General features: G+C 38.4%; 11 protein-coding genes across 18 annotated transcripts in view; 6 read left to right on the top strand and 5 right to left on the bottom strand.

Annotated features, from left to right (window-relative positions):
* The first annotated feature begins 55,709 nt into the window (after nt 1–55,709).
* rag2 (recombination activating gene 2) lies at nt 55,710–57,314 on the top strand. The gene has a single exon (XM_030137023.1). The coding sequence runs from the start codon at nt 55,710–55,712 to the stop codon at nt 57,312–57,314; it is 1,605 nt and encodes a 534-aa protein (XP_029992883.1).
* Nucleotides 57,315–59,758: 2,444 nt separating this feature from the next.
* rag1 (recombination activating 1) lies at nt 59,759–66,392 on the bottom strand. The gene is made up of 4 exons (XM_030136819.1): nt 66,305–66,392; nt 65,036–65,392; nt 63,799–64,925; nt 59,759–62,959 (listed from the first exon to the last, which is right to left on the bottom strand). The coding sequence occupies exons 1-4, from the start codon at nt 66,361–66,363 to the stop codon at nt 61,215–61,217; spliced, it is 3,288 nt and encodes a 1,095-aa protein (XP_029992679.1). The 5' UTR covers nt 66,364–66,392; the 3' UTR covers nt 59,759–61,214.
* Nucleotides 66,393–82,479: 16,087 nt separating this feature from the next.
* accs (1-aminocyclopropane-1-carboxylate synthase homolog (Arabidopsis)(non-functional)) lies at nt 82,480–98,269 on the bottom strand. 5 transcript variants are annotated; one of them, XM_030137097.1, is made up of 19 exons: nt 98,033–98,269; nt 97,158–97,816; nt 93,804–94,567; nt 93,653–93,712; nt 93,455–93,525; nt 93,243–93,312; nt 92,433–92,499; nt 91,872–91,969; nt 91,581–91,658; nt 91,310–91,410; nt 90,071–90,160; nt 89,918–89,963; nt 89,625–89,766; nt 89,181–89,323; nt 88,859–89,012; nt 86,423–88,136; nt 86,088–86,294; nt 84,584–84,775; nt 82,480–82,831 (listed from the first exon to the last, which is right to left on the bottom strand). In XM_030137097.1, the coding sequence occupies exons 2-16, from the start codon at nt 97,795–97,797 to the stop codon at nt 87,718–87,720; spliced, it is 2,943 nt and encodes a 980-aa protein (XP_029992957.1). In that variant the 5' UTR covers nt 97,798–97,816; nt 98,033–98,269; the 3' UTR covers nt 82,480–82,831; nt 84,584–84,775; nt 86,088–86,294; nt 86,423–87,717. The 5 variants fall into 5 exon arrangements, with proteins under 5 accessions (XP_029992957.1, XP_029992955.1, XP_029992954.1 ...); XM_030137095.1 differs by having other exon boundaries at nt 97,979–98,269; XM_030137094.1 differs by having other exon boundaries at nt 97,948–98,269.
* A 636-nt stretch (nt 98,270–98,905) lies between these two features.
* Nucleotides 98,906–184,227, top strand: furinb (furin (paired basic amino acid cleaving enzyme) b). 2 transcript variants are annotated; one of them, XM_030135885.1, is made up of 16 exons: nt 98,906–99,366; nt 105,569–105,848; nt 138,475–138,573; nt 149,008–149,103; nt 150,945–151,073; nt 151,203–151,279; nt 165,234–165,322; nt 167,875–168,047; nt 172,704–172,916; nt 174,458–174,558; nt 176,167–176,270; nt 178,916–179,033; nt 179,258–179,437; nt 179,672–179,799; nt 181,156–181,284; nt 182,366–184,227. In XM_030135885.1, the coding sequence occupies exons 2-16, from the start codon at nt 105,672–105,674 to the stop codon at nt 183,070–183,072; spliced, it is 2,520 nt and encodes an 839-aa protein (XP_029991745.1). In that variant the 5' UTR covers nt 98,906–99,366; nt 105,569–105,671; the 3' UTR covers nt 183,073–184,227. The 2 variants fall into 2 exon arrangements, with proteins under 2 accessions (XP_029991745.1, XP_029991746.1); XM_030135886.1 differs by lacking the exon at nt 98,906–99,366 and adding an exon at nt 99,451–99,686.
* A 2,516-nt stretch (nt 184,228–186,743) lies between these two features.
* On the bottom strand, nt 186,744–205,702 carry man2a2 (mannosidase, alpha, class 2A, member 2). Of its 2 annotated transcripts, XM_030135883.1 has the most exons (24): nt 205,595–205,702; nt 203,529–204,460; nt 202,766–203,023; nt 202,474–202,618; nt 201,197–201,368; nt 200,854–200,981; nt 200,374–200,547; nt 198,755–198,941; nt 197,893–198,070; nt 197,357–197,559; nt 195,937–196,119; nt 195,659–195,773; nt 195,473–195,543; nt 195,192–195,357; nt 194,190–194,426; nt 193,830–193,952; nt 193,420–193,534; nt 192,956–193,089; nt 192,697–192,838; nt 192,227–192,360; nt 191,883–191,960; nt 191,297–191,491; nt 191,082–191,195; nt 186,744–189,295 (listed from the first exon to the last, which is right to left on the bottom strand). In XM_030135883.1, exons 2-24 carry the CDS (start codon nt 203,658–203,660, stop codon nt 189,143–189,145), a joined length of 3,537 nt encoding a protein of 1,178 aa, XP_029991743.1. In that variant the 5' UTR covers nt 203,661–204,460; nt 205,595–205,702; the 3' UTR covers nt 186,744–189,142. The 2 variants fall into 2 exon arrangements, with proteins under 2 accessions (XP_029991743.1, XP_029991744.1); XM_030135884.1 differs by lacking the exon at nt 191,883–191,960.
* A 3,814-nt stretch (nt 205,703–209,516) lies between these two features.
* Nucleotides 209,517–220,570, top strand: unc45a (unc-45 myosin chaperone A). The gene is made up of 19 exons (XM_030137320.1): nt 209,517–209,666; nt 212,035–212,227; nt 212,646–212,821; nt 212,903–212,992; nt 213,095–213,262; nt 213,385–213,553; nt 213,680–213,850; nt 214,703–214,874; nt 214,997–215,297; nt 215,390–215,484; nt 215,621–215,762; nt 216,372–216,512; nt 218,202–218,329; nt 218,403–218,469; nt 218,570–218,683; nt 218,772–218,887; nt 219,316–219,433; nt 219,513–219,668; nt 219,757–220,570. The coding sequence occupies exons 1-19, from the start codon at nt 209,649–209,651 to the stop codon at nt 220,042–220,044; spliced, it is 2,823 nt and encodes a 940-aa protein (XP_029993180.1). The 5' UTR covers nt 209,517–209,648; the 3' UTR covers nt 220,045–220,570.
* A 1,333-nt stretch (nt 220,571–221,903) lies between these two features.
* On the top strand, nt 221,904–226,301 carry rccd1 (RCC1 domain containing 1). 2 transcript variants are annotated; one of them, XM_030137531.1, is made up of 8 exons: nt 221,904–222,150; nt 222,235–222,426; nt 223,967–224,132; nt 224,221–224,342; nt 224,427–224,531; nt 225,605–225,775; nt 225,874–225,903; nt 226,003–226,301. In XM_030137531.1, the coding sequence occupies exons 1-8, from the start codon at nt 221,931–221,933 to the stop codon at nt 226,158–226,160; spliced, it is 1,164 nt and encodes a 387-aa protein (XP_029993391.1). In that variant the 5' UTR covers nt 221,904–221,930; the 3' UTR covers nt 226,161–226,301. The 2 variants fall into 2 exon arrangements, with proteins under 2 accessions (XP_029993391.1, XP_029993392.1); XM_030137532.1 differs by having other exon boundaries at nt 225,608–225,775.
* A 6-nt stretch (nt 226,302–226,307) lies between these two features.
* cib1 (calcium and integrin binding 1 (calmyrin)) lies at nt 226,308–228,517 on the bottom strand. The gene is made up of 7 exons (XM_030137533.1): nt 228,353–228,517; nt 228,033–228,067; nt 227,301–227,400; nt 227,005–227,158; nt 226,794–226,912; nt 226,625–226,713; nt 226,308–226,536 (listed from the first exon to the last, which is right to left on the bottom strand). The coding sequence occupies exons 1-7, from the start codon at nt 228,401–228,403 to the stop codon at nt 226,515–226,517; spliced, it is 570 nt and encodes a 189-aa protein (XP_029993393.1). The 5' UTR covers nt 228,404–228,517; the 3' UTR covers nt 226,308–226,514.
* A 690-nt stretch (nt 228,518–229,207) lies between these two features.
* LOC115421030 (titin-like) lies at nt 229,208–237,894 on the bottom strand. The gene is made up of 4 exons (XM_030136684.1): nt 237,781–237,894; nt 237,264–237,357; nt 230,484–236,708; nt 229,208–230,392 (listed from the first exon to the last, which is right to left on the bottom strand). The coding sequence occupies exons 1-4, from the start codon at nt 237,799–237,801 to the stop codon at nt 230,358–230,360; spliced, it is 6,375 nt and encodes a 2,124-aa protein (XP_029992544.1). The 5' UTR covers nt 237,802–237,894; the 3' UTR covers nt 229,208–230,357.
* A 453-nt stretch (nt 237,895–238,347) lies between these two features.
* gdpgp1 (GDP-D-glucose phosphorylase 1) lies at nt 238,348–241,515 on the top strand. The gene is made up of 2 exons (XM_030135576.1): nt 238,348–238,480; nt 239,366–241,515. The coding sequence occupies exon 2, from the start codon at nt 239,373–239,375 to the stop codon at nt 240,468–240,470; it is 1,098 nt and encodes a 365-aa protein (XP_029991436.1). The 5' UTR covers nt 238,348–238,480; nt 239,366–239,372; the 3' UTR covers nt 240,471–241,515.
* A 4,257-nt stretch (nt 241,516–245,772) lies between these two features.
* Nucleotides 245,773–250,489, top strand: part of rhcgb (Rh family, C glycoprotein b) — an 11,727-nt gene continuing 7,010 nt past the window's right edge. The window contains 3 exon segments of the mRNA XM_030137541.1: nt 245,773–246,240; nt 249,483–249,518; nt 249,521–249,674. Of these exon segments, the coding sequence (XP_029993401.1) occupies nt 246,018–246,240; nt 249,483–249,518; nt 249,521–249,674 (413 nt within the window). The 5' untranslated portion in view covers nt 245,773–246,017.

Consider the following 250,489-nt stretch of genomic DNA (forward strand, 5'->3'; position numbering starts at 1 on the left):
TGAATAAAAATTTTGGTTTAAAAAAAATATATATATATATATTAATTACAGTCTAATAACTGTGGTGGAAAACTAACAAGGTCAAGGTTTATTTATATAGCACACTTAAAAACAAACACTACTGTCCCAATTACTGTATAATAGTGAAACAGACTAGGAGTAAAATACAATAAATAGAATGAAACAATACTGGCACATAGTTCATGCATTAAAAACAAGCAATTGATTAACACTCAAACATGTTTGTGCAGATCAGGTTTATCAAAAACAGCAAAGTTACAGTATTGGTCTGAATGTCAGTGTATGGGATGGTGCATAAGCGTCCACTGTGTTGGCTGATATGGAACTAAAACAACAAAACCCATGAATATACAAGAGAACAGCTGGAGAAGAACTGTCCACTGGAGTGACCACTATGCATGAAAGGGTTAATAAACTAAATTGATTATGTACCCAGAGGAATTTCTCCACTACATAGGTTCCTCTGAGTCCTCTGGTTTCCCCATGCTATTAAAACCAGATACATACAGATTCATTCTCCTGTCAGTGCCTCTGACTGCTGATGAAGATCTGGAGTTGGTCCCCTCATGCCTTAACTGTTAATGCTAATTGCTAATGCTATGTGTGTTAGGATGAGTAATGCACAGACTGAATTTCCCTACAGGGATAATAAAGCAAGTTAACCTCTAACCTTAACCTTAACCTTTTTTATATATTCAGATGCACTGTAAGGGAATATACAATACTGCGCTGCGGTTTAAAAAAATGGAAGTTAGAGATGTTTATGTGGTACTGAGGTGTATGATTCACATCAGGACTAGAGGCAGAATACACAAACACATGTCACATAATCTGATTACGCAACACCACATTTTTTTTCTGTAAATAGAATTGTCAAAGTTTGTTGGAATAGTGTACACCATCAATTAATTTGTGACACCTATAGAAAACTCCAGAGTTACACAACGCTGACACAATTGTACCTCCCACACCCGCACAACAATCAGTTAATTATACAGATGTCACTTCTTACCCACTTGCATGTTTTGAATGTTTTCTGTCATCACATATAATATAATTGGTGACAATATGCTCAGGAAATTATAGACCAAATTTGAGAGTGACTTGAAAAACACAACAAGAAGACTGGGTTGCATTTGCAACACCTGTAGGAGGTCTGACCAGGCCTCACAAGCACACAACTGATCTGTCTATAAGAAATGTTATCACAGGTTGAAATGTTCACTGTGTCAGATTTTGGAGGATTTAACCCTTTATTGGGCAAGTGACTGTTTTTGGTAATTTCCACACACATTACAAGACAGTGACAGCTTCAGTAACAGTGAGGACAGTGAGTCAACAATGTCAGGTTCAGTGTGGTCTGCAGGGTCGGTAAGGTCCACCTCTGTATGAACAGTGAGTGTACCTGCTTTGTTCGGTACCATGAAGTAATGGTACTAATGTAAGGAATGATGTTCAAAGGGAGAATGTGGATGTGGACAGGGGTCTGGAACAGTACTTATGCTGTTATAATGTTCTATAGTGATGTTCTAAGGTTCTAAAATACATATTCCTTTCACATTACATATGTTTTTCTTGTATCTTTTATATATACTTTTTGGATTTATATATTTTTTGCCACTTATTGGTAAGGAACCAAATATGGTAACTTCATTGACATTGATTTTCTAAATGACAATAAAAAATTTTGAAAATTTCACAAAACAAATACATTCTTGTTTTGTCCTCCAGTAACATACTAAGGTTGAAATTTTGAATTTCAGAGTATTTCTATGAGGGCCCTATAAAGGGTTAAAGACACTTGTAGCAAACACTCATTTAATCGTATAACATCAAACGTATCATATTTGATACATGAGTTTTGAAGCCCTCTACATGATCAGTGTGATTTTTTTTTTCTTGAAAAACCTGGTGTATACAATTAGATACATACAATACATGGATAATCCACCAGGGGGGAGGAATTCGTTCACCAGAGGCCTTTCCAGTGACACTACAAGATTGTCATTAATGAGGAAGGAGGAAGAAATTTCACAAAATTAACATTGTCATGGACAGTCTATACTGTCCATAATCCTGTGTAATATAAGTATGTGTGTGCAAAGTGTCTGAATTGTGGATTTTATACAATGTTTTATTAACTCACAGATTTTATTGGATGTTTTATTTATTGCTTTTCTTCCTTTTATTTATTCTTTTATTATTTTTCCCTTTTGCACTGAAGAGGGTAAGCTCTACCCAGTTTCATTGTATAGCCATTGTACATTGTACACATTATAATCTATTCTATTCTAAAATGAATACACTATGGTTGAAATTTTGCATTTCAGTGTATTTCTATGAGTGCCCTATAAAGGGTTAAGAGGATCTAACTTAAAGGAGTTTTATATATATATATATATATATATATATAGATAGATAGATAGATAGATAGATAGATAGATAGATAGATAGATAGATAGATAGATAGATAGATAGATAGATAGATAGATAATTTTATTTATTTATTTTAATGGAATTATGCATTTTAAAACATTTCCCTGTGGTCTACATAAACTGTAAATGTTATGTTTGGGTCTGAATTCTTCATTAATTCAACACCACAGGTCCATCTTCAACCCTATTTCTGAGTAATGACACCAGAAAGGTTGTTTTGAGCGCTGGCCCTTTAAATGCAAATGAACCACTTCAGGCTCCACCCCCTTCAGGTTGTTGGCTGTGCTGCTCTGTCCCGTTCAATCAACTACTGAACATTTTAGGTAATCAGCTCGAAGTTTGGACATATTTTCAGTTTTTACTACAACTGCTGCTGCTGACAAACAATTATGTCGTACTCGGAGAAATGTTCGTCGGAAGTCTTGACCTTATATGTGCAAATGTCATGACGTAACTAATTATAGTCGTAACAAATCCAGCAGGAATTGAAACGGCTTGTAGAAATCCACTCAATTTTGAATGAATATAAAAATAGTTTTGCAGCACCTGGAGGGTTCAAATTCAAACTTTTGGAACTTGTAGGGTCCAAATACACAAATAAATGTACCAAAGACAAACAAAAGTGGGTTTTGCAAAATATGACCCCTTTAAAGAAAAGCACAAAATATGCATAAATTTGTTCTCAACAGTGCACAACCACCTGAAAACATCCTAGACTTTAATTCACTGAGCTGTTTGCGGAAGGGTCACACTCCAGATTATCTACATTTTTTTATCTGTAACATCTGTAACACATTTCCTCCTATTCTTCTTTTTTTTGTATATGGCATAACAGCATCCAAAATGTGGTTTTTGTAGTCTATCCTTAGAACATTGTTATTTCACCATGGCTGACCTACATAGCATAAATACAGACCCATTCTCCATGGTGTCGCAAGTCTGTCTGAATTCTTCCTGAATTCTTTGACCTTGTGAAATTTTCCATTGAGGTCAAAGAAAATCAATTATGAAAACAAGATGATGTAGAAGTAGAGGTCTATTTTTTGTTTAGATTTCAATCAATCAATTTTATTACAAAATTATCACAAACAGTAATTAAATCAACAATTCATTAACAAAATATATATTGTAATAGGACACCCCAGAAGCTGTCCTCAGCTTATTAATGGAGGCCATTAAACAAGTAATAAAAGACATAATTTACATTATCATCTTAACCCTTCCATGCATACTGGTCACTAGAGAGGACATCTATTCTACAGCTGTTCTCTTGTATATTCATGGGTTTTGTTGTTTTAGTTCCATATCAGCCAACACAGTGGACGCTTATGCATTATCCCATACACTGTAATTCATACCATTACTGTAATTTTGCTGTTCTTGATAAACCTGATCTGTAGTAACATATCTGAGTGTAAATCGATTGTTAATTGTTATTAGACTGTAATTAAGTTTTTTTTCTTTTAACAAAAAGGGTGTTGGGTGTTTTTTTTTTGTTGTTTTTTTTTTATATATTAGTAATAACTAGTATTATAGTATGTTAAAATGTGAGAAAACATCAGATTAGCAATATTATTTTTTTATTTCATAGTTTTCATGCAGTATGTCAATAAATGCATGTTTATTGGCTTCAAAAATTAAACACATCATATCCAGCTGTACATTTTTGGGTTAGGTTCATAAAAAAAACAATCGCATTGTTTTTTTTCATGCCTAAAGAGGAATAAAATCACTGAGGAAAAAAAAAATCTTGCTTAAGGTTCTCATAATTCATGCATGAAAGGGTTAAAGACATCAAATGTTCAAGATAACTTAAAATATTTGCCTATCTGTCTAACAATGATTAATTTGCTTTTCTTAAGTCTTATTGTTATATATACTTAAGTGGAAATTAAAAGATTACACAGTCCTTGATGCATTGTTACAGTTGTGTGTATTGTAATTGTAGAATGGATAAATACAATCCAGCATGTTTATTTAAATAATATTAGTATTCTGGAGGAGCAGTATATATTAACTTTAAGGTAAAAGTCGACTGAATTAGATTTATAGTCACTTAACTTAAACAGAAGTAAGCATCCTCGATTCGAAGGGAAAAGAAAGCAACAAACAAATAAAGATTTCAGCTAACGTCTGGGATGGAAATTCACACACAAGTAGCTGGAGCAGCCAAACCTTCGGCGCTATTTTGCAATGGACGACAGGTGTATGTGACTCTCAGAAAACGGTCAGACAAGGGCAGAAAAGTCTATTTTTTTCTTTCAAGTGCTGTGCTCTGTCCTCCTTGTCTGTCTGCAGCCAGAGGAAGAAACTGGCGAGTGCACACAGGAGGGCTGTAATGTGGTTTCAGTGTCTGGGCCCCTGTGGTATAGTACCCTCTGGTGGAAAACCTCTCAGACTCTGTTGGCACATCACCACTCCAATTATCAACAGCAGGAATGCCCTTTCATTTCTATTACAACCTTCTTTCGTCGTCCCTTTTTTCTTCTTGTTTGCCTCTACTTGTGGGTTTTTTTTCCCCCCACCTCTATCGCCCTCAACACTTTTCTTCTAATCTTGTGTCTCAACAATCATACCTTTTCTTTCCACTTACCCTGCGTTGTACTGCGCCCGAATGACTCAGACTCTCGCCAAAGAATTACTTACTTTACTCAGGGCCCAGACTGGATTTGGCCAGAAAATGTCTTTCTAAATGGAAGCATATTGCAGTCTGAAGATGATCTGATGATTCAACTGATCTGACTCAGACTTTCACTAAACCTCTACAATCCACAAGAGAACTATACTATCACATTTAAGTTGGGTCCTTTAATCAGCAGACCAGTCATATTGATTTCCTTCTTACTTTCACATCGCAAGTCTCTTCCTTTTCTATTCCCCTGCTTTTTTATCGATTATTCTTGTCTTCTTCCTCCTTTCATTCCAGTTACTATTTATCTGATTCGACAACCACCTTCAAGTTATTCCCAGTTTCTCCCCTTCACTTGTCATCTTTGCTACAATATGCCATCTGATTCATTTCATACAACACTTTAAAATTCAAGGTATTGTTGTAGCGATTCAACAAATGACATTATTACAAAGAAAATTACTAACAGTCGATATAGAAAGGAATCATCTTCAGTCATCAGTTGTACATTTATTTAGTAATATAAGATGCAGAACACCAAGGACACATCATTTGTGTTGACGATTTCATACATCAGTGAGTAAGGTATTGCACTGACACGCCGAATGTGACACTTTTTTCTAATGGCAGACAGATAGGAAGGTAATGCACTGTTTGCTAGCTTACAAATCAAGCATCTTGCTCACATTTTCTGCTTCACCGAATCAGATAAAATGATCAGCAGCCATATTTGTAGAAAAAAGGCCTATGAGCAGATCCTAGTCAGTACTTTGAGGGATCCTGCCTTGATGAACTACCTTTCCCTGAGTAATATCTAAATGCCTTTGACATTTGTTTTTCTACCTGCAATTTCAAGGTGCAATTATCAGAAGAGAGCTAAGTTACTGGGGTGGAATGCATGATCCCCTGTGATATACATACACTTTGATTTTATCAAAACTACAGGTCGGATGTTGCTGAGCTTTTAAAACTTCTAAAAAGAAATGTGATGTTAATCTAATAAGGTGTGGTTCCGCATCATAAGAACATTTAATTACTCTACTGGTTTACTTTGTCATCTGGAATCGGAGTTCAGCATAGTGGAAGGAGGTTTATTAGTGTTTTTCAGCCTTGGGGTTGGGACTCCATAAGGGGTCGCCTGGAATTCAAATGGGGTCGCCTGAAATTTCTAGTAATTGATTAAAACAAAAAAACTAACAAAAAAAACTTACTAATAAAAAATATATGGTGAGTTGAGAGAGAGAATCACAATATGTAAAAGATATGACAAACTCTGAAGCTGAAACTGAAGCACTGTGGTACTGTTTATCTTTCAAATGTTCATTGGGGTTGGTTTAACCCTCCGGTATCCGGGTGCACCCATTAGGCACACTTTGCACTTCGTGTTAAAAACTTCATATCATTTTTCACAATTTAAATAAGGTTAGAATTCAAAAGTTGTTCATTTTTGCATGATCTTTTAAATTCTGGCCACCAACTAAAATTTGCACATTATAAACAAAAGAAATTACAAGACTAGCACCTGTCTCCCAAGTGTGCCTAAAACGCACTATTTCTTCTATTTGATATGTATGATGATGACCTTGATTCACAAAAATAAAATCAAATTAGAGCAGAAAAATGAATCAGTATATAATATTTAATAGTTTTATTTACAGGTGTGCATTTTATGCACACTTGGTGACAGATGCTAGTATTTTTGAACATTTGACCTAGTGCCAAAAATAATAATGCAAATTAACCAATGTTGGAGTTAATCATTGACATATGCCAGGATGAAAAAATCAAATAATATGTGATCCACTTTTTATGTAGTATATTGAAAAAAAAATACAAATTTTGTGTTTTTTGCATCCAAAAAATGGTTTGTTTACATTACAAATATGGAATTTAAAGGGTTAAAAAATGCGACAATTATTGAGTATTTGGTATTTTTATTTACGGCTGAAGTTGATGAAATAGAAAAAAGTGTAAAAGAATTAAAAACAAACTGTACGAAAAAATTTTTTTGACATTATTCCACAAGTGTGCCAAAAAGGCACACTTGGTGCTTAGTAAGGGCCTTGCTGGATGGGATACTGGAGGGTTAAGACAGTGGTTCTCAATGTTTTTCTGTCCAGCCCCCCTTTGGAGGATGAAAAATCTCCAGGCCCCCCTCAACCCCAACAACATTGTAACAGTGGTGCAATTATAACTTTTATTGAAAGAAACATTAATATTGTAACAATACTTTTTGCTTTTCCTTGAATAATTTGTTGTGCAAATTAAAAATAACTCAGATTTTTGCTTGACTAATGCAAATAAATTTAACCAGACTGCCCCGAGACAATATTTTTCCAAATAAATATAGGAAATGTGCAATTATCTTACAACGATGAAATAAAGTTACTTTTTTTTTTTAGAACAACAATCACATTTTGGTAACAAAGACGAATATTTTAACAATATCAGTGGCTGAAATGAGCCTGTTTCCATTGCACATCTCAAACTGTGCAAAAACACAAACATGTCACATTTTTCTTTTCCCGTCCAATCCTTGTCCATTCTCCAAACCTAAACTCTTTGTTTAGTCTAGTGTCAGATCACCATGGCAATAGATTTGTTTGTTGTACATCCCTAAAATGAGTCCAGGGTGCTCCTACGCCAAAACATTAGTTTGCTAATGTTTGTCTGCTACATGTTCTAACCTGAAATTAAAAAAAAAAAAAACACCCAGGAGTGATCCCATGACTCCCCTGGCAAGCCTTCGCGCCCCCCCTAGGGGTCCCACCCCACAGTTTGAGAAACAATGGGCTAAGATACTGCAGCTCTTTCATAATTCATAGTTTGAGTTGTTTTTTCAGTATTAATTGTCAGCCTTGTAAATCACAGCTGGACTGACTGTACATATCCTGACCAAGGAAAATAAAATTCTCACTTTGTACAGTAATCTACACCTGTCTTTTCTGCCTCTGTCCATAATAATATACATTATATAGACTAAATGTCATCTAACATTGACGTTTATTTGCAACATAATATATCAAACTATTACATGATCAAAAACAAATTAATTTTAGCAAAAAAAGTCTCCGTTTTGAATTTTGTGATGTTAAAATAGGGTCACAAGCCAAAAAAGATTGGGAACCATTGGCTTATTATGTCTGGCCTCAGTGTTGCCTCAGTCTTGGTCTTGACCCCTCACAATCTTAGCCTTTTCTTGTCTTTGACATACTCTCGTCGCAGTCATGACTTTGTCTTGGTTTAGATGGTTGCAATTCCAACACTATCAAACATAAAAAATGAACAAAAAACAACCAAACACTTAGTTCTTTGGCCTCAAAATAATTGTATTCACTTTGTTATAGTTAAACAAACACAATTCATCCTTTTAGTACCAAATGCCAGCATGCTGAGAGCAGGGACTGATAAAATAATGAACCCCTTATAGCTGCAAAAGTAAAAGACATGATTCATCATTTTGGTGATCCCACTATATTTCTTTTCACTTGTCCGCTGGGGAGAATTTGTCCTCCCATTATAATTAGCATCAAGGCTCCCTCTGTCTAGAAGCCAGCTAGCAAGGGCACTCAGGGATGGTTGTATCAATATGTCTTCTCTGCACTTTTAATACAGAAGTGCAGACTGATTGACAAGTCATTTCAACAGGGCTTGATTCCCAGATTCCCACACGTTCACACAGTGTAGTCTCTTATGGTGGTAACTGTCACAAAGCAGCTGCTTCAACTTAACCTGAACAGACTTTCAAGGACTAATGAAAACTTGCAAAACTGAGGGCAAATCATGCACTCAAGTAAATGTGCATAAGTAATATTACATTTACTTTTTACAGTGGTTAGAGAGAGGTCAAGTGGTTTAAAATAGTTGTGAATGGATGTCACAGTAGAATGTTTCATCATTAGCTTGAAATATTCATGTAATGTTGTAAAAGTGCAAAATGTTAAAAATGTTTACACAACATGGGTTTTTTTTCTTACTAAAACCTAACACGTAATACACATATGACTTCCATAAATTGTGGTCAGTGTATTTTGGCAGCGCATTCTTTTCAGCCTTGCAGGGTTAGTTGACATGTTGCTAATTTGCTTTGCTAAATATATTTGCAGAGAGTAGAGTTCCATCTTGCATGAGTATCACTGGCAGTATTTTATCACAGAAATGCCTAGACTTTATAGATAAGAAGTTGGGGGATTGAGCAACACTACTAGAGTGTTGTTACGGCATACAATGAAGAGAATCAGAGCCCATAGGTTTACGTGAGAAAGCCTTTAATCAAGCCTTCGAGGACAGAAGTTACAAAGGAAAATGCCACGCCAAGATCTGACAATTTATGTCTCAATGAGAAGTATTCTTATGGTTTACACCATGCGCGCATATGGTAAAGATTATAGTATTGGTGGCACAGAACAGCTTTGAGAACACCCCTCTTTATATATTATTTAAGAAACACTCAAACATTCTGTTCCAAAGTATGCTGCAGTAGTGTGGTTTGTTGAATACTGTGGGTTTACAGACACAATATCAGTTAGAGAATGTTAGAAAACCCCAAGCTTAAGACAAAAGTGGTATTCATAGCAACCAAAGGGTCAGGAAACACAGAACGGAGGGTGAAATACAAAGTATTTGAATCACGGGTCACAAATACATCAAAAGGTACGTGGGAAGGTTACAAGGGTGGACAAAGGGTGTTGGGACCCACAAGTCAGTACCAATCTTGATCAAAAGGCAGGGTTCATCAAGAAAGATTTGGATCAGGTGGAAGTGACTTGATCACAAGGGCAGAGGGTCCGAAGACCTATATCAGGAGAAGCGAGCAGGGGGTCATTGTCAAAGATCTGTATCAGGAGGGAGTGATTCGATCAGAGTTGTCTTGTGGGTCATTCTGTCTCAATATCCATCTTGTCAACAGTGTTTACACAAGTGATGTGTATGGTAGCTTCTTATATCCAACTGTGTTACCATGGCAATGCTGCGGGACACTTGCAGCAAGACACACGTGCTATATGTCTGTGTTACCAGAAGAATATCAGTGAAAAGCCAATTTTTAGAAAACACAGCACAATCCAAACAACAAGCACTTAAATGGGCAAATATTGTCAAAAGGCATACAGTTTCATAAAACAACAGACCGATGGTACAAACTTTGCTCTGCAGAGCTAACACTAAGTGATCCGACAGTACAAGGATTATTTATCTGCTGCTAAAACTCATTGAATGATTCAAACAAGTGCAAAAATAATGGTTGTATGAAGCAACCAAGATATCTGGGGGCCCTAGGCAAGAAGGTAAAGTGAGGCCCCTAATATGCAAAGATGTGGTGGTCAAATCACCAAAGAAGAAAAATAAAATCCAGATGCGATTTCCTGTTTTCTGGTGCATTTAATGAGTCATGAATTACTCTGTATTACGCAACACAGAGTATCAACTAGAGTATAGTAAAGGACACAGTGTCTTCAATTAACCATTGTTGATGGGAATGACACAAATTGTCACTATCACTTAGCGCTGACAGAAATTTAAGCAAAGCACCTAAAAAAGAAAAAAAAATAAAGGCATTTGGTGAGTAGGCTTACTTTTGTCCTTATTCTAGAAGTATATGATTAAAGTGCGAAGGATTTGATAGTAACTTTGCAGAAAAGAACTTCACTTCCCATAATGCACCAAAATGTAATGTCAGACCTCATCGGCAAAACTACCTGAGCACATGGTGCAAAGTGTTGTGATGTGTTGATAGGCAAGTGTGTAAATATAGATAATAACAGAGTTTAAAATGTAGGATTGTGATTACATGGTTCACAGACATGGTTCACAGACACCGCCATTCATTTTTTTGATGTTGTATTTGAATATTCTGAATATTTGACGATTTTGAAAAGTGTTGTAATTTCCTCATTATTCTAATTGTTCCTGAACGTCTCATGTATTGTTTACGTGTGCCTCCTTGGAAGTGAACAGAACTCAGTTCCGCAGTGAGGGCACAGAGCTGATGTGAGGGACTCGAACAAATGTTGGCTTGAAAATACAGACTTCTGCTGCAGTCCTACTCTAGTCCTCTTCTGTGCCTAAACCAGCTGACACACAAGGAACAGACGTATGGATGAGACGGACAAACGCAATGGAAAAGCGTCATTTTTCTCCTAATGGGATGGACAGATCACCAACGGAAATTGCTAGTTAACCGAAAATGTCCATTGAACTGGATGGATTATTTGTCCAAACTGGATGGGATTCATGGGAGCAGAGGATTTAGTTTGGAGTAAAGTTGTGTGGGTGACCGCAGCAGGAGCAGACCACCGTCCAGAGTAAGTGAAAACACTTCAGTAGGCTTAGCTTTGGCTTTTCATGACTAAATACTTTTAATGCTGTCGTACTTCGGTCCTCCACATCCTAATTATTTAGCTCCACAGAAGTTTTGGAACGCTGTACAACAGTAGAAAAGGGCGATGGAGCAGTTGTGTTTCTTCTCCTTAAATTCTTCCAACAGAACACAGTTGTATTGTGTGTATATGATTAGTTCTTGAACTGAATCCTCTCCCTCTCATGCTAACATCTATCTGTGTGTTTGGTCACTGATGTGAGGGCTTTTGTTCGCACACTTTCAAACATATCACACAGTTGTAGCCTATTTGGAGAAAACAGTGGTTTACTTAATACTTACCGCTGTGTCGTTGGCGTTTTTTCTCTTCTTCTTTCTTTTTTTGTCTTTTTCAAACCCTGAAGGGTAGGTGCGCTTCATCATTGCTGTTCTTTTAAAATGGCTGCCACCGTGCTCAGTGTGGACAGACCGTTTGTTCCACTGACAGCAAGTGGGGGGTGTGATGGGGGGTGCGTGAGGGCGGAGGTCACTTCTACATGACCCTCATAGCGTTTGTCATTGCATAGGGGGAATCCCTCTAGTTTAGGGGGCCCCAGTCACAAAACAGGAGAGGGTTAGCGCTGCCTCACTGTGGTGGTGTGTTTACAATGGATGGTTTTGAATAAGTTGTACAGATAAATGACCATGCAGCCATCGGGGGCCCTCTTCAGTGAGGGGGCCCTAGGCAGCTGCCTACCTTGCCTACCTCATCCCGACGGCTCTGGAAGCGACGATGACAAATTTTGTCCAACTTGCTGTTTTCTGGTAATAACTTGGATTTATGAGAATCAGAATCATCTTTATTATTTATAAGTACATAAGGAATTCTTTGCTGATCGAATGAATGAATGAATATTTTATTTAATTGTCACACACTTATGTGCTCAGCCCATATAAGCTTATAAGACACTACTGACTTCAAAACAGGAAGATGACCAACATATAACGCAAATACTCATCCCATTAACAATTACATCAAAAAAGGTCATTTTAGTTCGGGATACAGAGTTCTTTGTCTGAGTTTCTATGCTTTCCCCAAAAATCTTGCCAAAGTAAATATTTCATTTTCCAGACTAATACCATTTAATTGCGTTGAATATCACGCCAGTTGTTATGGCATTTGGTGTGCTATATGTACGCATTTTCATCCTTTTGCATGTTATTCAACGCCATTAACCCGAACCCTAAACCTAACACTAACCGCTAATCATGCTAACCCTAACACTAAACTGAACCCTAACTGCTAACCCTAAATCGAAGCCTAACTGCTAATCACGCTAATTGCTAACCCTAAACCTAACCGCTAATCATGCTAACCCTAACACTAAACCGAACCCTAATTGCTAACCCTAAATCGAAGCCTAACTGCTAATCGCGCTAATTGCTAACCCTAAACCTAACCCCAACCGCTAATCATGCTAACCCTAACACTAGACCAAACCCTAATTGCTAACCCTAAATCGAAGCCTAGCTGCTAATCGCGCTAATTGCTAACCCTAAACCTAACCCCAACCGCTAATCATGCTAACCCTAACACTAAACCGAACCCTAACTGCTAACCCTAAATCGAAGCCTGACTGCTAATCGCACTAATTGTTAACCCTAAACCTAACCCTAACTGCTAATTGTACTAACCGCTAATCTCATGTTATTTTCTGCGCCACACAATTCATTATATCACGTTGCATTTTCAAATAATCAACTCAACATATCCCATCTGGCATCCAAAACAAATCGGGTTTTTTACATTGAATTTTCTCATACCAAACAGTTCTGATATCATGATATAAAGGACAATAAAACAGTAAATTATCAACACAAAATATAAGAAAAAATATAAGAAAAGTAAAATTAAAAAGAAAATAATAAACTCTGTATAAATAAAGACATTTATATACAGTCATAGTGCAATTTTTTTGTTCAATTGTGGATCTCAAGTGTTAACTGTTCATTAGAGTGACTGCTTTGCTACTGGCTAATCCATTGTTTTGTGTTGTGAAATGATTCCAACTGGAAACAAATGGCCCACGGCTTAACAGGTTAAGTCCAAGAAGGATTTATGACAAGTCCACAGATGTGCTGGAGACGAATCTAAAAACGGAGAGTGCTCAGTGTCCATAATGAGTACAGGGGTCATTTAGAGTGTCATTCCACAGTCACCATTAATGATAGCACAGAGTGTCCAGGACTGATCGGCTGTATGTCCTTTTTGCACATTACAGACATGTTCAGTATGTGTGTTTTTGTATTTGTCTATGTTACTTTAAAATGTTATGGGCAGCACTGAGTTTTACAACAATTAATCTTCCATACATCAGCCTTTGCGAAAAGTGTGTTACTGATGTTGCAGAAGTGAAATTTAGTACAAAATTCTGAAATAGCTGCCGACTCCTTTTTTACTGCCATTTTTATAATGAAGGGATCAGATAATCACTCACAAAGGTTGAAGGGAAAATGTTAGAAGTGAGTGAAATTGAACACTTTGCCCTTTAAGTGACGAATGAGCTAAAATCACCGCCGAAAAAGTAGTTCACGTTGCAGCAAAAACCAGTCACTTTACACGTTTCCATGTAGTTCATGTCCACTTTGAAGCTGCGGTGGGAGTCGACATGCAGATGAGACGGTGGCCCTCTTCGCTCCACTCTGTTTTTGTCCAAGCTGCTATAATGTACCTGTTCCTATAATGAAAACAAATAGCACAAAAAAAAAAAAAAGCCAGTGCAGTTGAGTAATAAGAAAGCATGGATATAAATGATGGATTGGTGTTGTTCCATAAAAGTAACACAAGTGGAGCAGCTCTTTCTTTTCCTGTGAAGGTTACAGAACAACAAGATTAAAGAAGTGTCAGTCTGTAGCCTTAAATGGCTGGCAATGAATGCATATCTGCAAAGAAAATAAGAGGCCAACCGGGAGCGGAAAATGGGAGGGTGTGCGAAAGGATAGTGGAAGAGGAGTAACAATGGAGTGAAAAGCGAGACAGATATTGGGGGAGTTTGGTGAGACATTTAGGGGCAGACGACAGTGTGATGATGGGTGAAGAGCCAAATGATGGATGAGATGGAGAGAGAGAGAGAGAAACAGAAAGAGAAGGGGAGGACAGGGAGAGCAATTGTGCTGTTCTTGACACCTCCACAGAAAACACCTTGGCAAGCTGTCAATCAGACAGGCTCGCTTGATTGATTTTCTCCTCTTTTCAATCAGTATTTCACTTTGTGTCCCTCTCTTCCTTCAGAATGTGCCCTGATGCCAACTCCCTCCTTTTTCTTTTCTTTTTTTTTTTTTTTTTTGTGCTGTCCCTCCACTGTCCTTTATGCTTCATGCCAAGACCAAATGATAAGTCTAATGTCTGTATAGCTCTAAAGCAGCAGACCAAATTAGGTTAGAAATTTAACATACTGTCTTGTTAATATCACCTCTGCACAATAAATCAGTGTACATTTGAACTCCAGACACTTTTTATATAGGTTATGTGCAGGTGGGTGGGGGGACTAAGTAATAAGATATTGTAAGTACAGCAGAAAAACTCCAGCACGAAGATCTCCAGAGCATTGAGTGATAACTATATTTAGAGATAAGACAAATGACTTTGGAGTGGTAGACAGCCTAAATCTAAACACAGTATAAAGTTGAAAAATAAGAAACCACATTACCTGTACTGCAAGACAGTTCAGCCAAGGGTTTCAGTAATTACATTAGAATTACTAATCTGAAATATGTCTTTGTGACTTTGACGTTTTGCCAGCTTGTCTACATTCTCGATGGATGTTTGACAAAAGGTTGATGTGACTTTCTTCTCTCTGTATTCAAGACAAAGATGTTAATACAAGCGTGATGCAGGGGAGCCAATTAGCCACCACTGCAAAAGGAGAGAAGGAGAAAGTGTATGATGTGATCTTAGTTGGACCAGGTGAGTCTCGTCTACACCTCTGACAGTAACGCTCACCTATTTATTTGTTTGAAGAATGTGTGAAACAGTGTAAAAACAGGACTCCTACACTATCAGTAGCTTGAAGTTAGGGATGCATCGATAACGATACCAGTATCGGGTATCGGGTCCAATACTCAGCGTGTGTACTTGCACACGTAAAATGCCGCGTTTGCACTACGTAGAACCAGCTCAACTCGGCTCAGCTCGGCTCGACTTGACTTGGTATTCCTGGAGACTGTTTCCATTACAGGATACTACTGACTTTACAGTACCTGGTTGTCATAGCGATGCAGTGCGTTATTTCCATGTCGTCTGCTCAGAAAGTTGCTGATAAACTCGCTCGTTGCATTGTCTCATCTAAATTTTTACGTCGGCCACCAAAGACTGAATCTCCTCGACCGACCATGGGCTGTTACCATGTGGATTAATGTACCGCTATATTAACTGTCAACTTCTGCATCTGTTTTTTGTAAAACAGCAGGTCACAGAGAAAACTGTCTGACCAATCAGTGGTCTGCAGTGTTATATGTCACGGTTTAGTATCGCTTGGAACCTCGGCGGAGGTGATACCAAAAAACTAGTACCGGGTACCAGATTCCAGGTCCTTTTTCATAATGGAAACGCAAAAAGGCTGAGCCGAGTCGAGTCGAGTCGAGTCGAGTCGAGCCGGTACCACGCAGTGGAAATGCAGCAAAAGTACTCCAATATAACCACACTGATACCACTTATGGCAGCGTGACATTTTGAATGCAGCAGGTACGCAGCGGAGGAGTAATATCAGCAGTGTGGCGATTCTTCAAAAAAAGAGACGGTGACAAAAGTAAAGACTGCCAATAGCATTAAAGACACAGACGGATACGGATGCTACATTCTGCATACATTCCATCAGTTTTCCAGGTGCTTGCGGATGCATACCCAGACAGAGAATACCACCAGGAACCATAGAGATAGTGGATCTTTTCAAAAAGAACTACTGACATATTTATGACAACTACCCTCATCAATATCAATGTCAACATTAGTATCCACATTAGTGTTACCTCTGTCATCTCCATGTTTATTTTTACTGACTTTCTTCTTGTCAAAAAACCTTACTTTTCTTCATGGTATTTGTCCAGTATGGTTAATTAATAGTGGCGCCCTCTGGTGGATTGATTGAGAATCGTTCATTCCAACGCATTAAATGTCAGCACTTCGTTACAGTCAGACTAATGACAACGACAATAAAGCACATGTTTAAAAGTAACTAAGAACTGTAATGGTATTATTATGTACTCATATCTGTACTCGGTATCGGCAAGTACTCAAATATAAGTACTAGTACTTGTACTCGATCTGGAAAAAAGTGGTATAGGTGCATCCCTACTTAAAGTATCTGGCTTGTGAGGATGACTAATTATCTGTGTGTTTGCCCACACTAATATAATAGCTAATATATTAAAAATAAATATGTTTTTGTCACTCAGAGGCTGGTAATCAAGGAAAAACTGATTCACAGGTATTCAAGATCTGCCAATTACAGTCTATTGTGTGTGCAGTTATCATTATTATTACAGAGAAGAGAGGAAGATAATAGGAGCAACTGGCCTCAAAAGCAAAAATATCTTTGATCGCAGAATTTACAAAACACACAGCTGATTGTAATTATCACAGCAGATTGAGCACACCTGCTCGGACTCCACAAATATACGTAAAAAGAATAAACTTATAAATCAGAGAAGCAAAACAATGAGCAGTGCAACCTTTGCATTGCCAGCTAAAAGGTTAACAAGCAACGAATAAAGCCTGAGGCAAACCTACTACATCCATTTGGGAGGAAACAAAATTGTGCCATGTGGGTTAGCCATATAAACAAATGCTATACTGTACTGTCTATGTAAATAAGCTTTGTCTGCCAATCTGTCTCTTATATTCAAGCTGTTCTAATCTTGTTTCACAGCAGTATTTCTGAAACAGGGAATTGTCTAAAGAATAGCAGCCTTTTGTCTTTAAATGTGTTATCATATCATTTGAATATATGCAGATGATGGTTTTTATTGGAACAGTGGGACTATACGCCCCTGCCAGCCACCACTTTACACTTGTGCAGCTGATTCACATGGTGGGCAAAATTCCTGTGGTAAAAAGTGAACGTGGACAGTGGGGGTGTGTCTGAGAGACAGAGCCCATTGATTTCCATGTGGATGGATGAATAGATCAAATGCTTTTGCTTTTTCCCCTCAATTCCCCCTGCATCTGTGAAGGCCAAGGCCAATCAAATAGCCACCAATTGTTTTGGCTTTTCAGTGAAATAGTGGGCCAAGTGGGAGCAGGTTTTATATTAATCAGAGAGACAAATGGGAGAGGGCATGTGGGAGGCGTCTTGGGAGAGAAATTCTGCAGTTATAAAGAGAGCGGAAGGAAAAGCCAGCAAAAATAAGGAACAAAGAGGAGGAGTAAATATTAAATAACTGCACAGCACATGACAGGCACAGGTTTTAATGTAAAGGACTACCTCCCACATAAAAACCTGCTTGCACTGCTTGTATTGAAGAGTGATGAATAGAGAAAACCGGGAAGATACATGCATGTGTGGATTTAAAAAAAGAAAGAAATAGCAACAGAGGGAAGGTGAGACTAGAGAAAGCGGGAAAATGACTTGAAGACAAGGAACGTGCAATTTTCCCGTTCCTCTCCTCCAGCCAGGCAACATAATAAGGTGATAAAATCCGATAGCTCTGCTTGTTGCTTTAGTGATGACATCTATCCATCATTCCCCGTGCATTTTCGCAGCTTACCAATGTGTCAGTCACTCTATCCTTCTCACTTCCCACCAGTTCCAGGAGGCCTAAAAATGAAATCAATTATCTTACCAGTCCTTTTTTTCCCCTCTGAGTTCTTGACCCTGTTGCTTTTTAGCATTTACCATGAATATGAAATTCATGATGTAGATTACATTCCTGATTACAGAACTGCCGTCTTCCTTTTGCGATGTGAATAGTAGGTAGATGTAATCGGGGCCATGTGGCAAAGGGGTCCTTATTTAGTTTGTGAGTGAAGATAGCAACAGGGAAATGAAAAACCCTGTCTCATTTCCTGTCTGCTACAGCCGCTATGAGGTTTCAAAGCACAAAATGTTCCTCTGGTGATACATATCGCTCAACCCTTAGACTACAACCGTAAACTAAACACAAAATTGCTTTTTTCACTTTCTCTGTAGACCACCATGAAGGCCTGTGCTGACGGGGGGGGGGGTGTTATGTTTGCGAGGGTGCAATTATGCAAGGAGCCATGTATAATACAATTTCCTTTTGTTTTCAGCACACTGGCCAAGCCTGGAAGTCTGTTTCACCAGCAGCGTCACACAGATAGTCATGACTCCAGTCCTAATTAGTCCAGAGGAAATATAGTATCATTTATTGCATTTTATATCCTGTCTGCAGCAGATTCAGGCTTCATAAATATTATAAGTTTGAGATACCCAGACGCCAGACGGTTATTAAAAATGAAAGGAATGGTTGACCTCTAAACACACCATACATTTCTTCCTGTTGTGCATTGCACTGAACCCGCATGGTGCCTCTTAAGGAACAGAGGGATGAGTGGACCTGGAGGAGCCTCAGAGTCATGTCAAAGATCCCCTGCTTCTCATTTTCCCCCGACTGAAACAAGTGTTGATTGTCCCGAGCCTGCAGAGAACCACCGGGGAGAGGCCAGAGATTAAGGTTTACAAGTCAAACCGTGCTCATGTTACAAACATACAACACTGTCACATTAGACCGACTCCCCTGGTGGAAATAGACAGTGCTGAATTGCTGAATCTTAAGACATCTGTGCTGTTCTGAACTGCAGCCAGCTACTGGATGTTTCATGTTATTAGGCAGCCACACATTCCTTTTTTTTTTTTCCAGCAGTGACAGTATAGATGAATCACTTTTCTTTGACAGATACTGTAAAGAGGGGCGGAAGAAACATGCAAATGCAGAAAACCAGTATCATACATGTGGAGAGTGCATCAAAAAAAATGCACAGATGCACTTAGACCCTCAGTGTTTTTCATTTTACAGATGGATACTGTGTATTTAAAGCTATTTAGAAGCATATAACGATATGATCAGCCAGTCTTGTTTGTTTTGTGTGTGTGTGTGTGTTGATTTGATTATGTTTTGTTTGATTGCTGTTGTTGTTCACTTTATTTATTGTGTATTCATTTTGTGTTGCCTTCAAGGATATATGTGAGTGTGTGTGTGTGTATATATATATATATATATATATATATATATATATATATATATATATATATATATATATATATATATATATATATATATATACAGGGTGCGATTTGTTTGCTGCTCAATGAATTTCCTCCTTGGGGGGGTAGGGCGTTTCATTTTTGGGACTTCTTTTCCGATCAAGCTCTTAATTTGACCAGTTAATCTCTTATATACTAGTAACTCCCCCAAAAAATTTTGGCCCAATCCGTAAAGTTTTAGACCCCCCCCCCCCCCCACTGCCATCTTTAGGGTGCCCATGAGCCTAGTGCAGTCAATGGAAAATCCTGCATTTGTGGGTTGGTTCTGCCATATTTGCTCATGAAAATGTCCTATTAGAGGTTTTGGGGGATGCTACTGTCGTTTATGAAGGGCTCAAATCATGTACAGGTCAAGTTCACATGATTTTAGACAAGGTCAAGGTCATTTGACACAGAAAAATGGGTCAAATCCCAGGTTTTTGCTGATTTCTTTGTTGCCTAGTCTTATTTCACAGATGTGCACTCAGGGCTGATTTCACTGGAGAACATCTGATCCTAGATTACCCATCTGGTACCTTCCCTTTTCTTCAGTTCAGCAGGTACCAGATTTCTTTTTCCAGACAATGGTGGGCGGCTGTGGCTCAGTTGGTAGAGCGGGTCATCCAATGACCATAGGGAAAATTTTTTGGGAGTTACTAATATATAAGAGATTAACTGGTCAAATTAAGAGCTTGATCGGAAAAGAAGTCCCAAAAATGAGACGCCCTACTGGGGGGGCAAACAACCAATAGAAATAACAGGCAGGTTGTGACAGTTTTCATACACCTATATCCTACATTGCTGGAGCTAACGTTCACCTGAACCAAACTGTCAGCAGTCTCAGAATTCACGAACGTCCCTATGCACTGGGGAACCGTAAACGGGGGTAAACGTGACAAACTCATGGGGCCAAGCATTTGTGGGGGGCCCATAGAGCAGTGAAGGGGTCCAGTGGATACAGGTTAGAAGTTGTGAAAGTTTTGTGTATGATAGAGGAATAGAACCCGGGAGTTGGATGTTGAAAGTATGTAAAGTTTTACTTGTGTTTCACGCCAGGGTTAATTACATTAGTTATGGACCGCACCCCCATATATATAATATTATATAATATTATATAATATATATATATTATAATAATATAATATAATATAATAATAATATATATTGTATAACATAATACTTTTAGGTCCCCGACCAAAACAAAAAACACCCCCCCTCTCTGTTTACATATATACATATACATATACATATATATATATATATATATATATATATATATATATATATATATATACACACACACACATATATATGTATATGTGTGTGTGTGTATATATATATATATATATATACATGTATACACACATATGTATGCATGTATATACAATATATAATTTATTTCTTTTTCACTTTTCTGTATGTCAGTATAGGTGTGTATGTATGTAGGTATGTGTATGTGAAGATAAGTGAGGTTAACTGATCCAAGGGACTTGATTTTTCATATATTATGTTGATATCAGTGGCGGCTGCTTGTATTTCAGACAGGGGAAGCTCATTGTTGGCTTACATCAAAAAAATGGTCAAGTTATTTAAACATACATTTGTCCCTCCGTTCCTTTTTCAGAAAATGGTCAGTGACCTTATCGTACCAACCAAACAAGAAAATGTTGAAATTCCGTTAAATTGAAACAAGGAAGTACAATGAGTGGGTTTTATTTACAGTGCAAGAAATAAACAAGTAATTTCGTAGTGGTTTCTCTCTCCATTTCACAGCAGAATGTATGACGGTATTAAACTGAACTGTGTCAGTGAAGGAGTAGATCTCAAAATTGCTGTCAATCAAATGGAATTCAGCTTTGGACCGATCCTCCAATCAGCACATGGAAGCCCAGCTTCCAGCCCAGCTGAGCTCTGCCCACAGCTCCATTCACCCCAAGAGACGCCGAGCGTCGGGGGGCAGGACAACATCGTGGCATTTATCCAATTACCGTCCAGTTTTGAGGCAATGAAAAAGACTGTTCCACTCAGTCCCATTGAAGTGCATGGATGCTGAGCGTCTACGGACAAATGCACTGAGCAGAGATCAAATGAGAAAACAGAGACACGGGAATGGAGGAGAAGTGAACAACATGGAGTCTGTTGATTTTTGATAAAGCTGATTCTGAACAAACTTGTCTGTGAGACAGGCCCGGACTGGGTAATCGGGACGACCGGGACAATTCCCGGTGGGCCGGTATAATATTTAGGCCATGAGGGCCGGAGTTCACTTTAAATATTTATATAAATATATATACTTTTTTTTTTTTTTTTTGGGCGGGGGGTCAATCATAGCACTGGGTTGATCACGTAAACTGCAACCGCTGTTCCTGGGCCCCACCCCCTCTACTAGCAAGCAGACCCAGATGCACCGTGACGTGCCGTAATCTGTCCTTGCATACGGTTAGTAGCTCTGTACTGTAGCTGTGGAGCATATACGATCTGTGCTCTGTAGGCTGTGGATGGTCAGCTGTGTTTGCTGTTTGAAACATGGATAATAGAAAGAGCAAGGGTGGCGCAGAGAAGGCAAGAATTAAAAAGAGGAAAGCTCTGGAAGCAAACGCAGCCAGATGTGACAAAATCAACAACTTTTTCACAAAAACGACTTCCCGGTTGGAAACAACTAATGAGGACGATGAACCGGGTAAACCACCTTTCAAGTTAGTTAATTATCGAGTCAGTGAATTGTGTGGCATTGTGGCGTGTAACATAATGTTATGCAATTTAAATAATAGTATGATGCGACGCCACAGAACTGGAAAACGTTGTCTTGTAGCTCCTCAGAGTCAGAAAGCAGATCCAGCAGCTGACACCAGCCATGAGCCCACAAGTCCAGAGTGGGCAGGTAGGGCTGCTCAGAGGGAAGATGATTAGAATAAAAAGCCTCCAATGAAGAGTATGGTGTAGGCCTGTTCAGTATGACAGGTGCTCTGAGATGCTCCAGGATTCAGCACTACATGAATGAAACTGACACCAAGGCTTTGAAAATAGAAGATTTGTGTTGAGAATTATGACCATTTTTAAAATGTGATTTAGTGTCAGAAGCAGAGCCAGGAGCCAGTAGTGATGAGGGGATTGTTCCTGTCAGGATGGAAGGAAAAGGTGAGCTGTTGAAACAGACTGTGTGAACAAGCATTAGTTCCAGTAAAACCACTTTCTATACCCAAACCATAGTCCTGACCTATTTTATTTTTTATTATTAAAAGTGAGACAGTAAATACACAAAGCACAGACTGAAAGACAATAGCATAAAGTAATATCAAATAAGCCTGCATATTTTGCCAATGTAAATATCTTAATTGGTTCAGTAAGTCCAAATGTCTGTAGATATTATTTTTTATTGTGATACAGGTGCAGGTGAGTCTAGGGAAACTGGAGGGAGGGTGAAAGGGAGAGCAGAGTCTGCTGATGACAGAGGAGCAGCTCAGCAGCACAACCCTGAACCACTAGGCACAAATGAGACAGATGAACAGGAGTCTGTTGTTAGCTTTGATTACTTTGCTCACCCTCAGTCACAGGATATACAGACAGTTTTTTCTTATCACCCTCATCAAACCCCTAATATCACTATACTAAATGTTTTCAATAGCAAAGATGGAACAAACCACAAGTAAGTTGTGATGGAAATCTTGTGTTGCAGAGGATACGAAAATGATAGAGTTATTAGAAATTGCAGCAAGCTTTATTTTTTGTATTATTTTTTTTATTTAATATTTTTATATATTCTTTTATTTCATTTCAAACATTTTAAAGGTTTGAAAAATGTTAACACTTATAAGAACAAAAATATAGATTCTTTTATTGTTGTGTTGTGAGGAATAATAATGTTGGAGATGTCGATGTGCACTCGCTGTTGAAATAAATCCACATTGTGAAGCAACCTTTACTTGCGCTGAATTGGAAATATTTTAGAAAAAACACTGAATTACAAGGCTTTGCAGAACAGTGTGTAGACCTAACATGTAAGGTTATAATTCCATGATTTTAATAATAATTGGTCGTGACCTAAAGTGGGCCGGTCTGAGGTATGAAACTCCAAGGCTGAAAATGAGTCTCAGTCCGGCCCTGCTGTGAGATGAACGTGTTCTAACACATTTGGAGTCAATGAAATGTCAACACAACCGAACATATTTAACCATTTAATTTTCGTAATTTTAGGGGAAGCCGCGCTTCCCTTGCAGTCTATGAAAAATTGCCACTGGTTGATAGGAAGCTAAACAATAGACTGTTGTGTGGAAAAAGGGGTGGGATTAAATAAATTATACTTCCTCCCACTCCTTTTCAAATATGCAAATGAAGTCATTCTTTGTTTTCATATATATGTATAGGTTTTTTGTTTTTGTTTGTTTGTTTTCTTATAATCTGTTTCATTTATAGGACTATGATTATTTTCTTTTGTTACATATTCGAAATAAACTAAACTAAAAGATTGGGCAGCAATTCCATTCAGCTACAGTTGTTTTGATGGCTATTAGTATTAGAAACATGTGGTTAATGCGGAGTCTATTGCTCACGCAGGGTATCATCGGCTTCTATAGTTTACAGTTTTAAGAGGCTGTGAGGGATGCAGTTTGAGAGCAGCAGAAGTTGTGTCGTGAGCTTAATTCAATTCTGTGATGGGCGATGTCTTCTTTATTACCTGAGTGAATTACCTGCTCTCACCCTTTTCCTCCAACATTCAATCTAGTCTTCTATATAGGTGTTATCTCACAGTGGCACAATAGCACAGGGGATAGTTACTGGATATTGTGTGGATGTAACCGTATGAACAGATACTCCAAGCAGATGTGAATGGCATCCAAATTAATGCGGCAGTATTCTCATTTTCCTTGTTTATTTGTGGTTTTAACAGTGTGATTCTCTCTGAATATTTACAGGTGATAGCATGCAGAACTTGGATGGAATTCCAAAATATTTTTGTATATTCCATTACCACCCCACACAATGACTCTATCAACAGTAGGTAGGCTGTGAGAATGTGTTAAGGACTTTGGACCTTAGACCTGGATTATGAGAGCTTTGTGCAAACACACGAACATGCATTGTGACGATTGTAAACACAAGCAAATACACAGTAAGCTTCTTTAAAATGGATGTATCGCACCAATTCAGATCTGAAATAAACCCTTGCTTAAACCGTGAATTAATCCACGTAAACCTTAATTTAATGCACATTATTTTATATAACGACAGCTACAATTTCAACCTGTGAAACTTGTAATAGTTTATATTTGTAATATTCTTATTAAAGATACATGTGATCTGCGGACAACACTGTTCAGCATCATTCTCCATCTGCTTTCCAGTGACTCATCAGGTACATTTATATTCCATTCACTTGCTTTATTATCCTACCTAATTTTTCTCTATATCCAAAAACTGCTGGTTTTTAGAACAGTTTTTTTTTCCAACAAATATTTGGCTAAAGGTGTGCTGAATACTACCAAGCACAGACAGAATTATTCCCATCCATCCAAATTATGCACTATCCAACTCATTTTTACAGATCCAAAGACAAACTGCAGCGTTGCTCCACACCCCTCATATCTACTGTAGTGATTCTGCAAAAACACAGTCAAGCATGGCTGCACAAGGTCAAGAAAAGGTTGTGTCATATGCCATTGGAACGACTGTCTTGAAATCTCCTTTGATCCACAATAATGCCCGAATCTTCTGCTTCATATGTAAAGGTCAAGCTCATTAAATTTAATACAAGCAGCAATAAAAAAAAAGAAAAAAAAAGTTAATATCTTGTTAAAATTGTGCCGTATAAATCATCTGGCAGAGAAGGAACTGTTATTTTTTTAGCACCTAGAAAGTGCTGAATAAAATCACTACAGATGCTGACTTGAACTTGAAATACCCTCCCTCTGTTGCTTTTTTTGCCGTCTCCCTGCTGTCCTGTTCTCGTCAGGATTCAAGCAGGTAAAGTAGAGATGAAGAACAGCACAACCAAATTGAGTTTTCAGCAGCAAACATGGAAGTATACAGTGGCAGTCTGTTTGTCCCCATAAATCCCACTGATCCGCCACAAAATCCAGTCTCGACCACAGAGGGCTCTGTCTGGGGCCCAAGGCAAGCCCTGACAGGTGGTGCCGTCCTGAGTATTGGCAAGGTGACTGTCTAGCACAGAGGGATGGGGGGGATAACTCCTAAAATTATTGCACTAGAGATCCACAGCCCGCATACTGAACCGTCTTGTGTTCACCAGCATTTTTCTTTCTGTCCCTGCATTCACGCGCTGACATGATGCCTTACTGTCATACATTTTTATTACCCCATCATTACGCTCCGACATAAATCAGAGCTGCCTGAGTCCCTCTTCCAAAGATATAAATGTGTTAGTGGGAGAGCTTGTGGAGAGAAAATCAAATTACACAAACCTTTCATGTTCACATACATATCAAGAGGAATAAAAGAGTGCATTCTTGAATCGGAATCACCACAGTCGATTTATCTGAAGAAAACATGACAGGGCAGAAAGGTTCATTGTAACAATAATGCGAAGCTCGCTTACAACGGCCGGGCTTCTTCTTTATCTTCAAAGCTATGAAATGTACTTACTGTTGCAGCTATTTTGGCCCAATTGCCTGGTTGTCTACCTCTGTTTATCTAACTAGTGAAAGTGAATGTCCGCCTTAACAGACTTTCATGCCACAAGTGTAGAGCTCCCTCGTTCTCTTGCCTAAGTCCTTATACTGCTGGGAATGTGTGTGTGCGCTGGCAGTTTGCGTGTGTCTAGGCCATGTGTCTGGATGTGTGTTCACTGTTGCAGAAATGTGGTGGTCTGTGTGCAGTCACCACCATAACTCATTAGCACAGTGGGACCACTGGATGAGGCTCAGTGCTTTAAATGTGGTAACAGTGACACCCACAGGAAGAGAAATATATCGACCTTCATGCCAGAGGGAAACAAATTCCCACTACCTTCACTGATTATACACTGGGTGCAAGTGGTTCATGGAGACGTATTGGGCAAGGGCAAAATAATAAAATATTAATGGCACCAATTTTTTATCCCCATCTTAAATAGGCCAAGAGAAAACTTTTTCAGCAAGAGAATTATAAATGACATGGTATGCTTTGACCGGTGGCTGCGTGCTCAACAGCACAGTTTGTGCCATATAGTACAATATAGGCTGCACAAAGCCAGCCTGTTCTTTCATCTGCTGTATCTCTTGAAGATGAAATTCCCAGCTGATGATTCTTGTGATCTCTTTACATCTGACACAATACCTTGGGAACTGTGCTGTTAAAATGATCATCAGCTTTAAAATATTTTTAGCTTGTGACCATCGTGTAAGGGAAGTGGTTTTCTAACCAAAGCGACAGCTCAAGGCTGTAAAATATTGTCAGATCCTACCAGACCGTGGAAAGGGTAAAGCTCTTTGAAAGGAGAAACGCCGCTTCCTATTTGCAGGGGATATTAGTTTTTGTGTAGAACTCATATCGGATTAACTGAGATCTCAGACTTTCTTTAATCACAAGTAGTCTTTATGAGCTTCACTGTATTTCTAGGTGTTATCTGTGTTATTCTGGAATACAGATTTCTGCAGCGTTAACCTGGAGGATTATTATTTGAAGACATAGTGATCTTGTTATATAGAAAGATAAAATACCCAACAGTAATCATCACATTGGACGCTATGTATAATATTGTTTTAGGCAGCATTTTCACATGTTTAAAGACATTAACAGACCTCAAATTCACCATGTCAGTAAAAAGGACGGTGGAATAAAGTGGATTATCTACTACCTATGCTATGGTCATCATTCCAGTCCTCCCTATGCACATTTACATGCTGTGTGTCACAAAAAAAGCCATCACATTCTTATCTAGTATCATGAGAAATGCCACTTCCTATTTGCAGGGGATATTAGTTTTTGTGTAGAACTCATATCGGATTACCTGAGATCTCAGACTTTCTTTAATCACAAGTAGTCTTTATGAGCTTCATTGTATTTCTAGGTGTTATCTGTGCTATTCTGGAATACAGATTTCTGCAGCGTTAACCTGGAGGATTATTATTTGAAGACATAGTGATCTTGTTATATAGAAAGATAAAATACCCAACAGTAATCATCACATTGGACGCTATGTATAATATTATTTTAGGCAGCATTTTCACATGTTTAAAGACATTAACAGACCACAAATTCACCATGTCAGTAAAAAGGACGGTGGAATAAAGTGGATTATCTACTACCTATGCTATGGTCATCATTCCAGTTCTCCCTATGCACATTTACATGCTCAGACTTTCTTTAACCCTTTCATGTATGAATTATGAGAACCATAATCAATATTTTTGATTTTATTCCTCTTTAGGCATGAAAAAAACAATGCAGTTGAAATTTTTTAATGAACCTATTTCTCATGGAGTTACAAAAATGTCCACTCAGCTGGACACTATGTGTTTGATTTTTGAAACATGTATTTAAAACCCATCAGCAGAAAGTGATATGTGTGAAAACTATGCAATAAAAACATTTTCACTGCCACTAATCTGACGTTTTCTCACATTTTAACACATTCTAATACTAGTTCTTACTCACTTCATGGAGATAATTTGCAAAAAAAAAAAAACTTTTGTGTAACAAAACTGTTAATTACAGTCTAATAACAATTAGCAATTGATTTACACTTAAACACGTTACTGTGGATCAGGTTTACCATGAACAGAAAAGGTACAGTAATGGTATGAATTGCGGTGTTTGTGATGATGCATAAGTGCCCACTGTGTTGGCTGATATGGAACTAAAACAACAAAACCCATGAATATACAAGAGACCAGCTGGAGAGGAACTGTCAACTGGAGTGACCACTGTGCATGAAAGGGTTAATCACAGGTAGTCTTTATGAGCTTCATTGTATTTCTAGATGTTATCGGCGTTATTCTGGAATACAGATTTCTGCAGCGTTAACCTGGAGGATTATTATTTGAAGACATAGTGATCTTGTTATATAGAAAGATAAAATACCCAACAGTAATCATCACATTGGACGCTATGTATAATATTATTTTAGGCAGCATTTTCACATGTTTAAAGACATTAACAGACCTGAAATTCACCATGTCAGTAAAAAGGACGGTGGAATAAAATGGATTATCTACTACCTATGCTATGGTCATCATTCCAGTTCTCCCTATACACATTTACATGCTGTGTGTCACAAAAAAAGCCATCACATTCTTATCTATTATCATGATCCTCTTCAATTACCCATCTGGACAAGCTAAATGTTATTTTGTTGTGAATGTCCTGCAAATGCCAAATGTGGCCTGTACAATTTCAACTGCATGCACTCCAGCTGCTGTCTGCTTGGCAGTACATCGAGCTTAACTGGCTAAATGACCGTGTTGCTTGTTGAATCAGGGTGGTAAATATAGTATTGCAACAAGCCAAGGCCCTGTGTTTCTCAGTGGTGGGAAATTTAGCTGCTGTGCTTTTTAGACAAACATTCCAGCAGTTTCAGCTTATCATGGAAATGCCACTAATTAAGTCCACACCCTGCTATTTTGCCAGAAAACTGACAATTGTAAAGAATTTAGATTGCTGTTTTAGTGCTTTTGTTGTTGTTCCTGTTTTTGAGTTGTTTTTTGTTTTTTTTTTCCAGAGGAATTTCATTTTTTTTTTTTTTAGATCTTGGTCGCGGCTTTTCATTTTGTTTTTTTGTTTTTTTTTAGGAATCGATGTTTGAGTTCATTTTATCTGACAGTGATCCAGAAGGTCAAGTATATATCCCCGGAATGTTAAATTAATCTGATTTTAAACAGTAAAAAAAAGGTAAAAACTGGTACAGTGAACAGCTGTTCCAGATGGAGGCTGTGTGTCTCCCCTCTGTTTGATTTGTCCTCTCTCAGCCTCATCACCTGGGTGCTCCTGTGGGTGCCCCAGTAACAGTGCACCTGCAACCCACACTGGGGCAGACTGAGGATAGGGGTGCCCTTTTATCTCACTCCTCATCTCGCCTGTCGGGGTAGCACCAACTGAAAGGCTGTGGTCATGGCCCTTACTTCTCTGCCACCACAGGCAGCGACACCACCTGTGGGGAGAATGAGCCTGTGCTTTAGTGCTGCAGGACCCCTGCAGTAGCGTAAAGTAAAGCCTATTTATCCATTTACAATCACTTTCTCCAAAAAGACAAACATAAATTACCATCGCACTAATACATGCCAACACTGGGCTTCATCATACGAGAGAATTTGTGAGTTAAAAATAAAACCCATTGTCATATATGTTAATTAAATATGCTGCTTTTAAACAAAAACAAAGAGCAGAATTCATAGTGAGTATGAATTTTAATATCAGATATGCAAATTTGGCTCATAAATGAGGAATATGCTCTATCATAAAACAAAATGTAATATCCTTGTGATGCTTTTTGCTCCATGAGAGTCCCTGAAGGTTTAACATAACCCTGAAAAGGTCTTGTCCTTTTGGTCTTGCTCTGCCGTGACATTCACCAATTAAATGTGATGTGACAGAAGCAGACATTACATATGCATCGAATCAGACCGGCCGTGCTAATGTGAACACATTCTTCTTTATGTTTTAAAGTAAAGTAAACAAATAGACAAGATGGAAAACGTGTTCATTTTTCTCTCTTTTCCAGCGCAGTGGGGTCAGTTTCTTACAATGCAAATACATGCAGGCAAACGACTTCTGTATGACATACATTTTCAGGGCCTTAAAACAGGGGTGTCAAACTTATTTTGGTTCAGGGGCCATATTTTGCCCAATTTGATCTCAAGCGGGCCAGACCAGTAAAATAATGACTTAATAACCTATAAATAATGACAAATCCAAGTTTTTCTTTTTGTTTTAGTCCAAAAAAAAAACCCCAATTAAATTATGAAAATATTTACATTTTACAAAAAAGATGTGAATAATCTGAAAAAACAGAAATTTCATTTGAAAAATTACTGCAATTTTAACAATATTATACCTTGACTTATTATTTATACATGTACATTTACACACAGTGTTCCATAAACATTTGGTAACAGGCAGAATATTGTTAAATTTTGGAGTTTGGAACTAAAATTTGAACAATTTCTACAATATTACATCTCTTATTATTAACACAACTCCAGATCACAGTGGATCCATAAATGCATCAAACATTTAGTAACAGACAGAATATTGTTCATATTGCACATTTCAGGTTGTTCATCTTTGTTTATATTTATGGATTTATTTGCATTTTATTGTGAAAGAATAGTTTTGTAAATGTTAATATTTTCACAGTGTAATGTTTTGTTTTGTTTTTTCACTTAAATTTTTTCTACATAATTTTTCACAAAGAAAATGTGTCGTTGTCATTATTTATGGGTTATTGTGTTGTTATTTTTACTGGAGATCACATTGGTCTGTTTGTGGATCCTGAACCAAAAGGATTTGAACAACCTGGACTGTTCAGGTTCATTTTTGCACTTTCATCCTGCAGGGCCGGAATGGAACCTTTGGTGGGCCAGATTTGGGCCCCAGGCCGCATGTTTGACATCTGTGCCTTAAAACATGCCATCAGAGACTGACGCATGGCAAAAAAAAAAAAAAATCAAAGAGGAGCCTTTGCAATATACATCAAGGTAAAGAAGAACAGTAAAAAAAAAGGTACTGCAAAGTCAAATCATCAAGGAGCTACTGACACACAAATGTAACCTCAGTTAAATTAGCTTACACATATTATTTGCTTTCACCTCACAGGTTCGAGTCTTTGTAAGTCATTTGTTTCTACGGGAAAAGCACAAAGCTGCAGACTGTACTGACATGAAATTAATTACAGTACTGCACATTCACCCAGTGGGCTACAAACACTGAAAAGCTGACAACTGTGCCCAGCTTGCTCTTTACCTACAAACCACACACACACACACAATAAACATACAACTTCTTCCATTTGCACCATAGTCTTAAATTATTAAAGAGTCATTTTATCCAATTATATGATGCACTTAATCTCCACTCTACAAAATATGTGTCAAATGAAAACTGTTTATGAAATATATAATTCTCTCTATGGAATGGGAGGGCAGTGTACTTTCCTATTCGCTTATGCTTCTAGCGTGATGAATAAGCTCCAACAATGCCAGAACACTTCCATTATGCAGATAGCTAGTGCAATTAAAACAGACAAGACACCGTAGATTCCAGCTAGTTTATTGCTGTTATATCATAAACATTTCATCGAAATCTTTTTGCGGATGTCAGATTTTATTTTCGCTGTCTTTTTTTTTTTTTTTTTTTGTCTCTTGTCATCTTGTCATTGTCCTCGGCAGCTTACTGGCAGTGAGGGTCGGTTACATACGCATAAGGTGACACAAACAGGGTTCGTCATCCCCGCCTTCCCAGCGTGACACCATCAACTAGAACATAACAGAATGACAAGAAGAGGACAAGCCATTCTCTTCCTTTAACCCTTACTCAACAAATATAGTATACACTGCATGCGCACGGAAACGTAAACGCTTTCACCTCAAGTCACACCAGATGGATGGCGTAATGAATGCTGCCACAAGAGGAGACTTAATTGTGTTCAGACAGGGGGAATGTGGCAAGACAAAACCATTAAGTCATTTTCCAGGTTTTTCCATCTTCTCCTTGGATGCCCCAGTGACTTGGTGTGATTGGGAATGACAGATGCTCTTACCTGCAAAGCAAAAAAACTGTTGTATTTCTTAACATTAAAATAAGTACAGCATTACGCTCCAGATGATTATCTCATTGGCTTTGTTTTGTGTGATCATCAAACGCAATTCAAGAGTGTGACAATCAAATTAGTGGAAATGAGAGCAGACTCGCTGTTCAATTAAAATCAGGCTCCAGTTGTTCTGAAAGGGTTGCTTGTCAATGTAATTGAATTGTATCACTAGGAAATCATGCATGGAAATGATAATTCCAGTTGGTAATTATTTCACATTCTCAAATCCTGAGGCAGTGGACATTGCAGGCAGGATGTTTTATAGCCTTTAGGAATGGAAGGTGGCAGGGAACGCTTGCAGGGCCTGCCAAACACAACACTTTTGTTTGACGCAATCTGTCTCGTTGCTCCACCCACAACCCAAGCAAACAGCTCTCTCTCTCTCTCTCTCTCTCTCTCTCTTTCTCTCTCTCTCTTTCTCTCTCTCTCTCATACACACTAGGAGAAAACACAGACTTCAGCCAGGATGTCTGTGCTGAGAGAGAATTCCATCAAAATGAAAGGCCTTATTAGTTGCGTCAAATACTGATATTCGCAATGGCAAAGTGCACAGAATACAGATAGCAACACAGGTGCATACAGCTTGCCATATCAACAGCCAGGAAAAGGGCTCCAGACAATAACTTTAGAATGGTGTGATGGCAGGCATATGAAAGGCATCGCACATGACGTCTAATCTGTATTAAAAGACCTGGGTTGGCTGTAATCACCTCTCTGTCACTGTGCTAATGGAATCCTAAGGCAGATAACAGACACAAGAGAAAGAGGAGGGTCAAAAACAGCACAATACACAAACCAAAAAGGACACATAAAAACTCCCGATAATAGCAGGCAGGCAGAAACATCACATAAATTGCTAAGGCCTAGACAGAACAGGCTGAAAAGAGAGCAGAAGGCAACTGTCAAAGACAGGCTAGGGTATACGATTATGTACTCCCTTGTGTTCATAAAAAGGAATTTCAATCAATTTGAAGGAGCCAGCACTATTAAATATTGACACTCTCCTCCTCCTGCTTGCCTGCTAACCCTTCCTCCTCCTTAGTTTGGCAATCACAGACATGATGTTGATCATAATTAAACAGTCAGCCCTTCTTTCTTTTTGGACTTGTTTGTGCCATTAATTGGGGAGCTAAAATTTTCTTCTTCACAAGCTGAAGGCTGCTGCCGAGGATGTCACCAACGGCTCAGAAAAAGAAAAAGAAAAAAAAAAAAAAAGCACTGCATAACTATACGGGTAAAATAAGTCATAGAAGTAGGTAAGCCTTGTTGGTAATCTATAGGGTATTATGGCCCAAAAAGGACTCTGCGTGTTCTTTTTCTGTCTCGTTTGGGTCAGTGGTCACCCTTTCCAGGGACACTAGAGGTGCTTACATCTCATAATGAGCGTCATATTAAACATTCCCATTAATGCTAATGAAGTTATTAAATAAGCAAATTACACACACCACAGTCAGTATATGCAGAGAGGGTTTTGTTTAAGATGAGACTTGATTATGCTGGAACATTTCAGTCCAGTTGATGGCACTTTAACACATTTATTTGAGGTTTGGACTGACTTTTATAGTTTAATACAGGGGTGTCAAACTCATTTTAGTTCAGGGGCCACATTAAGCCAAATTTGATCTGAAGCGGGCCAGACCAGTGAAATAATAACACAATATATAAATAATATCAACTCCAAAATTTCCTCTATGTTTTAGAGTGAAAAAAGTAAAATTATGCAATGAAAATGTTTACATCTACCAACTGTCCTTTAAAACAATGTAAATAACATGAACAACAGGACACATTTTTGTGAAATGATAGTTTGTTTTAGTGTAAATACAGTAAAATGACATGAAAATGTTTACATTTACAAAGAGAAAAATTTTGAGTTGTGAGTGTTTATAGGTTATTATGATGTATTTTACTGATCCGACCCACTTGAGATTAAATTGGTCTGTATGTGGAAGCTGAATTAAAATGATTAATATCTTCAGTTTAATTTTTGAATTTCACAAATTCATCCCAGGGGCCAGACTTGACCCTCTGGGGGGCTGGATTTGGCATGTTTGAAACCTCTGGTTTAATATATTGATTCAGTATCTGCTTTTAAAGGATACTGGAGTATACTCATCATTGTTACTTAAAGGGGTCATATTTTGCTAAACCCACTTTTATTAGTCTCTGGTACATTTATTTGTGTATTTGGACTCTAGTAGTTCAAAAAGTTTGAATTTGAACCCTCCAGAAAACCTATCTTTATATTCATTTTGGCAAAAATCAAGTGGATTTCTACAACTTGTTTCTACAATTTGTCACATCTATAAATAGTTACATCATGACATTTACTTCTGACGAACATTTCTCAGAGTACGCCAAAACTGTTTGTCAGCAGCAGCGGTTGTAGTCCATACTGAAAATATGTCCAAACCTTGAGCCGATTACCTTAAATATTCAATTGTTGGTTGAACGGGACAGAGCAGCACAGCCAACAACCTGGAGGGAGTGGGGCATGAAGTGGCTCGTCTGCCGTCAAAACGACCTTTCTGGTGTCATTACTCAGAAATAGGGTTGAAAATGGACCTGTGGAGTTGAATTAATGAAGAATTCAGACCCAAGCAGAGCATTTACAGTTTATGTAGACCACGGGGAAATGTTTTAAAATGCATAATTCCATTAAAAATAAGCAAAATATCACTCCTTTAAGCCACTGAAACTACATATACAACTATCTTATGTAAACTTTCTTTTAAATTATTACACTTATAATCATTGTGACAGAAAGAGAAGCTCACTGAGGAAGTAGTCCAGGATTGGCGTACTGGGAGGATACAGGAAAGACAGCAGATAGCACAGCATCTCCCAGCTGTAACACCAGGAGATGCCCAAGAAAGCAGTGGGAGATGCTGTTTTTTCTCTAAATGACAAAGGGCTGCTAGATGATGGATTGTGTCGTGATGTGCTCAGAGTATATGCACTTTTTCACCTTAAAGCAGAAAGTGTACAGTATTGTTAGTCTGTCTTGTCACTCCCCTTGATGAGCTGTCAGCCCTAAAAATGTCTTCCTGGCTGCAGCATCCACAGAGCCACCACATGAAGCAGAGAGCGGAGAGAAAGATGCAACCACGATAAAAAGACAGCTTCTTTTTTCATCTGCTTTGACTAGTTTTCACTGTACTTTTTATTTCTTACAGTGTTCCATCATTGTAATGACTTTCCAGCATTTAACAACTAGAACACGGCCCCTGCAGATTACGCCGTAGTTGTTATCATTCAAGTTCATCATAAGTCAGACTAGACAATCAGGTCTTGACATGCAACCTACCCAGGAGGGAAATTGACAGGAGGAGAATTGGGAGGAATTAACTGTGTCAGGGAGGAGGGAACAGTGTCACACTGAGTGAACAGCCGGAAAAAAAATTAGACCTGTATGTGTCGGGGTATCATGGGACATTGCTCATTCAGCACTGAAAGTCATCCTCTATGCTCCTGTATATATAGGATATAGTTGTTTCCTGAGCTATTTTTTCTCAACATCCATCATATGATTATGGGATGATATATGGGTAATACAAACCCTCATATATTTACTATACTGAATTAATTCTCTAATATCACCATTGTAGCATCATATCAAAAGCATTCAGTCAGTCCTATTTCCAGGTGAAGTCAGGTCTGGAATATCTTAACACCAGGAATAAAAAACACGAACTAATTTATGATCAGTTTCATCTCTTTACTTTACCATGTTCCAGAGAACCACAAGGCCAAAATTAATCAATGACACCTCATTTGAAAGGTAATAATCTCTAGTTTCAGATATTTTTTTTAATGTGTGGAATAGAACCTGAACTATGTCAGGTTAAATTGATCAGAATTTTTTTTTCTTCTTTTTTTATTATCTATTTTTGAATAGGAATGTTATTAATCATGGAATGGACTAGTAATGTGCCCAAACACATAGGACACAGGTGTCAAACATGAAGACCGGGGGCTGAAGGGTCCAATCCGTCCCGTGGGATGAATTTGTGAAATGCAAAAATTACACTGAAGATATTGGGAATCAAAGATGTGAAAATCCTTTTAGGTCAATTCAATCTAAAGTGGGTCAGACCAGTAGAATACTATCATAATAACCTATAAATAATGAAAAAAGCAAATTTTCCTCTTTTTTTTAGTGTAAAAAAAAAAAAGTTAAATTACACAAAAATGTTTACATTTACAGACTAGCCTGTTATAAAAATGTGAACAACCTAAAATGTCTTAAGAGAAGTATGGGGAATTGTACCAATATTTTGCCTGTTACTGAATGTTTTGTGTATTTGAAGATCCACTGTGATCTGTAAGTTGTGATAAAAATGGTAAACTAAGGCGTAATATTGTTCAAATTGCACTTATTTTTCAGGCTGGTCATTTGTTCATGTTATGTTCAAGTACACTTCGTAGATGTAAACATTTTCATTACAGAATTGTATTTATTTTTCACTCAAAAACTGAGAAAACTTTGGAATTGATATTATTTATAAGTTCTTATCCTATTATTTATATTATTTTACTGGTCTGGCCCACTTTAGATCATGTTAGGCTATATGTGGCCCCTGAACTAAAATGAGTTTGACACCCCTGACGTAGGAAATCCCATTCGCTTTGATCACTATCCAGCTGAATCTTTCACTAATTATGTTTTGATGCTCAGGAATACTGTAAAATAAACCTAACAACTCAATTACAGATAATACAAGCTTTCTAACTAGGTATAACAAGACTATATTGATGAAAGTTTTATAGTAGAAACTTTATTGCACTTAATAAAAAAATGACAACTGGATGGCCATCTGGTGGGAATGGAGAGGTTAAAGGTAAAACTGTGTCTCTGAATCATGTCCAGCACTGATCTGTGCTGTTTTATTAACTTGCACAATGGTCTGACTGTGTCCTGATCTGTGTTTACATGTATTTTATAAGATATTTAGTCTTTGTCCATTTTTATATTGTTCTGTCCTACCGTTAGTTTTTATTAGTCTTAGAAGTCTTTCTTAAAAGCTGAACCAGAGACAAGGTTTGCAAATTAACCACTATAGCTATGAGTCCTATGTAACACTGCTTATTTGTGTGGTCCCTGTCAAATAAAATTTCAATAAAAAATAAAAAATGTGGATTTAGATTGACCAGGTAACCTCATATGCATGTCTCTGGATGGTGGTTGGTTGGGTTTGGTTTTGGCCCTCATGCAACCACCAGAGAATTAAGCAGTTGTTGAAAATGAATGAATAGTCGCTTTTTCCATTGACCCTCAAATTGCGCGAATATAAGTTGCGTATATAAATGTACCTAATGGAAAAATGACAATTTTGTCAAAACTCTTATTTTTTGATTAAAAGTTTTTGCACTGGCAAGAGCTGGTTTTTTGGGCAAAGTGCAAATGGTATATCACGCAAAACTGCAATGGAAAGACCTTTTTCAACTAGAGTCACGAGAATTAAAAAAAACAAAAAAAAAACAAATGATGGATGTTACAACAAGGGAAGAAAATGAGTTTTAAAAGAAACATGGCACGGTATGTGTGGACACACCAGGAAACCCAGTCTTTTTTTTATATAAATATTTATGTATTTATATATGTATGTATGTATGTATGTATGTATGTATGTATGTATTTATTTATTTAATTTCTGTTATAGAGAATACAATGGAAACATATAGAATATACAATATTGATATAACAACATGAACAGAACAGAACATAGCCAGGGGACAAAATATACAGGCAGAAATAATACATCAGTTTATGTAAAGATTATATAGATCAGTGGTTCTGATAGCTTTTTTATTTTCAGAATATTGAATTCTTGAAATATATTATGTAAGCTCAGTTTTAAAGATTAAAAAAGAAGGTTTGTGATTGGAGTGTTTGGATGTATGAATATGATATTTTGCTAAATAAAGAATTAGACTGATGATGTAGTGTTCATCTAACTTGGTAGCAGGATATGAGAAAATAGCAAACAATATTTTTGCATAAGTAAGAGAAAAATCACAAAAAATATTGTCAGGAAACCCAATCATATTTTAATTTAGTACAGGATAGAGGGGTAATATATAATAATAATGAATATATCTGTAAATAACACTATATTTACGTTCGTTGCCAATAATTAAACAAATCATAGCATTTGTGATGGACAAACCGACATTACGCACTTCTGTTTTTTCGACATTTAGTAAATATCGGTAAAGTTTTGCACATTATGTCCAATGGAAAAGCCACAAGTGACACATCATTGCAGGGGTGTCAAACTCATTGTAGTTCAGGGGCCAGATTCAGCTAAATTTGATCTGAAATGGGCCGAACCAGTAAAATAATAACATAATAATGTATAAATAATGTCAACTCCAAACTTTTCTCTATGTTCTAAAGCGAAAAAACGTAATTTACATTAGGAAAAGGTTTACTTCTACAAACTATCCTTTCAAAAGATGAGAATAACATGAACAAACTGAAAAAATAAGTGTCATTATAACAACATTCTGCCTCAGTTTATCATTTCCACATGTACATTATAACGTACAGATCACAGTGAATCTACAAACACACACAACATTTAATAACAGGACGGATATTGTTAAAATTGTACTTACTTCGCTTAAGAAATCTTCAGGTTATTCACATTTTTTGACAAAATTATACTTTGTTTTAGTTTAAATACATGAAAATACTTACATTTACAAAGAGAAACATTTGGAGTTCTCATTATTTCTATGTTATTATGATTAATCTGTATATCATTTGTTCATTCATTTTTCAATTTAAAACCAAAAATCACAAAAAATCAAAAAACAAAAATACGACTCGTTTTTTTTTTGTTTTTCATTTTCAAAACCAGAATGAAAAATGGATAACGGTTTGTTTTTCCATTTCCCAATTTTGTGCTCAAATGAAAAATGGAAAAAAAAACAAAAACGATAATGACCGTTTCATCCGATTTTGCTATTTTCAGTATAGTTAAGTTGTCTGACCCGGAAGTAGTCGTAACTATGGAAAAAATAAACAAACGGAATCATGGCCGGACTGGAGGAATATTTTGCTATAATTAAGCAGCTGTTTATCTCGTTAATTCAGAAAAATAGAGCCGAATTTATTTTTTTGTATGAATGCAATACGCTTCCGAATCAAACAGCTGCTTAAGTATAGCAAAATATTCCTCCAGTCCGGCCATGATTCCCCGTGTTTATTTTTTCCCTAGTTACGACTACTTCCGGGTCAGACAACTTAACTATATTGAAAATAGCAAAATTGGATGAAACGGTCGTTATCTGATTTTTCCATTTTTCATTTGAGCACAAAATCAGGAAATGTAAAAACAAACCATTATCCATTTTTCATTCTGGTTTTGAAAATGAAAAACAAAAAAACAAATCATTTTTTGTTTTTTGGTTTTAAATTGAAAAACGAATGAACGAATGATACACGGATTATGATAGAATTTTACTGGTCTGACCCACTTGAGATTGAATTGCTCTGAATGTGGAACCTGAACTAAAAGCATTGTTCATATCTTAGTGTAATTTTTGCATTTCACAAATTCATCCCGAGGGCCAAACTGGACCGTTTGGTGGGCCGGATTTGGCCCCCAGGCTGCATGTTTGACACCTGTGCATTATTCCATAATATTCTAAAGTGTCTTAACAGCAGGCAAGTAGCTAGTATAACATTAAGTATCTACAAATGGTGTGCAGTTGTTTGGGAATTGTTCAGCTGAAATGCTTTGTCTTGTTAAAAATAAAACATATCGTTAAAACATATCGTAACCCAAATCCCCAGGTAATCCAGACGGGCCGACTCCTCCAGATGCCAAACACTGAGCAGTCATCGATCTTGTGGTGGAGGCAATTACAGGCTGCTCAGTGTCAAAGAGACACAGCAACTTTCCAGAGCGTCTCCTCTCACTCTGATTTTACGCTTACTGCAGCATATTCATAATTACACATGCTAATCAAGGTGGGAGTTCACAGCAAGCCATTCCATTATGTCAGCATCTCTGAGTGGCAACGGAGAGTCCACAGCCAAATCACTCCTGTACCATTTGGCAGCGCTTACAGGGACAACCCCACCCACACCCACACACACACACACACACACACACACCCACTCCCACCCCCTCCCCTTTCACTCTATGATCCCTGCCCTACATTAATAACAAACCTCAAAAACCTCCACGTGCTGTGATAGAGCAGGTTTATAGTACAGAGAGCATACATTGTATAAGATTAACACATTCACCCACACATTAACGCTAAAGGTTGGTGTGGTGGGAGGTGTATAAAAAACCAGACAAAGCGGTATCTTCTACACTAACAGCAGGACCGTACACAATCTGCATGTTGATTATGCATAGAAACGGTAATACAGACTATTTAAAAGGAAATGACTTCCTTAATCAGGCACATAATAAGCATTTAATATTATCTATATCCCATTAAATTAAAAATGGACACATAAATGTCTTTCATAGCCTTACTGAGGGACTGTTGCGTAGCTTATACTTCCCGGGATTAAGAAATATTTGACTTTTATTGAGTTTTTCCTTTCTTTTTTTCACAAATTGTTAAAACTCAGTGAATGTAATTTACTGTCAGAGCCTCGATTAAAGGAACCATTCTCCGTGAAATAGCATTGTGGCCAACTCAAAGCCTCATATCAATACAGCATGGAAAAATTCTACCTTTCTAATTCCAGCATAATCAGAAAAAAATGAGGATAAATTGCTGTTAATGAAGATCCATACGCACAATTAAACAGCCTTATTTTCAAATGCCGTTGCTGCGCTCTTCTCAATGAAACCTTCCTTATTATGCCAAGCGAAATTTTGGGACAGAGTTAAAAGTGTAGAGTAGAAACTGTATATTTCTCAAAGGTACACTACCAGTCAAAAGTTTGGACTCACCTGGTTTTTCTTTATTTTCATGACTATTTACATTGTAGATTCTCACTGAAGGCATCAAAACTATGAATGAACACATATGGAATTATGGAGTTAAAAAAAGTGTGGCATAACTCAAAGCAGGTTTTGTGTTAGATTCTTCAAAATAGCCACATTTTGCTTCTATTACTGCTTTGCACATTCTCGGCATTCTCTCGACAAGCTTCATGAGGTAGGCACCTAAAATGTTTTCCAACAGTCTTGAAGGAGTTCCCAGTGATGGTGAGCACTTGTTGGCCATCTGTGGTCCATCTCATCCCATTTAAATGAGAAGGTGAGTCCAAACTTTTGACTGGTAGTGTATATGTTTAAGAACTCCAGCATATGAGTGATCACTTTTTTATTCTTTCTTTTGTTTTATGTGTGTGTGTGTTGCCACTTCATCGCAGGGCTAACATATACAGACAAACAACTATTCACTCTCACATTCATATCTACAGGCAATTTAGACCGACCAATTAACCTTATTTGACTGTTTTCCTACAGTGGGAGGAAGCCGGATGTTGACTGCGATAGTTTCTAGCCCCCCCGCAGGATTAAGCAGTTGTAGAGAATCAATTAGACACATTATTGCTTTATTGTTACATAATATCCCAGTGTCTTAAAAGCAACCGAGCAGCTAATATAGCAAAATTAATAACATCTAAAATTATGTTTCTGGCTAAATAATGAATGTTAGTTTAATTTTTTTTTTTTCTATATCAGTACTGTGTTGACCTCTCCTGAGGAAAACATTGTGCTTTTTGGAAAGTAAAAAGTACTTTCTCTGTTGAATAAACAACACAGAGTGTAAAGCTAGGGGCCAGATGCTTACATTTATTAGGACTTTTGCTCTGAAAACAGCTTTTTGCTGCTGAACACAAGGTTAATAGGAGCATTGAGAGTAAACTAAAATGTTAAATTTCATAGCTGTTAAACCTTAACAGTGAGCATAAAAATGTTACAAAGCTCTGAGCAACTGAGAAGAACTGCATGATGATACAGAAGTTTCATGGAAAATAAGAAAAAATAAAGGTTATCGCATGTAATCAGTGTTGTGCAAGGTACTTCCAAACTGTAATCCATTACAGATTACTTGTTACTGTTATTTAACCCTTTCATGCATGAATTATGAAAACCATAATCAAGATTTTTTTTTTTCCTGAGTGTTTTTATTCCTCTTTAGGCATGAAAAAAAAAAAAAAAAAACACCAATGCGATTGAATTTTTTTATGAACCTGTTTTTCACGGAGTTACAAAAATGTCCTCTCAGCTGGACATCATGTGTTTAATTTTAGAAGCAAAGAAACATTCATTTACTGATATACTGTGTGAGAACTATGAAATAAAAACATTTTTAAAGCTGCTAATCTGATGTTTTCTCACATTTTAACATATTCTAATACTAGTTATTAATCACTTGGAGATGATATGCAAAAAAACAAACTTTTTGTTTAACCCTTTCATGCATAGTGGTCACTACAGTGGACAGCTATTCTACAGCTGCTCTCTTGTATATTCATGGATTTTGTTGTTCTTTTTTTTTTCTTTTTTTTTTTTTCTGCACGTCTTTATTAAAGTTTTAAGACACTACATATCTTTTCTGACATGAATTGGTAACATTTTGTAGATCTCTCCTGAGCATAAACCCCCAGAATCCCAAGCCCTCCCCATAGTTTTCACACAATTTATCAGTAAATACATGTTTCTGTGCATCAAAAATTTAACGTGTGTGTCCAGCTGAGTGGACATTTTTGCAACATCATGAAAAATAGGTTCATAAGAATTTTTTTTCATTATTTTTTATGTATTTTTTTTTTTTTAAATTTAATTTTTTTTTTTTTTTTTTCAAAAGAAAATTTTTAATCGCATTGTTTTTTTCATGCCTAAAGATGAATAAAAACACTCAGGAAAAATTTTTGATTAAGGTTCTCAAAATTCGTGAATGAAAGCGTTAAAATTAGGAATTAGGATTTTTTTTTTTTTTTTTCTTTATGTTCAAACATGTTAGTGCAGATCAGGTTTATCTAGAACAGTAAAGTTACAGTAATGGTATGAATGTCAGTGTATGAGATGATGCTGTGTTGGCTGATATGGAACTAAAACAACAAAACTAATGACTTTACAAGACAACAGCTGGAGAAGAACTGTCCACTGGAGTGACCACTATGCATGAAAGGGTTAAAAGTAACTCCTTAATGTGTTACATGACTCCTGTATTACTTTTGAGTTACATAAAGACTCTTGTCATAAATGGTGCATGTGCAGTAGAACCCAAACCCCCCAGCTGAAGAGATAGGAGAGCCTTGGATGCATAAATTTGCGCCCTGAAGTACATGTGGACGGATAGCTCAGTAAGTAAAGCTACAGTCTATAATGTTTGAATCCTAGCCTGAACGCTTGCATTTTTTTCAACGTTTTACATGTTTATACAGTGGGCAGACGCTACAGACGCCGAGGACGCCGGTAGATAAATCCACATTCGATAAAGAATTCTAACTAGTCATAGAAACGTTAGCTCACTTTGTCATTGCTGATCACAGGGATCATGCGAACTAGCTTCATTTTTTTCCCCCAACTTTATTAAAAACATGTAAGTATACGGCAGAAAAATTTGAACAAACAACAAAATGTCAAAAGAACATATAAGTTTAAGAAAATAATAAAAGATACAAAGCATAATATACAAATAACAGTATAGAAAAGTAAATAAATAAATAACAGATCTAACAAATATAAATAAATAAATACAACAGAGAGTTCAGTCAATATTAAATAATTGTTTATAAATAGCCAGGGTGTTAGAGCTTTTTTTATTATGGATAAATTCTAACGATTTAATATAATTTTCAAATTCCAATAGGAAGATTTTAAAATTTGGGTGTGTTTTAGTGTATTTATATTTATGTATATGAAATTTTCCAAATAAGATGAACAAATTTACAACAAATTCTAAATTGTGAATATCATGTTTAAAATATGTAATTACATTTTGGGATGTTATAGTTATCTTATTATTATTTTTAGATATATTTTTCAATTTTGGACCAGAAATTAAAAGAATGTTCACATAAAAAGAAAAAGTGTAGAGTATTTTCAGAGTAAGAATGACAAAAGTTACATATTTCTTCCACATCAGAGAATCGAGACAAAATAACACTGGAGGGATATATGTTATGTAAAATTTTGAGATGTAAAATTCTAGTTTTGTTTGTAATACAGTATTTATATGGTAATGTCCATGCTTTTGACCACTCAGTTCTAGGGAAGAATGAATTCCATACTGCTTTACCTTTGGGGGAAATTTTCCTCTTTTCATGCAGTGCATTGCATATATGCTTGTTATTACAGCTCGAGCTAAAAATATTAATGCCATTAATCAATAAACAAGGTTTATCTGTCTGTGATGTTTGATAACTAAGATGACTTTTCATAAGTAAGAAAATACCATTAGGGATTGCTTTGAATACATAGTTGTATTCATAGTTGTATGGTAACTAGCTTAGGTTTGGTAATGAGCATTACGTCTGTCAAGGGATGATTAGAGTCTCCAGACGAAGTGAGTCACGCATGTGTACAAGCATTTATCTCTGCCATCTTGTACAACTCACTATGGCAACCTCGCTAGGAAAAGCAACTCGCCACGCTGCCATGATTACCTTCCAACAGTCAGTGTCCCCCAGATTTAGATCAAAACGTTTGTCAGCTGGATAGGCTCTCAGCTGTGAAATAAACCAAGAGTAGGCATATAAAATGGCTCTAGAAATCACTTCTGATCGCCAGAAAGATCAAAGTCAAGTCTCTGTACTTTACATAATTTGACTCAAACAACAGTGATTTGTCTTAGCAAGGTTACCGTAGCGAGTCGTAGAAGATGGCTGACAGAGATAAATGCTTCTACGTCCATGTCTCCAATTTACTGTCGTCTGCCATCTTCACCTGTTGGCTCACCACCAGTAGGAAATAGAACTTTCCTGCTGCATGTTTGATTTATTAAGCTTTCACGGTCTTGCTGGGTTTTTTGGGGTTTTTTTTCCAATTAAATTATAGGCAAAAAATGGATTGGAACGCAAGCGCTATTGAACATGTACCAAGTAAAATATTACTGAAAATTTATTAGTAATGCCTTACACTACTGCGTTACAGCAAAAAGTAATCTGTTACTGTAATGCAGGGGTGTCAAACTCATTTTAGTTCAGGGGCCACATAGAGACTAATATGTTATAAAGTGGGCCGGACCAGTAAAATAATATAAATAATAGGGTAAGAACTGATAAATAATGTCGACACCAAAGTTTTCTCTATGTTTCTGAGTGAAAAAAAGTCAAATTCCATAATTAAAATGTTTACATCTACAAACTCTACTTGAACATAACATTAGCAAATATGAACAACCAGGAAATTCTTAAGAAAAATAAGTGCAATTTTAGCAATATTACACGTTAGTTTTTCATTTATACATGTGCATCATAACTTACAGATCACAGTGGATCTACAAATACACACAACATGTACTAACAGGCAGAATATTGGTGAAATTCTACACACTTGTCTGAGGACATTTCAGGTTATTGAAATTTTTGTAAAAGGTTAGTCTGTAAATGTAAACATTTTTGTGTAATTTTAGGTCGTCAGGTGCAGGTCTGCTCTGTGTTCCAAAAGTCAGAACTAAACATGGAAAATCAGCGTTCAGTTTCTATGCTCAGTATATTTGGAACAAACTACCAGAAAATATCAGGTCTGCTGAGAGTCTGAGTTCTTTTAAGTCCAGGTTTACAGACTCACCTGTTCACTGCTGCCTTTGACTAAAAGGATTTTGACTTTTTAAATTTTATATTCTCTTTCAAAACTCTACACTGCAACTCTTACTTTAATATGTGTGTGTTTTTATATTTTTGAGTTTAATGTGTTGTTTTCTTACTTGCTGTTTTTAATCACTTTTTGCATGTTTCTTTTTCCCTTGTCGTTGTATTTCAATGTCCTGTGTGAAGCACCTTGAATTGCCTTGTTGCTGAAATGTGTGATACAAATAAACTTGCCTTGCCTTTTTTACACTAAAACAAAGACACAAATTTGTGGTTTTCTTGATTTATAGGTTATTATGATAGTGTTTTATTGGTCTGACCCACTTTAGATTGAATTGAGCTAAAATGATTTTAACACCATTGATTGTTAATATCTTCAGTGTACTTTTTTGCATTTCATAGATTCATCCCACGGGCCAGATTGGACCCTATGGCAGGCTGGTTTTGGCATGTTTGACACCCGTGCTATAATGCATTGCCTTTGTAATGCTTTGCTCCCAACACTGCATGTAACAAATGTACTGTAAACTACTCTGATTTTTATATTTAACCATATCATCTATATTAACTACAAATTATAAATAATAGTGATGCAGAATCAGGACCTCCAGCCCTGCCTCCGGCACTGTGGTGTTCATTCCCACAGCTGCTACCTGTCACACCAACAGCGCTATCATTCATTACAATAAGATAATAAGACACTCTGAACGAGATCTGCATGAGAGGAATATCTTTCATCAAACTCTTATCATACAGTGTACAGTGTCTGGCAGCCCATAAAATTTAATCATGATGATCAAGTGGTGTTATTGACTGTGGTTGTTACATCCAGTGTCCGACGTGTTTGGACAGTCAAGAGCCTCTCATGTGTAACAGTTTTCTATGCCAGGGGATCTTGTGTTCACTCAAGTGGCTTTTAATCTTAAAAATAATCAACACTGTGATTAATTGGAAACCAAATACGGGATCCTATCTGGGACCATCCGTTTCACTGTGCAGTTCACTGATGTATGGTATTGATTGTAAGAGGGAGCCCTCTAATCAGAATCATGGTAAAATCAATAGCTGGCGTTGCCTGAGGTCCTGTTCATGCTCCAGCGTACACATCCGAAGGAAAGTCACCTGCACTGAAACAGTACGGCCATTTGCTCAAAGAAAAACCAGGATTCTCTACCGTAGGGAGGGGAGAAAGGAATGACGGAACAAAGCACTTAGGTAAAAGAGAGGAGGGTAATTCATAAAAAGGGCTTTAGTGTGATTGAAAAGTCTGATTCGGGTTTCTACTCAGCTTCAATCCATCAAGCTTCAAGGGTACAGAAGAGGATCAACAAGTCACTGACCTCAACCTGATCTACCGGGGAAAAAAAAAACAGTGTCACATCACTCCCCCCCTCCCTCCATCGTTCGGACCACTCTGTTCCTCCTCTGACTCCTGACTTCCCATCTCCCCAGGGAGTGAGTCTGTCGTATGGTCGCGGTCATGTGTCTTCTCACAGCATTCCCTGTTGGGAAATGGGATAGACAGGGTGAGGCAGATCTGAGCTTATCAGCTTAAAACATGGCTTTAGGTTGTCTGTTCAACATACAACAGTCACAGTTCATGAACTGTGACACTGTCCCAGAGAAAGCTAAACGAAGCAGACCCAGAAGAGCTCAGAGGAACTGAAGAAAGACCCCAGGGTTTCCACCAGCATCTGGTCCGGTGCCAGGGTGGATGAGGCTGTCTGCACCTCTGGCATGCTGCCACATAACAAAGCAACCAAATCCGCCTGCTCACCTACACAGAGAAAGAACAACAGAGAAGAAAAACATTTAATGGAGCAGGAAAAGTAAGAAGAATAGGCGCATGATGAAAGAGGAGGAGGGATTTGAGACCACATTACACTAAGGCGCACTGTGGATTTAACAGTACTGTCTTCTACAATATCCATTGTTATGCTCTTATACTACACTTAACTATATTTATTGTTGCTTTTCTTGGATTATGTTAACTGGAATTTTTTTTTTTTTTTTCTCTCCAGTCCAATCAGAGGGCCCAGTGAGGAAACTGAAGGCACGGGGTTTGGCATCAACAGGAAGGTTTGGCAACCTGTGGCCCATTTGTTAGGTCTATACTACTAAAACACTGAAGGGTAAGGCAGTTTGGTGCCTGACAGCTAATGCACAGCAGATTTATTGGTGCATTTTCACTGAAAACAGAAGCCTGCTGTGACTGGAATTAAGGCTGATGACATTGGTGAGGGTAACCTAAAGCTAAAAAAAAAAAAGCAGAGAGAAACTGGTGAGCCCCATATAGCTGCTGAGCTCTGCAGAACTTATTATTAGATATTGGAGTTTCATTTGTCACATGATCATTTTAAAGACACATTTACAACATTAAATACAGTCGTGGAAAAAATTATTACACCATCCAAAGTCCATTTCTGTTGTAAATAAACACTAATTTAACTCATAAAGACCCAAATATCCTCCAGCATCCAAAGTCATCTACTGATCTAAACTGTTTAATACCTGTTGATCCACTAATCCTATCAATACATGTAAATAATTGGTGTAAAATACAATTTGTCATCTTTTCATGGTCATCAGATATGACCCATTTGGACGTTCAGAGGCTCCGTAGTGAACGTGGAAACACCATCATCTTCTACAACATTGACTCACCAGTAAAACCCATGAAGTTGGATCAATGACAGCGGATGGAGACACTTGGTTTATATTCAGTTAATGATATATTTTGCCGAAAAAGTCATTTTTTTCTTCAGTTTTCTTTGTTTCTGATATAATAACCCTCAACTTTAATCTGACCTTTTATGAGCATATACATCACAGGTGTCAAACATGCGGCCCGGGGACCAAATCCAGCCCGCCAAAGTTTACAAACCGGCCAGCGGGATGAATTTGTGGAAAATTGTAAAAGTTACACTGAAGATATTGACAACCAGTGGTGTCAAAATCATTTTAATTCAGGTTCCACATACAGTCCAATTAGATTTTAAGTGGGTCAGAACCAGTAAAATATTATCATAATAGCCTATAAATAATGACAACCCCAAATTTTCTCTTTGTTTTTTGGTGTAAAAAAAGTAAAATTACATGAAAATGTTTACATTACCAAACTATACATGTACAAAAAATGTGAAAAACCTGAAAAAATATGAACAAACGGAAATGTCCTAAGAAAAGTAAATGCAATTTTACCAATATTCTGCTCGTTACTAAAAGTTTTGTGTGATTGTAATGCACATGTGTAAATGATAAACTGATAAACCGAGGCAGAATATTGTTAAAATTGCACTTGTTTTTCGTAAGACAATTCAAGCTGTTCATGTTATTCAGATTTTTAAGGAAACTTTGTAGATGTAAACCTGATCGTAACAGAATTTAACTTTTTTCACTGTTATTTTTTTTACTGGTCCGGCCCACTGGAGATCAAATTGGGCTGAACTAAAATGAGTTTGACACCTGTGATCTATATGATTAGTAAAATAAATATAGAAAAATACCAGATTTTCAATGAAAAAACACAAAATACAGAGGATTATGTCATTGTAAATTGTGATAAATCACTTAAAAAAGGCTAAATATAGAGGGGAAAAAAAATTTGAAACTGCCACAAAAGTAACACTGAGTCTTTTATGGGTTAATCCATTTCAGGTTGTGGTTGTTGCGCATAAATTGACCCATTTAGGATTTTCCCCGATATATTACTGTAGTGTGGGAGTGATTTTAAACCAGGGGTGTCAAGCTCATTTTAATTCAGGGGCCACATCCAGCCTAATATGATCTACAGTGGGCCGGACCAGTAAAATAATATAAACAATAGGATAAGAACTTTTGAGTGAAAAAAGGAAATTCCATAAAATAAAAAATACACTTAAGTATACTTAAATATCCTACAATACACGCAAAAATACACTTAATTATGCTCAAAAGTCCTACAGTACACACAAAAATACACTTAAATATGCTTAAACATCCTACAATACACGCAATACACTTAAAATTCTGTTATTAAAATATTTACATCTACGAATTGTACTTGAACATAACATGAACAAATATGAACAACCTGAAAATTCTTTACTAAAATAAGTGCAGTGTTGAAAATATTAGGCCTCAGTTTATCATTTATACACGTAAATCACAACTTAGAGATCACAGTGGATCTACAAATACACCAAAAATTAAATAACAGGGAGAATATAATTAAAATTCCACACACTTCTCTTAAGACATTTCAGATATTCACATTTTTTTGTAAAAGGCTAGTCTGTAAATGTAAACATTTTTGTGTAATTTTACATTTTTTACACTAAAACAAAGAGACAAATTTGCAGTTTTCATTATTTATAGTTTATTCTGATAGTATTTTACTGGTCTGATCCACTTTAGAATGAACTGACCTAAAATTATTTTAACATCCTGGATTTTTAATATTTTCAGTGTAATTTTTGTATTTCACAAATTCATCCCACGGGCCAGATTGAACCCTTTGGCAGGCCGGAATTGGTCCCCGGGCCACATGTTTGACACCCCTGGGTTAAACTATGGATTTACAGGTCACTTTCCACACAATACTACCCAAAGTACCGCTGCAATATTAAGCAGAATGAGATGGAAGAATCACAATGGCACTCAGTTACCAATCACCACAAGGGGAGCAATTACCGTAACATTAAATAGTGATAAACACCTCAGCACAGTGATCGTCAGAACATCAGAGCTGTCACCGCGTCATCTGTCAAAAGCACGCTTCGGGGTAGCAACAGTCAGGTAGTGATACATTACAAGGGACAGAAACAGGTGCTAGCGTACATTCTAATTACTTTGTTCTATCAATTATGCACAAATCCTTGCATGGCCTGGGGTCTGCCACACACTGCTGTGCCTCCTACTCATTCTGCACCATCCCAGCTGTGGCTACATAGCAGCACTTTTTTTTATTTTATTTAAGCGTTTTATCTGGATGCCTTGAGGTACCTGAAAAGGTTTGTTTTTCCAAGGCTGAATTCATACAGACGGAACAGTTCTCAAGAAATGAAGAGAAGAAATATTCTACATATCCCACTGACACCTGAATTCATGCATTATATCCTCTCTAGTAACAGGAGTAAATTCTTTTCTCTTCCACTCAGCCCTGTAAGCATCAGTTTAGACACACAGGTGCTCTGCTGTTTTGTGTTTTCAAGCTGTAACGGTCTTCCAGGCACTTGTGGTTTCTGCCTGTGTTTTGCACACTCCTCAAGGTTTCTCTCAGCACAGTGCACAAAAACATTATGCTAATGAGAGAGTAGACATCTGCTTCCAGCTCAGCTTTTCTCTGGGTGTTTAAGCATGTCTGTGTCACATAGAAAAAGAGTTTACTTTTACCTACAGTAGGTCAAATCTTTAAAACAGAGGTACAGACCAAAAAAAAATTCAGACCTAACAAGCTGCAACACTGTATTCATTATTGTCAAAGCATCACATGTTGTTCGTCTCTTCCTTTACCCTATGAAACCCAGTTATGCATATATGTATTAGGTTTATTATATTGTGTGAAATAATGCTTCACACTCCCGGTACAGCATGTCGCTCAGCCTTGAAGTAAAGTGTCAGAGGGTTCACTGTAATTGATAGTTTTGACTCTCAAGCTTGCAGTTTAGGAGGTATTACTGCGATGTGTCCAGTGGGGCAGTAGATCTGTGCATGTGTGGATGAGGCAGGCTGCAGCTAATAACCACATTTGTTCAAACATGTGTATGTGACTAAGTGTGTGTGTATGTGTGTGTGTGGGGGGGGCTTTTTCTGCAAGCTATGAGTTTTTGCAATACCAAAAATAAGTAAAACCATGAGGGGACTAGGGGGAAGGAAAGGGCTTAATGTGAAGCCAAATGCCTAAAAACAGAAGTAGAGTCATAAGGAGAATAAGTGAGGCTTTTATTGGAGCAAAGAGGTAAAAAAAAAAAAAAAGAAAAAAAGAAAAGAAAAGAAAGTGATGAAAAGGTTCTATTCACATTTCCAAGTGATTGTCCTTGACCTATTTTGACGAGAATAAGGTGAAGGAAATTTCAATATGTAAAAAATATCATTTGGTTTTAGAACCTGTGATCATATTTAGACAGACTGTGTTTGTCTGAGCCGAAAGTCACTGTTCAGTTATATGTAAATATGAAGGACGAAGGTGAATGTATAGGCTAATGCCCCGTCATCATCCTATGTCTGTTTGTTTTTTGTTTATTTGTTTGTTTGTTTTGATAATGCCTATGTCATCATTATTTGTATTTTTGATTTTTTTTTTTTTTTTTTTTTTAAATTTATAGCAAATGACTGATAAGAAGTACTAATGTTTGCTGTTTTATGTCTTGTTACTGTCACCTGCCTAGGGGACTACAGATAAAAAGTAGTTATTTTTACTAATTCTGGCATATTAATATGGGTATATTTTTTATACAGCAATGTTCATAAATGTGCATGCTCCCTATTTATTATTACCAAGGGGGGTGGGATTTAATAAGTTTTCTTCTTCCCACTCCTTTTTGAACAGTACATATTGAATTTATTCTGTTACTATTGTACATGGCAGTTGATATTTTGTCTTGATCATCTTTATTTATTAATGTATTTGCTAGAATATTAGTTCCTTGTACATAAAAAATGTTAATTTTTTTCTGCTGCTCAAAACAAATAAATGAATGAATGAACCCAATAAAATACAATAAAGTAAACTATAAAATATTGTCATTTAACAATGATGGGCCTTCTGTGTCAGGCTTAAGAATCAGAATCACTGACCTACATTTACACAATACATGTTTTTTTTCCCCAATTGTCTATTCTCTTAATATGGTATTTTTTTTTCTTGGTTATTTTACCATCATTTGTTGCCGGGCCAAAATAAATCTTCCTTGAGGCCTTTACAAATCAACAGTGCATCCTTTGGGGCTTAAAATAAATGCTGATGAGCCTGTGGCTGTAACCAGTCAGATTTCATGTTAGTCACATGGGGGTGATCTAACAGTCGCACAATAATATCAGCATTTTTATGTCATTTTATTGGATGTGGTGCACTTGTCAGAGCAAAGTTGGCTAAAATACTAAAATATATTGGTGTAGATTTAATAGATGTTTTCCCCTACCCATAATAGGTGATAGAGGAGAGGAAATAGATTTGGTCAGATACATGATAAATGTAAGAAAAAAAGGAAAAAAATTGGTCTGCACATTTTTAATTTTCATTTTAATCCCATTCTCTGTGTATTATAGTCTTGTATATATGGTTATTGTTTTGCACTTTGACTCTTTGTTCTGTGCATTTTACAACCAATAATTTCCCATCCTGGGTTTATTAGAGCATTTCAGATTCAGAATATTTAAGGGCAGCCATGCATAAGAAAATGCCTTGGTTATAGAATAAATTAATTAAAAGTTTAGATGGATTTCAGTGAATTTTTGAAGTTTAAGATCTTATGTTTGCCTGTCATATAACACTCAAACTCACAGTGACACCCCTTCATTTGTATTCTGTATTCCTTTCCTTTTTAATTACACTAATGTTTTTGGTATTATTTGATGGCAGACAGTAGAGAAGACAGAAAACAAGGGCAGAGCGAGAGTAAAGACATGCAGCAAAGGTCAGCCAGACCAGGAATCGATTTGGGTACTGGATATTTTGGCAATTAGCTTTGTTAAGGCCATTTTTTGAATGTGTATCTGACTATTTATGAATTCTATGCCAGTATTCAAGAATAGAGAGAGAAGTGTTACGTCCTCTTTCTTTTCAGTAAAAAAAAAAAAAAGTTGAAATTTCTCAAGGCATGATACGGGTTAGGATTGTTAAACGGACTCTCTCAATAGCCCGTTGTACCTTCAGGGCTAACTGATATTCAGGGCTGTCATTGATGTGACTCACTAAATGCGTTCAGGCAGCGCACCTGCCACTGAGCAGCAGTCACACACAGTTAACCTCAAAGTCTGGAAGTGTTTGTGAGTCAACGAAGCTTTACAAATTCTTTCACTGTCTTCCTTTGTCAAAGTTAGGCTACATAAAGACCCTGTAGGTGTATCTTGGAGATTGTAAGATTCACACTAAAGCGATCTCAAGCACTGCAACCTGGCTGTGGCTGTAAGGTAAGAAAATGGAAAAAAAAAAAAAAAAAATGCAATTCTGATAAATATAGAATTGTTGGAAGGCTTTTTAAATCATACATAAATAGACTGTTACTGTTCTTCTAACCTGACACTCAAACCAGCCAAACTGAGACTTAATATTAGGTCTAGAAGTGACTCTTTGCTGTTAAGTTCATATGTAGAAAAAAATTATTAGACCATCAAAAGTCATCAAAACAATGGTTATGCAATCAAGTACTAACTCCTGTGTGTATCATGTGACTAAAACAGAAAAGAAAGCATGGAATGCCTAAAAGCACTGTTTTTGTCAGTACATTGCCATAGATATTGATGTAAGAACTGAAGTGGTTTTGGTTATTATCAAGAAACATGGAAAATGTCTAGACCTCAGCTCTGAAATTAAACTAATACGAGCTATTTTTATTGTTATCATTATATTTGTCCAAACTAATGTACCTTTAGTTGTACCAGGCATTAAAATGAACAAGAAATTAAATAAAACAAGGGTGGTCTAATAATTTTTTCTGCAACTGTATGTCAGTTGTTGAAATAATGACATGATCTTGACTCATATTGATTTAAAAAGTTTGAGGTATTTTTTAAAATGCACATCCCATTCATACCATTGACAAAGGATTTAATAAATTCATAAACATTTACAGTTCTCTTTTAGAATATTGAGTCTACATTTTCTAGTAAATATTGAGTAGAACATGTCTGATGTGAATCACCTCCTGCAAGTGCTGTTTGTAAAGCAAAATGAAGTGCATTGTAAAGTATAAACTGTATTTACTTACATTTAATATTTTCCGAACTGAGGGAGTCAAGCTACTTTATTGTTTCTAACAAATTAAAGCAGCAGCAGCAGTATAGCACAACATACAGTAAGTTGCCCCACAATATTATGTCATTCTGCATCAGTGATCAGTCACTTCCCTTGCAAAACCATGATTTTAATGCTCTCTGTCCACTTAAGAAAATGAGTTTGAGAATTGTTCATTTATTAAATAGTTATGGCTTTGGTTTTAATGAGTGGTGGGAATTATTTTATTACACTGATGCTTATGACGTTGGAATAGTTTTGTTTTCAGACACATTCTTCTTTTTAGTTCTATTTATACACATCCGTAATCACCTTTGACCAGGTATAATGATCACATACTGAGTCCCAGTTACACTTTATCTGTCGAGATTAAATCAAATACAATGATTTCACGAGAAGAGGTAAAAATGTACTAAAGTGCACTTTAAATTCTGATGACATGGTGTGTGCATTCTTTTATATTGCAAATAGAAAGCAATCAATGAAAGAAGCAGCTCATGTGTTGAGTTTTTCTGACTTACTGTCATTCATGTGTTACTGTCATAACAGGAAGTACTCATCTAAAAGCCTGAGGTCAAAACAACCAACAGCTGATTGACTCACTGTGTTTGTGTCTTATTTTGATGCAGGCACCTGCCAGAAAATGACTCTGCAAACATTAACTCCAGTCAACTGTGCCAGCCTTATACAGCCTGGCTGCTCTCTGCTACAGCTGGACGACGAAGTTCTCCTGTTCGGTCAGAAAGGCTGGCCCAAGCGCGCATGTCCGACCGGGGTATTTGGGGTGCGAATTAAAGGTAGCGATCTCAAGCTGAGGCCTATAACATTCTCCAACGACTCCTGCTACCTACCTCCATTACGTTGCCCCGCTGTTTGCCGCCTTGACCCTTATGACGACCTGCCAGAAAGTTATCTGATCCACGGCGGCCGCACACCAAATAACGAGATCTCATCTAGTCTGTATCTGCTGACCATGGATAGCCGTGGTTGCAATCGCAAACTGACTCTACGTTGTAAAGAGAAAGAGCTGGTAGGAGAAGTCCCAGAGGCTAGATACGGCCACAGTCTTAGTATAATTCAAAGCCGAGGGAAAATGGCATGTGTGTTGTTTGGGGGGAGGTCCTACATGCCTGCAGGAGAGCGGACCACTGAGAGCTGGAACAGCGTAATCGACTGCCCCCCCCAGGTGTTCTTGTTTGACTTGGAGTTTGGGTGCTCCTCAGCTCATACTCTACCTGATCTCTGCGACGGACAGTCTTTCCACGTTTCCATCGCCAGAAAAGACTGTGTCTACTTCCTCGGCGGTCACTCTATCACCTCCGACTCCCGCCCCCCTCGACTCTTTCGCCTGCGCGTCGAACTTCTGCAGGGAAGCCCCTTGATTTCCTGCGAGACCCTAGACACCGGATTGTCCGTCTCGAGTGCCATCGTAACTCGTACAGGCCCCACTCACAGCTACATCATCTTAGGTGGGTATCAGTCAGACTCTCAGAAGAGGATGGAGTGCACTACAGTGATCCTGGATGAAAAAGGGATCCACTTTGAACCGTTAGAAGCACCAAATTGGACTCCAGATATCATTCATAGTCGGACATGGTTCGGAGGCAGCGCTGGGGAGGGAAGTGTCTTACTGGCTGTACCTACTGAAGGAAGGCCATCCCAACCAGACGTGCACTACTTCTATCAAGTGACTTTTAAATCCGAAGGAGACGGCGTGAAAGAGGATGATGGAACCCAGGGCTGCAGCCAGGAGTCAACAGACTATGACAACTCTACCCCACTTGAAGACTCCGAGGAGCTGTACTTTGGCCGTGAGCCTCATGAGCTCCAGGACGGTAGTGATGATGAAGAGGATACATATAATGAGGAGGATGAGGAGGATGTGTCCCAAACAGGCTACTGGATCAAATGCTGCCTAGGCTGTCAACTGGACCCGAACACGTGGGAGCCGTATTATTCCACAGAGCTCCACCGCCCAGCCATGATCTTCTGTTCAAGAGGTGAAGAGGGACACTGGGTCCACGCCCAGTGCATGGAGTTATCTGAGACTTTACTGCTTAAGCTCTCTCAGGGCAGCAGAAAGTACTTTTGTCTGGACCATGGAGGCCTGCCTTACCAGGAGATGACCCCCCCTCGACAGGTCATGTCTTTGAAGCGCACCCCCATGAAAGTCAAAAGCAGGAAAAATCCTCCAACCATAAATATGTCTCCTGCCAAAAAAAGCTTTTTCAAAAGGCTCTTTGAATGATTCTGTTGTGGATCACAGCAGAAGGTCACTGTTAAGGATGCTGTTTATTTTCAGCCTTTAAAAAAATGGACAAAAATGGAAAAATATGTTATATTTGGTAACACAATTTGTATATGATATGACATGACATGATATGATTACATGTGTCTAGTTTTTTATCCACCGTATAATGTTCATGATGCTTGTGTTATTCCATCTAATCTTCCCTACCCTTTGCAACATTATTGTCCAGGATCAAATATACTTGAATATTTCAGTACTTGAGTATAAATATTACATTGTATTACAGTTAAACTAGAGATGCAAGAATAAAAGATGTTGTAATCAATACTGTTTGTGATGGAAATAAACAATTAAATGAAACCTCCCTGTCTTTTTATTGTTTATTTTTGGTGGGTTTTCCCCATCTTTATGAGTCATAGTTCAGTTCCACATTCAGCTAAATTTAATCTGCAGTGGGCCGAACCAGTAAAATAATAACATAATAAAATATAAATAATGTCAACTCCAAACTTTTCTCTATGTTTTAAAGCAGGGGTGTCAAACATGCGGCCCGCCAAAGGGTCCAGTTCGGCCCCTGGGATGTTTTTGCCAAGCGCAAAAATTCCACAGTCTTGAATTGAATTAAGCAAAAAAATGTAGCTTGAATTAAAGAAAAAATCTTGAATTAACCAAAAAAAAAAAAAAAATCTCAAATTTAGCAAAAAATCTTGAATTAAGAAAAAAAAAAAACTTCAATGAAGTTAAAAAAAAATCTTGAATTAAGCCAAAAAAAATCTTCACTTAAGAAAAAAAAATCTTGACTTAAGCCCCCCCCAAAAAAATCTTGAATTAAAAACTTTTTTTTTCTTTGTTTTAGTGCAAAAAAATAACTAAAATAAAATTAAATTATGAAAATATTTACATTTACAAACTATCTTGTAACACTAAAATGTGAATAACCTGAACAAATATGAACAACCTGAAATGTCTAAAGAAAATTAAGCACAATTTTAACTATTTTTCTGCCTGTTCCTCAGTGTTTAGTGTCTTTGTAGATCTGATCCATAATACACATGTAGAAATGATAAGTTGAGGAATAATATTGTTAAAATTGCACTAAATTTTCTTACATTTTTTAATTTAAATTTCTTTTTTTTCAGGTTTTTTTTTGGGGGGGATAGTTTATAAAAGTAAGTATTTTCATAATTTAATGGGGTTTTTTTTTTACACTAGAACAAAGACAAAAATTTGCAGTTGTCATTATTTATAGATTATTATGTTATTATTTTACTGGTTTGGCCCACTGCAGATCAAATTTAGCTGAATATGACCCCTGAACTAAAATGAGTTTGACACGCCTGTTTTAGAGTGAAAAAAGCAAATTTACATTATGTAAAGGTTTACATCTACAAACTATCCTTTCAAAAGATGTGAATAACATGAACAAACTGAAAAAAATAAGTGTAATTTTAACAATATTAAGCCTCAGTTAAACATTTACCCATGTACATTAGAACTTACAGATCACATTAGATCTAGAAATACATAAAACATTTAGTAACAGGCAGAATCTTGTTAAAATTGTACTTACTTCTCTTAAGACATTTCAGGTTGTTCATATTTGTTCAGGTTATTCACATTTTTTGCGAAATTATACTTTGTTTTAGTGTAAATACATGAAAATATTTGCATTTACAAAGAAAAAAAAATGGAGTTGTCACTGTTTATATGTTATTATGATAGTATTTGACTGGTCTGACCCACTTGAGATTGAATTGTTCTGAATGTGGAACCTGAACTAAAAGGATTGTTAATATCTTAGTGTAATTTTTGCATTTCACACATTCATCCCAAGGGCCGGACTGGACCCTTTGGCGGGCCAGATTTGGGCCCCGGGCCGCATGTTTGACACCTGTGGTCTGGCATATCTGCACTTACTTCAGAGGCACATGAAGAGGGAGAAAAAACTCCTCCAGTATATGTAGTGTACAGTGTATAGTATAACTTTATTTTACTCTGAGGTTAGACCAATGGCTAATATTCAAACACGTTTTGATGTTTTAGTTAATCTGTCAGGGTTTATTCTTTGTTCTTTTACCTGCTATACAATACATGAGCTTGCCTTTATCTGTGTGGTTTTATTTGATGGTAGATTTGTGGTAGATTTGTAACAGGAAGAGGGAGCAGAGACAGAGACAAAGACAAGAAATAGACACAGAATCAAACTCGATGTTGCAGTTCATGGTCACCACTGTATAAACAGGGATTGTACAAATAATTTGTATTCCATCAGTGACTATGGTGAAATTTACTTATTGCTCTACAGAATGAATTTAGATGATTTCTGTGTATTAAAATGAGTTTTCAACTTCAAGACAAGACAAGACAAGAAAGATAGTCAAATGTTATCTTTATTTATTCTCTTCCAAAGAAATAAAGGTCAATAAAAGGACAAACACATCTTCTTCCACAATATACAACAAAATGCAATTATTTTTTTTTACAGATGATATGGTAGAAACATCTGTATACTTTGCACAACAGCATATAAACAAAATGTTATAAGTAGTGGAATCTTATTGTAATACTGTGCCATGATGCAAAATAAACATGCTACTGAATGTTCTCTGCTACCCCAGTGAACAGTTTATCTGATATTTAGTGTAGTATGGAAAAACAAAATGAGGAAATGCATGTGGAAAGGTGAACAAGTGGAATCTTATGAATCATCCATCATCCATTATTTTGGAAATACAATTCATTACAGCAAAAAGCAAATATGCGGCATGTTTCAGTGTAATGCACTCTAAAACACCATGTTGTTGAAGGACTGTAACAACTATCCAGCAAAATATGAATATCTCAGAGCTGTCACAGAGGTAAAATTAAGATAGAAAAATGAAATCAAACATGCAGTCAAATGAGAAAAACAAAATTGCCTGTCACTATTGAAAATAGTGAGGGCAGAAAAAGACAATACAATAAATCAATCAAACAAAGATGCCAACAAATCGGTTTTACATCAGGTCTTTTTAGTCGCTCCTCATCCCTCTCCACTGTCAGCCACAGCAATGAAAAAATATCAGCAAAGAAAAAGCACCAGGTTATGCTGAGAACTTAAGAAAAATCCCAGGCTGCCTGAGAGTCCATGGGGTATTAAGCCTTGTAATGGACCATACTGTATTTTTATGGTATCAACAAAAAGGTCAGTATATGCCTTATTTTATGTGATGAATTCAAATAAGTATCATCTATCCTCCACTGTGCAAAAACTAAAAGAGATAAAAATTGGTTCAAAGTGACCTGGCATCTATTCTGCCCCTCAGGGATCCCACGATAAAGCACTAAAGTAATCTTTTTCTGAGGGCACTCATGAAACAAAGAACATTTGGGTCTCCGTGATTGCATTTTGTTCCAGCTCAAATGATATATTAATACAGTGGCCACAAATGTGGTCTTTTTAACACAATTTCCCTCCATGACTTACAGCGCTTTCATCTGTTTCCATAAATATCCTCTCTATATAAATTCATAAATGTGTCATATCCTTGCAATACAATAAACTGCACCATATTTCACAGAAGGTGAAGACAAAAAAAGAGCTTTCCTGCTAAGTGCGAGGAAAAATATCTATATTCTTCTGCTGTCCCATATCCGCTCTGTAGTAAGTAACTAAGAGCTAAAAGAGCAACACTGCAAGTTTACTTGTTTTGCAACTTTTAGCAACAACTAAATGCAATGCAAATAATCAAATCTAGTAGAATAGACACAAGGAAATATGAAAATAATGTTAATTTGGGCTGTAAGAGTTATGTTGAATGTGAATTGTTTACATTTTATTGTACTTATTGAACTAGTCTATCGTACACATACAGGTTTATGAAGCAACTGACATGAAATTAATCAAATCTAAACACTTCAAAAATCATTAAAGTCCAGAGACAAATCCTCATCTTCCCGAGTCTCCACTGGGTCAAAGGTGGCTTGCAGAGCTTTAACAGAGTCCTTGTGAGCCTCCATGAACTTCTGCAAGAACTTGGAAGTGTAGAGCCAGTGGTGTTTCAACACATCCTCGAGCTCAAAGGCCTTGGACTGGCGTGCATTCATTTTCCGAAAACGCCTGAAGAGTTTGTTTGCTGACTCGTTTCCTTCACTGGCCCAGGCTCCTATGGATCCATCTCTCTCTATGATTTCAGGGACGTGAGCCAAGGTCTTGTGCAGGTAGTTGGTTATCTTTCCATTGTACCTGTATTTGAATGTAGTGGAAAGAAGGTCAGCAAAGCTCTGGGAGTTGTAGCTGTAGCGGCACAGTTGGTCAGGGCATTCTTTTGCAGGGCAGGTGGCACGCCACACAGGTTTCATCTGCAGGTAGAGCCTCATCAGCTCCCTCAGGGCCTCCCTCCTCTCCTCCGAGGGCACCAACTCACACACCACCTCCACAGTCTCCTGGGTCATTAGCTTGCGGGCATAGTTCCCATTCATCCTCATTACTGGTTTAAGCTTCATCTTCTTCCTCAGCTGTTTATCTAAAGCTGCCCTCCAGCTGCGTCGTTCCTCCCGGCTAGGGTTGACCTTTCGATACACCTCACCTATTTCATCCTGAAAGATTTTGTAGAACTCAATAGCATTACCAATGTCACAGTGTAATGCATCCAGTGTAGGCTGGGTCTCCATGAATGGTTTAGCAGAGACCCCTTTGACTCTGTCTCTCAGTTCATCTACGGACTCTGAAAAAGGGTTGGTTCTCCAAATTTCATAGCGTTCTAGGTTTTCATCATGACTGCGGGTGATGGAGTGCAGCACCATGTTCTGAGAGGCCTCTGTTCGAGTGGTGTCACACAGCGTGCAGACGTAAGAGGAACCCGAAGCCTCAAGGCCCTCCATCTCACGGACCATCTTCTCATCGTATCCTGTGCCTCGGAAGTGGAAGCGGAAGGACCGAGGGAGGCCACCTATGGATATGATAAGCCTGCTCTCTTTCATAGCAGTACGCTCTGCAACTATGGGCCCCAAGACAGCTGTGAGTGTCTCGTGGTCGGATTCATCCACAAATGTGAGGCAGAGGGGCTTACAAGACAGTTCTGAGTTTGGCTTTGGCTCTGTGAAGATGCTAACCTCCTCCTCTCCTTCTGCCTTGACAGACACAGACATAATCGTGAAAGAGAAACGAACAGCCTTCTCGGGAACAACAGGTCCTCCACCGTGCTTCTCGCTCACATCACCCATTCCATCACATGATTCTTTGATCATAACACTGAAGCCCGAGGTGCATGCACTGTCTTCCATCCCACTCTCTTGCAGCCCTTCCATGATGTCCTCCTCCAGATCCTTTAATGCTGATACCAGTGCCACATCATAGCGAAAGCGCCGTGTGATTGTGTCAGCCGGGGAGTCATCCACTGTAGAAGTCCATCCAGCAAGCCCATTAATAATGCCAACATTGCAAGATGTAGACACATTCTTGAGAGCTGGCTGCCATTCAAACTGGTGAAAGCCAGGCAGCAGCTCCTTCTCTGCAGCTCGGAGGGTGTGCAAAGGCTGAAAGATCTGGCGGCCACTGGTGGCTTTGACAGTCCGATACATTTTGTGATACTGGCTGCAGCTCAGGAAAGTGTTGACCCGGATGGCCAGACACACAGCAGGATGCAAACCAAAGCCTCTGCCTGCAGAGAAAGAGAAAAAAAAAAGTTTCAGAGAGACAGAAAGGCGCAAAATAAAAATGAAAATACAAAAAGAAAGCGAGAGGAAGCGACTGAGACACGAAGAGAATTATTTAATACTGAATGATAGAAACCCATTTCTTGTGCTTTGAAAAGAACTGAAGCATCCAACATTTCCTCATTTGATATCCTGCATTTGGAGTCATTTATACTATGAGACAGAGAGAATGGCAAATTTAACACCCAAATGTGAATGTATCATTGTCAAAAGCCCACGAGCCCATGATTACAAAATCCAATATTTCCTAATTTTCAAATGTTATAAGGGGACAGAGGGTGAATCAGTGAAGCTGGCAAAAGTGATGTATTGGCTGCAGATGAAAACAGACACCAGCTGGCTTCTATTCCCCAGAGAGGAGGATGGTGCTGTCTGTGTAATTTGCAGATACAAGAGCTGCTGATGTTGTTTTGATTCTAACAGCCCCTTCACAAGAGTTGTTATTGTGCATTAAAGGGAGTGTGAGAATGAGAGACTGACAGACAAGCAGACAGAGAGTAAGAGTGGGAGCAAGGGAGGGATGGAGGGAAGGGCTGGATGTGTAACCATGGCGCTTCAGCAGAGATGGACAATAATGAAATGATTTTCAAGCAAAAGCAAAGAGAACTTTCTCATCTCTTCCCAACACTGAACTTTTCAACTCATTGTTATTTATGAGATGACTAAGTTAGGCAGAAATATTAATGAGCAAACACTATCATAATTTTCATTTGTCTTTGCTTAACTTTTTTTTGGCAATGCAGAGTTATCTTGATTGAACAAAAGCTTTGTAATAGCTCCCTACCTTGCATTAGAGCCTCCAGCTCATCTGCCTGTCGGTGTTCATTTGCAGACCTCAGTGCGAGTAGAAACAGCGTCTGACACACAGACTTCAGGTCGCCACCTTCCTCTTTGTCTGCAAACGCCTTCACCTGGCACTTCAGTTCCTTCAGCCGATGCTTTTGTGCACGACGAGTAAGAGATAGCAAGTGTTGACGGGGTCTTCCCCCTTTATTGATTAGCAGGTAGTCAAGTTGTGATGACTGCTTTGGATTCTGGTCATCTAAGTCGTGATGCAGACAGTGAGCCTTAAATGAGTCGAGCTTTACCTGCTGTCCACAGCTGCCTCTGGGGCAGAGCAGAGGCAGAGAATGCAAGGCTGATAAAAAGATTTTTGCAGGTGGGATTAGGTCATCAGACGTACAGGACAGGTTGCAGGCCGGGCAGTGAGGTCCCAGCACATGGATATATTTTATGATACAGCTGCGGCAGAAGAGGTGCCCACAGGGAGACTGAACTGGGTCAGAGAGCAGGTGGTCACACACCAAGCAGGTGAAAGAAACAAGGAAGTCAACAGGGAGCCTCTCGGATATCAGCTTGGTACTCAGGTGGTCTTTCTGGCAGTGGGTGATGTTCCGTACCCACTGAGCTCTTTGGATACCTGTTTTTTTCCAGCCCTTGGCCACTGGACTATGGTATAGTTCTCCAAATGGTCTCAAAACTCTGTTGTCACCAATGGCAATACTGTCACTGTGTTCCCACCTGGCCCTTTTAGCTAAGCTATGAGCTCTGGGAAGGGCTTTCCTCTTCTTCCTCCCAGTTCTCTGGAACGAAGTCTTTTTGGGGAAACAAAGGTGGCACAGTGAAGAGTGTGGTTTCCACTCTGGGACTCTCACTGGGACCAAGCTGCAAACACCGCCTCCTCGCATCGCCACCATCCAGCAGCGATGACAGAAAGAAACAGGCTGAATGGCTTCTGTATCTTCTCTCACATCCACTTTAAAGACGTTCAAGATGATCTCGGGCCAGCTTGTGAATTTGCAGCCCATTTTACGAAAGCCACTAATGCTTGACTTTTCTAGAGCCGCTTGAACATCATGCACCGGTCCTTTGACTTTCCTCAGAGCTTTTCCACATAGACGACACAGACACCTACAACGACAGGAAAAAAGGCCACTGTGGTGAGATCCGTAGACAGACACACAGTATAGTAAGACACATTGAACAGTTTATAGGGTAGAAGAGTGAAAAATAGGTCTAACCTGAGGTGGTTCATGTGGGTGTCCATTTCCTGGAGCTTCACATCTACCCTCCGGCCTGGACCCTCCACATTTTCTTTGCTTTTCCCCCCCAGACACAATCTCATAACACTCCCCGGACCCACACCATTATCTTCCTCTATATTTGGAGCTGCAGGAGGCGAGATCCCTGACAAGGCTCCTTTTTCAGGTTGTGTCTCACTGGGCAGAGGGGCCTTCTCTATGGACTTTACCCTAAACAGTTTAAACTTCCACTGAGAGTACTTAGAGTGGGGATGGTGGAGCTCAGCCGGCACTGAGGATCTGAGGCCATCTGTCTCCTGGCTCGCCTCTGCCATGATGCAACTTATACTGGAGACCCTGGAGAGGAGAGGAGAGGAGAGGAGAGGAGAGGAGAGGAGAGGAGAGGAGAGGAGAGGAGAGGAGAGGAGAGGAGAGGAGAGGAGAGGAGAGGAGAGGAGAGGAGAGGAGAGGAGAGGAGAGGTAAAGGAAAAAAATCAGCTATCCATGAAACACCCAGTGATGGAAACAGAATAGATTCGAGGGTTCAAATCCCTAGTGTCTTCTCAGCATTGAGCCCATGACACAATCTAACAGCTATACGTGATTCCTGTTGAATTTATACATCAAGTACCCTGAAATCCCACTGAACAGAGAACACTGAGCCCTGACCTAGAGTGCTGTATTATACCATAAGTGGCATTTAGATCTTGTGTAAAATGCATGAGACAAGCATCAGGGATCGATACGGCACCAAAATCTTCATTTCTCTCATCTCCAATCCCATCGCTCAGGGAGCTGTTGTGACTTTTTTCCTTTGACACAGCGAGTTTGCTAAATGGGCAACCTTATCCCTGCAAGGCTGTCAATCATTTATATTAGTCATTTTCTTGGCTGGAAAAAGAATTGGAGCCCCGGGAGCCTTAGACTGGCATTTTAAATGCAGGGGAAAGATTGGAGACACAGGAAACTTATTTCATAATACATAGATATTGACCAAACAGGAGGGAAAAGAAAACAAGAAAACATCATATTGAATAAAAATCATAAAGAATTATTCCAAAAACAGCAGAGTTTTATTTAGGAGTCATATTTCAACTGCCAAGTGTTTGTATGATATGGCGCTGCTAAGATCAATGATACTGCTGCACTGAACAACACTGTGACAGGCCTTATTTCATCTCCCCAATACTATCTACGTTCCATTATCAGTTCAGACAATAAAGCAGTCACACAATCTTAAAAACTATTACATCCATTGTCGAGTCTTACCATTGCACACCTATAGTGCACACTCTGAGGAATCTTCCATCTATCCATCTTTTCGGCATTTGCACTATGTTTTCTCCCTGGGAGGCTTGAATCTGGCAGACTCCTACATTTTCTGGCGGTGTGTGTACTTCACATGCTGAACTCTCCTCTGAGAGAAACAGCTGAGCCTGTGTGCATGTGTGTCAGCTGGGCTCTTACCTTGTTTTTCAGTCTCAGCTGGCGTCACCTCCCCTGGGGGTTCTCTCTGCATGGGTTCACAAGGGAAGCCCTGGAGCCAGGCCACTATGCACAATACTGTATATGTTTGAATTCTGTCACAGCTTCGGGCATCTGTAACCAGGAGATGTGGCTCCATACAGTGGGATTTGCCCCTGTCTCCCTCTTTGTGGCCTGTATTTATACCCTTCCTCTGATGGGACCAACAGTCAACTCCTGCCACCTGATGCAGGCAGCTGATTTAGGAAAAAAAAAAACAAGGTCAAACCCAATGAAACAGTTGCAAACATGTGCATCTACTGAATCCAACAGCAAACCCCAAACAAACAACTTTCTATCACCACCACAATAATCAGCTGGAGACAATTCTCTGCACCTTCAGTGTAGTTTTAACTCATCCAGGTGGCCTCGGTGTGGCAGAAGATGAGACGCAATTCAACGTACAAAAAGACAACTGTTGTACTGAAAAGCAACATATCATGGAATAAATTAACCCTTTGATGGATAAATTATGAGAACCTTACTCAAGTTTTTTTCCTGAGTGTTTTTATTCCTCTTTGGGCATGATGAAACAAATGTGACTGAAATTTTTGTAATGAACCTGTTTTTTATGGCATTACAAAAATGTCAACTCGGCTGGACATAATGCGTTTAATATTTTGAAGCAAAGAAACATGTATTTCAAACACAATAATGGAAAGTGATATACTGTGTGAAAACTATGAAATAAAAACTTTTCTAATGCAGCTAATCTGATATTTTGTCACATTTTATCATACTCTAATACTAGTTATTACTCACTCTATGGAGATAATATGCCAAAAAAAAAAACCTTTTAAGAAAACTGTTAATTACAGTCTAATAACAACTAGCAATTGATTTACACTCAAACATGTTACTGCAGATCAGGTTTATCAACAACAGCAAACTTACAGTCATTGTATCAATTGCAGTGTATGAGATGGTGCATAAGCATCCACTGTGTTGGCTGATATGCAAATAAAACAACAAAACCCATGAATATACAAGAGAACAACTGGAGTCACTATAGGGACCACTATGCATGAAAGGGTTAAATGCACTGCTTAGCCCTGTCAGCCCGCCTGCGGGCCGAAAAAATTATATTAATATTCATCTACTATAAAAATATAATAAATCAGGACAATGGATGTTTTTTTCAACTTTTGCTCAAAGTTTAGACCCTAATGTTAATAAAAGTACATCAAAAGTGTATTTTAGTGCAAACTTTAATGTTCAAACATGATTTTTAATCTTTGTGGGGTGAAATATACGCTATCAAAAATCTCCGACACGAACAATTAATTTATGCATATCATCATCATTCCAGCCAAAAAAAAACAGGCGAGGATAAAAAAAATTGTAATTTCTCTTTTAGTTTGTTACAGTTTATTCAGGCATAGTAATAGATACAATATTTTAGACAATGGGAATAGATTCTGTGAGGTCTCTAAATGTCCATAGACACCAAGAACATCCATATGAACCTTGTTATTATAAGCATTATAAGTAATTCTTCGTTTACTTTGGGTATGTCTTTTTAGGCGTTTTTCCCCTGAAAATATGGTCAGGGTTGAACAGGTTAAAGAAAAAAAAAGGCAGAAATACAGTACTGACATTCTTCATCTAAATGTGCATTAATGAGCAAAAAAAAAGGTATAATTTCACAAACTGATATATAAAAAAATGTATAATAATTCATTAACATCACTTGACAGTGTTGATAAAATAAAAAAATATTAAAGTTGATCATTATGATGACAAGAGGTTAATTATGGTATTAATGATGAAGATGCAAAATAATAATTTGCTAGATTCATTTGATATATTTAGGTGTTATGCGCATGTGTGTGCATGGGGGTTGATTGAAAGATGTTAGTACTGTATTTACTGGGAAACAAAAACACAAAGCAAGATACAAAAGAAAGACAAAAAAGTGACAGAAATAAATACCAAGCAGAAAATTGTTTTAGTTTTAAGAGTAATAGTTATTATTGCCATTCTGCTTATTGTACTATTCTAACATAATCCTCTCACTGCATTTGTGACTAATTCACCAGTATTTTGGCTGCTGCCACTGACTGAGTCATCTTCACTTCCGGCCAGCTCTATTTTAGTATTTGTACCAGCAGCTTACAGAGGTGCAGATTGGTCAGGTATAGTCACTACCTGAACCTAACATGAGTCAAACTATAGGATGTATGAGGTATAATAGTGTTACATTACAAAACTCTTGGCTATGACTTATACTGCATTGTATGTATTGCATTTTGTCCGTCTCTTGATGCTGTGATCTGCTTTGTTTGTTATATATGTCATCATTTAGGCTTCGCATTTTACTAATTTCCTCTAACGCTGTCTTTCTGTCGCTATCCAAAATGAGTTTTAATTATACAGCATCATTTGATGTAATTTCTCAGTAGGTATGGGGAGTATTTGCCCAAGCTCATTCTTGTTTGTAATTATCCCGGGGATTAATCTGGTGTATTCGCCATGGGAGCCCGTTGCTGTTGCTTTGGATTTGCTACCCAAGTCATTAGATACACAGTCAGTGGGCACCAAACAACAGTTGGGTCTCTCCCACTCTTGTCAACTTAACAGGGGAGCAGGATAAATACTGGCAGGTTTTGAAGCTCATATTTGATTCATATGGTCTAGTGTGACCTTAGACAGCAGTGGTAGATCTGTTGTCTATTTTTATGTTTTTTTCTATGTATTTATCTACAAGAAATGCTGAAAAACAAGAAAATAAAGTGGCAAATGTCATGTTGGTAACACTTTATTTGAAGGTCTAGTTTATAATGCATTAAGTGCACATTCATAAGACATTATAATGCATTTATAAGGCATTATAAAAGTCATTACAACAGTTTATGATCATGTACAACAACTTATACCAAGGTTAATAAAGTATTGGAAGTGTAGGCATAATGTATTATAAATTCAGCTTTCATTATGTTTTATACATCCATACCAAAGTGACAACAGTGTTTGAAGGAAGAATCTCCAGTCCTGGGTTACAGAACACATTATAACCATCATAACTGTAGCCAGTTATGAAGACACAGAGAACTGCTGTGACATGTAGTTTTTGAAATTGAATAATGCCTTATAAACATCAATAATAAGTTACAGGATGACTTTAACAGCTTTTAGTAAAGTGACAACACTGTCTAAGGTTATTATCAATTGTATGATATTATAACACAAGTATGATGACGTATGAGCAGGATCTGCTGGCTCTGAGTAAAGTGTAAAATTATACATCAAAGTGTTCTTAATAACTCTTTATTTTGCAAAAACAAAACATTAAAAGAACAAAGACAGTAAATAGAAGTGTTACATGCTGCTTTATACATAAATAAAGAATAATGTGGCAGCTCTAAATCTTTGCTAATTCAAACACATACTTTTTTTTTTTTTTTTTTTAAATAAAAATGAAGTCCCTAAAATAGATGGGTATAGGGACCAGTGACAAAACCTAATAAAAATTCCCCACCTAAAAAACTAAATTCCTTCACACTGCTTCTGTTCCAGAATCCAAATCCCCCAATGTTTATCCGATAATGTTTAACTTAAAACCAAGCATCTGAGGAACTAAACACTGCACTTTCAAGAACAAACCATAAGCTTAATTTACATTTAATGTGCAATGGGTAGTAAAGTACCATGTTATGTAACCCTTTATAAGTGACTAGAGTTATGATAATTATAATGTGTTCTGTAACCCAGGACTGGAGATTCTTCCTTCAAACACTGTTGTCACTTTGGTATGGATGTATAAAACATAATGAAAGCTGAATTTATAATACATTATGCCTACACTTATAATACTTTATTAACCTTGGTATAAGTTGTTGTACATGATCATAAACTGTTGTAATGACTTTTATAATGCCTTATAAATGCATTATAATGTCTTATGAATGTGCTCTTAATGCATTATAAACTAGACCTTCAAATAAAGTGTTACCGTGATGTTTTGTAACCCTATTTACATCCACCAGTAACAGCTGGGAGATTAGCAGTGCATATTCTTTATATATTACCAGAGCAAGCAAATAATAGATTGCTGTGACATGTTCCAGGTCTATTTATAGTTGATATTTACATTTATGATCGCCTGGTAACCACATGTTTCCAAGGTAAACAACACACCTAGCTCAGTGACAGACAGGGACGGAGCTGCAGATGTCTGCCTGACAAACAAGCGGTGACCCCCTGAGACCCTCATCTCTCTGTGCCTGCTAATTGACTTGTTATTGATCAACTCAAAGACAGTCTGATTTATGAGAAAGAGAACTTGTGGAGACAGCCACCTGGCATGGAGCGCGGTGTTATGAATGTGAGGAGCTGTCCCTGGGGGAGTAGAGGGTTGCAGTTCAGGAGGACATGCAGGAGTGTGCAATGCACCACTGAAAGGATGCTTTACAGCAGGAAGGAGTGTTCATGAATCCAAACAACACCAGTGGGCAATTTGTGTGAGAGTATAGCAGGTGTTTGTGGTAAGAGGGATGAGTGGGAGTGTGACATGAGTAGTACATGTGTTTGGGAAGAATAAAGTAGTCGAGAGGGCCTGGAGGTCTGTATTATGTTAGTTTTTTGTAGCTGACTAAGGGACATCCACCACTACCAACTTTAGAAACTTCAGCATCATTACTTTTGAGCTTGTGTGTTAAAACAAAAAGACAGAACGACACAGAGGAGTGAAAAGAGCGAAGGTGCAAGAGGTGAAAGACAGAGAACGAGGGATATAGTAGTGATCTTGTGTAAAGGAGTTGCACAGGATAACAGGCTTAACTCAGAGTGGAGAACACAAAAGGGCTTAAGGCTGATTGTAGGCTGTGACAAGGAAAGGGGGGAAGAGATCAAGCCTCCCAGGCAGAACTATGTAAGCCAAAGGTCCAGAAGAGACCCTCTGACAGCTCAAGTCACATGACAGCTTAAGGAAAAGTGTCAATAACAAAAGTGGGCAATGAATGAATGCCTCAGCACCTTCGGTATCTGTCTCATTGCCGATGAAATGTCAACGTTGTCTACATTTGAATAGACCAAACCAAAACTGGAGCATGATATTTTGAAATGTCATGAAGAATGTAAGCAGCATTGTGATTTTATTCAGGGTAAAGAGGGCGAGTGTTGTGTGCAATACATTGTGCGTTGGCTATGCAAATTTTAATTGCATTTTCATTGCACGTCCGCAGCTTCATCCCGGTTCTTCCTGAGTCGCGTCCCACTGTCCACATCTCCCATCCCTCATCCCGGTGTTGGTAGATTAATACTCAAACAGGAAGACTTCAATGCGGAGCTATTCGTCAAAACTACCTGCCAGAACAAACCCCTTACCCCACTACTCAGATCACTCTCATTCATCTCTCTACGTCTGTCTCTCTCAAAGTCTCGCTTCCCCCCTTCCACTCATTCCTCTCCTTTCACCCTCTCCTCAGGTTTGGCTAATAATCAATTATGTGATTATTCCAATGAGGTGATTAATTACCGGCTCTGCCTCCCTCTGTACCACAGGTTAACGTGTTTATAATCACACAGTGACAGCCGGGGGACAGCTGAGTTGAGGGATGCTGTCTTGAGGCCTTGTGTGACCCTGTATGACTCTGCTGCGTTTGTTGTCAGCTCATCCTGACTGATGGAGCTTTAACAGAGAGCGGAGACACAACACAACATCACAGCTTCTACAAATAACATCCCCCACAAGCTGCTGACAGAAGTGACACCACAATATCATCCATGTCCAGCTATCCAAATATTCATTTTATTGGATAGTCTAGTCTTGGGACCGTATTAATTCGTTCCAAGTCTTGCATTAAAACTTTCCCTGAGGCACTGCAGAGTTATTTTGGTTTTGGACCCATTCCATTCATCTCCTCTCTTCTGGTGAGTTAGACAATATGGGGAGCAACTTAAGATATAGCAACTCTGTGTCCAATTTAAGAATGCTTAAAAAAAAAAAAAGAAAGAAATAGAAAAGTAAAAACCTATTTTTGTTGCGACATAGGCCACACAGAGGTTAATGACATGCAGGGATAAAAGTAAGAACACTGTGGTAGTTTACAGTATAGCACTCAGGAAAAAACCTGTATTTTAACAGACAATCCAGATGGATGTTGATCCACTTGCAGTAAACCAAATGAAATTAAACCCTAAGCCAGATTCAGGAGCAGTAGAGTAGAGTGGGGAATCAACACCAGTGTCTTTAATCAAAATAACAATGCTCTTTAATTCTGTCTTAATTAAATGTAGATTTCCCTGATTGAGGAGCAGTACCCTTAATGCCAGGGGACCTCCAGTCACATAAACCTCCTCTCACTGGATTTGTCTGGTGTTTAACCATGTATTATTCCTCTTCTCCCAAGGTTTACACAGAAGGTCTGTTAGCTGAAAGATAGTAGCCCGCAAATAACTTTTTTTTTTTTTCCCATTTTTTGGCAAGTCGTTAAATACTTTAATACAGGGGTGTCAAACTCATTTTAATTCAGGGGCCACATCCAGTTCAATATGATATAAAGTGGGCCGGACCAGTAAAATAATATATATAAGAGTATACGAACTTTCGAGTGAAAAAAGTAAAATTCTGTAATGAAAATGTTTAAATCTATGAACTGTCCTTGAACATAACATGAACAAATATGAACAACCTGAAAATTCAAAGTGCAATGTTAACAATATTACGCCTTAGTTAATCATTTATACATTTGCATAACAACGTACAGATCACAGTTGATCTACAAATACACAAAACATTAAATAACACAGAGAATATTTTTAAAATTCCACATATACATCTGTTAGGACATTTCAGGTCATTCACATTTTTTTGTAAAAGGTTAGTCTGTAAATGTAAACCTTTTTGTGAAATGTAACTTTTTTTTTATCTAAAACAAAGAGAAAAATTAGCAGTTTTCATTATTTATAGGTTATTATGATAATACTTTACTAGTCTGATCCACTTTAGGTTGAATTGACCTAAAATGATTCTAACATCTTTGATCGTTAATATCTTCAGTGTAATTTTTGCATTTCACAAATTCATCCCATGGACCACACTGTAAGCCCAGAAGTTGTATTTACTAAAATGCTTTAATTACAATGTACTTAAATGATTTAAGTTTAATGACATTACTATAAAATGTTAAGTATATTCTACTAATTTGTAGACATAGTCGAAAGTACAAAACAGTTTAAGTTGAATGGATTTAAATCACTAAGTTTTAGTCATGACCACACCTTTTTATAACTGCATTGCATTGTGGGTATTGGGCATGTTGTCCAAAATGTGTTCTTTTTCTGTGCAGGGGTTCAGCGGGGTTGTGGTGTTAGTGTTCATTTGGACTTAATGTGTGTATGGCAGTGTTTATTGGCCTTTTTGTGTTTGTTTTTGTATTTTTGTAGAGCTGCACCATGAGTCAGAGCCATAGGAAGAACAATGACTTTACTGTTCATCTTGAATTACATCCATACAATGGAAATCCCAAGGATATGCTAAATTAAATGCACTTCCTGTGCTGGCAGATGACTTGAAGTGAGCTTCTTTATCTTTTTCCATCTATGCCACAATATATTAAGTTGAATGAATACACAAAGCACTGTGTGTCGCAAAAGACTTTAATTCAGATTAACTTGGAATTGAGTAAAATGAACTGATTATATTAAGTCTAATGATCATACAAAGCAATTGACATTGTAATAAATTTTAAGATAAATTAACTTGGCATTTAGTGTGTTGTACTTAAAATAGCAATTCCATTCAAATCAAGCATTTATGTCTAATACACTCAAGTTTTTATTACTCATTACTTACATTTTTTAAGACAACGAGTTACCTGAGATTTTTGAAGTAAACTCGACTATCTGGTCTTACAGTGCAGATTGAAGCCTTTAGCGGGCCAGATTTGGCCCCCAGACGGCATGTTTGACACCTGTGCTTTAATAAGTGAGTTACACCTGTATAGTTCTCAAGTCTACTCAAAAATAATGCTGAATTGCGGCTATTTGTCTGTTAAATGGTCACTCTCTCCTTTCTCTTTCTTCCCCTTCCTCCCTCCCTCCCTTCCCTAGTCACCCTCCATCAATGTAATGAGCAAATCATGGCCACTAGGGAGAGATGTAGAGAGAGAAATTGGTCCCATTATGTGTCAAGGAGTGTGAAAAGAGCAGCGCTGTTGTCTGTCAACTCTAACCCCCAACTGTCCCTAGTCTTAACTTCCCACCAAACACAAAGGGCTCTTTTCCCGCACGTAGATCTGCTTATTATTTCCCTGTCTTTTAACTAAAAAGTCCATTATAGGAAATGCCAGGACAGCCATGCCCTTTTCTGCACTAGCTCTGCCAGAGCTCAGACAAGAGAACAATGGACAAAGTAACATGCGCCGGTTCAGGGCTGATTTAAAGTGACTGGTCTTAAACCCGACTTATAGGGTACAGTAATTATAGGAGGTGATGGGAGGGGCTGTGAGTGATACTGTAGATAGGTGGGGGCTCAAGCACAGAGGTTGTTGTCATTTGGCAGCCAGTCTAGTTTCAGAGAGAAATGACTATAGGAGCCAGAGCCTAGGTGGTGGAGCATTTATCAAACAGTCATCGCAATGATTCACATGATCCAGTGGGGAGCCATTATCTTACCTCCCAGGTCTCTCACGGCAACCTGCTTGTAGGGAAGATGATGATAGCGGTGGGTTTTATGAGGGCAGGAACAGACATATACAGTATTTGTTTGAGAACAATAGTATGCCAAACCCCATCTCTTTTCAGGATTCATCAGCTCGTGTGAAATCTGCGAATCAGACTACACTGAGAGAGGTTTGAGCAGTGGAGCTCAACTCGGGGGCATATGGCGTTTGTTCACTGCAGCAGAACACAGAGATGCCTCAGGAAGGGACTGAAAAACATGTGGTCCCTGTAGTTGGAGGGGAGAGTAACTGAATACATAAAGATCACAAATAAATACACCATCCACCTGTTTCAGAGAGTGCTTTGGGACTGAATAGATCCAAAGGTATTGATACAATTTTGCATTTGCTGGCCTGCGTGTACAAGCGAGTAAAACACTGCGTAAGTAAATAAATTCCTAAGTGAATAGGGAATAAGGGAAAGAGGCAAGGGAGGACTGTGATGGCCTTCTCAATAATAACACTGATAAAAAAAAAAAAAAAAATTCTATTGTTCTATTCACACACTGTTCTTTCACCAACTTTTCTTTTTTGCTTCTCGCGGGAAGCACATCATTGTGAAATATACAAGTTTTCATCTATTTCCTTTTTTGTGAAAGACCTGCAGGAGAGACAGAAGAGGGAAGACAGAGAGGGAGGGAGGGAGAAAGAAAGATAGGGACTGTTTATTCAGTCAGATGGTTTAACGTGTGTGGAATAGATGTGAGCTGAGGAGGAAGCTGTCCACACAGCAGCAGCTGGCATCAGTAAGTGAGGGAGTGATAGTGGGTCCAAACTACTTCCACAGTCACTATTTTAAGTCTCAGTTTACTATATTACTTAACTGCCAACTGCTTAACTGTAAGAAACACATTTACACTATAAAAATCTAAATCTTAGCCTGTGTATTTTTCTCATTTCTAGTCAAAATATCTCATCACACTTAAAATAAGACATAATCCTCTAAACCAGGGGTGTCAAATTCATTTTAGTTCAGTTCCACATTCAGCCTAATATGATCTAAAGTGGGCTGGATCAGTAAAATAATATAAATAATAGGATAAGAACTTTTGAGTAAAAAAAGTAAATTCTGAAATGAAACAACTACGAATTGTACTTGAACATAACATGGACAAATATCAACAATCTGAAAATTGGTTAGTTAAATAAGTGCAATGTTAACAGTATTACGCCTCAGTTTATCATTTATACATGTGAAGCCCAACTTAGAGATCACAGTGGATCTACAAATACACCAAACATTAAATAACAGGGAGAATATTATTAAAATTCCACATACTTCTCTTAAGACATTTCAGACATTCACATTTCTTGTAAAAGGCTAGTCTGTAAATGTCAACATTTTTGTGTAATTTTACAGTTTTTTTTACTAAAACAAAGAGACAAATTTACAGTTTTCCTTATTTAGAAGTTATTATGATAGTCTTTTACTGGTCTGATCCACTTTAGACTGAAATGACCTAAAGTGATTTTAACATCTTTGACTGTTAATATCTTCAGTGTAATTTTTTGCATTTCACAAATTCCTCCCAGGGGCCAGATTGAACCCTTTGGTGGGCTAGATTTGGCCCCCGGGCTGCATGTTTGACACCTGTGTTCTAAACAGTAACTTTTCAGCGTGATTTAAGAACTTATTTTTAGACAATAGATCTTGAAAATCTAATTTCAAGAATTCTAACTAAGATAATTTTCACTTGTTCCATTGGCAGATTTTTTTGCTTAATTCAAGCAAAAATATCTTGTATTAATTTTTTATTTACTTGTTTTTAGAGGGGCATTTTTTCCGCTGTAGACTTATCATTTGTCACCATATTGCATCTTTCCTGACAGAATTACTGCTACATAATGGAAATACAACTTTATTAAAGTCAAACCTTATATCTGGGCATATTTAGTCAAAATGTACTCACACAAAAACTTCCTTTCCTACTATTTTCAACACACGACACCCATGTAAAACTTGGCAACACTTTATTTAACGGGTCTTTTGTTGAATTGAATCGCTGGAAGGTTTCTTGGAAATTGCATGTAAATTGGTACTAATTATTGGAGAGTGTTCTAAAAGAGGTGTTAGATTTAGGTTAGGTTTTATTGAAATTAAGAGCAATTTTTTATTCCCAGTGGAATTTCCTTGAAAGAACCATTTCATTTAAATCCAAGTGGAAATGTATTAATCATTCATTTATTTAAAAAAAAAAAAGTACTTTTGGTACATTTTCACTCTTTTCATGCTCGGTGCCTGGTGTGCACTAACTTAGGAAATTGTGTTTGGCAGTTGGACACTGTCTCAATATTACCTATAATTAGCTCATTATACATTTATCTTTGATGGAAAATAAGGTGTTTCCATCCTGAGATGGCTCCAACTGTGTGTGTCTTTCATATATTTTTTCCCTCAGCCTCCTTTCCTTTTGCTTCACTTTCACGTGCTTTTCAATGTCATGATAGTCATGATGAAGGTGTGTGCTACTCCACTAGTAGAGCAGAGCCCATTATCGTAAATAGGCCAATAAGTAACTTCACACAACATGTCTGCAAAGCAAGCACACTCTATATGCAAAGCAGTAGCACACTGTTAAAGGAACTGGTGCCAAGTGATTATATTTGTAATTTAATTTCCTTGGTCACACAGAGATAAGAGAAGGGAGCGTCTACAGTTGGCCAGGGATGAATAGAGTGATGAGAATGTGACTACGGCTTCATTGTCTGGACTGAGATGTCCGAGACGACACCACTTAGAGGCAAGGGTGCCGGTGGGAAGATATGCTGCATACACGGGGATTCACAAGTCTGAACTCAAAGACACAGAAACAGTATTAATAACAATGAGTGGGTTATTCAAAGCAAAATCACCTGTACTCTCGAGCTGAATGGATGAATGGAAAGTGTAGGATAATGAAGAAACTCTTTTCTGGGATCCAAGCACTGTCTCTTTTACTGTCTGTCTGTCTGTCTGTCTGTCTGTCTGTCTGTCTGTCTGTCTGTCTGTCTGTCTGTAGTCGCTTTTCCATTTACCCTCAAATTGTGCGAACATAACTTGTGCATAAAATTTTACCTAATGGAAAAACGACAATTTGGCCCAAACTCTCGTTTTTTGATTAAAAGTTTTTGCACTGGCAAGAGGTGGTTTCTGATACATCACGCAATTGATATATCATGCAAAACTGCAATGGAAAGACCTTTTTGTGCAACTAGAGTCACTTGAACAAAAAAAAAAACAGATATTGATGGACGTTACAATAAGCGAAGAAGAAGAGTTTTAAAAGAAAGATGGCATGGTATGTGTGGTTTGTGCGGACACATCAAAAAACCGAATCATTTTTTAATTTAGTATGGGATAGAGGGGTAATATATAATAAGAATGAGTATATCTGTAAATCAACATGATATTTATGTTTGTTGGCATGTTTATGGAACAACTTCTCGTGTCATCTCGTGATAATAAATAAACAAATCATCGCATTTGTGATTTAACCCTGTCATGCACAAATTATGAAAACCTTAGGTTTTTTTAATGAACCGATTCTTTTTATGGAGTTAAAAAAAATGTCCAGTCAGCTGGACACCATGTGTTTAATTTTTAAAGCAAAGAAACACGTTTTTATCATCAGAAAGTGATAAACTGTGTAATAATTATGAAATAAAAACATTTTTAAAGCAGCTAATCTAATATTTTCCCACATTTTAACATACTCTAATACTAGTTATTACTCACTTCATTGGGTTATGTGAAAAAAAACAACCCTTTTTTGTTTAAGAAAACTGTTAATAATAGTCTTATAACAGTTAGAAATTGATTTAAACTCAAACATGTTGGTGCAGATCAGGCTTATCAAGAAGTTACAGTAATGGTATGAATTGAAACCCATGAATATACAAGAGAACAGCTGGAGAACAGCTGTCCACTGTAGTGACCACTATGCATGAAAGGGGTAAAGGAAAAAACAACATTTTGCATTTCTGTTTTTACGACATTTAGTAAATATCGGTGAAGTTTTTCGGATATGTCCAATGGAAAAGCGACTTGTCTGTCTGTCTGTCTGTCTGTCTGTCTGTCTGTCTGTCTGTCTGTCTGCTCACTCATTTTTGCTGAACAAATGTAATCAGCAGGGCGGTCTGGGTGGGATGTCAGTCACAAAGAGCAATTTTTTTTTTTTTAGGATTCTGTAGGCGAAATGAGCCGGGTCCCCGCAAGAAAAACAACTGTAGGACACAAAGTGTACCCTCTCCATCTACTCGTGCGTGCTCACTTTCTCTCTCTCTCTCCCTCCCTCTGTCTGCTTTTTGCAAGATTGTAGGACTCCAGACATCAAATTTCCTGACTTTTCCATTTTCTAAAGAGTGTTCACTTATACTGATGACAGTGTAGTTGAGGACACAATACTGCAGTGGTCAAACTCCAATTTTGATCACATCAGAAGAATCAAAGCTGTACACCCATCACTGAAGGATGAAAAGAATGAAACTTCATCATAATGTGACAATATACAGTGCTGCAGAAAATTCAGGGACGATGCGATACTATTTTGTGACATCTGAAGTCCTCTCTCTCCTTTGTTCTTTCCTCTCTTCTCATATATCTTAAGGTCTGTTTTTCCTCCATGCAGTCTTGTCTCTTTCTGCATTTCCTCAGTGTCTTCACTTTGAACCCAACAGCATTAACCTGTCAGGAAAGTTACAAATGTTGAAGTGAATTATGTAAACCACGGAGAAATAACACAGTGAAAACCATTCAGATCTTACTTTATTTCATAATTTATCATGCTCTCACATCCAGCCAAATAAAACTTGACTTATTATATATTAGGCGAAACACTTTGCGCCTTTAAATCCTCCGAAATATGCTTAAGAATATTAAATGCACCTTTTTGGGGGAAAACATACACACATGTGCATACATGCATTTTTTTATTCTTTCATCACTCACCAAATGAAAGCAGCTTTGAATGCAAGATGCAAAGCTTTGGATGTTACACTAGCACCACCAAAAGGTTAAACAGAAAACAACAGATTTTTTTGGTCTCTTCTGTATTTTCTCCCTTTTTTCCTCTCCTCTAAAACACAGATTTGCAGCTCTGAAAATAAGATTAAGGATGTTTCGCCTTGGCTGCCAGTAAGTTTATTTATTTATTTGTGTCAATGAACACAACCGACAAACAAGAGCACAGACGAACACTCATTCACACACATTTTGTATATGTGTGTGTGTGTGCTTAGAGGGGGTTGTAAATAGTGTCAGTGCAGCATAATTAGTCGAACATGGCTGTATAATTGGTCTCTAATTGATATGAAGAGCAGTGTTGTAGACCAGGTTATACTGTACATGGTGAGAGCAGGAAATGCCTTCAGTCTGCTCAATCTCAGTGTCTCCTCTGATTGATGTCTTTGTAGCAAATGCCCTTCAACAATCAGCATCCACAATCTCTCTGTGTCTATCAGGCTACTGGTCTATCTTTGTGTAGCATCTTCTACCATTCATCTGTCATTTCTCCTTTTATGCCTAAACGTCTCACTATCTTTTTCTTTCTATCTCCACATTGATTCAGCCTGTTTTTCTCTGAAGGCATTCTCAACCTTTGGTCTGTTACGCTCACAAATGTGGAAAAGCAGCATGTAGGGTGGAGGAAGGTGAAAGTGGACGGTTTGTTTATGAGAAACTGGCTGCCATAAAAGATTGCACGCTTCCAAAGACCCAGACAGCACCCAGTGGAGGTAAAGAAAAAGTAACTTCAGAAGAAAAGAAAATCAATTTTTTTTTAAGTATCCTTATTTATAAAAGCTAATGGGTTATCTGCTCTCTTAATTTAGCAAATGAAGTTTGAAGAGGTTTCTCTGAAGACTTGGAATTGAGCAGCACAGATCTAAAATGACGCTCACCAACAAGAGGCACAGCTTGACACAAGAGGTCAACTTGTAGCAAATTGAAAGGATTTGAAGTTTAGGTGCGAAAGCTCTTTAGAACAATTCTGTTCATGGATCATGTGCTGATGCAAGACGACCTTCAAGGACATTCCCCTCATTTACACAGCAATTAAGCAGTACCCTGTTGGTAAATTGAAAAAGAGACAAAAATCCTCTGTGGATTTAATAACAAACTCATTACCAGGGCCCAACAGGGCGGAACTGCCTTTTAATTAGAGCAACACCTGATTAACGCCCAATTAACAGAGCCAGAGCCACTTAATTCTCCTCTAGTTTGGCAGGTTTAGAACATAAACATAAGCAGTCCAACATCAGTGTGCTTCCTGTTCTCCTGGGAATGTGTGAGAGAAAAGTAAATAACAAATTTGGAGGCAGTCTGTTGTGCGGTGGTCCAGATGCTATGTAGAACTGGGAACTGTACACTGGAAATGTATTCGGTAAATGGTGAAAAAAAGAGATGTACCTGGTGTAAGGCTGGCTCGCTAAAACTGTACTGATGTAGGGCAACAGAACGTGAGCCATCAAATCACAGAAAAGAGTTCGTATTTGTAGACTTTTCTTTTCAGACAGACACATTGTTATTTAGGTGTGAAAAAATAACTTTTATTTATGTGACAGATAGCTTGAGTCTGCCTAACATGTAAAACTACACAACTTTCAACACCCTGCCAGTGATAATAAAAGGAAAAAACTGTTTAAAAGTGTATGACTACTTACAGAGTGATTTCAATACATTGCATTATCACTGTTATGTATGTTTCATTGGGTATTTCACTTTGTAAACAGAATATTGCAACACAGTTTCGACAAAACTTTTATCCATTAGCATTTTTTTCTTTGGTTGAACATTACTGTTAAAAATGTCATGCAGCACGGCAATAATTTAACATTCATCCAGTACATGCTTTGGAAGATCTGAAATATTTTACATGAATCAGTTCCTCTACATCTGAATCTAAAATCAAAGTCAGCTTTCTTGTCAGTTTTTGCCATATGTGCATCGCATACAGAAAACTGAAATTACAAGACTATAAGGCCCCACAGTGCAAAGTGAACATAGTAGAAAAAAAAAATCAGAAAGTATTAAAAAAAAATACTCTTCCTGATCAGGACCAAACCTGCATTCAGGCAAACATAACTTGACACAAGTTGTGCACTGTCTGCAGGCGAGTCCAGGTGGTCCTTAGTGTTTTTAGTTTTCTGTAGCACAATTCAGCCTCAGTCCCTAAAAGAATGACCACAGACCTGTAGCCACCAGCGACAGGGATTTTTAGGATTCAGTCCCTCTTAACTTCCAAAACATTACACAACATGGAATGTGTGGTTTGTGGTGGAGTGTTCGTGACCTACAGGTTCACACTTATTTTCTCCATTCAAGGTGCTGACATGTATCTCTTTGGAGTCACACTGCTGTAGCTGCTAACAGAGAAATAACCATCACTGAAACAGCGTTTTGCAGACTTGAGTTGAGACTCAGCCCGCCATGACTCCACAGATTTCTCCAAGTCTGGGAGGATGTCCGGTACAACAACCTGTTCAGCAAGAAAGACCACCACCTCCACGACCAAAAGCAGAACCCAGCCGAAAGCCCCCAGCCAATACGAGGAGCCCAGGCTGGAGAAGTCCTCACGGATTTCTTCCCGATTTTGATAAGTAAAAAGAGACCAGCTGAAGAGGAAGAAGAACCCTGCAGATAAGAAGAGGGAAATGAGTCATGGAAATGACACAGTGCCCTTGCATAACTGACACTGGTACACAAAAACATTTCTGTAGGTGCTACTTCTCTCAGTGTTATTGTTATAACTGCTGTGAGTGGAGCTAGTTTGAACTACGCTGTATCCAGTTTTATACACACAAGGACAGCAGAGAAATCTAAGGTTTGATGAGATAATCAGCTCATACACAGTTTCTGGACTTTTTCTATTATCTTAAGTTTTTGGTGAGATATTGATTTAAACCTTTATTAAAATAAAGCCATGTGTAAGACTAAAGGAATGAATCACTATTTTGTGGAGCTGTCCATGAATCATAGACAGCTGGAATCTGAACCTCACTGCACACAGCTTTTTGTAAGATTTCAGAGGCCAAAACAGTCAGAAGGCACTGGTTTGATCTTTAACAAGATGCAGTTTAAAAGATTTTTATATTTCCCATTGCATGATATTTTCATTTCAAGAGCAACTTGTAAACAACGCTCTTGAATAAATGTAGTGGTGGGGAAATATTAAGTAGAATAAAATGGAAATGCTGAAGTATATCTACAACAGCTGTTTTGTGAGTTCAGAAACTGTGTAAAATATAAATGAAAACAGAATGCAATTATTTTCTTGAGACTCCTGAATGTTGAGCAGTGAAAATCATATATCAGAGAAGAACAGTTTAACATTCACCCCCAAAAGACTCCAGCAATTGATGTTCACAGATGTTTATAGTTTGACAAGTACTGTTGCCATGAAATACAAAATGTTGTTGTTGTTTTTTCTTAAAATGGTACATTCTCTCAGTTTGAACATTTATTATGTTTCCTATGTTCTATTCTGAATAAAATATGGGTTTAAAGGATTTGCAAATCATTGTACTTTCTTTTAATTTATATTTTACATCAGAATTTTTGCGACTGAGGTTGTACTTCGAGTCAAAGTATCTGAAATTCTTATTCCTGTACATAGAGCTTAGGTACCTCTGACCACTATTGAGTTGTATGCATTATTTGACAAGTAAAGTATGTGACAATTCTTGCTTATGTCTGTAAAGAGACTTGTTCAGAATCTGCCTCCTCGCCATTCAAGGAATGAGGGAGAGAGAGTTAGTCAAGCATGCAATACATGGAATGGAGAGAGTGAGCGGCACAGCCAGAAGAAAAAAGAAAAAAAGAAAAATAAAACATCTTTTCATGATTCTGTCACAGCAGTTATATTCTAAAACACAGATCAACACACCTACACCTTTTCAAACTCTATGAGAGTGTTCTAGAGGGAATATACAGCTGAAAAACAAGCTTTCTCATTTCTGCTATACGTGTCCAACAGGTCTGTCACAGATAATAAGAAATGTATAACCAGAATCGCTCCTATACTGTTCTGCCCACACATGCCATGTGGTGCTGTTATTAGCTGAAGGTACAAAAGCGCTCCCTGAAGTGAATTCAATGCTCAGAAACATCCAGAGCACAGTGAAAGAAAAGGAAAACAGAAAGTACATGCAGAGGGCAGAGTCTGCGCAGGTAAATACACCCCTGTACACTTACAGAGAATAAGAAGGTTATTCTATGTTAAAAGATTATTATTAGAAGAGTCTAAACAAGAACATGTTACATACTGTGCCTTAAAAACTCCCAAAAGAAGAACTGTGGTATCATACAGGGAAGTAAAAAAAAGAAAAAACATAGTGTGTATGTCTGTGTTGCCTGGTAAAAAAGAAGTTCATTGCTGTTACTTACCTGTGGAGGTCATGGTGAGCAGCAGCAGGGTGGTGGGGTAGAGCGCTTGTCCTGCCATTAGGAGAGAGCGAGTGTTGGAGTATGATCGCACCGTCTCAGACGTCCAGCAGAGGGCAAACACCAGACACAGAGCACCAGTACTCACAGCCATTAGGAAGGAAAGAACTGCAAACACTCTCTCTGCTTCAGGCACTAGAAACACACACAGACACACAGTAAAAAATCAGGTTTTTGCTCTGTACAATCATGATATAACTGAACTTGTTTAACTGATGACACACTTAATGACATTTTTATAAACAGGTGTGCCAACACAGAAACCAAAACCAAAAGAGGTCATGGACTTTCCATTAGAGTGTTGATTTCACATCATCTAAATTATAAAAGCCAAGTGGCCTCTGTGTGCATGTGTATCTAGGGTTTCATAAAAAATCCGGAAAGAGCTGACTGCTGCAGTTTGACACACTTATGTATTTTTAGTTAAGGAACAGACTAGTGAAAATGGCAAGTGGATTGGACCAATATTTTTGGGAGATATTAGTAATTTTGGAATACAATAGTCTTAGAATCACGTTGCTATGGCCAGAATACTTTGGTGGTGATTGCTGGACAAATGCGGTACAGCATGAACGAATACACAACAGCATAAAAACTATCACATCTAGAACCTGTGGATCCCCACGGGTCAACGCACTGGTGTCAATCATAATGTGTGTTAAAGATAAAAAGTCCTATGTCCAAAGTATTGCTTGATTTATACTCTCCTGTTTACTGTACGGTGTCCTTGAGTACCAAGAAAGGCGCCTTTAAATAAAATTTATTATTATTATTATCATTATCATTATTATTATTATTATTATCATTATCATTATTATTATTATTATTATTATTATTATTATTATTATTATTAACTAGAAAAAAGCACAGACCTCCGTCAAGGCAGATCGAACCCCCCCGCCCCATCACCACCAAAATTTAATCATTTGTTCCTTGTGCCAGTATCAACATTTCCTGAAAATTTCATGAAAATCCATCCATAACTTCTTGAGTTATCTTGCTAACTAACCAACAAACAAACAAACCCTGACAAAAACAAAACCTAATTGGCAGAGGTAACAAAGTGTTGTTTTTTTGTTTTTTTTTCAACTTCTAGCAGACCAAAATGTCAGTGCAACTGCCTTCGGTCATGTATGAGAGCATGTGCATATATAAGGAATGCTCTTCTCTGGTACAGCAGCAAGCTTCAACTTGTTACTATTGCTGAACAGCTCTTTTGCAAGTTGGCGTTCCTACTTATGTCAATTCCCTCTAGAGTATCAGAGGTGTAAAAAGAAGCAGTGCTTTATCCACCCAGCATGGCAGAGAGATGGTTTTTGCATTACTAAGTGTGCTGCTTTGCCTGAAACATTTCACTCAACAAGTAATGTGCCTGTCAAACCAGTCAGCAAAAATGTAACAGTGATAAATTGGATTTGACAGGAGGTGAACAGGGCTTCTTGCTTACCATTGAAGACATTGCCATCGTCGCTATTTGTCGGGTCAAGTTTAGTGTTATTCCACTTCGTCCACAGTCCCCTGTCCTTCAACCAGAATGGGGTCCAGATTGCATAGCACACACACAGGCAGCCTGCCAGCCCTACACAGGACTGGGCAAATCTGAAGCGACTGATGGAATCCTCTAGCTTCAAAAACTTCATATTACTAAAAAAAACTGAGAGGGAAAGACAGAAAAAAGAGGATCTTGTGTGATACGACAACACATACCTTTAGTTTCTTAAATCTGCATATTTAAGATCACTCAACTATCACAACAAAAGAGTAAGATTAGTCTTGTCTTACCTTTAACGTCCAATCTCAGGAACAAAACTGTGAGGTCAAACTGTAGAGCAAAGTATAGATGACAGTGTTTAATACAGTACAAGTACCAGTACACGTAACCTTTCAACACTCACACCAACAGTGTCAGATAAACTGTTCATGACCACAAACCCTCACTCAAACATCTACCCCTTCTGTTTACTCCGCCCCTGCTGTAATGGAAACTCCCCCAGCAGGCTGTTAGATTTCCCCGTGAATTCTCCACCGTGGCCCACCAACACATACTGTAAACAAAGTGAAAGTAACAAAAACTGGCCTGTGATATTTTAGGAAGTAAAACTTTGTATGATCGACATTTCGCAACAGCAAATAAAGAACAACGGTTAATGAAAAGGGAAGCAACAGTAGATTAAATCCCCCAAAGACTCGATATATGATAAAACGAGTCAGGAAATCCCACTCAAGCCCCCACTTTCACAGTGAGGTCACGCTGTTATTTTGCGGCCGACAATGCCTCCGACCTCAGATATGACTCGTCATCGTCAAATAAGTATCACCTCCTTCACTTTCCTTTCTTGCAATGGAACAGTGCCTACAGCCCACCCAAAAGCAAGTAGAAAAACTGTCACAATGAAATGGCAACCCGTTCACAACCTTTAAAGTGCAAGACAGTTTTTTTTTCCACACAAATTAAGACCGTGTAAACCATAAAAGCACACACAAAGATGTAAACTGACTCTGTATGAAAATAGAAGAAAAATATAAAGGCATGAATCCCATTAAAACCTGGTTTAAATGAAAGATTATAACATACAACATAACATATAGATGTATTTCATTCCTTTATTCATAGATAAATGACTTCACAGAAAGTAGAATATATTCTGAACAATTAAAGTGCATGTCGCCAAAAAAAAAAAAAAGATATACAATTCATAGCAGATTACGAATGTCTAAGAATAGAATGTGACAGGTTTTGGTTTATTTACTTGCGTTTGGCTTTTTTTTTTTAAACTTAAGTCAATAAAGAGAACTTTTTCTTTTATGGATGTCAAAAAACAAGGTCATCTGATAAAAAATAAGGGTCTCTAAATGCAGATATAAAAGCACCTTGTCTTGCTCTTCCAACCTCATCTTTACCTTGTGCCACAGTGCTGTCTTTCTTCTTCAGTCTGCTCCTCATAACTATCAGATCTGACCTTGTGTCAAGTGTTTGTGTCAGGCTTTCCTCCATAAACGGAGAAGGCAAAAAAAGGATGCTGAAAGAAGGGTCTTTTGAAATGTGGCAGCTACATATGTGCCTGTTTATCCTAAGATCACTTTCTGGCTCTTTGCATCAGCGCTAGGAATACATCGCGTATCTCTGGGTCCTCCCCTGCAGCCGTCTCTGGAGTGTTTTTCTCCAGCCAATCAGAGGATCGGAGCTGATGTCGCAGGGTACCGATCAGGGACTCCAGGCCGTCTGCGGGCTTAGACGCTTGGCAGTCCAGCAACACAAACTCCTCAGTGGCCAACGAGTCTGAGTCAGGAACAGGACTATCCTTCTCTTTCAGCCGGTCTGATGACTTGCTCCGGGGTGATGGTGTCGAATTGACAAACGCAGCATTGTCTGTATCTGCACTGTCCTCTTTCACTGACTTTTTGCTCTCCTCAATGGCCTCTTTGATGGAGTGTGAGTCAGGGCCGGCAATTTCTTCTTCAATTTCTTTCAAAGCCTCCCTAATTCGCTTTAAGCCTGAAATAACACAAAAAATTAACAGAACAAGTCAGCGTTTCTATTGTTTCATCAATATTTAGTTTAAGAAACAAAGCAGAACCTAAGTTGGAAAAAGATAAACAACTGACTGAAAGACATGAAAATAATACATAAAACCTAATCAATGTCTAGTTTAAAGCTGAAAATTTGACAATAACACACTGCAAAAATCAAAATCTTACCAAGTGTATTTTTCTCATTTCTAGTCAGAATATCTCATCACACTTAAAATAAGACATAACCACCTAAGGAGTAACTTGTCAGTGAGATATAAGAACTTATTTTTACACAATAGATCTTGAAAATCTTACTTCAAGAAATCTTACCAAGATAATTTTCACTTGTTCCATTGGCAGATTTTTTTTGCTTAACTCAAGATTTTTTTTTTTTTGCTTAATTCAAGCACAAAAATCTGCCAATGAAACAAGTGAAAATTATATTAGTAAGAATTCTTGAAAGAAGATTTTCAAGATCTATTGTATTAAAGTAAGCTCTTATATCTTACTTACAAGTTACTCTTTAAGGGATTATGTCTTATTTTACGTGTGATGAGACATTTTGACAAGAAATGAGAAAAATACACTTGGTAAGATTTTGATCTTTGCAGTGCATAGCTTACTGCACAAAGAAATCATAAAATAGAAGATTCTGAATGTAAAATTATTTGATTTGATTGAAAGGTCAGAAACTGAGAGACTGACCGAGCTCAAGGTGGTGCTGTTGATCTGCAAAGACGATGCGGAACCATCCAGGTGTGGAGCAGGAGAAGGCTTGACCACAGCTCAGCACCACCTTGTGTCTGAGGAAACACCTCCACAGAGACAACTCCTCCTCAAACGTCGACTCTTTGAGGTACTATCGAAAACAGAGAAACAGAAGTGACACATCAGGCTTATATGTATTTTCAAGAAATTACCATCTGTGGCATAAAAGGTCAACATAGCTGAATGACTGCGATATCTATAACTGGGAATTCTAGTATGCAGAAGTGTAAAGTGAGAGATCAGTCAGCGGTATCAGTACCTTCCTGAGGTCAGCCCAGACATACAAAGCTGCAGGCCTGTCCAGATAGGGAATGCCCATAGCCCGCAGTTCTTGTGTCAGATAACTGTGAGCGGTTTTCAGCCTGCTTCTGTTTTCTGGCAAGAATTCCACACTGATCCACTCTATGCGATGAAAATGTCAAGTGACAATATGTTTAGTAGAAAATTAATGTAACAGGTCTTGCAGTGTGATACGTAACTGAAACCCCTGCTGTGCTACTGTCACATTCAAAGCCAAAAGCAGGGATGATATCTTTTGGAAGCAGGGGAAGCACCAAAGAGCATGTGTTTAAATTCATGAATATAGATTCAACGTTACATCAACTGCATGCAAAAACACCTGAATATATTTATGTGGATTTTGTCTTCACCAAACGTAGTCTTATGTGAGGATTGTACCCTAAAATGAGACTGAGATCCTTACCTCTGTCCTGAAGCAACTGTGCAACCTGGTGTTGAGTGGATCCAGGGATGCCATGGAAAGAGCCGAGCTGGGCCAAAGCCTCCACAAGGTCTGCGTTCTCAGTATACAGAGTGCCTATTCGGATGCCTGCCATCGCAAAGTCCTAAAAGATCCAGATGAAGTAAGTGAGAAAGACTAGCGAAAGCAAACACCTACTGAATAAAATCTGAGACTGTACTCTTCTGTCAACGGCGATATAAAAAGCTCTCAGTAAAGCACGGCCTCACACTCCTACAGTGCACCACAGTACTTACCTTGCTCATCCCCCACATCACATGTGTCCTTTGTGGGTCAGGCAAACTGAAATAGGAGCATAACATTATCGGTTAAGAGAATGTCATCAGCCACCGCTGTATTGATTAACGGTCTAACAGAGTAATCACACAGAGGTCAGGTTCAGCCAGTACCTGTCCATACTGAGGACACTGTGAAATGTGACAGATTCATCAAAGACTGTCAGCATATACACCTCATCTACAATGGCATGGAGCTCATTTCTGAAGAGAGAAAAGAATATTATCCACAGACTATATGTTGAGCAATAAAACAAACCATGATTCTGTATTGTTAATTATTGAAGAAAACGGCAATATAACTACAAAATGCTCACTCTACACCTGTAATTAGAATAAAACCAAAGTAATACAATCCAATCCAATTTATTTATATAGCACATTTAAACAACAAGAATGTTTCCAAAGTGCTGCACATCATAAAAACAATTAAAAGGAATACAAAAAACAATAATTAAGTACATAAAACTACAACAATGCTCTAAACAAACAATAAAATCAAATAGTTAGAAGTAATAAAATCAATAAAAATCATTAAATAAATAAATAAACTAGAAGCACTCGGAGAGCGCAGACCTCCGCCAAGGCTGATCAGTGGCCCCCCCCGTGGGCCCCCCCACGCCAAGGAGGTTATGTTTTTGCCAGAGTTTGTTTGTCTGTCTGTCTGTCTGTCTGTTTGTCTGTCCGTTAGTGTGCAACATAACTCAAAAAGTTATGGACAGATTTTGATGAAATTTTCTGGTCTGTGCACCCCCCGTGGGCCCCCCCACCCCCGATCACCACCAAAAGTTAATCATTTCTTCCTTATCCCATTTCCAACAAACCCTGAAAATTTCATCAAAATCTGTCCATAACTTTTTGAGTTATGTTGCACACTAACGGACAGACAAACAGACAGACAGACAGACAGACAGACAGACAAACAAACCCTGGCAAAAACATAACCTCCTTGGCGGAGGTAAAGACACAGAGGACCACACAACTCATGCGGACTCAAAAGCCAGAGAATAAAAATGGGTCTTAAGAGTAGACTTAAAACACTCCACTGCGGGGGCTGTTTACAACAGATCAGGAGTCTGCAAGGACCTTACTCTGGAAAGATCATTAAGAAAACTTATGGATGATGCAGGAGGCTCCTTGGCACATACACTTGATAATGCTGATGGTGAAGAAATGTGATAAAACTCCATCTAGTGCACTTGATATTCCAAACAGGACAGAGCTCTCAACCGTAAAATAAAGGAGTCTAACTAGGAATTGTTTGCTGTGACTTTGAAATGTGCTTAAAGGAGCCATGGGACTGTAGATTACAGAGTTAGGACACAGCATGAAATAACAGACAAGCAAACATACCTTTTGGCAAACTCCAAGAAAGCAATCATCTCCTTCTGGGTGTAGATCTCAGCCAGAGGGTTGTGGGGGTTCATCAGTATAACAGCTCGGATGATAAACCCCTGGAAGAGACGATCGAGGTCTAAATAAACTGATATGAGGTATCGCTATCATCTGTAAAGAAAGGCTTTAAAACTAATCTTTGATAATAAAAGAGCTTTCATGTCATGGGGGTAGTTTCACCAGCATTGGCGAGTGATTCTCTGACTCACTGAGGCATTCATTAAATTACCTCTTGCTTAGCCCTTTTTAGTCCATCTTCCAGTTTGCCCACAGTGAGTTGGAAGGGCCGACTGCCTTTGTCATTTCCCTTTAAATGAAAAGACTTTTACTTTGACATCCACTTGACAACCCACTTTATGTGAGACAGCATGATGTAGACAATAATGATGTAGACAGATGCCTATAACAATGTGGCTTTGATCAAATGTACATAGAAGAAGCGAGGCACAATGAAGACTTGCTGAATAAACATCTCAAAACAATGCATAAGTAATGTAAGAATCTGAAGTGCTACTCCTACCTCAGGGTCAAGAGGCACATGGAAGAGTCTGACATCACTATATAAATGCAGATCCTCAGTGATAACGCCGTAGAATGGGGTAGGAATGAGAATGGCATCTAGAGGAAGAAAGAATAGCTCAGAATATAGTTTCCTTAAGTGCAATACAACCCACTCCTTATACATAAACATATCATACTGTACATGTTAAATACTGGCAAAAATGACACATCTAAAAGAGCTTATGTAATTTACAGTTGAGGTTATTAATTTCCAAGACCAGTTAGGAAACTATTTATTTTGCGTTTACCAGCTTATTGAGCAAAACAAACACATTACTTTGCCTAAAATGAGGCCTCGCTTTTGCCGTGACACTACAAATTAAGAAATGTATGTTGAAGCTTTAATAGCTTTGAAAGTGTTTTGTTTATATTATTATGCTACATCTTCCCTGTTCTCTGTTACACTTTATATGATTACAGTTTTATTATAAATCAGGCAAATACTCGAAGAATACATATTGCCACTGTTTGCACATTTGTATTCATTCTGTATAGTAAATATGGATGTACTGTAACCTACCTTTTGGGTCACAAATTACTGCAGCAATAGATGAGAAGAGGGAACCACAGCCATTCATCACCACAACCTGAATAAATACACACATCCGCTGTGTTATAAAAGACCCAATTAAGGCACAGAAGGAGGCCTGATAAATATGCTATGGCTTCATCCACCAACTAAAACAGCCATTCATTACATTTGCAAATTAAGTGAGTTACCCAAAAATGCTATTATAATAAGTACTGTACAATTTGGCATCTTTATTTTCATTTATGAGGAAAATAAATGAATTCAATCAACTGCCTTCACTTTGAGAATGACAAAAACAGTTTATATGAAGCTTAGCTTGTCAATACTTACACAGCCTTGTGTTTGATGGATGGGGTGTTAAAATAGAAAATGTAAAACTCTTGCAGTCCAATTTCATGCATTTAAATGTAAAAAAAAAAATCTATTTAAACTTGTGTTTGGGGAGGTAAAATTGTTCTTTATACTGAATTATTCATGATTGATGGAATGTTAGTGATGCTATTCAGCATTTAAACCTCATTTGTGTGTTGTACATGTAAAAGCTACAACACAAAGCGCAATGATGTATTTTTATAAGTAATTGTAAATAATGTAGTCTTACAAACTTTAGAATACCTCAGAAGGATGCAGACTATAAGAAGAATTAATGAGTTTCTCACCTCTGCCTTTTGTTTTTATACACTCTCCAAAAACTCTCTTAGGTTTAATTTCCTACATATTTGCCTAAAAAGGTCATTCATTTTGCAGATATTATACCGAAATACTCCAGTGCAAAAACCAGCATTAATCGTCACTCACACTGTCAGCTTTCAGTGGGCGTGGAGAACAACAGTAATGGCTCAGGAACTTTGCCACCTCCTCTCTCAGGCTGAAGGAGAGTAATACAGAACATCAGTTTGTATGAGGGTTAATGTTTGCTTTGAAATCTCTTAAAAACTCATTTTATTACGTGACACGTAATTGTGTGCCTTGTAATAAAATGGAAATAAATGCAGACTTTAATCTCTTACAATGCGTGTCCCGTCCAGTCTGAATACTGCAACAAGGATGGGTTAATATGTAGCATGTCGGGTTTGGTCAGCTGTATCAGGAAAAGAACTTAAATTAATTTGTGAATGCAAGAGGAATAATTTATGATAATGTAGAATAAGGAACACATAGAATGGCACAATGCTGTTAAATCACTATTACCAAAGTGTTTCTCTTACCCGTTTGTGAAGAAGGTCATAGCATAGTTTATTCTCACTAGTACCCATGTTAATAATACCCTAGGAGTAAGAAAAAACACATGAATAATTAATCAAAGAGTCATTTTTAAACATCAGAACCATCAGACACCATCAAACCATCCACGCTCACATTAGGGTTGTCTGTGTCATGGTGTCTGTCCATTCCATACTTGGCGTAGCCCTCTTGCAGAATACCTTGATGCTGTCGGATGCTGTTACCACGGTTGGATAGATACACACTACGCCCAGGAGTTTCAGCACCTCTCAGCGTTGCCAAAATATTCTGAGACATTTCACAGGCCTTGACAGATGTAGGCGGTGCTGACTTTGTTGTCTCCTGAGTGGAAATAACCTGTGCAGTAGGAGTTTCTGAAGGGTGCGGAGATAAAGATGATGAGACAGAGGGGGCAACTGTGGTCAGCAGTGAGGCCGACATGTTAGCTGGCGGTGAGACGGAAGGTTCATCCGGTTTAGCTGTTGAAGCCTGGGCACCTTGTCTGACAGCCACCAATGCCCCTGTCAGCATGCTGAACAGGCGGAGCTCATGCTGCCGCTCCTGTTCTGCCCGCCTCTCCTCCCGCTGTTCCCTCTGCTCCTCCGCCTGCAATTCCCTCTCGAGCCGTGCCTCCTCCAGGGAGAGCAGGCGCTCCTCTGCTGACTGCTGCCAGTTCAGGAAGCTGGCCAGAGCTTTGTCCAGACGTCCCTGACTGCCACATCGTGCACCTCCATGCGTGCAGGATGCTTTACCGGCCCGGCGGCGCTTCCTCTGTCTCATAGCTGCTGTTGGATGAGGACCCTCCTTGCGAGACTGTTCAGGTGGTTCATGGGACAGAGGGCCACCAGCAGCATGGGCACCAGCTGTGGCAGAGCCAACAATGTTTAGATCACTAAAACCTGTAGGTATGGGAAAAAAAAACACATAAGAAAAGGTTGTGAAATTAATAGAGGTAGGGAAATTCTGAGATTCAAAGATGTATTACGATGTGGAGAGTAAATCAAATACACTGCACATGCAATATTTGACTGAACCACCTTTGGTTTTGATTACAGGAGACACTGTAACATCTTTTTTGCCACATAATGCTTATGTAGTGTCACAGTAAGGTCCATAATCAGGGTTCCCACTCTTTCCCTGAAATTATTTTCCAGGACTTTTCCAGGACATTTCAGCCGCTACAGAGACAAGTTATCACATCATACACTAATCCATTCCCCTGTCCCCCTCATTCTTTGAAAGTGTTCTTTTCTACAGTTGTAACTTGCATTTACCCAGATTGCTTCTATGTTTATTACTCAGACATCTGAGGTGCAGTCTATGGCTATAATTTATCTATGAAAAATAATTATGACAAATGTATTACAGAATAATGCAAACACACCCACAGATTACAGCATAGCACTTCATTAGCCTGACAAACTGGAGTTACAATGTTCAACTGGTCAATTCCCAACTCAAATTTCCCTTCTCTGTTACTTTCTCTCATGCACTTCCGCTAAAAATATTTGTATATTTCAATAAATCACTGAAAAATAATTTCCTTTGCTTCATCTCAGTTTAGGTACACAAGGTCACAAGGCAGGGGAAGGATAAATAATTTTGGGTCAAAACACAGTAATGTCCCGTCAGAGAGCAAACATTAGCTGATTGCCATTCCAACATTTATTTCAGTATAAAGTAGCTCCTTGTTTTGGATAATCCCTTATGCTCCAACTAAAGCAAAAATGAATTTAAAAGTAAAAATGTGGGTCATTTAAAAAGCAACACTAATCTGTCAAATTGTCTCTAAAGTTTCCCGTCAGAGAGATTTTGAATACTGTGTTTTGACCCTTTTCCAGAATAACTCAACCATTTTTTTCATTTTCCATATGTTTTCCATGACTGGAAAATTGGTCAATAATTTTCCAGGTTGTCCAGGATGCGTGGGAACCTTCATAATATTTTTTCCATCCATAGTTACATTAATTTTTTTATTATTGATGATGGAGAATCAGACTGCTACATCAAGCCTTATCACATCCTAAATTACAGTCTGGACTTTATGGAGACTAATCCATGTGTGAAAATGATGTTTCATTCTCCCTGAACCATTCTGTCACAAGCCTGATGACCCTGATCAATCCTGGCACTGTCCAATCTTTGTGACATTAAAGACATGAGAGGACACTTACTGCATCAGTTAGAGTTAAATAACCTGTTACAGCTGAAACATTATTAAGCACTGCAGTGCTTACCCATGGAAGGATCTGAACTATTTGCTTAGTTAAATCCAGTGAATGTCTCCTGTAATAATCAAAACAAAGGCAGTGCAGTGAAATACTGCATGTGTGACTTTTTTCTTTGGCCAGGCAGTGTATATTCACACCTCATATACAGCAAAGGGGTTTATGTTTACAAGCTGAGATCAGTCACACTGATACTGATATTAAAAATATTATTGTCTGTTGTCCTATTTTTGACAGCACATTCTCAATACAGTGGTGTTCAGACTGACCTGACTGCACACAAAAAGGAGTTATGTGGTGTTAAATAGAATACTGAGAATGTGACACATTGAGATATACTGAAAATGGATATAATAATTATATATTATATATAATATAATATATATATATATATATATATATATATATATATATATATATATATATATATATATATATATATTAGAATATAATAATTGTTTAAAGGTGAATCTTTTTCAAATCATGAAGCCAGTGAAGAGTCATACCTCTAGCACACAGGTGTCAAACATGCGGCCCGGGGGCCAAATCTGGCCCGCCAAAGGGTCCAGTCCAGCCCTTGGGATGAATTTGTGAAATGCAGAAATTACACTAAGATATTAACAATCATTTTAGTTCCGGTTCCACATTCAGACCAATTCAATCTCAAATGGACAGGACCAGTAAAATACTATCATATTAAAATATAAAAAATGACAACTCCAAATTTTTCTCTTTGTAAATGTAAATATTTTCATGTATTTACACCAAAACAAAGTATAATTTAGCAAAAAATTTGAATAACCTGAACAAATATGACCAACCTGAAATGCCTTAAGAGAAGTAAGTACAATTTTAACAATACTCTGCCCGTTACTAAATGTTTTGTGTGTTTGTAGATCCACTGTGATCTGTAAGTTATAATGTACATGTGTAAATGATAAACTGAGGCAGAATATTGTTAAAATTACACTTATTTTTTCAGTTTGTTTATGTTATTCACATCTTTTGAAAAGACAGTTTGTAGAAGTAAACCTTTTCATAATGTAAATTTACTTTTTTCGCTCTAAAACATAGAGAAAATTTTGGAGTTGACATTATTTATATATTATTATGCTATTATTTTACTGGTTCGGCCCACTTCAGATCAAATTTAGCTGAATGTGGCCCCTCAACTAAAATGAGTTTGACACCCCTGCTCTAGCAGTTACTAATCTCATTTTCTAATAAACTAACAGAAGCAATTCTAATTCGGATGCCCAACCTGAAGGTGAAATCCTTGCATTAGTCGAGCCCTCTCCTTGACCCAGTGTGTCCTCTGGTCCCAGTATAGATTGTCCATCAGTCTCATGATCATCCCCAGATCCATAGTACATCTCAGGTGGTGCTACACCTGAGTTCAGCATGCTCTCTTCAACATCTTCACATTTTATATCGAGTGGATCTCCAGGTTTAGGAGGCTGGCCAAACAGAAACCCCCCTGAGGAAGTAGGACCAAAGGCGCTTGCTGAAACCCCTTGCAGGTATCCGTCAGACCCACCTGGGCTCTGAAACACCTGTTGAGCTATGACAGCTCCGCCCAGGGATGAATAGGTAATAGCCGGTCTGTTGGCCAACACCCTGTCCATGACATCATAGAACTTCCATGATCTCATTTTATGGTTGTCCTTGATTCGTCGGTACTCCAGCTTCATCTTCTTGATCTTCTCCCTGCACTGGTCACCGGTGCGGTAGATGCCCTTCTCACGCAGGATGTGGGCTATGCGGTCAAATACTCTCTGGTTGCGCAAAGAACTCTCCAGTTCAATCTGGACGGACTCATCTGACCACAGCTGCAGCAGCTCCACTATCTCCGGGTCGGTCCAGTTACTGCCCCGCTCGTGCCTCCTGCCGCGGAAGTCCATGGTCTAAGTTACATGTATTCTGAAAGACACACAAAGGTAAACAGGAAGACAAAGACGACCCACTAGGACCCAAACATCCGGAGCACCGAATTCTGTCTTAAATATTACAAAAGCCTAATATTTAGTTAGTACTAAAATGACTGAATATACCCCAGAACGGTCCCTCATGTGTTGCTCTGACCGTCTTTTAAAGTACGGCTCTTCCCATACACACTGCACTGGAGCTGTCACTCACATCTGACATCCACATACGGCCGCTCATGTCACGGTTCTTTAACCCGGTTTGGACTGGTTTGGAATGGCAAGGAAAAGCTTTGTCCGACCGGTTCTAGGATATGATATTCATTCTTCACAAAAATTTGTCATAACTTCGTAAAATGGGGAATAGACGGGTACAAAAATATCTACATCCGGGTTGACGGCACATGCGTGCTGTCCTTATTCCGGGATAACTTTGGTCCGTGTTAACGGTGGAGCTGTAGAAGCAAGCTGGATTTCACTTATACCAGGCTGTAACGGGGTAGGCACAACCATGCGAGTCAGACAGAGCAGGAAGTTGATGTTATGGCCCCCTCTACCGTACGGTTGGAGCTGGACTCACTTGTGTAAGTTCGACTGTTGTCCAGAAGATGGCGCGCGCACACTGCACAACGACTCGGCTTTCTAGAAAACAAAGATGCATGTTTTTCATACAGGCGTGGCCCGGGTCAGATATTTCATCGCGAAGAAACAATGAAAGCTATTGGAAACGAGTCCAGACTTCTGTATTATTTGAAGAGCAAGTTTTAAACAAGTTTTAAAATGATCTGAACGAAGTTTTTGGATTCAAAATGTTTATCTTTACGAGATAATAATGCTGGTAATTCACATCATGAAACAAGAACTTACCGGACTGATAAATTATTTAGTTGTGCCAATATTAGTTGTGTTTACATCCAAGAAACACGTACAAATGTGATGTTTGTCTAATTTTTTGCTCCATTTGGTTTTTGAGACAAAGCCCCGCCCCTGTCGCCACCCGTGGTGTTCTAAATCAAACACACCCCACAGTCTGATGGGCTCTGAACGTGACGTATTTCCTGGAGAAAAAGGGTTTGTGGCAGTTTGTTGTCATCTCCATCCAGTACGAACCCGTTATATTGCATTGGCACGCAGCCCCCTACTGTTCTACCTGTTTTTTTCTCTTCGTGTTTCTACTTTGCGTGTGTAAATTAATTCTGTTTACTCTAGGCAGCATGTGAAATAACTGAAACGGTTAAAAGAAGCAGCTAAAGAAATAAGTGGACACGACGGGTGAAGTTAAATTGAACCATGGTAATGGTGGCAAGTTGGTGGCGGATTATAAGCAAAGCTAGATAGTTGAATTTATCACTTTAGGAGAAGAATGGGTGTGTGCGGATAGCATCATTATTCATCCCTTGGACCTAATAGTGAACGTACAAACGTCAGGTTAGATGTAAAGTTGAGAGTCAAGCCGCAGGAGAAAGAGGGAGTCTCCACCCGGAGCCAGAGGAGGATGAGGAGGCATGACGTCCTGGTCCTTGTTGGCATCTGATCCGTCCAGACACGGTACGGTTTGCAACTGGTTTTACTGTTTTCAAAGCCACGAGTTTAGGTGTGTTTAAAGCAGGGAGGGGGTCTGGAGGAGAGAGAGGGTGGGAACAAAGACGGGTGTATTTGCAGAAAGCATGAAGGCTGTGGAGGCATAAAGTCACAGACAGTGCTGCCGACAGCCCGCACCAGTCCTCCCAGTCAGGTGAACAGTCTCCGGGCTGGAGATCGGGCTTTATTCCCCCTGTACAGCCGGAGCTTTTCTGCTGAAGACATGGCTTAAACCGGTAATTGAACAGCCTTGATCCGGAGCGCTTCCTTTCTGAAGTTTATTGCCGGTAAGGTAACGACATGTTTGTTGTTAAGGCTGATTTACAGTGTTGTTGAATGCAGCATGACACGTTTGACTCTGTTCATTCAGATTTATGCTCAGCTTTCCTCCATCTCCCTCTGTCTCTTGCGCACACTTTTCCAATTTCTTTTTACTTATTCCTTCCAGAAGCTTTAATAGACTAAATCCCTCATCAAGTACTTTAATCTGTGTGAGGTGGGAATTGCTATAATAAATTCCACTAAGTTGTGCTTCTCCGGGAACACAGGAATTGTAGAGACTACGCTGCGAACACTGGCATCAGATGTATGTGGTTATTTTCAGAGAAAGTGCTCTGTTTGAACCAGCAACCCCGATTCTGCGGGAAGAAACTCAACTCCAACTGATCATAATTTTCTTGTTTTATCCTCTGGCTACTGTTATGACTTAGTGTATCCTGTGCATCTCCCACTGAGTTTTCAATAAGAGTGGAAGTCAAGGTCACTGGCTATTCTGGCACACAGCAAGACTCCAAGCTTTCCTCTGAACGAGATTATATTACCTCACCACATCAAAGATTACCCTACAAACTCATCTTTTATGTCTATAGTTGTTAGGCTTAACGCTTAGCCAGGCAGGTTATGAGATCACAGATGTTTCAGGCTTATTTTCTCATTGCCAGAGTCAGTTGGAGTTGTCCATATACTCGTTCAGCCCTAGACATCACCACATTTCCAGCTTTATTGATTCCTTGCTAGTTCTGGATTTAACAGAACTGGTAATTCTTCAGCCATGAGCTGTTAGGAGCTCACATTTTATAAGAAGCATAAAACAGGAATGCAGTGGAGGAGAAAGAAGTAGGAAGACAAACTTGTCAACAGTATAACTCATCTATAAACTAGGGCACAGAATGCAGTGGATGAGGAGAAGTTTGACATAGAGAACAATGCCAAGATTCAGATGCCTGTTAAAAATTGGGTTGGATCCCTCTGTGTGACATTACTTACCATTGATTTTTTTTTCTTCTTTTGGACACATTGCTGCCGCCCCAGACAACATTTTATCACACTTTTCCATCTTTGTACCTTGTAGAGAATGTGAGCTGAGATAGATCCGGCTTCAGTGGTTCTGAGTCATGACTTTCTTTCTCACTTTACGATGTGCCTGAAATGATCACCATACAGCTCACTTCCAGCTTTGTGACTGTGTTCGACGTGCCTGTACAGTGCTTCTGGTTTTCCAATCACACTTTCACTTGGAGCAATTTTTCCTCTCAGGAGAGGATGCTTGGCTATCAGCGGTACTTAACAAATGCCGCAGCTCTCTCCTGTGCCTTGGTTTTCTATGAGAGGGCAGCCCAGAGCACATGGTGGGTGTTGATTTGGCTGCTGGGCAGCCTGAAATAGAGCTGGAGTGCTGCATATGGTCTGTCACAGCTTCATGTGCTTATCATTACCAGAAGAAATGGCTTATTCATTTCTATCAAGAGATATGTAATTCTGATGCATTATGTTTATCAGGTTCCATCACAATAATGAAATGCATTGCATGAAATGTATTCACAGTGAGTCAGATACATATGTTAATGTTATGGTGGATGTGCACTATTTTTGACTTGGAATATATTTTGACAAGAACATTTTAACAGCAATATTTGAACTATGAAAATATTAACTCTAAATAAAAATACATCAGCAGTAAAACAAACTACCACTGGGTACATATACTTTAAAATACAGCTAGTAAAAATACATGTACTGTGACTTGACGACACATCTGCCAACATACAGTATGAATCATAGCCACTATGGAATATTAATAACGTATATCCCACTGATGTATCACTGAATATTATATATTACTGTAACACATTCTGTAAGATCTTCAGGCAGTATATGAAGAAAGTATTGATCCATATTTTCATAAGCAAATAGCCTATATATAAATTATTGTAATTCTTCTTCAAAGATCCCCATACATCCAACTACACTTGATAATCAGTCTTTAAATGCAAAGCTTCAAATCAGCATCATATTCAGAAGTTTAAAGGTTATAGCCCAAGTGATTTGATGCAGTATTTAAAAACGAATGCCCAGCACCGTTGCTTTACTGGTCCATCGTCTCTTCTAGTCTACATTAGTTGAAAAGTGAGGGGGCGTCAAAAGACAGGAATCAGTCTCTGGTCAGATTGTATACCAAAGTTTTGCTCTGTCGGTCACTGAGCAGCATAGCTAGGGGTGAAGTGCACTGTATTCCTCAAGGACTCCTCAGCCTCTGTTGCCGTGGGAGAGGAAAGGTTTAGGAAATGTGTTCTTTAAACAGAATGTCTAGGCAAAGTGATATGATAGCTCCAACCAGTTGTTACTGTTGCTGTTCAGTTCCCTGAGGAAGAAAAAGGTTTCGGAAAAATAGTCACCTATGATGAAAATTTCTTGCCGTCTTCACCACTCCTTGATACCGAGCCATGTTTGGAGGTATGTCAATAGCTTTAATCAAAGGAGTTTGCTGAATTAATAATGCAAAGCTGTCATGTTATTTTAGAATATCACAGGTCACTTATCCACCCCCAGCATTTCAGACGCCTCACTAACTCAAGGGTGGTTTATAATCTCCAAAGAGGTTATGCAACTGATTTTGTATTTTCATTGTAGTTTAGAGTCTTAACGTCTTACATTCTCTTGTGGTTTGAAGGTTGAAGTTTCATCTCAGTTTTAGGCCTTTGATGTATATTGTAAGAGTAAGCAGCCTCTTGTTAACTCCTCTCCAGGCTGTGTTTTGAGAGAAGGTGTTTTGTGTGTCGGGTTATTACGTACTCGTTATTTCCCGCAATGCTGTATAACAGAGTGATATCCCTCTATCTCTCTCCCTCTTTCACTCCATCTACTCCTCCCTCTCCCAGTCTTCAGTGACGGCAGAATCCCTGCTACTGTTTTTGTGACTCCAGCGTAGCATCTAATGAGCTCAGAAGAATTGCTCCACAGGAAGAGTGACAGCCCCTGGTCATGTTTCTGCCACCTCTCTTACTGCGCTCTGATCACACCCACTCCAAAATTTATCTGTGAAGCCACAGATGCATTTTCCCTTTTGACTAGTATGAAAACACGATTGTCCCCTTCAGCAGACAAGGGAATAATTATTGGGCACCCAATACACGGATAAAAACTTACATAATGTCTTCCCTGTTTTGGGCAACGGGCTTTAAGTGAAATCTGCATAAAAAAAGTATTTGCTTGGCATTTATTTACCAAATTATTCAGTTGCTCAATTAAAATTACTAGTTTTTTTTCCATGGGTCACAGAAATGTCAGGACTCATACCCTAAAACTGTGGGAAGGCTACATTGTTGTGTCCAATAAAAAAATCTATTGTTGAAAAATGTAAAAGTTTTACAATTATGACAACTCTGCCTTGTTGCTATTTGATTGGTTATAATAATCAAAGTCAGCTTTATTGTCAGTTTTTGTCATATGTGCATTGCATTGATAAAAAAAAAAACTGAAATTACAAGACTCTAAGGCTCCATGGTGCAAAATGAACATAGAAAAAAGAGAATAGAATATAGCTCTAAACATAGAATATAACAATAAACAATGAACAGTAGGGGCTATATAATAGCTATTATAATACATTGTACTTCTGTAGCACTTTTCAGTGTTTGAAGCTGGAGTTAAACAGGTGACTGTGGAGAATGTGGAGGGTGAAGAGGAGTGCCTGATGGCTTTTGGGAGTAAGTCATAGAGGGTACAGCGATGGAAAAGACCCGGTCACCCTTGGATTTGTGTTTAGTCCAGATGGGAGGGGACAGGAGGTTGGCATCAGCAGAGCGGAGTGTGTGGGTGGTAGTTTTTCAGAGCGGAAGCTCAGACAGGTAGGGTGGGGTCAGGTTATGGGGGGCTTTGTAGGTGATAAGGAGGATTTTGAACTGTATTCTCTGGACGATGGGAGAGCCAGTGGAGGTTGTAGAGGACAGCGGAGATGTGGTTGGAGGTCTGAGAGGGTGTAAATAGACGACTTGCAGAGTTGAGGATATATTAGAGCTTACTGAGAGTTTTGGGGTAAATCACAGAGACTATTGCAGTAGTCCAGGCAGGATTTGGGTCCCATTAATCTTTGAACTAATAACAATTTAGCACAGAATTTATTAGATGGTAATGTATCATTAAGTGGCAAAACCGTCGCACTTTTCCACTATGGAAGATTTGGACTGCTTGTATTTGTTTTTATTTCTATGATGATGCTTTTATTTTATTTTTTCTTATTATGTTTATTTATTTATTGACATTACTATTGCACTGTAGTCACAGATTGAGGAACAAAATCTCTTTCTCTTGTGTATGTAAGCACAAAGTGAAAATGACAATAACAATCTTTAAATCCTTGAATCCTTTTCTTCATATGACTGGCTTCTGTGTGCCAGTACATTGTGCCCTTTTTCTTTTGTTGGATGTAAACATGTCCCATCAGTTGTTACAGTACAGTAATGTCAGGAGGTGAAAAGATTTCTGCTTTTAGACACTGTGGCCTTGTGCCAAAATTAACCACCACTTAACAAGAAGTGTAATAGGAAAGTGCATTATTTTGTGTCACCTTTTTTTTAATGGCTGTGGAGAGTCAAAACAAACTCATTCACAGTCTTTTTTTTTGTTTTTGTCAAAAATTCATTTCCCAGGGTGAATGTAAAATGCCTGCATAATTCATTACTGGCCAACAAATTTATGGATTTAACACCAGAATAATGATTTTGTATTTGTCAGAACCCTAAAGTAATTTGGGATGAAAATGATGAAAATTTTCCCGGGAGCTGCGCAATAAAGGAAGGACCACATGTTAATAGTTTTTCTCACTAGGGATTTAAACAACAGAGCAGAGTTTATGATAATTTCCCTACTTGATAATTAAATATCTTCTGGGTAAAATTATTGTTACAACATGATGAAATTGCACATGGATGTCCAAAATGAAGGAAGTGTGGATGTGTTTGCTGATAATTGCAGTTCAATTATTAGAGTCCCTCTCTGATTGACTCACATTTTGCAAGTGAAACATGATAACACCCAGCCTGTGCACTCAGGTGTTGTCCTCTCTTCTATCTGAAAATGTTAATTTTTAGATAAGCTAGGAAAAAAGCTGCAAAATGTCACTATTGTGGGTGATGAAATGATACTTTATCTAATTCCCATACCTTACCAGCTTTCTTCTCACTCAGTGTCAGTTGACTTACTACAAAGCTTTCCTTTTAATGTGTGACTTTCCTGCTCCGTTCTTACACCTCAAAGAGTTTCAAATCAAAGGCCTGCAGTGTGTCCCAGTAAGATTATCTCATTTTTCCTGGAACATCTGTTCAAATAATATTTCATTTTATTACGGTTATTTTTCTTTTCAATTAAAATCCATGCAGCGTTTGATAAACATCCTGTTAAATTTCTTACAAATTCAAACCTTTTCAAATTAGGACCAAAGTCAGAGTTAGAATTTCAATATTCTCTTTAAATATTAGCTTTCCCTGACGGCCTGCCACAACGAGCTGTGTACTGGTTTGCTTGGAGCCTGCCCTGTATTGCAGCAACATGCCTACTGTATTTCATTATCATACATTACCATTTTATATCTCAAAAAGATGAGGGAGGATTGAAAAATAATTCTGGTTTTGGCAGGGCCCTTGTCTGCTTAGACTTAATATTTTTCCTCGGTGGATTTATTTAGACATTTGCACATCCACAATTTCATCAGCGGACAGTGAGCTATAAGTGTGATGCATGAGAAAAGGGCTGGGGTTGTGCTTTTCAATTTGTCTGTGATTTGGGGTTTATGCTTTGAATGGTATCTGCGGTAGGTAATTTCAGCCCAAGTTTGACCCACTTAAGAAGGCCATGTTTGTGTTTATAACTAGCTCTGTCCTCTCATCTCTAGGCCACTGTTCTACTTTGCTGCTGTAAGGTAGAGCAGCTCCACTCTGCCGAAGAAGCAGTGACAGACAGAAGAATCGACCGCCCTCTGAAGTGTTCTCCTTTTCATGGATGCCAGGGTGGCCCTGCTGCACCTATGGACAGTCCATGTCCTCCTGTCGGTAGAACTAAAGTGGATAGATGCTGCAGAGGTCTACACCAACGCTTGGGCTGTGCAGATCAATGGGGGCCCAGAGGAGGCTGATCGAATCGCCAGGGAACATGGGTTCATCAACCTCGGCAATGTAAGTTCTTTTTCAAATCTACTGTGTGAATCTGAGTTTGTACTTAATAGGGATCTGCACCATCGACATACAGACGTGACTTGTGGGTGAAGGCGAAGATTGGTTTTAAAAAGTTGTAGTACATCAAAGCTGAGCATCAGAGGCTGACATGACACCTCCAGGCCATCCTGTTTGTGCAGTCTGTTGCAAAAGTATGGCCTCCTCCAGTGCTTGTAAACCTAAGTGGGGCAGACCATCCAACACAGTGGCAGACAGTTGTGTTCACAGAGTAGAAATAGACAGGAATAATAAGGAAGTTATTTTAGAGTCTAAAGTATGGTTGCTATATTTAATTATGAGTAGGTAGTTTAATTTTATTGCCGTCACTTTATCCTCTGCTTTCATGTCAGGTTGAGTTTGGGTGTTACATGTAGCAAATAGGGGAATGAAAAACAATTGTCAGGAGAGGTGGAGAACATAGAAATAACTTCACCTTCTTTTAATGGTGCTCTAGGCTTTTACAATATCACAATTCTTCCAAGGCTAAGCTTTTACATATTTGTGCTAAGCAGTTGACAGTGAGTTGCTATTTGGTTCCATCCTCCCCTGTTGCTCCACTTGAGACTCAACTTCATTTGCATGCCTCTTTGTGGAGCTGCCTGAGTGCTACACACGCCAGTGAACAGCCTTCTGGATTACTTCTTAGGAATATGCGTAGGAGGTTCTGCCTATTCCCACCCCTCTTCTTTCCACCTTAAATAAAGAGGATTTTCTGAAAAAGGAGGTTGCAAATTAATTCAGGCTTATCTTTGCTTTTTTTTTATTTTGTTAAAGACGCAGCTTTGTCTGGAGAGAAAAGCCAGATGTTTTCAGTCTTCGTCTTATCAAAGTGAACAGATGTCATATGGGTTTACAGCAATCTGGAAGAGATTAGATGTGTCATTATTAAATACTCTTTATTGTCCATTGCGTTTTATTAAATTGAATCCACGTGACAAATGTAAAGCTTCGTCAAAGAACTTAAATCCCACTTTAGGCTGGAGTTCATTTAGTATTGATCCAGATAGTTAGAGTTGTTCACTTGGAAACTGGTGTACTGTGGTATGAAAAAGGATTGCATTAGGTATAACGGTCACTTACAGACTTACTCCTAATTGCATCTGTGAATTCTAGAAAGAGAATCAATGTCTAGGGTTAGTGAATTGGGTGAAATGAAATGTTCAATATTCTGCTCACAGAACTCACATATATTCTAGATAATCACCAAGGGACACAGTGCTATGGAGCAAAAAGAGTCTTTTTGCGTCTCTCATCCTCCCCTTATGTGATTACATTCTCTAAAAACTTTTAGAGAAAGTGTTTATCTGTACTTCCCTCAGTCTACAAAACACAAAAGCAGCCCAGCCAGTTTTCCATCCATTCAACTACTAGATTAATGGGAAGATTTATAGCCTTATTTTTTTCCCCTTCCATTAATTAATGATTAAGGAGTGAAGCTACACATAGGCTTTAAATGACTTCATAAAGATGGCTGTCTGTTACTTAATGTCTGATGCCACATGGCTGCTTGCCATTTTAGTTTATGTGATATTAGTCTGTGTGGAAGAGCCCCATTTCATAAAGCGTTACCTAAAAACAAACCCCTCATCTCATCCCAGTCAACCAACAGCATCTTTTTCTGGGTTTCATGATACCACAGCCCACAAGATGCCTGTCTCCTTTACAGATGTTATTTTCTCCTAATGAAATACTGTAACGGAGCTTCTACTTGCAGCTTTTCCAACTGTAGATATACATAGGTGTCACAAAGTTTAGGGAGGGTGAGATGGATAATAAAAGGAGAGTAGGGGTGTAGATGGAATTGAGATAATTGACAATTTCCCATTGGAAAAATAAGAAATAAGTAGAATTGAGATGTGTAGTGATAGCAGGATGGTGGTGAGGCCGTGTGGGAGTGGAGCAAAAAAATATATATATATAAAAAAAGAAATGGAAGATAGCTAATGGAGTATGGTATTACGGGCCGAAAAGCATGAGTGTTAGATGGCTGGAAGGGTGAAATTTAGTATTACCCACTGCCTGGAATTAGATTTAGTGGGAGTACATCTTCCGTCATTGTTTCATAGAGGCCCACAAATAAGTTTTATTTTAGTTTTTAGTCCCTAAGTGGGCACTATGATATAAAGGGTATGTGCTGTATGGGAGCTCTGTAAAGATGGTATACTGCAAAGGTCAGGGTGGGTTTCATGGACTTTGGAGAGAGAGAGAAAACCGCTCAGTCATTTTTTTTTTTTTAGATTATCTTTGGTTTTTGTACAGGGCACATAATGAGCACTACAAAGCTGCTGTATAATCAGGAGGTAATGGGTTTTTTATCACTAATATGATTATGGGATCATCACGTTACTGATTATTTGTTTACTGCAGTGCTCAGAAAATTATCGTCTGCATGTATATTTATAAATTTGCAGATCCACTCATTATGTCTCGGCTTAATTTCCTTCGAGTGGGTGCAAGGGGGGGAGAGAAAGTCTGTTGGAGTGTGTGGGCGGGTGTGTTTTGAGTGCATGTGTTTAACATGCGGGTTTAAGTGTAAATGCCACTTCGACTTCGTAGCGTGTGTCGCATTTTACAAGTTGTCACATAGGTTGTTATATCTGTGTTTCTCTGTAATGTGTTCCATAGTGTTTTGTCTTTTTCCAATAATGCCTTTGTGCCTGCGTAGGAGTTCCAGACCAGGGTTTTGAGCTAAATGTCATGTTGCGTTCTTGGTGAGCAGAGTCAGATTCATTGTTTTTATGAGGATAGGCAGGCTCTGTGGGCGTTGACAGACTGAATCACCCCACTGTGTGGAGCAGACATCTAATGCCGGATCCACCCTCTATTTATCCTTGTCCTGTCTCTCCCTTGCTAGCTGTAAATCTTTGTCAAAACTAACTTACTCGAATTGTGTAATTGGGGGTGAGCAACACAAAATTTAGGTCCAACTTCGTACTCTGTGCTGCACCTGTTCTAGCCTCCGTCACAAACTGCAGAAAAAAACAGACTAACTGGTCATTCCCTCACAGAGTGTAAATGCCTGATTCCAGTCACCTTTCATCAGCTCATCATAGTATAATATTCCTCCAAAAAAATCCATTACCAATAGACCTCTTTCACAGCTGACATTTTGGCTTTTAAAAGCAGAAAGAGCACAGGTGTTAGTGATGCGATGAACAATGGCTCTGTTCCATTTACCTCATCCAGGATGGCAGAATGCACGGTGCCTGATACTCTTACACCTAAATGGAATGCAGGCATGATCCCAATTATAGGTGTATGTTTTCAGCTTTAACAAGTCCTAAAGTCTGCCGTGGGAGAAGTCTATTTACCTGGTTCTTTAGGTCATTTTTCATACCTTCCCTTTCTTCCCTTTTAACACACCTGCTCTCTGAGGGTGAAAAATAAGCATTTCAACTGTCCATTGTCCATTGCTCTGCTGATGCTCTGCCAATTTTATGATACACCGGCCTGCTGGACAATTTGGCCTTAAATGAAATTCTGTTTTATTTAAATTAGTTGTATCAGCGTGTCGTGTAACAAACAAAATACAAAAAACATGACTTTCACTCACCGATACAGTAGCTTTGTGAAATGGTCACAGTTCGCATTTTATTGCTTAAGAAATGGCACTAAGGCTCTTGCAAATGTGCAATGGCACTTTGGTGTGTAGGTGAGGAGAATCTGATTCTTTCATGAATAAATGTGATTTATAAAGCGAGCTCAAACGAGTGTCACTGCTTTTATTGTACCTCTATATGGATTGTCCTTCTAGACCAAATCTCACAAATGTAATTTCTCAAGAATGTCTCAGGGGAATTTTTTCAAATTTGCTACAGACATCCACTTCAATGCAAGAATGAGCAGATTTGAATTGTATGGTGAAAGGTCACGGTCATTGTACTTTATACAACACATGCTACACATACTATGACAACATTTCACACAAATGGACTTCATGGCATTATGGAATGATGACATTTTCGATCCAAAAGGTCAACTTCATTTTGAAATCATAATAGTTTGGTAAAATCACTTTTCTGGTCATTATTGAACACCATAAATCATGAGCAGAAGGGTATTTTTGATCATATTGTTCATTTTTGTTTAGTTTTCTTTTTTTTTTTTTTATTAAGCTGATTAAAAAAAGTGCATTTCCCCTAGGGATCAATAAAGTTCTATATCTGTATCTGTATTTTACATTTAGTTCAATACTACTTTGGTAACACTAATCCTGGGTGCCCACCTTTGATCTGTGTAGATCCTCTACACTGCTTAGTTGATAATATATGTGTGATGCATCCATGTTTTTGAATTTGAGGGGTCTTTTCAGCAACATCCATTTCTGACGTATTGTTTACTACCGTAGTGTCAACTTAATTGTGACAGCTTTATTGGGCATTCATGTGAAAACATAGGAGGGACTTCACTGTTTTTGATTCTCTCGCTGCACTTACACACCAATACAAGACACATATAGTGGAAATAGAACAGCAAAGCTTAACGAAGCTTTCAACTCAAATCAATTTTATTTCTATACATCTAATAGAGGGCTAATAGAGGATTTGACCACACTAATGGATAGGGATGTCCTCCGGAGTAAAAGTCTACTCTCATCATGCCTGAAGAGGGCTTCAGTGTCTTGAATCCAGTCCAGTGTTTTATTGACTTGTAGGAGTCCACCCTCTTCACTTGCATTCCCTGGAAGATGACCACAACAGGAGGCCTTTTGTTCCTCTGATGGTTCACCACAGGCTTTGTGTTTTTACTGATACTGAGCTTCAGGTGATTGCCATTGCACTGTGTGACAAATCACTCTATTAGTCTTCATAATCCTCTGTAAAAATAGTTTTCAAGTGATGACAGCCTTCTCACTGCAAATGAGAATGAAACCGATCATGTCTGTGTAATGATCACTCCCATTGTACATAACATGGTACACTTAATATTTTTCATTAAATTCCTTCAAAGTCATCACTGACTATATTATGAATCTGGAGAGACATGAATGTAAGACATGACTGTTGGGTGCAGGCATGCAACTGTGAGGCAGAAAGAAAGAGTCTTGATTTTATTTGCTTGGAGTGTGAAAACAAGACATGAGCTCCTATGTTAATGATGTGTGTTTGTGTGTGCATGGACACATGTGTGTTTGACACTTTGTTTGTCAAGCATGTGCTGTGTTTTTATCCACCATTTAAGGTAATGCTTAATTAAAGAAGACATCAAAGGTATTCCCCTTCCTCACTCTGGTTCTGCATCTGTGTTTTTTTTTTCTCCAGTGTACTTGTTCTGAGCTGTTCATATGCCCACACTTCACCACTCCAGTTTCACTCTTAAAACCATACTATACTGTTCTGCAGCATACAGACAGGCTACGCCTGCACCTGCAGTATTTGCTGTCGATTTCCCAAAGGACTTTGAAGGGAAAAAAGGATGTGCCTCTGTGAATAAAAGCTGTGAAGTCATGCCGTTGGCACTAACGAATCTCTGTAGAAAGAGCCTGCAGAGGTGCTAATATATTATAATGGTACATAGATATTATTATATGAAAGACTAGGTTTTCCTCTTCGCAAAAGCCTTTTTATCACACTGTTATTTCAAGTCATTTTCACAATGATTTGTTTGCCTTTTTATTGTAACTGTCATGTGGTATTTTCTTCCTTTTTATTTTACCTCTCATTTGGGAGATGTCCAAACAGATGTAAATATGTGAATGTCAAATAGTGTAACCCCTAATGGAAATATGAATTCATGTTCACATCAAAGCTAATGGCCAATTATTGCTTTTGAGATACTAAAAGCAGTGTTTATGTTCCATTTACTTGACTTGACATCTGCAAGATGACTTGTCTGCATGTGCAGCATGTGCAGTGGCTGATGCCACGTTGTCACGTTAAATTTAAAGTAGTTCAATTAATTTATACGGTAGAATTTGTGTTAAAGACAGGGTGATGAAGATGTGGAAGATTTCAGAATAGGTGTTTTTGTTTTATAATGATGACTTCTTAGTGGACAAAAGGGAAGAACAAGCACAAAATAAGCAAACAGAAAATAACACTGATAACAGTTGAACAAATTGTCATTTTTAAACATATTAGTTTCAGCCTAAAATTTTACACTCTGCATCCCTATTTTAATCTAAGTCATTGTGTCATAATAGAAAGTTTAACACTCAGAGGTGTTATTTTAGTGGCAACCAGCAGTGAAGTTGCAGACTACAACAACTGAATACCCCCTCACACTCCCCTACAGTGACAGTGGCTGCTGAAATGTCCTTGTTAGATGCAGTGTTTTAATGAAGTGGAGAACTCTGGTCCAAACACCAATACAGCAGGTAACTGCAGTGTACCTTAATGTTAAATGTCATCCACTTTAAAAATGTAAAGAAGTGTGTATTTTGTAAGCGTAGACTGTGGAGGTGACCTCTCTATAGATATGAGCTGCTCTTTCTAAGGTTCTGAAAACACAAAAGTTTTAATTTTCTGGTTATTAGGTATACGCGGTATAAAAATTTTATATCTTATTTCTTCAGTTAGACACAGCTTTATCTTACACAGTGGACATTTAACATGGTTATAATTATCATCTTAAACACGGAGTTTGGCAGTAGATTTTGCTCTTAACTGAAATGGAGCAGAGCCGTGCTTTATTCAACATTTATTTTAACATGTTTAGCAATGATCTGCTTATTCAGTGATGTACCATGGATTTGTCATAACTAATACAAAATAGTCCTATGATAAGGACTGACACACATTGCCTGAATTTATTTGTGCCCATGCAGCATCATTTCCTCACAAATATCTTTAGGAGGGATGAAAGGAGCTCTGAAAGCCTACAAATATCTAGGGGAAGGGTTGTTGGATCCCTCATCTTTTTATATTTTGTCTGTCTCTCATGTTTGGCTTTGAATTCCTTTCCTTCCCTGCTATTTTTTTTTTTTTGTTCCAAAATCATTATCCTGTTTTTAGGGGAACATGAGGCAGTAACATCACATCACTTCATAACCAGAAGGAGACATGCAACACTCCAAAAACAGAAAATTGTTTATCACAAATTGTGTTACAATTTTAGGATAACGGCTACCTGTTTAATGGGGATCTGTTATGAACAATATACAGACTATATACAATATATGTTAGAATATAGCAGGTATTTGCAAGTAATACAGCAAAACATTGACATACTTTGTAGAGCCCTCTAATTAATCAGGCTGATTATAGCTTATCACCAATTAATCAACATCAGTCAATATGTAACCAGTGTATTAACTTTTTTGTTTTGCTGTGCGGAGATTCTGTTGCTTCTCTCCTGTATGTCTGTGCTGCCCAGAGAGTTACCCCTCCCCAATCATGGACCGGTGTTATGGAATTTTTTCTCTGCTGCTGGTAAATAATGAAATAGAGACATCTGCCGGCCGACAAGATTTTATTTCTTTGTCAAGAAAGGTCAGTTCTGCACACGAGCGGCGATTGTGAAGAAAAGACAAAGAGCTTCTCACAAGATCCACCTTTTATAGGGTGAATCCCATTTGCAAGTGACACCTCCAGTCTCTTCAATGGACCTTTTGATTGAGTGATAGGGAGGTTTGGGTAAAGATACGGGAAAGTTATCAGGCAGTGGGGGGTATTTGGGAAAGTTAGCATACAGTGGGGAAGGGTTTTCAGGAAAGGATATGGGAACAGAGAAAGGAATTAGATAAAGAAGTTAAAATTCCATTACACCGGTAACCCCCCCTGTCTTACAAACTATTATTCACCCCCCACCACCGTCCATGCGCTTCCTGTGTATCTCACAATTTCATTCTGTAGGCGTGCCTGGATATTAGTACTGTATTTTAATTGTCACTTACATTTTAAAGAATGATTTACCAAACAATTTTTTTGTCACTACTTATAAAATATAGACTCACATCTTTTCCCAAAAGTCTGCTCTCCTCAGCATAAAAAACTACCACATCTACTAGTCTAATATAAGACTATTATACAGCGTTTTAAAGTTGTGTAAATTAACTTTGCAAGATAAACAAAGATGCAACTGTTAATTCACATGTCCACGATTATCTAATATCAGCCTTATCAGCCAATATATCACATATAGGCTGATGTATCGGATATCTGCTTTTTTTAGCCCCCAGTATTGGTATTGGCATTGGCCCCAAAAATCCCCTATCAGTCAGGCTCTAATACCTTGTGCATCTCCAAACACCATTATACAGTTATATTTTGTGAACTGGAGGTTATGTTTGCACCTGTGTCTGCTCACTGGTTTATTTTTTTTGTATTTATTTCACAAAACTACTGCATGATTGATCGATGCAAGACTGTTTTCATGAAAATATGGAGAAAGGTTAGGATATGGGCCGAGGAGAAGCAGAAGAGCAGACCCAGAAAAACAGTGAATCCTTAATTTGCTCATTTTTAGTATCTTGCTAAATTTTCTAACAGTACAGGAGTGGGACCTTAGCAGAGGAATGTGCCCCACCAAATGCTCCCCGTCTTAGTTTTTTCCCACTTTTATTTGATCGCTGACAGTAGAGAAGACATATAGGAAACAAGCACAGTGATAGAGGGGAATGACACGCAGCAAGGGTCATCCAGACTCAGAGTCCTAAGCCGCATGAGTTGTCGGTAAATCAATAGTGGACAAATGCATTGACTGTAGCTGTCTAGCACTTCAGAATTTTAAAGAAAACATTTTTGTGTCTGTTTCTGATTTAACATGTACAGACTCTGCAGTGTATCATCATTTTAAGGAATTTAATGCTTAGTCAGGGCAGTGTGGCCAAAAAATATGTAGAGTTTTATTAACACTATAAGCTTATATGCTACATATGGTGTTTTCAATATCAACACACAGCAGTAACAAAACAGCAGCACTTATATGTTGTCAATATGCAGAATTTGTTAAAGAATAAAAATTATTTTCAACCCTTTGCACCCACCTTTTTGTCATATTTTACAGAGCTTTGCATTGTAGCTGCAGTCATTTAGTGTCTGTCTTTACACAGATACTTAAAGGAGTGCAAAAATATTATAATATCCAACTGTGCCTTTAAACATAGTTACTATATCAGTGAGTTATAGACATCAGCTAAACTGTTAACACATGTTATTATGTTGTCTTGCTCTCTTTTATACATTTGAGTCCTGTTTCACCTTGCTGGGGTTTATTTTACTATAATGACTGGTTGGCTGTGCAAGACAAATTACTTCTTTATCCAGAACACCACAAGTTGTCCTGCATATCCAGATCTGTGTGAGTGCACTGGTTCACCTCTCAACACTTTATTTTCTTTGCATTAGACTTAATTTACACCTTGATTATCTCAGCAGGTCCATTCGAGGGCAGCGACTAACCACTGTAGAGTCAACATAAACTCTACTACACACCAGAGCAGCTGACAATTAGCCGCTCTCTGATGTTGGTGCTGCAGCCGACGACACATTCTATGAAGAACTGCATAGCGAATTACTGGTGCTGGCATTTGGGTGACAGCAGAGGAGTAATAATGTCGATTTGGCAATTTAGACATTTTTCACATCACTCACCCGGCTCTATGTGAGGCATTTGTACATTAAATTGAAAGACTGACCACCATACTGCATTATTACTATATTATTATTATTATGTAAGAAAAATCATCAAATGTTTTATCTCCTAAAGCGATGGAAACGCAGCAGTGTGTGCACATGCTTTTGTTTTTGTGCCAGTTGTCTCTTAGGATTTGGTGCAACCTTCTGCTCCTGCTCACTGCCTCACAGTCATACAGTAAAGCCCTTGTGACGTTCTGCCTGCTGGCACACTATTCTGCAGCCAGTACTGGCAATAGGTTGCCATGGAGAAAATTGCCAGCATATTATTTCTTGCTGATATATTTCACTTTTGGGAGGTTGGGTTTTTTTTTTTTTTTTTTTTATTTGTTTGCAGTACAATGCCATTTTTTTCCCTAGATCTCAAAGCCTCTTGGCTTTAAAACAGTTGCCCACCCTCTTCTGATATTTGTGTGTAATTAGGACATGTAAATTAGGATCTTAATAGGACAAACTGAGAGGCTTATTTGGATGTCTGTTTCCTGTTTTTAACTTAAATGTCCTGTTTTGAATATGTGCTTTTCTATAAATACTTAAACGTTTTAAATTTATGAACACTTTGGATTAGTGCTTTCTTTGAATATTAGAGCTATTTATTCAGTGTTAGTTCCATGCTTCTTTATGTCCTTTAAAATCCACTGGGATACACTAGTTTGTAATCCATTATTTTTATGTGGCTCCTCTTCATTAAACACCTCACCATCTTTCTAATGTTTGCAGGTTGTCTGCAGATTCTGATGTCTACTCAACCATCCTTTGACTTTCCGGTCTTCAGTCTCCAGTGCTCTCACAGTTGTCCTTCCTACCCTTTCTCTGTCCTCTTGGTTTCACTTTATTTCTCTGTTTGCCATTCTGAATGAAGCGTACCTCCTGTCCCAGAGCTGTCTCTCATTTAAACAGACCACTTCATTATATGGAGCCTGCAGCCTCAAACCTTTTAGCTGTTTCCAAAAATGTCTGCTACAAATGGGTTGGTGCTGTGCCAGAGATCCACACAAATCATTCCTCAAAAGGTACTCAAAACGATGTTCTATAACCAAAGAAGCTTTGACCTATAAAGGCAGTGCCGGTACTTTGCTCTGGTAACAGTGTTGTCAGGTTTGAGCTGGAGCAGAAGGAAGGTAGTTGTTTCAGTGAAAAGCGTGGATGGATAAAGACAAGACAGTATAGAAGAAGTAAGTGGAAAAGGATTATCTATCAGACTGCTCTCTGAACCTCTGAGTTATGGAGCCAGCCATGTGTGCATTGTCTGCCTTCATTGAACTCCCTTTCTCTGGGGAAAGCTTTTTAAGGCTACTCACATTCATAATCTGGCCATTATTGACTTAGAATGGCTTTGGGTAAATTGAAGATTCTTTCGTATAGCTTTGACTTTTGTTCACCCAGGAATATAGGTATAATATGATTCAGTCACAGTATCCACCATTATTGCCTGCTGATATCCTCCTTAATATTTAATTCCCACAGCTGCCCTCCGTAACATACACTGTATGTTTAGAGGTTTTCCATTTCTAGGGGACATTCTTGTGAAAACACCTTCATAACAAACAGTTAAAATTTACCGTCTGATTTTTTTTTTTGTCTACTGATACATTTTTTTCCTGATGTATGTTAGTATTTACACATTATCCCAGTTCCCAGAAATAAAACCTGCACAGTAGCAAACACAATGGCCCTTAGAGAAATTAGGCGATACTAGAGGTATCGTAAGAGTCCCTTAACAAGCATTCTGCTGCCACACTTGTCCATTAATTATTTCCTTTAGCAACAGGCAAATTTCAAGGTTTAGTCTAAAAAAAAAAATGCAATTCCACTTCGTTATCAGGTATAAATAGGCTTTAGACCCAAGGACCTGAGTTAGAAGTGTCTTTTTTTAATGTGGTGTTTATCCGCTTTGTTTTTGTGTTTTTCGAAATTTCTTGCAAAGAGCGATGTTGATTCACCTTTATAGTCATTTAAGAGGTTTTGAGGTTGGGTTTAGAAAGTGAAACAAAGGCTCAATCAACACTTTCACAAAAAAAAAAAAAAACATGCACTCAGACTACTTTTAAAGAAGACGTGTTTCAACAGAACAGTATTTCATGGCATAGATCTTGTTTTTGGGGGGATGGTTGAAGCGGAGGGAAATTATTTCTATTTCCTCTAGATTCTCTCCACTATAAATTCCTGAGGGGTTTTGCGCTGTGGAAATTGATTATATGTGGTCTGACTATCAGGGGTGTAGATCACAGGTAATATATGTGTCTGCAGGTCTGAGGGGTGATATAGATCCAAACTCTTTGCGCTGAACATTAAGGAATAATTTGTATAGCAGTGAATGACAGCACCGGCAGCTGAGCGGCCTGTATGACATGCAGTCTGATGTGTTTCGCTGCGGTGGCTCTGACTTGTGATCCCCATCATGTCACACTGTCTGCAGATATTTATGCTATCACTGTTCAGCACCGCGAAACATAGTACCAGTAACTGTGAAAAGATTTATTGGCTGCCAAGATGCATTAGTTATAAATTAAGCCAATTCAATGCATTGATCTGCCAGAGGAATTAATCAAATCAAATCACTCTGGCTTCAGCAGTGATCAATAGGAAACACTATGAATTACAAAAATGAAATTGAAATGAAAGATTTCTCTGCCAGGATTGAAAAGCTGAGGTTGGCACTGACGCCACTGCTGTTTCTGCCACCACTTCGCCTGCCACTATGTCTCTATATAATATTAATATTATGACTTCTACAACTAATGTCACTATTGCTACAGCTGCCTCCTGTCATAACCATTGCTTTTTACTACTAAGGAAACAGACATGGCTGTTAAGCAAATACCCATGATTGAATTTTATTTTTGAAAGAGTGCAAGCTTTAGATGTCTATTTAATTTGATTTTGGTTTATTCAGATATGGTGTTTAAGAACTGTAGCCCCCGGATCTGGGGCTGCAGAGAGTGGGCGCTGTTCTGTCTATGTTGCCATGGTAATGCTATGCAAGGCTTGTAGCTATATACACATGCTATACATCTGTGTAACCGGAAGAATATCAGCTAAAAGCTCAAGAAAACCAACTATTAGACAGCAGAACGTAATCTAAACAACAAGCACTTAAATGGGCAAATGTTGAACAGTCTGAGACCAGTGTTTGTCTTGAGTAATTTCATCAAACAAAACACCAATGCAATAAACTTTGCACCACTAAGCTAACACTAAGCAGACCCAACAGTACAAGTATTATTTCTCTACTGCTAAAACTCACTGAACGAGACAAAGAAGTGCAAAAATAAAGGTTACATTAGGAAGCGATGATTCCGATTTTTGTCTAACATTTGCTATTTTCTCGTAATTTTGTTTTATATGAATGAAGTTTCTGTAATGAGCTAATCCATTGTTTTGTGTTACATTGAAATAATTCTGACTGGGAACAAATGACCCAGAGCTTAACTAACATCAATATGTTCTGTAAATGTTCACTTCTTCCCAAGTTCTGCTTATGCTCTTCTGTTCATTTTGTAATTTTGCATTTTAGCTCAAATTTTAAAAACTCAAAATAGTTCTCTGTTTAGTAGCACTTCAATATGCTGTCGTGGTTCCCAGAATGAAAATTCAGTTACAGATAAAAACTGAATCATAATTACATCTGCCACATTGAATAATTAGATGAAATCACTGTTGTGCAAGCCACCCAATGATGATTTTTTTTCCCCTTGCAGTTCTGCTGTAGAGTCTAGAAACTCCTTGATCCTGCCCACAGGTTTTATAAAAAAGGATGAATAAAAACTAGACCTTGAGTCAGCCTTGGGCTCTTAACAGAAGTCCGAGCATCCTGCATGCTAAACAACAACAGTCCGCATAAATAGAGGCAGCTTATTTGTTGCAGCACGGCAATTTGCCAGGATGTACCAAATGTTTAACATGTACACGACTGACACGCAGGCCTTAAGCATGAACAGCCACATCTACAGTTGATAAAATAAACGTGATATTTTCTTTTCCTCTCCCTCTCTTTTTCATATGAGCATTTCAGTCCCAGCTTTGAGAAGGTATTTGAAGTTTAATATGAATGGTTATTAAGGAGGCCGTGGAGGGGCACAGAAATTAGAAATAAAACATTGCATTTGTAAGTTACTGGGGAAATTGTTACCTGGAGGAGTGAGGGAGATCAGATTAGTGCCTAGCTGGTATTACATCAGCATGAGAGAATACCTTATTTTATCCAGGCTCCAATCAAATACAAAATAGCAAAGTGTATGAACAGTAAGTCATAGGACTGTGACAGATGGCAAGAGACAGGTTATTAAGGAGTTATTTGTTTTTTTCTGCTTTGTAGGCTACATCGATTCTTTTAATGTCTCAGCATCGTAGTATTGTATCTGACATTTCCTTGTTCTTGTTTGTGTGTATATGATGCAGTTAATTGGACAAGAATATCTTAAATTCATTCGGGTTATTTTTTAAAAACCCATGAAAAGCAAACTAGAGCCTAGTTAATTTTGATAAAAGGGATCTATAGACAGAAGTTCGGCAGGGGCGTATCATTAAATGCCTGCACTGCATTCATAATTAGTTTTCAGTGATTTGAGCAGATACTTATAAAAACTGCACGACCAAAAGTGATGGAATGTTGTTTTGAAGTGTCATGTGGTTTAAAACATAGCAACAGCAGCTGTAGACTAACATTTTTAGTGTGATAATGTTGCATGCTTTAAAAAAATAATAATTTGCATACATATTGCCTTGTACACCCTCTTATGACATTTGCACACGAAACTCACTTGATGAAACAGACGTCTGTTCATCTGTGATGTATTCATTAATGTACCGAATGAGCCATCTAACTAACTTCGCCATTATTTTTATAGAAACATGGGTTATAATATCGAAGAGCATTTCAGTTATAGACTTTCACTGTGCGTGATATTTCTGATCTGTGATGCTGCTGATGTTCCATAAGAGACTGGTGCATCAATCAACAACCAGCATGTCATCCTTCTTTCTTTTTTCATTTTATCCAGGGTGGTTTTGATGTACTCAACGGAAAAACCACCGACAGTCCCGGTGCATTACTTTTCCGCATGAGTATACAGATGACCAAGTCCCTAACCTCCCTGCTGTGTTCTGCTGCATTTCATTTGTTCATTTGATTATGTGGGCAGAAAAATAATGGATTTATTTTCCACACATAACTCGCTGGTAAATCAAGAATCCTTGTATTCTACAAGGAGTCATTTTCATAGCCCCCAGACAGTGGTCTGTGAGTTTTCACCTCCTTCTTTTCTCTTATCCTAAAGAAAGGTCTGATAAAGGGTTATGATGCCTGAAAAGTTGTGCAGAGCAACATGTAGTTTTTGCCTCAGTAAAAGTAAAAAATATGACCTTTTGAGCAAAACCGAATGGCGAAGTAAAAGGTCTGTAAGGCTGGAGATATCGGGCTCTCCTGTGAAGCGTGACACCTGGTCAATTGCAGAGTGATGCAATTTTAGTTCAGACATGACGGATACTGATGTTGAAAGAACACGGCAGCTCAGCTGGCCTTACTCAGATTGTGTTGCTGATCAGGTAACTATCAGCAGCCTTTTAAAGGTGAACCTTTTTAACTTTAACATTATTGCCTTAGAAGTTCTAAGTAATAACAGAGTGCTCCAAAAAACTCAATTTGTATTTAATGCAAGTTAGATAAAGTCCATGTGGATTAAAGCTACTCTCAGAAATGTATAGATTCTAATAAAAATATGAGCATTTGTGTAATTAGCAGCTAATGATCCATGTGGTACCATTAGAGTGTGCATGTGAATGGGTGCGTGGGTGCTATCATGTAGTCCTCACTCAGAGATGGGAGGTGTGCAGTAGTTTTAATACAGTCAGATCATTCTCAGCCTGAATAATGCAGAAAGAGTGCCTGCCATGTGGAAAGGATACTGTTCACAGTAGAGGATGAATGTAGAATACTTTCATAGTCTTCCCTCCATTTTCATTCTCCGTCCCTTTGTGGGCAACGACAGAGCAGTGCTGCATGAGCAATTCTCTCGAAAATTTAAACGATGCAGGGGTTCTTCAAATCGTATACTCTAAAATAAAACTGACATGAAAGAATGGAACAATTGACCCAGAACACACCCGCGGCTTTTCGTTCAAATGGTTCTTGCAACCTTCTGGCTTGTAGCCCTAGATAAAGCATTTGTCTCAGATATACAGTAATTTAAACTGGGACTGTGAAAAGCAGACCACAGAGCTCATTAATCTAATGCAGAATGTCTATCTGCATTCATGTGAAGGAGTTGCACAGTTTTATTGTTTTTTTTTTGTTTGTTTTTTTTCCAATGCATTGTTAGTGTTGAAAGATGCCCATCCCTCTTGAAACTTAATTTTGTCACTATGCAACCAAGCGTTTGCCACCTGAAGCATAGCTTTTTATCTCATTTGTCTTTTTATATTGAACATCATTGGGCCATGCTGCAGAATAATGCACTCACTGCTTAAATGCCTTCTCATTAAGAGGTGGGAAAGAATAGTGAGCACCATAAATTTCTAGTCTACATTAGACTGTAATGGGAAATATGACTGCATTATTTATGTCTACTTTTGTGTATATTGTGGTGGAAATTGAGAAGCTCCCTCTAGCATGCATCTGTCCTCCATCTGTGCTGCATTATTACTGCAATAGACACTGCAGGCCATTCTGTTTTAGATGCAGTGTAGCAGAACTGATTGGGAATGTTGTAATGGAGAATGGTTAACCTTAACAGTATCAACCAGTGGGTTCCCTGTTCAGTGAACATACTTTGCTAACCAGCTGAGCTCACATTTACACTTGAGTAGCGCAGACTAGGAAGTCTGGTTCTTTATCCTTGATGCTGTCACAGAGACCATGACACAATGCCTCTATCACAGTTGTATCAGTAGAGTTTATGCATATAGAATCGCTTAAACCAGTGTTTTTCAACCTTGGGGTCGGGAACCCATGTGGGGTTGCCTGGAATTCAAATGGGGTTGCCTGAAATTTCTAGTAATTGACAGAAATGGGAAAAAAACAGCTTACTAATAAAAAATATATGGTGAGTTGAGAGAGACAATCCCAATACATAAAAGACATGACAAACTGTGAAGCTGAAACTGAAGCACTGTGGTACTGTTTATCTTTCAAATGTTCATTGTGATCAGTTTAAGATGCTGTGGTTCTTTCATAATTCATAGTTTGAGTTATTGTTTGTTCAGCAGCCTTGTAAATCCAAGTTGGACTGACTGTACATATCCTGACCAAGGAAAATAAAATTCTCACTTTGTGCAGTAATCTCCACCTGGCTTTTCTGCCTCTGTCCATAATAATATACATTATATAGACTAAATATTGTCTAAAATTAATGTTTATTTACAACATAATATAGCAAACTATTACATGATCAAAAACAAATTAATTTTAGAAAAAAAAAAGTCTCCATTTTGAATCTGGGGTCGCCCGAAATTTGTGATGTTAAAATGGGGTCACGAGCCAAAAAAAGGTTGGGAACCACTGGCCTAAACAAACTTATTTGAAGTAAAATGGGACGATATGGCCAAAAATTTTTAAACTTGTTTCAATGTAACAGATGATGATAATGAAATGCTTTCTGACACCAAATATAACATGGTTAAAAACTAGTCTCAGTGTTTTTTTTTACTAACACTGTATGCAATATATGACTGGAGGCTGGACAATTAGGCTAATGTAAGCTATTACAAAGAAAAGACAGGACACATTTGAATATTTTTTGAGCAAAAGGGAAGTAATCTCGACTTTAGGCATTTTTCATGATTTTCAGATATCAAACCTTAATTAACTGACATAATTCATTACATTGCCCAGCCCTAATTTGAACGAAGCACAATTTTATTGCATAATCCTAATGATCGTCCCACTTTACTTGTGTAAAAACAGCTGGAGAAATGACCAAAAATGTACTATTTCTTTGCTACATCCACATTTTTTTCCTCTATCTGTTTGACATTTGACCTTTCACTGTTTTAATGACATAATCCCAGCATCCTCAACTTCTATTCATACCCATCATTATCTGTAATTTCTTTTTATCTCAGTAAAAGACTCTTTGTTCAAGTTATTTCCAGTACACCAAACCTGCTCTGTGTAATTTCTGTTCACAAAGCACAAGAAGCAGAGCACAAATAGAACTTTAATTTATGTGCTCCAGTGTTAAATGCCAATAAGCTGCTGTTTTTCTTCATTAGTTCAACAGTATGTGTGTAAATAAGCTGTTGTTGCACTTATTATTATTATTATGGCAGCATAAAATGGACTGAAAAAGACAAATGGTTAATCACAGATATTTGTGTGACAGTTTATCATGAGCAAAAATTGAATTATTGTGACGGCCTTAAGGACAGTCAAGAATAATTGGGAATGTTTCCAACAGACTGTGAACTATATGCGTGACAAAATATTGACTGAAACCCAGACTGTTCATCCCAGCTTTTCATGGCTTTGCACTATTAGCAGCATTGTTTTTCATTGTGGGGGGATTATGAAAAGGGAATCTGTGTGTCTCAGCTATGAATGCATTAGAAGGAATTGGAAAAACACAATTACTTTAACAATACGTAATGAATCCAGGAAGTTAATGCCCTGTTGTGTTTTGCTGTAAAGGCTTCCCGGTATGTTCCTGTCCCAAGTGTATAATAGAAAAAGTCCTAAAGGTAGTCAAGTCATATGATGTAGCTTAGCCGAATGCTTCAGCCATTTATCATTGTTATGAAGGCTATCATGGGACCTTGCACAAGAGTCCTTTATAATAAGTGCTCTGTTCGCTCATATTTTCAGTGCTGCCACACAAATGCATACACCCCACATAGCAAATATGAGTGGTTGTTTAGACCTTGTATTTCTGCTGCACTAAATTTATATACTGTGCTACAATATATCTTTTAACTCTTAAATCCTGAGCTAAACAACATATAGTAGCTCTAACACTGGTCTACAGAGCTGTAGACCAGTGTTTTTCAACCTTGGGGTCGGGACCCCACTTCGAGTCACCTGGAATTCAAATGGGGTCACCTGAAATTTCTAGTAATTGATAAAAATAAAAACTTACAAATAAAAAATATATGGTGAGTTGACAGAGACAATCACAATCCATAACAGACAAACTGTGAAGCTGAAACTGAAGCACTATGGTACTGTTTATCTGTCAAATGTTCATTGTGGTCAGTTTCAGATGCTGCAGCTCTTTCATAATTCATAGTTTCAGTTCTTGTTTGTTCAGTATTAATTGTCAGCCTTGTAAATCCAAACTGGACTGACTGTACATATCCTGACCAAGGAAAATAAAATTCTCACTTTGTGCAGTAATCTACACCTGGCTTTTCTACCTCCGTCCATAATAATATACATTATATAGACTAAATGTCATTTAACATTAACCTTTATTTGCAACATAGTATAGCAAACTATTACATGATCAACAACAAATTAATTTTAGCAAAAAAAGTGTCTTTGTCTTGAATGTCTGGGGTCGCCAGAAATTTGTGATGTTAAAAGGGGGTTACGAATGAAAAAAGGCTGGGAACTACTGCTGTAGACTCTATTGAGGACATTTCATTTTTTTCTCCTTTTCACACCAATTTATTTATTTAGGCTATGTCATGTTGCTGGTTTGTAAAATGATTATGAGTATTTAATCTGTAAGTCTTTGATTCTGTTGATCACATTGTTTTGTTGAGATAAAGTGATTTTGAAATGTGTTGTCCTTGAAGAATGCTTTGTCTGGGACAATATCACACAAATACATGGCTGAATAGCATGTTAATAAAATCCAACTCCCTTTCCTTAAACGATAATTTATGCTTTTATTTGTCTATGCCTATGTTATGACTTAGATCACATGTGAATATCAGGGCAAAACTGTTAATTGCTTTAGGTTACCATCTATTAATAAAGCTTTTATTACCCAGAGGCCATTCTCTATGCATGTTCATGTGCTTATGCAGTAGTCCATGACTTTAAATTGCTTCATTATTCAATCAGTCATGGGCACAGCTTCCCTACAGAGGTTATTTCAGGCAGTCATGAAAATATTCACAGCTCAAACTCCTATTCTCAATACACAGTGAACTCGTTCCTTGAACTTTCACACTACATTGTGATGTCTTTCTTTGCGTTCATGTAAGAAAGGTGCATAATGTTTCATGAATTCAAACAAAGCCTGGTTCAAAGACGCACACGACCCTCTGCTCTTCCACGGCATCTGTGCATTGTCTCAGGGGCACCTCGCAGGAAACAAACAGAGAGCTGCAGGTTTGAGCGCTCTAGTTCTGCAGCTACAGTATATAGCCGCTCTTAAAGATCAGCTGCTTCTTTCATGCCCTGGTCTTACTGTGCTCAAGTCCAAAGAATATTCCAAGTATGATTCTCTCTTGTTATTCTCCTATGTTTAGATCACATTAGGGTTGTAATGATCTCATGGTGTTATGATTAATCAGGATTTTAAACGTCACAGTTAATTAATTGTCAAGGCTGCCAAAAACCATCTCATAAAGTACAGTAGATTAAGAGCAGAACCAAAGACACGCCAATATGCGCAGAGGTAACATTACAGAAGCTGCATTCAACATCCACGATTGAAAATGACAGAGAAGGAACAAGTTTCTCATTCAGAAATTCAGACAGTTCAGAAAACTTCATCTATTTCTGAATTGTCCTGATCATAAATATATTTTCAATGCAGGCTCACTTTCGTTTCCATAGAGTTTGCGTTCGACACCGTCATGTACGCAGCTTCCATTCAGGCTAACATTGTGCAACCCATTCACAACAATCTGGCTGCATAGCTTTCGTACAGTAAGGCCGTTCTTCTCCAGCAGCTCAGACTGTCATACAAGCTTCGGGAGGGTGAACTTGTGAATTGATGCAGTAAACACACTCTGTTTGATCACAAGGCAAACAGCCTAAAATAGTCTGATGCTTCACAACAGTTAGAGACGTAGAGGAATCAATAACGCACGTTAAGTTTCACTTTTACTTTTGTGGGGGTGCAGCAGGGGGTTTATGTTTGGGGGTACGGCATGGACCACACTCCCACACATAAGCCCTGCAAAATAATCGTAGTAATCGTGAAACCGTGATTAATTCTCTGACAAGAATCGTAGCAGCAAAATCTCTAATCGTTATATCCCTAGATCATATGTTATCATGTGCAAATCATGTATTTTTATATTAAATAATCTTTGGTCCTTTGTGTCAACGATATGAATGTTGAGTTTAGATAACTTATGATCACAGTGTTATCACATTTTTCAGCAGAAAGTAAAAAAAAAAAGTCTATAGAGGCAACTATCAAACAGATTAAAAAGGAAATAGCCTGAGTGTTATCAATTACTATATCTATTTCGGGTGTGTATATGCCGCAGATTTGTGGCGGCGCATGAAAGAAGATAAGAGTAGGGCTTCCATTCTGCTTTAATTACACCTGATCATAGAGCTGGATGTCTGATCTCATCACATTTTGATGTCGAAAATAGTCTGTTCTAACGCTTTGTATTGAAACTGAAACTCACTTCTAACTATTTGATCAGATTAGGAGTCTTTTGAAGTCTAACGAAAGTTTTGTATTTCCTCATTAAAGTAATCTAATTGCTGCTTTTTGTATGTTCTTAGGGTAAACAAACATAGCTTTAATTTGAGATTTCACTTGAAGAGGATAGTAAAGTGAGCCGGACCTGGGACACACAAGGAAACAGGGAAGGTTTACATCACCATACACTGTCAGCAAAGGCTTTGAATAATGCCCAGGCTTTGGCTCTTTTTACCCCACACAGGATAATTCAAGCTATCTACAATGAAGTCACAGTTTGACAATCTACATCATTCAAATTATCCACTGCACCATTGGACTCTGTTGAAAAAGAATGCATAATCGTTGTAATTTGTCCACTTACTCCTGAATCAATATGACACATTTTTGCTGTTTGCACCAAAACCACAAAGAGGAATTTATGAGGCATTTGAAGTCATATGGATAATTTCAGCAGGTTCCAGTGCAGAAAAGGAGCCCCTTGTGGCGTTGCTGGCTACACAAGAGAAAAGATTACAGCAAAGACATTCACATGGCACTGTTGACCACACAGAGGCGACTGGCAGAGCGGGCGGCCCAATTTGACATCAAAATTGCTGCTGAATTGTAACACTCACTTAGTCCACTTCCCCACCAACTGCTGTGCACAGAAAGTCCGAAATTTCCAAAGGGCTGAAAGGATTGTAAAAGCCTTCACCTACGGACAGTATTTCACAGAGACATGCTACATCCACAATCAGCGGGAATATATAGAGCACAATTTTACAGATAGATAAATGTGGGTATTCGTAATTAACATGCAGCCTGAATCTGTCAGGTTCTGCGCAGTTTATACCACAGAAATAGGACGACATGAAGGATTTTAATAACAGCATGAGAAGAGGGATAAAATGTAACCACTGATCGTGTCTGCATTAATAGATGGAACCACAGGGAGACTCACAGGAGGGTTCGTGAATGACACTGAGAGTAAAGGAATTAAACTGACGAATGCTGAGTGGAAATGGAAATGGAAGTGGAACCCATTTACTTCAGCTCCCGAAAACTAGGGTGACGGAACCTGACAGAGGCTGTTGTGGCACCAGGGAATTCAGCATAGGTGATGTGGAAAAGAACTGCGGGTTGAGTTACGCTCTGCAAAATGAATAATCCACAAGTCCCGCGCAATCCCAGGGCTCTTAAACAGGCCACCGTCTGAGGAATGTGCCTGAGGGGACAGCTGGAGGCTGCAGTTGGCTTTTTTTTATTGACCCTATCACACAAAGAGAGTGGAAGACAGAGATATAGAGTCTGCTGGTGTGTGTTGGTGAGTGCATGTGTCTCTTCATCCCTCTGTGATGTTTAAGTGAGTGTGGGGTGATTTTTGCCTCAAAGGTTTTGTTTTTTCATGCAGGACGATTGCATCTTCTTGTCTGAAGATACTGGAAGCTTCCATTTTCCAAATCGAGCCCTTGAAGTGAAGGGCACTCACTAGTCAGAGGACATTTTGCTCATTTCCTTTTCAGTAGTCCATCACTGCTGCTGCACACCCCCACCGCCTTTCTCAATGCCCCTGCCTCTCCTCTTGCATCCATTGATAGATTGACTTATCTGAGTCTATGAAAAATCAATAAGACAGGCCTTTTGAGTGTTCTTTACATTGATTTTCCATGGACTGTGGTTACAACACTAACAAGGACTCAGCTTTTCATTTCTTGGTTAAGCATGCTCTTTCATGACCCTTCAGAGAACATGTTCAAACAGTCATGTTAGAGCAGTAAATGAGTGGAGTAAAAGGGCAGAGAAGGCTTTTGTATAAAATTTGTTTTTTTTTCGGGGAGGTTGTATATGAAAGTCAGATGTAGAATAGGCGTGCTTTTCACTTTGGATTAAAATTGCTTTTAAATTTTTATGACAAGGCAATCAAGGCGACATGTTGCCTTTAGGCATAAACTAAAGGCCAGCAGCTCACAAGTTGTTCTTGCACAGTACAACACCTTGGAATACTAAACCCAGTAACACATTAAATTTTTCATCAGGTTTCTGGTTGCGAAAGTTTTTTTTTTTTTTTTCTGATTCTCTTTCGTCCATTTTTGGCTTCCATTCTCATTTCCATAATGCTATGCTTCATTGCGTAAGCTCTTTGTCAAATGCACTCACCATGGTGGCGCATTTGTTGCTTCTTCGGATGCACAGCGCACTGATCCTTTTCATCTATTCTAAATGTCTGTTTACTCTGCCCTCTCCCAGTAGCTTGAAAATTAACTCAGTTTGATCTCAATCCTTCGCTTTCTGCTGAAGTTTTCATATTTCATACTAAGCTCTTCGTCATTGCAAGAGGGAGCAGGCCCCTTGTGGCCCCACACTAAAAAAGATCCTGTTTACCCATGTGTTTGAAATGATGTTAGTCTTCCACCACCTTCTTTCCTTCACCGGTGTCTATCACTTTCTGTTTCATTTTCTTCCTCCCTTTGTCTCCAGCACTGTGTGTCTCTATGTCTTGCTCAATGAATGGTAACAGGAGCATTACATAGAGCCACATCCTGAGGTTTGACAGGCCATTGCCCTATAATATCAGAGCAGGATAACAGTACGATGAGTGATATCACCTATACAAGAACCCAGACTCAGTGCTGCACTGAAGCATTGCAAAAAGCAATTGCCCTAACTTAAATGACCACAGAAGTGCTCAGTTCAGTTGGGTGTTTACTGATTTGGTTTTGGGTTATCTAACCCTAACCACGACAGAGATTGAACACTAAAGAATCAGCCCAGTGTGATACATTTTAAATTAAAAATGCAAGGAGTAATCTGAAATATTTAATGTTTCTCTCTCTATCTGTCACGCGCGTGCACACACACACACACACACACACACCCTACAAATGCAAGGGTTTTTTTTTTTATCTGTCTCAGACTCCCTTTCTCAAGGCCATTGCACAAGATGGGTGTATATGTGAGCATGTGTGAATTGCTTTGAACAGCTGTGAGTCTGTGAGTTCAAGATGCCGCCTGAACTCTGAGCAAGGTTTGGCCAAGTGATGATGAAGCTTACTTTGCATGCAAGCAGTGTGTGTGTATGTGTGTGGTTTTTGATAAGCCTCTCTTCCTTATCTGTTCTCTAAAAAAAATCAAGTCATACAGATAAGCTACATCAGGAATGCTAGTTTTTCTACTTTTTATGTCTGCAGAAACTGCATAAGATTCATATACTCGGGCCATTTAATTTTCTGCTTTAATCTCAGTGTAAAGCCATTGCATCCAGGCATAAAAGATACAGTGTGAAAATCTGGATGTTTTATTCAAGCCTCAAATCACAGAGGGCGATACTATCATTGATTAGAATTACAAGGCAGAAGTCGCTAGCAGTGACAGAGCCATGTAAATTAAGTTTTATGCTAATATCAGTCAAAGGTCAAGGATCAGTAGAAACTCTACCTTCAACTCTCAGTGTTTTAGAGATGCACGGATGTAGTCATCTCCTACTTGGCTTTCCATCTTGTCCACTAATCTTTTTGCGTGTGATATATGTCTTTGTCCTTCCTCTCTTTCATTTCCCCTCCTTTGTCTGATATTCCACTGCATTCTGCTCTCCCAGAATAGGAATAGGTTCAGTTGGACACAGCCACTCACAATTCAGATTCTCTCAAGATCTTTGGGCTTTTGTTCCAGGTGTTTGTATTTGACGAGAAAATAATCTGAGAATAGTCACAAATGGAAGCCGTGAGATCTACAACTGAAGTTAAATTTACAGTTTGTGTTGATGGGTCATTTTCTGCACATAAACACCAAGCAAGTGGATGTCATGTGAAACAATTTTACAGTGCACATTGAACAAAAATATTCATATTTTTTAGCAGGTTGTTAAATTTCTGTGCACAGATCACTTGACACATATTCAGGATACATTTACACAAAGAATACTGAGACCTGTTAAGTTTCACTCTTATATAAATCTGAAATGCATGTTATATTTTCATACTAGTACAAAACTGTAGCACTTAAATATCATGTCTTAATATTTCATCTTCTCCACTAATCTCTACTCATGAAATTTTTATTTCTTTATTTTTTGTCCTTCTTCACATTTCTTTTATATTCCACTGCATTCGTCTCTACCAGAGCAGGTGAATACAGCCACTCATAATTCAGATTCTCTCAAGGTCTTTGTGCGTTTGTCAGAGCTCAGAGAAAATAATTTCAGACGGTTATTTCATGATCTAAAACAATTTTGTGAATGGTCATAAATGTAGAGTTCAGCCCACACACAAATACCAAGCAATTTGCTGTCATGTAACACAAGTCTACAAATGCATACATTATGAAACATTTGTATTTTACACATAGACCTTCAGCCATAAGCTTCACCTCCACTACATTTACGAAAGAATAAACATTTTTGTTTGAAGAAGTGGGTCAAACTGTGCTGTAGTCAAATCAAATGATCCACACACAAATAAAACAGACAACAGTAGGTCAGGTCAGAGAGCCAGAGGTTCATTTTAACTTGCCCATATATAAATCGTTCCATTTATTAGTGGATACCAAATAATAACATGAAGAAGAAGTGGTTATTTTGTTTTTTCAGAAACTTCCATTTCCATTCGTTTCTATCTGTCTTGCTCTGGAATTTGAACAAACTCTGCAGTTCATAATTGTAGTATTGTCCCATCCTCCAGTACCACCTAACTAAAAACGCCTTTTCACAGGGTAACTGAAGTGTTTGTTTGCACTTCAACTCAAGAGCATGTTTACCTGCTGCCACTTTCTCCAGAAATAAGAATGTGTTTTCCAGGGTTTTTTTTTTTTATTGCTGCAAAATAGATTTAACTTCTGCTTCACAGATCTGATACCTTGCAGTCTGGAAAATCATCTGAGGTGCATATTTTTTACATACTGTGGGTGCATTGATTGCTTGACACACATGACTGCGGTTCCATTTACATACCAACTACTAACACTCTTCATGTTCTTAGGTCCACACAGCTCTGCTTACTTCTGAGCTTTCATTTGTTTCATGTTAAATTCAATACATAGATTAGTTTGTCACTGTTTGATTAGAAAACATTCATTTCCCAACTGTAAACTTTATAGACTAGCCTCGAATTGCAGTTATTGCAAATGTATGATTAAAAAATCTGTATGTTCAAGTTGTAATGCTTTTGTTCAACATTTGTTAAAATTGCTTGGTATTTGTTTGTGGACTGGAACAAATAGGCTATGTGTCAACATCCAAAGAAAACCAATTAACACATTTGTCTATCTTATTTTTTAGTTTGTGAACATGTTATACACATTTTTTTTTTACAAATTCTGAGACCATTTTTCGACATGCCCTTCTCAATTGTGATTTCTGAAAATTGGCATAACGGTCCGAATCCATTTTCACACATTTAATGTCTTGTTACTTAACCACTGCTGGAAGGATGGCTTTCATAGGCATGTTAAATCTTTCCTATTCAACCACATAATTAGCCAAAACAGTTTTTTTGTGGTTGAGCTTTCCCCAAGACAACAAGTCCCCTGAGCTGTTGAATGCATTTGAGGCAGGCAACATGCAGAATTAGAGCTAAGATGCAAACAAATAATTACCCTTCATTTGAAAACACTCAATTAGCCTCCATTTCAGAGTAAAATAATGAGCTTCTCCCACTAAGCGGAACCCCAGAGTTTCAGCTGTAATTAGTCCAAAAGATTGCAGCCCAGTGGCTCCATGGACGCCAACAACATGACTCTTTTATTATCCCAGCAGCAAGTGTTGCAACACAACAACACTTTTGCTGTGTATATAACCTGTAAGCAATAAAAAAGGCCCATTTCTGTAGGGGCTTTGCATTGATGTGTGCTTGTGTGAATAAGCTACATAAATAAAGGGAAAGGCAGAAGGTAAAGGAAGGTGAGAAAGGTTTTGTGAGCTGTGTGGCAATCAATGTGCTGCTGACATTTCTATCTCAGATACAAGAGAAGCTGCCTCTGAGTGCCGTCCTACTGTACAGAGGGAAGTACCAAAGCTTTGTGTGCATTGGTGTGCGCCTCACGCATTTATGTGCCTACTCTAGCATCTTCCAATAAGGTTAGTGGAGTTATATATCAGGCTGTGAATTAAGGTGCTCTGTGGTTAGAGTGAATTACTGTTATTGCTGTGTCTCTAACCAGCCATCAATGCCAACGTTTTTCTTGAAAGACGGCTCTGATTGACGCCAGTTCCAATAAGATGGATTTGCATCTGTGCACTTTTTCCCAGACTTGAAGAAATACACTTAAGGTAGCATTCTTTCACAGTCAGAATCTACATAGTGCGGTCCCATGCTGAATACTGATTTATTTGATTATTTGTATTCAGCTCCTGTGCCAAATGCATGCAAACGTAGACACACTGTATCACTGCATTAGAATCAACTCACACATTCATTTTCTACAGCCTCTGTGCGACTACTTCACTGAATATTGGAATTTTTTTTTTTCATGTCCCACAGCAGAGTTTCTTCTCTGTGATAAAGAATGGATTTTACGGCTATCACTTGAGACAACCCTCAAAGCGTGCTTGGCGTAAACTAATTTCAGGGGTATTTCCCAACAAAAACTGTGCATAATTTTATCCTTACTGCTTTGATGAGAGTGGAAATAAAACTTTACCTTGTTTCTAAATCAGTTTGATTGTACAGCAGCATGAACAGTAGTGCTTCGTGAAATGACATTAGGTTAGAGCCCAGTGAGAGCTTGGTATATTTCTTTTTTCGGCATCACTGATCTGAAGTCAATCCCCTCTGGCCAATATTGACTTAACAACTGTGGCCGGTGGTGGCCCGACGCTAAGGCAGTCACCATGGCGGAGATGAGGACAGGACATTGCAGAAAATGGGATGCAGGACACACCATGACATTAATTTCAGTCAGCTAGGAGTCTAACATCCCCTGTGGCCGATAACTTCAGTAGATAGCTCGGGTTCCCTGGTGGAGTGTAGCTGAATACTGTTAGCATGACCTCTGTTGTGTGTGCTGTAGTAAACTGCATCTTTTATCTTTCAAGCCTTAAAAGTGATGGAGACAGGAAAGAATTATTAGAGAAATAAAATAAAAAAGTAAAACATTGATGTGGTGAGAGGGCAGGAGGAATACTAAAGAAATAAATAAAAGTAGACTCCAACTGGTTGATACCTCTTTGATGCCTTACATAGCTCTCGGACTGACAGAAAGCTTTTGATAAGAGATCTTAATGTCAGTTACGCTCACGCTCAAGGTGTAGGCTCCCTCTCTCTGTCTCACACAAGAACTCACCCTTGTAAGTTGAAAGTTTTTTTCTTTTTTTTTAAATAACAAGCTTGATATATGTGACATTCACATCAGATAAACTGAATTTTGACAAATCTCAGTTCATAACTGATGTCATTTCCAAAAAAAAGAAAAAAGAAAAGGTCTGATTTCTTATTCTTGCAGCAACTGTGAGCAGCACAGAAGAATATTTTTCCCTGCTGAATGCTGATTAACATAATATCTCAGATCTAAGGGAGATCGGTCAGTCAGTGATAGCAGACTCATTGATGAACTCCCATAGAGTCCAGCGTACCACGGGGCAGTCCCACTGCGAATTGTAAATTTGTCTTATCTTTTCTCAAGCCTGTGTTTCAGCTGATATTTCTGGGTAAATTAACCCATAATTTAAAATCAAAGTGGTGTTTTGCAGAGGACCAGCCCAGAGGAGGCTTTTTTCATCCAATGCTTAGGCTAATTGAATCAGTGGGATTTAAAATGTACCGTGAAAAAATGAACAGTGACATGTGATATTAGCTCAGGTACATGTGCTGCAAGGAAAGAAGAAAATGTAAAAAAAAAAAAAAAAAAAAAAGTAATAATAATAATAAAAATAGGTATTCCACACTACACTGAATGCTATAAAGCTCCATTTCTTGCGGATAAAGTATTCCTCAAGAGTATGCTATTCTATCTCGGAAGGTACTTATAAATGGTTTAATGATGTAAACATTTCTCATTACCATTTGGTGTAAGGTTAAAAGCGTGAAGTGGTCTTTGACGCTTGGAAATGAAAGCTGTTTCCTGAATGGGGAAAACTTAACATCATGTTCTTAATTTATGAATGCAATCATTCTACTGTCAGTAACCTCCCACGTTGAAAAAAAAAGGTTATGTAAAGATCTTTTCACAGCTACTGCTGACTATTCTTGACTCACATGCAATATAATGCCATAAAAAAAATATTTAATGCAATATCCTTGTTGATGTCGACAGCATTGTTTCATTTTCCCTTTTTATACTCGCTTTACATGCGCACCTCAGGAAATCCATTTCTGAAGGATGCAGTGGGCTTTTTTTTTTATGTCCAAACCTCTGGGCACATCCCAAAACTGATTTTTTTTTCTCCCTTTTTTTCCCACAGTTTCCTTTATACTCTATCAGGAAAAATACATTGGGGGATTTTTCTACATGTTACACTGGTTTGTATGTAGTAAATGTCGAAATATCTTCAAGAACTAATTATTTTCAACAACTAATCAATTAATTGTTTAGCATTAACAGTTTCATTGATCACTTTTTCAAGCCTGTCTGACTAACTTCCAGGCATATGTGTTCACGCATGTTTACAGCTTTAACATGCAAAGGCTTTGCTTCACAGTTATCCAATTTTCTTCCTTGTTTATGTCATGCATGAGACCCAGGAAAGTATTTTTAGATTCTGGACTGTTGGTTGATGGAACAAGCTATCTGAAGACACCATTCATGTAGGGAATATTGAATAATGTCTGTCAGTCTGCCCCAGGGCAGCTGTGGCTACATATGTAGTTTACCACCACCAGAGTGTGAATGTGAGAGCTACTGAATAATGGGTTAATAATGTAAAGCGCTTTGAGTGTCTAGAAAAGCACTATACAAATCCAATCCATTATCATTATTATTATTATTATCATTATTATTATTATTATTATTATTATTATTATTATTATTATTATTATTATTATTATTATGGAAACAATTATTAGTTGCATAGGCTAATACTGATGGTGTTCACTATGCAGGGTAATCTTGTAATGAATGATGTTTGAGTTCTTTCACAAATTTGTCACTTTTGGTCAGCATGTTACTCTTGGACAGTGTTTAAACAGACACATGACAAAGCTGGTAACAATCAGAAAGCTCATGTGACTTGAACAAGTAATGTAAGAAATGTATGAGACAGCAAGTTCTAGCACTGCCCAATGAGGAGTGTAAAGAGCAGTGTGCCTCTAATGCAGACTCAGAGCACAGTGGCAGGGTGACTAATGACCCACAGTGCTCTCAATTATTATCGCTGGCATGCATGCACACATGCACACAACACACGCGCATACACACACACACACACACACACACACACACACACAGTGTGATTCAGAATGTGAGGGGAGGCATGACTCAGCCACTCTCATGGGTTTCTTCACCATCGCTTCCATCTCCATCTCAATTTCCCAAGACCTGCAGATACTTTGGTCTAAATGTGGACATCAGCACTTTAGGAAATAGGTTTGTCCCACAGAAAAGCCACCCCGGTGCGGCACAAATTAGCCTGCTGCCCTGCTGCAATCAATGCGAAAGCGGTTGCTATTAATTTCTTGGGTCACATCCTTCATCACACCTCAATCTTGTATCATTCAAAGGCTATTTCCCTTTGCACAGCTTTGACTTCATTTCAAGATAAGGGAACCTGTAAGGTTAACACTGATTGTGTAATTTAGGTGATATGTCACCAGCGGCACCTATTGAGTACAGCTGTGTTTCCAAGGATGTATGTTCTAATAATTACTCCTTTAGGTTCATTGTTTATTTATTTGTTACAGTTTGTCTCATCAGTCTCGTGTTAGGCTTTAATGATTATCAGGTTTGCTTTACATGAGTACCTAAGGTAATTCTCACTTATTTAGAAATGGTTTTGTATGTTCTCTATTTGCACTTACATCATTCCACTCCAAACTAGCCATGTTCATCTTTGCAGCCATATTGTGTGCGCCTCTTAGACCAAAACAATCAGTCAAAAAAAATCATAATACTGAGTGATTTAAGACTGATCTTTCCTCAGTTTATGTGGAAATGATCAGAGCAACGGATTTAAAATCAAGTCTTAATTACAAATATTTGACAAATGAAGTGAAATTGGCTGGCTCTAAGCTAGCAGCTTTATATCAGCACTGCCAGACTAGGCCTCAGAGCTCCAGCCTCCAGTCTGGTCGGTGTGCAGACAGCCAGCCTGCAGAATCAGCCCGCAGCCCCAGGAGAGCCTTCCATCCTGCTGCGTCTGCTCTTCTCCCGCCTCACATACATCCATCCTGCCTGGTCGGCCTGTCAAACCCTCCCTTCCCTTGCCTCCCTCCATCACCCCCCTCCTTCTTCTTTTCCCCCCCGTCTTCCTCCGCTCCACTGGGCTCGTGAAGGTGAGCCAGTCCCCAGTGGCACTACTGTACAGATTGCAATGCTTCCTCTTCAAATGGAGGCTGCTCTCTTGTGAATACCCATGTAAAGAGTGGCTGCGTGCACCTTCTCCTACGCCTTCTTCACTTTTTTTTTTTTAATCTTGTGCCACATACGTACTTGTGTTATTTGTTCTGTCTTTTGGTCATCTTAGGTCACCCGGCCATTACCGAAGCAGGCTGTTGTATGTGTCACTAAAGAATAAGGCTGACAAAAAAGAAATCTCCCCCTGAGGTTTTAGGTCAGTTTGGTGGCAGCTGTCATCCACTGGCTTGGAGCTCTAAAAGCTCTTTTATGAGCAAGACGTGTGAAGAAAGAATGACAGTGGTACAACGAATGTCCCCCTTTAGCTTTGAAATGACTTTAGCTCTAATGGATGCTTCTAATCAGTTTTGATGGATAGTGTCCATCTGCACTTGTGGGATTGATGTCTTTCTGTTGGTGAGCTTTTGTGTGTGTGCGTGTATGACATTTTCTCTAATATAGAAGCCACAACCCCCCCCCACGTCCAGGCTCAGCTATGTTTTATTGTTTTGCAGGGTGGAAAAGGTTGCTTTATTCATTATCATTTTTCAGAAGCTAAAGCATAAATCTGGGGTTCTGGTTGGTTCATATAAAACGCCAAGTAGGTACGTCATACTGTCATTGAAATATGAACAACTCACATTTTTCTTACAATGACAGCACACTTTTTTAGGCATTCAACCAATAACACTGCTGAGGCTTTTAGAGCCCATCTAAGGCTCAGACCCATGGAGGATGTTGTTCTTGCTAATAAAATTACGATTGTCTGTATTTTCTAAAATGAATAGATGCTTGCATATCTACCAGCCAAAGCGGTAATGGATTTGCTTTAAATAGTGTTGGAATATGCCAGACACTGATTCCCAAATAGGTCTGTTTTCAGCTCTTTCCAGAATTCGCATTTGCCTGTGCGCACATGAATGCCTTGGTGAGCACGGGGTGTTATCTTGCCATCCTACTGCTGCAGGTGAACTCACAGTCTCTTCCTTTGTGTTTGGGCAGGTTTTCGGAGATTATTATCACTTCAGGCATCACGCCGTGGAGAGGAGGGCTTTGTCGTGCCACAGGGCGACGCACATCAGACTGCAGAAAGAACCACAGGTAAGACTGTCAGCTCTCACGCAGCTCATTGCCGCTTTCTTATGTTGGCAACAAAAGGCCAAAGACAGATGGGATTACACAGGGATAGTATATATAACAAGAGAAAAAGATGCCAGCATCAGTGACAGCTTGTCAAACGCTGTATTCTTTGCATCCACACTGGTTCTTCCATCTGTCCCCCTGACCCAATCTGAGGTACCACGTAGCTATTAATATGTTAAATCAACCCACCCCAAACAACACCACAGCTGGGTGCATGGATGGCTGTGTTTGGCCTTGTTTTTCTCCAGCCTTGTAAAATCATCGCTTATCCTGAAATGTTAAGTTGAGAGGAAAATTTGTCTAACATCCAAAAACAAGAACCATTTCATAATATCTCTATTTGGACATCATATGGCGTGCTCTAATTCTGCAAAATCTCAGCTTCTGTGAAAACCAGATGTTGAGTCAGTGTGGCCTGGCCATAACAGTAGAAAGAGTTGTGTTTTTCTTACAGGGAATGAAGAGATAAGTCTCTGCCAGACATACATCTATACTGCGTTTGCATGATTCCAGACAGGAAAGGAAAGCTGGCAGTACACTGCATAATTCTGGTGGAAGTGATAAAACAGCCTGCATTGATTTTTTTTTGTCTTTTTTTCAAGCCAAACAGAATTAAATATTTGTCAAACTGGCTTTTTCAGGTATCTTTTTTTCAAGAAAATTGTGAGATATTAAAAAAAAAAAGGAGTTTAGCAAGGAGATTTATTCAGTCCTGCTGTGAATTATTTATCATTAAAAGCAAAACACTTCTCTGGATGTCTAAAAAGTTAATTTTTTTATGTGCTTAAGTTCATGCACTGGCTGGAGGAACAAATGTGCCGCTTTTTAATACTAACTATTTGATTTTACACTCCAGTCTTGAACTTTAAAACCAGGTTAATTCACACAATCCACCCACCACGAGACTAAATAATAATGTCAAGGAAACAGTAGTTGTACCTTTTCACAAAATGTTTAGTTGTGGATAAATGGTAATTAGATGTGAGATTCACAGATTATTATCTTGGCATCTCAAAAAGGCAGCAGGGATATGCTAATGAGAGGCCTCTATGAAAAAAATGTAACTTTGCACACTATCAGAGCCTGAAATTATTATGGTTGTATTATGTGATCAACAAAGCACACAAGGGGTTTTGTAAGAAGCAAAACAAATACAAATACTTCTCCAGAAATCTCAAGCTTATGTGCAGATGGGAATAGTGGTGACAAGCGTAAAGGTTAATAAGGTATATTTTGGAGTCCAAGAATGTCATAACCTTTTGCATGCTGTGCTCATGAACACCAGTGCTTTTATTCACACCTGAGCCACCAAGGAAAGAAATGTTACCAAGACCTGAGTGGAAAAATACCTTAAATGGTTCCAAGGAACGGAAATAAATAGATATTCCATAAAATATGTGGTGAATACTTTTTATTGTTTCCAGTTATCAATGTAGAAAACTGAACTAGTTCATCCTGTTTGGGGAGGAAATTAATTCTCAAAAATTAGATGGTGGTGTTGTTTTGATTAGTCAAGTCGCAGTTGCAGACAAGTTGTTTTTTTGCAATTGTTGTAAGTGTTGGCAGGACGCACAGCAGAAAACAGTTCAGAGCCTTTGAAAAAATCCCAATCACAAGTAAGCCGCTATTGTGTTCTATTCATGAGTGAGCTGAGATAATTAAGTTGACCCTTTTTAATCTGTCATTAGCAATGTTATGTTTTGTATTTACCTCAAATGAAACTGTCAGGTTCTCTCTGGGTACTCTGGCTTCCTCCCACCATCTAAAGACATGCACTGATAGGTTAATTGGTCAACCTAAAATTGCCCATAGGTGTGATTGTGAGAGTGATGGGTAGTTTGTCTCTATTTGTTTGCCCTGCGATGATTTGGCAACTCGTCCAGGGTGTACCCTGTCTTCACCCATAGGAAGCTGGGATAGGCTTGAGCAGTCCCCGTGACCCTAGTGAGGTTACAGCGGGTTCAGAAGATGAATGAATGAAATTGTCAGGTCAAACTGATTGGTAGGCAAGAGAAGTTCATTGTTCATTGTTCATTGTCAATTCAGAGAACAGGAGATTGTAAATGTGTACACAAGTTCCGCCCTCTCATTCAGCATTTTCACCACCTGACCCAGCAACGTGTTTACAGGTTCACCGGTAATTGCCGCTATTTAAAAGCATCTTAAGAGCTACCTGATGGCTGCTAAAAAGGGGGCAGTTAGAAAGTGACAGCGGACCTGTGCCATCTGTAGCGAGGTGGGCCTGCCAAGCGGAGCCCGAGGACTACTCTCCAGATTTTTCTGAGCCCGAGCCGAGCTGGCTGAAAGGGGGACTTATGTGGTGTGACAAGTACTGAGGCCTCAAGACATCATTAGCGGGATACAGTGACATTTACTGAGGCCAGCGGTGTCAGGGGTCAGCCAGAATGGATGTTAACAAGGCTCTGAGAGCATATGGGTTCAGAGGCATGGAAGCTGGGAGTGTATACAACTCAAAGTGTTGTGTGATATGCTCCGAAATATACAACAAATAAGATACAATATGGGTAAAGGCCCAGACGGGAATCTTTTTATTGCTACTCAAGAGACATTGTTGCAATACTGGATTTTAGAGTGATGTGCTACAGGTAGAGAAACAAACAACACACACTGCAGCCACAGTAATAAGACTAGTAGGAAAGATGATGTCCTATCTAGTCGAATTATAGTAAAAATGTTATTTTCGTTATTTATCCTTCTTTTATCCAAGATAATAGAACTTTTTTGTAAGGGCAGCAACAAATAGTTTCATGTAGAAAACAAGTTCACATACAGTATAAAGCACACTAAATACATAAAAGCAACATAAAAAAGAAGAATAAAAGAAGAAAGAGGCAAACAGACCACACCAGCGATATCCATAACTCGCACCCCTCTATGCAAAATAGCAACATGTTTCTTTTACAACGGTACGCAAAATTTCTCTAGAGGTATTTAAAGACGGGAGTGTTCAAGTGAAGTGTTGCTCTACAATTCATTCCACTCCCGTGGAGCTTAAATAGAGAGAGCATTTTTACCGAGGACTGAATATACCCTGGGATCTTTAAGAAGTCAATCTAAAGCTGTAGTTACAGCTGCAGTAGAACAATAAGGTAAGACAGTGGAGGTATAAGTAGTCAATCCAACAATCCTTTAGTCATAAAAAGCAACATAAGCATTTAGAGACAGCCATCCTACAGACTCAGTTACTGTTAATAATACAAAAAATGTAGTCCAAAATGTACTTAAATTACAGGTTCTGTTGAAAATATTACTGATTTCAAAGGGGTTATATCCAACGGTATCTATTTTGGTAAAAGCTTATTATCTGTGTAGAATAAAACAACACCAAGGCAGACAACCTTGTAGGACAAGAACACCTTTCAGTGCTCAAATTCAATATTTTCCTTCTAACATAATGGTGCAATGTGGGTGTAAATTGATGTTTTAAATAAAATGATTTTCTACCTCATTGCCAAGTTTAAAACATATTTAAAAAAAAAAAACTAATCAAAAAGTAATCAAATGATATAACTTACATTAGTTAGTAAATTGTTTTGTTTTTTTACATTATATTTCAAAATTAGTTCCTAACAGTCTATTAATATGATTTCTAAACTATCACAGAAAGCAGAGCTGATGCTTATCTTATGACTACAGTGCCCTTATTGTCAGGTAGCGAGGATGGTATGATTCACTGATCTGCATTGGTGCACCAACACTTCTTGTTGTTTTTTTTATAACCAAGGCTTTAGGCTGCTATAGAGGCCACAATGTGTCCAGGTGAGATACAGAGTATTATGGAGGAGGAAGACCTACATGTTCCAGAGACAGAGAAAGAAGCCCTGGTCACATTCAATATTTTTCAGAGATTTTTCCTAGTGTGAAAAGGCTTTGCTTGTGAAACTGCCAAGTGTTTTTGAGAAGTCAAAAAGAAACGGCATAAATGAGATCTGAAAAAAAGTAGGTTTTCATTTAATTTATAATTGCTGTCTGCTTAAAGCTTCACTACTTGATAGTTTTTAACATTATTGGACAAAATTTCCATAATTACCTTTCATCTTATTGTAATTCAAATGATGGTCTCGGGGAACATGAGACTTGTACATCTATTCATCTGTGTTTTCAGACAGTAGAAAATCTATGTTCTGACATCCCAATTTCGGCTAATCACAGGTTTTTTCCGCATCGGTGGGGGAGATTCATGGTTGACAACTATAATTACCAAACCCTGATCAGATGGAACCCAAACATGATTCATGGCTTCGCTTTCCCATGACAGCATGAATGACATAAGGTTTTCTATCTTTATATTCCTGTCTTTTGATTTGCCCGGGCGTAAGGTGTGTATTTTCAATATCTGGCTCCTGCAGCTTTAAGAACCAAATTAATAAAATCAAGCCATTTGTGCCATATTGCATCTCACAGCATCATATCCTTTTCTATTGCATCGCATGGTTTCGAATCAAATTGTTTGTACAGCTTTGCAATAGGGGCAAATCCTATCACAGCAGTAGGTCTTTCATAGCGTAGTCAGATGTGTATGGCTTTGGCCTCAGTGAAGGAGATGCACATCCCTACCAGATGAGAGAGATACCACCTTAAGCTTAAACTAAAGCCCTGACAGCAGAACCAATGTAACAAAGGCTCATCTAATATTAAGAAAATCTTAACGGAAACAATTCCCTCTCCAGGGTTCATTTCAGTCCAGAGATTTATGTTAACAGCACACTTGAACCTCTGTCTTTTCAGGGCATGAGGTTTTTTTGGCAAAGAAACAACAGTTTGTCAGTAGAATACCTACCCGCCCACTCCCCTCGTAGCACGTCAAACCTCAGGCAAATCATGTACACTGCCAAAAGCACCGCAGTGTAAATGAGTGGGTTTATGTTTACATATGTTTCTGAATGTGCATTTTTTTTTTTTAATTTGTATTCATATGTGTGAAAGACCATCTGATCCCTGGGAAAAGAAGAGGAAAAAATATTCTGCCTCACCTGGCTAAAAAAGCACATTTAAAAGGCAATGAAAACATAAAGGTCGGATTTGGATTAGTCACCGCTAAGCTTTGAGCTTGTTACAGTGTCTCCAGCCTGTAATCCGTTCGCTGTCTCTCACATTACCACTATTGTCTTTTTTTCCCCAGTACTGTGGTGCTAACATGCCGCTTATCACCATCCCTTTTGAATAATCGCACAGTAGCAAGATGACATTGGCAGCTGCATAAGCTTTTACCATTATGCTTGTGAGGGTTGTTTGTCATCTCCTCTCCACACCCCGCACCTTCTCTATGAGGAAAGGAATCGATTTGTTTTGGGGTGGCTGCTGTTGCCTTTTAAAAAAAAACCGCAGTGTAAGGCAGCGTACTGTGTTTTGGAGAGACTTCACCCACCCACCCCCACTCCACCCTCTTCTCCTTTCTACCTCCTTCTCTCTCTTTCTCTTTTTTCCCCCCTTTGTCTTACAAGCTCTTATGGAGTAAGTCTCTGGCTGTAGGAATAAAGTGTATTTTTTAGTTCCTGACCTGTTACTGTTGTAGGAGAAAGCTCTTGATGCTTCTGGGTTTTTTTATTGGCAACAACCCCCACAAAAAAGACAAGAAGTAACAATAAAAAGTTAATCTCTCAATATTTTTTGACCTATCTTACTGGTCTGTGTACTCAGCTTTAAATCTACATTTTCACTGTAAAAATGTGAAATATAAAGGATTTTAGAGGCGTGTGACAATTAATCAAATAAATTCCTCAGTGAATTTTTTTATCGTATGCAAACTGTTTAAAATTATCTTTATTCGCCTGTGTAAATCCAGACAGATGGAGCTAGCAGAAGTGCCATATTTCCATCATTATTTCCATATAATTTTCCAACATTTGAGGTGTGACAAGCCCTTTTTAATGATCTCATTTTGTGCCTCCTTCTTCAGCTCTGGTTTAATGGCACCTGAATGGAGAATTAGCGATACCAACTGTTTATCTCAAGGTGCTTAACTTGCATAATGGCAACTGTAGGCGGCAGGGTGCACGATTGGCTGTGGGTGATAATGACATAGCCTGTTTTAGCCACAGTATATTGTTTATTTTTGACTACCTGTCATTGTCACTAATTTGTTTGTGTATCTTGGTAATGGGCTTGGTATATTTAGATTATTTTGCATGACATACCTGCCATGTGCAATTTTTGTTTGCAAAGTCTAATAGGCAAACAGGAATGTAACTTCATTGTATTTATAGCCTGTGCATTTTCTGTCTGTGTTTATATCTGCTGGTTACTGCCAATGAAGTTTGTCTTCACAGAGTGTTTGTGTCAAATTAAACTGGTGTTAATTTGCGATATTTTTATTTTGCTGTTATTGTTTATTTGACAGGGACATTGTACAAGCACACAATTGCACCAGAGTTAACTAAGGTAATGTGCACCTGCAGTCCCTGGGCAGGTAAACAGATAACAGTAAATACAGAATAGAAAAACAGGACATTGCATAAAACAGTTGACAAATGATTTAAAAAGGAAATACAGGTACAGATAATAATATATAATAATAACTAGTAGTAGTAGTAGTAGTAATATAATAATAATAATAATAATTATAATAATAATAATAATAATAATAATAATAATAATAATAATAATATAATCTTATTATAAACCTTAGTATAAATGGGCGGTGGTTAGCATTGTCGCCTCACAGCAAGAAGGTCCTGAGTTCGATTCCAACACCAGGAACTTTTCTGTGTGGAGCCTGCATGTTCTCCCCGTGTTTGAGAATCAGTTCTCAACTAACCTACCTGGTTAAATAAAGATTAAATAAATAAATAAAACAGAAAACAACAAATTGTCAATCACATCAACTTTATTCTGAAAAATATTTTCAGGTTTATACCGATTACTCATGAGCTTTTTCAAGATTTGATGATCATGCCAGCCTTAAAGGTGCACAATAGTTTTTTTTGTATCATTGTCAAATTTCATAATTGCCTTTCAGCATATTGTAGTTCAAGTGGCCTGAGAGGAAACAAGAAGTCTACCCTTTTCTCTGGAAACTGTTTTCAGGATGTAGAATATGTACCCCTTGATGGGATGTTTTGGCTCAGTGGTTTAGTGGATTTGGACAGAGTAGACAGCTGGAGAAGGAAGGGTTTTTTATTATTAATTTGGCTCCTGCAGCTTTAAACTATAGTGTTTATGTCCATTAAAATAAAGGAATATCCAAGCTAGGATAGCTCATTTATTTTAAGTAGTCTGGTGGCTTGGTAGCAGCATATCTCACCTTAATTTGGAATGGGTTTTTTTGTCATGCATTCACTGCATGAGAGCAGATATTACTAAATACTATCAGATAGTGTTTTTGTTAACCTTTTTAGTGATGTTTCAAGTGAACCAAAGCAATACTAAACCTTATGTAACATCATGCAAAGATCAGACTGCTGGATCCAGAATTGTAGCTCAGCCAATACACTGAATGCATACTGTATGTGTGCCATCACGTCGCAATGTAGGACACCGAGCCAAGCAAGTGAGGAATCTCTGAAAATATAGAGCAAATTTTGACATTGGCTCTGTTTTGATAAATTGACCACAGATTTGTTGTGTAAACAACTACACAGCTGGGTAAAGGAAAAAGTACAACACTCTAATATTTTCCTGGACCGCCTTTAACTTGGATTATGGCACACATTCACCATGGTATCATTTGGATAAGCTTATGCACTGTCAACATTTATTGGACTCATCATTGTTGAACATAACACATGCCCCTTACAGGCTTGTACTGTAGACACTAGGCAGGATGGGTAACCACTTCATCTGCCTCTCACAGGGTCTCACATGGTTTCACAGGGTCAGTCTGGACTCACATGACCTTTTTCTATTGAAACACAGTCCAATCTTTATGCTCTTTAGCAAACTGATGGTTGTTTAAGAAATTAGATGCTACTGACTGTATCAGTTAGATTTTGTTGCAACTGAAATGTATTACTCTTATAATAATTATCTAGTAATTAGATTAGATCTGAACCATTTGCTTACTTAAATCAAGGTAGGGACTTGTTTTGCAATCAGACAGTGTAAAGTCTCACTGGCAAATCTTGTAAAGTTTCATTTTGGAAATAATTGCTTACAGTTTTAGGTTTCGTTCTTTATCATTACTGTTAAGATAATGTCACAATATTTTACTGCATGGCTATGACAACCAGCTGTGATGAGGGAGACTATAGGCTACCTCCAGTGGAAATGTAACTAATGGTGGCCGAACTGAGCCAAGCCATGCCAAGTCAATATGACTCGAGCTGATATCGGCTGTAGAAAAGCTGCATTTTATACAGAGGAATAAGCTATACAAAGCTTTCTTTACACACAATGGCGATTAGTAGGTTGTTGAGGTTTTTTCTGCTCATTATATAAGTTTTATCCAACCTTTAAGACATCTGCTTTCTTCATGTACTGTTGAATAATACACCAAAGCACAGTATCTCTCTCCTAGTCTGTGTGTTTTAGACACCAGCGCTGCCTCTCGTTAGTCATCAGAGAAGAAAGCCTCCAGGGCCGTAGAACAAATAGTATATTGCTTAAGCAGTTTGCAGATCCAGGCCATGTGAGGACCTCCTTGATGTCTCATGACTCTATCTTTGTGTGGTTGTGCACTGTACGTCTCTTTATGTCCTTGTCCTAGACCTCAGGGTGTTGGTTTTTTTTTTTCCTTTAGTCCTTCACCAGTTGCCTGTTCTTTACTAAGCCATGTGCTCTTGTTATTTCAGCTATTGACATTGCAAGGTCTGGTAGAAGTGATGCATCCCACAGTTGCTGCACATACTATATATTTATGTATTACATTGCTAACGTTAGTGTTTAATGGTTTGCAGTTATCCACTATATAAACCACGCACTCAAAAGCCAATGCATTCTATATTATGTTTCATTATATGGCTATATTAAATCATTTTCTCAGTATTGTTATTATACTCTCATAATATTATGGTGTGAACTAAGATTGGTCATGTGCAGTTATGAATGTAATTGAAATGAGATAATCGTTAGAGTTACTTGTTAGGTCAATGGTTTTATTCTCGGGGCCAAAATTTCAGCCAGAGAGTAGCTACACAAGCCCCACACAAGTGTCTGCACTTTTTATTTATTTATTTATTTTATTCAGACCACGCACTTTTTAAGCGCATGCAATCACAACATCAGAGTAGTAGAGAAACCTCACTACAGGAAATAGCTTTGACAGCAATGTGTAAATTGGGGAATAGGAGAAAAAACAACTAGAAAAAGACGAAAAAACCCAAATACGGCTTAAATAACGAGTTGTTCTTTAGGAATGTGACAGGTATCGTAGAGGATATTCACAAATTTAGATACACTTCAGTTGAGTTGCTGCTACAAAAGTCAAACCAGTCCAGGCTTTTTTCACCTCCAGGAAATCCTCAGAAAAGCTTTCATTTATCACTGTGACAATAATAACACACAACACCATTTGCTAAAACTGCTGTTTGCAATAAGTGTCTCTGCTGTCATTTCACGAATTCCGTCTGCTGCCACATTAGTTCAGTTCAAGTCTCCAAATACAGTTTTGAAAGTGTTGCTCTGGAAAATTAGCATAGATTTTTCATGTTTTTCTTTAATTAGAAAGTGGAGGAAAGCAGGACCATATGTGACCATATATGACCTACCCACCAGAACCAACTTTCTCTATAGATCATAAGCATAATTTGTTAAAGAGTGAAAACAAGCGTCAACTGAGATGTTGGGTGGCCCCAGTAAATGAATGCTCAAACTTTTTTATCATCTAAATTTGATGCTGTCTGCATGTTTTAACAATTATCTAAATGCTATTTGTTTTAATCTTGATATTGTCAATCATACTAAAGGCAATGAATCACTGGAAACGTGTTTATATTTCAATGAGAGCACCAAAGCATAAAAAGGAATGCTTAGTGGAGGAGTCTTTTTAACTGACAGCTGGACAGATATTAAAGGATTTGATGTTTTGGAGCTTTTGGCAAGGATGTTTGCAATTGTTTTTTAGCAGCTTGAGGAGAAAAACTATGAAATGACTCTTACAGTGTAAGATTTAAGCGTTTACTGTCATCCACCTCTGCATATCCAAGCAGCCTCCAGGACTTCAAAGGCCCCCACTCTGGCACAGTGTACAGTGCACACTTTCCTTTGCATCTCCGGAATGAAATAAATTAGATTTGCTTCACATCTCTGCCTCTTCTTCTAGTTATTACTTTTTGAACACAGCTGGGGCCGTGTTTTTCCACGTTAATAGCCTATTGGACATTGCTTTTTTCCCCCTAAAATTAGAACATTACTAATGACACAGTCGAATGCGAGGACAACTGTGTAAATTATGGATTTTCTCTGCCTGCGTGTGTTTGTGTGTCGGTTTTTCAGGTTCTATGGGCGGAGCAGCAAGTGGTGAAAAAAAGGAGGAAGAGGGATGTCTATGAAGACCCGACAGACCCTGATTTCCCCAAGCAGTGGTATCTGGTGCGTAAATGCTCATGTTCACAGCCGAGACCTCATTAGTCAGCCATTATAGCTATGTGGTACAAATTATAATGACGATCGGATTTCTTGTTTATTTTTTATAAGCATTGAACTCTAGCTCCTGAGCTAAAATTGCAAACATAAGTAGGCTGCATTTATATTACTAAATCCAGTTGATTAGTTCATTGTCAGGTAGCAGTGTTGTGCCTTAGCTGCATAAAAAGCTGCGTCAGTGTAACAAATAAATTCAAGTAGCTAAAGGGCTAATAGAATATGTAATTATTTTTAATTTCTATCCTGCATTCAGGTCGGCACTTTACATTTCTAAGCTCCATAAGCTAAGGTCTTACTGTACATTTAAATTTGTCAATAACAGTTTGGTAAGGTGGACATTTTTCCTGTTCTACTATGTAATTATTTTTGATTAAACCTTGAAGGCCTTTCTGTAAAGCTCTGTCTGAGCAGTATAGCACTCAATACTTTCAGCTCTGCAGACACTCGTGAGGATCCCTGATTTAAAGATGTATTCATTATCGCGGTGGCAGAACTTATTAATTCCCTTATGGTCGGTCCAATGGGCATAAATTGAATTGCTGTCTGTAAGACTAACTCCTCTTTTTCACCTCCAACTTCCCTACTTCTCGCACATGTAATGCACTGCATTCCTGGATGGTGGATTGAATGTAAAATTAAATGTCAAGTTGTATCGACTGCTAAACTGTATCACCTGTGAAACATTGCATAGGAAATGATCCTTGTTCTGTGTCTGGTTGTTCACAGCTTTTCTCAGAGATGCTTCAATTTGCCCTAATCTTTCCTTTTTTTTTAAAATCTTTTTTGTATGCACATAACCTCTGTCACTGCAATGGATTAATGACAACACTGACTATCCTAGACATAAATCACCAGTGAATGGGAATTGTGAAACCACCTCTGCCATTCAGCATTAGACCTTTAATCTTCTGAGGACTTAAACCTTTTTTCTACATAACTCTGACTTAAAAACCAACAAATGATGGTTTAGCTTAAGGCATATGCCACCAGAAAAGAAGCCTTGTCTCGATACTTCAGCAAACAGCCAATTTTTTGTACTTAGAGTTCTTTTATGTTGGTTTTTATGTCCCTTTGGTTGTGGACCTAGGCTGTTGAAAGCCATTTAAATATGTATATAGTGAACAGATATATTTTGAGTGGTGTCTGGACAAATTCAGAGGCCTTCATGCAAGAATTTCAGATTACCTAAGCATCTTGGCTTACATGCATTAGTCTACATGTATGTATGGACTGAAAAACTAGGTGAAGGTTTTCTGTCATCCTTCTGTGTTGCTGCATTTATCTGTTTTGTCCGTCACCTCTCTCTCACTTCTAACACTTACATCACCTCATACTGCTCACACTTTCATCCACATCATGCTGTACCACTCAGTTTGCCATATTTGTCTTCCTACTCCCTATTGCTTGCTGATTATTATTTTATCTGCAAGAGAGATAAATGCTCTCACCAGGATTTCTGACCTGCAACAGGTTGTCTGTCTTTGTTCTGACAGCGTAACTACAGTAGGGATTGCTCATACTGGGCAGCTTAGCCTGAGGAGGCAAACTTGTCAGGGTGATGCATTAAAATTGGATTTTTAGTGTTTACGACCCACCTATGATCTTCCAGTGCTAGCTTGGTGGGGGGGTTTTTTAGACATTTTCTGCTCTGATTTATAACATTTTGCAATGGGTAAAAGGTCTTTGGATATGATTTAAGATAGTGTTAGGCTTTATCTGTGGGTTTGTCTGGGAAGTGTCAGTCACAGCAGATTGACAGCTGAACAAAAGCCTTGTGTCTCCTCCAGTCTGCCCCAACCCATCAGGACCTGAATACCAAAATAGCCTGGGCCCAAGGCTACACAGGAAGAGGTGTGGTGGTGACTATCTTGGATGATGGAATTGAAAAAGACCATCCTGATCTCATCAATAACTATGTAAGTACAGATCCTTCGTCTGACCACTGAGTAGCTTTTTCCACTTACAGTTGTGTTGAGACGAGAGCAGTAAGATTAAATCATAACATGAACATGAAAATGTTATAATTAGTTTCTTTCTCCCTCAAGGATCCCGAAGCAAGCTATGATGTAAATGATGGAGATGCTGACCCTCAACCACGATACACACAACGAAATGAGAACAGGTAACTTGGCAACCACACACAGCAATCTGGCAGTAGCATAACCAGGAATTGATTATAATTGCTCCAAAATGAGCTTTCAGACTTTTTATGGAAACTTGGCAGAAGCATAGGCATAATTCATTTCACTGGAAGCGTGAGCATGGACACCCATGACCTGTGAAATAATAAAACTACAATTTACTATTAGTAGTTTCATAGTGAATGAAAAAATAGCACATATATGACATTTGGTCGAGAGCTTTTGGCTTGACTATTTACATTTGGAACACAGTTATATAAAGCATGAAAGCATTGATGCTGTCTTAAAAGACTTTTTTTGTTTACTTCAGAACATAAGCCAAGCTGTTCTAAACTGCATTTCAAGGTCCAGCCCATGCAGGCCTACAGACACTTTGGCACTTATTTGCTGCTAATACAAAACTTGTTTCCTTGCCCTTGGTAATTCATGCTCTTCTCTTCCAGTCTTTGGTGATCGCATTAAAACATGTCTGCCCCAATTTAATGATGGAATACAAAAGCTCTAGTGAGGGTGAATCCTAAACCTTCATCCCCTTCCTGATTCTGTTTCTCCAAACAGTATGGTCTTTTGCTTTTGTTCAATCCCTCCGGAGCAGAGGAGAAGTAGCACCCCGCCTCTGAAATGCACAGCAGGATTTGTTTCAAATCTCCATTTTTCTGGGATGGTTGCCACTAAGTCTTTTTTGTAGTTGTTTGTTGTTTCTTATTCTTATTTATTTTGGTTTCAAAGCACAGCATCCACTTGCACTTGGTCAGGGGGAGGAACTAAAGTAGCTTAACAAGTTTTCATGAGATTGTAAAAGCTCTTGTATGAAAAATAGATTCACAACTGTGCTGTTCTTTAGATTTGAACTTTGAACGTTGTTTATCTCTGTAAACCACCGCATACAGGTAGATTTTTCTTCTCTCCTCCTCTGAATTGTGATATATTCATATCCAGCTTTTATTCATCTCAGAAGTGGTTGGCATCAGCAGCTTTTTGCACAGAAGCCTTGTTTCTTGTCCTTGCCGACAACTCGGGCAGCCATGCAGAGCGACCCGTCGGTGTAAAGTAGATCCCACTCTGTCCTGCTGATGGAACAAAGCACTACTGGGGGGGAATTACTCCCTGCTTTGTGTTCACCTCAGATCTGCAACTGCACCGTACTATTGCACCAACACATTCATATACACACACAGTGCACGCATATGTACACACTCTACTACCCACGTCAGTTAAATTACCTGTGCAATTATCTTGAAGTAGATTTATGGACATGCAAGGGTGTGTCTTTTTGTCCGCAGCGTGGAGCTACAGCGACTAAAGTGACCTATGGACAAATTATATCCAATGAGTTGTGTAAATCAAACCAGAATAATACAGGACGACAGTAAGTAATGCACTCAACCCCCTCACAATGAGATTGTATGAATATATTCATAGGAAACAAAAACCAGACTAGAATTGGAGGCGGGCATTTTCCATAGCCACTTCATTTCTACTGATGACACACAAAGCTGATTTTTTTTTTCTACAGACAATTTCCAAAGAAACGATGGGTAGTCTCGAGTTGGCAGGTCTGTTGAAGAGGCTAAGTTGAAGGCTGGCCAAGCAAGAAATCCATTTGTGCTCAATCAAAAGAGAGTGTTTTTTTTACCCCTGCTTTCCTACACTTATTTTCATATATGTCAGCTTGTGATGGATGTAAGCATGGATACAGTGCAAAAGATAGCAGAATTGATTTCACCTCTGGTGCATAAACTAGTAGCCTTTCTGTCAAGAGAGCAGCACACTAGATATAATTCTTACCATGGTGATGGAACTGTCAGTCACAGCTTTTTAAGAGTCAGAAATGTCAACAAGATAAACATGTTGTAGTTTATGTGAAATTCCAGAAAATAGCTTATTCAAGGTTTGGCAATATGATGATAGATATTGTCCTCGTGTAGAAATTTGGCAATACCATCTCCAATGTGCAAGCTATCCCTCAATATCGCTGGCTGTTTAGAAAATGAGGGTTGAATTCTCTCATGATTTTGTAAGTCTCGTGTGATCTCATAGTGTCATGAATCCAACTGCCTCCCAAGGTGACATAATTTGGGCAGCAGGACTACTTAGCACTTATTCACATGATGTGAGAGTGGCAGTTGGTGTAGGAGATGCAAGTCGTAGCTGGTTTTCCAATCGCCACAGAGGAAGAGAGTGACAAGAAAACATGGAGGAGGAGAGTGAAAGTGAAATTGTAAATACAGAGCAGGAGGCACTGCAAACGACCCAACATGAGGGAGAAGATCTTGTGTGGGTGCTACTTCTGTTCTGTGGACATGGTTTGGATTTAGAAAAACCAAGTGTTGTCTCGTGTTTTGTTTGTATGGAAGTTCCAGATAAAAGAGGAATAAAAGCAAATGTGATGAAGCTCATATGCTAAGTTTCTTTTGGCCATACTAGCCACTGCTCATTTTGTTGTTTGTTGTTTTAAAAAGAACCTTGTCCCTGAATTACACAGAATAATCTCTGGCACCACAGTGTTTTGTAACTTGCAGAGATTTCTAAATCAATTAATCAAACTATTAATTATTTGAAGTCAGTAACTTAGGGCTGGTAACTCTTTATGTTTAGAATCCTGGCTGGGTGAAAGGATAAATTATTATCAACATGTTGGGCTTTGTCTATAACTTACATAGATTGACTTATTTATTTTTACTTGACAGGGAAACACCGTGCTTTTCTATTTTGACAATAGAATAGTTTCCCTTTCAAATATATGTACAATGGTTGAAACAATTATTAGACCATCAAAACTCCTCAAAAACAATGGTTATGCAATCAAGTACTAACTCCTGTGTGTATCATGTGACTAAAACAGACAGGAAAGAAAACATGGAATGCCTAAAAGCACTGTTTTTGTCATTACAATGCCATAGCTATTGATGTAAGAACTGAAGTGATTTTGGTTATTATCAAGAAAACCATGGAAGGTATCAGCTCTTAAATTAAACTCTTATGACGGCTAAAATTTGCTTAGAGGTCTTATTTTTGTCTTTGTGCATAAGAAATCAATCTAAGTGAATCCCCAAAGGAACTTTGTGTTGGTAAATGCAAGTTCTGCAAATGTACAGGATTTCAGTTCTGTTCAACATGTTGATGGTCATATGAACTATGTTTTCAGCTCAAAAATGTCCAATTTCATCACAATTAATGCTATATTTTCATGTCACAAATGGCCAAGTTATATTTTAACTGAATTTACCTGAAAAACAAATATTCTGTTCTTTTAGATTCACCAGTTTTTGTTACAAGATTATAGACTACATATCACATGTTTTATTTTTCCAGGTTCAATATGGAGTATGGTGCTGATCCATCCTGCTTATGTTACGCCAATACATACATGAAGAATGTCACACATCACTTTTTAAATCAACAGTTTTCTAATAATAAGCATTTTTATAAAGAAATAACAATTCTATATTGTTATCCACTCTTTAGTATGCTGATAAACTATACAATAAACAATTCTGATCCTAGTTTTTGCACAGGGATCATTAGTGTAAACGGTGACATGGCTGCCGAGCATCAGTATGATGGGATCACATGGGGTCACATCCGTCCACTGACACATTTTGTGTTTTTGTGTCAGCTGTTATTGTTTTAGATCCACAATACTAACATTTATGAATAAGAGGAGAATTAGCAATAGTGAGTCTATAAGTTTACTCCTAATAAAGTACTGGTACTGATCAGATCATCATGGGTAATGTCACGTCCGTCCACTGTCACGTCCGTCCACCAGCAAAAGTTTTCACACACACGTGCTATTCCAAATCCAATATTTCTGAAAATAGAGCTTCCACTGTCAAATAATATCAGTAGTCTGTGCACAAATGGATTAGCATTATTTCAACACAGTTCTATGCATTTATGACAACTTTTTTTTTTTTTTTGACAAAAATGGCCACTCATTTGACCCCCTAAGTAAAGTTTAGCCGATGAGCTATTTTTGTTGATATCATTATATTTGTCCAAACAAATGTACCTTTAGTTGTACCAGGCATTAAAATGAACAAGAAACTGAAGAAAACAAGGGTGGTCTATAATATTTTCCATGACTGTATATAGAGTATCCAACGTGTGTTTTTCTCTTAGTACATACATATTTATGTAATCAAACATGACAAATCAACCTCTTTACCACACCCTCTGCCTCAAGCATGCAAGGCTTTTTCTGTCCCAGTAACTCTCCTGTGCTATTACCTCCTGAAGGGACCTTGTCACGGGGGTCTATTAATTGAGATGCACACTCCAGCACGATAAGACTGCATAGTGACAGCCTTTATTAAAAAAAATGATTGGCATGCAGCACAGACTTGTGTGTCCTTCAGTTGAAACCTACACCATCAGCTCCAGAATACTAACATGCCTGAAACTCACGCCTAAAAGGAAGAAGCAAGAGAGGCAGTGGCTAATCAGGGTGATGGCATTGAAAACACCACGACAAGTGTTTGAAAGCGCCTCTCACCCTCTCAGATTTCATTGTCCTTAATGGCAAATGGCTGTTTGTTTCACCAACTATAGAAGTGCATCTTCAGCAGAACTGCAGTACACTGGATGGGAATGTGGTGAAAGCTTCGACACCAGTTTCCTGAGGAGAGCATATGCCTGTAGATTCATTTAAATCTAAATTTCTGATGACATTAGTCAAAGTTGGGTAGGCAGTCCCTGCATTTAGTTAACTGAGAAAAACACTGCAGTTGTTTAAGAGGAAAGTAGTAGTGGGCTTCAACAGGATATTTTATGTATTTTCTAGAAATGTTTAAGAAGCTTATAGAGTCTAAAAAACAGCAATGGAACCAGTAGCTGTAATTAAAGACTAAGAAATGCTTTGCACGGGGTTGAATTAATTTTCTGTTAGAATTATAGTTGATGGTATCACTAGCCTCTTTAGTCAGTTAATGCGTTGTGTGTGTGAATTATAAAGATATGCATAGGTAAGGGATCTGTAAAAAGATGAATACAACATGCTGCTGCTCTATTTCTCAATGCATTTCTGCTTAATAGATCACTATTCTTCATCAAGTCATTTTTGCTGATTTGACAGATTTATAGTTAATCAGGCTGTGAGTTTACTGACTCTGCAGGGATATGTTTCTCCAACTTCACCACCAACTGTTTATTTAAAAACATTCTTGTGCCTCTGTGGAGTATTTCATTTAGTTCAGCAACAGTAAAGAAATCCTAGTCCAATTTAAATTACAACTGCAACCTCAGAAAAAGAGAAATTGGAAATAGCGTTAAATACTTTATGAGGGCACAGTGTATTGGGTCAGATAAAGACAGAGAGGCAGCTTAAAACATATCTGATTTAAATATGAGGATGCAAATGAAAGCAATCCCGGTGCTCTGTAAATCCGGCCCGGCCTTACATGCTGTATAGCACATGCATTGTCTGCAGCCATGCAGAGGTGATAAACATGTGCTGTCAAAGGAGCGATACAGGACAAATCAGATTGAAGGAGAGAAGAAATCAAAATAGATGGCTTCCTCCTGTGTTGTCTGCTTTAGCTCCTCTGTTACAGTGTTTTACACAGCAGGTTCCTCCTGCACTGCTATGACTTTACTGGTGACACACTTCAGATGACAGCGTCAAATAGAATCAGTATTCCTCTAGCAACCGCTTGCTCTCATGTCAAGTATGTTTCTGACATTAAAAAAAAATTATTATTTCTCAAAGGTTGAACGAACAGAAGTTTTGAAAGAGACAAACTTTCAGCGTGGTATTTTTTGTGTCTGAATAGCAGACATTTTTTCCGCTATTGTAAGTAGTATATTCCATCCAACCAATAAACATACAAAATCTACTTTAATGAAGAGTCAACATACTTTAATAACAGAGAAAGTTGTGTAAGCATTATTATAAGACTCCATTTGTCATCATTGAGTCCAACACCAGACAGTTTAACTTAAGTTTTCTCAGACTCTTAATGGGCATTTGGCAGTGGGAATGGAGAGAGAACAATAAAAACAGAGTGAGTGTAGGGAAATGTGCACAAAAAATATTTACTCTGGCCCCCATATGCTGCAGATAAAGGACTTTCTCTGTTTACATTGAGCTTATCAATTATTGCTTACAAAGCGCGCCACCGTTTGTCAAACCTGAATTATGTAATTCTGCTTCCCCGTGTCTTGTTTATATTCTGGAGGGGACAGTTTGTTTATTTCCATGCAGCAAGGCAGAGAGGTGATGTTGGCAGGAACCTCACTCCTGCACCCCATTCTGCCGGCTTTCTTACTGTTATTAGTTTTGACAAAGGAAAGGACACTGTAGTAAAAGCTGGTGTTTTGACTTATTTCAGCAAGGTTCAGCCCATGGCAATTGAGGGTGGTGGTCCTAAGTCAGAGCCAATTTTACAAAGTATTACTGATCACCTGGAGGTACTCAATATCCCCCTTCTCACTTGTCTAGGTAGACTTGAATAGGACATTAAAGCCGCCATGTCAACACTGTGTTCAGCTAAGGCCATGTCCACACAAAACTGTGTCTTTACGTACCCGATCTTTTCCTTTGTCATTTTCAAAAAAGTGCTCCGTAAACATGGAGTCATTTCAGGAAATATCTGCGCTTACGCGAAACCACTGAAAATAATGTAATACAAATGCCAGGCCTGTACACGGCGTTGTAATGCTCTTGTAAAAAACGGAGAAGACATGGAGCATGTGCGTGGAGCAAAGCTTACGTGGTTCTACCAGGTGGGATCCAATATTTCCTCCTGGTTGCCCCTCTCCGTGGTAGATCCAAGAGCATGTGGTAAATATTGTTAGCTATGTTGTTTGTTGCTCATTGTAATGAAAGAGTAGCCAAAGATTTTGATTCAATATTTCCAATAAGCTCAATAGCAGTTGTTGGACGAGCACTAATCTGTAGTCCACCATTGTAGTTGTTGTTGTTGTGAAGGGGCATCCTGCTTCTGGGGTGAAAGGTTAGAGAAGTGGGGCTATGACGTCATCGTTTAAGAAAAGGTGTGGTTGGGTTGTACAGACGAAGATGCGAAACAGGCATTTTCAAATTTATGCACTCTGGGACCTGGTTTCAAAAAGTTGCAGTTTCAGTGACAGTTTCGTGTGGACGAAAGGCCTATCTGATACGAAACTTTTGCATATACAACCGAAACTGTCTTCATATGGACAGGGCCTTAGACATGCTTCATAACAATAAGCAGTGTTTTCTTTCCTCCCCTTAAGTTTCTTTCATTGCTTTTGGAACAATTGAAATCAGTGTAACGTTCTTTATTGTTTGGCACACTGAGTAAATTGTTTTCACTAACTCCCTCTGAGCTACTGTGGACCATCTCATTGTTTTCATTTATGTCTTTTTCAGATACCTTATCATTGGGGAATGGTCATTTCAAGCACAACAGCCCCATTAAAAAAAAGTTTATTTCCTCTCTGCTGCAAGTGCTGCCTTCAGCAGAGTATTAAATATTCTATTCATAGAGGTACACAGACCACCCACATTTGTGCATTCAAGTTACATAGAATGAAGATTGCATGATGACAGGTTTTTACCAATGACATGTTTCCTTTGCTCTTTGTTTGTTTATCAGTGGGATTACTCAAAGCTTCTGCACTGATTTTCTTGAAACTTGATGGAAGGGTGGAGCAGTGCACTGTTAGAGTCTAACATTTCAAGATAGTCTGTTTGATTGAAATACTTCAGAGTGCCCTTCTAGTTGTATAGAAGTAAGTAGAAGCAATCTAAAATGAATGTGGTTCTCAAAGCAGAAACATCAGAATCTGGAATTTTAAACAATCTACTCTGATCATCATCTCTGCAAGAATGGCAGCAGCATGTCTTTGGTAGGCCACACAATAAAGAGATCTCCACTTCACACACCAGTGTAACCATTTGAACAGACCTGCCTCAGGCCACAGCTGAGCTGAGCAGAAAATAGCCTAATCCTTTTGGCAGCTCCAAATAACAGACCCTATTCAGTCCTTCTAAAAACAGATAGAACCCAACAAAGCAATGTCAAGAGACAGATTCCACTGTTTAGCCAAGCAATGGGTTAGACATTGGTTACACACTGATGCATATTTAAACAGGTTCATATGTTCTCTATACACTGCAAACAATACAGCGTGAGTATGTGTGGTCTGATGGAGCTATAAACAAAAAGTCCCAGTACAAATATCCTCTATTTCTGTGTGAAAAATAGTTCTGTGTTTGTGTGGACAAATGCTTTGCTTTTTTTTGCTCTATTTCAGTTTAATATCATACTTTACAGCTTCCCCACGATGCTTATGTTACATCCAAGGTGCCTTACAGTTAAATCAAAGAAAAAAATCAATGACTTTTTATATTCTGTGGTTTCACAGTTTCAAGTTCAGAGGCATATTTGTTAGACCTATTGTTTACATCATCCAGAAAATGCCAAGACAATGTCTTGACCAAATATGAAGCTGAGGTCCTGAGAAAAAGAGATAAATGCATTACCTCGTCCTGTCCCCTTGCTCCTTCTGATAAGATAAAGAGGGGTCACATTGACTGTGTGAATAGTGTGTCTGTAGTTCAACAGCCTTTTATCAAAGCTGTGTTTGAGCTTCATTGGGTCTTTTCTAGATAACTTTTCTTTTTGGTCAAAGCTTGTAGCATTTACTGTCTCAAAGCTTGCATACTAATGATTTATCTACTGTGACTGTTTTCTCTCAGAGAAGAGGCTACACTGTTTTGATGTTTTCCCATGTCTTGCATATAAAATTTTAATTTCTTACTGTTTTAAAGCACGCTCATGCCTGACCTCACTGTGTCATCAAGTGTCTGTCACTCTTTTCCATCTTTTGTAAAAGGATAAAGAATGGAGGCATTCAGTAAAGTCAAATAGTTTAATTTCATGGACATTCGACACATAAAATTGTGGCTTTGTCATAAACCCTTTTGTCTGCTTTGGCACATCTAAGCCTCCCTGGATATATATTAAGCTGTCTGGCTGTTTTAGCCGAATTCCATCCAGGCCAATCACTCACTCACACACGAACACACAGGCATGCATGTGCACATGCAGATAGTATTCAAAGCAGCTGCATCTTGATGCTTATGGCCCCTCTCTAAATGTCTTCCCAGGCCTCTGGCTCACAGTTCAGTCTGCCCATCCAGATTGAATCCCCTGACTGGCATCACATCTGTGGCCCCAGCTCCTTGGCTTAAAGATATGTGCTGTCTGGAGCATGAAGGCCTTTTACAATACTGTGGAGGAAACAATGCATGTGGAGATATTTACAGTTGAAGGCTTTTCAGACTTCATGTCATATTATCAGGTTTCATGACATGTCTCATTAAAACAAAAAAATGTACGTAGCTCATGAAATGTTAAAAATAGCACACATCAGTGTTTCAAGTTAAACTGTGGGTTGTCAAGGCACAGAAAGATTGTTTCCCAGCTGTAGTCTGACATCGTAGTTGGTCTTTTTATTTAAAGTTTAAACACAGTGTTGCAGTGGCTCAGTGGTTTGCACTGCAGGGCTTTTCTGTGGGGTAACTGCATGATGTACTCACATTTGTGCATGTTTTCTCCAGGTACACGTGTGTCCCAGTTGATTAAAAACATGTATTTTAGGCTAATTCTCCACTGGCTCCTCCTAATAGTTAGCTTAGGTTAAATGCAGAGGACAAATTGGCCTATGGGAATCAGTAAGGATAACTTGAACACAAGCTGCTGACAATTCACACTTAAAGTTCTATTTCCAGTGCAATGCAACAGAAAATGTCTGCACAGTGGAAGCATGTAATATTTTTAGCCAAGCCATCTGGCTGGCCACAGTGCTGACTCTCTGTTTCTGCCCAGTGTGCATGGTTGCAGGCTCTCTGGCCTGTGTGTTAAAGTGAACTGAAGAACGTGCCCCCATTTAAAATTAGGTTTGTAGAGTCCAGTGTTCTGAAGCAAGAAAGTAGGAAATGTGACTCATAAATTGCTTTTGAATGTGACAAAATTCAGAGTGAACCAAAGTGCAAAACCTAATCTTGTATTTATCATTTATTTTATGGTCATTTTAAAAAATGCAGCTCATTTAGTTGAACCTGCAAAAGCATTAACACAGTGAAGCATTGACCTCTGTTAAATGACACAGTGGTACTTCGTGTCCTCCATGTCTTCAAGTCTGTGCTTTATCTTTTATGTTAAGGTGCAGTAAAATATATATGCAGCAGGTTAAATGGGGCAGGATCTGTCCGTAGCACATATCTGATCATTAAACAGTACTACCACTTGGCATCTACCGGCACATAAAATCATCTCACTCATCCTTTTCTTCCCGGGGGAAAAAAATGTATTGTTTACATGCCAGTCACTAACAGGAGGGCTGAGAGGAGGGGGTGAGTGACAGTCACCATTCACCACCCACTCTGCCGCACTTCAGCACATAAAAACATGATTGATATGTGTAGACGAGTTTGTAGAGGCAGTCAGTCAGTTGTCAGTGGCACAGTGGTGAGCTAAAATGTAATAAGTGGGCAGGTCTGTGGCCTTTAATACTTTGATTAAACAATAGAAACTTACTTAAAGATCTTCTCACTACTTTACTAGCAGACAGAGATTTCCTAATGCAGAGAGATCAGCATAAGCAAAATCTAATTAACTAAGCCTGTGCCTCATGCCTCAAGCTTTTTCATATACGTGATGGTTATTTAATAGTCAAATAGATGAGCTGATTTGTATATTGCAATGATTATCTCATTCTTATAAGATCATTGCATTAGTTGGAAATATACTTAGAGCATAAACTGCTACGTTACTGTCCCCTTGCGATTGCTGCTAAGAAGTGGTCTTGTACAACTGATCCCAGTTTAACCCCTGAGTGCATTTAATCGCTCTATTGGGAGTCGTCACGTCACCATTGGCTGCTGCCATTAATACAAAATGAAATAAGCTAGTTAGTAGTAATATAAAGTGCTTTAACCTCTTGATACCAATGATATGCTTTTAATTGCTTTTCTGATGTATTATACCTCGCCATATGTTGTGCCACGGTCGTTGTGTAAGGGCATATCTGTCAGTGAAAAATAAGTCCTGTCAGGAGAGTTGATTGCTTGTTTGAAAATCACTTTAATGCTTGTAGTTGCTGACAGCCCAGGTCATGTAATAAATGATTTGTCAGGAAGTTACATTTTATTGCAACCTGGGTTTATTTCACTTTCCTTCTTGTTCTTTGAAATAGTAAACAAAGAGTTCTATAGAACAAAAGGGGGAGGAAAATGAATCAGACAGAAAACAAAAGTAATCCCTGGTTTAAATTTGTTAAGAGTGAACAAATCTGAGAATTAGCAGGTGGGTAATATATCACAGCTCTACTCAGAGTCTAATCAGGATCCCAGCCGGAGGCACAGCCGTGCTCTGACCCTGTGAAACGACTTTGTCCTCTGCCTCATCATCGGGGAGGTGGGGAGATCAAAGAGGAAGTCATTTTTGGCTCTTCCAAAACAATACTGTGGATGTAATTAGCTTTGTTCCGATAACATTCACACAGCACGTCCCAGAAAAGGGTGTGAAAATGTGCACCTCGTAATCAGATATCTGCACTGTAATCAGGAGACGATCTTAATGACCTGTGTTAAATGCCAAATGCTCTTTCAGTTCCATCCATTTGCATCCTGATCACATCCACTGTCACGCCAGAAATCTATTGAACAAATTTAACGAATGATTACCTTTTTGCCTCAAATGATACACAGCTACAGAAGTTTCACTTCAGACTTTTTCTTGTCTTTTGAAGAATCTGATCTTTAGTTGTTTGGGGGAACTGGGCAGTATTCAGTGGTGAAGAGTTGGCGTTTTTGATATCCAGGCAGTACTCAATAGGGAATCTTCCTGTTCTCTGAAACTCAAGACAGTTTTAAGGTATTAATGAGAGACTGAGTGAATTATTCATGTGCATTGATAACATCTCATTTCTAATGTGGATGGCCTGTGGCCTTTGACTGCCAAGGTAAAGTTAGTTTTAGACAGGTCTTTGTGTTTGTTCCCTAGTCTCACTTCACTCATTTTTATTTGAAGATCTTGCAATCCTGTAGCCTGTGCAACCATAGGAAAGATTTCCAATATTTTCTCTCAGAAATTGTGAAAGGAGCAGCTTACCAATGTGGCTGTGTTCAACAGAAAGGGGATTGTTAAATCCTTTTTTCCTTCACTGTAGTCACAGATACATATATTATTTTTTTATTTGCTTTCATACAATGTAGAAGAACCATTCACTCAAACAAAAGCCTACAAATGATAATAAGAGAGATGCATTTTTTTTTTAAAATCTTTCAGCTGGGTCATGGGGGTCTCTGGAGCCTATCCCAGCTACCTATGGGCGAAGGCGGGGTACACCCTGGACATGTCACCAGTTCATTGCAGGGCTGACATATAGAGACAAACAACCAATCACTCTCACAATCCCACCGATGGGCAATTTAGATTAGCCAGTTAACCTATCAGTGCATGTCTTTGGATGATGGGAGGAAGCCGGAGTACCCGGAGAGAACCCACACAAACATGAGGAGAACATGCAAACTCCACACAGAAAGGTCCCACCCCCATCGACTGGTGTTGGAATCAAACCCAGAACCTTCTTGAGGATAAAGCGGGTTCAGATAATGAATGAATGTTTCAGATAAGTATTAATACTTACTAGATTAGTTAGTATAGAGTAGGGCTGCACGATGTTGAAAAAAACTGACATTGCAATTTTTTTTAACCCTGCAATATATATTGTGATATGAAAAACTACTCAAAAGGATATAGCTGTGTGGTGGCGACGTAAATGGTCAAACAAATTAGTTGTTTCCTCTTGTGGCAGAACGCGTGTTTCCATATCTTCCTTCTTGTAACTGAAATAAATCCAAATAACTGATGTTGCTTTTCTTTTTGTCACAAACTCTTTGTTTTCTGTGATTTTCTCTTGTTCGTTGCTGATTTTTCAATGTTGTTACCAGCGACTCACTCCATGTGCAGGGGTGTGGTCTGCTTCAGCAAACTGATTAAGAACGATTGTGATTGGTGGATTGCTGCGTGCAGTGTGTGTCAGGTAGCCAGGTTGAAATTGGATAAGAACATGTCGAGTTCATTTGCCTCCTCTTTTGCAGCACCTGCGATGTGACTGTTGTGCATACGTGCATTGTGATGATGATGCTCAAATGATATATTGTGCAGCTCTAGTATAGAGTAAAGGAAACTCATTAAGTCACATTTAAAGTTTAGAGAATTAGTAACTAGAGAAAAAACAGATAATCTCTGTAATCAGGACTGTGATGTCACTTTGCACAAATGTTCAACTCTAACCAAGGCTGCACGATTTGGTGAAAAAGTCATATTGTGATTGTTCTGGGACATTTTTGTGATTGCAGTTTTGATTTATGTGACCATGCAGGTTATCAACATCATTTTGAAATGTGTGAAAATGTAAGCTAGTAGTCATTCAAAAAGTAACTTTAATTTACCTTTTTATTTTTCTGTCGGTTTCCATGGTATTGTCTATCACTGAATCCAAAAAACACCAGACACAAACAGCAGACCTTCAAATTGCAGCCTTTTGAGTTTCTATAATTGCACAAGCTGAGACTGTGATTCTATTAATTGTGTATCTCTACCTCTAACTGAAGTACACAACACCGACAGAGCCCTGGCCCCTTCATTCAGCGAGGAAAGCAAAGACGAAAAGAAATCTGTCAAGTGAAATCACCGAAACAGTAAAACCTCACAGAACCACTAGTGTTTCTGCAGACTGTTTTCAGAAGCACATCTCTGGCAGCCTTTACTTCAGCGGGTTATACACAATAACTGCCTTTTTAAACTGTCAGCGTTTGGTTGAGTTATTGGGATGTTTCTGCCTGATGCGTGAATAGCTTCTTTTTAATCATTCTGCGTTTCACATTTCAGCTCCTCCTTTCTTCATCTTTCACACTTCTATCACTTTCACTTCCAGACATGGAACTCGCTGTGCAGGAGAAGTTGCAGCTGCAGCCAGCAACGGTGTGTGCGGTGTGGGGGTTGCCTATAATGCTAAAATTGGAGGTGAGTGAATTGCCCCCCTGACATTATAGAAGTGTTTAATTAGATATACTAATAAAGGAAAGCCAGTTTTGTTGTTGTTAAATTAAATGTAAATGGCATAATAATATCTATATTCACACTTATTGAAATAAAAAATATATATATTGGTTTATTTATTTATTTTTTACACTAACACTGCTGAGGCTGAGGTTACCTTTATTCTGAAACCTGAATCACATTTAACCACCTCTCCAGTCTTTTTAAAGCACATTCTTCTTTTTTTTCTGAGCAGACTCCTCATTCTAAAACAGTGTGATTCGTCCTTCATCCATTGCTACTGAGAAAAATAACTTTTGACTATTCTCTTCAGGTTTCTCACTGGAAAATGTGTGGCTCACAGCTTTATTAAGACCGCTGCCTTTTAAATCGCCATTGATTTTCGCTTGACATAAAGATGTGAAGAAAAATTTTAGCAAGATAGAAGTATTACTGAGATAATAAATGCTGCCTGGGAACTGTGACTCAGTGGAGAAAATTATAGATTTAAGATTTCTGTCTGTGGGGACGAAGGGGATTAGCAAATAATGTTGATTTAAGCTCACACTGCAGCAAATATCATGGGGTTAGGTAATAGTTGAAATTGGCCTTTTAACTAAATTATCCATCTGTCTTTTGCCAATTAGATAAAAACAGTAGTTCAATATGTAAAGTGTTTTGTTCAGTCCTTTGTGACAGAGCAAACTTAATTTAGTATAACGCTGATGCCAAGGAAACTGAGCTCACATCATAACAGATGTATTTGAATCACAGGGTAAATCATTAGTCTGAAAAGAAACATTGCTTAAATAATGATAATAAAGCTGTCAATACATGCAGGTATCAATTCAAAGGCAAAGTTATTCGAGAGGCTCATTTGATTGCAACGTGAGATCACAAATTAAGTCTGAAAGGAGATTATTTATTTATTTATTTATTCCTTATGTTTTTTGGTCCCTTGGAAATGTTTGCATTTGATAAAGTGTGAAAAAGAGGCTTTTCGTAACTTTTGTCACAACACAATCTGTCAATGACATGATGGCAGCCAACAAGACTCAGCGGAGCCTGTGGAGCCTTGAGTGTTCCCATTCACAGATGTTACTCATAACTCTCCTTCTTTGTCTTCATTACCATTCATCTCCCAACGGAGAGGCGCGTTGGCCCTGTTCTCATAAATTACACCGTAGTGAATCTGTTCACGTCATGGGGTCAACAGATTGTTTTATAAACAGCTGTGATTTGCTCCCCAATACCAAAAAGTGTGTATGTGGACATGGAGGCACAAGCAGGCGTGTTTGTGCAGACTCGTAAAAAATAGGAATTCTTACTGAGAAATGATCAGCGATTAGTGTTAAAAACCTGTAATTGACCCTACTTGGCTCACAATGTGTTTTCTTCCCTGTGAGACTTGCCTTCCCTCTGCCTACACACACACACACACACACACACACACACACACACATAGCTGCATCTCTACCTGCTACCTCTAACTTCCAGAAGCTGCAGGGAAGTCGCACAGCGGCGTCTTAATAAGGCGTCGTCAAGCCGCGGGAAGTTGATGAGAATTGTTACGACAGTGATTACCATTACAGCTGCAATACCGTCTGCGCATAATGATCAGCGAGCAAAAACATTGCTCTTTATGTCACATGTTTAGCCCAGGTAAGTGCTTTCAGGCTACTCAATATTCAAACTCCTGTTACACAGAATACCCACGCCTGCAGAGCAATTACTCCCTCTGCTACAGATCTATTGGCACACACAGGTGCCCGTAGGTCCTGGCAGGTTGTCTAAAACAGATTATTGATACTTTAATGTGGATGTTATCAGGCATAGTTTTGCCTCTGAGGTCCTCTTTCGGTAATGGACCTTATTTGGCCATATTTGAGGGAGGGGGCTGTCATTTCACGCCTCTCTACAGCCATTAGTGTTGGGACGACTGATCTGAGGCTGCTCACTTCAAAGGTGCAGACAGGGCTGTGTTCAGGTATGATGAAAGGTGACATTTGGTGCTACCCTGTGGACATGAGTCTGCTGAAGACTGTAGAAACTATGTGCTTACTTACCCTATATGACTCTGTGTATGTCTTTATACTGATAGGATGCAGGCAACTTTTTTTGTCTTTGCTATAATAACCAGCTTGGTTTTTTATTCATGTAAAGGTAAAATAGCATGTGTCCATTGGAGCGGCACCAGTGGGCGATGCTTTGCTGTTACTCATTAAAACTGAAAGTCTGTGAAGTGTTTTGTTTTCTTTTTCTTTTTTTTTGTAGTTGCTGTTTCTCTTTCACTTTCTGTGGCAGAAGATAAAATAGAATAGTTCTTGTCCAATGTCTGTCTGTCTCTCTTTCTGACAGCTCTTTCTCCACTCTCTTGCTGTGCTTTTTCCCCTCACTTTCTGACATCTCTCCTCCCATCTGAAGCCCCAATACAAATGTTCACATTCTGCTTTCCATCTGTCGCTCTTTTCTGCACTGCTTTTTACATTTCTAGTTGGGGAAACTAACATGTGTTGCATTGCATGTTTGGTTTACAGGAGTTCGCATGTTGGATGGAGAGGTGACGGACGTCGTGGAGGCCCACTCTCTTAGCCTCAACCGTCAGCACATCCACATTTATAGTGCCAGCTGGGGCCCCGAAGATGACGGCAAGTCACTGGACGGCCCTGCCAAGCTGGCAAAGGAAGCTTTTCTCGAGGGAATCACCAAGGTCGGTCAGAGCAAAAACAGCCTCATCCCCCTATGAGCATGTGTCAGAATCTGGCATTTCGTGACCTGAACATTTGTACAAGAAAAGGCAGAAGTCGAGGTTGCAGCCTTTAGGTTAGCATCTTTGGGTTGACTTTACTAAGATATTAAACAATGGGATTTTTCTCAAGTGTCAGCATGTTGCATCAAAAGACATTAGCAGAACACAAAATGATAAATGTGAGAGGAGGGAAAATAGAAAAGGAGCTGCAGTCATTGATGCAGAACAATATTTGGATTCAGAGACTGCAGTAATTGGCGTATAAATGAAGGAAACTGCAGATTTTCTTGTGGGAAAAAAAGATTTATATATCACATCCCAGATGTGAAATGCTCCACATATCATGGTGCGTTAGTGAGGGGGAAATTGCCTGACAGCAGCACAACAGGACCTTTCTGGTTCAGCGTGTGTTCTTCTGGCAATAAGATAACCCCTGGCATTGAAGTGTTATCGTCTGGCCTCTATAACCTGCAGCAAAGGCAGCGTCAGGTCAGAAATTGGGCTGCAATGTTAAGGAGTATTAGCTGCGGCTTCAAGTCTAGTGTGACATACAGTGTGATTCAGGCGGCAATAAACACACAGTAAGAGCATTTTTACCCCACCTGCTAATAAGAGGTCATTTATGAGATGGAGACGTTCCAGTAGAAGCCCTCAAGGAAATTAAACAGATAATCCTTCCGAAAAAACAGCACGGCTCTAAATGAGCATGCTCATCTAAAGTCTCCGTGGGGTTAAAACGTGGTCCATTTCTGCAAGCAGAAACATGAAATTTCTCTGATTAACTGTGTCCCAAAATACACTGTTGAAACGGCGATGATAGGCAGGCAAGAATTGCAGTATCAAAAACAGAAATACTGGAACTGATGAAGTGACAGACCAGGCTGAAGAGCCAAGAGTAGAACAGACAAGCAAGTACATACAGTATATTTAACAAAAGGAGCAGCAAAACAGTCCTGCAGCCATCTAATGTGATGTGACAAAACATTTTTTTTGCGTGTTTGTGTGTTTAGCCTTGTGTGTTTGTGGGTGACTGAGAGAAAGGAGCGAACACATGGTATGCATCTGTTTTTTCCTCACCTTATTAATTTCTTCTTTGCCTTCCTCCACTACATTATTCATGTACTCTGTGTGGGATGTTCGAGAGGTCTCTGTACTTTCTTTTATCTGTTTCTTTACCATATGTATTTCTGTTTCTGTAACGTGCTGCAAATGGAATATGTTATCCACCCACTTGGTATTAACCAGTGGTAGTAGAAACATTAAAATAATTCTCTTGGACATAGTTTAATTTAAGATGTAAATTCATTCTTTTGATGACGCAGGGTAATTTAATGCAAATATCAGTCTCTTACAGTATATTGTACCTTACAGAAGAGTAGTGCTGAATGATATACCAGAACTTCCTCTACAGTGTGAATTTTTCATATGCCTCCATACTGAAACATAGCTGAAACAACAGCTGGAACAGTAGGCAGTTAAAAAAAAAAACTCCAGGAGTCGACTGTCAACCATGTCAACCATGTACTTTTTTTAACTAACAGTTGTAGTTTGATACACACCACTTAATAGTTTGTTTTGCAGTGTTATAAGAAGGAAGCAGTGTTAAACTTGCCAGCATTTCGGTTTTTTGCTTCATGTCAGTTTGCACAATCAAAATTCTGAAAGCATTTCATACAGACTGATGTCTTCACATATTGCATCATTTTGTGGGGCCAAGCAAATCCTGTATGGAAGAGGCGATGCTGTATGTAGTGTTCCTGCTCTCAAATATTTAAACATAACGCGTTGTGCACTTTTAATCCCCCTCAGCCAAATATAGTGTAAGATTCTGTTGAAAGTTACTGCCCTAAAATTTAGATTAGATTGTCTTTGTGTAAAACTTATTACATACATATTCGTATTTGAAAGTACTCAGATATTATAACTGCACAAGGCACAAGGCCATTGGACCTTGAAAAAGTAGGTCAAGGTCACTTGTTTTTAATAGGCTTCTGCTCCATGCTAAGATGCATTCACAGTATAAATTTGGTGCAGATATGTCAATGCATTCTACAGATAATGCGATTATGTCATTGAATGGACAGACAGACAGACGACAATACGATTACAAGACCCCTTCAGCCAGAAGTTGGCTGAGAGGTAAAAATGACCTAAAAATATCACCTGAGTGTTTAGAATGAAGAGGTCTGACGTCATGCAATGTTGTGGATTGTAGGGAAATGGGCCCAATCCCAATTCACCCCTAGGCTCCTCCCCCTTACCCCTACCCCTCCGTTTTGCGCGTACACGTGAAGGGGTAGTGTTGTCCCGATTCTCAATTAGACGGGGAGGGGAAGGGCTAAGGCGGAGGACTGTATAGACCTCAAAACGGAGATTTTTCAGAACCACACTACGAATGGAGGGGTAGGAGAAATTTCCCATAATTCTGTTCGAACCATTGGCAAGTTGCAGGTAAAGACAGCAAATAAGTGATGTGAAGTAATGTGATGAAAGAAACACACAAATGTACGTATTTTCTTCGTAAGCAACTTAATCATTTGATCGACCGTGTAATGACGTTTCAATGTGTTATTGATCACATTTCTACGGTTTATAGTTGATAGCTGCAAAAAGATGACCAAAGCCAATGGAACAGAGACGGTTACAGCAGCTGACGGCATGGTGAATACTTCAGGAAACAAAGTTGTCACATCTGTTCATAGCGACATCGATGACTGCTGATAACGTAACAGGTTACACAGGGTTGTCTCATTTCATAGGGGAATATTTCAACCCCTAACCCTTGCAGCTCCGTTTCAAGGGGTAGTGTCAAATGCAAGGACCAAGGGGTAGGGGTAAGGGGGAGGGACAAGGGGTGACATGAGATTGGGCCGTGAACTGAATCTGTTAATACTGACGGTCCAGGAGATTTATGTGACCACTAGAGGGAGTAGTGAGTCAAAGAAAGTTACAAAGTGAGAAAAGCTAGAAGCACTGTTTGTTGATCCACCGTTCAGCCTAAACTCTGACAAATTTGACTTAATTTGGATGTTTCCAAACAGATCTTCAGTGCAGTTACTGACAACACAAACTGTACAGAAAACCAGTGGTATTTGTGTTTTTACTGTGGTTGTTTTCTGTCTAAAAACAGAGCTAAACTACAAGAACTATAATGGAAACTATTGGCTGATGCAGCATGTTAAGAACAGACACAAGAAACAACCAGCTATGAGTTTTTTATCTCAAGAAGAAAACTTGAGGATACCATAATACAGGTGTGTGTGTGTAAACAATGAGCTTTATGCTTTATTTAATGAATGATACAGTCTGTGGATATATAGTGTGATTTGTTGCTGTTTTTTTTTTTTTTAATCCAAAGTGTGTTCTGTTGAGAGTTTGGAATATAATATTAATATAAATGCTGCATACAGTACAACCCCTTTAATCAAAGCCTTTGTTATACACACAGCAATATCTGACTATTTTTATTTTCTGTTATAGCCAGACAGTTAATCAAATCATAGTCATAATTGCATTGTCACCCTGCGCAGTCATAGAACTGCAGAAGGCTGTAATTTAAAGGTACAGATGTAAGAGGACTTAAGGTGACCTAATTGCAGAAATGAAAAAAAAAAATTATACAAAATCTCTGTTATATGGTGACATTTTGGATTTAGTGACACTGAGCAAAGAGGCACAGAGTAAAACATGGAAAATGAAATCCACAGTTATTGCAAAAGGACTTTTTAATCAAACCATGCAGGCGTATCCTCTGTACAGTCCTGACAGTAAAATAAACTGCAAACCTAAATACAGAGGGAAACTGGCAGAACAAGTGAGCAGTGAACTGATAATAATTACCAGGAAGTGTTGAAATACACAGCGTTATAAAAACACAACATTAGAAAAACTGATTAAACTCTATAATAACTTTAAGACTTGAAAAAAAGGACACTGTGGTTGTTTCTGCCCAGAGGCTATCACAGAGCAGCATTGCCCTGACTGCAGATGACCCACTGCCCTTTCTCTGTATCTCCTGCTTTGCCTCAGGGACAGTCAGCAACAACTGGTCAGTCAGTTCACTCCAGGCTATAATTGTATGCATGTTGAAAAAGAAGGTCAGCGGTGTAGGAAGGGGCCAAACCAACCTGTGCATCATCATATAAGCAAAACTTTCAAATCAAATCTAAATGCCACAGGTAACAAGATGTCGTGTTGACGATGCAAACGCACTAAAACAAGATCTTTAGCATTGTTTGACAGACAAGACGTAATGGGTGAGGTCTCATACGCTGTGTATTTTAGGAGATTGGAGCGTAAATCCTCCCTCTAGACATTATGTTGTCATTTATCAGACCCTAAATTATATTCAGCAGAGCAGATTCTGTAATTACATTTCCTCTGTTTGTTATCTGATGCTCAACTGCAATAAGTTGCCTGACATTATGATGTATTAATAAGAGTTGTGCCTACAGCAGTACAGTGTTTCTGGAGAAAACACGTAAGTGACAAGGCATTTAAGCGGCGAGACAAACGTCTTTGTCAGAGGCAATTTCTCACACTTCAGGCAGCTCTTGTTAGTCTAACTTATTCTGTTGTTGTCTGAGGCTTACGACTGTGTATGTTTTTATACCAAAGGGACGCAGCGGGCTCGGCTCTATCTTCGTGTGGGCCTCGGGTAACGGCGGCAGGGAACAGGACAGCTGTAACTGTGACGGCTACACCAACAGCATTTACACCCTGTCCATCAGCAGCACCACGCAGTCGGGCAACGTGCCGTGGTACAGCGAGCCCTGCTCCTCCACCCTCGCTACCACCTTCAGCTCCGGAAACCCAGGGGAGAAGCAAATAGTAGGTGTACACACACACACACACACACACACACACACACACACATACAGCGTCAGATTTTGTGTAGGATTGTTCTCATACCTTTTAACACTGTATAAATGTCAAAATTACAAAAATACTCATACGTGATCTAGCTTAAAACTTAGACTTTGCCATTATCAGTGAGCCAAAAGTTAATGCTGGAATGTATCCAATGTGAAGAGATTCTTTTTTTTTTTTTTTTCTTTAAATCAGAAATCAGGATCAAGCTGACGTAATCAGAGAACCTGATATGTATCATACAGTGAGCAAAGCTGACAAACACTGAGAGATGTCACACACTTGCTTCAAGCCGCTTGTCAGCTGAAGAAAGACATGCCTTAAGGACATAGAATAACATAAAACAACCATAAATCTGCCATTCCTGCCAAAATACACCAGAGGCATGCTGCAGGCAAGCAAACACAGCTCATCAATTGGGTGAAATTGAGCTCTTTTTTTTTTTTTTTTTTTTTTTTTTCATTTTAAAATAAACTGCTGCAACGGCTTTGTGCTACTGCTGCTGCTGACAAAAGCTGTCTTTTGTTGTTTCTGTGGGTGCATAAAATTGTGTTTTCGTCCAGGTAATCTTTTGTAAGTTGTTCATTTGTGTTTTGGGACACAGAACTGTGACTAGATGTGGTCATCTGAGGTTATGTATTTTTGGTAGCAAGAGAAAATTAGATTCTTAGTAAAGCACGTTGACCTTCTGTGCATTTTTTTTGTTATTCACCTTGGCTTGTGTTCACACCTGGAAAGCACAATATGTAGCTTACTGACAGTAGTATTGTCTCAATATTGTATAACTGAAAATGAGAAAGTGGTTGCTAAATAAAAAGCATGGGCAGATGATGTTTGTTTCCTCTAACATAATTCAACTTTTTTTTGTTATTTCACTGAAGTGCCAGGTTAATATGTTTGCCGCTTTGAACAAATTGCACTGGCAAAAGCACTAATCAGTAAATATATTTAACTCAGATAATGAAATATGGCAGTTGTCATGTGTAACAGCCTGTCCTCCCTTTGTTGATTCCTCTAAATCTTATACAAATAATGGCCATTAGTGCCGCAATCTGTCAGGCTTTGAAACCAAGAATCTGTGTGTAACTTTCACAGCTCGCCTTGCCTTCAGTCTGCTTGTCATTTCTGACGTGCCCCCATCGCATCCCAGACAAGACTTGTTAGCTTTCAGCCACTGGTAGAGGCTAACAGCAGAGGTACAACCGGAGTGTTAACATACTCAGTGTCTCTCATTCTCATCTCCTAATCTGGCTGGAGCTGATTTGGCTGATATTCACCACCCAGACTGTGACCCTTTGGCGGGGATCCACAGACCTGAGACTGAACCTACCTGCTGATCCTCCATCCCGCCTCCAATCGCCTCAGACAGAGCTCGCATTGTCCCCGGTCCTCCCTCCACTTCCCTCACCGTGAACTTATTCAAAGTGAAGCGGCAAACTCACTGTGTCATATTGACTGTGACACTCCCTCTTTATTTTTTCCCGTCTTCTCCTGTCTCCAAGGTGACCACGGACCTGAGGCAAAAATGCACAGACTCGCACACGGGGACGTCAGCGTCGGCGCCGCTGGCTGCTGGGATCATCGCTCTGGCTCTGGAGGCCAAGTGAGTGACAATGACACGCCGTCCTTCTACAGCTATTATTACAGTCAAACCAAGCCAATATGAATCTCACAGCTGGGAATAAAAAAAAAAAAAAAAAACAGTTTTTTTAATTTGTTATGCTCCAGTGGTACTTGAAGGTGGTGTTTGTGTGTTCAGATACATCATCTCCTGTCTGGAGATGCATGCACACATCTGGGATTCAGAGCTGGCCTAAATCCCGGCCCAGAAATTCTTTCCTCAGCAAATTAAGCTTTTGATAATCAGTTAATTAGCAAGACAAATCAGCTACTCCAGCCCACACAGACATCTGAATACCTGTAGGGCCGGCAGTGAAAATTTCAACTCGACAATGTCTCTCATTATCGCTCACTCAGGACTCCAGGTGTGACAATCCAAGTTTCTGTCAGCAGCTCTAATGTGTTCCATCACCGTCATATCTGTAGTCATATCTTGTGCGTGTTAAGTACCTCAATCATTCATCATAATTTTCCTAATGCAGTCATTAGCTGACGGGTGTCGTCAAATCCAGTGTTACACCACAGTCCGGTTTCAGATCGGTTATACACCCTCAGCGTCTGTGGGTTTATCTCAGCACCCGTCACAGCAGAGCAGGGCGCTGACTGACAGAGCGAATGTTGACACCATGTCGCCTATCTCACACTTTCAACACTAAACTGGAGTCTGCACCCCCTGCCCCCCTCCCTTTCCCTTTCCCCTTCCCCTCTGACAGACAGCAGTAATAACATGGTAGCTACTTTATCAGACTGGGCCCACACTGGAATTCAAAGAGATGGAATCATTTAATAGGCAGGGTGTTTTGGCTTACTGGTGTTTTATTATTTTATTATTTTTCCCCCCCTTTCACTCTCGGCTGAGGTGACATTGAGTGGAAGGGGGATCTTGTCCATTAATAACACATGAGAGGATGTGAGATGTGAATGCTGATGTGAGAGCAGCGGAGGTGATGCACCACAGTGCAATTCTCTGTTTCTATTTCTGTCGTCTGTGTCGCACTCAGTGAGCAATGTGATTCATGGTTTGATTATCACACCGTCTATTCCTCACTGGTGACTCAAAAAAACTTCTACTCACAATACTCCTGCCCTGTTTCTCTTAATAAATCCATATTAAAGACAAAATTTTATTGACCTACTGTGTGGAAGGTGACCCCACTTACCAACCCAAGACTTTATTAGAAAGTATCATTACAGACACAATGTTCACTGATTTACTGTGTTCCCTGACCTTTCAACACAGCGGGTTATAATGTACCTTAATAGTTACATTTTACACCGATGTTAAAGCCCTAATGTGTACCTATATTTCTGTTATGGTTGACTGATATATACCTCAGGGCATCCTCGGTATAATCTTTCCAAACAGTGCGGACGTCCTTGCTCTATATGTTCAGCTGTATCACATTCCAGGTGTGTCTAAAGACTCCTGACCTTTTTCATCTCCTCTTGCTCCTCACATTTCCTGCGCGGTATTGTTATACAGTTGATGTCAGCGAAACCTGACTGTTCTCATAACGTGCATAATCTAGAAAGTAATACGTTCCCCCTGTCAGCAAGTCAATACATGTCCGCTTCCCTGTGTTTTTTCCAGTATGAACCTGACCTGGAGGGACATGCAACACCTGGTGGTGAGAACATCCCGGCCCCAACACCTCAGCGCCGGGGACTGGAAGACCAACGGAGTGGGGCGCAGAGGTAAAAGAAGAAATGAGGAAATAAATATGATAAAAAATAGAAGAAGATATCAATTTGGCCTCACGTTGTGTCAATCAAATGTTTCACTCCAACTCTGCAACTTTCATCAGACATTAAATTTTCAGAACAGGTTCGATTTTTCTGGGTTTTTCCACATCCATCAGAAACCTTTAGAGAGTTCTTTGACTGTTGATAAGGTGCGTGTTGATCTAGGCTTCTCATTTTTACACACACACACACACACACACACACACACATATATATATATATATATATATATATATATATATATATATATATATATATGACTGGATCTACTGGGATCTCCTGCACAGCCCTGAAACTAGTACCAGCACCTCAGGCAGAAAACTGACAGGTCAATCATAGGAATAGAATCTCAGATATATGTATATATAGAGATAGATAGATGTATGCATGTATGTTTCACCTTCACTTTTGGTACAGTTGAGATAAACCCTGAAAGACTTAAAACAACCACTTGTGGCCAAAAGCATCTACTGATCGAAACTGTTTAATAACGATTGATCCACTAATCCTATCAATACTTATCAAAGTCACCTACTGCACACTTGTTGCTTTATTTGATATTATTATTATTACTACTATTTTTGTCATTTTTACCTCTACCAAGGAACGGCAGAGGTTATGTTTTCATCAGGGTTTGTGTGTTTGTCTGTTATCAAGATAACTCAAAAAGTTATTTACGGATTTGGATGAAATTTTCAGGAAATGTTGATACTGGCACAAGTAACAAAGAATTACACTTTGGTGGTGATGGGGGGGGGGGTGTCTGATCTACCTTGGCGGATGTCTGTGCTCTCCGAGTGCTTTTCTAGTTTGTCACTTTAATACATTTTTTTTTATTTTTCTACTTTATTTGATGCATGTTGTCTTGTGCTGCTGTACTTTTTTTTTTGTGGAATTCAAGTTTTTATTGAACTTTTCAAAGGCTTGGTACATGGCAAACTTAATTTGTTTCTCCGTACAAGAACAGGTAGTATATAATTAACAATTAACTCTGACAACAGACTCAACATAGTTTTTCTCATAAACATAAAAGATCAAAAATTAAATAAATAAATAAAAGACAGGCAGCAAATACAAAAGAAGGTGGATACATAATAATATCGTGCTGCTGTACATTTGAATTTCCCCCTTGGGGGATCAATAAAGTATGTCTTATGTAAATAATTTATGTAAAAGACAATTTCTGAGCTTTTCTTTGTCATCAGATATGACCCATTTAGACATACAGAGGCTCCGTAGAGAACATGGAAACACTGTCATCTACAACACTGATTCACCAGTAAAACCCATGGAGTTTGACAAATGACAGTGGATATAGATGCTTTTTTATGTTCAGTTAATGATATATTTTGCTGAAAAGTCGCTTTTGCTTCAGTTTTCTGTTTTGATAACCTTCCAATTTATTCTGGGTGTTTATGAACATCTACATTTTTAGTAAATTAAATATTAGAAAATACCACATTGTCTTTAAAAAATATAAAATGTGGAGCATTATATTACACTAAATAGTAAATCATTTGGAAATCGCTACAAAAATAGTTTGAGGTCATTAAGGGTTAAACTCAAGTTGTATTTAGTTTATTCTTCAGTGTGTGTTGTGGAGATTGGTGTATAGCAGGGGTGTCAAACTCATGTTAGTTCAGGGGCCACATTCAGCTAAATTTGATTTGAAGTGGGCCGAACCAGTAAAATCATAATATAATGATATATAAATAAATAATGTCAACTCCAAACTTTTCTCTATGTTTTAGGGTGAAAAAAGTAAAATTACATTATGAAAATGTTTGCATCTACAAACTATCCTTTCAAACTATGCGAATAATTTGAACAAACTGGAAAAAAATGTGTAATTTTAACAATATTATGCTTCACTATCATATATCATTTACACATGTACATTATAACTTACAGATCACAGTGGATCCACAAATACACAGAACATTTAGTAACAGGTGGAATATTATTAAAATTGCACTTACTTCTCTTAAGACATTTCAAGTTGTTCATATATGTTCAGGTTATTCAGATATTTTTGCAATGTTATGCTTTGTTTTAGTGTAAATAGATGAAAACATTTACATTTACGAAGAGAAAAAGTTGGAGTATTTATAGGTTATTATGACCCACTTGAGATTGAATTGGTCTGAATGTGGAACCTGAACTAAAATGATTATTAGTATCTTAGTGTAATTTTTTTCATTTCACAAATTCATCCCAAGGGCCGGACTGGACCCTTTTGTGGGCCGGATTTGGCCCCCGGGCCGCATGTTTGACACCTGTGGTGTATAGGAAAATACCTGAGTTTTAGTGAAAAATGCAAAAGGCAGAGGATAATATTGTAATAAATGGTGATAAATTACAAGGAAAGAGAAAAAAAATTATCTGGAGCTCATGACAAAAATAGTTGTGTTACATAATAGACACCCTTAACTCGTGTGTGTGCGTGTGTGTGTGTGTGTATTGCAAATGTTCACATAATAAAAAAACACAGACTTGTTGTTCAGAGGATTTTACTGCTCTATATTTGCCAGTATTTCACTCCCTTCACCTGTCACCCTTTCATCCTCTCCTCCTCCTTCCATCTTATGTCTCCACAGTGAGCCACTCGTACGGCTATGGGCTCCTGGATGCAGGTTCTATGGTGGCTTTGGCCCAGAACTGGACCGCAGTGGGGCCACAGCACCAGTGTGTTCACACCATGCTGTCAGAGCCGAGGTTAGAGCAGTAATCTGGAACTGTTTGTGGGTGAATTAAAGTAAGTTTTATTGTTAATATAAGCGGTTGCGGCTCTTTCATCCAGCCCAGGCTGATGGATATCACGGTATTCTCCTCGGAGCTGGGACGCTTGTGTAGATTTGTAGCACAGTGCTAGAATCTGTGTCCATTTTTGCAGACACACAACATTAACCACCCTCCCCTCTCGCTTGTCAAACCCGCAGAGATATTGGGAACAAGCTGGTGTTCAGCAAGAACGTAGATGCCTGCTGGGGACGACCGGAGTATGTCAGCTCCGTGGAACACGTTCAGGCTCGCCTCACTCTCTCCCACAACCAGAGAGGAAAATTGGCCATTCATCTCATCAGCCCACTGGGCACACGCTCCACCCTGCTGTTCCCCAGGTCCACAGTAAAACACACCACTGTACACAGCAACAGCCCAGACATCATATAAATCTTTCCTTTCAGTCAACACACAAGCTGAAAGTGCACATGTACCTCTGTTATACCAGCACAAAAGCTCCCATAAGTACCCGCTCCTCAGCTTTTCTATGGGAAAATGAAAAATTCTCTTGATTTAAAAAAAAAAAAAAACTCACACGTCATTTCTCCTTTTTTTTTTCTCCCCCCATTCAGGCCTAATGACTTCTCCTCAGAGGGATTCAATGATTGGGCTTTTATGTCTACACACTCATGGGATGAGGATCCTCAAGGCGAATGGACCCTGGAAATAGAAAACGTAGCACCTAATGGGCGTGACTATGGTAACCCCTATTAATTGGTTCATGCCAGAAACCTCCGTCCCTCCTCATCAGCTCAAGCCTTCTATGATATTTTCATGCTCCACTAAGTGATATCTCTTCTGTTCACCTATTTGTGTCTCTAAGGGTTCAGTTTCTACCAGCGAAGGAAGCACTTAGAGCAGGGGTGTGAAACTCATTTTAGTTCAGGGGCCATATTCAGCTAAATTTGATCTGAAGTGAGCCGGACCAGAAAAATAATAACAGAATAACCTATAAATAATGACAACTACAAATTTTTGTCTTTGTTTTAGTGTAAAAAAAAAAGCCGATAAAATTAGGAAAATACTTACTTTTATAAACTATCCAAAAAAAAAAACGTAAGAAAATTTAGTGCAATTTTAACAATATTCAGCCTCCACTTCTCATTTGTCCATGTGCATTATGGATCAGATCTACAAAGACACTAAACACTGAGGAACAGGCAGAAAAGAGTTCAAATTGGGCTGAATTTAATACAGACATTTCAGGTTGTTCATATTTGTTCAGTTTATTCACATTTTATGATTACAGGATAGTTTGGAAATGTCAATATTTTCATAATTTAATGTTATTTTTTGCACTAAAACAAAGAAAAAAAATTTAAGTTGTTAATTCTAGATTTTTTTTGCTTGATTGAAGATATTTTTTAACTTAATTGAAGATTTTTTTGCTTAATTCAAAATTTTTTGCTAAATTTGAGATTTTTTTTTTGGCTTTATTGAAGATTTTTTCATTTAATTGAAGATTTGTTTTGGCTTAATGGAAGATTGTTTTACTTAATTGAAGATTTTTTTTTTGGCTTAATTGAAGATTTTTTCCTTAATTCAAGCTACTTTTTTTTTTTGCTTAATTCAATTCAAGACTGTGGAATTTTTGCACTTGGCAAAAACATCCCAGGGGCCAAACAGGACCTTTTGGCGGGCCACATTTGGCCCCCAGGCCGCATGTTTGACACCTGTGACTTAGAGCATCATTTGAATTAAAAATATTCTGCTTGCCTGCATGACTTTTTTTTCCCAACTGTTAAGCTGTAAAATTGAAGCATATTATCAACCAGTCAAGCATATTATCAACTTGTTAAGACCTGGAGGTTTACTGTTTTTATTACTCCGGGCAGCCAAGCAACTGAGAAAAGAAACCGGACTGCTTCTTTGCTGCTGTTGATCCACCTCCAGAGTAGTGTTTGCTCCACTAACATTAGTTGTTTCTTTTCCTTCCACCCCCGTATCCTCAGGTTTCTTGGCCAGTTCACACCTTTCGTTCTCTAAAGTCTGCTCAATTGCTATGATTTCCCACATCTGCCTTCCCTTTTCCTCTCTCTCTCCTTCTCTTTCTCAGGTGTGTTGAGTCAGTTCACCCTTATCTTGTGGGGTACTGGGCCCAGCGTTGTCAACCCCTCTTCATCTGACTTCCCTCGACCGTCCAACAACAGTTGCAAGACCTTTGATGCCCAGCAGATCTGCATCGGTGAGATGTTCCAGGCAGACACACACACACACACACACACACAACAGGGACCACTTAAGCAGAATGTTCTCATTTGTATGGATGCAGGCACACAGTCATTGTTGCAAAACTGGCATTAGGTCATGCACTGTGTTGGGTATTTTAACTTGCGAGAACAAAATGTTGTGAATGCAGATTGAACATTTACAAGGCTCTCGTGCATCTGTTTACACACGCTATGAATATGCACAATGCCATATGTCATAGTAGCTGAAATCAGAATGGACCAGCAAGGGAGATTAAAACTGCGTCAGAGTGTAAAAGGTGCCAAACGGACGACAAATGCCAAGGAGGATGGTTCCCTCATTGGAAGTCAGGCGAGGTTCTGAACTCCAGACGCTGCAAAGAGTCGTTGCTTCCACTTTATTTGGAATTACGTCTTTAAAAAAAAGACATGGAAGGTCAAAGGATTTTGTGATTTAGAAATAATTAAAGAGAAAATTCAGTTTATTTTAGATTAGATTAATAATAAATATGTTATTTGTACATGAAATCCTAAAAGTAAACTTTATTATTTGCACTGAGTGAAGTATTAAATGTTTAATTGGAATTGATCCCTAGCTTTTCTGTAAACACACTCCAGAAGTGCAGCAGATCCACCAGCGCAGCTTCACATAGCGACTGAAGTTCCACTCTGTAAAACATCTTTTGCTCAGGCAGATTTTTCACGGGAAAGGAGCAAAACTGTAACAGGAACTCACTACCCAGTCATTTGTAATGTGCTGCAAACTTCAAAAGCTTTTAAAAGAGCTACCAAATCTTTATTTCAGTAACAAACCTGTGCTCATGTCTTTTTTTTTTTTAATGTGTTCCTTTTTCCTCCTGCTGCAAATGGGGTTTTAAAGTTTTTGCTGTTTTGTTAGATTTTGTTTATTTTCTTCTTCCTTGACAGTTTTAACTTTTGGATCCACTATAGTGGTGTGTACATGGGGTATCTGTACTCCATATCTGTACCTACTAAATAAACCATTCGAACGGTGGTTTGGTGGTGTTCCTCAGTCTCAGCCTTCCTTACGTTTTTTTTTTTCTTATTTCCGTACAGAATGCAGCCCAGGCTTCTCCCTCTTCCTGCAGGGTTGTGTGAAGTTGTGCCCACCAGGCTTCACCTCAGGGCCACAGCTCCTTAACCTGTCTCTGGAGAACTGGGTGGACTTGTCCTCGGTCCAGGCCTGTCTGCCCTGTAACCCGGCCTGTCTCACCTGCTCTGGCACCGGGCCCATGGACTGTCTGTCCTGTCCACCTCACAGCCACCTGGTCTTCACCTCCTGCCTGCATCAGAACCAAGTCCAACGGAAATCTCCTTTAACCGGGGGTCTAAAGGTCGAGGACGCCCAGCCAGAGGGGGAGACTCCGGCATCAGACGCCGACAGCAGAGAGAGCGAGGAACCTCCGGGGCTGAGCGTGTCTGCGTCCACACAGCTGCCCGCTGTGGTGGCCGTTCTCAGCTGTGCCTTCATTCTGGCGGCCTTCGTCGGGGTCTTCCTCTTGCTACAGATGCGCGCAGGTGGCGCGTCTTCGGGCTGGAGGACCAAACTGCCCTCTGTGTATTCACAGACAAGGGGGGCCCGGGTGGGCTTTGGGTTTGGCTTCGGCCGAGGGCGGGAGAGGAAAGCTCGGATATGCTACAAGGGAATCCCCACTGTGTGGGGGGATGAAGACATGATCACCTACGAGTCTGAATCAGACAGTGAGGAAGTGGACGGTCACAGTGAGAGGACAGCTTTTATCAAGACGCAGAGCTCGATTTAGCTGAATCGGAGTCTGCTATTATAGTGTCTGAGCTGAGGCTTTGATACTATAACATCACAGATCTCATCAGCATTTTAATCCGACTGTATGGAGCTGATACAATCACAGGCATTAGGCTGAGCAGAAACACCAGTCTTATGTCTGTCAGCGTCAACACTCCCTACAAAGCCATTTTTCATGGATTTATTCACAGTAGTTAATTTATTTTATTTTATGATTACTTTGGATAATGTATTTATTATACATCCAGTACTATCACCAGTATGAGGTGTTATGCAAGTATTTCCCATAAATTAACTTTCATTATCAGCTAGACCACATTTCGTCCAATTTATTAAACTAGCGAAGTGCATTACTTCAACGTACATCTGATTTGTCCTCCAAACACCTGACCGTCTGCAGACACAGCTCTCATAAATTGGTTGTTTTATATGTTATTAGATTCCTGGTAGATTGTGGACCAGGGGTCGTGAAGTTGACATGCTTTTCATTAATCGTTGGAAAACTTTAAATTGAAGATTTCTGCCTTAGCACTGGGACTGCATAATAAAACATCCTGCTGGCTGTTTGCTATAAAAATAAAAAAAACCTGTAGAGGATGCTCTATTTTCAATCAAGACGCTGTGGGAATTGGCCCCGCAGCAAAGACATATCAGAATCATCAGTCACAAAATGTTATTGACTTGTAGTGAGGTAACACTGTTTTTGAATGAAATTTGAAAAAAGCACTTAGGCAAACGCTGCCTTTCTGACCTTTGCAACATTTTACTTGGCTACTGCTGCTGCTGCTGGTAAGAAATAAGATTATTTTGTCTTCATTTTCCACTCACAGAGCGCGTATTGATTTGGGGGCTTTTCTCCCAGACCATCTTCATCAGGGTAAAGCTCGTTCTCTCTGTTATGAGGACCATACATTTCCAAGAGCAAACACATGCCTCATTTCTTCTCTATATCTGTGTAGACTTGTTGCTACACATATTGAATAAGAGCCTTTGGATCTAAAGGCCAGAATGGTTACAGAGATTAAAACACGAAGAGATCTTGTATTGCATTTTCTATGTTTGTTTTGTATCCTTTTTTATTTAACTGACAGTGGATGTTAATGTTGTGGAGACGAGTTTCATGCTGGAATAAAGTGACTTTGGCTGTGGCAGACGTAGACTGGTTGTGTCTTTACTGCCAGATTTTTAAAGTTTTAGGGGTTTTACATCTTTTCTCTCAGCCTGAAACACACACACACACCCCAAGAGAGCAGATGGTTCACATTCACTTCTTCAAGGCCACATATCATTGTTACAAGTGTGTTTCCTCCCCTCTTCCTTCCACTGCGGGCGTCGAGCTTTACCAGGATGCCAGCGTTCTGCGTTCATCCCACCATCCAGCTGCCAAAAAGCCTTTGAGAAACTTCCTTCTCGTTCTGCATGTCAACCCTTACAGTTTAAATGAATACAAACAGTAAAGGTTTGTATGCATGTGGGAAAACAATGGCTGCATGTAGCAGGTTTGTTCATTAGCAGTTTCCCTCGAACACCCTTTTACAGATGCAGATAACTGGGTTCAAGGGTGAGGGTACATTCATTCTCTGGCCCATAATTAGATCTGCCGGGAGAACTCACTGCATAAGTCAGTGCCCACTGGATGTGTCACGCTTTGCATTACAAATACTGCATGTGTGTGAAAGCAAATGCCTTCACAGTGTTAAAGGTGCATGAGTTTGAAAACCTTTTAGCCACATGCTCATTACATATTTCTGTGTGTGCCAACTTGATACTTTTCTCCATGGCCTTTGGCTTGTATTAATTAGCTGTCATGTACTGTACAGCAGCTCCTACTAACCACGCTTGGCAAGGAGAAATATTAGATTAATTACAACAACACTAACAAATCAGCTCCTCATTAGCCGATTTCACAACCAGATCAATTGGACACGGAGGTTCCAGTTTAATTATTACAGCAGGTCAAAACATATTTATCTAACAGTACCAGACACTTGTATCTACTTCTTAAATTATAACATCATTCTGAGACAAATTATGTCTGGATTTGGTAAAAAGTGACATCATTTTCTTGTTTAAGCATTGCCTGTAAATAGAGATGTAACGATTACCGGTATAACAATAAACTGTGGTAAAATTGCCAACGGTTAGTATTACCGTTTAAATTCTATCATGATAACCGTGTTTGATTACCACACTTTTCCAGAGAAAATGCTTATGTAAAGATTTGCTTTAATGTCAAATATTTGAGTATAGTTTTAATTTATTACAATTTTAATTTTATAGACCTAATATTTGGAACCAATATTCATTTTTAAAGTCTTTGAAAAGGTTTGTTAAGCATCTGTGTGTTATTTATGCAATAAATTATATACATTTTTCAAATCAGATTTTATATATTTTTTTGTGTTTTTTGTCCTTTTGTGTTGATATAGTAGGTTAAAGTGAAAAAAGTAAAAGGCAGATGATATAAATGAAGTTGTGCTGAAAAAACAGATCCCAAACATGGGTATAGTAAACATTTGTTTATATAGTGTATAAAGGGAAAATCAAAAGGACTGAAAAACAAGCAAAATAGGCTCAGACCACTAAGGGTTAATATGTGAATGTTTCTGCCAAGAGAAGGTACATTGTGCCTAATTTTTTTTTTTTTTTTTCAAAATACAAATTGGTTAAATTATTACAGTGTGTGTATATGTACTTTTTGAACATTTTGAGCACAGTTTCAACAATACCATGATAATAATGATAACCGTGATATGAAATTTTCATATCGTTACATCCCTACCTGTAAATATGAAGTGTACATGTGGTGTGTTTTTTGTGTAGGAATGTTAGAGTGGGTTGCTCTATGTTTTGCCATCAGGTAAGTGTAAGTATAAAGTGTTTGTAGCATCAGATCATCAAATATAAAGTCAAAACCCTCCGGGTCTGTCACAGAAATGTACTTTTACACAAAAGAGCTCCACTCACTTTAACAGAGATAACAGATGGAGCAGTTAAATGAGATAAAAAGTGGTAATTAAGACCTAAATCCATGCTAAAGACTAATGACTCCTAAGGCCTGTTTGTAGAAAAGACTTCTCAGAGTAGCTGCAGACACCTTTGAATGTGAGGCTGTGGGTAAACTGTGTTCAGTTCTCATCCTCCAGGGAGGTTCAGAACCACCAGACGGTCCCCAGGGTGCCTCCACAGGCTTCCACTGTCACATCCCCTCTCCCTCCTCCACACTGAGACTAGAGATGATGTTCAGCCCTTAGGCGTCCATGCCACCCCAGTCGCTTTCTTCTCTGTGTCATTGATCCATTTTTATGTAGTGTGAATAGAGATCGAAAAAAAAAACACATTTCTTTTCATGTCAAACACTGGTACCACAAATGCCTCTAATTCACAGCTGCTGTGAAGTATGTAGGGTTTCAGATGGCAGCTTGTGCACCACCTCCCTGCACGGTTTAATACCACATTGTCTCCTTGACGGCCTGTCCAAGGGGAAGACTAACCACCGGCATTGAAGCATTGGACAGTCTAAAAGGGCCGATATCTGTTACATTTATCTAAGACTGACAGCATCTGTAGAATGGGCCCCTGCTTGACGACTCAACGTTGCCCCCTACTGATGCAGAATCCACTTCCATTGTCTCATACACTGACAAAGGTTTTCCAAAGACAGAGCTCTCATGTTGTATTTTTATCTTTATTCACTCCATATCTCATCTGTACTGCATCGTGAATTAAATACAGAAGAGACCTTGCCTTCATATATTACCTCTGAATGAACAAAAACAGCTCTACAGCAAAGATCACATTTAAAAAAAAAAAAAAAAAACCCAAAAAAGAATGAAAAAACACATTTATACAGAGACTCACGCGAGAGAAAATGCTCGACAGAAGACAAGAGGAGAAAGTGCAATTCAAGATGCGATGAAGTCTGGCCTTACGTAAATGTTAACCACAGCTGCAGGGGGAGAGCCAGTCTGCAGTTTGACAGAGCAGAGTGTGTTGAACTATGGCAGACCAGACATTAAGGGAGGAAGAGAGCAACAAAGCAGCAGCAGACGTCCTGTGGCGAATGAGGAAGGTGAGCGGATAAGTGATGGGCACAGTGTGACGGTGTGAGAGACGGTGGCGCGGTTTAAAAAACGTGCGACATAAGTGTCTGCGATGTGTCCGGCCTCAGGTTTGGACACACATGACAACATCCTCCACGGTGGAGTGAAGGCTGATACGCCCTAGAAAAATAAAAAATAAAAAAATACAGAACGCCTCAAGACAGCCTCAGGTTAAGAAGTACTCCAGAGCTACAATATTTTTAAAAAAAAACAAAAAAAAACTGCAGGTCATTTAGAGAAACTTTTCCTAATTTTAGTGTTATCTGGCTACGCATGACTTAGATTTACTTTCTGAATAACAAAAGTGAGATAGAGGTGAAAGAACTGTTACTCTCCCAAAGTGAATGACATTATACTCAATAAAAACATGAGTCTCCATTGTAAGAGCACAGCTATCAAACTTTTTCCAAGTAGAAAGCAGTTCCAGTGAATCGTTCTTCACAGCGCTGTAGTAGAATATCAACTAGTCTCACCCTCTTTCTGCAAAGACTGCTTGTCAAGTTTTTTTTTTTTTTTTTTTTTTTAAATGGAAAAAATAAATGCCTGGCGCATCACAAATTAAGTTTCATACATATTCATTGCAGACTACCAGCACAATTCAAGAATAAAACTAAAACGCTGAAGCAGAAACATTAATTCCACTTTTGTTATCGATTGCCGGATTCCCTGTGTGAAGCCTTTGACATCTTATTGGGTTAATTATGAATAAAAGTTTTTTTTTTTCCTTGCAGGCGCAGACAGAAACCACTGTAGATTGTGATGGTCATTGGGAAGCTCCTTTTCTGCATTATGACCCACAGGCCGACACAGACTGATCATAAATGCCGAACAGTACAACGTATGGTCCCTGATAGTGTACACTGAAACCTCGATACACTCAAAAAAAACAAAAAAAAAACCTCAAGTATACACATACACATACTCTAAACAGACACACACTGATATATCTGCCATGTGGTATATATGAGGTATAGTCTTTGTCTACACTCCTACTGCATACAGTTTGGTACACAAAACCAGCCTCTCAGCAGTGAAGGATCAGCACAGGAATGACAGACAGGGGCTTGGAAAAGCGACCGAAATTTCCTTCACAGACCTTCCAGTTATCTCATCGGCGCACACAGCGAAGAGGAAGCTCGGGGAGGGGAAAAAAAAAAAAAAGCAGTGAAGGAGAGAAAGTCCTCAGACGATGTACAAACAGGAACACTCGCGCATAAAAGCAGATATGATTAATGATCGCATTGTTATCGTGTAGTAACTGACGCGGGACTCTTGGACTCTGTTTGGGTCTCCTGGCGAGCAGAGATGAACGAGACCTCACATTCTGTTTGCTGCGTTAGAGACGTATCTATAAAAAAAAAAAAAAAAAAAACTTTAACTGCAGTCAACTTAAGACTGACAGGTACAAAACCAAAATCGCTGTGTGGCATTTTTTCCTTCACTGCGAACATTAAAAAAAAAAAAAAAAAAAAAAAAATTAAAAACCCATACACCAAATAAAGCTTTGTAAATTGCACTCTGATGGCACAAGTCCAGGCCCCCGTCAATGGGATATTTACATTCAATAGTTCAGTCCAGGATGGCGCAAAGATAGAAAAAGACACAAGTTCTTACAAAGCAGAACTAAATGAGATTTCATGTTCGATTACAGAGAAAGACAGATACCCAGCTGTACCTGATTCTAGTAGTCTCTTATTTTTCTAACAGCTGCAAGCCCACCCGGGTGTCCTGCTCCGGGAGACGTCCACAGTAACAGCTATCGTCTGCCCCCTGCTGTGCAGTCAGTCCTGTTACAATGGACCCTACCTCTCTGAGCTGTGGTGTTTGTGGTGCTGCGTGTGCGCTTGACAAAACAGACCAGAGACCAAGACCAGTCTGAGGCCAGGTGAGGTCTTGTGATTGGTCCGACGAGTCCGTTGCCTGCTGGGATTTTTAAACGCACTGCCTCTTTAGTTTGGACGGCTCTTAGCGCAGTTTCAGCTTAAAGGCGGAGATCTCCATGGGATCCAGGCTGATGGTGGAGTCGTTAGCCAGAGGCGTGCTAGAGTGCATGAGGGTCAGAGACATGGGCTGGAGCAGCTGCAGATCCAGGTTTTTGAACAGCCCCGATACATTCAGCTGCAGAAAAGGAGAGAACGGGAACAGGATGTGAGTCAGAAACACATATGTAAAATCCTGCTCTATGTGAGAATAGTTTGGCAGGCGGTTAGGGATGGGAATTGAATTGAATGTGTAATACCTGCTCTACCTCCCAGTACTTTAAATTGAATGTGCAATAACCTGCTAACTTCGTCCCAGTACTTTTAATTCTAATTCAAATGTGCAATAACTTGTTACCTCTCAGTATTCTTCTTATTATTATTATTCTTTTTTTATAAGTCTATTTTACAAATGTTTATTTGTGGTTGTACGTGCAGTAACTGTTTTTATATGTTTTTAGCTGTGTTTATGTTTTTTATCCGTCTTTTTTGTCATATCTCTACCTTTTTTCTAACCCCTTATTCTGACTCAGGGAAACAATCAAGAATTCCGATGTACCTCTACTGCTATGTATCTGTGCAAATGGCAAATAAAGTCTATTCATTCATTCATTCAAATCGGGAAGCCAGTAGCTCAGTTCTTTGGAATCAGTCTGTTTCTGTGACATCATCACGTCAAATACCTAGCATAGGTCATTTGTGTATTTTAGTTCAGAAGTGCTCAAAAGTATGGTTATATTTCACCGCTGGGGCCATTTACAACAGTTGCAGAGCTTCCATAACGACAAAAGGGGAATACCTCTAACATGTAGAACCATTTAGACACACGGCATCCAATTAAACTGTACCAATGAAACATCTTTAGTTGGCTGTTTCGGGAAGGTTAGATTAGATTAGACTTTATTGATCCCACAATGGGGAACTTCAACCGTCAAGGCAGCAACATAATAAAGTGCAAGAAAAACTGGTGGCGTAACTCTGAAGGCGTCCTCTACCAAACTCTTGGTTTGGGTCTCATATTGAAACTGAGGCAACAATTGCAATATTTGGCATTACATCACAATCTTTTCATTTTAACCAAAAATCTAAAAATCTAATTGCCTTTACCACTCTTCTAGCTCATAAACTAGTACAACTAAAATGGAAAGATAAACAACCTCCAACATTTAAATCTTAGTTTCTAGATCTTTTACATTATTTAACATTGAAAAAAACCAGATATTCTATAAGAGGATGTGCCAATAAGTTTTTCAGTACCTGGCAACCTGTTCCAAATCACATAAAAAAGGTAGATTTCTCACTTATTCCACAATAGTCTTATTAATACAAGTCTGTGACTAATATCTGTATTCCTTATTTATTTATTATTCTTACTATCTTTTTTATTTTCACAGGGTGGGAATGTTCATGGGTTTGGGTTTAAAAAAAAAAAAAAAAAAAAACAATGACTGTATTATATTTTTCTGTGACTTGATATGTAACAAAAAAACACTTTGAACAAAAAAAAAACAAAAAACTCTTTGTTCTTTTATTTTATTTTTATTTAACCAGGTTGGTCCTATTGAGATAGAGTATCTCTTTTTCAAGGGGGACCTGGCACAGACAGCAGCGATTGTCACACAATTATAGTTTAACAATAAAAGCATTCTACCGATACTGTTAATGTTAGCGCCATGTCACTGTCAACCTACTTTCACTATTGCTTATAAATAATCTCTATGTTCTATAATTACATTTAGATGAAGACAACGCTCAGAGGCTGCAGCAGGTAGATCTCTTTAGAACCCTTTAAGAGTTTTGTTCATATCAAATATAAAATGTTAGTGCATATTTGACATTAAAGAGTAGCAATAATGGAACTGAAATCATTAAATTCTTATCAATTCCCATCCCTAAAGGTGCTGTGTATGCGTTTCATCACTGACCTGTCCTTGTGTGGTAGTGCAGTTGAAACCCAGGTTCTGAACCTCTAATCCACAGTCTAATCCCAGACGGTGAAGGATTAAGGCTGTGTATGGAGACGGAGAGTGGGGGTCCTGCTGCTTGAGCGAACACACATACACACAAAAAAAAGGCATGAGTCAGTTTTAATCTCTCACCGGGGAACCATGTTGGATTGGTGGTTTTTGTTTTTCTTCACCTGGCTTTGAATGCTGCGCATGTTCAGCAAGTGGAAGTCACAGGGGAGAAGGGACTTAAGAGGGGCGAAGGTTTGCAAAGGAGGGATGCCACGCCTTTTGGGTAGGACGGGTAATGCCAAAACCTCATGGTTCAGGACAGCGTCGGTCATGTGGCTGAGTATAGAAGGAAAGCTAGTTGTCCCGCTGTCCGTCATCTGAAGAAAAGCAAAAAAAGATCAAACCACAGAGATGAGAATGAGAGAATGACGACTGAGACTCACTTCTAGAATGATTCTTTCACCATTACTGCGGCAGATGAGGAATGGACTCTAATTACTTTGTAGGTACAGGAGCTAAATTTCTAATTCTGATGCTGACAGACACAGTCCTGATCAATTTATATTGGATTTGTTACAGCCACTGCACTGCAATGTCACATTCTAAATTAAAGACGGCCAATTTGGCTACAGTTACGGAGTGGAGGGACACAAGAAAAAAAAAAAAAACAAAGAAAAAAAAAAAAAACAGCAGGCTAAGATCTGGCGCTACAGCACAGACTATAATGTGGGCTAACAAGCATCCTAGTTGTTGCTACAGCAACATTACCTCTTGAACTTCGTCACTCAACATTTGCGAGAAGAAAGAACGAAACAATGAAGAGAGTTTGGCGAAAAAGCCATCACGCTGAAAGTAATGATGTGGAAACAGAAGAAAAGGAAAACACAATTAGAGAGCGGAGAAGATAACCAAAAGACAGATGGTGAGGTAATGAGTGGCGGGAAAAAAAGATGCGTAGACAGGTGTTAATGGCCACAGAATGGACAAAACGCTCAATCTCAGCAGCCCTGCTCGGAGATTTTGGAGATTCGCTCGGGGAAAGCGGCGTCTGTTCTGGAATTTCAGACCTGCTATGCCGCTTCAGCAGCCACCTTCGAGGTTGTCCCACTGACCTTGTTGCCTGTGGATCTCCTCTCCAGCAGCAATCGGAAGCGGTTGGCCGTCTTCTTATTGTCCTTCAGACCTTGGCCCAGCCCACGGTTATCGTCTTGCATCAGCCGCCGGTCCATAATCACTTCAAGCTGGCCTGAGGCAGGAGGAGGAAAAGCAGGGACAGCAGCTTTAATACAAAGACAGTGCATTGAACTTTCAGGCACCAGCTGATGAAGACAAACATTTTGAGCCGGTTGTCCTTTAGAGACGCCTCCATTGTTCGCATAACAATGATAAAAGGATTAGATTCAGCACACAAATGTAAGGGTATGAACTACTCTCTTAAATGGCAGAGCAGAGATAAGTGCTTCAATGTCATTTTTTTCTTTGTAAACAAAGAAAGAGAGAGTGTGCTAACAGATAAATGCCATTTGAGAAGCAAATCAAGAAAAATGACACCAAATGAAATCCAATGCAGTGAGATACCGACCGCTCTCCAGGCTGCTGACACCCAAAGACTGGGCTGTGTGAAGTGTGAGGCGGTGGTGGCTGTCCTGGATGTACGCCTGGCTGGGCATGGGATAGAAGTTGGCCTGCAGGGGAAGTTTCAGGTAGTGGCGACGAGGCTGCATCTGAAAGAATCAATGAGGCGTCAAACCGCAAATCATCGCTTAATAATCAGCTTTTATTGGCAGTTAAAGAAAGACAATGCAATGAATTTGTTGCACTGTTCCGGGCAGTAGACCGACCTGGAAACCGTTGAGGTCTGTGTAGAAGACGTCACCGCTTTGGATGTCAGTGACCAGACGCATGGCCAGCTCCTTATTGGTCTGATCTCTGATGTCCACCATGGTAGTGATTTCTACAGACAAACCATCCACACCTGAAAATACACAACCACGGAGAGGAAAAGCTGAGCCACGTACTGGGGTGAATTTTTGTTAAGCGATTTCTTTGTTTAAAGGGATCCCCCACAGACTGATTGTTATGACATTCAGCCCATCTTCCCGGGGTGGGGTCCGCACAACATAATTATTATGATCTGCCAAATCCAGCAGGAAACAAAAAAAGCATCTAATTGAATACAAAAATGTCATTGTTATCCATATCAGTCTTTGTTGTATTCTACCATCTGCTGTCGTAAACAAACATAAAATGCTTCTGCCGAATCTGTGATAACTGATACCATTTTGCAGTTTCATGTGTTTATTACCTGGCACATTGTGGATGCGAATAGTTTGCTGAAAATGCTGGTAATGTGCCACTACTTCTGAAAATAGAGGCCCCTCAACGACGCGCACCACAGGAGGCTCTTTCTGATTGTATGGCTGGAAGCAGGAAGAGAGTAAGTGGCATCATTAAATCAATAATTGCTAAAATTAGAGAGGAAGGCAAAGGGTAGAAATATAAAAGCAGGATAAAACACAGGATGGAATCTAGGCCTTTACATCAATGTGTGCTCTGTTGTCTTCAAATCATAAAAAGATAAAAAGGCACCCAGTTTTTCCTGCCTTTCAGCCCCAAGGTACCCAGCATGATACAATGACACTACGCACCAGAGAGAATCTATCAAAGCAGTCTGAGAAGCAAGTATACATGTGAGATGCACAACTGAGACAATACCTTCGCTTTCCCGTCAGGAAGGAAAAGGTAAGCCCCGCTTTTGTCCTTAGAGGGGCGAGTGCCGTAAACCATGAACTGCATCTGAACCTTTACTTCCCGAGGATCATCTTTGCGCTTGATACTCTGAAGATGAAACCAAGAGGAAGACGAAAGCAAAAGGGGAAAAAATTAATTTGGAAAGAAGATGAAAGACTGGTTCTGTAGGAACAAGACATGCCATGTTCGCTTTGATCAAACTGGCTTTATTGGGAAATCAAGCTGGTGTTTTTTTTGCCCCTTACACAAGATCAAAAGATAAAACAGACAAGCAAATCCATAATTTGGACGTAAAGTCAAGGGGATTAGGAGCAGATAACAAACCTCCAACAGGCCGGTGGTTCCAGAGAATCCGAGTGTGAGAGACTGACTGCTGATGTAGAAGGTCTGAGCGTCTGCCTGTTGAGATCGGACAGGAAGTGGGTCCCCGGCCCGGGCAGTGACACTCCGTCCGGGTAGCCTGAGCAGCGTATCAGAACGCAGCGTCATCGGCGAGTCTGGAGAGTCGTAAAGGTGGAACACGGCCAGACCCAGTGGGGGCAGACGAGCCATGAACGTCGCCTGGGCAGAATGGTTAGATAGAAACAATTTGAGAATTAACACGCACAATAATCCTAACATTTTCAAAAACTCTGATTTTCACAGCACTGGCTTCAGTTTTCTTGTTAACTGGAACGGCAAGTGTTGACCACAAGGCATTCATTAAAAGTTAAAAAGCCTTTACACATTAACTGCACAGTGCTGGAATTTAAATGAGACTGTTTGTATTTCACAGTTATGTTGAAATTTCTTAATTTTAATTTCGGTAGCTATTAATGTGCAGACCAACACATCACAATTGTATTAAGGCGAGCTGAATTAAAGGTTGAGAGCCGCTTTCAACTTGTGCAAATTTACTTTAACAATCAGAGCGCTGCAATAACTCTGCACGTTATATGAGAAAAATCAGTGTGGAATGCCTAATGAGAAACCCTGTGGGTATAAAGAGGTAGTTAATAACCGCTAATAGCTAATAGCCTGTCGACTCTGGACACATTTGAGCAGCGTTTTTCAGTCATTCATTTCATATCTGTCCGGCAGAACAGGTAATCAATACAGCTGTCTACACTGGCTGGATAATGCTGCACTGAAATACAGGATTAGGATTTAAGTCTTTTTTATTTCTGACTTATATGCCTAACTAAACTGCTTTCTATCTGTCAAAATCTCCTGTACTTCTTTTTATAGAGCTGTAGTAAGTGTCAAGTGTAGTAAACAGTGATAGAGGGCTGTGTGCAAAGTGCTGCCAACATGCTGACTGAGTTTGTTGAACACTCTTTTCTTTACCTCAAACACCTCTGCGCTCATTTGACTTGCAGAACTCCACTGAGCGCTGAGCTGCACGGGTACGGTCTGTCCGTCCTCGGTGAGTATCCGCACCCTGACGGTGTTGACCAACACAGTAACCGCACACAGCCGCTCCTGCTCGACGGGGTTGAACAGAACCACGTACCTGGAGCGAGAACAAAGAACAAGCAATCAAAAAAAAAAAAAAAAACTAGGGATGGCAGAGGAGCGACTGAGGAGGAGGAAGGAGTGGAGATGAAACGCGGGGATAATAATAATACCTTGGTCCTGCTGGGTCCAGCTCGATTAAAGTGCGCTGGGGCAGAGAATCTTGAGTCGCACGCCTGTCATCCTAGAAAAGAAAGCACAGAACCCAAGGGATCCCGAATACTTGAAACCCCATGCATGGTTTTTAATCCAGGTTTTTCTAATGCAGGGACAGAAGGTCTGTCCACGTTTTCACTTACGGTCTCCAGGAAAGGCTCAGTCTGGTAGAAGCGATAAAACTCTTTGTTCTTCATCACCAGGAAATGAGCGGCATTGATGATTACTCTCTTCAGGCCGATGAGGGAGCGCAGTAATCTAGGAGGGGGAGGAAGGATCAATTGCTCACTGCAGCAGTCACATCAGGCTTGTTATTTTACTTCTAAGTATCGAACAGCAAAGTATTGAGCTGCGACGGAGGAATAAAAAGGAGAAAGCAGAGTCGCAATCACAGGCCCGTCATTTCATCCCAGACACTCACCTGGTGCCATAGTCGATGACAACATTTTCTTTCGCCGTGCCGGTGATGGCGTCATGATGCTGAAAGAGACCGACCGACCGCCTCGCATCGACAAGGAGGGCATAATCTGAGACCGGGTAGCGTCCTTCCATACCTGCGTGTCGAGCATTTGCAACCGCCAGGCTGTAAAGAATCTCTGCCCCCCTAAAAGAAAAACAACAAAGAGATATCAGCCATTTCAGACATGGGATATGAAAAACTGTAGCCTCGAGCTGGTACTAGTTTCAACTTTCTGCCACTGAAGTACAGGTTGTTGTACATTTACATCCCTTACAGTTTCACGCAGATATTGTCGCCATATGTTCATTGTTGTTTACGTATACATTTGTTTCTTTTAGTTATTTATTATTTGTTTATATTTTGCCAGCGCAATTAAGAAATGCAAAGGTAAAAGATTATGTGTGTATGTGTACTTGTATGTTGTGTATATGTAAAAACATATGTATGTGTATACGGGTGTGTGTATAAAAATATAAAAGAGTAATGTAAAAAGGGAGATTAAATATATATTTTTAATATTTTATGAAGAAGGGGCGGGATTAAATAAATTGCACTTCTTCCCACCCCTTTTCAGGCATGTAAATAAAACTATTGTGCTGTTTCTCTTTCTAAGATTGTCTTGATTGTTGACTTTTGTATTGTTATTTCTGTTTTACTTGTTCACATATGTTAAATTACATTGCATGTTCGGAATAAATCACTTAATCTAATCTAAATCACACAGATATTAGAAAATATTTGCACAGAAGTAGCAACTGTGCAGCAGTTTCCATAAATATTCAACAGCATTAGCTGTCATGTGGACACAGATTTCTGTATTGTCTGGTGTATACATTCGTTCAGAGGTGACCTCAGATGCCAATCCTGTGTTTTTCTTGGACAGAGCCTTTCACAGCAGTCATAGCTCCAAGGCTGTGGAATAATTTGCCACTGACTTTAGACAGATTATTTTGCCGTAGTCTTTTAAATCCCCTCCTCCAAACATTCCTTTACAGCTCGGCTTTTATTCTCACTTAATGTTGTTATTGTCATTTATTCTCACTCTGTAAATGTTTTATTTTCACTGTTTTATTTGGATTGCTTTTGCCTCAATTTTGTATGAAGGTATTGATGAATCTCTGGAAAGCACTAACACTGTTAAAGTCCAATACAAATACATTTTACCATTATTATTTAATTCACATATTTGATGTTGAAGGTGCTTTTTCTTTGTATCTTATAAATATACCAAAAACAAATGGAAACAAGCCCTGTTTAGTAGAAGCTCAAGAACCGCACAAATGAGCCTGTGGCAGTACCTGATGTTAACAGTAGAGTATTATTAACACACAGCAGGTGGTAGGTTTCGGTTAGCAGTGATATGTAACTGAATCTGACCCACCTCAGGTGTGATTCAATCACACGGTCCAGGCTTTTGTAAAAGGGCCTAGAGGTGAAATAGCCAGTCCAGTAGTGGTCTTCACGATCTGCATAGGCAAAGAAATCTCCACTGAGCACTGGGTATTCTGGAGGTCTGGATCCCTGGGGTATGCTGTGTGCTTTATAAACAGCATTGAAGTAGTCTGTGAGCGTCCCAAACTGAGCCTGAAAAAGCAGCCAGAGACAGATGACATGTTGTTGAAAAAAAAGAGCTTACTCAAACACAGCTGAGCAGAGAAAAACAAAAGCCTTTCATTATTATTATTCAAGTGCCTCTCATCTGACAGGCCATCTCACGAGCAAAACATTGAGTCGTGTCAGATTCTTTGTTCTGTCAGCAAGTTAAAATACCACTCTGTGATTCATTATCACACGAAAGGTGCCATACTGATATACTTGGTACTCCAAATGCTGACATGCATAAACCAAATGAAAGAGATCAAATATCTATATATTTAGCAACACTATTTTTTGACAGCTTACAAAATATTTCTTTACCTGTACATGCATCTCCGGGTGAGTATTCATGTAGTCAAAGAGTTTCTGGTAGTTGATGTATTGCTGATCCCACTCGAGGGCTTTGTCATAGCGGAAGTCATCCCCCAGGGGGACAAGAAGCACCTTGCTGCGGTACAGTTTGGACTTTTTACGGTACTGATCCAAGAGCAGGTGTGCCCTGTTTGAGGAAAGGGAGCAGGGAAAAAAACAAAAAAAAGACAAAAAAATAAATGTTTCTTGGCATGCAACCTGCCCTGCTTTTCACACACCAGTTTTCTAGGAAAGCACTGTGACCTTGGAAAGAGGCGGATCAAATTAGCCCAAGGGACATTTTCCATTAGCGGGTAAAATATGTCCTCTGTAAAGTTCTTTAGGTGCCCTAAAAGCTAGTTAATGTGACTGTGAGACTCTCTGAACTGTGTGTCTCCTTCCCTTTATTCATCCGCCCACTCTGGCTGTTAGCATTGGCACAATGTCAAGTTTAGTTTATTTGTAATGGACCGGAGAAGATAAAGGTTACAAATGTCTGCTGTGTAGTCGTTTTTCCAATACTACTCAAAACGTAAGATGTTTAGCATGGACATCATCACTGTAAATTGTGTAATAAGTGTCTGATACTGGATATTTAATGTTGCTATATTGATATGAAGAATATTTGTATAGAATTTGATTATACCCTACAATATTTAATAGGTAAAATAGCTTACGGTTGGATAAATAAACTGCAGCAATCTCAGAGGAACACATAAAGTAAAGGACCCTTATATTGAAATGGATCGTTGCAAACCTCAACTGAAACTATTTGTCTAGTTCTATGATTTCAAAGAAAAGCAGACCCCCAGTAACCATAAACACGCCTCACCTTTCTGCTATATTGGCCTCCACCACTGTTTTCGGGGGTACTTTCCAAGGGCAATTTATTCGGCCACCTGGTAACCGTTTGAAGTCAAACTGGCAGCAGATCTTTGGATCGGGACCGCAGGTATGAGGCACGTCATAGCTGTAGAATGGCATCATGTGGCAAAAGATATCTGTGTTTGCCCCAGTATCTGTAAAAGCAGGAAAGAAAAAACTGGTTTTAAAGACATCTGACATCAGTTTCTTACCATGCATGACTTCTGACTTAATCAGTGTGGTATTTATGAGGGCAGACAAACCAACAACGATCAACTTCACTTTTTCCCCATTAACGACATAGTACATTTTGGTCCACCACAGTTTTATAATGAACTAAAAATATTCTGTGGAGCTGTTGCCAACAATGTAGATTAATTTTGGGACAAACTGCCCGGCAATGAAAATATACATGCATATCCATGCAAAAAAGCCCAATCAAGCCAGACCCTGATCTGTGCCAGCTTCTAAAACCACGACAGCCACAGTGGCAGCAGAGAAATGAACTCAACTCTATGAGATAACTTCAGAATTAGCATTAACATCTGTTACTGTCATTGCTTTAACTAATTACAGTTTGTCACCATCCACCATTTAGTGAACTGAGCAGCTCAAGAGCCAACAAACAAACCCTGTAGCATTTATCAGGCTGAAAAATGTAAACATTATTTCCACAGACAAATCAGACATCAGATAATCGGCACATAAGTATCAACCCAGCAGTTGCTCTGTAGGGGTCTGTTTGTCTGCTACAATGACAGAGACTGGTTTGTTCTTATTTTGATTCCGCTCAGATTCTCTGTGGTTCTAACTCTTACAAACATCCATTTTCTTTTGGGTTGAAAAAGAACTCCAGGACTGATAACTTAGCAGAGCAAAAAAACAACATTGATAGCACATAATACATCCATGAGATGAAGTAGCCCTTCATAACAGCAGAGGCAGAAGTGAAAGTTAATTACCATGGTAACAGGGACACTCTGTGGCTCTCTGGCCTGTACAAAATTATGAAGACTTCAAGAGTGAAGTAATAATTTTACTCTTTTGATTAATATCACACAAACAACGACCAAGTAACATCTCAACCAGTCTTTTCAGTTAATTTTAGTTCACTTAAAAAAAAAAAAAAAAGCCCCAAATAACCACCCACACACCATAGATACAGTAGGACTGGGTGGGACACACTGAACTTTGATCACAGTCTGTGAACCAAGTTGCGAATTAAAAATCACGGATAAACCTTTTTTTTTTCCACTGAAGAAGAAAGCAGCAAAAATTAAATTGCCAAATTTCATTACGAAATGAGCCCTCTATAAAACTTGCGCTCAGAATGCACATTACATAAGCAATATCAAACAGTGAAATGTGTTTCATTAAGAACAAATGAACAGTAAATCTTCAGTAGATGTTTAATTCATTAAGAAGTTATAATGAAGATAGCTCTAGTGAAGCCATTAGGCAGAGGCTGTCCTTCCAAAATGTCATTCTCTTTCACAGACCATGACAAGTGACATGACTCATTCTGAAATGAGCTTAACAAAGATGAGCACATGAATTAGAGGACACAGTTGGCTCCAGTCCACTCACCCCACGCCTGCCTCCACATAAACTCCAAGCTGCGGGTGGAGGCGAAGTGTTTTTTGATGGAGTAGTGAACCCTCTGGATCAGCATGCTGGTCAGGTTGGCCCTCTTCAGCAGGTAGGGCATAGTGGCACTGTGACCAAAAGGGTCTACGGCCCAACCACTGCGAGGGGTAATGCCTATGACAGCAAGCAGTAAGTCAGTGGTAGAGTCTTACGCTCAGATAAAGGGAGAAATACATATGAGGAGAATCATTCACCTCAGTAGGACGCACTTGAAAAAGCACAAAGTATTTTAACACCTGCTGAGGGAAAAGCTACACCTGATGTATATAGGAAGACTGGATTTCACCATTAATGGAACTGGTATTACTTTTTACAATTTCTTAGCATTAAAAAAATCTATTATATTACCAGCATTCGTCATTCATAGCAGATGTGAATTAGGAAATCCAACTGAGGAGCCATTTTGGATCCAGTTTGTACCTAGATTTCGTTCCAGCCACTGATGTCCCTCAATAAGCTGGTCAATCATGGCAAAGTAGTGAACGTTGGCTTCATCTGTCATCACCCACCCTCCTGTCACAATCTCTAGCTGCCCTCCAAGGATCAGCCTGTCAAACAGAGAGGATTAAGAAAGCAAGGTGAGGATAATCCAGCCTTAAAGAGGGAGAGCCATTAACCAGATAACAAGCTATTTTTAGAAAACCCACAATCTGGCAGTTGATGCCATCTTTTCCATCTTGGGAAAAAAGAAAATTGTACTGAAGCCATGAAAGAAATCTGTCCTAAAACTCAGATTTAGGTGGGAAATTAAATGCTGACTCACTTGCGCACGGCCTCCTGTTTGTGTATGTCTGCTGTCTCCCACCACTTGGAAAAGAAAGAAATCTCAGACCAGATGAACTTCCTTCGTGGATCCTCAGCCAACTTCACCACCATGTTGTTTAAAATGTGTTGCGTCTGGTCTGTGAAGTACTTGTCAAAGGTTTTGACCCAGCCTTAAAAGAGAAGAAGAAAAATCGAAGTAAATTACACAACATTTGGCAGATTTGCTGTCCACTAATTGGTCTATTTCTGAAAACAATATGCCTCTACACTCCTCATCCAGCTGGCTGAAACTTTAACAAAAAGCCTGTGCAGGTAAGAGGCAGCACGATGAGGAAAAGATCAAGAATAAAACTTATATTTTATTCACGAAGAGCTGTTCCCTTCAGAAAGCTTTTTAGCAGAGTGCTTTAAAACAAGGTGACTAAAACACATTTTGTGAACTTCCAGCACTAAAGCCTTTAAATATGCTGTCAAATATTTATCTAGTATGTTCTTGGGTGACATTTATTACAGAGATTCACATCATTCTGCAGCAAAGCAGAATCAGTGTTTTTCAACATGTCTTCACATAAACCTGAGACAACATGCTCAAAGAGGACTTTCATTAACTAAAGCCTATTAGATAAATAAGCCTTGCACCACTAACCCTGTCTTAATGTGCCTTCTGAGCCACACCGACATCAACAACAACAGGAGCAGCAGCAGCGACAGAACTTATCACTACCTATTCAGATTGAAGGCTGCCTAAAACATAACTTTACAGCAGGGCATAATCAAATTCAGTTCCAAATAAAATATATTCTTATAGTTGATGGCCAAACCTTGGAGGTCCCTGCAGCCTGTCAACATATCTATAACTGTCAAGTAAGCCACAATGAAGCAGGCTGGTAAACATATTTAATGAAATGTCCATCTAAAACAAAATCCCTGCCAGTCAAAATAAAAATAGCCGGCTTTCTCCAATGCCAGCAGCTTTCTAATTCTATTGTTTGCAACTACACTGTCAGTCACGTCACCGTTAATGGGCATGAAGAAACCAAAATTTGACTGATTTCTGCATCCCAATCACTAGCCTCTCACTCAGGTAAGGCTTCATCATTGAAGGCTTGTCTTTTTTGACACAACAATACTATTATTAGCCTTGTAGAAAAACAACGGTGATCAGTTCGTAAAACAAATCAAAGATGTTAAAAGCAGGCTCTTTAAATGACACACTGATGAAAACATAAAATTCTTTCCATGCTGCCATGCTTTTAGAACACCCTCTCCACTCACCTGGATCATTGTGGGAATGAGGCACCACAAACACTTGAAGCGGTTCATTATCCCATTCATCAGGTTCGTAAGTGATATCAAAGCCCTGCTTCCATACACCGCCATCAGGGTTGTCAAACTTCAGGAGGGAGTACACATCCAGCATCTGAAATAAGAACAAAACCAATTGTTAACTCACAGGACAAAGCCAAACCTGCCCAGAGTAATCAACAGTGATGTCAACATTAATTACAATTTTGACCAAATATTATTTTTTCAAGGAGAAATCTAGTGTGAAGAGCAACAATCACACCTGAACGTCTGCTTGGCCGCGGTTGCCTACAGCAAACTGGCAATCCTGGGGCTTGACGGCGAGGAAAGTAGGGCGGCCATCAAAGGGTAGAACCCAGGAACCATTGGCACTCCTGAAAGGCAGGTGGCCGCTGGGAGACACAGCTCCTGTGTCTGTGAGCTCCATCACAGAGTCCTTTATGTGACTTATGATTTGATGGTTTTCTTCCAGGAGTTGCTCCAACTGCTCTATCCGGTTCTGCAGGACTGAGATCTGGCTCTAAATGCCCATCAAAAATTACAAACAAAAACACACATTGATATCTTCATAAATTGTATCCTGAAAAGATCATTTGATCAAAAGTCATTTGTTTCTCAACTAGGATTTGGACAGTCATTACAAATCTTGTGAATTACAAGACAATTAGAATGTTGTTGTAAATGTGTAATTATAAAAACAAAATTCAAATTAACATATAATAAACATAATAATAAAAAAAAACATTTATTATAAATGCAATAGCAAAATACACTATTTTCTATGGGTTTAAGTGTTTGACAGTAATATAATTTCAGCCTCTCTTTATGCAGACAGAAAAAAAAGGATCTATAAAATTATCCACATTATAATCATGTGCAGAACTTATTTAGACTGGTCTAGAAATCAGCACTGTTTGTGTTTATGCTTCAGTGCAACTCCTGGTGCCTCAAAACAAAGTAAAGAGAGTAACAAAGATTAAAAAGGAAGTCCAGATCTGCATTATCACCACAACACTTATTCTTACCCGTGGAAAGTTTCCGCTGCTCTGTCTCCTTGCAGGGTCATGTTGGACTCGATCCAACATCAGATACAGCGAGAATACAGCCACACAGAATATGGCCCCTCCACACACTGTTACCTGCTTCCTCAACTTCATCCTCCTCTGGGCTTCTTTCCGGAGTTTAAAATATTAAATTGACCTTGACTGTCCCTCTTTAAAACATCGAGAGAAAGGTCCTTTAAAAGTGGGATGCAATCCTTCACGGTGCAAAATGAGATGGAAAGTAACCAGCTACACGAGTAGTGATGGATCAGTTCTACAACGGCGACGCCTCCAGCTTCCACTCACCATACTGGAGGACCACAGTAAAGGGGGCTACAGCAGTGATAGCAGTGGACAGGGGTACTAAATCAGTAATAGTTGGCAAACACTGTGTCGTCTTTGGCCAAACCACAGCCACCGGTGGGCTCCTTCAAAGTCACCCTTGTGCTCAACCATCCAAATTGAAGTGATTGCAGGAAAGGAAAAAAAAAAACAAAAAAACACAAGCACCACACAGAGGAGACTCAAACAGGGAGCCTAGTGTCCTTGCAGCATGATGGGTGTCGCTGTGGGTCTTTTCTCCTAGTCCAGTTCCCACTCCCACAGCAGCGTCTTATACCCCAGCAACAGCCAGATTACAATTCAGCTCATTTGGCCTGTGGTGCTACAACACTTTGCACACTAGGCAGCAGTAGTGCAAAGATGTGGGCTGAAACAAACCAACTTAGCCTAGAGCAGCAGCTTTTTAATCAAGCGTCACCGCTGCCTGAAGCAGCTCCAGGAATTAAAATGAGACAAATGTCATTCTTCTCTCAGTAGCACAGTGACGGCATATCTACTGTGGCAGCATGGCCAGCACGTCTGTCCTTGGCCACAAGCACCAAGTTGAAATCACATCAGAGGGTCTTCTGCATCTGTGAAGACAGTTCAAGTTTAATGGAGCATGTAAAATAAAGACATATGCCACCAACTAATATCATAGATAAGCATCAGTGAACTGAGTAGTTAAAGATTTTTTGACAAGTAAAGTCAAAAGGGAAAGACAATAAATCAAACTGAGAACAGTGGTCCGTTTCTTTTCCTCCCAGGGCTGATAGGTGTTCCTGTTTGCCTCAGTGTGCAAATCCAACACCATCATAATCCGCTCACTTCTAGAGCCGAGACTATTTTAGCATTACCACAGGGAGCTGGATAATAACTTGGCACTTCCGTTTGGTTGAACTAACTGGCAAAACCGAAACTAATGTCAGCAGAAAAACAGACAAGGTGCTGAACACAGAGACACCAAAAATAACAGGCTTTAATAACTACAGCAATGAATTCATGTGTTATATCTACTGCTGCTCACCTGACACGACTGCTTAGCTTAAAGGAAGCTTTTCTACAAAATCCCAGTCTTTTAAGTGACCGATCAAATTCCGTTTAATCGTATTCTTAGGAATGTTAACTCCTTTGTTAAAATGTAACTTGGATTATAGTTAGTCAGCTGGGCAGCTAGCCAACTATCATTGCGTTACTTCAAACTTAAGAGCAATAAAATAGCTCAGCAGTACGTGTACATTACACTTCGTATGATTATATACGCGCCAGCTAGTTTATCAATAATCTGTATTGATTTTACTATTCAAACTTTGCCTCCCTCTGTTACTTTGACATGAACTAACCACAGATATTACTAATGTGTAGCTGAACAAGCTAGCGCTAGCCACAAGATATGACATTCCCACATCAACTGGTTTCAGAGCTATCTTTAAGAGTCAGCAAACCACAGCATAACAATTGACATCTTTAGATAAATCCAAGGAAACTGGAGACACCGCTGTTTTTCTGCACCATTACCTGTAAAAAAGCCCATGTAGGACGGCAGATGTAACGCTGTCTGTAACGTTAGGCACGATAGCAAGTACTGGCTTGATAACATTAAGACAATACGTGGCTGATATTTCCTGGTTAACCTTTCACTTTTCATCTGAATCCCGGCTGATATGTATGTGCGACCTTGGGACCCCTTATGTCTGTGAACAAAAAGAAAAATTGACGTTACTCACCAAATAAGACTGATCCGGAAGAGCCCAAGAGTGTGAGCATTTCGCTCCGGGCTGACAGATTAACAACTGTACCAGCCAGCTAGCCCAGCTAGCACCGATAGCCACAGCAAAGACTTATGGGAAGACTGGGGCTGCGCATCAGTTCATGATTGGCCAGAATCCTGAGCAGCTTTTAAATTAAATCCACCATAATTACATATTCAGACTGCTAATGGGAATAAATACCTGCATTACAATGTAGTTTAAGAAATCTGAATGATTTACAAGGTCAGTGATGGACAAATTGTCTAAATATTAAACACTATTTATTCCAAAACAAAATAAAATAAAAATAAAAAGCCTATGTAAGACGTCTTTTTTGGCACAAGTTACCACCTAGTCACACAAGATGAGTACCAGGAATGGATATAAAAAGCATTTAAACCCATCTATGCTCTCTGAGCCAAAAAGACACACATATATGATATTGTTATTAAATTACTGATTTTCCTGATATTAGATTAACCCATAAAGACCCAGTGTTATGTTTATGGCAGTCACCAAATGTATTTTTCTTTGTATTTAATCTTTCTTGAGTGATTTATTATCATCTATTTTGATATTATCCTCAGTGTTTTGCGTTTTTTCGGTGAAACTCCAGTATTTTCCAATATATCGAATTCACTGATCATGTACAGTCGCGAAAAAAAATATTAGACCATCAAAAGTTATCAAAAACAATGATTATGCAATCAAGTACTAACTCCTGTGTGTATCATGTGACTAAAAAAGAGAGGAAAGAAAACATAGAATGCTTAAAAGTACTGTTTTTGTCAGTACAATTCATAGCTATTGATGTAAGAACTGAAGTGATTTTGGTTATTATCAAGAAAACATGGAAAATGTCTAGATATCAGCTCTGGAATCAAACTCCTATGAGCTATTTTTGCTGTTATCATTATATTTGGCCAAACAAATGTACCTGTCATTGTACCAGGCATTAAAATGAACAAGAAATTGGAGAAAACAAGGGTGGTCTCATAATTTTTTTCGAGACTGTAGATGTTCATAAAAGCTCAGATTAAAGTTGAGGGTTATTATATCAGATGCAGAGAAAACTGAGGACAAAGTGATTTTTTCAGCATAGATTATAAAAAAAATTTAACATAAACCCAGTATGTCCATCCACTGTCATTGATGCAACTCCATGGGTTTTACTGGTGAATCAATGTTGTAGAAGATGACAGTGTTTCCACGGTAACCACGGAGCTTCTGAACATCTAAATGGGTCATATCTGATGACCATTAAAAGATGACAAACTATTTTACACCAATTATTTACATGTATTGATCAACAGGTATTAAACAGTTTCGATCAGGAGATGATTTTGAACGCTTGTGGATGTTTGGGTCTTTATGGGTTAATATACTTAGCATTACACAGAAAAAAGAAAAAAAAAATCCCATTATGATGGAAATTATACATGAAACAAAAGTGAATATTAGCAGGATTGCTACTCATGTATTTATGGACATTGTACTATTTTTATGGATACTACAACCTTTATCCCACCTTCTTTTTACACAGAAAAGTGAGATGCACCAGTGGCTTCTAAAATTATTATGATCGATTAAAGAGTTTCTCCTCTATGTGGGTGGTTTTAGGTCAAAACGATTTACACAGCACCGGATCAAAAATACATCTGGTCTGATCATCTGCTCTAAAAAGTCCAGTAAGTACATAACTTGGAACATTACCAAAAATATGTTCTGGCCAGGCCTGTGTAGCCAAATTTTGCATGTTATTACAGCAATAAAGAGGGACTTGATTGAAAAATAATGTAATTTGTGAACATGGTTAAAGAATAATTATGTGAACACGCCCTGCTGACAAATATTAACTTACTTAAGAAGCAAAATAACCAGCATTAAATTGTTTAAATACCTAATATTGTTGTGTTATATTCTTATATCTTATATCTTTTGAATTTGAGGCGTACAGAAAATGAGTACCCAGATAATATACTATAGAAATGCAGAATAAAAGCCTGTTTGGAACATTAACAGCTTAGTTTTATTGTGCCTATTTTAAACACCATTTACTCAGGTGTACCTTTCCATCTTCAGTCCTTGGTTTCATGAATTTAACAGTGCTTTATAATGTTATGTCACCACATCCATAATACTGTTGTCTGAGGATTACTGTGACCTATATGATCTAAGTATCATTATATGACCTAAGTAACACCAGCCGGCCGTTCTACTGCATATAAATGAACACCATTGTGAAGGTAAAGGACACCTGAGAAACCCAGTGTAACTTTGTGCTCTTTTGTTAGATCTTTCAAGAACTCTTTATGTTTTTATGGAAACAGGAGCTCAGCTGATGCTTAAATAATTAATTAGCAAACTGTGGGACATGACAAGAACAGATGGTGTTATTGTGGGGTTTTTTTTCTACAGTCAATAATGACAAAAATAACTTTAATTGAATCCACAAAATAGAACGAGATCAACCATTTTCAGAGATGTATGAAAGTGTAAGATTTTAAAAATAGGTTTTGTTTTGGAAAAAGTGCACCAGTATTGTATTTTGTTATCAGCTAATCTTTCATAAACCAAATTCCCAATGAAGGACAAATATTTACACAGCTGCTTTTGACTCTTTTGTGGGTCCCGTTGTCTCCGAGCCTTGGGGTCTCCTGTGGCTTTATAATAAATCAGATGTAGCAACATGCATGGCGTTTGTCTATTGTTTATTCTTTGATTTAATTCTTTTCATTCAAAGTTACAAAGCTGCCATGGTAATCTGAGAGTCTTTACAGGTGTGTTTGAGGACAAGACCCGATGGGAACCATTTTGTCTCTACGGCAACAGAGGACAGGCAACAATACCAGATGTAACTGAGAAACCCTAAGGGACTGACCCAGGAAGTAACGTATCAAAGAGCTTTTTACACATGTATACAGGTGTCTTAAAAGCTTCTTTACAACACTGATGTTAAGCATTGGGAAATGTAAGTATGTTCACTCAAGTGCCACACAACACATTTGGGGCAAGGATTTTTGACTTGAGTATTTCCAGTTTATGCAACAATATGCAATATATCCAATATATCAGTAGTTATATTGTATTTTTTATTTACCAGTTCATCTTAGAAGTATCAGTTACTTCTTGGATTACAATCTTTCATTCCCGTCTTCGCCAGTGACAACCACATATTTCCAAATTGAATAATTGGGATAAACTGAGGCAACAAGTGTTCCTATATAAGTCGATGAACTTCTCTTTCAGAAACTAAATAAACTCTTAAAAACTATCTTGAATTTACTGGAAAATGCTGTCACAAAACTGAAAACAGGGTTTTTACTTCTTTTGTAAATATGTATACAGTCTGTAAAGTTATATTATTATTTTGCACTGTTTTTGCACTATCTTTATGCTGCATGCACATTTCTTTGCCCTTCACTTTTTCTTGTTGCTGCCTTAATCAGTGAATTTCAGTGAAAAGTGTGGTTTCATCTTCATCATATCTCATTTAGCATTCATGAAAAGTAGACATATTAAGGTTCTCACAAGACAATGGTGCTACAAACATGCTAATATATATTATGAATATGATGAGAATATGATACATTGTAGTCAAAATACACAATAGTATACATTGTATTATGTACAAAGCATACATAATTATATTATATACAAAGCATGCACAATACATTCAATACAGCCTTGAACCTGAAAAGGTAACATTCAATGAAATCATTCTCTTTTCTTTCTTTTATCAACTAACCAGCTTGATAATCCTCCTCTGTCTGTGTGGACCAAATGAAAATGTAACCAAATAAAGTAGAGTTTGGGTCTTGTCTCCTCCCTTCCTTTTATGGAAATGTAGCGTGGGGAAAGGGGGCGGGGTCATTACCTATACGTCATCATCGTGCTCCCGGATACCCGGAAGAGTAGTGAGATGTAACATGTTCAGCTGTAATTAACGGTGTTTATGAGCAAGAAGACAAAATAAAACTATATATTCACCTGAAAAGTCACGTTTAACATTGTGTGTAACGTCTTAAAAATGAGCGAAAAGGAAAAGGTAAGGCTACAACGGTTTACTACCCTTGGCTTATCTGTTTCAGCTGTTTTCTTTACGCTTCCAGGTCGTATGACTGGTGGGTAAGTTGAGCAGTATATTGTTGTAAAATGCCTTCATCCATTGTTATTTCTACTGTTTATATGTTGCGTTTTGCCTTCCCTGTCGTAGAACAGTGTGCGTCTGTGGTATTGTTTTATTTACTACATCTAAACGCTTTGTTTATCCGGTGTGTGGATTATACTGGGTATCAGTGACATGCTTGCAGTGTTTGCTTCTCTGTCAATTTGCATCCGTTGTCACAAACTATCTGTCCAATAACCCACTGTTCATCTACAGCAGAGACTATCTAATGCAGCCACACCTCATATAGATAGATAGATAGATAGATAGATAGATAGATAGATAGATAGATAGATAGATAGATAGATAGATAGATAGATAGATAGATAGATAGATAGATAGATAGATACTTTGTTAATCTTTCTTCCTTCATTCTGTTGGGTTTCTGTAAATTGGCTTAGAGTCTGGTTTTGACCAACTCTATATATAAAGTGTCATGAGATAACTTTTTTGTGATCTGGCGCTATATAAATAAAATTTGATTGATTGAGTGATTTGATTGGTTTTCCCCTGTAAGTCGCTTTGGAAAAAAGCGTCTGCCAAATGCATAAACATAAACATAATCCTGAGGGAAATTCAAGTATTCAGCAGCTTTACATACAGCATGAGACAAAAAACAGACAGACCAAAACACAACACAACAGTGGGTTAGTAGCCAGGTTGACATTAGGGTTAGTATATATACTCTAAAAGACACTTGCTAAAGAACTACTTCTAAAAGAGCTTCCTTACAGTACTGTAAATAAAGACTTCTGGTTGTATCTCCACATTTCAGGGCAGTGATATAAAGTGAAACAGTGTTATAAAGTGTAGAAGTGATATAAAGTGAATCAGTGATTTAAGTGTAACAGTTATTTAAGTGATCGACGGTGGTTTGAAAAGTAGGTTTAGACCAACTACATGAGTTGCTTGGATATTTTAAAGTCTCTTCGTGTCAGTCCTGATGTGTCATGTCTGAGACTGAGACCGAGACCCCCCCTCTGACCACTCAGTGATGAGTTGTAGAGTCTGATGGCCAGGGGGATGACAGAGTTCCTGAGCCTGCTAGTGGAGTAGGTCAGAGACAGCAGCCTGGAGCTGAACACACTCCTCTGTCTGATCACTGTCCTGTGCAGAGGATGCTGGGGGTTGTTCAGGATGGACAGAATCTTCTCCAGGGTCCTTCTCTCTGCTGTGGACACCAGGGAGACTAGCTCTTTGCTCACCACTGAGCCAGGTTTCCTCACCAGTCTGTCCAGTCATGCAGAATCCCTGTATATAAACACACGCTGATGCTGTTGGAATAGAAATTGTGCACTAAACATCGACCTTCTACCCGTTTCCCTTTGTCCCTTTTACCTCCCCTGAGAATTTCCACATCTATTTGTCATTCTGGTTAATATCCCAGCCAAAGTCAACACAACTACAACTACAGAGCATTTTACCAGCACTTTTAACAAAGTATAGCAGTTATCACCAGGCCCTCCTAAGTCCATCATGGGAGACTTTGATCACTGAATCCCTAAAAGGTTTTCAGCAGTATGTCACATCACCATTTTGCTTGCTCCAGCATATGTACCAGTCTTCAGGAGGGCTAAGAAAGTCATAAAAACATCAAACAGTGGACAGCAGAAAGTATTCAGATCCTCCAAGGATGCTTTCAATCAACGGACTGAAACAGCCTTCTTTTCCCCTCCAACAACATCCATAAGCAGGTAGACACAGTTTTATCATACATCTTCTGTGTCGACAACCTCATCCCATCTAAAACAGTTATCTTCCCCCCACAATAAACCCTGATCACCAAAGCGCTCAAGGAGATCCTGATCAAGAAAAAGAAGGAAAACCTCCACTCAGCTTGGCAGGGCCTCAAAACCATGGCCTCTGTGAACAGCAGCAGCCCCACATCCAACTATGATAACCTCAACTCCTTATACACCAGATCTGAGTCAGATCCACACTCAAACCTGATATCTCTACATTTATCTTCTATAAACAGATTCTGGTGAGAGTCCACAGGAGGACCAGAGAAAGCAGCTCACCTGGTCTTAAAACACCATCATCAGAGCAATGGACTCCTATTTTTGTTTTACTTCATTTTCTTAGATTTATTTGCTTGTATAGAAGTGTTGTGTAATCATGTTCCTTATACATGTCCTCTGGGGACAAATAAAGCTTACTGAATTGAATTTTATTGATCTAGATACATTTATGTTGAAGCATTTTTGTAATGCTATGTGTTTGATGCCGATATTTTTCTTGACCTTAGGACTCTGCAGCCCTAAAGGAAGATGGAAACAGCCTTTTCAAAGCAGGAGACATGCAGGGGGCTGTCAGCTGTTACACTAAAGCATTAGTGTTGAGTGAAAACCAAGCAGACAGTGCTGTATTGTACCGTAACCGCTCTGCTTGTTACCTGAAACTGGAGGAGTACAGCAAGGCAGAGGCTGATGCCTCCAAAGGTGGGACACTACGATGGTGGGAATGTTGTTAACCTTATATATGGGACTATATTACATTTAAAAGCTGCATGTTGAATAGGTGGAAAAATGGAAAGTAGTTTTCATGTCCAGACCTCAGAGTTAAAAGGTTAAATGTCTCTCACCATCCTATATACTCTAATGCACATTCTACACGTATGTACTGTATTTTTCTGGGGTCTATACCAAAACCGGCATGTTCCCATGTTACATTGCATATGGAGAATGACAGTATGAGGCCCGCAAATCTCTATAGCAGTGTAATGCTTCATTTATAATGGTATGTACTGTAGTTACAGACATGCAGTGACAAATGTCAACTCATATGTTGCACATTGACAGATTGTAATGCAGTATTCATACCTACATTATTAAATCTCACAGCTGTTATTCTTTTCAGCTCTTGATACAGATCCAGGTGATGTCAAAGCTCGGTTTCGTAGAGCTCAGGCATTTCAAAAACTTGGGCGTCTTGACCAGGCCTTTCTGGATGCTCAGAGATGTGCCCAGCTGGAGCCCAAAAACAAAGCCTTCCAGGATCTACTACGACAGCTAGGAGCACAGATCCAGCAAAAAGTAATTTGATGTCACTTTAATTACAGATATTTGTACCGTGGAAAAACTATTGTTAATTAAAGTGTTTTCTTAACATTGTAGTCAGTGCAACTAAACTCCACAGATGCTCGTGTGCAACAAATGTTCACCCTACTTGCAGATGGATCTGCAAAAGATTCAGATCGACAGAAGGTACGGGTGCCTCAACCTACACTGCATTTTATCTGATACTCCCTTTTAAGATATATTGCACCTCTGACAAAAATACTAAAATAGTCTATTCATCAACTTCAGGCTGCTCAGAATCTAGTGGTGTTATCCCGAGAAGATGCAGGAGCTGAGCAAATCTTCCGTAATGATGGAGTGAAGCTGGTTCAGAAACTTCTTCAGTCAAAGCAGGAGGAAATTGTTCTTTCTGCTCTTAGGACTCTGGTTGGTCTGTGCACAGGGCATCAGTCCAGGGTAAGCATTCATATGCAGATGTTAACACATTCATATCCATTAGGAGACAGTGTCTACCACATTAATGCTTGCTAAGCTGTGTATGATTTTCTAACTGCTAAAATATATTGTTCAATCCCCAGACTATGGCTATTGTGAATGAGTTGGGGATGGAGCATCTGTGTGTTGTAATGGGATCAGGAGCCTCCACTGTGTCTCTGGCTGCCTGCCACTTACTGCAGGTGATGTTTGAGGCCCTGACAGAGGGCATGAAGAAAGACATCAGAGGGAAAGATGAAGCCATACTTCCTGGTGAGTTTTGTAATGTTTATGTTTGGAGTTGACATTACATGAAAGTTGACCTAAGATATTTTCCTGTGGGAATCAGCTCACTTGCCTTTGCTGTAAATGGTAACTGACTGTATGAATTTGTAACAGAACCATCTAAGGAGCTGCGATCAATGCTACGCCAACTCTTGGAAATGATGCCAGCGTCTAATGTGTCAGGAGCTGGCAGAGACAGCGCCATCAACCTCCTGGTCAAACAAGTACCTCGGAAGTCCTTGAAAAACCCTGACAACTCCCTCACATTATGGGTGATAGATCAGGGTATGTAATACACCTGCACATAATGTAGATTTTCCCCCAGTTTAGTATAGTTGTCCTATACAAAGAAGGGATTCCTGTATGTTTGTTTGTTTGTTTGTTTTGTTTGTTTGTTTTTTACTTTTTTAAAATGTATTTATTTGCATATACACACAAAGAACATGAGATCATCATGGGTGTTACAGTTAAAATCAAACTATTCTTTTACACATACATCATGGTACAATCATGGTCATACTATTCAAGGTGCATACACAATCCATTTTTCCCAGCGTTCAGTACATTTCTCCAACTCCAGTCTCAAAACCAAAGTAGGTCTCTCCATACAGTAAATTTTTTTAATATTCCTGTGCCCCTGGTCCAATGTTGGAGGGTCTAGTTGCAATCATTTTCGGATTATAGCTTTCTTACTACTTGCCAAAAGTATCTTCAATAAGTATTTATCCTTCTGTAGGACTGTTTCCGGTATTTTACCGAGATATTAAGTAACAAAAGAGTAATCTAAATCCACCCCAATCATTTTATTTCTCTCAGTTGCCACCCCCATCCAGTATGACAGGCTTTTCGGACAGGCCCAAAAAACATGAAAGTGATTAGTCATAGTTTCCACATGTTCACCAACAGAAGCCTTAGCTCTGTGTGCCTGTTTGCAGTGCTGTTATTTTTGGAGTTTTTAAAAATCTCGTGACCTTCTTTCAGCCAAACTCTCTCAACAATCTTGAGTTTGCAGTGGTCACTTGTGTATGTTTGTTTTTTAATATTGCATACAATTTACATATTGTTTAACTTATACAAGTGACATTTAGTCAACTTTTAACCCACCATGACAATAATAACCTCCTTTTCGTCCTGCAGGGCTGAAGAAGATCCTGGAGGTTGCAGGGACAGTTGCAGAGCTCTCAGAAGGACCTCCTCTGACCGATAACACCCACATGAGCTGCTCTGTTCTACTTAACAAACTTTACAGTGACCTTAAGAGTGACTCGGAGAGGGAGAACTTCAACAAACTATGTGAAGAATATGTTCAGTAGGTTAACCGTGTTTTTAGTTTTGCAAAAAATGTTATAAATGTTTACTTTTGTTACAAACACTTCCTAAGAAAACTTTCAAGCCACCTCCAAAACTCATGATAAATGTTTTTTCTGAAAGGCAGCACTTTAGTCGGCCGGGTCTTGATGCCAAGCTTCGTGCCATCCAGACAGTATCAGTGCTTCTCCAAGGGCCAAGCGATGTCGGTAACAGAACTCTGGAGATGTCGGGAATGATGGATGCAGTGATCTCTCTGTGTGCCTCCGAAGATGTAACTCACCAGCAGGTAGCAGTGGAGGCTCTTATCCATGCAGCAGGCAAAGCCAAAAGAGCCTCGTTTATCACAGCCAATGGTGTGGCCCTCCTAAAGGACCTCTACAAGAAGAGTGAGAATGACCGGATACGTGTACGGGCCCTAGTGGTGAGTGTTACAACAGAGCAACTATATTTCTTTCAGACAGCTGGATAAGTGAATCTTAATAAAGATCAAGCTTACCATGGTTTCTGATGCAGGGATTGTGCAAACTGGGTTCAGCAGGAGGGACAGATTTCAGCATGAAACAGTTTGCAGAAGGATCAACACTAAAGCTCGCCAAACAGTGCAGGAAGTATGTACACCTGTTTGTTAAATCTTAATTTATGGCATGGATAAGAGATAAACACAGCACAGACTGATTAAAAATAAACAAGGAGAGGTTTCTTGGATTTAAAATGAAATGTGAGCTGTGTCTCATCCTCTGTTAGGTGGCTGTGTAACGAGTCTCTACCTCCGACATCTCGCCGCTGGTCTGTGGAAGGACTCGCCTACCTCACCTTCGACGCTGATGTGAAGGAAGACTTAGTAGAAGACAAGAACGCTCTCCAGGCCATGTTTGAACTGGCAAAGGTTTGACTGATCATCGTATATCTAAGACACATGAACAATACAGAACATTTATTAAAGCGCATATCTCCTTAAAGAGTGTGATGGTATATTAGCTATTGTAGATTAGAAAAATTATACAATGGGGGACAGGTAGTGTTCAGGTAGTGTGTTTCTAAGACAAAAACAGAAATATTCTCTGAGATTAAAGCTAACAGTCAGTGAGAGCTGATGTGAATTTATGAGAATTAAACTCGCAATATTTGAGGAAAAACTCATTTCACTTTCTGAGAGTCCATGAGCTTCCATGTCCACGAGTTCTTTGTTTGTTTTTTTAACAGTATGTGACAAGGATAATTTCATTTTTTTTTTTTTTTTTTTCTAGAAAATGTATGACTTGAGAATCTCAGAGAATATTTGTGCTTTTTCTTGTACATTTGTGAGGTTCCTTTCTTGCAAATGTATCTTCATAATCTGTTTGGCCTATAATAGCCTTTTTATGCAGTTGGAAAACAGTATTACTGTGGTCACGCACTACATAAGATGATCACTGTGAGGATCCACATAAAGATGTTTAACACGGTCATCAGCTGGAAGAGCAATTACAATGTAGTTTTTTGTTGGTTTCTTCAGTCTGAGGATAAGACAGTACTCTTCGCCGTGGGCTCCACATTAGTGAATTGCACCAACAGTTATGACGTGGAGAAGCCAGACCCTCAGATGGTGGAGCTGGCCAAGTATGCAAAGCAGCATGTGCCTGAGGAACACCCCAAGGTACTGTTCTAATGGTCTTTCTTTTTTTTTCATGCTGCATTATAATATATTTCTCAAAATTGTTGTACAAAAAGTAAAAAAAAAGGATTCGTAGATAGTTTTTCTTTGTCTGGATTAAATTATGGAACAATGCCAATATATAAAAATATATATCTTGCTTTTGTTTTACAAATTAAGTTAAATCTATTTTTTTCAGGGTTACAACGGTGAACAGACTTCACTCTTCTTCCATGTAGCTGTTTACTTGCTTTGGCCATGTTTTTTTGCCATGTTTTAATACACATTATTTTATTTAACCGGGAAAGACTCATTGAGATTAAAAAGTGTTTTACAAGAGCATCCCGGCCAAGATAGGCAGTATATTATTGAAATATTAAATCAAGTGTTTGATGAGACCAGCCCTTTAAATTTCAGATAATTTTGTAATTGATTCCGAAGCAGAGGGAGCAGCAGATTTAAAGACCTTTTTTCTTGTCCATTTCGCACCTTTGGAACACACAGATGTAATATATCCTGACAGTTAAGACTGTAACTACTTATAGTTTTTGACAGATGTATTTTTGAAGAAATAATGGAAGCAGAACTATGATACATTTATAGGTGAGACGATGCCAGTGCTTCAGTCTGCATGTGGACACAATGGATAATCTGATAGAGTGCACAACAGACAGTGATGAGTGAGGGCATTAAAGTTTGTAATAAACCTCTGAGCTCCATAGTAAATGTCTAGAGCAGGGGTGTCAAACATACGACCCGTGGGCCAAAACAGACCCATCAAAGTGTCCAATCTGGCCTGTGGGATGAATCTGTGAGATGGGTGTCAAACTCATTTTAGTTCAGGGGCAACATACAGACCAATTCAATCTCAAGTGGGTCAGACCAGTAAAATACTATTGTAAGAACATATAAATCATGATGCGTCCAATTTTTTTCCCCCAATGTAAAAAATGTGAATAACCTGAACAGATATGAGCAACCTGAAATGTTTAAAGAGAAGTAAGTTCAATTTTATCAATATTCTGTGTGTTACTAAATGATTTGTGCCTTTGTAGATCCACTGTGATCTGTAAGTCATAATGCATATGTGTAAATGAGAAGCTGAGGCATAATATTGTTAAAACATAATATTGTTAAACCCCCCCTCCCATCACCACCAAAATTTAATCATTTGTTACTTGTGCCAGTATCAACATTTCCTGAAATTTTCATTCAAATCCATCCATAACTTTTTGAGTTATCTTGCACACAGACAGACAAACCAACGCCGGCAAAAACATAACCTCCTTGGCAGAGGTAATTACATATATTTTTCTTAAGAAATTTCAGGTTCATGGTGGTTCAGATTATTCAAAATGTTTCATTGATAGTTTGTAGATATAAAGATTTTAATGGTGCAATTTTCCTTTTTTTTTTTTTTTTAACTCTAAAACATAGAGAAAAGTTTGGATTTGACATTATTTTTAGGTTATTATGTTATTATTTTATTAGTCCAGCCCACTTGAGATCACATTGGGCTGAATGTGGACCCTGAACTAAAATGAGTTTGACACCCCTGGTCTAGTCTCTTTTTAGCCTCAAATGAAAGACAAGACCTGAAATACAAACCTAGTTTCAGTTTTTACAATTACTTATATTGCACTCTTGTATATAATTTCAATCCCAAGTCATGATTGTCTGCTTGTGTATCAGGATGCACTTTCCTATGTGGAGAAGAGACTGGTGAAGCTGCTGGAGGCCGGCGTGGTGTCTGCATTGGTGTGTATGGTTAAACAGGAAAGTCCCGCTCTCACTGAAGCTTGCAGAGAGTGCATTGCCAGGTATGTGTATAGAAGTAAGTGCTTTTCAGTGTCTTCTGTCCAGACTTGCCCTTCATGTTGTTTCTCACGGCAGGGTGTTCTTGGCTCTGGTGGAGCGTCAGGAGGATAGAGGGACAGTGGTAGCACAGGGTGGAGGAAAGGTAGAGATCCTGCTATTCTTAACTCACCCTAAACACTGACTATTAACACCTTACTTAAGAATATTTGACTCGAATAGTTCTTCACTGCTTTCCTCCACAGGCTCTGATCCCACTTGCATCTGACAACACAGACATAGGCAAAATCAAAGCAGCACAAGCCTTGGCAAAAATAACTATCACATCAAACCCAGAAATTGCGTTTCCAGGAGAAAGGGTGAGAAGTCATGTCGTACAAAGTGTCGTCAAATAAAACTAATGAGGTGAATCTTGCTTGTTTTACATTATTTGTCTTCTTTTGGCAGATCTATGAGGTGGTGCGTCCCCTTGTCAGTTTGCTGAGTCTGGAATGTACACTGCTGCAGAACTTCGAAGCACTCATGGGGCTTACAAACTTAGCTGGCATCAGTGAACGACTCAGGTTGGCCACTAGGGGGAAACCTCTTCCCAGAATAAATACACAAAGCCCACATCAACACAAATGAATCAGCACACATGCAACACTTTGAGAAGATATTTGAACCTTTCTGAGCATTTATATATTATTGATCTATATTTCCTATTTTTTCATAAACATTCCCTATTTAATTTCTAAAAAAAATATTTTCTTTCTTCAGCATTTGTCTGAGTATATGTCTTGTTGTGGGTCATTAGTTGTCTCTTAATTCTAAAACTGCCAAATTACTTTTATTTTCGGTATTTAAGTAGCTGTAAAATATGCCTGGTGGTGTTTTCTTGTTTTATATTTCCTATACTGATCAGGCGATAACCTTGATAGTTGCATTTTGACGTGAATTAAAATACATATTCTATCCTCTACATATGCTAATGATGTAATTTGTTTCATAGGCAAAAAATCATAAAGGAGAAGGCAGTACCAAAAATTGAGGGCTACATGTTTGAGGACCATGACCTTGTCAGAGCGTCTGCCACAGAGTGCATGTGTAATTTAGTTTTAAGCACAGAGGTAAGACGTGTAGTGCTACTTATAAATTCTTTGGGACCCAAACAGTAGAAGGTTAAACTAACAGTGCTATACATTACAGGTACAGAAGCTCTTCTTGGCAACTGGGAATGACCGCCTGAAGCTACTTGTGCTCTACAGTGGAGAAGAGGATGAAAGACTGCGGAAAGCTGCAGCAGGAACACTGGCTATGTTGACAGCTGAGCAGCCAGAACTGTGTGCTCGCATCCCTGGAACAGTAAGAGTCCTCACCTCTTAATCAGCTCATGTATATTCCCAAAATATTCTTTATTCCACTGGACTCACTGTTACTGTATTTTTTTCAGACAACCCACTGGCTAGAGATAATAAAGGAGCTGCTGCTCAGTGAAATCACAGACCTCCGTCATCGTGCTGTGGTCATTGTTCACAACATGATGCAGGCAGAAAAGAGTCTGGCCGAAACAATCATGGAAAGTGAAGCTATGGAGATTCTTTCTGTCCTGGCAATGGGAGGAGAAGGCACACCGGAACCAGTCTCTAAGGTGGCTCAGAACTGTCTGGAGAAGGCGGTGGAGTATGGTATCATCATGAGCCGGGAGGGGAAAAAAAAGATAGAAGGAACTGAACCCTGAACACACCGCTGCAGTGAGCACATGTGCCTCTGGGAGCAGTTAAAAGTGTTTCAGTATTATGTGGGACCAGTGAAGTCATTTCAACTTTGCAGGAAATCTGTCTTGGTTTAAAAGGGTACAGGCTGATCCTAAAATGTCCATGTGTTTAAACCAAAGACTACAGAAAGCAATACTGATTCTATGGACAAAAGATGTTAAAATTAGCACACTGTCACAGATGCATTCCATTACGTCATATTGCTTTCCACTGATTATATTTTTCATACACTACACCTATTCCTGCACTTAATTTCTTGACATTTCATTTTTATTTTTACATCTATTTCACCAAAACATACACTGTCTTTATTTTCCATTTTATACCCCACATTATACATTCTTTGCCCTGTGAGACTTTGTTTTTAAAAGTTCACCAGACTGTTGTTTTAGATTTCCATTATTATCTTAATACATTCCCTGTGCTTTATTTGTACGAATGTTGAAAACGACAACAGCTAAATAAAGTTTTGTGACTTGTTTTCACTTATGCTGCTGTGTACACCCATCTTTGCAGACTAATAGTATTGTAAGAACCTTTACTGCATGATGACTACTTTTCTCCAATATTAAGTACATTTTGTTAATAATACTTAGACACAATGATTTAATATGATCTTGAGTGAATGAATGAATGCTTCCACCAACAAAACCAAATGCCTATAGCACATTATTAACATAATATTCATATTATTACACATATTACATACTATTGTACAACAGAAATACTTAATACAATTTTAGTGTTATTTAAAAATCTGAAAAGGAGTACGAAGAAGTACACTTTTGAATGCAGAATTTATACTTGTGTAGTATTTTTACGCGATATCCTCCTGAGACCCAGCAATGCATTTTTGTCCTCTGTAGTGGACAAGAGTTTCACAGCTTTACTTAAAACAAAAAAAGTCCACGAAAAAAAAACATCAAAAATTTTTAAAAAATGTATCTGATAAAAACAGTTGCACCATGCTGTTACCAATTAAGGCAAATGTTTAATATAAAATGGCGAAAATGTTTACTTAATGGGTCTCAGGAGGATATAAATCTTTTTTTTAATATAGTTTTATCATTAGCAAGTTTTACAAAAATGAAGATCTTCAGCAAATAATAAACTGTACAAATTATGTAAAATTACAGGTATTCAACAAAAACAGGAGAATCACATCACATAACTTGCCAGGGGGTGTAGGGGTTTACCAAAAAATGCCAAAATGTATACAGATGTTCACAGTTCTTGTTGCCCTTTGATTAAGAGAAAACTTAATTAATTGAGTCAAGGTACTGTTTGACCTCACTGTGAAAAGCATTAAAAGAAGTTTGTTGATGAGAGAACTTACATTTGTGAATGTGGAATTTTGCCAAAAGAATGATAAGGTTAATAATGAATGTTTCAGTAGAATTGGTCTTATTTCTGTTAAGATCAAAGAGGCCAAAAAGCACATCTCTCCAAAACAACTTGAAATCTTTTTCAATATATCTAACAACAAAATTATAAACATCAAACTTAAAGCTTTGGACATCCGGGCAGTGCCAAAATAAATGAGAAACTGTTTCAGTGTTCACACAACAGAAAGTGCATTTCACATCAATGTCTCTTTTGAATCTTTTAACAATGTGATCATTAGACGGGTAAAACTTATGAATTATTTTAAACGAAATTTCTCTAATTTTGTTGGTCAACAGGTATTGGTTGGGTAAGAGCCAGACCTTTTTCCAGCCAATGTGTTCCACAAGGATAGAAATACTTGACAAAACGAGAACGTGGCTGAGTACTGTAGCTTTAAGACGCGCATGCGCAGTTATTGTAGTGCGAATGTTGAAAATTTGCGGGTAACTGCGTCGGCGATCCAATGCGTTGGTTCGGTTTTGGTTTTAACGCATTTGGACAGATATGTGTCCACAATGAACTCAGTAAAGATGAAGGTAGGGACACTGTCAGTGACGTTAAAATAATGAATCCAACCGAGCTTCATAGAAATGTGGACAAAAGTGTGTGTGGACGAAATAAATGTTTGAAGACAAGTCAAATTAGAGCAAGCTGGAGTCGAAGAGTATGGTTACATGTGGATGGTAAGTTCATCACAGAGACCAGTGACAGAAATAAAAAGCCTCAGTATGTCTGTAGTCTGTTCACATGTGCTGTGTGTGTTTTAGGTGACAGCTGTGTGTGCCTGGCAGGTTTCGGTGGTACTTCTGTGGTTGACAGCAGTGGGTGTACAGACACTGTGCTCAGTGAAACACACTTAACCCTCGCCTTCTCTGATAGAATTGAGTCCTGGGATCTGCAGAAGAAAGAGAAGACTCCAGCATGGAGCATGGAAATACAACCTCCAACAGACACCTCTGGTAAATGTGCATTATAGTATCTGCTGACAGCTTTTTAACCCTTTATCAGGCAAGTGACTATTTTTGGTCATTTCCACCTGCATTACAAGACAGTGACAGCAACAGGGTGAAGTCAAGGGAAGGTTAACATCTGATTAAATAAATTAAAGTACAATAATCTACAACTTCTCTACCTAATCTAATCTCTACCAAACTTATATTTTTGGGTAGGTAATTACTCATATTTTCATGGAAATGTATTTTGAAATGTGAAAAAAAAAATACAAAAATTGAGGAGTTTTATGAGTGTGAAAGTTTAGAAAGTGACAAAGTTTCCTGCTGTCACTCAGGGTTCATTTTATAAACTCTCATAAATAAACTAAATTTATTCCAAATACATTGATATTTGACTATTATATCATTTATGTCATATTCTAACACAGTGTTTAAAATTAATAAATGCATACATTTACGCAAAATACATTTGAATATAATGTTAATATTATTTGTATGTTGTAAATATTGTAAAAAAAAAAAAAAATAAAATAAATAAATAAAAAAAATTATATGATATTGATCATTGAAATAAAAACATTTTAATTTGATATTTACTTTTGTTGTCCATCCATGACACTGCCATTTGTCAAAACTCTTTCTATTTAGGTATGATAAAAAAAAATTTTTTTTTTCCTCTAATCAATTATTAGGTTGTAAAATAGAGGGTTTAAGGTATACACTGAATAAATTTTAGGATGAAAATGTCATAGGAACTTCACTTTTGAGAACTTTGTAATTGTTGCAAAAAATAGATGTTACTTTTTTGCCCATGCATGACACAGTAGTTTTTTATATTTTTCATTTAAAAATATTTGAAACTAAATTAAATTTTGCCCTTTGAGTATGTTTAAGATGGCATTTAGAACTTTCCAATAATGTGTAATATATGTCTTAAACTTGTCTGGTTCAAAAGTTATGAATCAAAAAATAGTGGGATATCCATCCGTGATGCCCTTGACCTCGCCCAACAGTTACAGTGACGACAGTGAGGCACCATTTTCAGGTCAAATGTGGTCTGGAGGGTCTGCGAGGTCCACCTCTGCATGAACAATGAATGTAACTACTTTGTTAGGTACCATGAACTAATGGTACTAATGTTAGTAATGATGTTCAAAGTGATAATGTGTATGTGGACAGGTGTCTGGATCAGCACTTATGATGTTGTAATGCTCAAAGTGTTGTTCTAATGTTCTAAAATGCATGTTCCTTTCACCTTTCAAGTGTTTTTCTTGTGTTTTTTATATTTACTTCTTGTATTTATTTGTTTTCTTGCAACTTATGGGTAAGGAACCAAATATGATAACTTCATTAACCTTGATTTTCTATATAACAATAAAAAATTTAGAAAAATCTCACAAAAGTAATTAAGTCTTGTTATGTCCCCCAATAACACACTAAGGTTAAAGTGTTGAATTTCAGAGTATTTCTATGAGTGCCTTATAAAGGGTTAGTGCATGTTAAGATACACCCTGAACCTGAAAATCCACTTCCTGCTGCCTTCCAGGACCCCCTCTGAGTCTCCCATTAGTCCCAGGGGGTTATATAGCCACAAAGCCGCCTTTCTACCGCTCCTTATCACCTCACCTTAAAGCCAAGAGTCTGGCCCTGGGTGCAGAGCATGCCATCCTTCTCAGTGCCACTGGAGCTGTGTATACCTGGGGACTGGGCAGGTAGAGCTCACACATCTGTCTGCACTGATGATGAGTGTTTAGCAACCACATGTATATGCATGAGCTTGTGTGTCCATGTATTTGACAGTCATGGACAGTTAGGGCATGGCGGCCTCACCTCTGAGGAGGAGCCCAGGGCGGTGGAGGCTCTTTGGGGGATGCCCATGAAACACGTTGTGACAGGAGGCTGGCACTGTGCCTGCATTAGTGGTGAGTGTCAAGCAAAGATGTGGGCAGTGAAATGGGTTTGACACAGTCTGAGAAAGAATAACATGACCGAGCTTTTCCTCACAGATGGGGCTGATCTTTATATCTGGGGCTGGAATGAAAGTGGACAACTTGGACTTCCATCACAGAGTCTGAGGAAAGGACACAAGGAGGAAAGTAGCCAGCAAGCAGGTTGGTGTGTTTCCTTAACCAACAGCCTCATATTTGAGTAGCACAGAAGGAAACGTTATTGATGTGTGGTCTTTATTACAGTATTATTGTTCTGTGTATATCCTCCTGAGACCCAGCAATGCATTTTTGTCCTCTGTAGGGAATAAGAGTTTCACAGTTTTACTTAACAAAAACAAAACAAACAAAACAACAAAGACGCTGTCAAATGCAGGATATTCCATTAAAAAACAAAATGTATGTGAAAAAACTGTTGGATCATGCTGTTTTTATTCAGGGCAATTATTTAATATACAAAAAGCCAAAATCTTTACCTTTACCTAGGTCTCAGGAGGATATGATTCGATAAGGTGGTGTAATTTATACAACCCCAACATTGTGGAAATGTAAATAAAAACAGAATACAATGAATTTCAAATCCTATTTGGCCTATATTCAGTTGAATACACTACAGCGACAAGATATGTAATGTTCAAAACTGCTAAACTTTGTTGCTGTGTGCAAATATTCACTCATTTTGAATTTGATGCCTGCAACACGTTCTAAAAGAGCCAGGACAGAATGATGTCTGTTTTAATGCAATGGGAGGGATCATAGGTCATGGGCATTTGTGTTGGTTTCAGCCTTGCCGCTTACGTGTAGAGATTTACAAATGTTTTGATGATATTACAGACTGTAGAGGATTAAATCCATAACTTTCATGCGACTGTACATTGAGAAACATTTTTCTTAAACTGTTGGACCATTTGCTCATGCAGTTGTGCACAAAGTAGTGAAGCAGAGAATTGGGGTTGTATAATAATTCTTAGACCTTATCCAACAAGGGATCGCAACAATAAAAATTGAGGTGTTTATCAGAATTGGAAAAGGACATCACTACTCAATTTCTGTAGTGTATTTTTGGCACCCAAGTGAACTACAGTTAATACCTAAATGAAACCAGTACTGTAGGTATGAGAAACTGATTTATACAGTGTATGAAGCAACCATCCACTTAAATGTACCATGAGTTGTGTTGTTTGTTCTTGCCACTTATAAATGATGGAAGTGAAAGTAATATTAACTGCATTGAACAGCAGCAGACTGCCAGAGTGCCAGCATAAATCCAGGTGGAAAGCCACTAGAGGGAGAGAAAGACAAAGAGGTGTTCATATCCATCCAGGCATTCCCTGCTCTGCTCGATATAAGTCCATCATGTGAAATCAGGACAGTCAGCTGCGGCTCCCGGCACACAGCTGCAGTAACGGGTAAAAAAAAAAAAAAAAAACTCGCTTCGCAATGCTGTATAACAATGTACACTTTCTCTAGCATTTTTATTTTTTATCTGATAGTGTTTTTATTTCAGCCACAGGTGACCTTTACACTTGGGGCTGGGGTAAGTGTGACCTTTAGATTCTTAACTCTTACTAATGTGTGACAATTTGTAACAGACTCTATAAATAATCAACCTGCTTTCTTTCCTTGACATTTTCAGGTGAGTATGGCCAGCTTGGACACAAGAATTTAATCAGTACAGATGAGCCCCAGTGTGTTGACTTCTTTAAGGAGCAGAAGCTGTATGTGGTTGACGTAGTGTGTGGACCGTGGAACACGTTTACGGCTGTAGGTGAAGAGGAAGTAAAATTATCTTGAAAATTCCTTCCTTGAACAGTAGACTTTGGACAACATTACAAGGAAGTATTAACTTATTGCAATAAATATAGTATTTCAAAGTTATTTTGGAATATATTTTCACATTTTGTTGTATGACTGCATTAAAAACTGTGAAAAAGACACATTTTGGAAACTTTTTTTTATTTTCCTTATACAAATTTTTAAAAAGTCAGATATTTTATACTTCACAAAGGCTAAATAAAAGTGTTAAAGTTGTAAAATCCACAGGTAGATATAATTTAAGGCAAGTATTTAAAACATCTAAATGAAAATTAAACATTACAGTGGTTAGAGATTAAACTGAGATGCATTTCCAGAGGCCAGTAGAAGTCTTCACAGCACAATCTTGAAAGAACTGGAGAAATGAAAAAATGTTGTATAAACTGTTGTTATGTGTATTATGTAAAATACATTGGGTGTTAACCTTAATGTCTCTAACTCACCTGACAAAATCTGGTGATCTTGAAATGACATGTTGAAACTCTGAGAGGTTCACTGTGCCATCTTTGTCAATGTCGGACTCTTCAAGAATCTAAAATATACAGAAGAAATGTATGTAATGACAACCTTTGTCAAGTAGCCATCTTCATCTTCAGTTATCAGTAGACTTACATTGCTGATAAGCTGTCTCATTTCTTCCGGGCTTAGTCTTGTTTCATCCGTTTCTCCAGTCAGACAGTTTACCAGCTTCTCCAAGTCACTGCCATCTAGGGTTCCATCGTCATCGAAGTCTGAAAATATAAAAAAAACCCAAACATATCAAGCAGGTCAACATCCCTCAAATAACAACAAGAGCCAGCCCAATTTCAATCAAGCTGCTTACCAAATATGCGGAAGGCATAGTGGGATTTGATTTCCAGGGTAGCAGAGTCGCTGAAGGCACTCAAGAGGTCCAGAAAGTCTTCAAATGTAAGGCTTCCATCTTTTTGTGGAGATGTTGAAAAGACGTGACATATTCTTTCTCTGAAAGGGTTGGACTGTGACGGGAACAAGTACAAGGTTCAGTAAAGCTTATCACTACTAAAGCGCTTTCTTCAGAACGTAAGCAATGGGAACAACTAGAGTATTAGTCAGTTTAACGTGACACCTGATTTGCCCTTTTCACCTGTATCTTTTTACCTTAAGCTCTGGCAGAGTAAGAATCCTGTCCATTGGTAGTCTGGAATTTGCTCCGTCTCTCTCATCTTTAGTAAGCAGTTCGGTGAATCTCTTGTGAGCCCTTCGAGAAAATAAAACAGATTAATCACTTCTCATATGAAAAATAGTGCCAGAATGATTGGTTTAACCCTCAAAAGCCAAGCCCAAGCATATCCATTGTTTTAAAATAACTGCGGAACCTCTCATTTGGACATTCAGACTCCATAATCGCTGTAAACAGATATTAAACATTTTGTATTAGTTTAGTGGATAAGATAATTCTTTGCACATGGTCAGTTAATTAAATAAAGCTAAATACCCTAAAATACACCCACAACAATATTAAAATGAAGGGTTTTAACCTGCTTATAAAAATTAGATATAAAGAAAAAAAAAACCACCTGGAAGCAGGAAACTGACTTTCTTTGGTGTTCATGGTATAAATTTAAGTTATTATTTAAAATAGTTGTAGGCTAATTAGTTAAATTTAGTTATACTTTAAGTGAAATTATTTGAAATGATTTCTAAGACAATATAAAATCTGGACTTTAAAAGAACAAGATGAAACTTCTGAGACACTTCACAGACAAATGATGTAGAGTGACAGAAAATGACAAAAAAAAAACAAAAACAGGAGGCAGAGGTCTGAAACACTGTTCTTGACCTCTGAGAGTTAAACTAATAAACAAATAAGTAATGTAAGATGACACTTACAGAAGGATTTCTTGTTTTGTCAAGAATGTCAGCTCCTGAAAAGTAGAAATAAGCATTAGTACTAAACTTATTTCACAGACTTTAGTAGCCATCACCAAAACACAGAAGTTGCCATTAACGTGCAATTTATTAGAAATAAAGCTGCTCTTATCTCATTCTAAGTCTAACAATACCAAAAAATAAGAGGCTAATATACTGAGGAGTTAATTTCTGACATTATATGGGTTACTACATAACATAGTAGGCGTATTAACTACGGTAAGGTTCAGCTTTAGCAACTCGGTTTATACAGTATACAAAACTTGACTTTGGGAACTTACTTGGTATTCTGACAACAAATCCTTCCCGAGCTGACTCGCCGTCGTGCCCATCTTGTACTTTTCAACTCGATATCTTTACTAGTTTTGATGTTGTAAACACTTGTACCAAGAAGAAGACAACAGACAGTCGATATGGTTGATTTGCATAGCTTACTTCCGGTTTCTGCCCGAGTGACGCGTTCCTTTTCCTGTAGTTTGGAACGTGACAGTTTCCATAGTGACGTACTTTTTTAATTTGAATTATTATTATGATTATGTAGTTTGTTTATTTATTTAAGAGAACAATTCGGGATACAAAAAATTTATAGCAGGAGTTCAAAACAAAGTTACATGTTGGGTGAAAAAAAAAAAAAAAAAAAAAGTCTGAATTTAGAATTGACTATCATTGGTACGGAAGAGGATCAGGGCCACTGGGAAAAAAAATAATAAAATTAAGGTCCAATGTATTATTATTATTTATTTATTTAAATTATTATTCTGAGAAAAAATTCAGAATTCTGAGGAAAAATTCAGAATTCTGAGAAAAAAGTCAGAATTCTGAGATTAAAGTCATAATTCTGAGGAAAAAGTCTAAATTGTGAGAAAAAAAAGTCTGAATTCTGACTTTTTTATCAGAATTCTGACTTTAATCTCAGAACAATAATTTTTAAAAATATTTAAAACAGCTAGAATTCTGACAAAAAAGTCAGAATTGTGAGATTAAAGCCAGAATTCTGACTTTTTTCTCATAATTATAAGAAAAAATAAAAATAAAAAATTCCAGTGGTCCCAATCCTTTTTCACACATTGGCCCATAATGAGTATATTTAGTGTTGTTTTTTTGTTGTTGTTTTTTTATTCTTACCAATGAAATAATCTAGGTTTGTGACTGTATTGTTTGTAGGAATACCATTCCCATATTTAAATCACATTCCATCAGTGGTAATAACTTGTGCATGTATATTCTCAAAACTGACGCAAGGAAAACCCCTTTAATAATTATCCTGACACATGGCAATAATTAGACACTGACAGGCAGGATTTTATTTTTACACTTTGCCCAAGTATAACAGGACATAACAAACCCATCCAAGCATGTGGTGTAAGTTTCATCATGGTCTGTGCTATTAAATTCTTCCACTGTTTTGGTCATTTGTGCCTTAATTTTTTTTTTACAGAAAACACAAAGTATATGTCACTATAAATTACTATTTAAAAAAGTTAAAGGTTGATGTTTAGTGTGAAAATAAAGATACTCATTATCAACAAAAAGGCACAAAGGATCAATCTATGCCCTGTTGAAGAGTGCATAGTTGAAACATGCAAGTGATGGTGTCCCAATGGCTAATGAAGCACTTTTATTTTTGTATCAGTGTGCCTCTGACTTGTTTCTGGCTGTTTAATTTTGATCTATTGAGACCCTTTCTACTCTTCTATTTGTTCAATTTGGAATCCAAAATGTGAAATGTATTCAGGACTCTTCCTGAAAAATGTTTACAGTGTTAATGAAAATAGTCTGCCTTTAAGTCAGCTTCTTTTAATAGCTTATTGCAAAACTTCCAGCAATACACAGCCACAACTATTTCAAATGAAAAATGATTTAACATAGTAGATTGTATGTGATAATATATAAAAAAGGGAAACTTGAGTAATATAATTAAAATAAATGATAAATCAAAAGTATGTGTAGTAAGTACACATCTAATAAAGTGTTTATTATACATTTCTAGCAATGTAATTTTTATTTTGAACAAGAAAAAAATGAATCTAGTGCAGAAATCAATCTCAGAAATTAGACTAGTTGCATACAAATGGTAAGGAAAAAAACAGTAATACAACTACAAAAGAAGTTTTGGATGATCATTCACAGGGCACTGAATAATTGATGCTACAAATGAACATTTAAAAAAAAAAAGAAAAATCCTTATATTTATATCCCTAGAAAAGCATTGAACAAAACTGGATATAGATGATCTCATTCAGGAAGCTCAGGAGTGGAGTAACTCAGCAGTTGGAAGGAAACAAACTAAGCTCCTGGATTTGTGTCCCACTCTGTTGTATCTGAAATAAAACAACACATATTTTAATTATGTTACACTTTTATGACAAATGATTATGATGTGTGTGTGAGTTGATTCTTCTCATATTGTACCTCTCATTTTGGTTCCTTCTTTGGTCTCTGCTGGGACACCTATCCCATACTCATTTTCACCAGTGATTCTGAAGAAGTAGATTCCTCCCTCCTCCAGGTCTGACACTCTATACGACAGCCGGTGGCATTTGTCAGTAAGTCTTGTCCATCCTGTTCTGCTGATGTCCCGAATGTCCACATAGTAGTTCTTGACCGGAGCCCCTCCCTCATTCTCAGGGATGTCCCAAGTAACAGTGGCAGAATTTTTGGTCACATCCTTAACCACTATGTGAGTTGGAGGACCAGGTGAATCCAGAACTCTCACATTCAGGGTCAAAGATGCATTTCCAGCAACATTTCGCAGCTTGACCATGTATTTGCCTGAGTCGTCCCGTGTTGCCCCTTCTACTGTGATAGAAGTAACAGAGCTGGTGGTGTTAATCAGTCCCCTGACTCTCAGATCCACATTTGCTTTTTCCCATGTCACATTGGGAACAGGTTTGCCAGTAAAAGGTAAAGTCAGAGTAAAAGAGCCACCGTCTTTAACCAGCAGAGTCTTTCTCATCTCAGGACTAATGTCAAACCTGGGTTCCTCCTCTCTGTCCATGGCAACTTGGGCATCTGTTTCAGGACTGGGCTCACTGATGCCTATCTTGTTTATGGATCTGACAATAAACACATATTCAATCCCAGATGTGAGTCCATTTACAGTAAAATCAGTTTTATCTGTATTGTTAACACCAACTGTCCAGTCTTCCTCTGTGGATTTCCTGAATTCTACTTTGTACCCAGTGATGGCAGCTCCACCATCAAACAGTGGCTTGTTCCATGACAACGTTATGGAGGACTTTGACGAATCTATTATGGTGGGCTTTGCAGGAGGAGAAGGTAGAAACTTGGGATCCTCTGCCAGGGTTAATGGGCATGGGTTACTGGGTTCACTAAGCCCAGCAGCATTCTCAGCAAAGACTCTGAACTCATATTCACACCCCTCATGAAGGCCAGACGCTTTAACCCGCAAGTCATAGACAGCCTTCTTGTTCACACGTTTCCAGCGAATGCCTTGCTTCTCCCTATTCTCAATGATGTAACCACTGATTCGGCTACCGCCATCAGAGTCGGGTCTCTTCCAGCAGATGGTCATGGAATCTGCAGTTGCACTTGTGACTTCAACATCAGTTGGAGCAGATGGGACAGTGTAAGGATCCATTGCCTTGATCGGTTCACTCTCCAAAGTTTCACCCTCTCCATAAATGTTCACTGCCCTCACCCTAAACAAATATTCATTTCCTTTGAGCAGCTTTGTGACTTTGCAAGTAGTTGCCATCATGTCACCATATACAAGAGTCCATGATACACGGCTTGTTTCACATTTCTCAACAATGTAATTCATAATCTCAGCTCCGCCATTTTCCAGAGGGGGTCCCCATGATAGGGTGCATTTTTCAGCTGAAAGTCCAGATACTTGCAGGGGTCCAGCAGGTGGACCAGGCCTGTCCAGGACTTTGCAAGTGACAACTTTAGATAAAGTACCACCTGTATTCTGTACTGTTAGTGTATACTGTCCAGAGTCTTTCCTAACACATTCTCTGATAAGTAGAGATGTATGCATCTTTGTTATAGTCATCTCAACTCTTCCCTTGGTACCAATCATTCTGCCATTCTTCAGCCATGAAACTGTAGGGTTTGGGCGGCCAGAGATGTCAGCATCTATTCTTAGGAGGTCTCCTGCTTTGACTACAACCACCTGTCTAAATTTGTCATCCATGGTAATCTTGGGTGGCTCTACATCATGCTGTACTGTAATAGGTCCAGTATTTTCAGAGGGTGCACTTAAAAGCTCAGCTGAATTTTTTGCTGTAACACGAAAATCGTACTGCTCACCTTCTGAGAGGCCACTTACTTCAAAGAAAGTATCCAGCAAATTGGTGAAGTTGCATTTAAGCCAGCAGCTTTCTGGCAGCTCTTTACGCTCAACAATATAACCTGTTATTTTAGCTCCACCATCATATTCAGGTTTATCCCATGAGAGTGAGACTGATTCATTGGTTATATTAGTGACTGTGAGGTTGCGTGGGGGTTGACACTGGTCTCTTGCTGCGACAGGCTCAGATGCTTTACTGCAGGGTCCAACACCAGCTATATTCTCAGCACAGACCCGGTACTCATATACAAGACCTTCTTCAACACTTGTTACCTTGAACTGTTTTTCTGTAACTGGACTTCTGTTCAACTTTGTCCATAGAATACTGCTCTGATCCTTGCATTCAATATGGTAACCAATGATAGGGCTTCCACCATCACTCTCTGGCTTGCTCCATGCAATCACCATGACAGACTTTGTGGCATTAACAACTTGAAGGTCAGTTGGCGGACCAGGAGGCTTGAAGGGATACTGAGCAACAACAGGTTCAGACTCAACAAAAGGGCTCTTGCCATAACGATTCTCAGCAGCAATACGGAACTGATACTCAGTGCCCTGTGTCAGACGAGAAATTTTAATTGATGTTCTTGCAACTGTGGCTGATACTGTCTGCCATACTGTGCTCCCTATATCTCTCTTCTCAACAACATAATTGCTGATTTGACATCCACCTGTGTAATTTGGTGGTTGCCATGACAGTGTCACAAAGTCAGCACTCACTTCATCCACATTAAATTCACATGGTGGCCCAGGCCTTTCAAAAACATTAACAATAATTTCAGCAGATGTAGTTCCAACTGAGTTTGTCACTATCACTTCATAGATACCAACATCTATCCTGGCTGCATCTTTGATAGTGATCTGAGATGACGTGTCTGATGTGAGCACATTTACCCTACTTGTCTCTTTCAGCATGTTGCCATCCTTCGCCCATGATACTGTTGGCTGTGGGGTACCTTTGAATGGAACGTCTATTTTTAAATCATTTCCTGCTTTAACACTGAATGTGTTACACAGCAAATTGATAACAGGTCCTGTGCTATTGTCCTTGACAATAACAGGTGCCAACAAGGACTTTGGTTCACTCCTCCCCTTTTCATTTGCAGCACAAACTCTAAAAAAGTATTCCTTTCCTCTTGTCAGTCCAGTAACTGTCACCTCTAAGGCTCTACTCTCTGAGCATGTTGTCCATCCTTCCTCTTCTTTAGTTTGCATTTCTACAATATAACATGTGATTTTACTTCCTCCATCATGGTCAGGTTTTTCCCAGCTGAGTCTTGCACTACTGGCAGTAACATCACAGAGTGTGATTTTCCCAGGAGGTAGAGGAATCTCAGACACTTTAACAGGCTCAGCGGTCTCTGCTGGTTGTCCAGTTCCATATTCATTTACAGCTAGGACACGGAAATAATAAAAACATCCTTCCTGGAGATTGTCAATCTTGTATGAGTTCCTCACACAATTGCTGCAGACACTTGTGAATGCTTTCCTAGCTTCCTCTCGCTTCTCAACTATGTAGTGTGAAATCTTTGATCCTCCATCAATAACAGGTGCCTCCCAAGAAAGTGACACAGAGTCTCGTTTTACATCCTTCACCTCTAACTGTGTTGGTGCACTGGGGGAGTCTAGTACTCTGACATTGATGAATGCTGACTTAGAGCCATTGCAATTCTCAGCAATCAACACATACTTTCCTGTGTCATTTCTATTGACATTTTCGATCATTAACACAGTGTAGGAACTTGTTACCTCAATCTGAGCACGCTCGCTCAGAACACCCCCTTCTTTTGACCATTTGACCTCAGGCTCTGGATTTCCTCTGATGTTAACACATAAATGTAATGTGGAACAGACTCGAACATTCACAATCTTCCTCAAGGCAGCATCCAACTCAATCTCAGGAGCCTCCAATTTTTCAGCTGCTACCACAGACTCAGGCAGCTCTGCATACTCTCCAGTTCCAGAAGCATTAATTGCACAAACACGAAAATTGTACTGTGCGTTCTCTCTAAGTCTTTTAACTGTGTAGCTTGTGTCATCTACACCTGTACTTGATGTGCATGTGATCCACTCATCTTCTGCTGTTTCCTTCATCTCAACTACAAATCCACTGATTTCTGCTCCACCATCATAAATGGGCTTTGACCAGGTAAGTGAAACTGTACTCCTGGAATGGCCTGTCACTTTGAGGTTGGTTGGGGGGCCAGGTGGGTAAGTAGCTTCGCATACTTTAATATACTCACTGGGCTCACTGGGTGCACCCACGCCAGCAGCATTTTCTGCTGATATTCTAAACTGATAATAATGTCCTTCTGTCAGCCCTGTGCATCTGAAACGCAAGTCATTAAGTCTTCTTTTGTTGCATTTAGTCCACCTGACTCCTTCTTTGTCTCGTTTCTCAAGGATATAGCCATCAATTTCTGAGCCTCCATCACTCTCAGGTCTTTCCCAGGTTAATACTATAGAGTCTCCAGTGACAGCACTCACTATGGGGGTTGAAGGAGCACTGGGTGTTTTAAAAGGATTTTCTGCAATAAAGGGTTCTGATTCCAGAAATTCACCAACACCAAATTTATTCACCGCAGCAATTCTGAATATGTATTCTTTTCCAGGCACCAGTTTTGTCACTTTGTAACTGACAGCTTCAACTTGAGAGTCAACTCCCGTCCAAGTGACACGACTGGTCTCTCTTTTTTCAATGATGTAGTGGGAAATGCTGGCACCACCATCATTTACAGGGGGGTTCCAATGGAGATTACACTTCTCTGCACTAACAACTTTCACTTTTAGAGATCCATCTGGAGGACCAGGTTTGTCCAGAACCTTCACATGAAGTGGGGTGGTTGTAGTGCCACCAATGTTAGTGAGACTCAACATAAAGTGACCCCCATCCACTCGGGTGCAGTCCCTCATAGTCAGAGTTGTATGTGTGAGGGTAGTTTTGACTTCCATTCTTGGTGTAACTTTGTCAATTTCCTTTCCGTCTTTCATCCATACAACTTCAGGGAGGGGTTTTCCAAAGTAATCAGCCTCAATAATGAAAGTCTCACCAGCCTGAACAATATTACTGGTTTTGAATTTAGGGTCAATCCTAACAGTGGGCCCTTCAATTAAATCCTGAGCAATTACTGTTATACTTTCAGAGGGCGCGCTCCAAACACCAGCACCATTCTTAGCTGTTACTCTAAACTCGTAACTCTGACCTCCTGTCAGGCCTGTGACTGTAAACTCTGTTTCAATAACATTAGTGAAGTTTGCCTTCATCCATCTGTTATCTGGGAGCTCCTTCTTTTCAACAACATAGCCTGTAATTGTGCTTCCACCATCATACCTTGGTTTTGCCCACTTAATTGTGATATTCTCTCTTGTAACAACAACAGCTTCAGGTTTACCAGGTGGATCACAGGGGTCTCTTGCAACATAGCATTCAGATATCCTGCTTGATGGACTGAGTCCAGCAATATTCTCAGCATAAACTCTAAATTCATACTCAATACCTTCCTCAAGTCCGGTTGTTTTGAAGCGAGTATCAGATATAACAAGCTTGTTCAGTTTAGTCCATAAGATGCTGTTCCTTTCTTTGCGTTCAAGGTGATAACCAATGATGGGGCTGCCTCCATCTTTGGCCGGAGGCTCCCATTCAACCACCATACTGTACTTAGTCACTGTGGACACAAAAGGGGTACAGGGAGCAGTGGGCACACTAAACGGATATTGTGCAATTACAATAGGAGAGGTAATTGCTGTGCTCTTCCCATAGCGGTTTTCTGCAAACACTCTGAATTGGTATTCACTTCCAGTCTTCAGCTTGGTCACTTTGATTGTGGTTCTTACTGTTGTTGCTGACACAATCTGCCATTCTGTACTTGTAGTTTCACGTTTTTCCACTATGTAGTTGTCTAGCTGGCAGCCTCCTGTGTATTCTGGTGGCTCCCAAGAGATGGTGACAAAGTCAGAACTAATCTCGTCAATCTTCACTGGTCCTGTTGGTGAGTCAGGCTTTTCAAGAACAACTACATTGATTTCTCCTATAAATTTTCCAGCACTATTGCTGGCTTCAATTGAGTACTGACCAGAGTGCTCTCTGGCAGCATGTCTAATATGAAGAACTGTTTGCAAAGGTGTATTTAAAATATTCAGCCTTGATGTTTCTTTGACTGCCTGATCTCCTCTTTTCCATTCAATCTTTGGTGCTGGCTGCCCAACCACTGGGATCTCAATTTTAATTTCTTCACCATTCTTGACTGTAAATGTGTTGAACATAATTTGGAGTTTTGGCTTAATAGCATTTTCCTGATCTGTTTTGGAATTTGTAGGTTGACCTGGTGTGAAGGAAGAAAAGCATCTAATAAATGCCAAGTATGATAAAAATGAAAATGCCATGGAGTCAAACAATATACGATCCATACAACACTTGATAAGTCTACACTGTATGACTGAATTAAATCTGATGAATGAATCCAAAGTACAAATTTTTTTTTTAATTTGGCTTGCATGAATAAATATATATTGTGTCTAAATATCTGATTTTTTTTCATTGTCACACTCTATTTTAGGTTTAACATCACAAGAACACCTCAGGATATTTAATACACTTTTAGCACTTACACAATATGATCATTTCTGGTATGTTAATTGAACTGTGACATTTTAATTTACACCTTTCCTTGAGTGACATATATCATACAATTTCAGCATTTCAGAGTTTAATACTGTACACCACATTACTGAGAAGTAGCTGAATATGAAGCTTAAGTTATCTTGTCACACATCTATTGTTTTTATATAGCCTATATCTTATGCACATTTCAAACATTATATGAGTGTTCACTAGTTGAACCTAAACTAGAAAGTGACACAATGACTGCTTGAAATACCTTTGACAGTGGAGGGTGATTTGGAATCCTTTGTTGTATCTGGTGTCTTGTTTTTATTTATAGAGTCAGCTTCATCATCAGCTCTCTTTCCTGCCTACAAAACAGAATGTTATAATACTATCAAAGACAAATAAATCTATCAAATAAATCACTTTATTGTGACAACAAGATTTTTTTTACATTACAAGTTAGTTCCTATATGTGTAAGTATTTTAGTATCAATAAAGAATCTTGACAAAACGTCTTCTGCCATTTAAAGACTACTTTTAATGTATTAAGCGAGCATTTAGCCAAGTGAGTCTGGTGTATCGTAACAGAAACTTGTGTTAAAAATAACCCGAGCCATGACAGACTAGACTACCATCTGTTCAACAAAATAAATAAAACTCCAATATAACTCCAGTGTTAAAGATCTGATATGGTAAAAATAAAACTAGTTCACATGCAAAAAGAAACAACACAGTGTGAGTTCTAGGTTGACATTCCTGGCAAAAAACCTAAATATATCTGGACTTACTCCATTGTTGCTTGCTTCCATCCTTTCTCTTGTATGTCCAGCTCTAATTTTATGAAAATAAATGTGAATTTAAAACCAAGTCAGTTCAAGATGCACTGTATGTGATGATGTCCGAGGCTTTATGGCAGGAATACACACAGTCTTGCCTACTTTATCTCCATAGGCATGCAGTGACCAAAATAACCATCATGGCTCATTGGCCAGCTGCTCATGCTCTCAAAGTCAGTCGAGTGGACATGACTCAACAAATAACAAGCTTTTAAAGTTACTCAACAGTTAAATTTTGTTGTGCAAATATAGCTCAAAATACAGTTTACCACATGATTTTATATATTTGACACATTTCCTTAAACATTACATTGCTGTGTATAAACATGTGTACCTTTAGACAGGTGGGGTTGAATTATCTATATTCATTAAGTGAATGAAGATATTAAAAAATACGCAGAAAATAAATAAATGTTAATTTCACTGTTAACAATGATTAATTGACCCAAATATTACAGATATTGACGTCGCACTTTTACTCCGGAAATGACAAACCGGAAGTACAACGACGAACACCAACGAAGAAGAAAACGAGTTGCATGTGTATGTAGCTTAGCATGCCGGTGCTATTGTAAACAGGATCTTATTTCTGCGAGTAATCTGCTAAATATAATGATAAATATAAATACTTGTACATAGTTAATACATAAAGGTGAGTGAAGAAGCGACCTGTGTCCACTCGTGTCTGTGTCAGGAGTCATTTGCCCTCGTCTGGTCAAAAATGTGTGCAAAATTTGTGTGTAATTTAGTACTATCTGTTAAGCTAATGTCTTCCTTAAACCTCTGACAGTATGAAAGTGACTTTGTTTTTCTTTCATGAGTATTATGTATGTCCCAGCGGTGGTAAAGCTGAAATTGTGTCTATTAAGTATTTATTTAAAATGTATTAAGTTACAATTTTAGAAAAAGATTCAGTGGTAGTAAACATTCTCCCATGGAACATATTTATATAGTCATGAATTTAGACTGCAGCCAAAATTGGCCTAAATTTGATTTATTTACCTATATGTGACTTTGATATTTTTAACAGTATGAACGCCACAAATCACAACAGTCTTTGATCTTTTCTTTTGTGACTTTGGGCACTTATGAATCACATAGACGTCTGACTTTTTCTCAATGCAATGCAACCTCAGAGGAGCCAGTTATATCATTATTCAGGCAGCTTTCACATCTCACTACTCCTACATTTGTCACAATTCTGCTTTGGCAGGAGTCACTTTGTGAATAAAAACTCTTAGGCGGCTGCAGTAGAGGTCAAGTAGAGGAGCAGTGTAGTATTGGATTACTTGTGTGTAGTGTAGTGAAACTGGTGTGTATTTGAAAGGTATACATAAAAAAGTAAAGACAGGCTTTGGTGGACTACATGATTCCTCACAACAGTGGACTGAGCAATAAATCTGCATTGGGTATGTGTATTGTGATGGACGTCTATGTCGGCAGGCCCATAATGTGACTTGATGATTCAGCAGGGTGACTCTGTGAGCTCTATTGTCAAAATTCATGCCTATGCCTTTGCTTTGCTGTTCATGCACAGGTCAACCATGGCGGTCCGGTTTATGTATAGAATTCAGGATTTTATCACAGATGTGTGCAGGAGGAGTGGAAACAGTCAGAGCATGGCATCACCACCAACAACGTTTGACACGACAATACAGGCCAGCTGGATGGATAGGATGGACAGGGGACTCCTCCGCTACCACTTGGGTGATCTACAAACTCGTATCCTGCCTGGTCCACATGGTTATGTGGCCCAGCTAAATATTCAAAGAGGAACAGAGCGTCGAAAGCCTCAGGAGATTCTGAGCATCCAGCAGCCGTTCAATGCCAAGCAGTTTAATTTCAACAAAATCAATCCAGATGAAATCATATTTGAGATGATGAAGGATACACAGGGAGGCACTATGGTGTGTGAAAAGGGATGTCTGAATACACCGTGCAAAATGACAGTGCTAGTTAATGTCAGCCCTTTGGAGTTTGGACATTGCCTCTTTGTTCCTGACCCCTCACACTGTTTTCCACAAGTCCTAACCAGGTTTGCCATCCAGGTTGGTATAGAATCTGTTTTCCTTAGCTCTGATCCTGGATTTCGAGTGGGCTTCAATAGCCTTGGAGCCTTTGCATCTGTCAATCATCTACATCTCCATGGGTACTATCTAGACCATGAGCTCAAGTTGGAGTCTGTGCCTGTCAAACCACTGGTTCTTGCAAAGCACTTTTATCGTGTGATGGACTTCCCTGCAGGCTTTTTGTTTTACACAGAGCCAGAGTCAGTGGAGAAAGTTGCCAAAGCCATCTGTGAAGTAACAGACTTTCTTGTAGAACGTGATATTGCTCACAACCTGTTTTTAACCAGAGGATGTTCACCCTGTGATCACATACAGAGTGAAGAAGATGCCAGTTTGAGGAAAGGAGTTCGTATCGTTGTGTGGCCCAGAAAGTCCTGCTTTGGTGCAAAAGAGGAATCTGCTTTTAATGTTGCTCTTTGTGAGCTGGCAGGGCATTTGCCATTTAAGAACAAGGCAGACTATGAGCGCACTACTGAGAAAGATGTCATGGATGTCATTCAAAGGTATCTTCTTCCCAAAGAAGATTTTCTCAGGTTGGAACAGGAGCTTTCTCATCATTTAATGGATTTATGAACCTGGACAGTTCCATATTAAATGTGCTGGAGTTAAAAGTTAACTGTATTTCAATGCACACAAAGACAATTACGTAGTACTGTATTGCCACACCTAATCAGGCACCTGACTTAGATTTAGAATTGGATGTGTATGTAGATATTAATCGATACTATGTATTGTATTGATTTTCACAGCCTTCACCCAAAAGTGAGATGGACAGGAATACATAGATATATATCAATAGTTATTTTTTTTATCAATGAAGAGTTGTTTGAAATTAAGGAATGTGTTAAAGCAAAACTGAAACACAGAATTGTTTTGATTTTTATTTAATTCCCATCTCAGTTGTGTCTGTGATTTTAGAAGTAACATTACTATGCTAATGTTTGAATACTAATACTAAATTTCAGTGCTCTGAGATTGTCTACTTAGTGTACGCTCACGTGCCTTTTTTTTTTCTTACACCTGTGCTCTTTATGCTAAACACATAAAAAGTGACCACTGTAAACACTGTTATGTAACATCTAAACATTAATACTTAGGGAACACCGAGGTACACGTGTAGTAGTTAGTGTTTACTCAATGACAACACCTGTAACATGAGGTATAGGTGGAACAGTTGAGGATGAGTGACATTTACAGTCAGATGTCATGTAGAAAAGACAAACAGGACCATTCAAGAGAACACACGTGTAAATCTCCCATGACATTAACTACAGTTTTGCGTGACATTAAGCAAGACTCTATAAATATTTTTTTTAAAAAAACATGTTGCTGTACGCAGCCAAAGTCAATACTGTGTGTTGTTTTATATTTCTGCTGTTTGATTTGTTAGTGTGACTTCATCAAGAGACTGAACCTCAAGTCCTTCAATGACTGATGTATACTTATTTAATGTGACGCAGTATTTGTAGTGATAGTTGTTGTTTTTGCCTCTCACATGTTCCAGGTGATTCTAGTTATTCTAGCTGTTTTGGCAGTGATATGCAACTCCATCTTGAAAAGTATGCCACATGTTAATAACACCAAACAAAAACATTTATGGTTATTCCATGACAAAATATACATATAATGTCTTCATGATTTATTAGTAAATATCAGAAAACAACAGACTTGTAACATCCCTCTGAGAAATGACACAATTACAGGTTATGGTGTCTTCACATTTTTTGACCACATTGACAGACAGTCCATAAATCTTTTAAAGCTGAGTTCCACACATACAGTCAAGTTGAAAGAAATCTATGGCTACTTTCAGACTGCAGAAAAATGTGGCCCAAATCCGTGTGACTTGTATCCGATCTGTTAAAGACAGTTTGAACAGCAGAAATCCGACCCAAGCAACTTTCTGTGGGCCTAAATCCGATACGTAGCCAATATTTTGCAATGCGACTTCAGTTTGAACTGCCAGGTCACATTTATCCGACCCTTACGTCATTGAAATGCGAGAAACATACACAACAAACAAACATCCCAGGAGGTGGAGCAGTGGGAAAAACATATTTACTTCTGTAAACACAGTGTATACCTGCATGGTCACGTATTATGTCAGGACCTCTTTTGCGCATGTGGGTCACTTCAGGATCGCATTCAGTTCATACTCAAAACTGATAGAAGTCGCATTTACTGTGTAATATGAATGAGCACACAAAAAATGTAATTTCACCAAAAAATCTGAATTGTGCAGTAAGACCTGCTGTCTGAACCTGAGTAGAGGGTTTTGAAATAAAACTGTTTTTCAACCTTGAGGTCGGGACCCCATGTGGAGTCGCCTGGAATTCAAATGGGGTCACCTTAAGTTTCTTGTAATTGATAAAAAAAATAATAATAATAATCTTACTAATAAAAACTATATGGTGAGTTGAGAGAAACAATCCCAATACATAAAAAACTTGACAAACTGAAACTGAAGCACTGTGGTACTGTTTATCTTTCAAATTTTCATTGGGGTCGATTCCAGATGCTACAGCTCTTTCATCATTCATAGTTTGAGTTATTATTTGTTCAGTATTAATTGTCAGCTTTGTAAATCCAAGCTGGACTGACTGTACATATCCTGACCAAGGAAAATAAAATTCTCACTTTGTGCAGTAATCTACACCTGGCTTTTCTGCCTCCATCCATAATAATATACATTATATAGACTAAATGTCATCTAAAATGAACATTTATGTGCAACATAGTATAGCAAACTATTACATGATCAAAAACAAATTTATTTTAGCAAAAAATGTCTCAGTTTTGAATGTTTGGGGTTGCCAGAAATTTGAGATGTTAAAATGGGGTCACAAGCCAAAAAAAGTTGGAAACCACTGAAATAAAAATTCTTGAAATGAAAATGTCTCTTCAAGAGCCCTCACAGCTGTTGTCAGATCATCTTTAGACACTTATTCAAAATACATCATCCCTGAAAAGCGCATTATCTGCCAGAGTTGTATCACCAAGACACCAATGCTAAACCAAGCAGTAAAATCAATGAGCACACACACCTGCTCACACTTTTTTAATGAAGAGTCGCATCAGTTAGCATCCGATCAGTGATCTGTATGTTCACCTGCTGCACACAAACAAAACTGTACTTTTGATATTGTTGGTAACCTATGACATCAGCCAATATGCATACCATGATTTCCTAAAATGTAAATTGGTGACATTCAGCAGAGGGTGCTGTATAGTTGTCATTTAAGCTACTAATAATTAATACACAATACGTATTTGCTGTCTTTACTGCCTTCTTTGTCCTCTTTCATGTTAAATTTGCTCTAAACATAACATACCTTTAAAGCTGGCACTTTTGTTCGGTGTCACCTTTAACTCAAGTAAATGAGGGTGATGATATCAGCTTTCAGCGCTGAAGCTGAGGGTGGGGAGTCACCTTACCTTCATGGGGGTCGTTCAGCCATATCTCCATGTTCGAACACACATGTTCAACGTGTTTGGTGGCTCCAAGTATGACTCATGTTGGGTAAATAATATGAACTGAACACGAACATGATAACCCAAACAAAAAGTAGTTGTTTCACTTTCTATAAGCACATATGTCTGCTCTGCTGTTTTATTATATGTTTAAAATTATAATTTAATATGATTGATAAATATCCTGTAAAACTCTTAGGTGACTTTTAGCTTTGTTGTTTTTGCAGGAAGAGGATGTGTCTTTGTTTCTCCATCTCTTTATTATGAAACAATGAGAAATTGCAGAAAATGTGTGCACAGTAAGGGCAAAAAAATCTGAAGTAAATGTCTCCTACAGGTAAAGGTTAGTATTTAATGTGACCATGGTCAACTTTCTGGAAGTTTTCTTGTATAATTCTTTGATGTGTTATACCAAACTTCCTCCACAGTTTGTCTTGACAATTATTTTATCCAACCCAGATTCCATGTAGCTTTTAAACTGTTGCCCATAAAGCTGAAATAATTTTCTTTTCAGACACATTCAGGTCAAAACACAGTAATGTCCTGTCAGAGAGAGAACTTTAATTGATTGCCATTCTAACATTTATTTCACTATAAAGTAGCTCCTTGTTTTGGATTATCCCTTATAGTCCAACTAAAGCAAAAATGAATTTAAAGTAAAAATGTGGATCATTTAGCAACAGTAATCTGTCAAATTGTATCTAAAATGTCCCGACAGAGATTTCCAGTACTGTTTTGAGTCATTTTTCTTTTTATTCCTATTTATACACATCAGTAATCAATAAGAATACATCACAGTATCACAATCATTTCATGAGAAAAGGTAAAACTATTCAAGTACAGTTTTAGCGGCAACAGTGTGTAATATTCCTATTTTTTTCCCAAAGTTATTTTTACCATCACCGCAGGGTATTGTCATCAGTTCATCATCCATTTGTCCTTCTGTACATGCAAAAACTTTGTAAATGTAACAATGCAAACTACAACTAATTCACACTGGAAGTAGTAGATGTATAGCAAAACAATATCTTGGGAGAAATGTAGTTTTTGTAACCAAGAAAAAACTGACAAAGCATGTGCAGTGATAAAACTTATAACAAAATGTGACCAAAAACAAGCACATTCTATCAAAAACAACAGTTAATGATTCAGAAAGTGACCAAAAAAAGTAAGTTAGTTGTTAGAATGTTGATGTAAATATGACCTACATTGCAAAAATCTAAATCTTACCAAGTGTATTTTTCTCATTTCTAGTCAAAATATCTCATCACACTTAGAATAAGACATAATCACCTAAAGAGTAGCTTTTCAGTGAGATATAAGAACTTATTTTTCGATAATATATCTTGAAAATCTTAATTCAATAAATCTTACCAAGATAATTTTCACTTGTTCCATTGGCAGATGGATGGATTTTTGCTTAATTAAAAATTTTTTTGCTTGATTCAAGTAAAAAAAAAAAATCTACCAATGGAACTAGTGAAAATGATCTTTTATTTACTTTTATTGTCTAAAAAGAAGTTCTTATATCTCACTGAAAATTTGCTCTTTAGGTGATTATGTCTTATTTTAAGTGTGATAAGATATTTTGACTAGAAATGAGAAAAAATACACTTGGTAAGATTTTGTTTTTTCCAGTGTACAAGCAAAACATGCAAAAATCTAGTACAGGGTGTCCCATAAGTCTCCATACATAGGAGACATAATACATTCCATACAAATATGGTTCTAACATGTATTTCTTTATATTTCTTCTTTATAGTTCTTCAGCAGACACGCATTGAAATGAGTTCCCGACAAAATGGCAGTCATATAGAGCATATTATATAAATAAAAATGGTTTATGTCAAGAAACGTTTATTTTTCCTATGTATGGAGACTTATGGGACACCCTGTAGTTTACATGTACATTATATGTCCGTATGTATGTCAATATAGAGTATATTTTTAATTGAGATGTGCAGATTATTTGGGATGTAGTTGTGGAATCTCTGCGCAGAAGACCAACAAATTAAAGACACTAAGAGGAGCAGATGTGGATCTTTGTTGGATCTATACGTCCATATCCCTGAATTTACTCCGACTGCCCTTGAGCACTATCGACATTACAGTTAGTGCTTCACAGAGCAAAACAGAGGAGACAAAAACGTCCTCGTGCGGAGCTTTTCTGTATGTTTACAATGGATTGACATTTTATCCTGTAAGAAGGCGTCTGTCTCATGTGAGGAGTGTTTATGTTGAGGGAGGAGTTTCCAAAACATCCTCATAGACAACATTATGTCATCCAACCACAACAGTATAAAGAGCATTAACCTGAACAGAATCTGCAAATAAAGAGCTTTGTCTGTCTGATGTTTGACTCTGTAGTGTTTATATAGATACATTGGGTTGTAGAATTACTGTATAATATCATGTAACATCACAAGAAAAATGGAGCTGTCATTAGTTGAACAGTTGAAGTTTAGGAGTGGAGGTGTGTCTGGGGGAGTGTTCACATATTAAAGCAGACGTCCCTTTAAGTCTCATCTTCACTTCTGCTTAGGATGTTCAGGGCCTTTCAGGTGTAGATTTTTTTTTTTTTTCCACTCAGATAAGTCTGAGGCTCTTCCATCTTAAAGAATTAACCACATCAAAAAAACAATCTAAAACATGGGCTGTGTTCAGAGCTTCAGGGATATGTGCGACCGTACAAAAAATACCAATGTTCGTTTTAGTCTTCCAGCAGTTTGTGTTGTGTGGCAAACGGCCATGATCATCTTATTTGGAGTTTTTATTCGTTATAATGAAGAATCAGACACACACTGGATAGAGCATCGAAAAGCTAAAAACATATCCAGTGACATCGAGAATGACTTCTACTTCAGATATCCAAGTAAGTGACTGACTTCTTTCTTTCTTTCTTTCTTTCTTTCTTTCTTTCTTTTTTACTTTTTTAAATTGTTGTCGTCTGTTCATTTATTTTTTCTACATGCATCTGTTTTTTATTTATTTACAAGTTATTTACAATATAATTTATACAGTAAATTCTTTGTTGTCTCTGTAGAATATGCTTCTATATCTCATAATACCAGTAGTTCATGTTCTCGTGACCTTTTGGATAGTCACTTTTTCTTTCTTTCTTTCTTTCTTTCTTTCTTTCTTTCTTTCTTTCTTTCTTTCATTTTCTGGACCCGCTTTATCCTCACTAGGGTCACGGGGGTCGGTTTCCTTCAATTGTTGTTTCCAGTTCATTTATTTTTCTACATGCATCTGTTTTTTGTGTTTTTTGTATCATTTACATGTTATTTACAGTATAATTTATACAGTAAATTATTTGTTGTCACTGTAGAATATACTTCTTTATCTCATTTTACCAAGTATATAAAAGTTCCTGTTTGAATAGTTCATCTTCTCGTGACCTTTTAGATAGTCCCTTTAAATAGTAACCTTTTCTTTCTTTCTTTCTTTCTTTCTTTCTTTCTTTCTTTCTTTCTTTCTTTCTTTCTTTCTTTCTTTCTTTCTTTCTTTCAATTGTTATCTCCTATTCATTTATTTCTCTACATGCATCTGGGTTTTTTTTTGCATCATTTACATGTTACAACTTACACAGTAAATTCTTTGTTGTTTGTTTGTTGTTTGTTGTTTCTATATCTTATATTACCAAGTGTATAATACTTTTGATTGAGTCGTTCAGATTCTGGTGACCTTTTAGATAGTCCCTGCATTGCTGACAAAGATCTGACACCTACAAGTATACAGTTCCCCAGGGTTCTGATTCCCCTCAGGCTCTGTTTGTTCCAGTTGTTGACTTACCTCAACACTTACTTTCACAATTAAAACTACACATTATTTCATCATACATAGTACTGACACACATGTTGCATGTCAGTTACCGTGTGCTGTACGTGTATATGTGCGGCGTGTCATATGGGTGTGGTTGCATTCTATAGTACGCTACAGTACAAGTCCACAGCAGCCCACGGTGTCAGTAACAGACTATCACGAAGCCATCTCAGATATGGTGTTGGATGTCAATTGATAAATGAACATCCTGACACAGTTTGTTGTGTGCAGTCCAGCAAAGCACGTCCCAGGCACATCCTAATGTTACCAGGCCTTATTTTTCGACACCTGGAATGTCTGGGTCCTTTGTTGCTGGTGGGACTGTTAGACATATGTTCATCTGATTTCTCCAGTGGGCTGTTTGTTGTGGATTCTTTTGTTTCACATTGAGTGGGAACATACTCCTAGTCAGTCACAGTGTTATGTATGCTCATACAGGCTGTTATGCTGGTATCTACACAGTGTCTTGTGGTTGTTCATTTAAATTTTCCATTGTAGTTTCCATGTTTTTGACTAGTACAGTTGTTGATTTGATTGTTATTGTTATTTATTTGAGCCTTTAACCTCCTGAGATCCTGCGATGCATTTTTGTGGTCTGTAGGGGATTAGTTTCACAGCTTTACTTCAACAAATACACTGCCCACTGCAAAGGACATTCCATAAAAAATTAAAAATGTGTCTGAAAAAACTGTTGCAGAATACTGTTTCCAATCAAGACAATTATTTAATGTAAAAAAAAAAAAAAAAAAAAGAAAGAAAAAAAAGAAAAGAAACTTTCTGGGGTTTTAAGAGAATGTGTTTGTGGTTGTATGAGTAAATCTGAAAATACAAGCCTGTAGTTTTAATATTATATCAGAAATAGTCTAATTTTCTATGTCTCAGTTAATGATGTTTGATTTTGTCACCTAAAAGATTTTGTCTACTATGATTTATTTAATCAAACTAGCCACATTATGATTTAATTACATTAATTACATTACATTAAACAAAAAAATAATACATTTAAAAAAGGAAAAACAAGGGGGAAAAAAAAAGATTTAACCCTTTCATGCACAGTGGCCACTCCAGTGGACAGTTATTCTACAGCTGTTCTCTTGTACATTCATGGATTTTGTTGTTGTTTTCATTTTTGTTGTTGTTGTTTTGTTTTTTTTTTTACACACATATCTTTACTAAAGTTTTAAGACACTACATATGTTTTCTGACATGAACTGGTAACATTATGTAGATCTCTCCTGAGCATAAACCCCCAGAATCACAAACCCTCCCCATAGTTTTCACACAATTTATCAGTAAATTCATGTTTCTGTGCGTCAAAAATTAAACGTTTGGTGTCCAGCTGAGTGCACATTTTTGCCACTTCATGAAAAATAGGTTCATAAGAAATTTTTTTCATTATTATTATTTTTTTTAATGTATTTTTTTACATTTTTAAAATTATTTTTATTTTATTTATTTATCTATCTATTTTTTATTTATTTTTCAGAAGAAAATTTTCAATTGCATTGTTTTTTTATGCCTAAAGAGGAATAAAAACACTCAGGAAAAAATTTTGGTTAAGGTTCTCATAATTTGTGAATGAAAGGGTTAATTACAAGCCCAGTAACATTTTATTATTATTATTATTATTGTTATTATTATTATGGATTCTGCTTTCCATGTCATCCTTGTATTTATTTGACCCATCCCATGACAGGTGCCTTTGTAACCTTAAGTTGTTTTAAGTTTCTGTTTGTTTTTATTTACTGTACAGCACAGAGGTTATGAAAGACCTTGATATGTTGGTGTATCATCATAACATATCAGTGTCTAATAAGGCAGGTTGTATTAAATACACACTGTCCTTGATTTCCCCCCCGTATGCCCTCATCTCTCTGTAATGATGTGTTGTGAAAGCAAACTGTACATGTAAGGTTTCTCACCTGTCACATCAACATGTTATTATGTAATTTTAATTTAGTATGAACTGTATTGAAACAATCACAATCGTCAGGTCATATGGCTTTTTAAACATGCTTGTGAGCTGTTAATAGTATTTTTCTTCAATTATTCCAGGAGATACACTATATTTTGTGACTATTTTCTTATTTCATAGGACAATCCAGTGAGTAGAGTTTTTTTTCTGCCTCCTATATGAGCCTAAATTATCTCTTTTTACATATGTTCATGTTCTCTTCAGTAGGTTTCATGTATTCTAACCTGTCCTCCTCCATGTTTATTACCTTCAGTGGACACTAGATGGTGTGTTCCTGCAACCCTTCTCTTATTTATCCTCCTATATCTTTTCCCCAGGTTTCCAAGATGTCCATGTGATGATCTTTGTTGGATTTGGTTCCTGATGACGTTTCTGAAGCGGTACAGCTTCGGTGCCGTGGGTTTTAACTTCCTCATCGCAGCCTTCGGCCTCCAATGGGCGTTGTTGATGCAGGGCTGGTTCCACTCCCTGGACTACACTGATGGGAAGATTAAAATTGGAGTTGAAAAGTAAACATGTAGTCATATTCTCACTATTCATTAGAATTTCCACCATGGCTTTTTTCATGTACTTTTTGCTGATGTGAATCCTTTGACTCTGTAACTTCAAAGACAAGAATCTAAAGTTAAGTTCTTAAATATCTTTTTATTTTATTTAGCATAAGCTTGATATATTACATAATAATAACATCACACATAAATTTACACTGAAACAGACAAAAATCATTAACCGCAAACATAAACCAAATATAATTAACACATTTACGTAGCACAATGTACATCAGCAGGTTTAGCACCCAAATAAAAAGACATATTTTATGAAAAGTAGACAAACAAAAAACACATATTTCATGTTATTTTACCAAAAAAAAAAAGTAATGTAATATCCTTTAGCTTTTTTAATAGAGTCATTTGTTTCGAGAATACATTCATCCTCAGTAAATTGATGTTTAATTCTTTCCCAGTAAAATAATCATATTAATAATAAAACTATATGATATAACCCAAATACATTCCTTCAGGTGGTAACACATAAATTATTTAGATTTACTAAGTTAACATATTATATGAACAAAACTGCTTCAATTTGGATGTACTTTGCTTTGATTGTGTTAAAATTAAAAGGTTGCATTTAATTTTTCCAACTTACTCAAATTTTCCCCAGGTTTTCCCACCTAAAGTATTTGCTTTTCATTTACAACTTATCTTAAAATAAGTAAATAATGTGTAATTTTAATGCAAAACTATAGTGTGGCTGAACACAAATATCAATGACACAAATAGGATATTTTTATACACCACATTCTCCAAAGAAACAACTACAG

The sequence above is a fragment of the Sphaeramia orbicularis genome, chromosome 6 (assembly GCF_902148855.1).
Source record: "Sphaeramia orbicularis chromosome 6, fSphaOr1.1, whole genome shotgun sequence".
In the NCBI taxonomy this organism is placed as follows: Eukaryota; Metazoa; Chordata; class Actinopteri; order Kurtiformes; family Apogonidae; genus Sphaeramia; species Sphaeramia orbicularis.

Coding starts and splice junctions, on each gene's coding strand:
- LOC115421030 (XM_030136684.1), bottom strand. CDS start 237,801: ATGGAAGCAAGCAACAATGGA. Junction 237,358..237,780: donor TGGAAGCAAGCAACAATGGA/GTAAGTCCAGAT, acceptor TCTGTTTTGTAG/GCAGGAAAGAGAGCTGATGA. Junction 230,393..230,483: donor AGAAGGAACCAAAATGAGAG/GTACAATATGAG, acceptor GTTTTATTTCAG/ATACAACAGAGTGGGACACA.
- rag1 (XM_030136819.1), bottom strand. CDS start 66,363: ATGCCGAAAAGATGGATAGATGGAAGATTCCTCAGAGTGTGCACTATA. Junction 64,926..65,035: donor ACCCACATGAACCACCTCAG/GTTAGACCTATT, acceptor CTGTCGTTGTAG/GTGTCTGTGTCGTCTATGTG. Junction 62,960..63,798: donor GCTGGAGGCTCTAATGCAAG/GTAGGGAGCTAT, acceptor CTTTCTCTGCAG/GCAGAGGCTTTGGTTTGCAT.
- accs (XM_030137097.1), bottom strand. CDS start 97,797: ATGGACTTCCGCGGCAGGAGGCACGAGCGGGGCAGTAACTGGACCGAC. Junction 93,313..93,454: donor GACTGGACGGGACACGCATT/GTAAGAGATTAA, acceptor ACTCTCCTTCAG/CCTGAGAGAGGAGGTGGCAA. Junction 89,324..89,624: donor ACAGTTGCTTCAGGACAGAG/GTAAGGATCTCA, acceptor TTCATCGCATAG/AGTGGATCAGTGTGGAATTC.
- unc45a (XM_030137320.1), top strand. Junction 213,851..214,702: donor ATTATGGGTGATAGATCAGG/GTATGTAATACA, acceptor TTCGTCCTGCAG/GGCTGAAGAAGATCCTGGAG. Junction 219,669..219,756: donor GTGCTCGCATCCCTGGAACA/GTAAGAGTCCTC, acceptor TATTTTTTTCAG/ACAACCCACTGGCTAGAGAT.
- furinb (XM_030135885.1), top strand. CDS start 105,672: ATGGATGCCAGGGTGGCCCTGCTGCACCTATGGACAGTCCATGTCCTC. Junction 149,104..150,944: donor TCCCCAAGCAGTGGTATCTG/GTGCGTAAATGC, acceptor TGTCTCCTCCAG/TCTGCCCCAACCCATCAGGA. Junction 151,280..165,233: donor ACACAACGAAATGAGAACAG/GTAACTTGGCAA, acceptor TTTCACTTCCAG/ACATGGAACTCGCTGTGCAG.
- man2a2 (XM_030135883.1), bottom strand. CDS start 203,660: ATGAAGTTGAGGAAGCAGGTAACAGTGTGTGGAGGGGCCATATTCTGT. Junction 201,369..202,473: donor TCATTCCCACAATGATCCAG/GTGAGTGGAGAG, acceptor TTCTCTTTTAAG/GCTGGGTCAAAACCTTTGAC. Junction 198,942..200,373: donor TATGTGGAGGCAGGCGTGGG/GTGAGTGGACTG, acceptor CTGCTTTTACAG/ATACTGGGGCAAACACAGAT.
- rag2 (XM_030137023.1), top strand. CDS start 55,710: ATGACTCTGCAAACATTAACTCCAGTCAACTGTGCCAGCCTTATACAG.
- cib1 (XM_030137533.1), bottom strand. CDS start 228,403: ATGGGCACGACGGCGAGTCAGCTCGGGAAGGATTTGTTGTCAGAATAC. Junction 226,714..226,793: donor TGAGACAGCTTATCAGCAAT/GTAAGTCTACTG, acceptor TGTATATTTTAG/ATTCTTGAAGAGTCCGACAT. Junction 226,537..226,624: donor AGATCACCAGATTTTGTCAG/GTGAGTTAGAGA, acceptor TCATTTCTCCAG/TTCTTTCAAGATTGTGCTGT.
- gdpgp1 (XM_030135576.1), top strand. CDS start 239,373: ATGGCGGTCCGGTTTATGTATAGAATTCAGGATTTTATCACAGATGTG.
- rccd1 (XM_030137531.1), top strand. CDS start 221,931: ATGCGTTGGTTCGGTTTTGGTTTTAACGCATTTGGACAGATATGTGTC. Junction 224,133..224,220: donor TATACCTGGGGACTGGGCAG/GTAGAGCTCACA, acceptor TGTATTTGACAG/TCATGGACAGTTAGGGCATG. Junction 224,532..225,604: donor GGAAAGTAGCCAGCAAGCAG/GTTGGTGTGTTT, acceptor TGCATTGAACAG/CAGCAGACTGCCAGAGTGCC.